The sequence below is a fragment of the Linepithema humile genome, chromosome 6, assembly GCF_040581485.1.
Source record: "Linepithema humile isolate Giens D197 chromosome 6, Lhum_UNIL_v1.0, whole genome shotgun sequence".
Lineage (NCBI taxonomy): Eukaryota > Metazoa > Arthropoda > Insecta > Hymenoptera > Formicidae > Linepithema > Linepithema humile.
This window is the reverse complement of record NC_090133.1, coordinates 14336231-14600048: the sequence shown is the minus strand read 5'-3', so window position 1 is coordinate 14600048 and position 263818 is coordinate 14336231. Positions and strand designations below refer to the sequence as shown.

At 38.4% G+C, this 263818-nt stretch overlaps 17 protein-coding genes, 5 long non-coding RNA genes and 6 pseudogenes across 30 annotated transcripts; 14 read left to right on the top strand and 14 right to left on the bottom strand.

Moving 5' to 3' along the window:
• Positions 1-30312: 30312 nt before the first annotated feature.
• LOC105679554 (putative nuclease HARBI1) lies at positions 30313-31836 on the top strand. Its single transcript, XM_012379631.2, has 4 exons — positions 30313-30521; positions 30631-30768; positions 30873-31143; positions 31300-31836. Exons 1-4 carry the CDS (start codon positions 30313-30315, stop codon positions 31834-31836), a joined length of 1155 nt encoding a protein of 384 aa, XP_012235054.2.
• Positions 31837-35314: 3478 nt separating this feature from the next.
• LOC105679555 (uncharacterized) lies at positions 35315-37610 on the top strand. 2 transcript variants are annotated; one of them, XM_012379632.2, is made up of 4 exons: positions 35315-35681; positions 35938-36123; positions 36221-36495; positions 36597-37610. In XM_012379632.2, exons 1-4 carry the CDS (start codon positions 35582-35584, stop codon positions 36924-36926), a joined length of 891 nt encoding a protein of 296 aa, XP_012235055.2. In that variant the 5' UTR covers positions 35315-35581; the 3' UTR covers positions 36927-37610. The 2 variants fall into 2 exon arrangements, 1 of the variants encoding a protein (XP_012235055.2); XR_010890887.1 differs by having other exon boundaries at positions 35318-35681; positions 35978-36123.
• A 297-nt stretch (positions 37611-37907) lies between these two features.
• On the bottom strand, positions 37908-39565 carry LOC105679556 (putative nuclease HARBI1). Its single transcript, XM_012379633.2, has 4 exons — positions 39111-39565; positions 38857-39003; positions 38522-38789; positions 37908-38448 (listed from the first exon to the last, which is right to left on the bottom strand). The coding sequence occupies exons 1-4, from the start codon at positions 39374-39376 to the stop codon at positions 37924-37926; spliced, it is 1206 nt and encodes a 401-aa protein (XP_012235056.2). The 5' UTR covers positions 39377-39565; the 3' UTR covers positions 37908-37923.
• A 5897-nt stretch (positions 39566-45462) lies between these two features.
• LOC137000617 (zinc finger protein 862-like) lies at positions 45463-48206 on the bottom strand (annotated as a pseudogene).
• Positions 48207-48709: 503 nt separating this feature from the next.
• On the top strand, positions 48710-50119 carry LOC105679000 (uncharacterized; annotated as a pseudogene).
• Positions 50120-50242: 123 nt separating this feature from the next.
• On the bottom strand, positions 50243-51348 carry LOC105678993 (uncharacterized). The gene has a single exon (XM_012378763.2). It carries the CDS (start codon positions 51328-51330, stop codon positions 50575-50577), a length of 756 nt encoding a protein of 251 aa, XP_012234186.2. The 5' UTR covers positions 51331-51348; the 3' UTR covers positions 50243-50574.
• Positions 51349-58616: 7268 nt separating this feature from the next.
• LOC105678976 (uncharacterized) lies at positions 58617-60015 on the bottom strand (annotated as a pseudogene).
• Positions 60016-60971: 956 nt separating this feature from the next.
• LOC137000723 (serine, glycine and glutamine-rich protein-like) lies at positions 60972-61653 on the bottom strand. Its single transcript, XM_067358069.1, has 2 exons — positions 61325-61653; positions 60972-61272 (listed from the first exon to the last, which is right to left on the bottom strand). The coding sequence occupies exons 1-2, from the start codon at positions 61651-61653 to the stop codon at positions 60972-60974; spliced, it is 630 nt and encodes a 209-aa protein (XP_067214170.1).
• Positions 61654-97859: 36206 nt separating this feature from the next.
• On the bottom strand, positions 97860-101823 carry LOC137000722 (uncharacterized). The gene is made up of 3 exons (XM_067358067.1): positions 101261-101823; positions 100696-101018; positions 97860-97945 (listed from the first exon to the last, which is right to left on the bottom strand). The coding sequence occupies exons 1-3, from the start codon at positions 101821-101823 to the stop codon at positions 97860-97862; spliced, it is 972 nt and encodes a 323-aa protein (XP_067214168.1).
• Positions 101824-109640: 7817 nt separating this feature from the next.
• LOC137000721 (uncharacterized) lies at positions 109641-110177 on the top strand (annotated as a pseudogene).
• Positions 110178-111467: 1290 nt separating this feature from the next.
• LOC137000720 (uncharacterized) lies at positions 111468-112643 on the top strand. The gene has a single exon (XM_067358065.1). It carries the CDS (start codon positions 111468-111470, stop codon positions 112641-112643), a length of 1176 nt encoding a protein of 391 aa, XP_067214166.1.
• Positions 112644-120880: 8237 nt separating this feature from the next.
• On the top strand, positions 120881-122736 carry LOC137000616 (uncharacterized). The gene has a single exon (XM_067357789.1). It carries the CDS (start codon positions 121061-121063, stop codon positions 122132-122134), a length of 1074 nt encoding a protein of 357 aa, XP_067213890.1. The 5' UTR covers positions 120881-121060; the 3' UTR covers positions 122135-122736.
• A 1184-nt stretch (positions 122737-123920) lies between these two features.
• LOC137000620 (uncharacterized) lies at positions 123921-124769 on the top strand (annotated as a pseudogene).
• Positions 124770-126426: 1657 nt separating this feature from the next.
• LOC137000615 (uncharacterized) lies at positions 126427-127995 on the bottom strand. The gene has a single exon (XM_067357788.1). The coding sequence runs from the start codon at positions 127585-127587 to the stop codon at positions 126496-126498; it is 1092 nt and encodes a 363-aa protein (XP_067213889.1). The 5' UTR covers positions 127588-127995; the 3' UTR covers positions 126427-126495.
• Positions 127996-140535: 12540 nt separating this feature from the next.
• LOC137000719 (uncharacterized) lies at positions 140536-141468 on the top strand. The gene is made up of 2 exons (XM_067358064.1): positions 140536-141114; positions 141319-141468. Exons 1-2 carry the CDS (start codon positions 140536-140538, stop codon positions 141466-141468), a joined length of 729 nt encoding a protein of 242 aa, XP_067214165.1.
• A 911-nt stretch (positions 141469-142379) lies between these two features.
• On the top strand, positions 142380-147006 carry LOC137000618 (uncharacterized; annotated as a pseudogene).
• Positions 147007-157675: 10669 nt separating this feature from the next.
• On the bottom strand, positions 157676-161070 carry LOC137000612 (uncharacterized). The gene has a single exon (XM_067357781.1). It carries the CDS (start codon positions 161036-161038, stop codon positions 157760-157762), a length of 3279 nt encoding a protein of 1092 aa, XP_067213882.1. The 5' UTR covers positions 161039-161070; the 3' UTR covers positions 157676-157759.
• A 5225-nt stretch (positions 161071-166295) lies between these two features.
• Positions 166296-168205, bottom strand: LOC137000630 (uncharacterized). The gene is made up of 2 exons (XR_010890898.1): positions 168082-168205; positions 166296-166843 (listed from the first exon to the last, which is right to left on the bottom strand). It is a non-coding gene; the product is annotated as an uncharacterized lncRNA (long non-coding RNA).
• Positions 168206-168523: 318 nt separating this feature from the next.
• Positions 168524-169018, top strand: LOC137000629 (uncharacterized). The gene is made up of 3 exons (XR_010890897.1): positions 168524-168581; positions 168682-168833; positions 168918-169018. It is a non-coding gene; the product is annotated as an uncharacterized lncRNA (long non-coding RNA).
• A 942-nt stretch (positions 169019-169960) lies between these two features.
• On the top strand, positions 169961-171490 carry LOC137000623 (homeobox protein ESX1-like). The gene is made up of 3 exons (XM_067357794.1): positions 169961-170028; positions 170103-171136; positions 171242-171490. Exons 1-2 carry the CDS (start codon positions 169962-169964, stop codon positions 170639-170641), a joined length of 606 nt encoding a protein of 201 aa, XP_067213895.1. The 5' UTR covers position 169961; the 3' UTR covers positions 170642-171136; positions 171242-171490.
• Positions 171491-172010: 520 nt separating this feature from the next.
• On the bottom strand, positions 172011-174528 carry LOC137000626 (uncharacterized). Its single transcript, XR_010890894.1, has 4 exons — positions 174205-174528; positions 174003-174128; positions 173657-173916; positions 172011-173560 (listed from the first exon to the last, which is right to left on the bottom strand). It is a non-coding gene; the product is annotated as an uncharacterized lncRNA (long non-coding RNA).
• Positions 174529-177817: 3289 nt separating this feature from the next.
• On the bottom strand, positions 177818-180007 carry LOC137000718 (uncharacterized). The gene has a single exon (XM_067358063.1). It carries the CDS (start codon positions 179987-179989, stop codon positions 177818-177820), a length of 2172 nt encoding a protein of 723 aa, XP_067214164.1. The 5' UTR covers positions 179990-180007.
• An 18040-nt stretch (positions 180008-198047) lies between these two features.
• Positions 198048-210223, bottom strand: LOC137000614 (uncharacterized). Of its 4 annotated transcripts, XM_067357786.1 has the most exons (11): positions 209145-209258; positions 208705-208834; positions 208439-208613; positions 207693-207850; positions 203465-203723; positions 202326-202529; positions 201910-202231; positions 201689-201833; positions 200797-200873; positions 200359-200565; positions 198048-199797 (listed from the first exon to the last, which is right to left on the bottom strand). In XM_067357786.1, exons 4-11 carry the CDS (start codon positions 207728-207730, stop codon positions 199763-199765), a joined length of 1287 nt encoding a protein of 428 aa, XP_067213887.1. In that variant the 5' UTR covers positions 207731-207850; positions 208439-208613; positions 208705-208834; positions 209145-209258; the 3' UTR covers positions 198048-199762. The 4 variants fall into 4 exon arrangements, with proteins under 4 accessions (XP_067213887.1, XP_067213886.1, XP_067213888.1 ...); XM_067357785.1 differs by having other exon boundaries at positions 198048-200565; XM_067357787.1 differs by lacking the exons at positions 207693-207850; positions 208439-208613; positions 208705-208834; positions 209145-209258 and having other exon boundaries at positions 198048-200565; positions 202326-203021; positions 203465-205979.
• A 1661-nt stretch (positions 210224-211884) lies between these two features.
• LOC137000619 (DNA endonuclease RBBP8-like) lies at positions 211885-233841 on the bottom strand. 4 transcript variants are annotated; one of them, XM_067357790.1, is made up of 7 exons: positions 228527-228666; positions 227815-227935; positions 217001-221631; positions 212760-213310; positions 212594-212690; positions 212391-212493; positions 211885-212307 (listed from the first exon to the last, which is right to left on the bottom strand). In XM_067357790.1, exons 4-7 carry the CDS (start codon positions 213284-213286, stop codon positions 212252-212254), a joined length of 783 nt encoding a protein of 260 aa, XP_067213891.1. In that variant the 5' UTR covers positions 213287-213310; positions 217001-221631; positions 227815-227935; positions 228527-228666; the 3' UTR covers positions 211885-212251. The 4 variants fall into 4 exon arrangements, 3 of the variants coding, with proteins under 3 accessions (XP_067213891.1, XP_067213893.1, XP_067213892.1); XM_067357792.1 differs by lacking the exons at positions 217001-221631; positions 227815-227935; positions 228527-228666 and adding exons at positions 213417-213670; positions 213791-214219; XR_010890888.1 differs by lacking the exons at positions 211885-212307; positions 212391-212493; positions 212594-212690; positions 212760-213310 and adding exons at positions 214502-216166; positions 228787-233099; positions 233202-233841 and having other exon boundaries at positions 228527-228706.
• A 5065-nt stretch (positions 233842-238906) lies between these two features.
• On the top strand, positions 238907-241171 carry LOC137000628 (uncharacterized). Its single transcript, XR_010890896.1, has 3 exons — positions 238907-240265; positions 240746-240890; positions 240964-241171. It is a non-coding gene; the product is annotated as an uncharacterized lncRNA (long non-coding RNA).
• A 3999-nt stretch (positions 241172-245170) lies between these two features.
• On the top strand, positions 245171-248815 carry LOC137000622 (E3 ubiquitin-protein ligase cblA-like). Its single transcript, XM_067357793.1, has 4 exons — positions 245171-245651; positions 245782-245946; positions 246028-246174; positions 246263-248815. Exons 1-4 carry the CDS (start codon positions 245606-245608, stop codon positions 246556-246558), a joined length of 654 nt encoding a protein of 217 aa, XP_067213894.1. The 5' UTR covers positions 245171-245605; the 3' UTR covers positions 246559-248815.
• An 11094-nt stretch (positions 248816-259909) lies between these two features.
• On the top strand, positions 259910-261226 carry LOC105677133 (uncharacterized). Of its 2 annotated transcripts, none has more exons than XR_010890893.1 (4): positions 259910-259998; positions 260101-260226; positions 260313-260572; positions 260669-261226. It is a non-coding gene; the product is annotated as an uncharacterized lncRNA (long non-coding RNA). The 2 variants fall into 2 exon arrangements; XR_001101508.2 differs by having other exon boundaries at positions 259910-260024.
• Positions 261227-262082: 856 nt separating this feature from the next.
• LOC137000624 (homeobox protein ESX1-like) lies at positions 262083-263402 on the bottom strand. Its single transcript, XM_067357795.1, has 3 exons — positions 263360-263402; positions 262437-263285; positions 262083-262331 (listed from the first exon to the last, which is right to left on the bottom strand). Exons 1-2 carry the CDS (start codon positions 263397-263399, stop codon positions 262747-262749), a joined length of 579 nt encoding a protein of 192 aa, XP_067213896.1. The 5' UTR covers positions 263400-263402; the 3' UTR covers positions 262083-262331; positions 262437-262746.
• Positions 263403-263818: the final 416 nt, after the last annotated feature.

Here is a 263818-nt window from a genome sequence, read left to right as displayed (position 1 = left end):
ATAAATTATAATTAAACAATTACGTAAAAGCGCTGCCATTTACGCGCAATTCTAAGGTATAGTTACACAATTATTTAAGGCATAACTAGTCAAATTATCCTAATTACTAAATCATTATATTTTATAAATAATAAAGATTAATATTAATTAATAATTAAGTTGATAAAGTGTAGTAGATAGAGCTTTTCCTTCCCCACCTTGAGCGCTTCCCACAGAGCGTTCTAAAACTCACATCCTTGAGCGCTTCCCATAGAGCGTTCTAAAACTCATCTCCTTGAGCGCTTCTCATAGAGCGTTCTAAAAACCTCAATCCTTAGCGCCTCCCATAGGGCGTTCTCATATTAATCTTGCTCGACATCTCTCTCTTACCAGTTATACATACACATTATCTATTTATTATTAATTAAAACCAGTTTTACTATATAACATTAATTTATCCACTTTATTGTATCTTTGACTATACACGCCAGAATTCAATTAACTAATAAACCTTACCGACAATCGTCTGTAGAATCAATGCCTCCTTTAGGCAAATAAGAATCTCTCTTTATCGACAGTCGCCTTTGCGCTGAAATAAAATAATAAATATATATATATATATAAATGATTATTAATAAACGTTAACAAATTGCCATGCTACCTCCCTTATAATTATTAATTCAGAATAAATATACTTACCTTACTATATATTAGCGGCAGATCAAACAGGGTCCTCCTTTACCTACTACCGCCCTGTGCGATCAACGTCCGCACCGGATCAACCAGGGCCCTTTATTCTCTACAAGCGCCCTGCGCGATTAGCGTCCTATTTAGAAAGGGACCTCTCATAGCGCCCTTCGCGTTAACCAAGCGTACAGGTTTCCGCTCGGCCCCGCTTGTTGACTCTTAGGGACTATATATTTATATATATATACTCTAATAATAATACTATAGTTAATTTCAGGGCAGTCTGACCCCTCTCAAAGTATCTTTATCTCTTAATTTTCTTACACTCTCAGTGATACAATTGCGGAATTAAATAGGACGTAACAACGGGTTTAAAAATCTGGTGACACCAGGTGGGATAAATTTTCGTTCCGCCATAATAAGTAAATTAGCAATCAAAATCCACAGATCAAAAATCTAGTGACATTAGACAAAATTAAAAAAGGAAACTTTCTCCCTCACCACAACCATAAAAATAACAAATTTCGCTGAGATTAATCTTCTTAAAACACACTATAAAACGCTAACGAACAGAGAAAAATTAAAAATCAAATACAACTAACAATCTATTAAAATCAATTTATTTATTTTTATATTAATTCGTAATTACAAGTAATAATGAATCCGAACGGGCCTCCTGATGAACGTGCCTCTAGCCCACTACAAGGAGACGAGTATAATTATGATAGAGCCTTTAGAGAATTACACGAAAAAGAAAAAGAATTACATAAGAAAGCAGAAATGTTCGAGAATATGATGCGTACTTTCGCGCAATACCTACCTGCTATGCAGAGCACCGACGTCCCTACGTCTACCCCTAACCCCAGCACCCTTATTCAACCTCAATTTACATTCCCCCCTTCCCCACAGACGCCAGGAAATATAGGAAATAATTCATCCTACGCCTCTAGTTACTCAAAATCGTATCTTCGCGATGCACTTGAATTAGTACCTAAATACGACGGGCATAGCATTCCCGTCTGGCAATTCGCTAGAGCCTGTAAAAGAGCAAAAGAATCGGTGCCTTTTGCAGATGAAGCCTTATTAGTGCGGATGTTACGTAATAAACTAACGCATCACGCCTACCTCGCTGTAGAGGATGAGATTCACCCTACAGTTGAGAAATTTATAGATTGTTTAAAGCGAACCTTTGGCCCAGGTAGAAGCTCTAATTACTACCGCGGACAATTAAGTATAGTTTATAAAAAACCAAACGAGCATATACTAGATTATATAGGGCGTGTTAAAGATTTAAAAACAGCTATAATAGAAGGAGATCAAACAAACATTAATCGCACTTTGTCAGAGCCAGAGCTCTCATCAATAGAATCGTTTGCCCTTGAAGCTTTTTTCGAAGGACTTCCGCGTGAATACCGCATAGAATTACGCGCTGAAGGATATCACAATCTTAGTGATGCCTGCTCTAAGGTACTCACCATTAATAGAAGGTTAGAACGCGAAGAATCTCGGTATAGAAACGCTCGTACCACACGCGATAACCAACCACACGTTCCCCAAAACGACCCGGTCGCTAACGCTTCCGCGCCGATCGGATTAAAAACGTGCGGGTACTGTAAAGGTGTAGGACACCTATATAACGAATGTCGCCGGAGACAATATCACGAGAGAAATAATCCCAACACTAATACTAATTATAATAATAACTATAATCGCGGGAACTACCATAATAATAATAATCATAACTATGTTAAAACAAATGATAATAATAATAATGGTAACCGACCTTCGGGAAACCAGTTGGAGGTCTCGGCCAGCCGGGCGCCCCGAGACCACGGGAAAGCCCATCCTATTCAATGCATAGAGAACAACCCCGTTCCCTCCACGTCCTCAGAGGAGACGATGGAACAGTACCCTCAGTAGAACTAGAATCTCCATCATTTGTGGGACCAACAGCTTTCATGCTGGACACGGGAGCGCAACCTAATATAATTAAGAAAGGGTGCGTTAACCCAGACGTTCTTATTAATAATAATAAAATTATTCAACTCACCGGGATTACAGACACTATAGTCAACACTCTCGGGACTATAAACATTAAAATCATTAATATTCCAGTCACATTCCACGTGGTTACAGACGAATTCCCTATTACTACCCAAGGAATTCTGGGATCTTCATTTTTTATAGAACACAACGCTTGTATTAACTACGGAAACCGCGAAGTAACATGGCAAAATTACAGTTTCCCATTCAAAGAACGCGAATCTATTATTTTACCTGCACGTACTAACACTGGACTTGTAGTACGCGTAGCAAACCCAGGAATTAAAACAGGATACTTACCTCGCATATCCACATGTAAAGAAGTATTCGGCGGAGACGCCATTGTTACCTGCATAAATGATAAAGCTTATATTAGAATGATAAACACACTGGATTATGCAATCGAATTAATTATTCCTACTATTACACTTACCGAAATCGATGAGGTATCACTCGAACCTCCACGCCACATCGTAAAGGGCGCAACTACTCCGACAGAATCTGGAAAAGAAAGTCAGAACAAACATGCAATTAATCACGAAAGTAACTCACAAAAAATTGAAAATAAAAATACAAATAAAAATAAAAATAGCGGAAGCACGATCCCGCAATTATTCAACAATAAAACTTCAAATAAAGGTACAAAATTACCAAAATCTGAAAAAGAAACTAAAAACGAAAACAGTTCAAACGCTAAATCAGCCTCACAGAAACTTGCAATTAAAAATACGATTAAAACTGGTGAACCCAGGGGTAAAAACAACCCTGTCTCAATTAAAAACAATTACGTCTCCAACGAAAATGAAAATAATTATGATACAAACACAGAATCTAAAGCAAATAAATCTCTTAATAAAATCAAAGGTGCTACTATTAATAAAAAACACATTAATTCTTCTCTAATACACGAATCGCCATATACGGTACAAGATCACGCTGAATCCCAATTATCCTATACGCATGAAAACCCTACTAATTCTCAAAACAATTCTCAATTTACTCTATTGGAAAGGGGATCTTCTACGCTTCCCGTGCACGATGATACCGCTCTCGCACCGGTTCGCCCCCCTTTTCAAAGTAATCCAGGCGATTACTTCTTTTCTAATAATTCTAATTCTCATTCCTCAATCGCAGAAGCGAACTCCTCATGCGTAGCAGCGAAAAACGGACAGGTGACAGATACTACAAACGCGAAAAAGTACGACGAGACAGATACAAATACACATATTCGAATCAATACGAAAACTAAAATACACTTCGACTCACAGAGAGTTGCTAGCATATTGCAATTACTACGCCTAGAGCATCTTAATAAATTAGAAAAAGAAAGCATCATTGACATAGTTCACAAACATAGCGACAGATTCTACATACCAGGAGACTATCTAGATAAAACAAACGTTATAACACATAAAATCAGCACTACCGACGAGACACCAGTACATACAAAACAATACAGATATCCTCCTATGCACAGGAAGGAAATTAACGCGCAAGTAGATAAGTTATGCGAGAGCAATATAGTCGAACCTTCGACATCACCATACAACTCACCAGTCTGGGTCGTACCGAAGAAACCCGACTCTATGGGCAACAAAAAATGGCGCATGGTGATAGATTACCGCAAAATAAATGAAAAAACATTAGGCGACGCCTACCCTCTGCCGAACATATCGGACATACTCGACCAACTCGGTGGGGCAAAGTATTTTTCAATATTAGATCTCGCCAGCGGATTCCATCAGATTCCTATGGATCCCGGAGACGCACACAAAACGGCTTTTTCTACGCCTTATGGTCACTACCAATTTTCTAGAATGCCATTCGGGCTTAGAAATGCACCAGCTACTTTCCAGCGTCTAATGGACCAAATCTTGACCGGTCTACAAGGCACGGAACTTCTAGTATACATGGACGATATAGTTGTTTATGCAAGCTCAATAAGGGAGCACGAGATAAAAATAAACAAATTAATGAACAGACTCAGAGACGCAAACCTCACACTGCAGCCAGATAAGTGCGAATTCTTACGACACGAAGTCGTATATTTAGGGCACGTTATCACCGATAACGGCGTTCGTCCGGACCCCCTCAAGGTCACGGCAGTCAAGAACTTCCCTACTCCACGCAGTTTGAAAAATGTACGCCAATTTCTTGGACTAGCCGGATATTACCGCCGATTTATTTCTAACTTTTCACAACTCGCTAAACCTTTATCGGATCTATTAAAAAAGGATCGAAAATTCGCTTGGAACGAAGGAGCACAAATAGCCTTTAACACTCTACGTGAACTATTATGCAAGGAACCAATACTGCAATTTCCAGACTTCACAAAAAGATTCCTACTCACCACAGATGCATCCGACCGCGCAATCGGAGGTGTCCTCAGTCAAGGGACCATAGGCCAAGATCTACCAATTGCCTATGCGTCCAGAGTACTAAACGCAGCTGAACAAAACTATTCTACAATCGAAAAAGAACTATTGGCTATAATATATTGTGTTAACCATTTCCGACCATACCTATATGGACAAGAATTTACCTTAATAACCGATCATCAACCTCTTACTTGGTTGTGTAGAGTGAAAGACCCCACGTCTCGACTCATGAGATGGCGTGAAAAAAAAAAAATTAGAAGAATACAACTACAACATTACGTATAAAATCGGAAGTCTCAATAAGAATGCAGACGCTTTATCAAGAAATCCTGTGACAGAAATAACTTACCTCTCAGTCTTACCTGTACACAAACGTCCTCGAATTCATTACGAAACTCCAACATACTATAAAAATACAGATAGCGATAGCAAACCAGAAGCTGAGCTGAAAAGAAAAAGTTCCATTAAAACCTTACCTCAAAGACTCCCACCATTGCTGGATTCCTCCACTTCCTCTACGAATCCGGAACCAGATGAAATAGACGACATCGAAAGAAGCAACTCCGACATCTTCGATAACCTAAAAAATAAAGATAAAAATATTAAAGATAATGAAGAATACTTACCTGCAATAGATACAGTATTACCGCAACCTATTCCGCCAGAACCACCACCCAGCACGTCAAGATTATATGAAGACCTGCCTGAGTTATTTAGCGACCTTGATTGCCTTGCTACCGATGATGAATCCTTCCAATTATCCGACGACGAAGAGGAGCCTGAAAACCTGAAAATAAAACACAAATTAATTACTACACACAACATAAAATATCGTATTAAAGAAATTAACCTACCTTTATCAGAAAGAGATGATAATATTGTTATATTTGTTTCAACCGATAACTTACCTTTCGACGAAGGAGCCAATGAATTGAAGAAAGCCGGAAAATTACCGCCTCTTAACGAACTTACGCTCGGTAGAGCTCGTGTGTACCCATCTTCATTCCACGGACGCCATATTATTGTTCTACCTGTAAAAGAAAGAAGAAATGTAAAATTAGACAAAGAAATACTCACCGAATGTTTTGCATCAATCTTAGATGTAATCACTGAATTGAACTTACTAAATCTAAGCTTCCGAAGGAATACTGAACTCGATTCAATTCCCTGGAAACATATCGTTGAATTATTATTGTTAAGATTAAATGAGGTACCAATTACCGTTACCATTTGTAATGGATATCTTATTACTCCACCTAAAGAGCAGCGACCGTTAATCGTTCAAGAATATCACTGTTCAGCCGTTGGAGGACACAAAGGTATTACAAAAACCTACCTGCGAATAAAACAGAAATATTACTGGAAAGGTTTAAAAGGAGAAATCCAAGACTACATAAAAAACTGTCACACCTGTCAAACTCTAAAACTAGTGAGAAGGAAAACACGGCAACCCATGATACTTACCGATACTCCTGGTCGAGCTTTCGACAAGGTTGCTCTCGATATTGTGGGACCACTCAAGAGTACACCCCAAGGGAACTCTTACATTCTCACCATGCAAGATTTGTTAACCAAATATTCCGTCTACGCTCCATTGCCAGACACCAGAGCTGATACGACTGCAGAAGCGTTTATCAAATATTTTATCTGCCGATTTGGATGCCCAAAAAGCATACTTACCGATCAGGGCACCAATTTCCTAAGCTCTGTAATGAAAGCAGTAACAAAGAAATTTCACATCCAACACTTCCGCACCACAGCCTACCATCCACAATCCAATGGATCACTAGAAAAATCTCACCTTGTCCTAATCGAATACATAAAATGTTTTATTAATAGAGAAGAGCATTGGGACGATTTAATCGACAGAGCCAGTTTTTCTTACAATACCTCAATCCACGAAGGAACAGGATTCTCGCCTCACGAGTTAATTTTCGGACACCCAGCTCGTGCCCCGTCCAGCCATCAATACGATGAAGACTCTGAAACTTACCAGTCGTACTTACTAAATTTATTCAATAAGGTTCACGAATTACAAACCACCGCCAGAGATAACCTCATTAATGCTAAGGAAAAGTCTAAAACTTACTACGATAAAAGAACTCACGCGGTAGAATTTCTCAAAGACGATAATGTATTTTTACTAAACTCGCAAAAATTAGACAAATTAAGTAGGGAATACTCAGGACCCTATAGGATTACCGAAGTTCTCGACAAGGGGAACGTTAGAATTAAGATAAGAAACAAAACACGCGTAGTACATAGTAATAGGCTAAGAAAAGCAAACTATAGCGAACCAGGATGAAACCTTGACGTTCCTTTTATTCTTTTTATTTTTACGTTACAGATGAAATTAGTAATATTCCTTGGTATCCTCCTGATCCGCTTCAGCGTTGCACTAGTGGGATACGATTGCGACAACCCCCACGATAACGGAACACTCATCTCCCTAGATGATTCCGCTCAGTGTCTATTCGATGAAGGAGATCTTCGTCCCCATGAGACCATTATAGAGATATCGTTAAAACCTCGTTTTAGTCTCATAGACATCTTAAGTTGTAGAGTAGAAATAGATAACAGCGTTAGTCTTAAAACCCTAGATACTAAGAAAATGCAAAAAAATAATAAAATAAACGAAAGATACTATCTACCTATAAGCATGCAAGCCTGTGCGCACTTACATGCCACCAAATGCTTACGATTGGGGAACCTATCCTTAACCGACCTCGAAATAGATTTTGTTAATAGCCGTTCTATTCTTTTATATAAAACTACTAATCCCGTTAAAGAAATCTATACTTTCATTCATATAATTTATAAGCGTTATAACATTAAAACAGACCTCTTAGGTAATCGATTAATTTTGCCCGTTGGCACTGTATGCGTTTACACCGACCTTGAGTGTACGGACGAAGAAGGTTACAGTAATTTTTGGTCGCCTTATTTCCTAACAGGTTGCTCACCAATGCAACAAACGATAATCTATAGGGGCCTCGCGCAACGAATCTCTCAAAAAGGGTATCCCTCCGCGTACGGATTACCCATTAACAAAATAACCCTCTTCATCCGCGCCCTCCACGATGCCTGCGATGTGTTTGTACATCAGACAGAGCATCCTTTATTAGTTATAAGAGAACACGATAAGATGTATTTGCGAAACCACACTGGAATAGATAAATTAAGAATAATTAGAGATATTCATTTATTTAACGATAATAAAGATATAAAAACTGTGTATACGGAATATTGCACCGACAAATGCAATGAGAAAAGGAAGGAACTGAAATATTCAATCACACTGGCACACAAGGACCCGTCTTTATTCGCCTTTTCGATCATGGGAACTCCAGGCTACTCCGCCAGAATTAGAGGAGAAGCAGCGCAACTTATCAAATGCACCCTGGTACCCACCTTGTTACGAGAAACCGGAAGTTGTTATATGGAACTGCCAGTTATGGTACACGGCCGACCCATGTATTTGGAGCCAAGGACTCGGCTCATAACAACCAAGGGCACCGAAATCTCTTGTGACCCTCTTGTTACCGCTATCTACAAAATTAAAAGTCAATGGTACACCTTTTCACCACGCATGAAAAAACTAGATGTATCACCCGAATCAACGTCATCAGGAAGCAGTTCCTGGGGGACTCCTAGAAGGAACACCGGAAATACCCAAGCATCTTCCTACTTCAGGACTATTTGGATCATCGTATTACTCACCATCGCTGCAACCATTCTGTACTTGGTATATAGAGGAACAACGTTACTTACCTGCTCTGCTGTTGGACAGATCGTCGACAGTCAGACCGAAAGGATCGTGGTGAAAAACTCCGCGCCGAATGCTGATCACCAAGAGACCGGGAAGCAAAGGAGCAAGGAAATAAAAGAAAAGATTTTTGAGCTTCAGACCGCTTACAAACATTTGGAAAGGAGGATGGATGAATACATCCCTACCGCACGTCCAGGGCTCAACCAGCTCGCCGTCGCATCCAATCAGAGATGCTCTCATCTTAAGGAGGGGGGTGTTACGTATGGCGACTCCACCTAAGGTCACCATACTCTACTCTCTACATTTCTTCCATCCCGTATACACGGTAAAATTTAAAACTTTAATATTTATAACAATCTTAAACAATAATCCACTTAAAACTAGTATATAACGATATAATTAATAAATAAGTATCTCTATTATAAAATGATCATAAAGTTATATTAAATACGTTACAATTAACAAATAAGTATCTCTATTACAAAGTAATCATAAAATTATACTAAATACGTTACAATGTTCAATAATTTATACAAAAAGATTAACAAATGTTATTAACTAATAAGCCATAATCATAAAACAACTAATTGTTATACCTAAATTATAAAATCAAGCGATAGAAAGTGAAACTCGAAATAATCATAAAGTTATACTAAATACGTTACAATGTTTAATAATTTATACAAAAAGATTAACAAATGTTATTAACTAATAAGCCATAATTATAAAACAACGAAATGTTATACCTAAATTATAAAATAAAGCGATAGAAAGCGAAACTCGAAATAATCATAAAGTTATACTAAATACGTTACAATGTTTAATAATTTATACAAAAAGATTAACAAATGTTATTAACTAATAAGCCATAATTATAAAACAACGAAATGTTATACCTAAATTATAAAATAAAGCGATAGAAAGCGAAACTCGAAATAACATGTAGTACGTAATCACTGTAACACTAGTCTATGGTCGATCACTAGTGACAACGGAAAGTAACTAGGACAGAATACTTTTAGCCGCACCTGTAACCTAACCTAAATTTTCACATCAGACTGTACGAATGTAAATACAGGTGCGACTCAATGATCTCATCCGAAAGGAATGTACAGATCACGCGATCGATCATACGATGTCTTATGCGCAGGTCAAGAGAGTAGGGATAGTCCCTATATAAGCGGCCGTCCTCGTCAAGAGCAGCCACTTAACTCTTCAGAAAGTACGCTCAACTGTTGTCACTTCGCTAGTCCGGGACCTAACCTAGAAATTATTCACCACGTGCGAGTCGGCCTTCCGCCTTTCAATTGTTAATCTAGCGTTAAATTATTGTATAAGTAGTTAAATAAAAGTGTGAGTCTTAGTTATTATAGATAAAATAGTGTCTCAGTGTTAAATAACTTTAATTAACAACCACGAGCCAACACCATTCCAATAGGACAATAATCAACCTACTACATTCAACAAGAGATTGTTAATAACAAAATAAGGTCCTTGTATCAGTAAACCCATTTACTGCACCAAAGGTAAGTGAATAAATTATTAACATGCTAATAAACTACCATTTCACTAACGCTTCTTAATTGCTTTTAATAATAAACTTTATACGTGCTTAACTAACTGCTTTTCAACATTTATAATTATAAACAAATAGTGCAAAGTGATTTGAACATTAAACAGTGAGCTTATTGTTACTAACATCAATCTATAAACTATTATGAACACATCTAAATGTGAATACATTTATATTAATGGAGTACTTCTATAAATTATAATTAAACAATTACGTAAAAGCGCTGCCATTTACGCGCAATTCTAAGGTATAGTTACACAATTATTTAAGGCATAACTAGTCAAATTATCCTAATTACTAAATCATTATATTTTATAAATAATAAAGATTAATATTAATTAATAATTAAGTTGATAAAGTGTAGTAGATAGAGCTTTTCCTTCCCCACCTTGAGCGCTTCCCACAGAGCGTTCTAAAACTCACATCCTTGAGCGCTTCCCATAGAGCGTTCTAAAACTCATCTCCTTGAGCGCTTCTCATAGAGCGTTCTAAAAACCTCAATCCTTAGCGCCTCCCATAGGGCGTTCTCATATTAATCTTGCTCGACATCTCTCTCTTACCAGTTATACATACACATTATCTATTTATTATTAATTAAAACCAGTTTTACTATATAACATTAATTTATCCACTTTATTGTATCTTTGACTATACACGCCAGAATTCAATTAACTAATAAACCTTACCGACAATCGTCTGTAGAATCAATGCCTCCTTTAGGCAAATAAGAATCTCTCTTTATCGACAGTCGCCTTTGCGCTGAAATAAAATAATAAATATATATATATATATAAATGATTATTAATAAACGTTAACAAATTGCCATGCTACCTCCCTTATAATTATTAATTCAGAATAAATATACTTACCTTACTATATATTAGCGGCAGATCAAACAGGGTCCTCCTTTACCTACTACCGCCCTGTGCGATCAACGTCCGCACCGGATCAACCAGGGCCCTTTATTCTCTACAAGCGCCCTGCGCGATTAGCGTCCTATTTAGAAAGGGACCTCTCATAGCGCCCTTCGCGTTAACCAAGCGTACAGGTTTCCGCTCGGCCCCGCTTGTTGACTCTTAGGGACTATATATTTATATATATATACTCTAATAATAATACTATAGTTAATTTCAGGGCAGTCTGACCCCTCTCAAAGTATCTTTATCTCTTAATTTTCTTACACTCTCAGTGATACAATTGCGGAATTAAATAGGACGTAACAGGGTGATACGATATTAGTTGATAGAGGTTTTCGTAATGTGCTGAATTTCCTAACTGAAGAGAAGAATTTAAAAGCTTATTGTCCAGGACTTGGCCAACACCACCTATAGACAAGGCCTCTCCACTGAAGTCATGACGTCATCACTAGTAGGCCATTTATCTTTCAGTCTTCTAATGTAAAACGTGAATTTTTTAACAGTGTAGTGTGTTTTAATAATAATTTTTTGTTGTGGATAGTTGATGAATGCCTGTATTATTGAGGTAAGTTATAATTTTATTAATTTACCGAATTATGAACGTATTTAGAAAACTATATGTTAACGATCAATTTGTTAATCTATAAATAATCTCAAGACAAAAATTTATGCATTACACTTGTTTCTGCTCATCATCATGTTTTAGGTATGCGAATTACATTTTCACTCTCACGACATTGAACGAGAAACGAGCCATTATAATTTTACAAATATATTGAATTAACTTATCTAGAACTATTTGTAGGACAAAAATTCTGTCTACAAATAGCACGTAACCATTTTCTTTTTATTTCTTCATTTTTTGGAAAAGAAAACGTTGCAACCTTTGGCCCATTTTTGTAATTGCCATTACAATTTGGCACACAACATTTGAAAGGCATTGCTATAAAAGAAATATATAATTTCAATAATAACCCAGCAAACACCAAGTTACAGTTATATAATTGTTAGTTGTAATTTCCCACTCAACAATAAAACTGTTATATATAATAACTGTTATATATAACAGTTATATTGTTGAGTGGGAAATTACAACTAACAATTATATAACTGTAACTTGGTGTTTGCTGGGTTATTATTGAAATTATGTATTTCTTTTATAGCAATGCCTTTCAAATGTTGTGTGCCAAATTGTAATGGCAATTACAAAAATGGGCCAAAGGTTGCAACGTTTTCTTTTCCAAAAAATGAAGAAATAAAAAGAAAATGGTTACGTGCTATTTGTAGACAGAATTTTTGTCCTACAAATAGTTCTAGATAAGTTAATTCAATATATTTGTAAAATTATAATGGCTCGTTTCTCGTTCAATGTCGTGAGAGTGAAAATGTAATTCGCATACCTAAAACATGATGATGAGCAGAAACAAGTGTAATGCATAAATTTTTGTCTTGAGATTATTTATAGATTAACAAATTGATCGTTAACATATAGTTTTCTAAATACGTTCATAATTCGGTAAATTAATAAAATTATAACTTACCTCAATAATACAGGCATTCATCAACTATCCACAACAAAAAATTATTATTAAAACACACTACACTGTTAAAAAATTCACGTTTTACATTAGAAGACTGAAAGATAAATGGCCTACTAGTGATGACGTCATGACTTCAGTGGAGAGGCCTTGTCTATAGGCCCTCTCGTTGTGCGCCACCTTGTCGTGGTGAGAGGGCTCACCGGGGGAATACCTGAAAAGGTGTTCCCGCGGTGCTAAGAGCGCACAGTTCCTCCGCTGGGGGGAACAGGGAGTCCGGCGGCTCCCCAAGGGACTTTTCCCATTCGCCGGTAAGAGATGGGGACTCCGACTTCAAACCCCCGGTGGCACGGCACCGTTAGGGGGAAATTTTTATCTCCCCTCCGTGCACGGGCGGCCAGGCTCGTAGTCCAGTGGGGCGGCTGGTCAGGGGGGTGCTCCCCCCACGGTTGAGGCCTATCTTGGTCGGGGCTGCTGCTCCGGCGAGACGGGTCTCTGGTGGGGTCACTTCGGTGGCCCTGTCTAAAGGGATGGGATGTGGGTGCCGGTCCTCTTGTGTCTGGGGCCGATCCTTCCTCCTCCGATCAAGGGGGTGGACAGGATGCGGCCTGGCATGGGAGGAAGCGGTGTCCCACAACAGGGGTGGCTCTCCCTCTCCGCTCAAACGGCACAGGGACGTGGTCCCTGTGTACGCGAGCGTGAAGGGGAGCGACGGGCCGTCGATGTCCCGGAATTCACCGGGCTCGTCGGGCCGGGCCGTTCCGAGCCGCTCGGAGGTAATCCGAGGCAGGGTCGGACGGTGGGGGGGGCTGGGGCGGATTCTGGGAGCATAGCTCGCGGTTTCCGGCTTGGCCTGGTGGCTGCTCGAGCCGCTCGGAAATATTCTGAGGTCTGGGTCGGGCAGCGAGGACTTTGAACTCCCGGAGGGCGCCCCAGCCCTTTTAAGGGCTGGTCCCGGTGTACATAGTCGAGGAGCGGTTTGCTGGTCGCCACGGCGGGCAAGGCGGTTGATCGGGTCGCCACGATCCTCCGCCCCAACCGTCCGTGGGGCCCCCCGCGTAGCGGCGCCCGTCACGGTGCCCACGTTGTCGGAAGCGTGGGACCCCTGAAAGTCCCTGGTGGAGTCAAACCCACCAGGGGGGAGTAAGGGGCCGGAGGCCAGTGCACCGGATGATTAATTCCCGGTGCCCGCGCCATATGCTGACTCCCTGGGGGAACTCGGGGCTCTTCGGAGGGGCATGCCCGGTCAGCGGAGCCGTGACGGGTGGTGGGATTAATTTCAAAATGTCTTTTTATATCAAACCCACCAACCACATCAACGACGATCCGCCTGAACACTTCGGTGACGAGGCGAGGGAGGCTTCCGCTCAACACGAGCGACGGATGGAGGTCACACCTCCCCTTAGAATAAGGGGGGGCGCGGATCCCGCACAAGAGGAGCTGGGAGATGAACTATCTCTCCCCGGCTGCTCCTCAAAGAGGGGCCAAATAGAGAGCTACCTAAAGGGGCTCCCCTCCAGGGAACCTCTGAGAGGAGCCAAGAAGATCCGCGACTCGGAGTCGGACGGCAGCAACACCGTTGTCGACCCCGACGAGCGCAACGGGAACGCAGAAATGGACTTTGACCGGCAATCGGTCATCTCTGTTTCCTCCTCCTGCTACGGAGTGGACAGCGATTGCTCCGGCGTCGTCAAGAGAGGGAAGAGGAAGGCTGTGACAAAAGCCCTCTCCTCCTCGGAGGAGGATCGGATATCCCCGATCCCCTTCGTCGAGGAGAATAAAAGGCTGCCCGGTAGACCGGCCAAAAATCCAGCCCACGAGGGCCTCTTCACCAAAAGGAACATGGCCGCAAAGAAGAGACGCAGGGACGAACTGGTCAACAACAGGCTGGCGACGGACATAGCGAAGGGCAAGAGCGCAGGCATCGACAAGATGTCCAGAAGGTACCACACCCACGAGGGCATGGTACAGCGACAACTGGATGAGTTCCAGGACACCACGATTGAGGAGGTCATGAACACCCTCAACACACAGGTGGAGAAGATAATGGAGGTGGCAGGCAAGAGCAGAGGCCTCTCGGGTCCTCTCCAGAAGACCCTCTACACAGCCGCCTCCGTTCTACAAGCTGGGGCGAGCGACTTGGCCGCCCGAACCCAAAAAGGGGCATATGATCCCCAATCGGGAAGAATCCCCTCCACCGTCGATCCAAGGGTGGAGGAACTTGAAGCGGCAAATCGCCGCATGGAAGCGGATCTCATCGCTCTCAGAAGAGAGTTAAATGAGATGCACAGAGACTCTCCCCCTCTCTCCCCCATCGTCACCCGCTCACAGATGAGGGGGGAAGAGGAAGAGGAGGAGTCTAAAGACGAAGAGAGAGATACCATCATGGGGGAACTTAGGGATCCCCCCCTGGAACCCCCAGCCAAGATGGTCATCTCCCAAGAAGATCTGGAGCGCTTCCCAGCTAAGAGGCCTCCAGTACTCAGGAAGAGTAAAGTCCTGGTGGACCGCCCGCTCCCGGTGATCACCAGTGACCACCGCATCCCTGGAGATGGGGACTTCGTCGGGAAAGTGGCCGACGAAGTCCAAAAAAGAATGCAGGCGCCCCTCCTCAACATGCTTGAGGAGCTTTTAAAGGAGAGGCTTCCCTCTCTCTATGTCCCACCTCCCCCCCATAAGCCGGCAGGCGGACCACCCCCGACTAAGGGGACCCCCCTGCCCGTTGGCAAACAGGAGGGAACGGTGGGGAAGAAGAAGGGAAAGAAGAAGGAGAATACGAAATCCGTGATGGGAGAAAAACCCATAGCGGGCCCCCCTTCCTCCTCGAAAGGGAAGAAAAAGGGCTCGGCATCCAAACCGGGCCCTCAGACTTCCCCCGGAGGAAGTCAGACCACCCCACCTCCCCCAGCTGCAACACCGCAACAAGGGGGACTTTCCTTCAGTGAGGTGGTCAAAAGGGGTGGCAAAAAAGCCCCCCCCCCAAGAAGACAGGGAGCCCTCCAGCTCCCAAAGTCCCTTCCCCTCCCCCCGCTCAAGGGGCAGGGAAGAAGAAGGGCAAGAAGAGAAAAGTGCCCAACACCTCGGCGGTAACAATCACCTGTTCTCCGGGTGAATACGCCGAGGTGATGAGCCGCGCGAAGAAGGAGATCTCATTGGAGGAGCTGGGGATCTCCAGCCCCAGGAACCGCACTGGCCAAACAGGGGCCTTGATAGTGAAGATCCCGGGACCAGAGGGAAGGGAGAAGGCAAAGAGGTTGGCGGACAAACTGTCCCAACTCTTTGCCGACAAGCCTGGGGTCAGGATCGCCCAACCCCAAATAATGGGGAAACTAAGGGTCAGCGGCATGGACCCATCCGTGACAACGGACGAAATAGGGAGAACAGTCATCGAACAAGGTGACTGCTCCCCCACAGAGGTTAAGGTGGGAGAAATCCGCCGAGTGGGAAACTCGGGCACAGCCTGGGTTCGATGCCCACTTAGAGCGGCCAAGAAACTGGCCCAAGTGGGCCACATCAAGACGGCGTGGTTCCCCATTAAGGTGGAACTTCTAGAGGCACGCCCCCTCCAGTGCTTCAAGTGTCTGGAGAGGGGCCACGTCCGGGCCAAGTGCCCCAACAACGTGGACCGCAGCGACACCTGTTACCGCTGCGGCACCGCGGGCCACTTGGCCAAGGACTGCACGGCGCAGGCTAACTGCGCTGTGTGCAAGGCGGCTGGCCGCCAGGCCTCCCACAGACTCGGAGGCCCAGCGTGTAAGGCCCCCAAGTCAGGGGGCAGGAAGAAGGGGGGAAAGGCTGCTTTGGCACCCTCCCCCCAATCAGAGATGCTGCCGGCGGGAACGGCGACCCCGCCTGGCGCAAGTGGGCCTAGCCCACAAGTTAGTATGGAGGTGGAACCCTCGCCGGCAGCCGCTGGCGAGGAGAGTATGGAGGTTGGCCCACAGGAGTGATGGGCGGTAGACATCAACAATGTCTATAAGGCTCTTGCAGGCCAACCTCAACCACACCCGCAAAGCACAGGCCCTGTTCCTTCAGGACCTATGCGGGTGCGACGCGGGACTTGGGGTGATCTCGGAGCCACTTCAGGTTCCAGAAAATAACCCCAACTGGGTTTCGGACCTGAGTGGCTCCGTAGCGATCACCAGGAGACACTCCCCGCGCTCCCCCCCCATCTCCCTTGTGGAGAGAGGAAAGGGGTACGTCATAGCGCGGTGGGGTGTTCTTAGGATAGTGGGGGTCTATGCCCCACCCAAAGTACCCTACCCCGACTTCAACAGTCAATTACGGGACATGGGGGCAGGCATACGCCGATGCCTCCCCCATCCCGTGTTGGTGGCCGGGGACTTTAACGCCTGGAACGAGGCGTGGGGTTCCCGGTTCACCAACACAAGGGGTAGGCTACTGGCGGACTGGGCGGCGGGTCTGGACCTCCTGATACAAAACAGGGGGTCCACCAGCACGTGCGTCAACTCCCGGGGGGAGTCCATCGTCGATCTGACTTGGGCCTCCCCCCGGGCCGCGCGAATGGTGGAGTCCTGGAGGGTGATGGACAGTGAGTCCCTTTCGGACCACCAATACATAGAGGTGGTCCTCGCTTGCACCCCCCAGGACGGGCCGTCCAGCCACCAACAAAGGGACTACGGTCCCCCGAGAAGGTGGGTCCTGTCAAGGATGGACCTTGACAGACTGGCGGCGGCAACCTCGGTGGAAACGTGGTCGAAACCAACCGACCACGTGGAACCCGAAGAGGAAGCGGAGGAGATAGTGAGCATGGTCACGCGCATATGCGACGCGGCCATGCCTCGCTCCAGACCTGCCCCTCGTCGGGCAGCCTATTGGTGGAGCGAGGAGATCGCGGAGTTGAGGACCCGAGCCACTCAGGCTCGCCGCGATTTCCTCAGGGCCCGACGAGGGGCGGGCGGAGACAGGAGGAGGACTGCCGGGCTGGGTGGCGTGTACTTGGCCGCAAAGTGCGCGCTTCAGTCAGCCATCGGCAGGGCCAAGGCCAAGGCTTGGGAGGAACTTCTAGCGGAACTCGACCGGGATCCATGGGGGCGTCCTTACCGGCTGGTCCTTAACAGACTCAGACCGGCGGCGCCTCCAATCTCGGAGACGCTGGATCCCGACTTCCTCGCCCAGGTGGTGGGGACTCTGTTCCCTGTAAGGGAGATTAATATCCCCCCGAAGGGGGACCCTCCCCCCTGGAGCGAGGAGTTGGAGATCACAGGACGGGAGCTCTCCGAGGCAGCCAAACGGCTGAAGGCAAAGTCCAAAGCCCCCGGCCCGGATGGAATACCATGTCGAGCCTGGGCCTTGGTCCTTGGCGAGGTGGGTGCCCGTCTTAGGAGACTATACAACACATGCCTCCGGACGGGCACATTCCCCTCGGCGTGGAAGAGTGCCAAACTGGCACTCCTACACAAAGAGGGGAAGCCGGCGGAGCAGCCCTCTGCATACCGGCCAATATGTCTGCTGGACGAGGTCGGCAAACTCTTTGAGAGACTAATTGCCGGCCGAATCGTCCAGCACCTGTCGCGGGAGGGTCCCAACTTGTGCGAGGACCAGTTTGGCTTCCGGGAGAGCCGATCAACCACAGACGCAATCATGCGTCTGAAGGCCTTCTCGGACCAAACCATAGGGGAAGGAAGGGTGGTGTTGGCGGTGTCATTAGACATCGTCAACGCCTTTAACTCCCTCCCCTGGGACTACGTGGGGGCAGCCATGGATTATCATGGCTTCCCCCAATACATCAGGGACGTAGTCTGGGATTATTTCCGCGGCAGGACGCTCCAGTACACCGACGGACTGGGGCGGGCCAGCAGAAGGGACATGTACTGCGGGGTTCCACAGGGGTCAGTTTTGGGCCCCCTACTGTGGAACCTCGCGTACGACAGGGTGCTCCGTACGGCACTCCCCCGGGGCTGTCGTCTGCTATGCTACGCAGACGACACCTTAATCATGGCCCCGGGGGGAAACTGGATGGAGGCTCGGGACGCCGCAAACGAGGCGTGCCGAGCGGTCGTGTGCTCCATAAGAGCCATGGGGCTCGAGGTCGCCCCGCAGAAGACGGAGGCCTTGTTTTTCTACAGCAAGGCCCTGGGGCGGCCTCCCCCCCTCCAAATGTGGGTGGGGGAAGTTCGCGTCCCGGTGGGATCCCAGATGAAGTATCTGGGTCTCACCTTGGATGGGCTCTGGGGATTCGAGCAACATTTTGCCAACATAATCCCCAGAGCGGACAGGATGGCGGCCGCACTTGGTCGCCTCCTGCCCAACGTGGGTGGACCGGACCATAAAGTCCGGAAACTGTACGCCAATGTCGTGCAGTCGGTGTCCCTGTACGGGGCACCAGTATGGGCCGATAAGGTAGCGGCCAGTCGGAGGATCAAAGCGTCGATCCAACAACTTCAACGCCGACTGGCCGTGAGAATAATACGGTCCTACTGCACGACATCGTTCGTGGCGGCCACAGCCCTGGCGGGCGTTATCCCGGTGGAGCATCTGGCGAAATTGTACGCCGAAGTCTATCGGCGTACAAGGGACCCGGTCCGCCCGGGAAGCGCCCGTCTAAGACCAGGGGCTGTGGAGAAAATAAAGAAGGAGGCCCGTCGCATACTCGCGTGGCAAGCTGCCATCGAGAGCTCTGCGGCGGGGAGATGGACCACCCACGCCATCCAACTCTGTCTACCGGAATGGGTGGACAGGCGGGGACGGGGACTGGGGTATCATCTTACACAGGTTCTCACCGGACACGGTTGTTTCGGTGATTACCTGTGTAGGATTGGCCGGGAGCACACGACAAAGTGCCACCACTGTGCGGCCGGTCGGGACTCGGCGCTGCACACTCTCACCGAGTGTGAGGCATGGACGATCGAGCGTCGAGCCCTGACCGCGGTGGTCGGCGAAGATCTATCCCTCCCAGCATTGATTCAAGCAATGCTGGGAGGAGAGGAAAAATGGCAGGCCGCCTTCTCCTTCTGTTCGCAAGTTATGCGAAAGAAGGAGGAGGCGGAGAGGATTAGGAGAGGAGAGGCGGAGGACCCTAACCTCCCCTCTCCACCCCCCTCCCAAAGAGGGGGCAACATCAGGGGCGGCTGCGGCCCTCCTCAGCCAGTTAGGCGAAGGAGAACACCCCGTCGTCGCCCGGCCCACTTAAGGGCCTGAGAGCCAGGAGGAGGTAGGAGTGGAGCACGCCAAACGCTCCACTCCTCATAGGAGTTGGTCGGGATCGGGGGATCTCAGCCAGCTCCAGCCCCCCACAACATCACGGGAGGGCCGGGGGAGGTCGTGGTGACCCGACCTCCCCCAAGTAGTAGGTGCAGACACAGAGGGGTGGGACATCACAAGTCCCACCCCTGAGAAGAGGCCAGGAATGGCCAAGCCGGAGGGGAGGTAGGACGAATACTGCTAGTGATACCCTACCTCCCCACAATATGGCAAGGAAGGTCACCGGCGGGGGTTTTAGTGGGTATGCCCAGGGACACCTTTCCTGGGAGAGTCCCACATAACCCCCGGTCCCTCCCCCGAGGGACTGTGGGTATCCGTAATGGATTTCCCCCGCCTTACCAAAAAAAAAAAAAAAAAAAAAAAGGCCTTGTCTATAGGTGGTGTTGACTTGGCCAACTCAATACCGCAGAAGCAAATGCTTCAAAATGTGTAACCAAATGTCGCTGAGTGATAGAGCAAGTCTTCAGTCGCCTCAAGAAGAAATTCAAGATTTTCTCTTTGCCAGCACATAATAGAACTCTCAAACACGATCTCGACTCTCTCTATATCGCTTTTGTTCTCTTGAATTTATTCCACAAACCAATTCTAAGTGATATTATGCATGAAGTCATAGCACAGACTCTGAAATCTCGACTTAACGTCCCTAATCGTTTGCAAATCATCGTCCAAGAATTCAATCTTCTTCAACTGAGAGCACTATTCTTTGGAGTCGAGTATACCGGGTGTTTCAGACCACCCGTCCCACCCTTTTAAAACGTAGGGATGTGCTTGTACAAAAAAATGACCTTAACAAACGTTGTAGGATTAAAAGGGGGCCAACTGAGGGTGATCTTGACTTTGACCTCGCAGTTGATTTTCAAGATTATTTGAAGGTCAGAGTTATTTTTTTAAATAGAAACCCCTATTTTTTGATTCCAAAATCTAATAGCTGGTGTCAAGAGCTTTTCAAAACACTATAATGAAGTTATTTTTTATTAAGTACTTTTCGAGTTATGAGGCTTGTAAATTACAGTATTTTGACATAAAATACAAAATATCTTGTAAAACATTCAATTTTTGGGAATCTTACCTTAATACTTTTATGCATAAAATAATGAGACGAATCAATTGGTATAAAGAAAACACATAGTTGCTTTCAAGAAAAAGTATGCAGTTGCATGTTGCAAACTACATATTTTTTCTTGAAAGCAACTATGTTTTCTTTATACCAATTGATTCGTGTCATTATTTTATGCATAAAAGTATTAAGGTAAGATTCCCAAAAATTGAATATTTTACAAGATATTTTGTATTTTATGTAAAAATACTGTAATTTACAAGCCTCATAACTCGAAAAGTACTTAATGAAAAATAACTTCATTATAATGTTTTGAAAAGCTCTTGACACCAGCTATTAGATTTTGGAATCAAAAATAGGGGTTTCCATTTAAAAAAATAACTCTGACCTTCAAATGACCTTGAAAATCAACTGCGAGGTCAAAGTCAAGGTTACCATCAAATAGATCCCTCAAAATCATGCAAATTTCGTCTGAGCCATTTTTTTGTACAAGCACATCCCTACGTTTTAAAAGGGTGGGACGGGTGGTCTGAAACACCCGGTACATCACTCGATAATGAAGAAAATAATCGACTCATTGGATTTCCTGAACTTTCGATGGATGATCTGTACTACTTGAGTCTCGGACCTTATCAAATACGCAATGCAATTTCATACTATGCAGAGCATCAGAAAGAAGGAATATTCTTGGTGCAGAAGTTTAATCCAAGACCGAAGCACCCGTCAGCAGCTTTGAACTATGAGAAGTATGGTATCTTAGTTGAAGAACCTACATTGATTAAGGCGACCTACATATGAAATCTCGTTACCGTGGTGGTCAGTATCACTACATTTTTGTTTTGATAGATAAAGCAAAAACTGGACGGGATTCTATTCGTGAGTACTATTGTACTTGTCAAAGTGGTGCTCGGACTGCAGGTTGTGCCAGTCATGTAATGACAATTGTATGGTTCCTTGGATTTGCTCAAAACCATGGGATACAAATACCCAATCCTGAAATATGCAATGTATCTATCACGATTCACAAAACAACCCTGCATAGGCAAGGGGACTCATCTTAAAAAAGCACCCCAATCTATGAGAGGCAAGGGGACTCACCTTAAGAAAGCACCCCAATCTGTGAGAGGCAAGGGGACTCACTTTAAAAAAGCACTCCAATCTGTGAGAGGCAAGGGGACTCACCTTAAAAAAGCACCCCAATCTGTAAGAGGCAAGGGGACTCTCAGCAGAAAAGCATCTCGATCCGTGAAAGGCGGTGTCACGTGTCACTTCAACTCCATCTATTTCGGGGAATTTTCATGCTAGACGAAAACTAAGGTCATATTTCAATCCGGCATAAAAATCCATAAGAAATGGTATGTTTCACTTCGTTATATATATTTTATTCCTTGGTATGGATACTTAAAGAGTTTCGTGTACTTCCATGGATTATGAGAAATCATCACTTTCAACCCTTTATATCTCCGGAACCGCGCTTATACTCATCTTAAAATTTCTCTGGGATTAATGTTCCATCATACAGTACTATTTGGCATAAAAAAAAGTTTGAAATTCGAGGTCCAAAAAATTGGCTAAAAAACAAGTCTTTTTGCCATCACTCTTTGCTAGAAAACGCAAAACATTTTTAAAAATACACAAAAAATTAACATGCAAACTCATACAGCACATATTTCTAAAAGATGACTTTAAAAGCAGTATTTATAGTTGCTTCTTATATTTAAGATTGTCTTAAGTATTGTTGAAATATACAGAAATAAAATGCACATTATTATATTTATGCAATGCAAAAATAAGTCATAATGCATTCAGTTCGCATGTAAAATTTTAGATTAAGTTAATCGGAGTTTGGTATTAAAGGTTTTTAGAAAAGTAATTTACCACAACTGTCAGGAATACTAGCATAACCAGTACGTGAGTGAGTAGATGGATCAAACTGTTCATCAAAAACCAAACTCATTTCATCAAGAGCTATTGCGGCATCTTTCTCGTGATCATCTTTGAATCGAGATACCTGCTTTTGCAAAATATCGAATACTTCATCTAATATTCCTTCCTGAAAATCGACACCCTCTTTTTTTCTTCGCAAAGTACGTTCTGATGGCAAAGGAATTTGTTGTTAAATAATTTGTTAAATAATTTGTTATAACCGCTACTTCCACATGAAAACTTTAATCGAAGAGCTTTCATAATTGTGCTATTTGACCATTTGCTATTGCGTGATTTTCGACCAGCGAGAACTTGGATTTGATCGTCGTTAAATATGTTTTTTGATTTGACTAATAATTTTAGTTTTAAGTTATCTTCTGCAACCTTCTTCTTTTCATCAATCAATCTTCTTATGTGTTTTTTCAGCATTTGTCTGGATTTGTTCATTCTACAGAGAACTACATTTGCTTGTTGAAGTTTTTGGTTAGTTTCTTCTGCCTCTAATTTAGCTTGTCGAGCGTTTGATTCAGCTTCTTTTAGTTTTTTAATAAGACTATTTTTCATCTCCTGCTCACATGGAATCACCTCACATCACCTCACAACACAAAGCACATCAGATAATTCTGATGTGCTTTGTGTTGTTGATTCTACTTCCACTTCTGTAAACTGTTCGAAGGTATTTTTTAGCAGTGCTGGTTGTTCTAAAGTACTATTAATAGTAGACTCTATTTTAGAATCTGTTTTGATGAATGTATTTAAATTATTTGAGTCAAACTGATTCTTTTCTAGTTGACAATATGTTCTATCCGGAGAAATATTTAACATTGATTGAGTTGCTTTAATCTGCAAATATATGAAAAGTTTATTTTCTGATCTATATGTGCATTAAAAAATATGCTTTTGGCAAAAAAAAAACAAAAAAGCGAAAAAGATTCATATCAAAAAGACAGAAATTGATATGTTGATTATTTACTTCTGCTGAGGTGCTATTTTTTTGTGGCAAAAACATTGTTGGTACTGCATTGTGCTTCAATTTCCGCTTTCCATCTGCACGAGGCTTTTCCCACATGTCTTCTGAAAAATGCATCTGCAAAATATTAATGCAATGAGTACTGAATTTTCATATACTGTGTGTGTGACAATATTTTATGTTATACAGGGTGTCCCAGACTTACCGTATCACCCGTTAATAGCAGATTCCTGGGGTCATTTGGAGACGAAAATCTTAATGCCACAATGTCGAGGCTACTATAGTATTTGAATGGGAAAGGTTTAAAGCTTACCAATCAGCTTGTCAGAATTTCGCGCGCTCAGGGACATCGTATCTCGAAAGGACCCTTGCACAACACTTTATTCAATACGTTTTATTCACTTCACTCAGTTCTTATTCACTTTATTCACTTTATTCACATTGTTCGCAATACTGACGAATTTACTAACGATAATAATTTCTAAATTGTATTAAAACGCGATGCGCGTCGAACTGTCAAAGCAGTCGTGCCATTGACAAATGACGTTTCTCATGTCATGAGAGAAAAACAATACTATCGGAACGAAGTATGATCTGCTACATGAAATGTCGGTAAGAAATGTCGGTAAGAAAAGAAACTAATTTTTTTTTAAATAAAAGTGTTTTTTGTTCATTTATTAACACATATCAACAATAAAAATACTGAAATAACAACAATGAAAAATAATAACAATGAAATAAGAACAAGATATAACATTATCGTTATCCGGAACGTAAAATGATTAATTTGTAACGGTGCGTTTTTATCTCGCGGTCTTATTGCTAAGCGCGGAATAGCTCGCCGGTGCCAGGATTCGGGACAAGCGGTCAGACGGGGAGACTCCAATTAACTTAGACCAAATTAGGAGGTAAAAATAAATATATTCTTATGTAAATGGTTAGTGATACATTTCACAAAATAATTATTAAGAGCAAGCGGTAGTCTATTAATGCAAGCGAAAGCGGCGTGCAAGCGAGAGCGCGAGGAAAGTTTATAGCGGTAACGCACGTTGGTAACGCAAGAGTGAGACCGGTATCTACCGCGAAAGAATATAAACTATTTAATACAAGCTAGAAAGAATACATGCTAGCGGAAAAATAAACTAGAAAAGTATAAACTAAAGAATACAAACCAGAAAATCTAAGCTAGGAAGCGCAAACTAAATACTACTTAATCCTACGGAGGAACGGACGGTATATACGGGACGTCGAGTGCTCCCGACGAAGACAGAGTGCTCCCTGCCTTGAGACGGACGGTGAACGGTGAACGGATGCCGAGTGCGCCCGGCGGAGACAGAGTGCTCCCTGCTCCTTTAGGAAAGGAAGAGCCAAGTCAGAGTGCGCCCTGATGGCTCGGAAGGTCTCTACTGGCCGGATCGACGGCCTTATATACCCGCTCGCCCCACTCGTCGGCCGCATTCCGATGACGTGTTGCGGCCGGCGGCTCGATGCGCGGACGATCGTTGCGGCCAATCGCGCTAGTAGTAACATGGGTTAAACCCATGTTACAAGTTACAACATAATTTTGCGACTGCTGCATCGGATGCGAGGAACAGGATTGTAGTGCCCAACAGACGAATCAATGTTGCCGTTGAACGTCACGCTCGTACAGTATCGAATAAAGAAGTGGTCTTGCAAACCGTAAACAATACACCCGGCTATAAGTGTCCGCGAATTGAGTTCACACATCAACTGCAAAAAATGTGCTAACTCGTATTAAAAGTTTAATGAAAAAATTAATGTTACGTACCTATTACAAAAGATGTTCAAAATGTCCACCATCGCATTGGATGCACAATTGTGCACGTCTAATTAAGCTTTGCTGCGCGTTATGCAGCATTTCCGGTGTGACATAGCGAATGCCTCAGTTACTTTTTCTTTTAATTCTTCATAATTGTTAATCCGTTCTCGATAAACATATTCTTTTATTGTGCTCCAAAGAAAAAAGTCTAACGGAGTTAGATCTGGAGATCTCGCTGGCCAATTAACAGCACCTCCGCGGCCTATCCATCTATCCGGATAGCTCGCATCCAATACACGACGCGCGCGTATAGATGCGTGAGGCGGCGCTCCGTCATGTTAGAAAAACATTTCTAATCTTTGATTTAGCGGCACATTCTCCAATAATTCTAATAAATCTGTTTGCAAGAAATTGCTATAAAATTGTCCTGTGAGTCTCGCAGGCATTTCAAACGGACCAATCTGAAATGGTTACGTGAGAAATAAAGTTCGTGGAACTTTAAACATTTTTGTACAAAATTGTAAAACTCACTATCGAAGTGTTTAATATACCAGTCCATAAATTAATGGTGAATCGATGCTGGTAACTTTTAATATGATATCCATGTGGATTTTCGTTTGCCCAGATGTGTGTATTGTGTGTATTAAATATTCCATCGCGCGTGAAACATGATTCATCAGTAAATAGGATGTTACTCACAAAACCAGGTTGATTTTCTTCGTTATTTAACAACCATGTACAAAATCTTACTCTTGATATATAATCTTGAGGCAACAAATTTTGCACTTTCGTAAAATGATACGCGTGAAATTGATTATCATGTAATATGCGCTGTACTGAATAATGAAAATAAATGAAAATAAATGATTAAAAGTGAAATAAAATATAATATGGCATATGGAGCATATATCATAGATTGTTGGTGTAAAAATTTTAATTATTTTTTATATAGAAATAATTCGTCTACATTTGAGACGTTAAAATGTACACCGATCTCAGATTGAAATACTAGAGTGTACGAAAATTAAGTACATTATTGATCTCACTATTCGGATTCTCCGAATGTACGAATAGAAAATTATTGAATAAGAGAAAAAATATCAGGACGCGAGTGACTAATTGTAAGTTGGGAAATAATTAAAAGTTTTACAGGTATGTAAAATCTTTCGAGTCGATAGACATAAATGTCAAAGCAAGCATGGCTAAACGAATAAGGCGAGTGGCAAGAACATAGCATATGTTAAATTTACACTTTGTTGCAATATTATAAAATAACTTCATTTTTCTATTGACAATAGCAAATCTGAATTATTTCAAAAATTGTTAGTTTTAACATATGCGAATATTATTAATAAATATAAACTATTATTTTTTGAGCAAAAAAAAGATTATTTGATAATTTACACTGTTAGAAACAAATGCGGAAAAAAGAAAAGAAAGTTACGAAAAGCAAATCTCGAACACGGGATTTTTTATATTCCAGCCACTTGCCTTAGAAACACTTACTTCTTAGCATTTATCGTTTGTTGCGTCGGCTCGGTGGAAGGGAGACGTGCGTTCTCTTCCATTGGTCGACCGGGTCGAGCTCATACGGATAGGGTGACGTCATCGGTTCTCGGTTGTATTTGTGTGGTGCTGCCGCTTGTTTCTGGCAGCACTGGTCACGGTAGCTGACGGCGGATCTGCCCCTATTACGGAAAACTACAAGCTGGAGATCGGCCTGGGAGGGAGGAAATTCTTCCACGATTTCCAGGTTTTTTTCAGCGCTCGGGAGCGAAATGTTGATAGAGGTAGACTTGTGGGTCTACCTAGTCGTTCTTCCGCCCTCACCATTACCGACACTTGCGCCAACGTCCGGCCGCACCGGCACCATATCTGACGGCCTAACGCCGCGCACCGACGCCGAAACGCGGCAATTACACACTTTCCTGAAGCGGAAACTCGCGCTCTTTCAAAACGTCACCGGACCCACCAATCGCGTGGAACATCACCTCCGACTAACTGACCCGCGGCCAATCAAGCAGCGATACCGCCCCCGCAACCCGGCCAATGCAAGGCGTTGACTGCGTTCCCATTTTGTCTCACTCAGTGCAGTATCCAGTGGCCGCCATTTTGCTGGATACTGCACTGGAGAAGCGTTCCCAAATTACTGGACTGACTAGTGACAATCGTACCTCGTTCAGAATGTCGTCGGCCGGGAAATGTAAATAATAAATAATAATAATAATGATAATAATAATAATAAAAAAAATCAATGTGTACTGAAAAAATAAAATTATGTACAATAATTATATACAATAAACATTATATACAATAATTTATTGTTTTTAAATGTGAAGTTATACAAGCAAATAATCGGTATAATCGTCGTTATAATATTTAAAAATAACGCTAACACTTATTAATACATTGCTAATTAAAATATTTACTTACCGATATAATAATCTTTACTAACAATAATTGCTTCAACACTATTTACATATTAACTAACAATTTTATTTAGGTTATGAGCTAATATGTGTGCGAGGCTGTCACTAGCCACTAGCCAGTCCAGTAATTTGGGAACGCTTCTCCAGTGCAGTATCCAGCAAAATGGCGGCCACTGGATACTGCACTGAGTGAGACGAAATGGGAACGCAGCCATAATAAACGAGGTCGTCGAAGAAATGGAACGGAAGGGGGTGATCGAACCGTCACAAAGCGCATGGAGCTCGCCGGTCGTAATTGTGAAGAAGAAAGACGGCAAGCCCTGTTTCTGTATAGACTTTCGAAAAGTCAACGCCGTAACCGAGCGCGACGCGTACCTTCTCCCGCACATTACGGCCACATTGGCCACACTCGACCTCAAGAGCGGGTACTGGCAAGTGCCATTAACACCCGCAAGCTGGTCAATCACCGCGTTCACCGTTCCCGGGAAGGGGTTAATGTAATTCCAAGTGATGCCATTCGGGTTGCACTCCGCCCCAGCGACCTTTCAGCGGTTGCTCGATACCGTGTTGGGCTCCTCGCTGGAGCCCAACGTATTTATCTACCTCGACGACGCGATTGTTGCAAGTGCTACGTTTAGTGAACACTTGCAGCATCTAGCCGAGGTCTTCCGACGTCTTCGGGAAGCAAGACTACGCCTAAACCCCGAAAAATGCCATTTCTGCCGGACCGAGCTCACGTACCTCGGCCACGTCATTACGCGAGAAGGCATCCACACGGATCCCGCAAAATTAAGCGCCGTATCTCAATGGCCGGCTCCGACCACCATTCGCAAAGTACGCCAGTTTCTCGGCATGGCCTCGTGGTACCGCCGTTTCGTGAAAATTTCTCTGCTATATCCGCACCGCTCACAAAGCTAACACGGAAGAACGCGCGCTGGCAATGGGGACCGGAGGAAGAGGGCGTCTTCAGCGCGCTCAAGAACGCGCTCGTTACCGCGCCCGTGCTCGCCTGCTCCGACTTCCGGCTGCCGTTTGTGTTACAAACAGATGCAAGCGCGTACGGTCTCGGGGCCGTCCTGACGCAAGATTTCGCCGAAGGCGAATGGGTAATAGCATACGCAAGCCGCACGTTAAATCCGGCCGAAAAGAATTACAGCGCGACCGAGCTAGAATGCCTCGTAGTCGTCTGAGGGATCCGCCGGATGCGGGATTACCTAGAGGGATACTCATTCACGGTAATCATCGATCACCAGTCGCTTCGGTGGCTGAAGAGCCTAGAGACTCCCACCGGCCGACTCGGGCGTTGGCTCTTCGAGCTACAACAATACAGCTTCGACATTCGATACCGCCGCGGAGCGTTAAACAAAGTTACCGACGCATTTTCCCGGGAACCGGAAGCATGCGCCGTCCAATCAGCGAGTTGCGGCTGGTATCGCGGCCTCTTGAAGAAGATTAAGAAGGAACCGAAAAGCTATCCCGACTACGCCGTACGAGGGGGAAAGCTTTACCGCCATCTCCGACATGATCTAGAATTCCGCGATCACACCGAACACGAGCAGTGGAAACGCTGTCTTCCTCGCTCAGAACGAGAGGGGGTCATGCGCCGATTCCACAACGAACCGACCGCCGGACATCTAGGCATGGCGAAAACGATTCACCGTATTACAAGGCGATATTACTGGCCCGGGATGTTTCGCGACATCGCCCGCTACGTACGGAATTGCGAAAATTGTCTCGCTCATAAACCATACCAAGGCAAGCTTGCCGGACGCGCCCACGCGCAAACGTCACCGCGCCGTGGCAGCAAGTCACGATTGACCTAGGGTGCAATCCGTTAGACGCTTCAAATGTTTCAAATAAACTTGCTACAAATACTTCCGATAGAGTGATCCGTTAGCGCTACTGACATTGCCAACGCTACACAAGTGGATCAATGCAAAGCGTAAGAATATAATAGTCTTAAGAAGACATTAAAAACATAACCTTAATATTAATATTAATAACAGTATTGATGAACATTAATAATAGTATTGATTATTAATATGGAGACGAACGTGGCCATAATTTGTATAGCCAAAATTTTTCAAGAATCTCTACATTATATTTATAATGATGAAAATATAGATCTACAAATAATAATAGATCAAATAGAAGCTTTGAGAAGCAATCCTCAACAAATTCGCAAAATAGAAGGATATGTGGAATTTGTAATTCCCTTACTCAATAGCATGCAGTTCCAATCTCACTTTCGGTATGTATATTGTCATTATATATATTTTCTTACAATATACTGTTATAAATGTATACCTAAAAATGCATAATTTTGTATAATTAACTTGCATTACACTTTTATAACTTAGAATGCTACCGTCAACATTTGAATTTATTTTGAGAAAAATTGGAAAGAAACTTATTCGCAGTATTGAAAGGAATGAAATGATACCTGCAGAAAAGCAGCTTCTATTGAGCTTATGGCGTTTTGCGACTCCAGATTCATATAGATATAGATATAAATTCATAAATATGACAGTTAATTTCATTATACAATTAACTATGAATAATATTAATTCGTATTGTAGCTATAATAAAAAAAATTTTGTTTTAGATCTATAATCCAACGATTTAATGTTGGTCATGCCACCGCTATAAGAGCTGTGCGTCGTGTTAGTGCAGCATTATGCAAGCTTTCGTCACAATACATAGTATGGCCCACAGGGAATAACATTGAAGAAATTGTGTTTGGTTTCTCCAGTATAAGTAATTTTCCTAATACAATTGGAGCCATAGACGGCACTCACATTAACATTCCTGCACCGAAGGAAAATGCAGAGGCCTATGTAAATAGAAAAGGTCATCATTCAATTCAACTTCAGGTAATGTTTAAATAATATTTTTAAGTATTAGTATGATTAGTTTGTCTATTATTATGTGTATTATACTTTACTACTGATACAATTTTGATATAATTTACTACTGATAAAATTTGATAATGAATATGAATATGTGATTGAACTGTTTAATCTTTGCAGACTGTTTGTAATCACAGAAGGCTGTTCACACATATTTATGTTGGAAATGTAGGTTCGGTCCATGATGCTCGTCTATTCCGCTTATCACCTATTGAAGAATATATCAATAATGCAGGAAAGTTTCCTGACAATACACATTTGATTGGAGATGCTGCTTACAGACTGCATCAGCATCTTTTAACTCCATATACTGATAATGGACATTTGACACAACGTCCAAAAAATTATAATTATTGTCATTCTTCAAGTAGAATGGTGATTGAACGAGCATTTGCTCTTTTAAAATGCCGCTGGAGAAGTCTTTTACAATTATTGGCAATGAATGACATCGAAATTATACCTTACCATATATTAGCATGTTGTGTACTGCACAATATTTGTCTACTAAAAAAGGATGGACTGGAATTTCAAGATGGCATCATTGTTGAAGAAGTTCAAGAAACAGAATTATTACAAAGATTCGAATGTAATAATAGAAATATTGCAGAAATAAAACGGAATAACATATGTGCTAATTTACAAATAAGACGCACTTGAAAAATATATTATTAATATGTTTATTTAAATATAACTTTATAATATTTTTTATATATTTTAATATGAATATGAGTATTTTATTTCATATCACATTATATCACATTTATTAAAAAGACTGACCTATGAAATAAAAATTATTATATGAAATTATAAATATAAAACTTTTTATTTATGCACACGTATAAACCTATATAAATTATAATAAAATAAAATTTCAGTCTGATAATAAAAACACAAAATAACATAATACTCTGAACACATGAAATAATATCATTTTAGAGCTTCTTATAAAAATATAGGCTTTAAAATAATAATTTTATATGATTAAGTTATGCCAATCTATATACGTGTGGTTTAACAAAAATTACTTTGTAACAATCTTAAATCTGAAGAAAACAAGAAATATTTTTAATATTAGGTGCTTTGGTATTTAATACGATTTCTCTTCTCATATTATTTAGTAATCATCTTTTCAAGAATGTTAAGCAATTTATCTTGCCGAGCCATTGCTTCTTCGTGCATTTTTTGACGCTGAGTAATATTTTCTTCTATCACAGTGATTACTTTTTTCAACAAGGCAAACTGCTTAATACCTGTAATTATGTACGTGCAATATTTATTGTAACAGAATACTAATTCCCTTACGGAAATAACATTATATACTCGTAAGACAAAAATATATAAATTATATACTATAATTATTAGAATTGTAACGGTGCAGCCCGCAAGCTGCATCGTTACGGCTACGGACCGTCCATCGTCCGTAGCCCACCAAGGGTGCATTGTGGTGCATTGAGCGCCGATAAAGCTTTTGTTCGATAACAACGGCGGTCAATCGCCGAAAACCCCCCACTCCCGACCGTTCCGAATTTCCGTTTTGTGGGGGGCTCGCCGCCGAAACCGCCGATGTTTGCCGATTCGAAGCCAGTCGGCTGCCAGCCGGGTATAAAAAAGGCCCGGCTGTACGTCTTCTCCCCAGATCCTGTTTGCTGCTAGCCAGCGAACAATCCTGCTGCGAGCGTTCTCGTAGTCTGACCGAGCGTACTCGGATTCTATGCCTTATTCCAGGTACACGAGCGTCCTCGGTACCGTTTCTATCTCCGATACGAGCGTTCTCGTATACCCGTCGAGCGTACTCGGTTCCTCCGGGCATCGATCTTCGTATACAGGGCATTTCCTTATACTTAGTCGAATCGCCGCTCTAAATGCGCCTTCGTACGAGCGTTCTCGTACGTCCGCCGACCAGTTTCGGCCTCAAAGCCTCTAGTGCGAGCGTTCTCGTACTCCCGTCGAGCGTACTCGACGTCCTGTTCCTAATCTCGCGTTACCGCGCACCGGGATCCATCCGGCGGGCAAACTACGTCGACCAATCCGCGCCGTCGAGCGACCCGTCACGATCTACGATCGAACGGACTCGCGGTACCGTCACGAACGCACTCACCGACGAGCGTTGCGTTGTACCAACCGCTACGACACGATCATCCGCGCTTGCGCTCTCGCTGCTCGCACCAAGACGCCTCACGTCGAACTTTAATAATTCAGTCACCGTTGCTTTAAATAATTATTTCACCGTCGCCTTCATATTTATTTCACCGTCGTTTTTTTTGTATTTATTCCACGCCTCTTTAAATAATTATTTTACCGTTCGCCTAAATAATTATTTCACTATTGCCGATACTTCAGATTTATTTCACGCTGCTTTGTATTTATTTCACGCCGCTTTAATAACTATTTCGCTGTTGCTTATTAATTATTTCACCGTTGCTTATACCAATCTCACCGATACTTTTACGATTATTTCACGCCGCTTTAAAGAATTATTTCACCGTTGTTGAATAATTATTTCACCGTTGTTATTTTACCGATCACACCGATACTTTGCCATTTATCTCACGCTACTTGTATATTCTTTCGAATTCGCTTCGCACACGCTTCGCATGTACACACGAGCATTGAAGCAGATCATTTGAAGCAAGTCATTTCACCATCTTAATTAATAAACGTTGTTTCTTTACTTTGTTATAAACGAGCATTTATTTTATTGACATATCCCCAACCGACCGAACCTGGATTCCGGCGAGCTACTCCGCGTCCGCCGAAGCTCACACGGTTTCAGAATCATGTTTATTTAAATTTATTATACTACATTTTATTGAATATAGTAATTGTGATACTTACGTTTAGAAGGTATCTGAAACTTATCTGAGGAACTTCTTTTTTCAGATGTTAATGTTAATGTTAATAAATGAATGTTAATAATTTCTGATTTCAGTGGAGATGGATTATTGCTGTCCAGTGTAAGTACTGGAGCTACCCAAGGTTTATCATTAAATTGTTCATCCATAATCTACAATATGCCAGAAAAATTATATATATCACATAAAAAGACATATATTACATAACTATATATATTACATAAATAGTTATACAATATGTTTCACTAAAATATAATACATTTACTAAAAACACAAGTATACATCATATTAAATAAATTTATTATATACTTACACTAAAATATTGCCATTTTCTATTATTATTGCCACTTTTTGCATTGTGATCTTTTATACTCTTGTAAGTATTTTTCATGCCTGCCATTTTACTTTTACATTGCAGATCTGTGACATCATAACCTTTTTTATTTAATTCAGAAGCAATAATATTCCAAATCTTTTTCATTGATATTTTTCCACTTTTAATTTGGTGCTCATGCTTTGCATATAATGTAAGAAGTAAAAGAATTGCCTCATGTGGCCAATGAAAAACACCTACAAAACAACACATTATGTTAACTATATTTTTATCTTCTTGTAGTTTTAAAGTAAACTTTTCTCTTTTTGTAAAAACACAGTAATAATATGTTATACCTTTTTCTTCAGAAGAGGTTGAAGATTCTTCCACTGATGACTCCAGTATATCCATCTGTGTAATATAACTTGAGTCATGATTTGAAGATCCTATCAATAAAATAAATTATTTATTAAACATTTTTCTATTTAAAATTATAAAAAAAGTGCTAAGCTTATATTATTAATGTTAATTTGTAACATAAATATCTATTTCAAAATTTACAATACATAAAATATTACCTAGTTTGGCAACTGGCTGAGTCAATAATGTTTTATGGCTATTTAAAAGTTGAGTTGCAAACAACAAATCGATTTAAAAAGATATATATCAAGTTATAAATCTTCTCTTTACTCTTTCAATTATACTCATATAGGTTATGTTATATATTTTACCTTCATTAGCCTTTTGTGCATCTTCTTCGGAAACTTGTAATGTGTGAACAATTCCAATATTAATATCTAATAATTGTATGCTCGTCATTTTGCTTTAATATTAATTTCAATTGATTTATTAATAACAAAATAATAGCAAATCTAAGAACACTGTCACCATTGGCACTTTTCTCGATTGGTCTTCCCGCGTTGTTAAGTATTCAAAATTTCACTTCAGGCATACTACTTCTCCGGCTGAAGCATTTCAAGCACGCTAGGGCCGCGGTCCGATTCACGTTCACAGCGCTATCAGTACACTAACGATCGGTCCAATTCACGCTCGCAGTGCCTTCGTGGACATAATGACATCATAGCACGTCATAGTTTTATGACGCGCACAGTGCTCACGGTGCCCCTAGTTGAAAGGTGAGGCACTGTGAGCATCATGGCTGATTATGGTTGTGTGACGTCAGACATGCTACACGTGCTACACATTAATTTATTTATTAGTCGTCGCGTTAGAAACAATGTCAAATCAGTTAATCTCCGTCCCTGTCTTTATAGAAGATACAGGTGAAACTGTGACCTTAAAACTTTCGCCACAAGATGCTGCAAAGGCTACTAAAGGTAAGGAAACAAATAAATTTTTGTATTTTAATAATAAAATTATACTTAACCCTTTAGAAGATATCATATCTCAAAGATATCTTCGGGATGTCTACTTTTCGATATTCGTGCTGTATGGATAATTAGCTCTACTAATAGCTATTACTAATACTAATTAGCTCTGATCATTGACATCAAATAATTGATGCTTGATGTCAATGACTATGATTTATGTTGATTAATGCTGATGAGAAGGAACTTTTTTTTGTATTACCAGATCTGAATTATATGACAAGTCTTATTAAGAATATTTATAGAAAAAGAAACGAAAATGTTATCAGTCAAGAAAGTCAAATTTCGATTGATGAAAACGATGAGACTGATTCTGTAAGAACTGCAAGCAGTGCATCTTACGTTTCATCTCCAGAGCCACAAGAATTTGATAATAATCCTAAAGATCAAAGTGAGTATGACTAAAGAATATAATGGCTCCCCTACAATATGATTCTTATATTCATTCCAAGTCTTCTTTATACATAAAAATTTTTATATAATTCCAGAAAATGATAAATCATTGTTTATATGGTCATCCAAGTGCGTATATCTACTGCTCGATAAATATGAGGAATGGAAAGAAGAATTTTCAGCAGGCACAAAACGTCATAATAAAATTTGGGAAGCCATTGCTGATAATATGAGGAAAACAAATATTGAATATACAATGACTGGACCACAATGCCAATCAAAATTAAATGGTTTGAAAAAGACATACAAAAAAATATTGGATTATAATTCAGTATCAGGAAATGACAGAAAAACATGGCCATATTTTCAAGTAAGTATTTATATGAAAAGTAAATAAATATATTATAAATTTCATACTTCTCAATCATATTAGACTAAAACTTATTGAAAAATATTTCTGTTTTCTTCCAGAGAATGCACGAAATTTTTGGGAAATCAGGATGGGCAAATCCCAAAGCTATTGCCACTGAAGCTGGACCATCTACATCGAATGAAGAAGCAATCCTACTGGAATCTTCTTCAAAAAATTGTAAAAATAATGAAGGGAAATCCAATAAACGGAAGATTGAGACTATTATAAACAACTTTATCTTAGATATGAAAGAAGAAAGAGCAGAAAGGGAGAAAAAAAGGCAAGCCAAAGAAGCATTGTTTCAGGACTTAAAAGATCAACGAGAAAGACAGCATCAGGAAAAAATTAAAATAATGCAGAAGTTGTTTGAAGCTATCACCAAGAAATAATTGGACAACTGTTTTCTTTAGTATTTTAATGCAATTTGTGTAGTTTTTATTTCCAAGAGTTCTATTATTTTTATTTTTCATGGATACTCTCTGTACCTGCAATGTAGTAATTTTGGTAGTCTTATAGAGCTTAAGAAAAATTGTTTACTTGAATATCTATTATCTTTTTCATTTTATTATTTGCATACATAATAGTTTGTCTAATTATAACTGAAGATTTTCTAGTCTATGAATTGACTATTAATTAATAAATTAAATATTATTTTTTTAAATATAAAAGTTAAAGTTAGCTTTGGAATTAATAGCTTAAAGATTTGCCTATCCTGATGAGCATTCTTTGGAATAATATATTACAGTTATTCTTATTAATCTCATCACTTGTTTTATTTTAGTGATACTGTATTAATAATATAATTTTATGTTTTTTAATTTTTATATTAAAGCTCATTTTAAACTTAGAAAATGTCAATATGGGCGTAATATGTGAAATCAATTTTTTTTTGTGAAAATAAGATAAATATTTTTTTATTTAATGTATAACTATTTAAGTTTATATAGATACATCACTATTATTTTCAGCTTCTAGTTAAATAATAATAAGCTATGATATTTATTCTTCTACCAATGTGATATTATATTTTATAAATTAGTGTAGAAAATAAATATTGTTTACAATATTAAAATTTGATTTATTTTTATCATTCTAATAAGCGATAATTAATAAAAATTTAGATTTGTATTACTAAAATACACAAAAATTGGTATAAGACATTTATTTATATAATATTTAATACAATCTATAGCAAAAATAATAAGGTTATTTCTATTCAATCTTAAACATACGCGCTCACAAAAATAAATTTGATAAAAATAATTTGCAATAAAAATATTAATCATATCATATAATCATCATATAATTTGCTGCAAAAATAATGAAATAACTATCACTAAAACATTAATTAATCAATCAATGAAACATTAAATAAGATTGAAAATATCAATGGTATCTCATTATCAAACTATTCATAATTCTTTGTCGTTTAGTATTGCCGTCCTCCATTCTATCAGATATTAATGCTTCACTGGATACATCTTCTTCATGTGTTTGCTCAAAATCTATCAAATCTCCTTTTAATATACAAATATTATGTAGTACACAAGTAGCTAATAAGTATTCAGGAATTTTTTCTAAGGTGATCATAGGCAAACAATCAAGAATGCTTCTCCATCGTCCTTTCCACAACCCAAATGTTCTCTCAATTGCCATTCTCGCTGAAGACAAACAAAAATTAAAATTTTTCTGTCTAACTGTTAAATGCCCATTATCTTTAAAAGGCACCATGATATGAGGATGAACACCATAGGCAACATCTCCAATAATGTGTGAATCATTAGGAAAATAAATTTGTGGATTTGTAATATATTGTCTGACAGGAGAGAGCCGAAAAACACGTGCATCATGCACTGATCCAACATTCCCAGCTAAAACACTTGTAAAAAGCAATTTTGAGGTGCAAACTGCCTAAAAAAGTGAAATACAAATTATTAAACGATAAGAACTTCCAATCACTTAAAGACATTTTTTAAATTCTTACTTGCACATGGATTGAATGATATCCTTTGCGGTTCACATATGATTGTTTATCTTCCAGTGGAGCTTTTATGCGAATGTGAGTGCCATCGATGGCTCCTATAATCTTAGGAAATGCACTAACTTTTTCAAATTCTTCCATCACTTTATTTGCTCTTTCACCTTGAGGCCACTGAATAAATCGCGGAGCGAGAATGTGCAAAGCATAAGTAACTTTTCTCATAGTACGAATTGCTGTAGCCTTTCCTATATTAAATTTTACACACACAGACCTATAAGCCAGAGACAAGCAAATAAAAAAGCTTATAGTTTTGACAAATAATTAAGATGTTACTATACCTGTAGGAGTCTGGTGTTGCCATCATCCACAAAGCTATTAGAAGTTGTTTTTGCGCTGCCAAAGGTTTTCTGCCACTAATTGATTTAGTGGCGCTTAACGTAGGTCCTATTAATTCCAATAGAAATTCAAAAGTTGTAGGCCACAATCTGTAAATAAAGGAAATTTGAAATTTCAGAATGTAAATATTAACAATTACTTTAAACTGAAAATTTTATGATACTACAATGTTTCTTTAAACAATGGTCAGCCATACCTAAAATGCGATTTAAATTCCTCAGCGGTGTAATTGAGAATAATTTTTTCCACATAGTCTTTGATGCGAGGTCTAATTTGCATTTCACTTTTTTTTGTATTTAGAATCAAGTCTACAATAGTGATACGGTTTCTTACTTCTTCTTCGTTCTCGTCACTACTTGAAGACATATTCATTACAAATTCCAAGTCGTCATCATCTTCATCCTCGCTTTCAAAAGAAAATTCAATAAACTGCAGCAATGTTATTTTTTCATTTAGTTCCATTTTTCTTTTTTTTTTATTTTTCTATTTGATACATGCACACAGAACACTATCCATTTGTCTTTCAGGTTATGTTTTTTACTGTAACAAATTTACGAGCTTATGACTGGTCCGAAACGAACTATCAATAGCGTGCTTTCTCATTCGGACCGACCATTAATGCCGTGAGCGTTAGTAGTGCTGAAAACACGATTCGGACCGCGGCCTCGAAGCGAACATCCGTGACGTATTTATGACGTCATAACTGCTATGAAAACGCTTCGAAGCGTCTAGTGGATCGTACCGTAAACGTTTCGCAGCACAGATGTCTATACTAGTACTAGATCGCTAACTTCGTCAAAAAAGCTGAGGCCAGCAGGATTTCCAGTTTCTACCATGACACCCTACAACAAAATGGCGACAATGCGTGTGTTATGTGTATATCTGTACGTGCGTATGCACATGTCATACCCGGCGTGGTGATGCAAATTGATAATATTGTAAAAATTCTTGAAAGATGCCGAGCAGTTGTTGAGCAGTTGTTGAGCAGTTGTTGAGCGGCCATTTTGTTGTTGAGTGTCATGGCCGAAACCGGAAATCCTGCCAGCCTCAGTTTTTCCATACGTCAAAGCCTAAAGTTAGCGATCTAGTACTAGTATAGACATCTGTGTTTCGAAGCATATGCAACATCTAGTGGATCACACCCCTAGGGGGCCGCTACCCAGTGTTGCTAGACGGGACGCTTTTTTTCACGAACGCACTTGAGAATCGGCCTCAACGGTGTACTAATTGAAGAAAAAAAAGGGCACTTGTAGACCCTTCTATTAAAAAATTATTAGAAAATTTTGTTTATCGTTAAAAAGTGATAAAAAGTAATAAAATAATAATAAATTAAACGCATGTAAATATTATGTTTATTTTTATAATAATAAAATAATTAATAATATTAATAAAAAATAAGCTAAAAAAGGAAAGGATGTTTAAATAATTGTTAATAACATTTTAATAACAATAAAATATTTTATTTGGCAGAATTACAAAGAATACCAACATTTGTTGCAAGGATAAGGAAAAACTGCTAAAAACCTTACCAGTATTCATAAAATAAAAGTATTAACATATATAACATCAGAAAATAAAAGTATTAACATATGTAACATTAGAAAATAAAAGTATTTACATTGATAATATCACAATAATTATCACAAATAAAATCACATATTTTTTTAAATTAAAAATAACATATTTTGTACAACTAATTTTAAGATCTAATTCTACAATAAAACAAAAATAATTTTTTTATCAATTATTATAAAATAAATAATAAATAATGAATGATAAAAATAAAAATAATATTAATAAAAATATTAATTAAAATAAAAATTGCACATTATGCGGGTACTAATAATGCTGAAAAAAATGTGTATTAATATGCTGAAAGAAATGTGTTAAAATGAAACTATACTAACAATATTGTAAATATAAAAAAAATTCTATGACAAATATAAAGAAAAAAATCGCGTTTTTATGCATTAAAAATTAAATAAAATTTGAAAAAATAAAGAAAAATGACAAAGCTATTATAACGACTAGAATAAAAAACTAAGCTATTTACCATCAGATAAACTGCAATCAGATTTTGTATATAAATTTTGAGAGTTATGTAACTCCAAATGTCGCGAATCAATTTCAAAATTAATGCAATTAATGCCTTCAGCCTGAAAACTTGATCGAACAATGCTAATCGCGGAAAGAGTATCAACTGATAAGCGATTTCGCTTTTTATTTTTTACATCAGTAACAATAAAAAAAATCCGTTCGGCTTCGGCATTTGAATGGGGAAAAGAAAGGACCGTTTGAACTAATAATTCTAAATTTGGAAAAACTTTTTCCCCATTTAAATCTGTATGTTCAAAAATTGTTGACCACATTTGATCAATTTCTAAAGAAACTAACTTCTGTTTTTCTGTATCGTTAAAAACTGATGGCAGAATTTTCCACTCGAAAGCTAAGTTAGTAATATCAATATTTACAACACGATTAGCAATACAAGTTAAATCTCTAATTTTCATTCTGCCTTGATCAAATAGCGCAATAGACGGATGTAAAAAAGTTAATTGTTAAAAAAAGGTATCTTTATACGGTAAACGTTTCAACATTTCGCGGACTGCTGTTTTATAAAAATCTAAACATTTTAATCTAATTTCTTCCGCGCATTCTAAAGATTGTGTTGCTAAAAAGCTTTTACATTCGGGCCCTACATATATGTCATTTAGATCTTGTATGTAATTCTCATTGTCAATATCTAAAAAGATGATATTTTCCAAAGCCTCAGGCTTAATGAAATTTTGAGCAATTTGCCGAATAATTTTTTGAGACTCTTCAAATAAAATATGAATTAAAATTTGTCGTCCTTGAAAAAGAGCATTGAAAGTATTAAAAAAATTTAATGAGTATTTCAAAAATAATAAATATGATTTAATATTATTATTATTTAAATCTGTTAAAATTAGTTCCGCAGATCTTAATTTGTCTTCATGAATAGCTAATGTGGGACTTCTGTTTCTGGTGCGATAGAGTGCGACACGTGGCGTGGAGAGAAATTTTTGGAGTGACGTGGGAAGCGAGAGGAGAGCGAAAGGAGGAGTGAGAACGAGTGGAGGAGAGAGTGGAGGTGAGAGAGAGTGGGTGTGAGTGGGGGGAGCGCAGGGTGTGAAAGAGAGAAAGGGAAAGGGCAAGGGAAAAGAAGTTATATAGATAGGCATAGAACATAGGATATAGAGACGGACACGATCGGGATTAAGAGAAAGAGCGAGGAGCACATAGAAGATAGAAGGTAATAGGTGAGGGTGATAGGTGGCGACATAGCGGGATGGAAAGGAAATTGGAATTGGAAATGGAAGAGAGATTAAGAGAAGCGAGAGGGGGGAGAGTTAGACGCGGAAGTTATGGGTGTATAGAGGAGATGTGGAAGAGGAAGAGGGAAGAGGCATGGGAAAAGGGGAAGGGGAGGAGAAAGGCATATTTAGTAAAAGTAAGAAGATAACGAGGTCACCGGGGAAAGAAGAGGGAAAGAAAGAAGGAGAGCAGAAGGGGATAGAGAAGGGAGAGGAGGAGATGAGGAAATGGAAAAGGGAGATGGAGGGGGTAATGAAGGAGGTGATGAGGATGGGGTTGGAGGAGTGGAAGGAAGAAATGAGACAGATGAAGGAAGAAGTGAAGGAGGGAATAATAGACATAAGGAAGGAAATGAAAGAGATTAGAGATAAGGAGGAGGGGTGGAGGGAGGAGAGAGAGAAAATGAAAAGGCATATAAAGGGATTGGAAAGGAGAATAGAAGAGATAGAGAGAGACGGAGAGAATGAGAGGGAAGGAGGAAGGAAAGAAGGGAAGGGAGAAGGAGGAAAAATAGAAATAAGAATAAAAGAGATAGAAAGGAGGATGGAAAGGAAAGAGAGGGAAGAGAGGAGAAGGAATTTGGTAATAAAAGGAATAGAGGTAAGGGAAGGGAAAAGGAAAGAAGCGGTAGAAGAATTAATGAAGGTTATAGAAGCGAAGGTAAAGATAGAAGAGATATGGAGGATAGCGGAGGATAGAGAAAAAGGAAGAGAGATAGTGGGGATAAGGCTGGAGAATGATGAGAAAAGGAAGGAGATATGGGAGAGAAAGAAAATGCTTAAGGGTAGAAAGGAAAAAATAGTAGAGGACTGGACATGGAAAGAAAGGAGGATGAGATAGAAATTGGAGGAGATAGCCAGGGAAGAGGAAAGGAAAGGGAAAAGTGTATGGATAGGATATGGGAGAGTAAGAATAAATGGGCAATGGTGGAAGTGGGATGAGGAGGAGGAGGTGCTAAGAGACGGGAAAGGGTGCACAAAAGTAGGGGGGCAGGGGGAAGGGAGATTGGGGAGGGAGGGAAGCATGGGATAGAAGAGAGAAGGGAAAGGGACGGAAAGGTGAGGCGAGAGGACGGGAGGGAAAGGGAGTGGAGAATAGCCTTCTGGAATGTGGCAGGGGTGGGAAATAAGGATAAAGAATTCTGGGAGGGACTAAAGAAATGGGATGTAATAGTACTGATAGAAACATGGATGGATAAAAAAGGGTGGGAAAGGGTGAAAGAAAAGTTACCAAGAGGATACGAGTGGGGAGTACAAATGGCGGAAAGAAAAAATAAAAAAGGAAGGGCGATGGGAGGGATGGTAATGGGGATAAGAAAAGAGATGTTGGACAAAGGGAGGAAAATAGTGACGGAGAGAGAAGGGATAATAGTGGGAAGGATAAAAAAAGGAAAACATAAATGGAGGGTGGTGGGGGTATACGTTAATGGGAATATGGAGGAGATGTTACAGAGCATGGAACAGTGGGTAGGGGAGAAGGAGGTAGAAGTGAGTACAATAATTGGGGGGGACTTTAATGCGAGAACAGGGGAGGAGGGAGGAGGTATAGAGATAGGGAAAGAGGGAGAGGAAGGAGGAGGGGAGGGGGAGGGAAGGAGAAGGAAATCGAAGGATAGGAAGATGAATAGGGAGGGGAAGGTGATGGTGGAGTTCTTGGAGGAAAGAGGATGGGGAATACTGAATGGATGCATAGAGGGTGAGGAGGAGGGGGAGTACACGTTCACAGGAGGAAAAGGGAATACGGTAATAGACTACGTAATAGCAGATGAGGATACGAGGGGGAAGATAAAAAGGCTAAGGATAGGAGACAACATAGAGTCAGACCACCAGCCAGTGGAGGTATGGGTTAAGGGAGAGGGACAAAGACAAAAAAGGAAGAGGAACGAGAGTAGGGAAAAAGGAAAAATATGGAGAAGAGTATGGAATGAGGAGGGGTGTAAAAAGTTCAAACAAAGGATGGAAGGGTTAAAATCGGGGGAAGAAGAAATGAGGGTAGAATGGGAAGGGATGGAGAGGAAGATGAAAGAGGCGATAAAGGAAGTGGAGCGGGACGTGGGGAAAGAGGAGGGGAAGAGGAGGGGATGGTGGGACAGAGAATGTGAGGAAAAGAAGAAGGAGGCAAGAAGGGAGTTAAGAGGATGGAGAAGAAAAGGAGGAGAAGGGAAAGAGTATAAAGAGAAGAAGAAGGAATATAAGGAAACGTGTGAAAGGAAAAAGAAAGAGGAAAATGAAAGATGGGAAAAAAGAGCAAGGGAAGTAAAAAGGGAGAATGAGATATGGGAAATAGTAAATAGAGAAAGGAAAAGAAGAACTAGGATAAATGATGGGATAGGAATGGAGGAGTGGAAAGAGTACTTCATGAGGCTACTGGGGGGGACAGAAGGAAAAGTAGTAAAGAGGGGAGAAAGGAAGAAAGGAGGGGAGGGAGAGGAGGAAGAAGAGATCAGCAGAAAGGAAATAAAGGAGGCGATAAAAAAACTAAGAAATGGGAAGGCAATGGGAGTGGACGGGATACCAGGAGAAGCATGGAAATATGGAGGGGAAGAAGTGGAAGAGTGGGTCTGGAGCTGGTGTAACAGGGTATGGAGGGGGGAGGGATGGCCGGAGAAATGGAAGGAGGGAGTAGTGGTGCCGATCAGAAAGAAAGGAGAGGGAGAGAAAGTGGAAGATTACAGAGGGGTGACATTAATGAGTTCATGTTACAAGATATATACAATAACGTTGGCAGAGAGGCTAAGGAGGGAAGTGGAAGAAAAGGGAATAGTACCACAGAGTCAGACAGGTTTCAGAGAAGGGATGGGGACATTAGACAATATATATGTTTTAAATTATTTAGTGAACAGACAGCTGGGAAAAAAGAAAGGAAAAATGACGGCGCTGTTTATAGATTTAAAGGCAGCATTCGACTCGGTGGATAGGGGAATATTAGTGGGGGCAATGAGAGAGAGAGGGGTAAGGGAAGGGTTGGTGGAAAGAGTGGAGGAGGTGTTGAAGGAGACGAAAAGTAAAGTAAGGGTAGGAGGGGAGGAGGGGGGGAACTTTTGGACGGCGAGAGGAGTGAGGCAGGGGTGCCCATTGAGCTCACTAATCTTTAATGTAATGTTAGCAGATATAGAGGAGGAAATGGGGAAAGTGAAATGGGGAGGAGTAAAGTTAAGAGGGCGCAAGATATACTCCTTAGCATATGCAGACGACATGGTTTTGATAGCAGAGGAGGAGGAGGAGATGAAGGGCATGATGGAAAGGTTAGAAAGATATTTGGACAGGAAGAATTTAGAGCTGAACACCGAAAAGACGAAGATCATGAGGTTTAGAAAGGGGGGAGGGAGATGGAGGAAAAAGGTATGGAGATGGAAAGGGAAGATAATTGAGGAGGTGAAGGAGTTTAGATATCTGGGATACATAATACAGAGAAACGGAGGGCAGGGGGCACAGATCAGGGAGAGGGTGAGAAAAGCGACAACGGTGAGGGGGCAGGTAGGGGGGATAGGGAAAAGAAGATTCGGGAAGGATTGGGGGAGAAGGTTATGGTTATTTGATAAATTGGTATGGACGGTGATGGGGTATGGGGTAGAGATATGGGGGTGGAAGGAGAGAGAGGAAATGGAAAGGGCAGAGGAGAGATATTTAAGATGGGTACTGGGAGTAGAGGCAAGGACGCCAGGATACTTGGTGAGAGAGGAACTACAAAGGGAGAAACTAAGGGGAAGAGCGGGAAGGAGGGCGTGGGGGTTTGAAAAAAGATTAGATGAGGGGAGGGGAAGTGAGATAGCGAGGGAATGTAGGGAGGAGATGAAAGAGAGATTCAAAGAGGGAAGAGTGAGATCGGAATGGGAGGAAGAAAGGAGGAAGTTCTTAGAGGAAAGGGAGATATCAATTGAGGAGGTGGAGAAGAAGAAAGAGAAGGGAGAGGCGAGGTATGAGGAATTAGAGAGGAGGGACAAGGAGAAACAGAGAAAGGAAAGAAGGGAAAAGATAAGTGAATCGAGGTTTAGTAGATGGTACAAGGAAGTAAAAGGGGAAGGGATACCGGATTATCTAAAAAAAGGATGGGGTGAAAGCAGATGGAAGAGAGTGGCAAGATTCAGGTTGGGGAATGAAGTAAGGGAGGGAAGGTACTGGGAGGAGGAGGAAAAAAGGAGATGCAGATTATGTGGAGGAGAGAGGGAAACATGGGAACACGTATGGGAGGAGTGTAGAGAGTGGAAGGAAGGAGGAGGAAGCTGGCAGGAGGCGGTAGGCTGGGTATTAGGAGAGGAGGGAGAAGGGGAACGGTGGATGAAAGAGATAGAGAGAGAAAGAAAGGGGAAGGAGGAAAGGGAAGGAAATATGGAGAAGAAAGAGAGAATGTGTGAAGGAGAGAAAGATGCATGAAAGAAAAAAGGAAAGAGAGAGAGAGGAAAAAGGAAAGAGAGAGAGAAAAAGGGAGAGAGAGAGAGAGAGAGAGAGAGAAAGAGAGAGAGAGAGAGAGTGAGAGAGTGAGAGAGAGAAAGAGAGAGAGAGAGAGGGAGGGAAAAGGGGCGAAGTAGTTGGACATAAAAGATGTACAAAGCAATGGAAACGGAAGTCCCAGAGGCGAGATGTGTGTGTGTATAGGTAGGGGAGGAGGAGGGTGGGCACATATGGCTCACGCTCCTGCTCCAAAAGGCGGTTAGGTTAAGATAGGATTAAGGATAGACTAAGTATAGACTAAGTATAGATGTAAGGAAATGTATGGCGAGAAGAAAAGCTTGTAACCCTAAGGGGAACAATAAATTATTCATTCATAGCTAATGTGAAATAATGTTTTAAAGCTTCCCAATTTTTGAGAAGCCTAACCACACATTTATGCAAAACGAGCCATTTTGTATTAGCTAATTTTAATATCTTATTTTTCTCAATATCAAAAAAATCTTGAAATTCTTTTAAAATCGTACATCTCTTTGCACTGCCTGATATATAAGTTGCAACCGCTCTAATTAAATTTTCACAAGATTGTGGCAATTTTTCGCAGGCTTTACTAGCTACAATCGCGGAAGAATGGCAAATACAATTTAACATAACTATTCCCGGAATTTTGGAATGCAAACGAGAAAAAAATGAATTATTACATCCAATCATAACGGATGCATTATCACTTGCCATTCCAACTATATTTGTAATAGGTATTTCATATTTTTGTAAAAGTTTTTTAAATAATTCAAAAATACTATTTGCAGAGCAATCTGCAGCATTTAATTCTAATAATTCTAATAGTTGTGTTTTAACTTTTTTTTTAACGGAGAAAAAAATTGAACAAGAACGCATAAAATTTTAGTATCTCCAATATCCGTGCTTTCATCTATTAAAATTGAAAATTTTTGATCCTGTAAAATGTTAACAATTTTCTCAATTTCCCGCTTTGCAAGAACTTCTTTAATAATATTGGTGCACTTTGATCGAGCCAGTGAAAGATCTTGCACGATTGAAGAATCTATACAAATGTCTTTTAACAAAGGAACTAAGTGATCTGTGGTATAAAGAGCAACATTATGTTCAGAATAAAAAGCTGCTAATTTAATTTCGGCTCGCTTAACGTTTTCAATATGAGAATTTTTGGAATGTTGGCTTTGGCTTTAACTTATTTGAGAATTACTGTCACAATTTTTAATATGTTTAGGCCTTTGTGAATGCCGTATTAAATCTGATTTACAGCATCTAATGGTAATATTGCACAAGTTACAAATTGCCTTATTTTCCATAGAATGAGGAGCCAGCCATCCTTTAAATAAATCGTCAGCTAACCAAGAATTTTTAAAATTTTTAATATGCGTCTTTTTAATGGCTCCTTTTGAATTATCCATATTTCGCGTAACAAAAAATACATATAAATATATATATGATATAAATATTATTATTTTTTACATGTACTCACCTAACCTTCTCCTGTAGTCTGTCAAACGTCTAACTTTTCGCGCCAGCACCCAACACTATAAGCCGTATACACCGCTGGATTCATAGCTGCAGCGCTGCGCATGCGCGAGAAAAAGCGTCCCGTCTAGCAACACTGCCGCTACCCCACTCCACGAGCGGCCACTCATGGCTTTTTGTGTTACAAGATCGGTTTACTAAATGGGTTGAGTTACAACCCCTGTGCAAGGCCACAAACAAGGCCATATGCAAAGCGATAACCGAGCGAATCATATACCGGCACGGCTGCCCCGAGCTTGTCATATCGGACAACGGGAAGCAGTTCGTGTCCCGCCAGTTTAACGGCCTGTTAAAATCTTTCGGGATAAAGCACCGCACGACGCCGATATATACGCCACAATGTAATCCGGTTGAGAGGACGAATAAGACGGTTAAGACGATGATTGGTCAATTCGTCGGGCGCGACCACCGCCAATGGGACCGCCATATTCTCACACTTCAGTACGCATATTGGGATCTGACATTCTTGGTGGCGCCGTCTACTGCCGAAAAGTAGAAATACTCAATGCTTGCATGTAATTACTGTAAAGTACATTTGGATTACTGTAAGCAACTGTAAGAAACATTATGGAGGGTGCAATTTTTCCCATACGTGAAAAAAAGAAAAATTTTGATTATTGTGCAGTGAGAGATTGTAACAGTAAAGCAAGTAAAAATTTAGAGCTTTGTTTCCACATATTTCCAAAGCCGAATGAACGCGTCGTTAACATAACAAATTCGTTTGACAAATTGGAACAAATGAATAAATTAAAAGCGTGAAAAATTGCTTTAAAAATAAATAATGTTTCGTGACGTTTAAAAAACACAGCAGTTCCTTCCTGCAATTTGCCAGGAACAAATAAAAAAAAGATAGAAACAAACCAAGCAAGATTGGAAAGAAGGTTAAAGAGAAGCACAGCAACAGCATCATCGTCATCATCATTATTAACATCAACAACAAATGAATCAGTGATAGATCAACCATCTTCTGAAATAAATTCAGTGAAAGTAAATATAGACATACATGAAGATAATGAAAATGAAATTAATAATGAATATCAAAACAGAGAAAATAACGAAGAAGTGAAAATACAATCATGTATAACAAAAAATTTTCCTGCTCCTTCATTTAAAGATGTTGAAGTGCAAGTGAATGTGATAGATATTCAAAAACCAAAGTTTTGTGATAGTATAACAACTGACAGTGAATTAAGCACTGCAACAGGTATAGAATCTTTTCAAGTGCTTAATACAATTGTAAAAATAGTAGCTCATGTCAAAGATGATAAAGAAAGAAACATGAAATTGACTTTAAAAGAAAGAGTAATCATGACATTTATTAAATTAAAACAAAATTTATCATACAGTTTCCTAGCATTAATATTTAAATGTTACTCAGCAAAACATTGCCAATGTATATTTTATAACACTGTGAAGATGTTAAGCACTTGTTTAAAAGCAGCAATACCATGGCCATCAAGAGAGGAGATACGCAGAAACATTCCTGAGTGTTTTGAATCTTTTGAGAATGTTCGAGTTGTTTTGGACTGTACTGAAGTGTTTATTCAAAGACCTGCACAACTTTGTTGCCAGATTTTAACCTACTCTTACTATAAAAGTGCACAAACGTGTAAAATAATGACCGGTGTTTCACCAGCAGGCAATATAACATTTGTCAGCAAACCTTATGGAGGACGAGCAACGGATTCACCAATATTTCAGCAAAGTGATCTGATTCACTTGCTAGAACGTGGTGATGCAATAATGGTTGATCGAGGATTCTTAATTGATGAAGTGTGTGAAGTAAATGGCTGGAAATGTGTAAGACCTCCGTTTTTAAAAGATAAAAAACAGTTTAGTAAAGAAGAGTCTAATTTAACAGCTAAAATAGCTAAAGCTCGAGTTCACATTGAAAGATCCAACTAGCGTATCAAGACTTTTAAAATTCTTGGATCAGTAATGCCTGTAGCATTGGTGCCTATTATAGAAGATATTTTCATAATTATTTGTGCAACAATTAATATGTCTTCACCAATTCTAAGTGATTCAAAATTTATGAAAATGTAAAATTGTATTCATTTAGCATTTGTCAAAAAATAAACGTTGTGTTTAATTTACAAAATTAAACTTTATTTTGATATAAACTTTCTTTACATATTATAAAAATAAAAATATTTCTTAAAAGTAATATACTTATTTATACTTATTTTCCAATGCTCCTAAGCGATTGACTACTTTTTTTATTGCATTCTTTTTTCATGTAAGAAACAATCTCACTTAACATTAAAAAAATAAAATTATTTTTTCTTTAAACTTCTTAAATGAAACATTTTTTATCAAAACTAGATAAAACTAACTAGAATAAATATTTTAGAACTTTTAATTGTTTTTTTATACTTATTGACTATCCTTATCATATTCTTTTTTTAATAAACAAACCTTATGTAACATTACACTATAATAAACTTCTTTTAATTTATGTAACATTAAAAAAATAAAATTATCGTTTCTTTCAACACTTAAAGTAAAATATTGCTTGTCAAAACTAGAATAAATGACAAAATATGTTAAATTTAAATTTAACACTGCCATGCCTAATTGTACTTGTCCGTAATACCAATGCTTTTCTTTTAAGACAATATTTTCTTTTTTTTTCTGTAAGCACTTATTTATTAGACTATTCACGGTGTTTTCAATATTTGCAGTTTTGCCAATAAATGGGCACTTTATTTCTAATAAAGCAACTGGTTTGTCACTTTTAACAATAATTCCATCCGGTGAATAGGCCAACCATGGATTGAGTCTTGAGATAACCAATCCAATTTCGACTACTTCAGAATTTGTACCTTTTGCAAAGGCTCTGCGTGCTTCTGCCTCAAACTTTTTTCCGTATTCAGTAAACTCTGTTTTAAAATTTTTTGGCTTTAAAATATTATCACACTTCTTATTCCAGTCTGCATTTTTATTGTTCGTATATGTAAAGAATTCATAACAAGTAGAACCTGTTATCCTATATCTTCTTTCTTGTATCCAGTTAGCATACCAGTCTTTAGTTTTCACACAAATTTCTTCAACATTTTTGCTGAGTTTATTAATCGTATTAAAACAACAATCTTGTACTGCACACACTGGTAAATTTTTTACTGCAGTCATCAATACATTATCTTGAAATTCAAAAATAATTTGAATAATTTGTTTTTCAATACTATTAGTTGTACTTTCATTCTTTGTGCTCTTTTTTTTCTTTTGGTGAGGCAGGAAAAATTCTTTATGGATACCCACGGGTTTCGGGGGGAATCCCGTGGGTTATGTGGGAGTCTCCTGGGAATAAGTTCCAGGCATACCCACTAAAACCCTTGCCGGTAGCCTTCCTAGACCATGTAGAGGGAGGGTGAGGCCATCACCAGCGGTATTCATCTCACCCCCCCTCAGGTCTGACCGTTTTCCGGTCTCTTCGCGGAGGAGGAGGAAAATTTTTATTTCCCCCCTCCTTCTCGTTATTGCCCTCTTTTCCGGAAAAGGCCGGGCTACCGCAACCTTTCCCCGCCCTCCCGTGTTTGGTGGGGGGCTGAGGCTAGTCGGGAGCCTCCGCTCCCAACTGACCCCCCGTCGGAGGGGGGGAGAGATATAACTTCTAGAATTCCCTAGGAGTTTTTCCTTCTCCCTCCGGCCTTCCAAGTTGGGAGGGTCCCAGAAGAAGAAGGGACCCTTCCCAGGGAGATCCCCCCCGGGGTTTTGGTGAACGTCACCACCCGGAAAGACCCTGTTGTTACCTGCCCCCTTAAGGGCGGGGGGGGGTTGTGTCGGCGGCGGCTGAGGAGGAGCGTTATCCCCTCCCCCCCCCCACCGCCACCCCTCTTCTCTCTCTCTCTCCGCCTCCTCCTTCTGCAACATGACTCTGTCACAGAAGGAGGAGACGGTCCTCCATTTGTCCTCTCCCTCCAGCATTGCTCTCACCAATGCCGGCAGGGAGAGGTCTCCGCCGACCACTGCGGTCAGAACTCGACGCTCTTCCTCCCACGCTTCACACTCCTCGAGAGTGTGCCGCGCCGAGTCCCGACCGACCGCACAGTGGTGACACTCGGTCGTATACTCTTTGCCGATCCTACACAGGTAGTCACCGAAGCATCCGTGCCCGGTGAGTACCTGCGTGAGGTGGAACCCGATACCGTGTCCCCTCCTGTCCGCCCATTCCGGGAGACAGGGTTGGATGGCCTGGGTGGTCCATCTGCCCGCCGTGGAGCCAATTAAAGAGGCCTGCCACGCCTCCATGGCTCTTTGGCGGGCATCCTTCCTTATCCTGGCCACGGCTTGTGGTAGGAGGCGGGCGCTCCCGTGTCGGTCCGGATCCCTCGTACGCCGGTATACTTCGGCGTACGAGTTTGCCAGGAACTCGACCGGGAGGAGGCCCGCCAGAGCCGTGGCCGCCGCGAACGACGTCGTGCAGTAGGCCCTTATTAGCCTAATGGCCAGCCGGCATTGCGGGCGATGTAGCATCGCCTTTATTCGTCGGCTGGCCACGACCCTGTCGGCCCACGCCGGTGCCCCATAAAGGAACACCGACTGCACGACGTTCGCGTAGAGTCTTCTGACTCTATTCCTCGGACCACCCAAGTTCGGAAGGAGGCGACCCAACGCATTCGCCATCCTATCCGCTTTGGGGGTTATTCCAGCAAAATGCTGCTCAAACCCCCAAAGGCCATCCAGGATGAGGCCCAGATATTTCATCTGGGTCCCTACCCGGACACGGACCTCCCTTACCCAGATTTGGGTAGGGGGAGGCCGCCCCAAGGCCCTGTCATAGAAGAACAGGGCCTCTGTCTTCTGTGGGGCGACCTCGAGTCCCATGGCTCTTATCGAGTATACGACCGCCCGGGTAGCGGCGTTTGCCGCATCCCGAGCCTCTCTCCAGTTCCTCCCCCGGGCCTCCACCAGCGTGTCGTCTGCGTAACACAGCAGACGACAGCCCGGGGGAAGCGCCGTGCGGAGCACTCTGTCGTACGCGAGGTTCCACAATAGGGGTCCTAGTACCGACTCCTGGGGAACCCCGCAGTAGACTTTCCTTCGGCTTACTCGCTCCAGCTGATCCTTCAGCTGGAGCGTCCTGTCGCGGAAATAGTCCTAAAGGACCTCTCTTATGTATGGGGGGAAGCCATAGAACTCCATGGCCTCCCCCACGTATTCCCAGGGGAGGGAGTTAAAGGCGTTGACGATGTCCAGCGACACCGCCAACGCCACGTCTCCCTCCCCTATAATCTGGTCCGAGAGGGCCCGCAGATGCGTGATTGCATCTGTCGTCGATCGGCCCTCCCGGAATCCAAATTGGTCCTCCGAAAGGTTGGGACTATCCCGCGACAGGTGCTGGACGATTCGGCCGGCAATAATTCTCTCGAATAACTTACCGACCTCGTCCAGCAGGCATATCGGCCTGTAAGCCGAAGGTTGCTCCGCCGGTTTCCTCTCCTTGCAAAGGAGCACCAAGTTCGCTCTCTTCCACAAGGAGGGGAAGGCGCCCGTCCTGAGACATGCATTGTACAATCTTCTCAGGTGGGCACCCACCACGCCAAAGGCCAAGGCCCACACTCGACCGGGAACCCCGTCCGGGCCGGGGGCTTTGCCAGCAGCCCCCAGCCTTTTGGCCGCCTCGGAGAGCTCCCTCTCGGATATCTTTAGGTCCCCGGACCAGGCGGGGGGATCCCCCCTAGGGGGGATGTGAATATCCCTGATTGGGAAGAGACTTCCCACCACCCGATCGAGAAACCCAGGGTCTAGCGTCTCCGAGATTGGGGGCGCCGCTGGTCTTAATCTATTGAGCACCAGACGATACGGACGCCCCCAAGGGTCCCGGTCTAGCTCCGCCAGCATTTCCTCCCAGACTTTAGCCTTGGCCCTGTCGATGGCTGTCCGCAGAGAGCACCTTGCAGCCCGGTACTCCCCGCGCGCCTCGACAGTGCTGTCATCCTCGCCTCCCGCCCGTCGTCGGGCTTTGAGGAGACCGCAGATCCGCGATCTCCTCCGTCCACCAGTATATGGCCCGACGAGGGGCGGGTTTTGACCGGGGCATGGCCGCATCGCACATACGCTCGGCCATGTCCCCGATCCCCTCGACCTCGACCTCGGTGTCGACGAGGACGGGAGGATCCGCCCACGTCTCCACCAAGGCCGCCGCCACCAATCTGTCCTGGTCCAATTGGGCCAGGGCCTATCTTCTGGGGGGTTTATCGCCCCTTTGTCGGTGGTGGCGGATCAGCACTTTCTGGGGGGTGGCAGTCAGGACCAACTCTATGTAGAGATGGTCCGAAAAAGACTCTCGGTCCGCCATCCTCCAGGCTCTTACCAAGTCCCCCGCCCGGGGGAATGCCCACATCAAGTCAACGATGGACTCCCCCCGGGGGTGAACACAGGTGCTTACCGACCCCCTGTTTAATAACAGGAGGCCCAGCCCCGCCGCCCAGTCCAGCACGGCCTCACCCCTGATATTGGTGTACCGGGAACCCCACGCCTGAGCCCAGGCGTTGAAATCCCCGGCCACCAGTACGGGGTGGGGGAGGCATCGGCGAATGCCCGCAGTTGTTCCCGGAATTCCGGGTGAGGCCGCTTTGGTTGGCGTAAACCCCCACCACGTAGAAGGCACCCCACCGCGCTATGACGAACCCCACTCCCCTTTCCACTAGGGTAAGGGGGGGAACGCGGGGAGTGCCTCCTCACAATGACGACGGAACCGTACGAGGCCGAGACCTAATTAGGATTGGAGTCCAGCACCCGATACGGCTCCGCCGCCACTCCCAATTCTGCATCACGCTCGCACAGGTCCCCTAGGAACAAATCCTGGGCCCGGCGAGCGTGATTCAGGTTGGCCTGGAGGAGTTTCGTGGACATTATTGGTTCCTTGGAACCTGTCCCTCCTCCAGGCCACTCTTCCCTACTTTATCGGCGACAGCCGGCGGTGGATCTACATCCATCCTCTCGATAGGGGAACTAAGTTCCCTCATGATGGGCGACTTCGCCGCTGCCGCCGATATTTCCGCCTTCTTGAGAGGGGGGATGGGTGCCGGTGTGGCTACTCCCCCCTTCTTTTTTTTGCCCCCTTTAGGGGGTTTGCTCGCCGACCCCCCTATACGGTGGGAGGCCGGATGACCCGCGTTTAGACACATGGCGCATTTTGCTTGCGCCGTGCACACGCGGGCCTCGTGCCCCGTTTCTCCGCAGCGGTAACATAGACCGCTGCGGTCCACATTTGTGTTGGGGCATTTCGCCCTGACGTGGCCCTTCTCCAAGCATTTGAAGCATTGGAGAGGGCGCACCTCTAAGAGCTCGACTCGGGCTCTAAAGAGCCCGTCGATCGCGATGTGCCCCTCCTGGGCGACCTTATTGGCCGCTTTAAGGGGGCACTTCGCCCAGACCGTAGGAAGGCCTCTGGGCGTGGGGGAGGGTTTGATGTCCCCCACCTTGACCTCGGCGGGGGAGCAGCCTCCCATCTCCGCCACAGCCCGGGCAACGTTTTCGGCCGTGGCCGACAGTGCCAGATCCCGGATGCGGATCTCCCCCGTTTTCTGGGGTCGGTTGATCCGCACCTCGGGTCTGTCCGCGAATAGGTTGCGCATCTTTTGCGCCAACCTATCCGCGCGCTCATGGCCGTTGGGGCCCGATATCTCATAGATAAAGGCCCCAGTTTGGCCCGTTTTCGACCTGATCAAGGGGATCCCCATTTCCTTAATGGGGATCACTTTCGTGATCTTTGCCACCACCGCGGCATATTCGCCGTCCGGGCATGTGAGGGCAATCGCCGCGGTATTGGGCGCCTTTCTCTTCTTTTTCTTCCCTTTTTTCTCTCCCCCAGTGCCCGGTTTGGGCGGAGAGGAAGAGGATTTGGGGGCGGCTTTGGGAGCCGCCTTTGCGGTCCCTTGGGCGCCCTTTGCCGCCATGGTGGGAGGAGTCTCCTTCTTCTTTCTCCTCTTCACCACCTCTGTAAACAACAGAGGTGGTAAATCTTGCTGCTGCTTTTGCTGTTGCTGCACGGAGGCAATGGCGACTGCAGCAGTTGTTCCTCCAGTGGGGATCGATTGACCCGACTTTGCGGTCGGAACTTTCTTTCCCCCTTTAGGGGGAGAGGAAGGGTCGGCAGTGGGCTGTCGCACAGCGACGGACTGCTTCGAAACCTTCCTCTTCCCCTTTTTTCCACCCTCTCTCTTTGAATCCCAGACAGGGGGAACCATCCTCTTAACGGAGGGTGGACCCTTACCGCCACAAGGTTTGGAGGGAGGGGGGTCAAGCAAGGAGGAGGGGGGACTATTTCCCGTGAGCTCCCTTATCAAATGGGGGAGCATTTCTCCAACCTGCTTCATTACCGCGTGTGTCACGGCTTCGACCAGGCCGCCGGGTAGGAGGACGTTGCTCGTAATCACCGGCAAAGAGTGGTCCTCTAAGACCTTTACGACCCCCTTAATCGGGGGTCTCTTTGCCGGGAAGTTGTCTAGGTCCTCCCTAGTGATCATCATCATAGGGGAGGGCTCGGGGAGTGGAACCTCCACCAATCCCCCATGATGACTTCCTCCACCGCCTCGTTCTCCTCAACGATCCTGGTTCTGGACCGGGTAGTGAGGGGTGAAGAAGGAGGGGAAGTTCTCTCTCTCTCCTCCTTCTCCCTACGGAGGTCTGCTATTTCCTTTTCCAAGCGACGGTTTGCCGCTAGGATTTCCTCCGTGTGTGCGTTTGCGGGAGAGGGGGCCCTTCCCGCTACGGGGTCATAGTACCCCCTCTCCGCTCTTTCCGCCAGGGTCGCTGCACCTGCCTCGAGGGAGGTAGCCGCGACATTGAGGAGCTTCTTTAAGCTCCCGTTGAGGCCTTTCGAGACCCTGGCGACCTCAAGGATGGAGTCCGAACTCGCCGACCCTGAGGTCGTTCAGGATCTCTTGGACCGGTGCCGATTTGTACTCTACGACCTTGCTTCTAATCCTTTCCACATGCTTGTGGTATTGCTCAGTCGTACGGTCCGTCTCAAAGAGAGGATTCATGATCCTCTCGGCAACTGTGCGGTGGAGCTCCTCGATCCGTTCCACGGCTGCCTCCCTCTTTTTTCGGACGGTGTGCTGCCCAATTTGCGAGGGATCCTTTGCGGGGCGTCCCCTAAGATCCTCTTTCTGAGCCTGAGGATCTCCAAATCCTCATTATCGGAGGACAAGAGGCCGCCCCTTCTCCTTCTCTTCTCCCTCCTTTTCCTCCTCTCGTCAGAGGAGGGAGAATCAGGTAGGGTGGTGGTCTCCTCCCTGATTTTTCGTGGCTTCTTGGTCCCAGTCGACGAGGCGCTGGTTCTGGTTACGGACGAGAACCTCGTCTCGTAACCGTCCCCTTCCTCGTCTGAGCAGAGGTCTACGGATTGAGCCTCGCAGAAGCTCTCCTCCGACCCCGCTCTCGATAAACCCTGCGGTCGCTTTGGGGACCCGGCTTTAGACGGATTCCGTGAAGAAGCCGGGGTACCAGCAGGGGTGCCCTTTCTCGACCTTGGACAAGGTCGGTGAGGATGGGGAAGGGAGGAGGGAGGTAAACTCCCACCCATCCCTTTTCCCATCATCTCGTCATCAGAGTCGGCGCCACCCCTCAATCTCAGTACTGAGACTCAAGGTGAGACGCCCAACTCTAGAGATGCCTCCCTCAGATGCCTCCCCTCCCGTTCCAACTACAAGAGTTAGTCTCTCAACAGAGAAACTTAGTTTCTCGGGTGCGAGAGATACCTCCTGATGACAACCACCATCTATATATTCATTGAGCAACATTTTTGTTTCGATCCCACTACCCACTGCGGCTCCGCTGACCGGGCGTGCCCTCTAGGTCCCGAGTTCCCCCGGGAGGTCAGCATATGGCGCGGGCACCGGGAATAACCATCCGGTGCACTGGCCTCCGGCCCCTTACTCACCCCTGGTTTTACCCAGGGGTTTTCGGGGGTCCCACACCTCCGACAATGTGGGCACCGCAGTGGGCGCAGCTACGCGGTGGGCCCCACGGACGGTTGGGGCGGGGAGTGTCGCGACCCACTCCGCGCCTTACCCGCCGTGGCGACCAGCGAACACACTCCTCGACCGAACACTCCGGAACCGGTAAAACCGGGACGCACTCCGGAAGTGATTGGTCCTCACTGCTCGACCCTGCCTCGGAATACGTCTGAACGGCCCGAGCAGCTACCGCTCCGCCTTCCGACCCCGCCTCGGAATACGTCCAAGCGGCTCGGAATGGCCCAGCCCGACGAGCCCGGGAATTCCGGGACATCGACAGCCCGTCGCTCTCCTTCACGACCGCGTACTCAAGGATCACGTCCACGAGCCGTTTGGTCGGAGAGGGAGAGCCACCATTGTGGGACACCGCTTCCCCCCCATGCCAGACCGCACTCTTTCCTCCTCCAAAACCGGAAAAGGAAGAGTCGGCCCCAGACACAAGGAGGACCGGCACCCACATTCACCCCTCTAGACAGGTCACCGAGGTGACCCACCAGAGATCCGTCCCTCCGGAGCAGCAGCCCCGGCTAGGACGAATCTCAACCCTGGGGGGAGCACCCCCCTGATCAGTCGCCCCACAGGGCTAACGAGCCTGGCCGCCCGTGCACGGAGGAGAGATAAAAATCTTCCCTTAACGGTGCCGTGCCACCGGGCGATTGAAGTCAGGGCCGCCAACCCCTACCGGCGAATCGGGACAAGTCCCAGAAGGGTCGCCGGACCACCGTTCCCTCCTAAGAAGGAACCGTGCGCTCTTAGCACCGTGAAAAGACCCCAACGGGCCATTCCACGGTGAGCCCTCTCACCACGACAAGGTGGCGCACAACGAGAGGGTTCTTTGTGCTCACTAGTGTGTGTCGTCCTGACCTTTAAACATACAAATTATGACGTTTATAAATTAAAATTATGTTATGTTAAAAAGACATTTGAAGTTTAATTTTTAAAATTTATTTTCTACTCACATGTGTTTAGTTAAAGCAGAATCAAGTAGATCTTTTAGTATGTATAATATTTCTAATTTCAGTTTCTTGTACCAGAGAAAGTGCAAGGACTTCTTTTTTCTTCTCAGCTTTTGTATGACAGGCAGCATCAGGTTTTTTTAATGATTCTTTTATTTCTTCTTCAGTCTTTTCTCTCTCTTTACCTTTTTTTCCTATTAATTTTAAAGCCCCCTTAACAATTTGAATTTTTTTTGGAGGTTGTGAAGGAGAAAAACATTCATGTTGGGAAAGAGGAACAGGATTATAATTTTGCAAAACCTTCTTGTGCTTTTTCTTCCATTCACATTCCTTATCGGTACATGATAAGACTTCTATTTTATCACTATTCCTGAAAAAAAATACAGAAAAATCTTTTCTTGAGCAAGCAAGAATAATAATAATTATTTCTTTTTAAATTAGGTTAGGTGTACTTACTGATAGCAGTACAGCAAAACGGCAATAATGTGCTTACATTTTTCTCTTAATCCTGCTTTGCAGGAACAGGTACATGATAATATACCTTTAGGACTTACATCTCCTTTAATTTCATGTGGAGTAAATCTAATATTCGAAGTTTGCAAACACAGTGCTGTAAATGAGACCTTCCCGTCTGATTTCATATTTTTACCACATTTAATAATGTGTACAGCCTTAAAAACTCTCTCTCCTATAAACTTTCTTTCTGCAGGATTTGTACCTGCTCACTCACAAATTTGATAAATAGTTAACATTTTATAATTAAAATCGAGCTCTTTCTATAAGTACAATGTAAATGTACAAGCACTTCGTCGCCATATTTGTAACTATATATATTTGCTCCGCCCCCATATCAGATCCCAATAACAGCGCATGTCACGACGCGACCGGATTCACGCCCGCATTCGCCAATTACGGGCGCAAATTAGCGCCACCGCATCTCGAAGACCGAACGCACCCGCCCGTACCGATCCCGACGACAGCCTGGCGGCGCCACCCGGATGAGGCCCGGAAGCTCGTCACCGGGTGTTTACGATAATTCAAGTTCGAGTTAGTTTCACTAGGACCGAAAAATGAGATAGACATAACCATCTAGAACCTTTATGATTTATGACAGCTCGACGCTGTCTTGTATTGCTTGAGTTAAATACATTGAATTTGTTGAGTTTATTGAGCAAATTTTATTGTAATAGAAAAATGTCATTTATTATTATTATTAATTATATTATTATTATAAAATTATATTATATTGATATTATTATTATATTATATTATTATATTATATTATATTATATTAATTATATTATTAATTTATTAAAGAGGTATACCAACATACATACCAACATTATTTGTTTCTTTCATAAACTGATTTGCAGTTGACATTTTTCTATTACAATAAAATTTGCTCAATAAACTCAATAAATTCAATGAATTTAACTCAAGCAATACAAGACAGCGTCGAGTTGTCATGAATCATAAAGGTTCTAGATGGTTATGTCTATCTCATTTTTCGGTCCTAGTGAAACTAACTCGAACTTGAATTATCGTAAACACCCATCGTCAACCTCGTCAGAGCTTTCCAACATTTCCAACGACAGGAGCCATATTATAATATGCGGCATCGGGATTGGCGGCCGAAGATCGGCGCAACGGTATGGCGCAGAGAACACCCTCTCTCCAACAAAGCCGCAGGCGTAAACGCGAAGCTCGCGCCAAAATATGCCGGCCCGTACACGGTAGGCCGGATCGTCACCCTCGTTATCTTCGATTTAAAAGATGAGAGGAGATGATGGCTTAGGCACATACATGTGCAGGATCTAAAGCCAAGAAATGGGTAGAATGCCCCTATCAATTAGGCTAACGAGGCCGCCTTGCCGGGGATTTTGAGGATATAAGGGCTGATTCCGAGAGCCTCAGTCCAGAATTTGTTTAAGATGTCCAGCTCGTGGAATCTGATAAATGAGATAGAGATTTTCCTGGCCGACGAGCCAGCACCAAGACCGAAACCTACGCCAAGGCCGACGCCGCCGACACTGATGACGCCGTCACCACCGGTGCGCACGGTCCCCAGGGTGGGGACCGCAATCCAGTGCTCAGACCGGCAGCAGCAGCGCAAAGCTGCCTTCCTGGCCTCGCCGCCGCCGCCGCCGCCGCTAACCAAGAGGCGGAAACGCCGCGTGCACCATCACGCACACGGCGCCCCACGAAAGGAAACCGACCAGGCCCGCCGCCGTGCCGACCACCGCACCGCCGGGACCAGCCGCTACCGCCAGACGGCCATCTTGGGCCGTTGAAACTCGGCCAGCAACGACCGTTGCCGCACCGTCGATCCCGGTTACCGCCGCACCACGGCCGCTACCAGCCGTCGCACGGCCGCCACCAGCCGTCGCACGGCCGCCACCAGCCGTCGCACGGCCGCCACCAGCCGCTGCCCGGCCGCCACCAGCCGCCGCACCGCCAGCACCACCGACCCGGAGACCGACCGATTCGCCGCCGTTTATGGTGGAGTTCGCGCAGGGGGAATTTGCGGCCATTCCGTATTGGTCCGTCGTAGACTCGCGCGGCTACAAGCTGCGGACAGCCGATGGATGGCGGTATAAGCTCCGCTTCTTGCGGGACGGGCGGCTGATAAAGAGCCGTCTACAGCCACCGCAGGCACCCACCCCCGAAAACCGGGGGGTGATGTAACGATGCATGCTGCATCGTGACGGCTACGGACCGAATATCGTCCGTAGCCAACAAAGGGCGCATCGAGCGCCGATAAATGCTTTCAATAAACACCGGCGGTCAATCACCGGACGGTTCCCCCACAACCAACCGTTCCGAAAAATTACCAGGTGGGGGTCCGCCGGCTAGGCCGCCGATGCTTGCCGATCCTAAGCCAGTCGGGCAACAGCCGGGTATAAAGAGGCCCGGCTAAAGAGTACACCATTTCACCAGATCCTGTTTGCTGCTCGCCAGCAAACATCCGATCCTTTTGCGAGCGAACTCGCAATCCACCGAGAGCACTCGGAGCCTATGCCCAGCAGCCCCACGAGCACAAGCATACTCGTGCACCGACCGAGCATACTCGGCTCTAGAAACCGTTTCCCCGATACGAGAATACTCGTATCCCGCCGAGCATACTCGGCTCTCGAAACCGTTCCCGCACGATACGAGAATACTCATACTCCGACCAAGTGTACTCGCCCCCCCCCCCTCCACCCAGGAGTCGTCCTCCGTTCCACACATACGAGCATACTCGTATACCGCCGAGAATACTCGGCTCCGCTTCTTACATACGAGCGTACTCGTATACTCCCGTGAACATTCGGCTCCACGTCCGACTTCAGATCATCGCAGGACACGGGCAATATGCGTGTCCTCGCTCCCGTCTTCATTCATTCAAATCGGTTCTTTTCATCCAGCAGGCAATCGCGACTAATTGATTCAAGCGTCGAATCACCGCGCACGCGCCCGAACCGTCGACCGGTTCGATCGATAGTCGATACAACTCGCACGTATCGACCCACGCGCTCGCTACTCAGCGATTTAGGAACAATCGCGGCGTCCGTGCTTGCGCCGACGCTTCCACGTTGCTGTACGACAACCGTTACACGCCGCCTTACACCGTCGTAATTGTTACAAAATTATAACACGCGTTCAGACACCGCATTCGACACACATTTATACTAATCGTATCCACACGGCTGTACATATCTAACATCAACTCACATAATAAATCACGTTATATTTTATTACACACAAACAGCGCATTTTCTTAACATGCCCCCAACCGACCGAGCTCCTGATTCCGGCGAACTATTCCGCGCAAACAAACGGACCGTTTCAAATATAGTTGTTATATATCTGTGTTTGCTGGGATAGACGTGTATGGTACGCGCGCGCGCACGCACACATCTATTACTAATACTTGTGGTCTGACATACATAATGCCAGACATGATGTTCAAATGTATAAGATATTATGTCTGTTACAGGCGTTATCATAAACATTTAAAAGTGTGGTCTAACATATAGAAATGCCTGACATGATGTTCAAATGTTTAAAATATCATGTCTGTTACAGACATGATAGTGGAAGCTTTCCATCAAGGCATTTAGGCGACACACATTGACACGGTGTCAGATAGGGTGCTTTCCATCAATGACACGCCACGGCACGGTTCGACACAGCAGAAGAGCATAGTCGAACACAGAATCTAGTTCATGGCTGCCATTTTTGAGATGGTATTTTAGAGAATTTTTATTTTATCCATCTGCAAAATATATTTATACTCATCGCGATCGTAAACAATAATAAATGATGATTATGTTTAATTTGTACGTACTTTAAATATGCCAATATGCTCTTGGTACGCCAATTTTTCAATTAAATGAACTTACTAGATATCATGGGAAGACATAAGCAGACTCTAGCAGTCTAGTTCAGAACTAAACGCATTCCATCAAGTATCCAAGCACGGTGTTTGACCGTGTCACACAGTATCGATCTGTGTCTCCTAGATGGAAAGCTCCCAGTATAAACATTTAAAAATGTGGTCTGATATACATGATACCAGACATGATATTCAAATGTATAAGATATCATGCCTGTAACAAGCATGATATTCTATACATCTCAAAGTGGACAAAGCAAGTATTAGCAATGAGCAATGCAATAATAAATGTTATTTTAAACATTATTATTGCATATCATTAGACGAGGAGGGACGAGCAATTTTATTTATATCTGCAGCATATAGTGTTAGACGAGTTTTTTCTTTTTTAGGTCATGCAGAATACAATTTGTCCGTAGACATTACAGACAAATGCTTTTCTTTAATTTCTATGTCTACGGCTGTTTCTCCTCTCGCTTTCAATGCTGACTTAAGCACGCAAGTAGCATTGACACTGACAGATAAAAGTGGATTTCATTTTTTCGTTTTTATATCTGGCAACAAGAAAAAGATTCTTTCTGAATCGGCATTAGAATTTGGTAACAATCTTATAGCATTCAAAAGAGACATCAAATTGGGATATTGATAAGTGCGTTGGAAAATTTGTTTCCACATATCATTAAAATTTGACATTGATAGATTATCTTTTTCTGCTTCTGTAAAGTTTTAATGTAAATCAAACCATTCTTTAAACCGGTTTCGTTAAACCCGCCAATAGTCTGAGCGACAAAAGAAACATCATTAAATGAAGTTTCTCTATTAATATCACGTAAAGCTGTGTCCGGTTCGAAAATTTTTAATTTTGATAAAAATTTGTAATTCATTAATAATCTTTTACAAATTTTTTGGATAGCAGTTATATGAAATTGCAAACAGTTCTCTTGAACTATTGCAACTACGTTTGCGTGTCCCTCTGTTATCAACTTAAGATATTTTTCACATTCATCTCCTAAGTATACTTCGTTGAAAGATTTTTGATTTTTTTTTTGGAAAATTCAAAATTATTACTTATATTTTGTAAAAGCTCTGATTTTAAGAAATATTTACAAATAATGATTAGGAACTAAAATGATTTCGGCTGCAATAACTGAATTCTTGTTTCTAGAGCTTGAAAAAATACATTAAAGGAATTTAAAAAATGTAAAATATGTTTTAAAAATAATAAATATGAATTAAAATCAATAGGAGCGTAAAGAGCCATAATGCTGGTTAGTCGTGCGAATGTTAAGATATATTCATTAAATTGTTTACATCAAACGTTTCGACCTGCCATCAGGCCTTCTTCAGTGTACAATAGTAAAAATACAAATAAAACAGAAAATTCGCTCGCAAAATTCAAGACAGTGTGAAAGATGTGGAAGACATAAAAAAACATCCTTTCCACCCGATTGTGGTTTAGTAGAAAAAATCAGAATTGAATTGAATTTATGTTAAAACGCTGGTCCAAGTAGAGAGGACGAGGTAGAAAACAGAGAACAGATAGTCTTATCATTAGTCTTATCTTAGTCAAACTAAGAGCTTGACTTTCAAAATGATAAGACTATCTGTTCTCTGTTTTCCACCTCGTCCTCTCTACTTGGACCAGCGTTTTAACATGAATTCAATTCAATTCTGATTTTTTCTACTAAACCACAATCAGGTGGAAAGGATGTTTTTTTATGCCTTCCACATCTTTCACACTGTCTTGAATTTTGCGAGCAAATTTTCTGTTTTATTTGTATTTTTACTATTGTACACTGAAGAAGGCCTGATGGCAGGTCGAAACGTTTGATGTAAACAATTTAATAAATATATCTTAACCTTCGCACGACTAACCAGTATTATGGCTCTTTACGCTCCTATTGATTTTAATTGATTTTAATAATCTGCTGAGCCTTATATATTATTTAATTATAATAAATATGCTTTTACATTAGGTTTTTGCATCATAGATAATAAATTTTCTCCAGACTTTGTCCTTTCACTCATTATCTCTTAAAAAATGCTCGACAGTTTCCTAATACTCTAGAAGTCTTTCAATACATGAGAAAGTCGTTTGCCGAGAAAGCCATCGTGTGTCGGACAACTTTAGAATTTTTCGGTTTGCTTCCAGAAAACATTCACAAAATTCTTCAAAAATAGCAGATTGTTTTGGACTACTATTAATATAATTTGCTATCTTTTTTACGAATTCCTCGCAATAGTCTGGGATCTTACCATATGCAGTATGTGCAACAAGTGCAACAAAATGGCATGGGTATGAAAATGTTAACAAATTTTTACATTTTTCTTCAAGTTTTGTTTTAAATGATGAATATTTGTTCGTTATGACAGGCGCATTGTCGCATGACAAGGCAACGATATTTAAAAATGGAATTTGCAGTCTATATATTTCTCGTTTAAGAGCATCAAATAATTTATCCGCACTGCTATTTCTTGCATCAATATCTATTAATTTGACTAATTGCGAGCGAATATCTAATGTTGCAGGATCAACATACCGAACCTGAAACGTCATCCATTTTTTATTAGAAATGTCGGACGTTTCATCAGTAAAAATAGTAACTTTAATATTTTGAATAATATTGATTACACGATTCGTTTCAACCGACACAACACGTTCAAAATAAACTTTTGACATTTAGTCCGACTCATCTTCATATTTTGCAATACGTCAGAATCTTTTCCTATTTGTTGGAAAAAAGTGAGAATATCTGTCGCAGTTTGATGCAAAATGTTTTTCTCAGCGATGAAAGTAGCGTATCGAATTTCTGCAGCTTTCTTTCGCTTATCGAACGACAAAATTGATTCGTCCGTCATATTGACATCTTTGTCTGTTTTCTTGGTTTCAATATTAACATTCTTAGCAATTGTTATATGTGTTATGGATTGTGCATGACGAGAAATACATGGCACTTTAGCAGTTAGATATATTTCACAAAAGGAACAAAAACATAATTTTTTATCGTGTGATATTTGGCGTAACCATGGTAAATGTACTCTATTTCTAACCATTATTGTTGAAATCTTGTAACAGTACGCGCTGTTACTAAGCGCCAATCAGGCTCCGCGTAAATACCCCCCATTGCGGGCCACATTCCGATTCCGCAACTCGAGGGTAGTAGCTCGAGAAGGGGAGCTGCCGGGCAGAGTAGCATCTCAAGTGGGGGTAGCGCGACCGGTATAAAAACCGGCTCACGGAGCAGACCAGCACCATTTCCCCGAGTACGACTCGGACAAGCCTCAGGGCGTACTCTGAAGCTCCAGTCGTACTTGCTTCCGTTCTGACAGTCGGGAAAGTAGCAGGACGTTCTCTGCTCCGGCCGGGTGTTTCCAGTAACCGACTTTCTGTCACTTCCTATTGGTTTTGAAGTGAGGCGTTCCTCATTTCGGTTGGGTGTTCCCGGTAACCGGCTTCCTGTATCCCGTCGATCTGTAAGTCAGGCGTTCCTCACTCCGGTCGGGTGTTTCCAGCGATTGACTTCCAGACTTTCGTCGGTTTTGAAGTGAGGCGTACCTCATTCCGGTCGGGTGTTCTCGGCGATCGACTTTCAGACTTCCGTCGGTTTTGAAGTGAAGCGTACCTTGCAACCGGTAGGCGGATGCAGCCAGAATGAGCCATCCGGAAAACAGAATTAAGTCGTAGAAAGAAGTTCGACATCCTGCCGTACATAAACAGGGGCAGCTGAGCAGAGACCAAGGCCCAGACCAGCTGCGTCACAATATATAGTCATAAATTAGAAGTACTATACTTTAGATTTACATGTAAATAAACAAATACATTGTAGATATAACCTCCCATTAGAATAAGTTAGGTCTTAGGAATAGCCTTGGCGACGGTGTGCCACCTTGGCGACGGTGCCAAGGCTCCCCTGAGTCAATGATCTCCCTTTCCGGATCGGGACTATGTCCCGGGATGGATTGGGATGAGACCACGTCGATGATCTCCTTTTCCGGATCGGGACTTCGGTCTCAGGATGGATTGGGGTAAGGCAACAGGGGTCCAAGAGCACACCTTAGGAGAAGGAATAACTCCGAAGATAAAACCGGGGCAGGACGAACTCGTCAGTTCTGGTCGACAACCGTCCTAGTGGAAGGAAAACCACAATAAAAAACCCGGAGAAGACAACTCTGTTAACAAATTACAGTGATGAAAAATAATGACGACAGAAAGGACAACGTTACCGCCTCAGGGGCCTCGGAACCCGAGAGGCCGGCGAGGGGGGTATCCGGTCCCGGTACCCCCCCTGTCGTCATCGTGCGACGGGCCATCCAGGACGTGCCACGCGGGCGCCCTGGACGAAAGTGCTACCGCGGATGGTGATCTGTGGGCTGAGGCCCACAGAATTTTGTGGATTCTCCTCGTCCTCCTGGAGGAAGTTCGCGGAGGACGCGCGCAAGCGCCAACGGGAGGATGTGCGCAACCGCACAGCAGAAGGGGCAAAGGCCCCTTACCCTCTAAAACGGAGAAGGGGCCTGCGCCGGGTACACGTGATGCCTGCACGCAGACCCGGAAAAATGAGGGGCAGCTGCCCACTCAAAAAAGGGAAAAGGAGGGGAAGGGTGATTCCACCCTCCCCCCTCGATGTTTTAAGTGCCTTCAAAGGGGGCACGAGAGATGGCGGTACCTAGTGATGGGCGATACAGGTCAGCAGTATCGATATTTCGTATCGATACGTATCGGGGAGTCTAATTTTGATACTCGTAAATATCGTCGGCAGAAATATCGATACTATCAATATCGATACATAAATATTGTATTTTTATTTTGAATTTTACAATAATTAGTAAATTACTGACACATAACTTTTTATAGTTTATAGTTTATTACAAAATTGTACATTGCAAAATAATAACACTTTACGTTTATTGTCAAAAAATTATATATGGTCAAGGAATCGAATTAAAGGTGAACATTTTACAGTTTTATTTTATCGACTTGCTTACAAAATATATTAAATTATTACATAAACCAATCATTGAAATCTAACGAACTTAAAAATAATAAAACTTGTAAATGTTCACCTTTAATTCGATTTCTTGACTCGCTCATAATTCGACCTGCTTTAGAAAATAAACGCTCAGAAGGTACTGAAGTTGCTATTACTGTCAAGTAACGCCTTGCTAGCTGTGACAATAGAGAATCTGCATAATTGTTCCAATAATTTATTGGACATTCAGTTTTCTTAATTACATTCTGATGCAGATAATATTTCAAATCTTCAGCCATTTGGTTGCTGTCTAGATCTACGCTTTTTGCATTATTTAAATCGCTTACTATTTGCTCGTGATAAGCCCAAAAATCAGTTTTTTCATTGACTGAACACGAGGGAGTTTCGAGTTCGACACGTTCAAGTTCCCGGTTTTTAAATGTTGCTTTATTTATCGCAAATGATATTTTATTTATTGCATGAGAGCAAGCAATTTTATTTTCAAAATGTATCTTTTTAAATCGCGGATCTAAAATAGTAGAAATTGCTGCAAGTGTTACCTCTTCGACATCTTTAAATCGTTTTAGAAACTCTTCCAACAATTTCTTTTTCATATGATAACCTACATCGGTGGAAGGTAAAGATAATTGTAATTTAGATTTAATCATTTTAACTAATGGGATAACCTTACTGGCCGTAACATAGTTTTCGCCACAAATCATTGTTGTAGCGCTTTTGAATGGCTCTAATATTTGAATGAATTCTTTATTGTTTGCAATTCAAACGCGTTTAACATCGTAGGCGCTTTTGGATTTTTTAATAGTATTAGGCTAATTACATTCGACAATTCAACAAATCGTACAAGCATGTCGTATGTGGAATTCCAACGCGTATCAACACTTTGAATAAGTTTCAAATCAGATTGAACACGCAATTGATCCATAGCAGTGACAGACTTTTTAAAATATGCTACTATAGCTTTAACTTTTTTGCAAAGATCGCTAACAATTTCGTCCTTTTCTATTACTCGCGAAGGTACTAAATTTAGGGTATGGGCAAAGCAGGGAAAATGCTTGTCTGTACCAAACCCATCAGTAATGGCCTTTTTGATATTAGCCCCATTGTCGGAAGTTATTGCCACAACACTTTCCAATCGAATATTCCATTCAGAAATAATATCGAGAAGCCATTGTTGTAAATTTTCGGCAGTATGTCGTTCTGCCAATTCTGTCACGCCAATTGTTACAGACTCATATTTATTATTTAACAAAAAGTGACTTGTTACGCCCAAAAAACTTTTGGCATTTAAAGAATCGGTCCAAACGTCCGTAGTGAGACATACGTTTTTAGTCAATTGCAATTTTTTTTTAACTATGCTTGACAAGCATTTGTATTTTTCTATTAATAAGTAAGTAACAGTTTTGCGCGACGGAATTTTGTACAATGGCATAAAAGTGCTTACAAACGTTCGGAATCCTTCTTTTTCCACTGTGCACATCGGTAAGTTGTCTTTCGCAATCATATACAGCAGCTTGTTAGTCACTTCAGTTGATTTTGATCCGCCATCTGAAATTATATACACACATTCTTTTTATTTACACTTATTATTTATTTATTACTTATTTATATCTTTAAAAGCAAATAAGAATTAATGTTTAAACTGTAAATTTGTTATATTTGTAATTACTAAGATAAAATAGAAAGAAATCGATTTACCTTGAAAGGATTTCTGCTTAGCAAAAGCATCATCAAGCCGCGGTTGCTTCTGCTTCAAAGTAATGCATTCAAAATGCGATGCTAAAGCTGAAGTAATTGAACTTGTGGACGCAATTGATGGTGATGGAGATAGTGTGGAAGAGATTTCTTCAAGGAATATCCACATCCTCTTCATCATTCTCATTATGCTGTGGTTATAAATAAAGCAATTATGTTTAATAATTAAAAAAATAATAATGTAATAATTATATTATTCAAAATTATAAATTATAATATAAAGGCTCTCTACTAAATATAAGAATAATATAAATCAGAAGCATAAGAACCGAAGCTAGGTGTTAGTGCCGATTTTATTACTTATAAAGTTATAAATTTAATTTACAAAACGTTTCGGCCATTTATTTGGCAATCTTCCTTCAGTTGACTTTGTGATAGATATTACTTTACAATGTGTTTTATGTATGTGTACATTATAGTTTTCAACATTGAAATGTCTACAGTAATAACACGTTAGTTCTATTGTATATCTCTGTTGGATATGCTCTCATTGTGTGTTGGTTTTTCAATTATGATCAATGTATCTTGACAATCGTTGTTAATGATTGTTTTATTTATATAGGATTAATATTTGAAGTTGTTAATATCAGAAAAAATTAACAACTTACAATACAAATGCTTGTCAAGCATAGTTAAAAAAAAATTGCAATTGACTAAAAACGTATGTCTCACTACGGACGTTTGGACCGATTCTTTAAATGCCAAAAGTTTTTTATTAATATATATATTATTAATATAAATATAACATATATATTATTATTTTTACATTTACGGAAATTACATTACCATTTTTCTTTGTTGGCTCGCTGAATCTACGCCTGGAATTATATTTGCTTTGTTTGAATGGTTGCGAGTAAGATGAAAACGTAGATTTGTCGTATTTCCAGATGTTTTAATATCTTGAAGGCACAATTTACATCTTCCTCCGTTCGGTAATTTTATAAAAGATTTCCAAATATCACTTTTTGGCCCCACTAAAATATATATTACATTTAAAATAATTGCAACTGTTTCTTAAATATACATATTCTCCAGGAAAAACAAATATAAATTAAATACAAGTTAAACAAATTTCAAAACAAAAAATTAAGGGAAATATTTATGCATACTGTTTAGGATAAGGATCAAATGACGAAAGAACAGATGCGACAGATAATCAGGTAAGACAGCTAGCTTCTTAGGTTGATAGGATAAATGCTTCTTAGTTTTAGATATTTTATAATTATGAAACTGTATCGATGACCACTGAAAAATTTATAATTAATTTACATATTAAAAATCAGTAATAAAATGTATGACAATATTCGCAAACAAGCTAATGTAATCTAAAGAATATAAGTAAATACTTATATATTCGTGTAAATTAGCAAATATTTTTACCTGCACAATCGCAGATCACAACTCACCTTTCGCGGTGCGTGCGGTAATCGACGTACGTCGCACACGTGACGATAACTTAGCGCGACAAAGAACGGGAAATAATAAAATAAATACGACTTCAAAACTGGAACTGGATGCGTACGTCTCGTCATTCTCGCAAAACACGCACGATACGAGATACAACGATGCGCATGATCTAGCATGATCGGCATATGTCATATTAAGCTGCATTCAGAAATTTACCTCGGGTGTACTAAAGTGTCATTCTATCTTTGTTTAACTTTCCGTGAGTAACAAATAACAAAGATAGAATAACACTCTATCACTCTAGTACACCCGAGATGGATTTCTGAACGCAGCCTTAGGCTCCTGCAGACAGGACGCGTCAACGCGTTACGCGTAGCGGAAGACGATGCGTTAGCCTATCAGATTTCTACTTTTTTGTATCATTTTCGAAAAAGTAGAAATTTGATTGGTTAACGCATCGTCTTCCGCTACGCGTAACGCGTTGACGCGTCCTGTTTGCAGAAGCCCTTATGCGCAATGCGCATGAAACGGAACGCTGTCTAGGACCGCTGACTGAATATGGAATGCAATTGCTATTATAGTCCCCAAGAAAACAGTATCGAAAATCGATATAGGCAGGTTAAGTATCGATATAAAGAAATATCGTTGCATGAAGTATCGATACAAAATATCGATATTTATTATAAAAAATATCGATACTGCTAGTATCGATACTGTATCGCCCATCACTAGCGGTACCCCACAACGGTGGACCGCAGCAATTGCTGCTTCCACTGTGGGGGTACTGACCACCAAGCTCGGGCATGCTCGCAGAGGAGGGCGAGCTGCCCGGCTTGTAAAGAGGTGGGCAAAAACGCGGCACACCGAATTGGTGGCCGCGTCTGCCCAGTCATCCCTCCAAAAGGGAGACAGAGGAGGAGAAAGAGGAAGGGGAAAGGGAGAGGGCCAGCTCCCCCCTCAGAACTCCTCCCAGCGGGAAGGGAGAAGGGAAAGAGTATTCCCTCTATCCTGTCCACTCCAGCAATGGAGATGGATAAGGTGGGCGCACCGGGGAAAGGGGGAAGAAATAAGGGGGAAGTTCTCACTCCATCCCTCTAATAACCCTCTCTCTCGACCCCTGTGCTATGGAGGTGGAGGACGAAGAGGGAATATCTCCAAGTCCAACATCGGCCAAGGAGAGAAGGGGTTTACTATCTCCCTTTGTAATGGAGGGAAAGGTTGGAAAGGAGAGGGCCACCAAAAGCCTTTCTCTCATCCCCACTCAGGAGAGAAAGAGGGAGAAGAGGGAGGGATCGAAAGATCCTCCTTTATCTTCCCTCAAGAAACCCGGGGAGGGGAGCTCTAAGCCCTCGCAAACCCGAGCAACGGAATTGAGGAAAGGGGGGGTGGAAATGATCTCCATCAAAAAGACGGGGATATCTCCTCCCCCCTCCCCCAAAAAGGGAAAGGAGGATAGGGGCACCAGCCCTCTCCGGGCCCCCCAGAGGGAGGAGGAGGGGCGAAAAGGCATGGTGCAGAAGAATGGAAGAGGGAAAGAGGGAAAGACGAGAGGGAAGACAAGTGTTCCCTTCTCGTCATCAAGGGAGGAACAACCGGAAAGGGGGTACCAAACAACACTGTTATCTCCTCTCCTGTCGAGGAAGTCTCTTCGCCAGGGGATATACAGGAGGGGAATAATCCCCCCTCTAAAGTTATCCTTCAGTGGAGGAACATAGGTCCGGCCTGGAAAAGCGAAGAGACCTGGCTCCCACCGGACTGGCAGGAGTTGACCAGGAGGATAAAACGGGGATGGAAAAACTCCGGATTTGACACCCGGCTCATAAATTTCAAGAGGGTACGTTACTCGGGTCCGAAGGAAACGAGAACGAAAATGGACGTTGAATACTCTGGTCACGAATCTTTGTTTGCAACCGAGGTATTAAAGCAGATAGCTGGGGAGGAGGCTCGGGTGTTCCCACATTGAAAACTCACTTCGGAAATACGGCTGGCCAGGCAGCCTCCGATCCCGAGACCGCCTCCAAAACCGGCAAAACCTCCCCCACCACTGGAGGAGGCATGCAGAATCATCCTGGATGGTCTGGGGGAGGATATGGACGAGATTCACTTGTCCTGCCCTCCCTCATCAAGGGCCAAACAAGAGGAAAGTAAGAGGAGGAGGGCTGAGGGGAAACAGGAGGAGTTTCCTCCTCTCCTTACGCCCCCCAAGCCCACCAAAATGGGAGGCTAAGAAGCTCTCCCCCCCCCAGTGGTGGGAGTGATCAGAATATGTCCACTTCCAATACAGCCACTGGGGAGGGGATACAGGGAGGGTCTGGGCCGGGGTGTCAGACGGAGTTTTGTCGGCCCCACCCTCGGTCTAGATGGGGGGTTGATGCATGGACGGGGGTCTATGCATCAATCCCGCCCCCCAATACCATCGAGAGGGCGTGGGGGAGCAGAGGTGACCCTGCTTCCACATCAATGATTAAGGCCCAGTTATGGGCAGTCCGGGTATCAAAACCCGGACGAGTGGGGTCGTCGACAAGGCGACGGACCGGGAGGCTTCAGGAAGTAATGCCACAGGCGGTTCCCTGGACCCTTTCAAATAAGGTCAGCGTGGGTCACTGGTGGAGTTTTAGTGGGTATGCCTAAAAATTTCCTTTTTCGGGTGAGTCCCACATAACCCGTGGTCCTCCCCCAAGAATCACGGGTATCTATAAAGGATTTCTCCACCTAAAAAAAAAAAGAAAAAAAAAGGTCTTAGGAATAGCATACAGCGCTTAGCCTTAGAATAACCTAAAATTTAATAAATACTTTATTTACATTTTAACCTTACAATTACCTTTTTTAGTAGATACATAGTGTAGTTGTAAGAACCGCAGCAGCTAAAGCCTGCAAAATAAATATTACATGTTGATAAAGTAGCATTAGAAATTTATGTTAATCATCATTAATCTTTTAGCCTAGGTTAACATGAGAAATGGTCAGAACGATGTATATATACTGACCAATAACTATTTAGTCACTTAATTTAAGATTAGCCATAAGATTTTAAATTAAGTGCTCATCCACTCAACTGCTACGCAGCAGTTGAGACACGGACCAAACCAACATGGCGGCAACTGACGACCGCCAGTACGAGTTCCACGATTGGCGGAGAGCTCTCAAGACGGTAATTGGCCACTGGACAGCCGGAAGGGAGACCAAGCCGACCGATGGGTATATAAACCCGTGCAAAAAGAAATCGTGAGTGCCAGTGCCATAGCCAGCCGAGCGAAGGGCTGCACTTAGTGAAGTGCCGGCAGTCCGGCCGAGCGAAACCTTTGTAATCGCGACTCGTAGTATAAGTACGCGAGCTTTGTGATAACCATAATGGCTAATTTATTATTTACTGTTTTGTGTTAATTTAAATGAACAATTATATTTTTATTTTTAACCAAAACGTGAACTTACAATTATTCAAATCCTTACCTGTACAGAATAAAACGTTGTCGATACTCACCGTGTCCGTTCGTTGTCCGGGTTGTTCCTCATCCGAGAGCGTGGTGAACCTGTGAATATAAAACCAAAAGGATTAGAACGAGATACATCGCAGCATCTCATCAGGCGTCTTCGTCCAACCCGAGGGAAGCGGCAGACAGTCGTAAGGGTCAAGGAAGGACAAGACGAGGATTCCAACCTTCTCACTTGGAGGTTAAAGCGAGTGGCGACCGCTGAAATGGCGAAAGTTGCCTGCGACTGGTGAGTCCCAGATAATTCACTTCCACGAGGCACGTCCGGTTACAACCTCACTCCGGTGTTCCCGGCGATCGACTCCCAGAATCTCTGTAAGAGAGACGATTCTCTCTCCGGACGCAGCATACCGGCAACCGTCTACGACGCATTCAGTTCAAATACACGCGGTATCATTCTTTACTATATATATTTCTCACCGACCGATTTAGGTTATTAGACTAGATTTAATTAGATTTATTTGTTTATTTCCAGAAAAGGCGCACTCTGGCTGAATACGATATTTACGCGCTTCCGTTGTTTGTTCATTTCCGATTATTGAATTATTTTCGTTTACGACAACACCGTTGCAATAATAAGTCACGGTAACAATTATTTATGTACTCATAGTTATTTTCTTTTATAATTATATTTTATCATCTTTAAATATTCTTTTGAATAAATTTATTGTATTTAATTATCATCTATTAATTTGGAGTCTCCTGACAACCAGCCGAACAAATCCTGACGAACCGTCGAGCTATTCTTCGCTTAGCAAAAATCCGCTTCGTTACGATCTTAATGTCTTAGAAATATTTTTTTCTAAAATAACATTATTATTATTTAATAACACAGATGCGTTTTCTTTAATATTATTTTTGTGATACGTAGAATTTGCATGTCTAGAAATGCTCGTGAGTAGTATAAGTGGGTTCTAACCCAGGAGCAATAAAGGGGGTGCGTGGGAAGAGGGGAATAGGGGGTATCAAATTACGCTGCGTCAGCACTTATGGAGGGAAGGGGGGTATTGGATTACACTGCGTAAACACTTTTGGAGGGGAGGGGAATATCGAATTTCGCTGCGTTAGCACTTTGAAGGGAGGGGGTATATCAGATTACAGCACTTTTGAAAGGAAGAGAGAGGTATCAGGTTATACACGTTCTCAATTGTAAAAGCGCAGCATCAGCACTTTTGCAATGTGGGTATCAGGTTACATAAAGTTATTGGGAGGGATGTCAGATTACAAGAGATTGGAGGGGACCACATATTTTACGGATAACGTCATCGTTTTTCTTAGAATCTGCAGGCCCAATTTTGCACCGTCAGCATTTTGAGCATCATTTTGCGTTGTTACAAGAATGATATCATCATTATTTTTAGCCCTTAGCAACAGCCGCGTCAGCAATTTGGACGCCATTGTTGCCAGATTTCTATATATTTAATCAGCACTTTTAATAGTGCCGTGTGCAAAAGCACATAGCAACAGGCAGCCACGTCAACATTTTGGGCGCCATTGTTACTAGATTTCAATGTTTTAATCAGCATTGTCAGCATTTTTTAAATTAGTGTCGTTGCAACAAGCGGATATAAAAAGCTCGTAAAAAGTGCGAATCCTCACAGTTATCCAAAATTATTTCGACAATCACTACTTCGCTGCAACTCTTCACCTGAATTATAGCAACGATGTTTTCTACCGTACAGCAAACAACCGTGAGTAATCTGACCAACAAACAACAAGGTGTGGAGACCTTCACGAAAAAGCGGAAATATTCGCCCAAGGAGTAAGTTGGCTCTCTTACTATTATTTACACTTTTAAACTTACCGCTAAGTTACATTTTGAACTCACACAACCTTTTTTTCACAGAAATAAAAGTAATTCGTCAAGCATCGATAGAAGCATGATCACGCCTCCCAAAATTTTGGCTAGAAGATATCCGTTGACAAAAACCGGCTACAAATATCTAGATATTGGAATCAACGTTTCAACGCCGAGTCACGTGGAAATCGCTCTCGGTGACAACCATGGCAAAGAGATGTATTTTACACACAACATGTGGAAGATTCTCCTGGATCAACGAGACGCCATCCATCATTTCTTTAACAATGGTGAAGACAAAGCACACACATCGTCTCAAACCATCGGACATGTCACACTATTGTTTGGAAAAATAAACAATCTAAAAGTACGTCGTCTGGAAACATTAACGGTGTGTTTAGCCATGTCGAGCAACAGTGTATGTAATATGATTGCTCTCGAGTATTGCGTGGATCGTATCACTCAGTCGTTGAACGTCACCGGTATGGTCGACGCCAAGTTCGCACGCTTTCGAAAAATCGCGAACGGTGTGAAGAATTCCATCGCGGTGATACGTGAAAGCGAATCGTTTGATAAGAACGTGTTAGATGGAAAGAGAGAATCAAAGCAAAATAGTTTATTTATTAAAAATTATAGGCGAATAGCAGTGAGGAAGGACAAGAAATAGACGAAAATTATCTCTAAATATTTATTAATGTAGTTATAAAACAGTGAATATCGTATAAAGTTATAAATGAAAGATATATAAACCAAACAAAAGAAAATAAATGTACTCTTAGCTAAAACAAAAATTAATTTAGGGTTAAATATATTTTAATTGACTTTTCACCTTCTGTCGCTACGTGTAATATTTTAGTTTGGAAGGCGCTGAGAGTCAGAGATAGATGGCGCGAAAAAACGTGCGAAGACTTTTTTACTTCTTGTTAGTGTGTATGTAAAAAAAAATAAGTGTGCAATTGAAAACCATGAGTTCTTTCTACATCATCAATTAGAGTAATCAAACGAAATCACAAACAAAAAATTGGTCCTTCGAGTCGGATTCAGCTGGTAAAAGGCTGAAATACGCAAAAAAAAAAAAACTAGTGTGTGTGAGACGACTACCGCGTATAACAAACACGTGGAGGTTATAGCGCGAGTAGCAAACAAGAAATTCTGAGAGACATTCAAAAAGGGCATCGAAATCGAACAGAGTATAACAGCGAGCGGTGAAAACAGCTGTAGCAGTCTAACTAGAGGAATTCATACAGGAAAGCGTGAGGAAGGTCAAGAAAACGACAATCTAACCTCGCTAGAGAGCGTGTATCGAGACATTGAATCCCATCGACAGCGAGCCTACAAGCAAAAATGACGGACAAGGAGAAGGAGTATGCAGAGCTCAAGAGAAAGCGTGCAATAATTAAGAGTCAGATAACTAAGTTTGATACATATATTCAAGGGTTTGTAGTTAGCAAAGAGAATCTAGCGCAACTTCGTATTAGGTTAGAAAAAATTGAGCAATTGTGGGACAACTATAATAATATTCAAGAACAAATCGAAGGTTTAGATAACTCGGAAGGTTATGCGCTTAGACAACAACAAGAACGAACAGATTTCGAAGAAAGTTATTTTGCAATAGTAGGCCATGCGCGTCTTATTTTAGAAGAAAATGCGAATCAGAGGATCAATGTAGAAGTAGAAAATGCGAATGTAGGCATAGCAAACGAAAACATAGCAGCAGCGGGCACGGCAGTTAGGTTGCCAGTGATGAGTCTTCCAACGTTTAATGGAACATACGAGCAATGGCCCGTATTTTACGGTACCTTTTCCGCGTTAGTAGATAAAAATCAGAATTTATAACGAATGTGCATAAATTTTATTATCTACAATCTGCCTTAGACATAAATGCGAAAAGAATTATTGAATCTCTTGAAATAAATGAGGTAAACTATCCTAGAGCTTTAAATCTATTGAGAGAACGTTTTGATAATTCAAGGTTAGCGACTCGACATCATGCTCGAGCAATATTCAATTTAAAAACTATCGAAAAGGAATCTAGTAGTAAATTGCGTAACCTGACTGACTGCCTAAAGCAACATCTAGAAGCATTAAAAGCAATGAAGTACGAAACTGAATCCTGGTGTCCGCTAATCATTGAATGGATTCTAACTAGAGTAGATCCCGCGACAGCGCGTGAATGAGAAAAAAACTGTTCAAAGACAAGAGTACAAAACTAGGGAATTTATTGAGTTTTTAGAAGCAAAATGTAACATGTTGAAAAGCGTTAGCGCGTTCGACCATGCCCAGAGAGAAAGCGAGAAATGTAACAGAAAGGCTAAAGGCGTAGCTCACATTACAAACGAATCTAAATTAAATTGTCCTGTCTGCAAAAGGGAACACAAGGTTTACATGTGCGATACATTTAGGAATCTTTCCGTTCAAGCACGAATAGGAGAAGCTCGTAAATTAAAACTTTGCTTAAATTGCCTCAATACGAATCACTTCGCACGAGATTGCAGATCCAGCACATGTAAGCATTGTAGCAAAAAGCACCATTCATTGTTACATTATAATGATAGCAGCCATGAAAGTAAGAAGGAACTCGAAGGAAAGATTGAGCAAGACGCTAAGATAGATAAGCCCAAGGTAAATGCAAATTCAGTAGTGACGTGTGCTTCAAAATGTGCTAGTCGAGAAATTCTTTTGTTAACTGCGCAAGTAAACATTGTAGATAGAAATGGAAAAACGCATACGGCCCGAGCGTTATTAGATAATGCTGCGACGCTTAATTTTATAACGGCGAACTTGCTTAATAGACTAGGGTTGGAAACAGAAAGGGTAGGAGGTAGGGTAATAGGATTTCGAGGAAATACTACATCCACAAGCGAGATTGTGACCGCAACTATCGAATCAAAGCGAAACAAATATGCGGAATCTTTGAGATTTACGGTAATTGACCAAATAACGAGTAAACTTCCAGAGAATCGAATCGAGACATCACAACTGCAGCTGCCCGAACATGTTTCCTTCTCACAATTAGCCGATCCAACGTTCAACGTACCGCAAGATATAGAGTTATTGCTAGGAGCATCAGTATTCTGGAGCATTCTACTAAACGGAAGAATTCAACTCAGCGACAATCAGCCAGTATTTCAAAGAACAAAATTCGGATGGATTTTAGGAGAAAGATTTACGCCCGTGGGAATACCTACGAGAATTTGCTGTGTTATATCGAATGAAAATCTTAATGAAAAATTAGAGAGATTTTGGGAAATAGAAAATTGTGAATTGGAGAGGAAGCTGACCCCCGAAGAAGAGGATTGTGAAAGGCATTTCGAGACGAATACTTATCGAGATGAGGACGGGAGATTTGTAGTATCCTTGCCGCTTAAAGGCCAAATACTAAATCTAGATAAATCCGAGGACAATGCAATAAAGAGGCTAAAATCCATAGAGCGTCGATTCGCCAACAATTCGGTATTCTATCAAAGATATTTGGACTTCCTCAAGGAGTATGAAAGTATGAATCATATGGAGTTAGTCACCGAAGACATAGAAGAAACAGGAGTGATAAACTACTTACCGCATCATCACTGTTAAATGTAAAAGAATTAAATTTAAACCAATTTCTTGAGTAACATTTTTTTAACTAAATGTTTAGTTAAATGTGTGTCAAAATTATTATTTTAACATAAAATATATAGTTAAAAAATAACTACATTTACTCTGTGGTTAAATTGCTTACTTTCAAAGAAAGCAATTGAGTCGTTGAGTCCGAATAGTAAACGCCATCACACACAAAATTCCGTAGCGACGTAAGATGCATTCATACTCAATTATAATTAATCGATTTCCTTACGGTTACGTCGCTACGGAATTCTCTGTGTGATGGCGTTTGTACATGTTCGTAACAATTTAAACATGAATTGTGAGTTTCATCTTGGCATTGATTTAAATGTATATCAGATACAAGAGTACATCGTGCTTCTGGATGCACCCAATAACATAAATAATGGTTTCTGCACACAGGATAATGCTTGCCGCGCGGCAAGACGCAACGCGGTAGCCAATCAACTTATAACTTTTCTATAAGAGCAGAAAATTGATTGGTTACCGCGTCGCATCTTGCCGCGCGGCAAGCATTACCGCGTTCTGTGTGCAGAAGCTATAATGGCTGCAATGAGTAATAACAAGCGCGCTATCAGCGCGATCTGCGTATGGCAAGATTTTAGATGCTGGAACGCACGAATATGGCTTCTGCACCCAGGACGCGGCAAGCATTATCCTGTGTGCAGAAGTCAATAGAGGGGTAACTTACAAGATCTATAGAGAGAAGGTTACCTCAGTAAAACCGGTTGAGGGCGAGGGACGATGAAGTAAGGGGGGAGCTAGAAACAGCTTGATGGCGAGGAGCGATGAAGGAAGGGGGGAGCTAGAAACAGCTTGATGGCGAGGGGCGATGAAGGAAGGGGAGAGCATGATGATCTCATCGACAAACATTCATTGTGAGGGTGTTGAACCCTTTGACTATAGAAACATGGACTGCTAGTGTTCCCCCCCCCCCCCCCCAAGGGTGCACCTTGTCGTGGTGGGGGGGCTCAGTACCCGTCGGGCATGCTTTTTTCGTTCCGGCGGGGAAACGAACGCACCCGCGAGATGTGCACTATGTCCGACAAGGGTAAAAGGCCCCCAAAACCATGATCTCCAGTGGCTGTCGGAAACAGGTGCATGTCTCTACCTCCTCTCCACTTTTCCCTTTTCCTCCCTACCCACATAATAACCCACTTCCCCTGTGGCCTATCTCCCCCTCCGCTGCGCCTTCTCTTGTTCTGAAGTGGGGGTGGGTCTGCGCCTAGGCAGGGGCCGGGGCGTGGACCTGCTCGTGCGGATGCGCGAGGGAAGGGGCAGGGGCCGCAGAGTAGAGCCTACCGGGCCCTGCGTTGTCGGGCTAGGCCTTGGCCTGGTGCGACGGCGACGGAACCGGTGGTTTTTTTTTTTTTTTTTTTTTTTTTTTCAGGTCGGGGGGTTGTAAGGAGTTCGATCGGTGGACTCCCTTGTTTTGTATTAGTAGGGGTTATTACTCTAAGACCAAGGTGTTGGCGCCGTGCTCAGGGTCTGAATGGCTGCGGGAGTGTTTTGGTTAGGCGTTAACGCAGTCGCTAACGGTCCGCTCCGGGGTACCTGCCGACCCCTCGGTGTAGTTAGGCTTAGTGTCGTATAGGTGGCTCTACGGCGCTGGACATCCCTTCCACCACACTCGTGGGAACAAAAATGAGTTTTAAAATTTTAAATCTGGTGAGGAAGAGTGCCCGTTTGGCCAGCCGCTTCCGGCCAGACAGGGCTGCTGTTAGGGAAGTGGTGGGAGTTCCCGCCGCTGAGTTCCGTGCGCGATCGCTCGTGGGCTCGGTGGTGGCCTCCGCTTCTTCGAGAGCGCCTCACCGTGCTGTGCCCGAGCGAGTCCGCGTTGGACGCGGCGGGGTACAATCCCAGGTTTGCAGTCTTCGTACTGTCCGCATTGAAGTTGAAAAATGTGATAGGATAGCGTGCGTGTTAAAGAATTTCCGTACAGCCCGCGTATTATTGGAAAGGTGCGATAGTCTTGTAGGAACAAAGAATAGGTCAGGTAACGTTAAGCCACGCAAGGCAAGAATTAAAAAGAAACGCGTTAGATTCGCGGACCCCATCCAGACCCACCTGGAAGATACATTAAACGATGTTAGCTCGTCAAACTCGGCGGAAAATTTAGTAACGGCTACGGAGCCAGTGGTAGTTTGTGCGCGGTCCACGGGAATTAGGATACTACAATTGAACATGCGTCGTTCACAAGTAGTATCAGGTGAGGTTCGTCAACTGGCCTCTGAAAAGCGACTTGACGTCCTGTTATTGCAGGAACCATACGTCAAGAAGCAAAATTCAAGCCATGTATTCTATGGGCTAGGTAGGCAAATTAGGGTGGCGGCTGTTCGCTCGCAACGTCCGTGGGCGGCAGTAGCCATAAATAATCCAAATTTAGAAATGTTATTTGTCTCGCAGCTTAGTACTACGCATTGTGTTTGTGCGGAAGTGCAAGCCCCCAATTTTTCGTTCTACGTCGTGTCGTGCTACTTCCAGTACAGCGACGAGATCGAGAAACACCTCAGCCACTTCGAAATGGTGTGTCATTCACTGAGGGGGAAGAGAATGATAGTTGCGTTAGATGCCAATGCGCGGTCGTCTCTCTGGGGCCCTCAGAGGACAGACGAAAGAGGTGCCAAACTCGAGGACCTCATCCAAGCATTTGGCCTCCAGGTTTTGAACGACGCTGCTCAACCACCTACCTACTGGACGGCGGGAGGGTCGTCTTACATAGATGTTACTCTCTCGTCCCCTATCATGAGCCAATTCATCGGCGAGTGGAAAGTGAGGCAGGACTGGACGAGCAGCGACCACAACTCCGTGGACATCAGGGTGAGGGTGCCAAAAGTAACGGGCAATGATCGGGGGGCCGAGACCAATCGTTTCGACACACGTCGGGCCGATTGGGATCGATTCGCCGAGAGCCTGCGCGATCTATCCAGGTCGCGGCTCGAGGTCCTCGGTCTGCAGTCTGCGGAGGAAGTAGAATTGATGGCGCAAGAACTTACGGTGGTGCTCCAAGAGGCCTGTATGTCTTCTATGCCAAGAAAGAGAAAGTTTAGAAAATCCAACCCGTGGTGGACTAGAGAACTGACTGTCATCAAAAAGTCAGTATATAGGTTAAGACGTGCCAGGTAGGGCGAGGGGAGCCCAATTACCTCACCCTTCGCCAAGAGTACAGCGTATCTTTGCGGTACTACAGAAGGGAGGTGAGGAAGGTAAAACTCGCAAGCTGGCGAAAATTTGTCACGTCGCACGGCAACTCGGAGGCTTGGGGCTACGTTTATAAGCAACAAGCTGAAAAGCTCCAAGTTGAGAGGGTGGTCAACACCCTCCGGCGGGGCGAATACTCTACCAACACCGTAGAAGAGACAGCCAGCTACCTTCTGGATGTCCACGTCCCAGATGACCGGGAGAATGAGGATACAGATAGTCAAAGTATAGTTAGGGAAAACGCGCAAGTTGTGCCAAATACGGCTGACGCTCCCATCTTCACGGAGCGAGAAGTGGCCGAGGTAGTTAAAAGTTTTAAAAATAATAAAGCACCCGGACCTGATCTAATCGAGGTCAGTGTCTTGAAGGTAGCATGTAGAACAATCCCCGGTCAGATAGTTAGGTTATTCAATGGGTGCCTTCAGTGGGGCGTCTTTCTCTCGATTTGGAAGGAGGGCTCATTACGAGTTCTTCTGAAGAGCGAGGACAGAGACGAGAAGGACCCGAAATCCTATAGGCCCATATGTCTCCTCTCTGTAGTAGGGAAACTTCTCGAAAAGCTTATTAAGCTTTGCCTGGAGGACACGTCGATGGCGCCTGATAAGGTCTCCGACCGGCAGTTTGGGTTCACGCCCGGAAAGTCGACGGAAGATGCTATCGTGGAGCTGCGGAGGATGGTCTCTGCCTCTGAAGAGAGGTATGCCGTCGCCCTGCTCTTTGATATTTCGGGTGCTTTCGACAATGTCTGGTGGCCCCTGGTCTTAGATAGCTTCAAAAATAGGAACTGCCCCAAGAACGTTTTCGGAGTGCTCCGGAGCTACTTCAGCGATCGAAGGGTGCAGATTGAGTTAGGGCACGGGAAAGTTTCCAAGCAGGCAACGAGGGGGTGCCCGCAGGGCTCCGTTCTCGGTCCCACCTGCTGGAATGTTATGTTCGACGGCCTTCTTAAAGAATTAGAGGAAATAGCTCCGGGACAATATGCAGCTTACGCGGACGATTTAATAACAGTAATTAGAGGAAATTCGCGAAGGGAATTAGAACTGAAGGGTCAAAGAATCGTTGATAGGATCGTAAATTGGTACAAGTCCGCGAAATTGGAAATTTCGGAAAAAAAAGACAGAAGCGATAATATTGAAAAATGAAGATATATGTAGAGCACCGATTGGTAGAAGAGGAGGAGACCGCCCGGATAGGAAGCGAAAAACGAATACAAAAAAGATAGACTTAGCAAGAAGACCCCCAACGATAAAAATAGGAGATAAAAGTATTAAATTCAAGAATTCCGTTAGATATCTCGGTGTCCATTTTGATAAAGGTGTGAAAGTAGGGTCTCATTGTGAATATCTGAAAAACAAAGTAGCGTCACTATTCGCGAGATTGAGTAAGTTAGCTAGATCTACATGGGGTCTGAAATATAGGGCGCTCTCGACTATTTACAGGGGAGTGTTCACCCCAACTGTGGCGTATGCCGCAGCGGGATGGGCAGACCTCTGTACGGAGCGCGATATTAGGAAACTACAAAGTATACAGCGCAAAGTGCTTATTCCGGTGGTAGGCGCGTATAAAACATCGTCGCGGGAATCATTGTGCGTTGTCGCCGGTGCGACCCTTGTCGAAATCCTCCTCCAGGAAGGCAGGGCTAGGTATGAAATTAGAAGAGCTAGGGACACCGAGATAGGAGAAGCTAGAGTCGCAGCGACAGATGAGGATGCGGTGAAACGCATCAAGGCAGAGGGTAGGAGGATGTGGCAGGCCAAGTGGAGCTCTTCGACGAAAGGCCGTACCACTTTTTCGTTTTTCAGAAACATCTCTGGGAGGATGGGCGCGCGGTGGATTTAACCTGACCGTTGGAGCGCGCAGGTGCTTATGGGTCATGGCGATTTCCGAGCACGCCTAGCGTCGCTCGGACTCGTCGACAGCGGCGCCTGTGACTGTGGCGGCGGTGAAGACACTGTACCGCACTTTCTTCTGGAGTGCGAAAGATTCGAAGCGCAGAGAGTCGCTCTGCGCGATATAGTAGGGGCTGACAGTTGGAGATGGCCGGAAGTAGCACCTTTCTTGGTGCAGACTCCAGAGGCCTTTTCGCTGTTCAGCGATTTCTGTAGAGAGTCGTTATGGATTAAGCAATCCGAGCAATAAGTAGGCGGGGGAAAAGTAATAAGTGTAGCGCGTGATATAAAAATAAAAATAAAAATAGATTCTGGGCCATTCACTCGAGGTGCGTCGGAGCCTTCGGGCGTGGGAGCGCAGCCTCGTAAACTTCTCGGGTCAACTGCGTTACCGGATGGTTAGGTATAGGAATTAGCCTTCTGTTAGGTAGGATTTCCAACCTTAATATCCAATGACGTGTTTGTCATATCCTTTCCAACAGATTTATCCAAACCTTATATTCCTTTCCAACAGGGTCAGAGCGCGTGTCCAGGTACGGGACACGAATGAGCAGGCCTCCCCGTGGTCCCCGTGGGCGTGGCTAGGGTGCAGGGGGCGGCGGCTGGGCGCGTCCATCAAAACCAGGTGGGTAGCGTGTCCTGTTCGCTTCTCCGGGTGTGCAAAGGGGTGGTTGCACCGGTCACGGCTGAACTGCTCATCCTGCGTGCGAACCCGCAGGCGCTGCTGGATTTTTCTATCGCCCGGCTTTTGGGGTTTCGTTGGACAGTAGAGAGTATTGTGGCGTATAGCGTTTCTACGCTCAGGCAGCATGGGTTTTGTTCCTCTCGCGGCTCAACACCCTCACAGTGAATGCTAGTGTTCCCCCCCTTTTCCCATTGAAGCAATGTTAAACAGATGTAATGGACATCTCTAACGATATTAGCTCCGCCTTTTGCCCAAAAAGCGGGAAATTCAAATGTAAAATATCTGAGAATAAGTAAAGGTTAAATATAAAAACAATATCATTATTATTACAGACTTAATAATTTTATTATAAAGAAAGAAATAATGTTATAACGTTATTATAAAAATAAAATAAACGTAAATGCATCGTAACGTTATAATATAAAATAATAAAATAATAAAATAATAAAGATGTGTTTACTTTGTTGGTGTTAAGTTATTTTTAGATTTGTTCATTCTTTTTGGATCAAGATCTTGACTACTTGGAGACATTTCTGTCGTTATTTCTCTAGCTTCGATATATTCCGATTCAATTAGGCATTGATCATCATTGATCACATCTGTACTTAGCAATGGAATTTCTGGCGTTGCTGGTAATATTTCTATTCTGTAATTTACAATAATTATACTAATAGATTTACTAAATAATAGATGTTATAAATGTTCACTGTAATTGTAATTATATTAATTGTATTACGTTTGTTCTTGAGCACGTGGAAAAATAGATGGAATAGAATTTGATTTTAATCGAAATTGTTCATAACCGAAACGTTCTATACACTCTGATGTAAAATGTAAAATGTAGATACGACTACTTTTCGGTACATTTCGTGCACTTTCTTGTTTATTTAAAGTTACTACTGCTTCGATCCACTTCTCCTTAAAACTTGGATTGCTCGGAAATCTATTATTTATATGTATGTAATTATTTTCTCGAATTATATAAACATCACGTTATTTTATTAAGATATTTAATATGTTTATAATATGCGACAAGACAAAATAAAAACACTAAAATAGTATGTAAATGAATAATAATAACTTAAATTATTAATACTTTGACATTAAAAGTTAAAATTTCAGTGAGATAGATACTGATTTCTTCATTGATTTAAGCAGATAAATATTTTTACTTCGTAAACTACACATTTTAGAAAGTATTCTAGTATTATACAGATTAGAATCACACAAACTATAATATACCCAAAAAATCGCAAACTGGTATCATTATCGTCATGTTGACGTTTATATTTTGAACTATTGCACCTTTCCACAAAACAATAACGACCCATTTTTTAATTGTATAAAATAAATAAACTGATGAGGACTCCGGCTATTGATCGTTTTCGATCATGCTTTGTATTGTGTGACGCATGTGACGTCATGATATTTTAGTTCTTGGGTAAGGGCCATGGTGGCGTTGTTCATTACACTCTTATTTCACTACTAGCAGTCCATAGGTTTGTTTTTTATTCCTACACTGAACTGAACTAGAACTAAACTAAAACTAGGGAGTTTAAGCAAGGATTGAGAGTGCAGACTGAAAAAGTGCAAGAATAAAAAACACTGCAGTGCAAAAATAATGTGTGACAATATAATAAATAAAATAGTAGTATTGGAATTAATAGAATCTTCTGACGAAGATGATCATTAACGATACAGATTATTATTTAACGATACAGATTTATATATTTAAATTTTAAACATTATATTTTAAACATTATACATTAAAATAAAAGTTAAGTCTTGTTGTTAAGTTTTTTATTTACAAAAATTCTTACTTACAATTTCATACTTACAATTTAATTATCTATTTATGGCGCCTATTTCTTAGGCTGCTGTTCTTGCACTGCTTGCACTGGCTCTAGACCTAGTGCAATCAGTTCAGTGAACTATTACACTAAGTTCCGCTACACTGTCATAACGAACAGCGTCAGTAATACCAGTTCTGCAATAAAGAACGCTTCAATGTACACTTTTTGAACTAGTGCAGCCAGTTCAGGAATAAAAAACAAACCTCATGTTTCTATAGTCAAAGGACCCACCCAGCATAGCATAATACAAAGCGCGGCAGAGCGGTGGGAGGGATGCTCTCTTGGCTAGCTATGCACACTACACCAGTGCAGTGCTGCCAGAAACAAGCGGCAGCATCACACAAATACAACCGAGAACCGATGACGTCACCCTATCCGTGTGAGCTCGACCCGGTCGACCAATGGAAGAGTACGCACGTCTCCCTTCCACCGAGCCGACGCACAGTGGCCTATTTCTAAAAAAAGGTGAACTTTATTCAAAATTTTGACTTTTACATAATAAGCTGAAACTTGATAATAATAATGTCCTATATATCCACCATCTTTAAACATATTAATGAATATCATAATATTAAGCGTAAGACTATAGTGAGTAGTCAAAGTTGCAGATGAAGAAAAAAAATGTACTATTTTTTTGAACGTAATTTTACAGTAATGAATATTAAGTTTGGAAATCACTTTGGGTGAAAACTGATACAATGTATTATAATAAAGTTGTAAAATGGTATTTTGTAAATCAAAAACTGCATTATTCATTTTTCTCTCACTTAGTCTTATTTCATACGTGACGGATGAAAAAAGTCGTTTTATATGGTATCTTAACTTCTATAATCTGTACTGCGATTTGAAAGATAGCAGAAGATTTTATGAAACCGATGTGGTGGTATTCAGTAAGGTCAAAAGTTATCGTCGATTGTTTATTCATCCGCCACTATCCGCCACTCCGTTGTTGAGACACTCCGGAAGCGCGTACAGCGGACATTTTTGTTGATTTTTGTCGTTACCGCTATTTACGTCAACTAAAATAGAAATATGGAAAACTATAAAGTGACGCGACAAATGTTGCACAATTTGATGATGACAGTTGAGTGCAAAAACAATGCCGAAGCTACTGCGACGTGAACTAGCCTCGGAATCACGCCAGATCCGAGGGAGCACGCCCAATGGAAATCGGTACTCGAGGCATCGGCAATAACTGCTCGACTCGGTAACTTACGGTATCAGAAACAGATGCTTAATTCGGTAACTCGCGGTACTCCACGCTCGTCGAGAGCAAGGTAACTCGCGAAATCGGCAATAACTGCACGATTCGGTAACTCGCGGTACTCCACACAATTCGGGAGCAAGGTAACTCACGCGATAACGGTAACCGGAAATGGGCGCCAGGTGCGAATAATCGCACCGCGGTATCGGTAACTTTAATAGTTCTCAAAATTTGCTCGGCCGCTCCCCGCTCAGTATGGCAGAGGGGCGCAGTTCTTTTACTTAACGTAGATATCTGGAGTGAGAGGCGAACACAAGGACAACTCAATACTTAATAGTTAACAATAATGTATTTCCATAATTTGGCTTACAAGGGTAAAGATGTGCAGCGTTCGGCCTGAGCCGATGCGGCGGAGACGGTTCAATGCGGTAGCAGGGCCGTTCGCCCAATTACTCGATAACAAGAATAAAGTTAGACAAATACGCGAAATCACGGAGATGCGATCACGATAGTTCGCCGCTGATCCGACTCTATCCGGTAAACACGGGACTTATACTCTGATCATTCGATACGGCCGGTGAAGGCCAAATAAACAGACTTTAAGCGACGGGGGCCTAACGGCCAGGACTGAGATGTCGCGGAACGGCTATTTTTCGCGGGCTTTCCCGTTTCTCGCCGAGACGCGAACTTGGCGGTAACCGCAATCTCGCGGAGAACGTTCCCGGATCAAAATCCGCCCGCAGACATTCACGGTACTTCCGGTACGGTGATAACGCGGCAAACGGTAACGGAGCGGTATCGCAAGAAAACGGTAGCAATCGGTTTTCTCTTTTTTCCTTTTAAAAGACGGTAACGGCAGGACGGTACGATAACTAAACGAACGGTAACGAAACGGCAACGAGAAAAGACTGTCGGCGCTGAATTCCCACAAGACAGAGAGACTGTTACGCGATATCCGGGGCCGGCTGGACATGCGGTAATTGAGCGTAATTGAGCGCTCACGATATCAAACACTACGGTTAATGTGAGAGACACTACATATTAAACGAACTCACGCTACCAGCCATCACCGGACGGAACTCTACGGCTACCCGAGAGGCGGCTTACAACGATTGGACGTCCTCGGCGTCTTCGGTGTCGTCGGGCTGAGTCCCTGATGTCGTCCTCGCGCACTTGTGTCACACCGAACAGTGACTCTTCTCGGCTCTGCCTCTAGGTCCTTCCAGATTCGCGTCGCCTTCCTGCGCATCCTGCCGATTTTCCGAAAAGGGGGGCTCCTGAGAACCGCCCACAGTTCATCCAGGGCGCCCCCTTCCGCTCACTGTGGTTTCCTCAAGTCTTTCGGCTGATAACGTGTCGGTAAGTCGATGTTCCCGGAAGAGACTGGTTAGGCTGGCCGGGCCATACTCCGGTCCTTCCGGGTGCAGCATCTTCGGGGTCCTCGGAGCCGTCTGCAGCCGGGCGAGGTCCGCTGCTGCGTGTCTTTGTGTTGCTTTTGACTTTGTGGCTGAAACCAAAGCGGAGTTAGATAGGGCTTGGATGGCGGAGGCGACGGAATCGCGGTACCTGACCTTTTTCGTGGGGTCACTAACGCGTGGCCCCTGCGGATGATCCCCCGGTGTCCGGCTTCCCTGGCGATGCTGTCTTCGCCCTGAGGCATAAAACACGCAACGCCGCCCGCACGGGGTCTCGCCTTACAACTCAAAAACGGTATTACGGTACAAAAACAGGAATTACAATACAAACGACGCGCAAAAATTGTGGAGTCTCGCGGGTTGCTCTCTCTCCACGCGAGGAGCAACACCAGGGCTCCTTGCTCCCTCGGCCGGGCTATCGCCCTTGTGACGGCGCTCGAAAAGCGTCACGTCACACTACTGATCTTAAAAAGAACCGCGTTCTTGATCATTTGCAAACCTTATTTAATATCAATGATGATAAAAAAGCAGTTGATGCGCTTAAAACATACGTAAGAAACAATTTTTTTTCGCCTTACTTCCAAAAATGGAGAAAGAAAGACGTTAATAAAACTGCAAACAAGTTCGAAGAAAAATACGCGGCTTGGTTGAGCACGGAATTAACGTTCCCCGATATTGTTTTTCGTTGCTTAACCAATACCTCCATTTCGGCAATAGCCAATAAAAGTAAGTAGTCTATTTAATTTTAATTAGATCTATATTGTTTTCTATTTGTTAAAAATTACATTAAAATTTTGTGCGATGTGTATTTATCTGTACTAATGTGTTTAGGTTAAAATGACCCCCTTAAATCCCCCTTAAATTTTCGTCTCTTAGGAACACGCGGTCACCCAGAAAAATCATTCGACAAATGCACAGATACAGTGAAGCGGAGAAAAACTAAAAAAATCCATGAGTCAACTTCAGCAAGCGTTTTGGCATTTTCAGCAGCTATGAATTTCAGATCAGAGGGTAACGAGGCGGCTGCAAAGTTGATAACGGAGGCAACAACAATAACACCGGCCAGAACGAAAGAAATTGTTAAACAACGGAAAACATCGCCAAAAACAAATATCCGCATGTCGCCGCAGAAAGCACTTTCACTAATTATAAGTGAGAATCTTACAAAGAAACAGTACCTGGTACTTCGACGTAATGCACGAGAGCATGGCCATGATTTGTATCCGGCATATGATCCCATTGTGGATGCAAAAAAATCTTTGTATCCGGCAAATATCACTGTTACGGAGAAAAAATGCGAGGTACCATTGAAGGATTTATTGGCGAAAACCTGTGACAGCATCATCAGCAACCTGCGATCACCATTACAGGTGAAAGAAGGTCTCATACTGACCTGCAAGTGGGGCTTTGACGGGAGTAGTGGATATTCTCAGTACAAGCAACAAACATCTGAAAATATTTCTTATGAGAGCGTTTTCATTACATCGATGGTACCCCTGCAGCTCGTGGATGCCTAGAATACAGTGATATGGAAAAACCCGAGACCTTCGTCGACCCGCTTTTGTAGGCCGATACGGGTGCAGTGGTTGCACGAGACAAATGAAATTTCCAAAGAGGAAGAAGCTTACATCCTAGAGCAAATTAACAAGTTAGAGCCGTACCCATCAAAAATTGGCCCAATCAATTATTCGATGCTATTAACTATGGTAGATGGAAAAATATGCAACGCTTTAAGCGAAGCATCCGGAATGCGTTGTTATATCTGCAATGCTGTTTCGACGGAAATGAACAAAATTCAGTCTATACGTAATCGACCTGAGCAGACCTCACAATTTAGATTTGGGCTGTCAGTGTTGCATGCAAACATTCGTTTTTTTGAGTGCTTGCTACATATTGCATATCGTTTTGATGTGAAAAAATGGAAGGTCCCGAAAGAAATGAAGCCCATCGTTAATGAGAGAAAAAAGAAATTACAACAGGAATTTCGTGAAAAAATGGGTATCATTATTGATATGCCGAAGCCTGGCTTCGGTACAAGTAATGATGGCAATACAGCCAGACGTTTTTTTAAGAATTCTACATTGTCAGCTACGATTTCGGGTATTGACGAGAACTTAATCAGGCGCTTTAACGTTATTTTGAAAGCAATGCGCAGTGGAAAGCCAATTAATATACAGAAGTTCCATATGTACTGCCTCGAGACGGCTAAAATATACGTTAAGCTATACGAGTGGTACTATATGCCTACCACAGTGCACAAAATACTTATTCACGGAGCTTCTGTTATCGAGAACTTTATAGTACCAATTGGGCAACTTAGTGAAGAGGCTGCTGAGTCAAAAAATAAAGAATTCCGGCTCTTTCGGGAGTATTTCACACGGAAAAATTCGAGAGAAAATACGAACGATGACCTTTTTCGAAGACTTCTCCTCAGCTCAGATCCATTACTGAGTACAATGGCCTGTTCAAGCTTGCCGAAATCACGAGAAAGCAAAAAATCAGAGGATCAGGAGATGTGGAATCTACTCATAGAGGAAGACGATGCAGAAGACCGAGATCGAGAGGAGGATACAGATATCATCAAAATAGAAAAACAAGAAGAAAAAGACGAAAGAGAAGAAGACTTGAGCGAAGCAGATGATGAAGTTTATGGATAGATTATGCCAACTAGTTTTATTCAGGGTGAAAAAGTTCCGGACCGGTGAAATATTTATATATATACATTTTTTTAATTTGTCTTATAATCTTAAAAATAAATTCAGTATCTCTAAAAACTTTTTTTAATATAATTGGAATTAGCATCTGTTAATTTACGATTTTACTAACAAGTAAATCTACCTTTATGTGACTCGCCAATTTTATTGAAACTTAATGTTGACCGATAAAAAAAATACGTATCCATTATTTTTGCCTACTCTACAAGTGTGCAAAGTTTCAATGAAATTGGTGAGTCGTACAAAGATAGGTTTATTTGTAAGTCACAACCCCCAGTGCATGCTTGTAGAGTTATGCAACAGCGTCTTTAGGGCTATGGCACCTTTAAGATATGAGGTACGATTAAAACAATCTCAAAAATGAATATAGCGTGCTGAAAAATTAGAGAAACATCATCTTTCATTTACCTTAAATACTGTGACGAATTAGTTATGAATAAAGTTCACCTTTTTTTAGAAATCGACCACTGTGCGACGCAACAGACGATAAATGCTAAGAAGTAAGTGTTTCTAAGGCAAGTGGCTGGAATATGAAAAATCCCGTGTTCGAGATTTGCTTCTCGCAACTTTCTTTTCTTTTTTCCGCATTTGTTTCTAACGGTGTAAATTATCAAATAATCTTTTTTTTGCTCAAAAAATAATAGTTTATATTTATTAATAATATTCGCATATGTTAAAACTAACAATTTTTGAAATAATTTAGATTTGCTATTGTCAATAGAAAAATGAAGTTATTTTACAATATTGCAACAAAGTGTAAATTTAATATATGCTATGTTCTTGCCACTCGCCTTATTCGTTTAGCCATGCTTGCTTTGACATTTATGTCTATCAACTCGAAAGATTTTACATACCTGTAAAACTTTTAATTATTTCCCAACTTACAATTAGTCACTCGCGTCCTGATATTTTTTTCTCCCGTTCAATAATTTTCTATTCGTACATTCGGAGAATCCGAATAGTGAGATCAATAATGTACTTAATTTTCGTACACTCTAGTATCTCAATCTGAGATCGATGTACATTTTAACGTCTCAAATGTAGACGAATTATTTCTATATAAAAAATAATTAAAATTTTCACACCAACAATCTATGATATATGCTCCATATGCCATATTATATTTTATTCCATTTTTAATCATTTATTTTAAACTACTGCATATTAGCAAAAGTTACTGTACTATGGAGATTAGTGGAGGAGACGGTAACATATATTATAAATGCAGTCAGATTTATTGTACTCTTGTTAGTATTGTTAAAATATTGTAAAAATAATGTATTATTAGTTTATTAGTAATTATAATAGTATTATTAATAGTGGTCTTCTGCACCACCTTCGAGGTTCAACTAACGGCGCGTTAAGTTTTTTTAGTGGACCTTCGCCAGGAGCCCTATTATACCACATTTCATTATTCTTTCTATATTTCTTTTATACATATGTGATGTCATTTGCAGACATGTTAGTAATATTTTATTTATTTATAAATATGTGACGGGATAGAGAGTTAGCACAAGATAATTGATTTTATTTGAAATTTTATTTAATATATATGTAGAATAAATCTTAATATAAAATTATCACAATATGACTAGTCAATATATTATTACAATGTTATCACATAAATTAGATTAAAAAAATTATTATTAATGTAGGAATAAATAAATAGGAAAACATAATTCATCTTCTAAGTGATTTGAAAAATAATGTAACGGGCGTGCGAGGATGCGTGGGGAGATGTTTTGTTTTGAGGCCTGAGCGAGTAGGCAAGCGAGCGGGCAGAGTGAAGGAGATCACCGAGCCGAAAAGACGCGTGTATTAAGTGTGTAACAGCACGCGCTGTTACTAAGCGTCACGCGGGCTCCACGTGAGCACCCCCATTTAGGGCCGCATTCCGATCCTCCAACTTGAGGGTAAAAGCTCAAGAAGGGGTAGCTGCCGGGTAGGGTAGCACCCCAAGTGGGGGTAGCGCGGCCGGTATAAAAGCCGGCTCGCGGAACCGTTCGAGACCCATTCCCCGAGTACGACTCGGACAAGCCTCAGGGCGCACTCTGAAGCTCCGGTCGTACTCGCTCCCATCCCGATAGTCGTTCTAGGGGCAGGGCGTTCTCTGTCTCGGCCGGGTGTCTCGGCGTTCGACTTCCTGTACTCCGTCGTTCTAGGGGCACGACGTTCTCTGCCTCGGCCGGGTGTCTCGGCGTTCGACTTCCGACTCTCCGTCGTTCTAGGGGCAGGGCGTTCTCTGTCTCGGCCGGGTGTCTCGGCGTTCGACTTCCTGTACTCCGTCGTTCTAGGGGCAGGGCGTTCTCTGCCTCGGCCGGGTGTCTCGGCGTTCGACTTCCGACTCTCCGTCGTTCTAGGGGCAGGGCGTTCTCTGTCTCGGCCGGGTGTCTCGGCGTTCGACTTCCGACTCTCCGTCGTTCTAGGGGCAGGGCGTTCTCTGTCTCGGCCGGGTGTCTCGGCGTTCGACTTCCTGTACTCCGTCGTTCTAGGGGCAGGGCGTTCTCTGCCTCGGCCGGGTGTCTCGGCGTTCGACTTCCGACTCTCCGTCGTTCTAGGGGCAGGGCGTTCTCTGTCTCGGCCGGGTGTCTCGGCGTTCGACTTCCGACTCTCCGTCGTTCTAGGGGCAGGGCGTTCTCTGTCTCGGCCGGGTGTCTCGGCGTTCGACTTCCGACTCTCCGTCGTTCTAGGGGCAGGGCGTTCTCTGCCTCGGCCGGGTGTCTCGGCGTTCGACTTCCGACTCTCCGTCGTTCTAGGGGCAGGGCGTTCTCTGTCTCGGCCGGGTGTCTCGGCGTTCGACTTCCGACTCTCCGTCGTTCTAGGGGCAGGGCGTTCTCTGTCTCGGCCGGGTGTCTCGGCGTTCGACTTCCGACTCTCCGTCGTTCTAGGGGCAGGGCGTTCTCTGTCTCGGCCGGGTGTCTCGGCGTTCGACTTCCGATACCCCTTGCACGAGAGAAGTCTCTCACTGTCTTAGGACACAGCGTACCGGCAACCGTCGATGACTCAGCAAGGCTCGGATATACGCGGTATCGCTTATTTTTTATTACTTTGCTCCGTACCGTACGAACCGACCGATTAAATAATTTAATTTGTTTATAATTCAGCCAAAAGCGCACCAACGATTTACGCCGTTTATTTTCCGTTCATTATTCATTCGTTCGCAATTAGAATTATACACATGTACCGTCGCAACATTTACTCGTCCAACCGATAAGAAATTACTTATTTATTTCCGATAGTTGTATCCGTCTATACCATTAAGATATTAGATAGTATTAACCGATTACTTATGTACTCATTTATAAATGTTTTCTTTTTACACGCTCTATTGAATAAATATATATTTTTTATTTAAAATATATTTAATTTGGAGTCTCCCGATAAACCACACGAACGAATTCTGGCAAACCGACGAGTTATTCCGCGTCGTAAGAATCCGCTTTGCTAACTACGCACCGTCGTAATTCCGCATCGAAAAATCCGCATACCGTCGAAATTTCGCATCATTACGCACCGCCCGTGAGGCGTAAAAATACGCACCGTTACAAGTGTATCTGCATTATTTAATATATATCTCAAATTTTTAAAAAACTCTGTTCCTTAGTGAAAACACCTTACATTAATAATAATAATAAATCAATAATAAAAAATATATAATAAAAATATAAATAAAAAATTAAAAAATAATAAAAATTCAAATAAAACATAAAAATATAAGTATGTAGTATAAGTAATATAAGTTAAAAAATAATAAAAATATAAATAAAAAATAGAAAAAAGATATTAAAAAATAAAAGTTTGATTGTTAAAAAAAATAAAATTAATATTAATATTAAATTAATATATAAAATTATTTTTATATTTATTTAATATCTTCTTAATTTATATAATATTTTTTTATTATAATATGGCCTCTTCCGCCCTGGCCACCTCTCTGTCCCCACCCACCTCTGCCACCCCATCCACCTCTGCCATCCCATCCACCTCTGCCGCTCCATCCACCTCTGCCTCCCCATCCACCTCTGCCTCCCCATTCATTTCTTCCATCTCGCTGGTGATACCAGCGAGCGCGAGACTTTCCGCCTCCTCTTCTTTTTTCTAAAAAATAAGCACATTTACAGATAAGTACTATATTGAATAAAACAATCATGCATATAAATTAATCATTTAGTTACAAAAAATAAAAGAAAAAAATAATGTACCACTTGTTTGTTCCTTCGGCTGCTGCTGCTCTTGTTGGATATTTTCTATGTTTTTATTTGTTTCTATGTTTGTATTTTGCTGCTGCTGCTGCTGCGTTGTTGCACCACAACTTATTAAAAAATGCAACTGTTGCTGCATTTGTACTAATTTTTGTTGTTAATGCAACAAATGTTGCATCAACTGCTGTAGAGCAGTATCTTTCTCTTCCAGCGTCATACTTTCCACTCTTTGTGTCATGTCCTCTGCAAAAATATATATTTATTAAATTAGTAATACATTTATGAGTTTAAAAAAAATAAAAACTGTTATATATGTATAAGAAAGGAGAAAGAAACTAAAGAATAAACATTTTGCTAACAAAATAAATAACATGAAAAAGAAGAAGAATTATGAGCTACAACTAAATAATATGTGTTAACCTTTCTTATATTTACAAAATTGTCTTTAAGAATATAAACAGTTGACTATTCGACCATTCTCAATATACATAAAATTAAAAGAATCAGCAATTTTAATATTCAAAATACATAAAATTAAAAGTTTTTATCTTTAAGCAAGATTTAATGTAAATTTTTTTAAAAAGCTATGCTACTTGAGAAACTTGCACCATAGAAACAATAGATTGAGATTAGCGATTATTGGAGTAACGTCATATTATAATAAAGATTCTCTACGTAGAATAGAGAAAATATTAGGAATAGGAATAAATATTAAATATTAGAAAAATTAAATTGGAATTATTTTACTTGAAATAAGATAACGAAATGTATTAATTATTCCTAATTCTTAACACATAATTCTAGTCATAATCAATCTAGTCATCACTCTTATGCCGTTTTTTATATTATTTAATTAAAAATTTTATTTTTAATTAATAAATAATAATAATTTATATTTCTTATAATAATTTTAATAATAATTTAATTTTCTACTTACGATTCATATTTCGCAATATTTTCCAAATCGACTTTTCCGTCAAGTGTATTACTGATAAGGAACCAAAGGAACTAGTCTGATCTCTGTTCGTACGCGACTTATAAACACAATTGAAGGCGCGGATCAAAGAACTTGCTCTGCGCTCGAAATCGTGTAAAAGTATCGTCTAAACGTCTCGAAGCATGAAAATTTTGAAAGTCGCAAAATTAATTTTTTTAAACATAAGCTTGTAGAGAATGACGAGACGGAACTTTTTTCTATTTGCAGTTTTTTTGTTCGACGCTTATTTTTAATAATAAAAGTAAAAAACTAAAAAATTTTTATTCTCAAATTCAATAAGATTTCAAGATATAAATCGTCGTAATTTGGTCAAATTTTGTTGAAATTGTTTAAAATTTGATATACGCATGCAGTATAGTCTAGTGATGCCTACAAAACAATAAAAAAGCTGAAAATCGCCTATTGTTTAATAATAATTAATTGCAAATTGAGGCCTATTGGTAACCACGTTTCTTTAGTTTCGCCGACAAAAAGTATCGAGGGAACTTGAAATTTGAAACAACTTCCAGTGAGACATTTGCTCCTCACTATTGAAAGAAGATTTCTGGAAATTTTCAGATCGATTCATTGCAAATTTGCGGAAATATGCATTTTATAAGAAAACATGCGATGCCTTCGATGATAGCTCCGTGAGCGCTGAGCACCATCAGGCAGCATACTCGCCGTTCGGCTTTCAGCGGCGTCGCATGTTTTCTTATAAAATGCATATTTTCGCAAATTTGCAATGAATCGATCTGAAAATTTCAATGCCGATCCAGAAAGAATATTTTCAATTTTATCAGACATTAAAACGAAAAAACAAAATAACCTTTCATCCGTCTCTGTAAATGCCATTTGCATTTTAAAATCAGCTTTGAACGCAAGAAAAGAATCTATTTTAGAGATGGAGATTAATGAAAAACATTTGTCTCTCATGTCATCGAACAAATTATATTCTACATGTCTTAAAAAACATAAAAGTTGTCTTAATCTACATGCTGCAGACGTTGATGATATAGCTGGTCCCTCAACATCTAATGATACGCAATAATAATGTTACAAATAAATAGTATTTTTTATATAACACAAAAAAGTAACTGCTAATTTTATTACAGAGGTGTAATAAGTTATTTGTCTGCAAATGACATCACTCGTAAATGACAAGCGTAAAAAGAGTATCTTGTCTGCAAATGACACCACACTTGTAAATGACAAGAGTAAAAAGAGTATCTTGTCTGCAAATGACACCACACTTGTAAATGACAAGAGTAAAAAGAGTATCTTGTCTGTAAATGACACCACACTTGTAAATGACAAGAGTGAAAAAAGTATCTTGTCTGCAAATGACACCACACTTGTAAATGACAAGAGTAAAAAGAGTATCTTGTCTGCAAATGACATCACATATGTATAAAAGAAATATAGAAAAAATAATGAAATGTGGTATAATAGGGCTCTTGGCAAAGGTCCACTAAAAAAACCTAACGCGCCGTTAGTGGAACCTCGAAGGTGGTGCGGAAGACCACTATTAATAATACTATTATAATTACTAATAAACTAATAATACATTATTTTTACAATATTTTAACAATACTAACAAGAGTACAATAAATCTGACTGCATTTATAATATATGTTACCGTCTCCTCCACTAATCTCCATAGTACAGTAACTCTTGCTAATATGCAGTAGTTTAAAATAAATGATTAAAAATGGAATAAAATATAATATGGCATATGGAGCATATATCATAGATTGTTGGTGTGAAAATTTTAATTATTTTTCATATAGAAATAATTCGTCTACATTTGAGACGTTAAAATGTACATCGATCTCAGATTGAGATACTAGAGTGTACGAAAATTAAGTACATTATTGATCTCACTATTCGGATTCTCCGAATGTAATAATAATAATAATAATATTGTAACGGGGGGGCGTTCCTCTTTCAAAGCACCGCCCGCGGCACCCAGACATTGTCCATTGTGCCTCTCCTCATAAACTTACTTATGAGAGACCTGTTTTTCTCCAAAAGAGAATCAGATCCCTCACCGGCAGTTTCCTGATCTGCTCGGGCCCAAGTAGTGCTGAGCCCAGCATCTTGTGTCTCAACCCTGCCTGTGCAGGACAGTCGCTGAGCACATGAAGGCTTGTTTCCTCGTCGTCTCCACATGCCCTGCACTTGGATGTATCGCTACGCCCAAGCTTGTACATGTGGTAGTTTAAGGTGCCATGACCCGTCAGTATGTGTACCGCTGTCCTGGCATCTTTCCTACTCAGAGCCCTTATGCTCCAAGTCAGTTCCCTATTAGGAGTATCTCCCATCAAAGCTCCAGCCTGTCTGCATTTGGACTCAGATTCTACTCTCCAGTGTCTTAGATGTTCTGTGCGGAGCCATTCTTTGATCCTCCCCTTTCCTAAACAAAAGGGGATTCCCAGGGCCGGCCCCGGTCCTACCATCGTTAATTCTGAACCCGCTTTTGCCAGCTGGTCCGCACATTCATTACCCTGGATGCCCGAGTGACCCGGCACCCAGGTAACGGCAACTTCTCTCTCTCTCTCGCCAGTTCGTTCAGAACGCACCTGCACTCCCGAACCAACCGCGACGTTATTGTCGGAGCCCCCAGCGCCTTGATGGCTGCCTGGCTGTCCGTACAAATTCTGATGTGCTCTCCCGCTTCTACCCTACTCCGTACGGTCTGAGCACAGCTTAGGATAGCCACAATCTCCGCTTGGAATACCGTGGCATAACTGTCGAGAGAAATGCTCTCCTTCCATCCCTCTCGATTGCCAAAGAAGCCGGCCATGGAGCCCGTGTCCGTCTTGGAGCCGTCCGTATACCAGACATTTCCTCCACGCACTCGAGCCCCTAAGTTTCCACCTTCCTTTTCCCACTCCTCCGGCCTCGGTATATGCACCTTGAAGCGCCTATCAGAAGCCCGAATAATAGGTATTCTGTCCTGTCGCATCTCGAATATCGGATCCAGCAGAACGTCTTCCGGCAGCCTCGTATGCCGGGCTCCTTTCTTCCATTTTAGTTCGCATCTTAGACGGTATGCCGCCATTGCTGCAGCAGCCACCACCACCTGATGAAATGGTTCGATGCCGAACATTACGCCCATCGCCGCCACTGGTGTCGTAACCATAGCACCCAGGGCCCCTCTCAAAATCAGAGCTCTGACATGCTCCAGCGCAACTTTGGCTGTTTTCTTTTACACCCTAGTCCACCATACTACGGCTGCGTATGTGAGTCTGGGGCGAAGTATGGCTGTGTAGATCCAGTGTATCATACTCGGTTTCAAGCCCCAAGTCTGGCCAAAGGTCCTTCTACACGTCCAAAAATACTGGCACAAGCTTTTGCACCGATTACGAAGGTGCTCCTCCCAAAGCAGTTTCTTATCCAGGATAACTCCCAAATATTTCACCGATTCGGTCGGAACTAACCTTACTCCTCCAAGAGTGAGTCCCACAATGGTGCCCACCTTGTATTTGCGAATGAAGACAGTAAGACCGGTTTTCAGTGGATTCACCGCTAAACCTGTCCTCTGACACCACTCTTCTACAACTTCCAGTGCCCCCTGCATGAGCTCTAGAAGCGTCTCTAGGAACGGGCCTCGCACAAGTATTGCCACGTCATCCGCGTAGCCTTGTGCAGTAAAGCCTCTATCGTCCAGTGCCCTTAATAAACCGTCTGCTACCAGGCACCATAAAAGTGGGGAAAGTACTCCGCCCTGCGGGCAGCCTCTTCCCACCCACCCACAGACTTTCGCAGTTCCCAGCGAAGTCATCACACGCCTCCCTAGCATGCCCCGGATCCACTCAACGAGCTTTATTGGGACACCCCTTCTGGCGGCTTCCTCACACACTACCTCGTGCGGTGTGTTGTTAAAGGCGCCCTCTATGTCCAAGAAAGCACCCACCGCGTATCCCCTCCTTTCCAGCTGCTCCTCAATAAACGCTACCGTCTGATGTAGAGCAGTCTCGGTGGAATAGCCCGAACGATACGCGTGCTGATTCTTGTGGAGAGGGTGACTCCACAGAGTTGTCTCCCTCAGATACGCGTCCACCAGCTTCTCCAATGTCTTAAGGAGAAACGATGTTAGGCTAATTGGCCTGAAATCCTTGGTGTAGCTCGTTCTTCCCGCCTTCGGAATGAAAACTACCCTGGCCAGTTTCCATGCGCTGGGTGTGTAGCCCATCGCGATACAAGCCCTTAAGGTTCGGGTCAGTGGGCCCACGATCTGTTCCAGTCCCTCTTGTAGAAGAGCCGGAAAGATACCATCCGGTCCCGCTGACTTGTAGGGCTTAAAGGTGTTAATTGCCCACTTGACCTTCTCGGGCATGACAATCTTGGCCGCCATTCGTTAGTCCGCTTGTCGGGCTCTTCTGAGTGAGCCCGGCTCCTTATATGCAAATAGCTCTCCCTGCTCCCTATGGAAGCCCGGAAAGTTCACTTCCAGTAGATGCTCCAGACATTGCTCTCCAGTCACCACCGTCCCATCAGGGAGTGCGATGGCTTCCAGAGTCGCATCCGGGTTCCTAGCGAGGATCCTGCAGATTCTTGCCGTTTCAGGCATTCCCTCTACTTCCTCGCAAAACTTTCTCCAGCTTTCCAGTTTCGCCCTAACCACAGAGTCTCTATATTCCTTCTGTGCCCTCCTAGAGAGCTCCTAGTCGGATTGGCGGCCCGTGTTCCTGGCTCTGTTCCAGGCCCTACGAGCCGCCACTCTGAGACCCTGCAGTCCAGGGGTCCACCAGGAAGTTCCTCTACTATTTGTAACCGCCCTTTCGGGGCAGTTACTTTCGTAGCAGTTTACCAGAGACCTCTGCAAGTAGTCCACACAGGTCTCCAGTTCGTCCTCTGTCCCGTGCTTCTTAGGGAAGCCTTTGAGACTGTTGGCCAGGTCTTCCCTATAGGAGTCCCACTTGGTTTTCCTCGGATTCCTGAATTTGACCTCCTTCCCCCTAGCCTTAGCTATCCTGAAGGAGATCTGCCTATGGTCAGAGAACGAGGGCTCCGTCGAGACCCTCCACTCCACTACCTCCTGTATCAACTGCCTGGAACAGACAGTGATGTCGAGCACTTCTCTTCTTGCTATAGTGCAGAAGGTGGGCTCGTCTCCTGTGTTGAAGATCTCCAGAGTTGTAGATGCTAGAAACTCCAACACTTTCCTCCCTCTTTCATTGGTGTCCGAGCTTCCCCACACGGTGTGATGCGCGTTAGCGTCACATCCCATGATCAGGGGAAGCCGTTTCTCCTGGCAGTATTCTGCCAGTTTTATCACCGGTACAGGCGGCACCGCCTCCCCCTCGTCATGAGAGAAGTAGGCCGAGCAAATAACCATTTTCTTCCTGTCACCGGAGTCATCAGTGAAATTCACTTCTACAGCCGCAACGTCCCTGGAACACAGGTGAGGTATCAGCTGGGCTTCCATGCCTTTGACGGCCACGCAGGCCCTGGGCCGGTCCACTGATGGAGCCCTAAAGAGCTTACCGCAGGCCGCCAAACCTCTGATGCAACCTCGGATTACCCAGGGTTCTTGCATCAGTGATATGCATGTTTGTCTCCCAGTTTGTTGCCTGGCCAAAACAGCCGAGGCCCCTTTGCTGTGATGCAGATTAACCTGGGTGAAGGCTATCCCTCTCGATCCCGCCATTTGGCTGCGAGACCGTTTTAGGGAGGTCCTCCTTATCCCCCTTTACCCCCCCCCTGGGCTCCACTTACCCGAAAGACAACCCTGTCGAGCCCAAAGAATGGTCTGAAGTCCAGTGTCTTCAATTTGAGGACACTGAACCCCGGGACCCCGAGGACCAGGTTCCCACATTCCCAGGTGGCCCCTACCCCCTCCGCAAACACTTTCCAGCTCCCGGTGATGAGACCCGGGTTCTGCTTCTCCAGCCGCTTCAGGACCGTGGCCGCGCCCCTGGGAAGTCCCGGGACCCAAACCACCGCCCTGTGCTGGTTTTGAAGCGCGTCCAAGCCCATCACCTTGAGCCTGGCGCCCTCCCACGGAGTGATGCCGCCGATCCGCCCCACGAGCCAATCCAGCGACGTTCCATCCGCGCATCTTACCACCGCCGCACCACTCCTTAGAGAAGTGCCGTGGAATCTGGGCACCGGACCCTCCTGGATCCCGTCGATCTCCTCCAAGACCGCATCCCTCAACAGAGTCAACTGCTCAGCAGTGATCCCTGTCTCGGGGTAGCCCTCCGCCACAATCACTCTCGCCAGAGGGTCAGCAGCGTCCGAGTAAGCATGTTGCCCGTCGCGAGTCCTTTGCTTTTTCAGCGGACGGTCGCCCGATGGAGGGGTATCCTTGGAACCCTTCCGACGTTTACCGTCGGCGTGCCCCTTCACCACTTCCACCGGCGTACAGAGGGAAGCCACGGGAAGAGAGCGAGCCCCTTCCAGAGCCGCTGCTCTTATCCGCTTCGCCCTCCTTCTTTCGGCCCCGCACCGATTCTTCTTCGCTGGAGGTGAAACCTCCTGCCGCGCAGCCGGGCCGGCCTCACTTCCGGAGCCCTTAAGGGTCCCGTCCGTCACCGTTCTAGCTCCTTCCTTCGGAGACCCGTCACGCGAGCCCTTCCAACTTCCCACTTCGTTCTCTACGTTTAATTTTGAATTCGAATCCATAGTGGTCCCACGAGTAGCTAGGGAACTACACGGTCCGCCCACGCAAAGCCCCGCATGCGTGGGTAAGGCTGGATACTCTGGGGTTTCGCCCGGTTCCCCAGAGGCATCGTTCGCGACACTGCTCCCCCAGTGACATGCAGCCATCGCCACGATGGCTTACAACTTGGCTTGGGGAGCTGGTCCGCGGCAACGGTCTTCCCTTACCCTCCACAGGGTTTTACTTCCGTGGGGCCAGGTTATAACCGCCACTACCCAGCAGCACTAAGTCCCCTCAGAAAACTCACACCTACTGGGCATCCTCCTATCCGCCACCTAGAGACGCGCCCGGTGGGTAGCTCAACCCCCGGGTTCTCCGAATGTACGAATAGAAAATTATTGAACGGGAGAAACATATCAGGACGCGAGTGATTAATTGTAAGTTGGGAAATAATTAAAAGTTTTACAGGTATGTAAAATCTTTCGAGTCGATAGACATAAATGTCAAAGCAAGCATGGCTAAACGAATAAGGCGAGTGGCAAGAACATAGCATATGTTAAATTTACACTTTGTTGCAATATTGTAAAATAACTTCATTTTTCTATTGATAATAGCAAATCTGAATTATTTCAAAAATTGTTAGTTTTAACATATGCGAATATTATTAATAAATATAAACTATTATTTTTTGAGCAAAAAAAAGATTATTTGATAATTTACACTGTTAGAAACAAATGCAAAAAAAAGAAAAGAAAGTTGCGAGAAGCAAATCTCGAACACGGGATTTTTCATATTCCAGCCACTTGCCTTAGAAACACTTACTTCTTAGCATTTATCGTCTGTTGCGTCGACTCGGTGGAAGGGAGACGTGCGTTCTCTTCCATTGGTCAACCGGATCGAGCTCACACGGATAGGGTGACGTCATCGGTTCTCGGTTGTATTTGTGTGATGCTGCCGCTCGTTTCTGGCAGCACTGCCTCCACTCGCCTGCCTCTCGCGACCATAGACATATATAACTAGACATATATAACTAGATCCAGCATGCCGTATATTTCCTTATGATATTCGTTGAATTTGGCAGAACGAAGAGAGAGGCAAAACATAGGGGATATTTCTGTCCTTTTTTTGCGCGCGCATCATGACAGTAATGGCCAACAATTGTCAACTGGTCATAACGTGAAAGTCGGATATCATAAGTTACGTGTTATGTGTACGAACATTATACCCTATTATTATACCATATATATAAATATGTTAAAAAATGAAGACGTGCAGTGCGTGTGGATATTGGAAGAAGCCTAACGAGAAAGAAAATATATCTTTCCACATGTAAGTAAAACATTCTGATCTATTTCACAATCTATGTAAGCAATATTCTTAATATATTTGTATATAATGTATATATAATTTGTATATATAATATACATAAAGTATAATACGTATTTCTATATGTACTATATTAAATGTTTTATATATATTAATGTTCTTGATAGAAAATAATTGTGCTATTTATATATGCTATTTATTTATGCTTTATTTAGAGTTTTTATTATCTCATTCAATTATGCTCCAATTATATTGTTTCAAATATTTTAAAATAAAATATATTCTTTAATAAAGTATAAAAATACAATTTTAAAAGTATAAATATTTTTTCATAAATGTCAATTTATGTTATTAACTAAAAAATTAATATCATGTTTATATAATAAATGTAACATGCTCTTAATTGCCCAAAAACAACTACGCTTATACATATTTTTTCTTAGATTAGAACCTATGCCCTGTATTCTATCACGGCCGTCACATGGCTGTCACGCTCGCTGTCAATAGCGACTGCGTATCCTATCTGCGCAGACAAAGAAAGAAATCTTCCCCTATGTTTTGCCTCTTTGTCCGTTCTGCCAAAGACATGCATGCTGGGTCTAGTTATATATATCTATGCTCGCGACACACACGGCGCTCTCCTTACCAAACGGTAACCAATCCCGTTCTCTTATTTTACCGCGTGAAATCAAGGTTAGCGAGTAACGCCATCTAAAATAACTAGGGACCAAGAGTTTCAGAGCTATGACTTCGTCATGGCTTACAGCTCGGCCAGCCTGCAATGTCGTTCGACCCGAACGCCGCATTTACAAACTAAATAACCTTTGAGCTGAGATTTAAAACTAAATAATTTTTTGGAGCTACGGTGAACTAGACCTAATGATTAATATAGTATCACATTAATGCAGATTCTTTAACAGATATAATGTATGTAGGAACTAACGTTTAAATTATAATATTTATGACGCTGAGAGAAACCAGCTAATCTTTGGTTCTATAACTAGATCAACATAAACTAGACGTTAAATGTCTTAAAATAAGAAAAGGCTGAATAACTCAGTAATAATATAAACGCAGAAATAACTTAAATGCTAAGGTAATTTAGAAACGCTGAAATAACATAAACGTAAAAATATAAATGCTGTATTCTTAATCTAATTAGTAATAGGTTTAACCCATGGCTTTATTCGATCAGGCGAGAGAATCGTATTAAGGTTTTTGTGAAAGATTAAACCCAGGAATGTCTTGTATAACGTATCTATTTTTACTCAGGACCTTAGTAATCTGATATGGACTTTTATATGAAGGTTTCAATTTTTTGCTTTCACCTGGTTTAGATGAGGTGTCTCTGATGAGAACCAGTGATGCCAATTCGAGCTCGCTGGTACTATGGGTACCGTAGTGGAGGGGATACCCACACAAGCGAGACCGCTGACGTCACGCGTCCGTGTGCGCTCGATCAAGCCGGCTACAAAGCGACGTTGCGCGCTTGTTGCGTATGGCAGCGTGAAATGTTTTTTCCAGCTTGCATTTGCAGCTTTGTAAAAATAATATTATATTGATATAAATAAAATCTCGTCACAATCAACATTTGAATTATTTGAATTATTAATAGGAGTATAAATTATTAATAAGAGTTTATGGCGATAAAAATAAGCTTTTATAATATTAAAGAACATTTTATATACAGGGTGATTCAAAATAACCGTATGTCCTTAAAGGTGCATATTCCTGAGCGCATTCTGAAACAACTTTTCCTTTGACAAAAGTTTGTGCAGAGCTTAATTTTTAAGTTATAAAAAAAAATAGTTAGCGTATCGTGAGTCGAGTACAAGAAACAAGCAGGGGCGTCGCAACTCACCGTTACACGCGAGTGTTTACGTGGGCGCCTGCTACAATCAGCTGACCAGAAGTGGTCAGTCTTCCACATTACCTATGAGGTGCCACTAATAGCGCGTTAAGTTTTTTAACGTGAACCTTAGTAGATATACTAGAGGGGTTCTAACCCAGGAGCAATGCGGGTGAAGAGGGGAAGAGTTTGAGGGGGAGGGGGTAATTTTGGAGGAGAGAAGGTAATGACGTCATCGTTTTGGAGGAGAGGGGGTAATTTTTGAGTGGTGGGGGTCGTTTTGGAAAAGAGGAGGTAATGTTTTCCTAGAATTGGAGGAGGTAATGTTTGGTATCAGATTACAGGGGGAGTATCAAGTTACACAAAAGCGGTAATTATTTTTCTTAGAATTGGAGGGGGTAATGTTTGGTATCAGATTACTTATCGCTATTTTTAGAACAAAAGTCCTTAGCAACAGGCAGCCGTCATTGTTATTTTTAGAACAAAAGCTCTTAGCAACAGGCAGCCGTCATCGCTATTTTTAGAGTTTGCAGGTTCGTGCAGATTTACGGATCGCTATTTTTAGAATACAATCATCGTTATTTTAGAATAACAAGCGGGGTATATAAAGCAAGTGACAAAAATATGAATCTTTAAAGTCATTTGCAATGGAGAAGGAGCGCGATCTTACCGTACGAGCAGCAAATATCAAAACGTTGGAAGAATTTCTCCCATGGGACTACGAGTGCGACGAGTACCTCGATTCTCTGAAGGAAAAATGTCGCAAGAAGCAACGAACCGGAGTAATTCACTCTCTGGTGGCGCAAATAGTGCATTTGGAGGGTGTGAGGAAGACCATTCAAGAGCGTTTTCTACCCATCGACGGCGGATACGGAACCTAGAGAAGATTCACCTGGAAAAAAATCGAGACGGCCTTCAGGAATCGAATACTAACCGGTGCGGTTATCAATTCCGACTACATCGATCCACGTGAATTTTTGGAAAAGATAAGAAATACGATCATTGAGCGGATCCAAAGCGTCATAGTGGAACACAACAGCGTCAAGATCAACACCACGTTCAACGGGGAATTCATCGCAGGCGACAAGACTGCCGTAAAAACCATCGCAACCAAGAACCGCGAGCTATTTCCAACAACCTATATACAAGAGTGGTACACGAACCATGTGGTTGACGTCATCCTGGCGTCTTTGGAGAATTTCAAGAACGCGACAGCAGATGGGCATTGTCACGTATTTTGGACCTCACCATCAACGTCAACAAATTCAATCCTCTACGCGCGGGATGCCACATTCAGTTACCGCGGAAAATTATGCTAAAAAGAGCGGTGATCAACGTGCAAATAGCGGACAATGCGTGTTTTGCGTGGGCAGTCGTCGCCGCTTTACATCCAGCGGAAAAACACCCGGAAAGAACAATCGAATATCCACATTATTCAACGATACTGAATCTGTGTGGTACATAGTTCCCCATGACGCTTCCGCAAATATCAAAATTCGAAAAACTGAACACCATCTCCGTCAACGTCTTTACCACCGAAGACTCCAAAATCATCCCTTTGCGTCTCGCCGACGACAAGATGGAGAAGCATGTCAACCTCCTCTATGTGCCTGGAAACAACGAGGCACACTTTGTGTGCATCAAGGATCTGTCTCGGCTAGTGAGCTCACAATTAAACAAGAAAAGATGTAAAAAGTACATTTGCGATCGGTAAGTAAAAAAAAAAAAATACACGTATACAATTTTTATTCATAATGTTAATCATACAATTTATTACAGGTGTCTACACTATTTCCAGACGAGTGAGAAATTGTCAGTCCACAGCGTCGACTGCGGGAAGATGAACGACTGCGCAGTCATTCTTCCCAACGAAGACAACAAGTGGCTGACGTTCCGCAACTATAACCGGAAGAAGCGGCTCCCGTTTGTGGTGTACGCCGATTTGGAATGCACGCTGGAGAAGGAGAAGGAGAGACAAAACCGTACCACATACGCCTACCAACATTACAAGGCGTTTAGCGTAGGATATTATGTAAGTTGCGTTTACGATAACTCATTGTCTAGTTTTAAGTCTTATTGCGGTGAGGATTGCGTAGCGTGATTCGTCAATGAACTCCACGATTTGGCACACCACGTGAAAGCGATCCTTACCACTGTCGTCCCCACGGCGGATCTTACGCGGGAGAAATCGGAGAAATTCCGTAGCGCCGTAAATTACCATGTGTGCGAGAAACCATTCGCACCAGAGGATACGCGAGTGCCCGATCATTGTCATCTCACCGGGCGCTACCGAGGTCCCGCGCACTCGTGTAATTTAAATTACAAAAATTTCCACGTTATCTCGGTAATTTTTCACAATTTATCTGGTTACGACGCGCATTTTATTATTAAAGACGTTGCCAATGCCTTTGAAGACAGCATCAAATTGTTACCGTTGACAAAAGAGCGATACATTTTATTCACTAAAAACGTTAAAGATACGGAGGATCAAAATTCCAAAATTTGCATCAAATTACGGTTTATTGATTCGTTTAAATTTCTCGGCACCAGTCTGCAAAAATTAGCATCGTATCTGACAACGAACGAATTAAAAATTTCACGTTCCGAATTTAGTCATTTATCCGCGGAAAATTTCAATCTGCTTAGGCGGAAAGACGTGTTTCCCTACGAGTACATCGACAGCGTCGACAAGCTCCGGGAGACACACTTGCTACCGCGCGAATCGTTTTACAGCTCGCTGATCGGTGACGCAGTATTCAAGAGCGATTAACGCGCACGCGACAAACGTTTGGCAAATCTTTTTGATTGAAACTCTTGGACAGTACAGCGATTTGTATCTAAAAACGGATGTTCTTTTGTTGGCGGATATTTTTCAAAATTTCCGAACACGTGTATAAAGAGTTACGGTTTAGATCCCGCACAGTATTACACTTTACCGGGATATACGTGGGACGCTATGTTGAAGCACACGCGCGTAAAGTTCAAGTTGCTCACAGACATCGACATGGTCCTGTTCGTTGAGCGCGGTATACGCGGTGGTCTTAGCCAATGCTCCAACAGATACGCTCGCGCCAACAATAAATATATGCCCTCTTACGATCCATCAAAACCATCATCGTACCTTATGTACTTTGATGTTAATAACTTGTACAGTTGGGCAATGTGTCAACCGTTGCCCTACGCTAAATTTCGATGGATCGATGATGTCGCGAATTTTGATGTAATGTCCATAGCATCTGATTCGGCTACCGGTTATATGCTGGAAGTCGACCTTGCGTATCCGGTGAATCTTCACGACGCGCACACCGATTTACCGTTCTGCCCGACGCGCGATAAGTCGCCCGGCAAGCGGGAGATTAAGTTACTCGCCACGCTGTATGATAAACAGCGATACGTCATCCACTACCGTAACCTACAGCAATGTATTCGACACGGCTTGCAGGTTACAAAGATTCATCGCGTACTGCAATTCGCGCAATCTCCATGGCTTCGAGGATACATCAAATTAAATACAAAATTTCGGACATGCGCGATCAATGATTTCGAGAAGAATTTGTACAAATTAATGAACAACGCGGTTTTCGGCAAAACTATGGAGAATGTGCAAAATTATACGGATGTACGGCTGATTACGCGATGGGAGGGTCGGTACGGAGCGGAGGCTATGATCGCCAGACCAAACTTTCACAATCGAAGCGTGTTCTCGGAGAATCTAATCGCCGTAGAATTGCGGAAACTCGAAGTGAAATTCGACAAGCCGATCTACGTGGGTATGTGTATCCTCGACATATCCAAGACCTGCTTGTATGAATTTCACTACGAGTACATGACACCTCTGTATCGCAACAATTGCAAAATTATGTACACAGACACGGACAGTCTAATATATTCTATACAATGCGGAAACGTATATCACGACGTGAAACGCAACATTTCAAAATTTGACACGAGCGATTATCCCGTGAACAACGTTTACGGTATACTGCGTGCGAACAAGAAGGTACCGAGTCTGATGAAGGATGAGAACAACGGCGCAATCATGACGGAATTTGTCGGACTGAGGGCGAAAATGTACGCGTTAAGAGTTACCGGTCAAACAGACACCAAAAAGATAAAAGGCATAAAGAAAAGTGTAGTCTGCGACGACTTTTCCGTCGGGCAGAAGCTCACCCGCCGGTAGATGTGCAAAACCTCGTTGCTCTCTTGTCTTTTATTTTAATCACACGGCAATACTTATAATTGGGCGCCAGGCGCGGATTGACACGCCGCACAAACGAAGACGTTAGAACCAATATCTCTTTACTGACGAGCAACGGCGATAAGCGCGGCTAGCCCGCTCTTCGAATGGCAGAGGGGCGAGGTTCTTGAGAGATGCAAACGAAAAACTTGGAGAGAGGAGTCTGAAATAAGGCTATTATAGAGAACACCTTAAATTTTGGTAACAATCACATGTATTTATAACAAGTAGATGAGCGATGTAGACACCGGGTGATAGGCGTCTAAACAATCCCGCGGTGCGGAGACATAAATTATATCTGTGAGAGGCGTTATAATTTTGGATGTTCGGCTCGCGGAAACCCGCGTAATTCAGTCTCACTCGGTATAAGATGTTTGGCGTACAAGTCTTACAATTCTCATTAGGTACGGTCGTTACGATTTACTCTACTTTAATCTCTCTCAATATCTGGTTAGCATACAACGCGAACTCTTTCTCTATACGATTCTTAACAGTTCTTACTTGAAACGCTCGACAGAAGGCCGAGGCGAGAGATACGCGACAGGCTAACTTCAGAAATATTCTTACGCTCGGTACGTAGATACATGAATAGACGCGAAATTCTTACTCATAATTACTCTATAGAACGCAAAAGGACGACTCGGCAGCCCCGAGGGGGAAAGCGTGGCGGAATCTTACTCTAATTAGCGGTAGTCAACGGGGCCCGGCCTGAATCTAACCTCACGCGATACCGCGAAAAATCTCAGTACGCCGGTACTCTCAAAGTGCATCATGCGGGATATTAATTCCGCGAGGCTCGGGCCGCCTACTGATACCGCTTTTACCGCGAAGTCGAAGTGGTGGCCTTACAGAATCGTCGGTACGCCCGTTGTGGTCCTCGAGGTTCCGCTCAAGTTGCCGACTCGCCGAACAGTGACGACAGCGAGGCTCGCCGGACAGCGGCGACATTCCGCGCATCGTCCTGCGCATGTAGATCCTCGCTATCGATTAGCGATTCTTGATCCTTCAATGTTTACTAGTTATCTCGATCCTCGCGTCTCTCGCGTCCTCGCGTTATCTCGAGTGTCGCTCCTCGATACATCGGCCCTCGGTGACGCTTTTTCGAGGTGACCCCGGTCTCTCTTCTAGCAGCTGCCGTTAACGCCCTTCGCGGCTTTTTCCATTTCCGAGTCCGAACCTTCTCTGAATCGGCCGGGAACTGGCCAGGTTCCGACCGGATTCTCCTTTCCTGGCTCGTTACGGCAGCTCCTTTTTCGGTACTCCACCCCGGGTCTCCGGTGTGTGAGAGCGCGCTTCCCTCTCGGGCGTCATTTCTCTCGGTGCGTCCACCGGCCTCGATATGCTCCGAATCTGAAACTTGATCTTCGGTAGTGACTGTGTCTGGAGTCTAATGGTATAAGAAAGGGTATTCTTACGTGACCTTGTTCCAGATCTGTCTACGCGCTGTCCGGGCCTCCGTCGTCCCGCCTGCAGAGTCCCTCGCAGGTCCCACGAAGGCTGCTCCACCTCAATTACAAAATGAGAGTTTGGCTATTCACTACGACTTCGCGCAATCCTCTACAACGCTCAAAAAAAAGAATTAAGAGGGAGAGGTCATCGCCCCTCGCGGTGGGGTTTCCGACCTCAAATTTCTCTCCTCGATCGGGCTTTCTCGCCCTTGTGACGGACCTCGAAAATGTCACGTCACAAGTCGCTAGAACGATAACGTTCGACGATTACACTTGGTGTCTCAACAACGAAATCGAGCTAACGCGGCGTCAATCGTGTATCCGCTCAAAGATGCACGCAGTGTACACCATATCGGAGTCGAAGCTCGCGCTCAATCTGTACGATGATAAGCGGTACGTTGTATCCGATTCCACTGATACTCTGCCGTGGGGGCATTACAAGATACAAATGTAGTGTTAGTATTATATCTATAGTTTATATATTGTACATATATTGTTTATACACTAGTGTTAGTATTTATGTTATATATTTAATAAAGAATACCATTGTATATATATAATTGTTTATTGTTCAATAAAATTTTTTACAATACATTGTCTTTATTTCCACGAATTATGCGAATTATCGAATCCCAACCATTTTACAAACACATTATTAACCTTTTGACGCAACACATTCTCCACGAGATAAACGTCGGGTTGAGCGGTCTTGAGCAATTCGTATTCGTAAAAGCCTCCGGAGACTAAATTTCCGCGATAATCCTTAATCAGATATGTCACAGGATTAGTTCGTTGCACCGCGACAATCTTAAATACTTCCGTAGACCAATTTGGCGTGTAGCCTTTCTCGAATAGTCTTGAATTTGCTCACGCGCACCGGATCGCCCACCTTGAATTTCGCTAGCGCGGCAATTCCCAATAAACATTAGGCCATTCTATGTACGTCCTATGTATATACATATATGTATATTGTATATTCTATATATATACAGAAAATGTAAAAAGTATATAAAGCGCATATCCTATGTATGTGAAATAATTACCACATGTATGTACATAGGATGTCCATAGTACATACATAGGTATATTTCAAAAATATGCAGTGTACATTCGTGGTATATACATGGGGTGTATTCCGAGGATATGCAGTGCACGTTCGCAGTATGTACATAGGATATATTCCGAGGATGTGCAATACACATTCGTGGCATGTGCATGAGGTACATTTTATGTATGTACATAGTATATACAATACGTTTTTTGATAATAAACAATTTTCATTTATTCGGATATTTATCTACCCAATTTTTGAACAATTAGTTTATCTAAATTCCCTGTGTTGGGATTCAGATATTAACTGATAGAAAAAGTTATTACATCTTCAAATTGAAGACTTCAATATTATTACTCGTCTTTTGCAAGTTTTATATATTTTTCATGATTAAAACTTAAATACGAGATAGATAGCGCATAATGCGTCACATAGCGGCAAGCGAACGAACTAATAACTAATTCTATGTATATCCATACAATATCCTATGTATATCCATAAATGTACCTACATCAGCGTATATCGTATGTATGTACGTTACATGTATTATATACACATAAAATATACAGAGGTATATTCTATGTATGTATGTACAGGCAGCGATCTCGTTCAAATATACATTCTATATATATTCATAAATGTACCTACATCAGCGTATATCGTATACAGGGTGTCCCAGACTTACCGAATAACCGATTCAGGGTAGACTCCTGACGTTGTTCTGAGACGAAAGTTCCTTTGGCAAAATGTCGAGGGTGTCGTAATTTCGGCGTTATAAAGAGCAAAAGTTCTCCAATCGATGCGCTGAATTTTCCCGCGCTCAGGGACATCGCACATCAAAGGAGCCCCGTGCATCGCGCAACGATTGTTTCGATCGAGCGCGTTTCTCGCGATTGTTCACGCATTCACTGTTCACTGTTTCACAGTACTCCACAAGAAAAATGGAGTCAGATCCGCCGGAGACCTCGCCGGCCAGTGCACATTGATTGCTCCGTATTGACGTAAGGCGCGGTAGGTCATACCTCGCAGTGCTCATATCGATTTTCTATCGCGGGAGCGCACGATGCTTCACGCTAGTGCTTGACAGTTCCGCGCGCGTGTCGTGATTTTGTACAATTCGATGAGCGATCAGTCTGTCCTTTTTTGTCGGTCATACGAATGTCAATGTCGCGAAGAAAGTGTCGAAAAGTGACGCGACGATAGCCTCGCCACACACGTGCGCGAAAACGCGTCGCGTGTTAAACGCGAGATACGCGGATAGATAAATCTTACGCGGAGTGCGCCCGTGCACTGGCCGGCGAGGTCTCCGGCGGATCTGACTCCACTTTTCCTGTGGAGTACTGTGAAACAGTGAACAGTGAATGCGTGAACAATCGCGAGGAACGCACTCGATCGAGTCAATCGTTGCGCGATGCACGGGGCTCTTTTGATGTGCGATGTCCCTGAGCGCGGGAAAATTCAGCGCATCGATTGGGAAACTTTTACCCTTCATAACGCCGAAATTACGACACCCTCGACATTTTGCCAAAGGAACTTTCGTCTCAGAACAACCTCAGGAGTTTATCCTGAACCGGTTATTCGGTAAGTCTGGGACACCCTGTATATGTATGTTACATGCAGGATTGGGAAGCAACGCGTTACTTGTAACGCCGTTACCGTTACAATTACTTTTTTTCGGTAACTGTAACGGTAACGGCGTTACAAATTTTTTTTGTAACGAAAAAAGTAACTTTGTTATATTTTTCGGTAACGAGTAACGAATTTAACAGTTATTTTTATCGTTACATTTTTCAAATTTACTCTATATATCTATGAATTTATAGAAAAACTAACAATAAGAAAACTTTTTAATTTATATTTACAGCATCTAAAAATTTTTAAGAAAGCTGGTTTACAACTTATAAAAAATTTTTCTTATTTAAAATATCTTATTATCAAAATTATTACTTTTATTATATATTATTAAAATTATTACATTTTATATTAATAGCAATATCATTATTAAAATTATATTATTTTTGTTACTTTAATGAAAAATAATGTTTAAAAATTTTTAATGTTTACTGTAAATTTGTAGTGTTTAATTTAATCTTGTATTAGAAAAATTGTGCATAAAATTTGTATTATATATAAAAAAAGTAACGGAAATTGTAACGATTCGTTACTTTTTGAGTAACGGCAACGGTAACGAGTTCTTTTTTAAAATTGGTAACGAGTAACGATAACGAGTTACTTTTTAGAAAAAAAAAAACGGTAACGGTAACGAGTTACTTTTATAAAGTAACTTTTCCAACCTTGGTTACATGTATATACATGGAATGTACACGAGGTATATTCTATGTATATACAGGCAGCGATCTCGTTCGAATATACATTGTATGTATATCCATATGATATCCTATGTATATCCAGAAATGTATCTACCTCAACGTATATCGTATGTATGTACGTTTGATGTATATACATGGAATGTACACGAGGTATATTATATGTATATACAGGCAGCGATCTTGTTCGAATATACATTCTATGTATATCTATAAGATATCTTATAGATATCTTATATCCTTAAATGTATCTACATCAGCGTATATCATATGTATGTACATAGTATATACAGTACATTTTTTTCACATTATGGATATTTCATGTATATACATAGGATATCGAATGTTTACTGGGTTTTTACTCTGTTGTACACCGTGGCCAAGAGTCTCTTCGCGATCTCGGGAGTGACATCGATCGGTCGCATACCGATTGTTCGGTGTTTACAATTGTTGTGTTCCGAGACTAATCGCTGTAAATCGTCGATCCATCTGTACGATCCATTGAGCGTAAAAAATTTCCACATCTCGTTCTTTAGCGTGCGGTTGAATCGCTCCACCACCGAGGCCTTCATAATCGAATACGTCGAGTAATGATTGATGTCATGTTTCTCGACAAGTTTCCGAAAATCTCCGTTGTAAAATTCTTTTCCTTTGCCAATTTTTCGAAGTTCTTCCGTTATCTCAAAATATCGTGAAAAACGCTTTGCTCGCTTCAATTCCTCCTTTGGTTTTTAACGGAATGGCCCACGCGTACTTGCTCAGCACATCGATAACGGTTAGAATGTAGTTGTAACCGTTGTGTTAAGTTCATTCACGAGCAATCTTTTCTCCAAACTCGCATTGTTTTTCATTTTGATTCTTTCAGTTCGTTCTTTATTTTTCCATGAAGCTGCATAATATTATTTTTTTAAACACTATGAAAATCTTCAATCTCTTGATTAATTATCTGACTCATCAATTGCTTATTTTAACAATTTTTCTGTTTATTTGCGATATATCCTCATTGGGGAGAGCCCTCACATCATTAATTGCCGAATTTATGTGATTTTCCATATCTTCGATAATAGTCTTAAAGCGACGATCCAAGTGTAACTTGTTGACGGCATCGGTGTCGACTTCGGGGCTGGCGAGATGTTTGATTATACGCGACTTGGCGTCGAAAATTTGGCCATTCACGCAGAGACTATTTTCTCGTCGTAATTTCTAGAAACTCCACCGCTCCACCGCGCTTTTTCTCTCTTCGCATCACCTTTTACAAACTGTATTCCAAACTTATTGATAGACATTCCTGCAGCATTGTACAAGCGCTACTGGCGATAGTCGAAAAGCTGTAATCAATTTATAATCAGACCCGCTTCCCGCAGTTCCTCGATTATCGACAGAAACTCGTTGTCATGAGCGTTGTTTCCCGCCTGATGGGAGGCATCCAATAATCGAAGACGATCGACTAATTCGTTCGGATCATCCCAGTGCACGTAGTCGACCGCGTTGTTGGTCACGGTCATGGTCTGCGGTGTCATGTTTCGTCTCGTGCTACACTCGGGTAATGCGTGACGAGTCATCACACCTCCACCTCTCTTGTTGAGATGCATCAGAGGCGCAATGATATTTTTATATTTGTGCCCTTTATTTCCCAAAACAGGTAAATGCGCGTTATGGCCGCGTCTGTGAGCGTTTGTCGCCAAGAGTATGCTCTTGTATTTCTGTTTATCATCCTCCGTGTACACCACATCGTCGTCGGGATGTCTTTTGAATATTAATTCATACAGACCGGGCGTACCAGTGTATTTAACGTCAGTAGTTATACTATGGGGGTTCTAACCCATGGAGCAATGAGGGGGTGCGCGAGTGAAGAGGGGAAGAGGGGTATCGGATAACAGTGGAGGGGGTAATGACGTCTTCGTTTTTGGAGGAGAGAGGGTAAATGTGTAGTGGTAGGGGTATCAGATTACAATAATTCCCGGAAAATAAGGATTGTTAATACAAATCGCGAGATAAGGATTCCCGGAAAAGATAAGAATTGTTTATTGGAAAGAGAACTGTTTATTGGTGCAGGTTTTTTTTTTCTACGCATCAAAGTAGAACGCCATGTTGTCGGAATCATTATGTTTATAATATGCAGGTTCGTGCAGAGTTACGGATTGCGTCATCGCTGTATTTTAGAACAAAGAGGCAGCATTTGAGCGCCGTTTCTTAGAGGGTGTGATAATGATTGTTAATACAAATTGTAGGCATCGCCATGTTGCTAGATGCGTCATCGTGTTTGGAGGAGAGGAGGTAATTTTGGAATGGTGGGGGGTATCAGATCACAATAATTCCCGGAAGAGATAAGATAAGGATTGTTAATGCAAATATGAACCATCGATAGTTTTAATCAATGTCGTGTGCAACAAGCGGGTATATAAAGCAAGTGAAAAAGAATAGGAACCATCAGTCGTTCGAAATCATTGAGAAAATCACTAGTTCGCTGTGACGTTTACTAGCAACGATGTTTTGCACCATGTCAACCGTGAATAATTAGATCAACGAACAGCAGAGTGCGAAGAAGCTGCAATTACCCAACGAGTATGTTGTTTCTTTAGCCACATCTTTAAACTTAATTGTTATACTTTTAAACTAACAATTTATTTTTTCACAGAAAACAAAAAAGTAATATGTCAAAGATGGAAAAAGAATCATCTAGGATCTTGGTTAGAAGATACCCGTTGACAAAAACCAGTTACAAATATCTCGACATCGGAATCAACGTCTCAACGCCGAGCCGTGTGGAAATCGCTCTCGGTGACAACCATGGCAAGGAGCTACGTCTATCATACGACGTATGGAAAGAACTCATGAATCAACGGAGCATCATCGCCAGCTTCTTTAAGAATGATGCGGACGAAGCACCGTCTCAGACCGTTGGACACTGCATGTTAAGTTTTGGAAAAATGAACAACCTAAAAGTAATGCGCCTGGCAACATCAGCATTATGTTTAATCATGTCAAACCGAACCGTGTGTAACATGTTTGCACTTGAATATTGCGTAGACTGTATCAATCATTCGTTGAACAACATCACTGGTACGGTTGATGTCAAGTTCGCACACTTTTCAGAAATCGCGAGGAATGCGAAGGACCCCGATCACGTGGCGATTCGCAAAAGCGATTTATTCGATAAGAATAATATAATTGATTGTGAACTGGTGACTCAGGTCTTTGCGGAGTTGTAACAATACATATTAATAAATATTATTTCAACTGTAATTAAAATTTTTTATTATTTTTCCGTGCCATCTTATCCGCTATACCGACTTATCCTACAACGCGCGCATCAAAGTAGAGCGCATGTTGCTAGATACGTCATCGTGTTTGGAGGAGAGGAGGTAATTTTGGAATGGTGGGGAGTATCAGATCACAATAATTCCCGGAAGAGATAAGATAAGAATTGTTAATACAAACATGAGCCATTGTTATGCTTATAGTTAGTGTCGTGTGCAACAAACGGGTATATAAAGCGAGTGAGAAAAATATGAATCTTCAAAATCATTCGCAATGGAGAAGGAGCGCGATCTTACCGTACGAGCAGCGAATATCAAAACGACGGGAGAGTTCCTTTCATGGGACTACGAGTGCAACGAGTACCTCGATTCTCTCAAGGAACAATGTCGCAAGAGACAACGCACCGGAGTAGTCAACTCTCTGGTGGCGCAAATTGCGCGTCTGGAGGGTGTGAGGGACACCCTGCACGAGCGTTTTGTGCCCGTCGGTACCAGATACGGTGGATACGAGAAGAAGGGCTACACGTGGAAGGAGATCGAGACGGCGTTTAGGAACCGTGTGCTGACGGGTGTGGTTGTCAATCGCGAATACATCGATCCTCGTGAATTTTTTGAAAATGTAAAAAATACGGTTATCGAGCGGATCCAGGGCGTCATGGCGGAACACAACAGCGTCAAGATTAACACCGCGTTCAACGGGGAATTCGTCGCGGGCGACAAGACTGCCGTGAAGACCATCGCCACCAAAAATTGCGAGTTGTTTCCCACATCCGATCTCAACGAGTGGTACACGCGGCACGTGGAGGATGATATTCTGGCGGCTTTGGAGGAGTTTCAGGAACGCGATAGCGGATGGGCGTTGTCGCGTATCCTGAATCTCACCGTCAATGTGAACAAGTTCAATCCTCTGCACGCGGGATGCCACATCGAGTTACCGTGGCAAATTATGCTAAAAAGGGCTGTGGTCAACGTGCAATCGACGGACAATGCATGTTTCGCGTGGGCGGTGGTAGCAGCTTTACATCCGGCGGAAAAGTACCCGGAAAGAGTATCGCAGTACCCGCACTATTCAACGGTGTTGAATCTGTGCGGCATCGAGTTCCCCGTGACGCTGTCACAAATATTAAAGTTCGAGAAACTAAACGCCATCTCCGTCAACGTCTTCACCACCGAAGACTCAAAAATCGTCCCTCTGCGGCTCGCCGACGACAAAAAGGAGAAGCACGTCAACCTGCTCTACGTGCGTAAAAACAACGATGCACACTTTGCGTGCATAAAGAACCTGCCGCGGTTGGTGAGCTCACAACTGAGCATGCACAAATGTAAAAAGTACATTTGCGATCGGTAAGTAAAAACACATTTATAGAATAATTCGAAACTTTATTCACAGTATTAATCATACAAATTATTACAGGTGTCTACACTACTTTTATACACAGGAGAAATTATCGGCGCACAGCATCGACTGCGGCAAGATAAACGATTGCGCCGTCGTTCTCCCCAGCGAGGACAAAAAGTGGTTGACGTTTCACCACTATAGTTGGAAGGAGCGGCTCCCGTTCGTAGTGTACGCCGATCTCGAATGTACGCTCGAGAAAAAGGAGGATCAGGACGGTACTACTTACGCCTACCAACATCACAGAGCCTTTAGCGTAGGATTTTATGTAAGTTGCACGTACGATAATTCTTTATCTAGTTTTAAGTCGTATCGCGGTGAGGATTGCGTGACGTGGTTCGTCAACGAACTTCACGATTTGGCGCGCCGTGTGAAAGCGATCCTCACCACCGTCGTCCCCATGGCGGATCTTACGCGGGAGGAATCGGAAAAATTCCGTAGCACCGCGACGTGCCACGTGTGCGAGAAACCGTTTACACCGGACGATACGCGGGTGCGCGATCATTGTCATCTCACCGGGCGTTACCGCGGTGCCGCGCACTCGTCGTGCAATCTAAATTACAAAAGACTCCCACGTTATCCCGGTGATATTTCACAATTTATCCGGTTACGACGCGCATTTCATTATTAAAGACGTTGCCAATGCCTTTGAAGGCAACGTCGAATTGTTACCGCTGACGAAAGAGCGATACATTTCTTTTACAAAAAATGTTAAAGATACCATGGATCAAAAATCAAAATTGTGTATAAAATTACGGTTTATTGATTCGTTTAAATTTCTCAGTACAAGTCTCGACAAATTGGCATCATATTTAACTGTAGATGAATTAAAAATTTCACGATCGGAATTCAATCATTTATCCGCGGAACATTTCAATTTGCTTACTCGGAAAGGTGTGTTTCCCTACGAGTACGTCGACAGCGTCGACAAGCTCCGGGACACAAGCCTGCCATCGCGCGAATCGTTTTACAGCTCGCTCACCGGAGAAACGGTATCCGAGAGCGATTACGCGCACGCGACAAACGTCTGGCAAACATTTTCAATCGAAGATCTAGGTCAATACAGCGATTTGTATCTAAAAACTGATGTTCTTTTGTTGGCGGATATTTTTCAAAATTTTCAAAACATGTCTATAAAGAGTTACGGTTTAGATCCCGCTCATTACTACACTCTACCGGGATACACGTGGGACGCTATGATGAAGTACACGCGTGTAAAATTCGAGTTGCTCACGGACATCGATATGGTACTGTTTGTCGAGCGCGGTATACGCGGCGGTCTCAGCCAATGCTCCAACCGATACGCCGCCGCCAACAACAAATACATGCCATCCTACAACCCATCGGAACCGTCGTCGTACCTAATGTACTATGATGTAAACAACTTGTACGGGTGGGCAATGTGTCAACCGTTGCCTTACGCCAAATTTCGATGGGTCGATGATGTCAAAAACTTTAACGTAATGTCCGTTGCATCCGATTCGGCTACCGGTTATGTGCTGGAAGTCGATCTCGAGTATCCGGTGAATCTTCACGACGCGCACACTGACCTACCGTTCTGCCCGACGCGCGATAAGCCGCCCGGCAAGCGGGAGACCAAGTTACTCGCCACGCTGTGCGATAAGCAGCGTTATGTCATCCACTACCGTAATCTGCAGCAATGCGTTCGACACGGCCTGCGAATTGCAAAGATTCACCGCGTACTGCAATTCGCGCAATCTCCGTGACTCCGCGGATACATAGAACTGAATACACAGTTTCGGACACGGGCGAAAAATGATTTCGAAAAAAATTTGTACAAATTGATGAACAACGCGGTTTTCGGCAAAACCATGGAGAATGTGCGAAATCACACGGATGTCCGGCTCGTTACACAGTAAGATGGTCGGTACGGAGCGGAGGCTATGATCGCGAAACCGAATTTCCACAGCCGAAGCGTGTTCTCGGAGGATCTAGTCGCCGTAGAGTTGCGAAAACTCGAAGTGAAATTCGACAAGCCGATCTACGTGGGTATGTGCATCTTCGACATATCCAAGACCTGCTTGTACGAGTTTCACTACGAGTACATGGCGCCTCTCTACCGCGACAATTGCAAAATTATGTATACCGATACCGACAGTCTGATATACTTTCTGCACTGCGAGGACGCGTATCGGGATATGAAACGCGATATATCCAAATTCGACACGAGCGACTACTCCGAGAACAACGCTTACGGTATGCCGCGCGCCAACAAGAAAGTACCCGGTCTGATAAAAGACGAGAACAACGGCGCGATCATGACGGAATTGTCGGACTGAGAGCGAAGATGTACGCGTTGAGAGTCACCGGACAAAAAGATGTCAAAAAAGTTAAAGGCGTTAAGAAAAACGTAGTCGTGAGAACGATAACGTTCGACGATTACACTCGGTGTCTCAACGACGAAATCGAGCTGACGCGGCGTCAATCGTGCATCCGCTCAAAGTTGCACGAGGTGTACACCGTGTCGGAGTCGAAGCTCGCGCTCAGTCCGTACGACGATAAGCGGCATGTCGTATCCGGTTCCACCGACACTCTACCGTGGGGACATTACAAGATACAATTGTAGTATTTTTATGTTGTATATAGTTTATACATTATATTATTTATATTGTTTATACACTAGTGTTAATATTTATGTATAGTTTAATATTTTATGTATTATTATCGTTGTTAGTTTTAAATGTATATATTGTAGTAATAAAGAACACCATTGTATATATGTATAATTGTTTATTGTACAATAAATATAGTTTATTACAATACATCGTCTTTATTTATCCAAGAGTTGTGCGAATTGTCGAATCCCAACCACTTTACAAACACCTTGTCGTCCTTTCGGCGCAACACCTTCTCCACGAGATAAACGTCGGGTTGTGCGGTCTTGAGCAATTCGTGCTCGTAAAAGCCTCCCGCGACCGGATCTCCGCGATAATCTTTAATCAGATACGTCACAGGATTGGTACGTTGCACCGTGGCGATCTTAAACACCTCCGTCGACCAATTCGGCGTGTATCCTTTCTCGAATACAGTTTTGAATTTGCTCACGCGCACCGAATTACCCACCCTGAATTTCGCCGGCGCGGCAATTTTTATATTACCGTACACGGTGCTCAAGAGTCCCTTTGCGATCTCGGGAGTGACATCGATCGGGCGCATACCGATCGTACGATGTTTACGACCGTTGTATTCCGAGACCAATCGCGGTAAATCGTCGATCCACCTGTACGATCCCGTGAGCGTGAAAAACTTCCACATTTCGTTCTTCAACGTGCGATTGAATCGTTCCACCACCGAAGCCTTCATAACCGAGTATGTCGAATAATGATTGATGCCGTGTTTCTTGACAAGATTTTGGAAATCTCTGTTGTAAAATTCTTTTCCATGGTCAGTCTGCAAATTTTTCGGAATTCTCTCCCTAAATATCGCGGAAAATGCTTTGGACGTTTCGATTCCACCTTTGGTCTTAAAGGGCATAGCCCACGCGTACTTGCTCAACACATCAATAACGGTTAAAATGTAGTTGCAGCCGCCGTTGGATCGCGAGTACGGTCTCATCTCGACAATGTCAGCCTGCCACAAATCGTCGTATCCTTTCACGACGACTGGCCTACGCGTAAAGTTTCTTCTCGCCGGTGCGTGGAGCTCGTCCACGAGCGATCTCCTCTCCAGGCTCACCGCTTCCTTGTCGCTCATTGCGATTCGTTTCGCTTCTTCTTCATCGCCTCATCGTAGTATTCGATGAAATTTTTTCTCACAGCTCTACGAAGATTGTGAATCTCTCGCTCGACAAGACTCTTCGTCTCTCGCTCGCGATCGACGAGTTTTCCATCGAGTCGCGCTACACTCTCGTCGAGGAGGCCTCTCAGATCGTGAATCTGTCGTTCCAACGCCACGTATCTGGTCTCGATGTAATCGTCGTGGTCTCTCTTCCAGGTCCGCTCGGTATTCTCCGAATCTTCGAGTCTCGAAAGTACTTCTCGCTTAAAATTTTCACAGAGCATACGATTTCGATTCTCACGATCGCTCATAAGCTTGAGGTGATGATCCAGATGCAGCTTATTGACGGCGTCGGTGTCCGCTTCAGGGTCGGCGAGATGTCTGATCACGCGCGACTTGGCGTTGAAAACCTCACCATCCTTGCAGAGACAATTCTCGCGCACGTAATTCTTCGAGACTCCGCCGCTCTGTCTCGTCACCCTGGCACTTCCTCCTCCTAGCTGTAGTCCGAATTTGTTGATAGACATTCCTGTAGCATCACACGAGCAATACTGGCGATAGTTGAAAAGCTGTGATCAATTTATAATCAGACCAGCTTCGCGCAGTTCCTCGATAATCGAGAGAAACTCGTTGTCGTGCGCGTTGTTTCCCGCCTGACGGGAGGCGTCCAGCAATCGAAGGCGATCCACCAATTCGTTCGGATCATCCCAGTGCACGTAATCGACCGCGTTGTCGGTCACAGTCATGGTCTGTGGTACGTTACACTTGGGTAACGTGCGACCCACACCTCTCCTGTCGAGATGTGCAACACCTCCACCTTTCTTAGATATCAGAGGTGTGATGATATGTTTGTATTTATATCCTTTGTTTCCCAAAACAGGTAAATGCGCGTTATGACCGCGTCTGTGAGCGTTAGTAGCGAGTAGTATGCTCTTGTACTTTTGTTTGTCATCCTCCGTACACAGCGTATCGTCGGGAAGTCTTTTGAATATTAATTCAAACAGGCCGGGTGTGCCAGTGTACTTCACACCGTCCACGATCACATTGTCGTCTCTATCAATGTCGAAGACCTTGTCTCCGAGAAACGTTCCCGCATCGTTGAAGTATACACCGTACACGTTGTCGATCCCTCTCTTCTTGTCACCGCTCAAGAGCTCCCCAATGTACTCTTGACCCAGCGGACCCATTTGGCCGTACAGAGCTTCCCGACCATCGGACGTTTGCATCGTCTGTCTCACGGATGTTACGAAAGACGGGTCCGTGGTTTCGAACACGTTTTCGGTCGGTAAATATGTCGGCGCTTCAAACACCAATTTTTGCGGCTGGAACGGAGTCGAGGCTTGTATCGGTGGCGTCAATGGGGTCTGTATCGGTGTCGTCAACGAGGTACGTTTGATTTTCTTCTTCTCAGAGCTTGTCCGCTTTCGTTTGATGTCCGGTTCGTTTTTAATCTCGAGATCGTCAACCGAATCATTGTCACCCTTGATGTTCTCGACGATTCGTTTCAACGGCTCTACGATCGGTTTCAACCGTTTCTCCAATTGCACCTCTTGCTCCACTCTACCCGTCTTCAACGTCCGATGCTTCTTGCGAATCGACTCGCTCGTACGAGCGATTTCCTTCGCGATCTTCTCCCTCTCGTCGATATCTTTCGTGTCGAGCGTCATCGTCAACGTCTCGAGAACAACTAACCATTCCGCGGTACCGCAAACTCGTTAAAACCACGTCTGTAACATCCATCGTTAATCGCACTATCCTTGTCTATCACTAAAAATCCGTACTTGTGCTGCCAACATGCGTGACACAATGTACCGAAATCTTCGTACGTCATGTCCGTATTCACATGATCGTTGTAGACGTGCTTAAGGTTTGTTCCATCCTGCTTGAATATTACGAGTAAATTCGCGTTGTCGCGCACGAGATGTTTCGGTATTTTTGCATACGTTTGGCACAGATAAAAACAATCGACCTTCGAATGTCGACCCATAGCAAAGTACTCGCGTATCGCATTCTGCTTGTCGCACGCTATATCGTCGAAGACGAATACGGAATTCGGTAACGCCTCGCTGTGCGGTACAATTGTGTTGTCCGAGAATGTAAAGTAGCCGATTTCATCGATCGATCCGAGCAATCTTTCGAGATATCGATACTTTGGTTGATTCAACGATTTCGAGTACACGTACACGTTTTCGAAACGTACACCGTTCGGACTTTCCAGCAGACTAATCATTACATTGGTTTTACCGCAATTCAAGGGACCGCAAATGATACCGCGTATCGTGTTTGGCAGCATTTTACCGTGTCTGCACGCCTTCTCACAAACCCCTTGCGTCTTATCATCCATGTTTTTCACACGGATCGTGTACGGTTGTTGTACAAATTTCATTTTTTTTTTACCAGACTCTTTCTCATCCTTGTTATTACGCGACGAGTGCGCAGCATCGGTTGTTGGAAAGAGCGGTGCTCGGATATTTGTCGCTAGATCTAAAATATCTCTATTTCCATACATGATTCGGACATTATCCTGAAAAAAAAAATATTGTTTCAAACACACGATTAGCGATACACGTTTGCGACATTCACCTCCTTCCGTTCCTTCTTATTATCCCGGTTATTCATTGTACTTTGTCGTCCGACAAACTTTGATATTCTACTGGTTAATGATCGATACGCGCCTCCTATTTATAGGTGAGCGTTGTCGAAACACACCTCAGTTGGAAATATGATTTACACGCGATACGTTATAATTCGCGCTCTATGAAACGATACAAGGGTGCCGGTTTACTGAACAGTGTGATAAATCGACTACCGTTGGAGCTGCATATACCCGGCTACCAATTTTGCGGGCCGGGGACTCGTCTGCGGAAACGACTCGCGCGAGGGGATCGAGGTATCAATCCGTTGGACGCGGCGTGTCACGATCACGACATCGCGTACTCGCAAAACCGCGAATCAGCGGACCGCCACGCAGCCGATCACGTTCTCGCCGATAAAGCGCGGGTGCGGATCACCGCTGCGGACGCGACTCTCGGTGAGAGGGCTGCTGCTACCGCCGTATGGGCTGCTATGAAAGCAAAGACGAAATTGGGGATGGGTATGACAAAGAGAAAGAAGAAGAAGACCAAGAGGAGAACGCTTCCGACGGCGAAACGCGGTGGTATGTTACCGTTGTTACCGCTCTTGGGAGTCATCGGTTCGCTTGCCGGTGGAGCGGCGGGTGTTGCAAAGGCGGTGAACGACTCTAAGGCCGCGCGACGACAACTCGAAGAGACGAAACGTCACAATAAAGCAATGGAAGGACGGGGGATTTATCTCGCTCCGTACAAGCGGGGCAAAGGATTGAAGAGAAAAAAAAAACGTCGAAAAAACGATAGAGATGCCCGCGGGTGCCACCACCAATCTACAGTTGTTACAAATAGCGAAGCGTATGCGAATACCGTATTTCCGAGGTGTCTACATGCGTAACGCTTTACCCGACAAGATACATAAAAATGAGAGCGGTATGGTGAATTTGGACGATGTCGACGGGCCGGGCACGCATTGGGTGGCGTACGCCAAGAGAGGCGATCGCGCCGTATATTTTGACAGCTTTGGCAATTTGCAACCGCCGAAGGAGCTTACACGCTACCTCGGAGACACCAATACAACGATAACGTACAATCGTACGGTCTACCAGACGTACGATCAAACGATCTGCGGACAATTGTGCCTCCTGTTCCTCCAGAAAATAGATATAAAAATCGATCCGCCATCGATCGACATCAGTCGTCGATGGAATCTCGGCAATGTCGCTGACGCTCACTCTAAGCGGTAAAAGCAGCGTTCTCACGGTGGATTATTTTCCACCGATAGACTTGAGCGATGGGGACTACGAGCTCGGCCTAACCACGATGGAGACCTACAACACGATTCCGAACGTGACGGTAGCGAACAATAAATTTTATTTCGACGACAATGACGAAGAAATTACAATTCCCGAAGGATCGTACGAATTGGACGCCATTGCTTCTTATCTGAAACGCGCGATACTGCAAAAACGAGGAAAAAGTGAAGAGCAAGATTATCCATTGTCACTTCGTCCCAACGTTAATACCATGAAGAGTGAAATCATGTGCGCTTTTCGAATAAATTTCGCCAAACCGAATACCATCGGACCGCTGTTTGGATTTTCGACGGGTCGTATACTGGAACCGAGAAAGTTGCACGAATCAGATTCCTCGGTAAACATTGTCAACGTAAACATTATTCGAGTGGAATGCAGCATAACCACGGGTGCGTACGCCAACGACAGGTCGGTGCACACGATACACGAATTTTCACCGAACGTGCCTCCGGGATATAAAGTCTCGGAAACACCGGCGCAAATCATTTACCTTCCGGTCATCGCGAGGAGCGTTACCGATATCACCTTGCGTGTGGTGGATCAAGACGGACGATTGATCGATTTTCGCGGAGAGGAGATTACCATCAGACTGCACTTGCGGCGACGTGGTGCGAGGAAATGCTCGTGTTGAACGAACAGCGAGTGATTGAGAGAACAACGAAAATTGGGAAAACATCGCCATTCAAGAGGCTCAGTACGACGAACGTAAACTTTTTAAAATCGTTGGGATTCGTTGTGAGAAACGTTTAAAGAGATGGATATACTCGACATCGCTGACGAGCCCGTCTTCGACGAGCGTATCGTGAAATATGAGATGCACACGTACAATCCGTACGCTAACACGACGTTGGGACACAGCGACGAGATACGAATACCGATACAGCAACAGGATTTGTACACGTTACCGTGTGAGAGTTTTCTCTACGTTGAAGGAAAACTCGTTACTTCTGCCGATGAGAATAGAGATAACGTGTGTATAATGGGAAATAATTGTGTCGCGTTCATGTTTGATGAAATGCGATACGAGCTCGACGGAGTTGAAATCGATCGTAACAGAAACGTTGGAATAACGAGCACGATCAAAAACTATGTATCGCTGACGACGGAGAAGAGCAAGACGCTGAAATACGCATCGTGGAATCCGGATGGAAATCCGTTGCTCGATGGAAACTTTAATTTTTGCGTTCCGCTCAATACTCTTTTAGGATTCTGCGAGGACTACAAACGGATTGTAATCAACGCTCGTCACAAACTTGTATTGATACGATCGCGCAACGATAATTCTCTCGTTGGACGAGTCGGTACGAATCCAACGATCGAACTACTCAAGATACAGTGGCGAATGCCGCATGTATCTCTGAGCGAAGTCAACAAGCTGTCTCTTCTTCGAACTTTGGAAAGCGGAAGATATCTGAGCGTGTGCTTCCGTTCGTGGGATCTGTACGAGTTTCCTCTGCTGCAGAATACAACGAAGCATTCCTGGGCGGTCAAAGCTGCGACGCAATTGGAAAAACCGCGATACGTAATCTTTGCTCTCCAAACCGGTCGAAAAAACGTACTGTCTGAAAACGCTACGCAATTTGACGCTTGTAAACTCACCAATGTGAGACTGCATCTGAATTCAGATTTTTATCCGTACGACGACATGAATTTGGATTTCGACAAGAGTCGATACGCTATACTGTACAATATGTATGCGCGTTTCCGCAAAGCCTATTATGGACAGGACGATACGTATTTGGACATCGATGAATTCTCGAAAGCCGGTCCGTTCGTAGTCATAGATTGTTCGCGACAAAACGACTCTGTCAAGAGCGCCACCGTTGACGTGCGAATAGAATTTGATTGTAAGGAAAATATACCGGTCAACACCACCGCCTATTGTCTCATTATACACGATCGAATGGTCGAATATAATCCACTGAACAACATTGTGCGCAGACTCGTGTGAAAAGTTATAAATTAGACGTGTGCGAATGGGAACGTCAGTTTTCCGACGGTCGACGACGATGTCGAACGTACCAATTTTCGTCTACTTGCAAGGTTACGCGTTCAACAACATTTTTATCGTGAAAGAGGTAGCGGTACTTCGAGATGGCGAAACGCTATCTCATTACGTATTTCGTGAACACGTACCGTGGTATCTGTTGACGAAATCGGAAAAATCGCTGGCGTGTTGGTTACGGATACACCACCACGGCTTCCGATGGGAAGATGGACACGTCTCGTACAGTCAGATGAAAAGTCTTATCAACAATGCCATTGGTACGGAACCGTCTCTGATATACGTGAAGGACTCGAGAAGAAAAAGTGGTTGTGCGAGATTTTGGAAGATGATGTAGAGATTGAAACAATAGATGCGGATTACGAAGATATCGCACGCCTGACGAACTTGGATGTAATCGGAACCTTGCGCTGCGCGTATCACACGAGACATTGCGCTATGCGGAATGTTTGCAAATTGTACAAGTGGTGGTTTGAGCGTAACAAACGTGTAAAACAACTATGATTTATGCTAATAAAATGATGTGTATCACACTCGTATGACTTTTATTCCACCTTTTACCCATCACATAATCCACCATATAATATGGTCTTTCGCTTATCTCGCAGTAAAATAGGACGTTGAATAGGATGTGGAAAGAGTCTGGTAAAAAAAAATGAAAAATTAATTTATTTAATATAAATAATATTTATTAAAAAACTAAAAAAAATATATGTACATTTGAGCGAACAGAATTTTTTCAATTGCATAAAAATGTTCTTCCGACGCCTTTCCACCACCGCCGCATCGATATCCCTCCGCTTGCCTCATTTCCTCCGTTCTTTCCTCGCGAGGAATCGACTGGCGAAACCGACGACTTCGAAAGCGCGCCGCAGGAACCTCGCCCGACCAAGTTTTCCTCCGACTCTTCTTCTCCACCACCACCTGTTTAAACTGCAAAAAGTCAAAATTAAAAATTAATGAATTAATTAAAAAAAAAAAAAAAAAATTTGAGTATGAAAATATAAAATCGAAAAATTTGTAGTGTTAAATCCACTCACCTCTCGATTTTCTTCTTTTTACTTTACTCCCCCGTTTGATAATTGTAATCAGGAGAGTAAGAAATCACAGGGGGGCTGTATCCTGTGAAAATTTTATTGTTTAAAAAAATAAAATTCGAGCATAAAAGTAACTGTAAAAATTTTCAATCTTTCTTACCTCTGTCACCCATTCCCCATCCGTCTTGCGCGTAGCCTTCCTCATCCCCTCCTTCATAATACCTCTCCTCTTCCTCAGTCTGTAATTCTTCTTCCTGCTCTTCCTCCTCCTCGCGAAGTGAGCTCGTCGATTCGTCGCTCGCGAGATCGACGAGCTCAAGCGTTAGAACAATTCGAGCGCGAGCTGAAACATTAAATTTTTTTTGTAAAATTTCCTAATATAAAATCGATGCTGTTATTTTATTTCATATAAATAATGTATGCAGCGACTTACACGAGGGTCCGGCTTCGTCGCTCATGAGATCGACGAGCTCAGGCGTTAGAACAATTCGAGCGCGAGCTGAAACATTAAATTTTTTTTTTGTAAAATTTCCTAATATAAAATCGATGCTGTTATTTCATATAAATAATGTATACAGCGACTTACACGAGGGTCCGGCCTCAGGCGAGGTATCTGCTCGACGTCTTACCCCGAGACGTCGAGTAGCTCGCTCGTCACGGTTTTGACGCGTACCACGCACCACACCCTCCACCACCATGGTTTTTTTAGATGTTGAATGTTGTAGCGTTCCTAAAAAAAAAAAAATGATTTTAATTTTTTAAAACTTTGTTTTAATATTCATAATACAAAAAATAGAAACTTACCATTTTTTACCGCACCATGATAGCAATTCGACAGCCTGATGATATAGCCTCCCGCATCCTCTTCCTCGTTGTCGTTGAACGCTCGCCTTGTCTCGATTATTTCGCCAGCAATAATCAAGAGCTGCAGATAAATCGAAAAATGTCCCAAACGGAATAAAACCGCGAGCACCGCACTAGGGCACGCACCCGCAAACTTTGCGAATACCGCATAATTATTATCGTCGTTGTCGGATAACGATGATAAATAATTATCGATGCATAGCCCGTTTAAGTTACACGCCAATCGCAAACACGAATCAATAATTTTCCGCAAACTAGACATTTTTAAAACAAATAACCAGCTCCCGGATGATTTCCTACGTTCCACTCGAGCCTTGAGAAGTTAATACGTCGATGCAATAGTTAATCCCGGCTTATATACCCTTACATCAAAGATGCCGCTAAATCTTATTATAATCTAATTATGTTCACAGATAGCTAACATTCGTATCGATATCCACTATAGTTTACAATAATATGTCGACGACGAGATAACTCGCTCGACAGTAGCATTTCCTTTTCGAGGAACAGTAATCGTGGATCTAAGGTTTCGCTAGGACGATAGGTGCTAAGCTATTCGTCGCTAACTAACATTCGTATCGATATCCACTATAGTTTACAATAATATGTCGAAGACGAGATAACTCGCTCGACAGTAGCATTTCCTTTTCGAGGAACAGTAATCGTGGATCTAAGGTTTCGCTAGGACGATAGGCGATAGGCCAGCGTATCATATTTCCATTTATTCAACGTCTATCGTACGTCTTTGAACCTCTATCGAACGTCTATCATACATCTTTTAACGTATTGTTGAACGTCTTACGTACAACTTTTAACATCTTTTGTACATCTTTTCAACATTACTTAAACCACTTTTAACATCTATCAAACGTCTTTTAACGTTTATTACTACAGCAAAATTGACGTTTTTGCGTCGAGCTGTATATAAGGTGTGCGGAAGAGAGAAATTTATCAGTTTAAAGTGTGCACGCGGTGGAGAAAAAAGTATAGAAAATGGAGCGTGATCAGAATAGAAAAAATTCCGAATACGAGAAGTGTAAAGATTGCGGAGTGTACCACAAGCCGATAGCTGTGGTTGAGCCTCGTCCGAGGACGACTCAAGCGCCTCCCCCCGTTCCCCCTCGTAATCGTGAAAGGCGTTAAAGGCTCGGTTGAAACAATTTTTTTTTTGTAAAAAATGTTGTATAGATGAAAAAAAAATATGAATAAAATTTGTTAATACTAATCTTATTGCGATTTTTTTTCTCCTTTCACCTACCATCCTTAAATTACATATTAAGTTTAGATTAGAGTTCCTATTAAATTTATATTTTACCGCGGATAATTTGTATTAAGAAGAAAACATAAGTATATTATTGGTGTTTAGAATAAATGCATAACTTAAATAATTCACTTTATATTATTCGTCACAATTAAAAGAAAAAAAATGATAGTCACTGGTTCGTTCGTTTCCTTCTATCGTGTAGTGTAACATGACGCGCGCGCTTATCTCGCAGTAGGATAGGTCAGTGAATAAGATGAGGCACAGGAATAATAATTCAAATTATTTTATTGATAAATAATATTTATTAAAAATAATTAGTTCCGCATACATGGTTCAGTGTTGTATACTCCGTTATCCCGGTTCTGCAAAAACATTGTTCATTCTTTTCTTGCACTGAGGTGTTGCATACTCCGTTCTCCCGGTTCTGCAAAATGTGTACGATCGATGTTTGATGTTGAGGAGTTGTGTGTACTTTGTGCAAATGTATCGATGTCGGCACCTTCTTTGGATGCATTTTTCTAATTTTTTCCAGTATCGCTGATCTATACTGCTTCGGTATCATATAATATATGTAGTCATAATAGTGTGAAGAGATTCTTGATATTAGACTATCCTGAGCGCATAACGAGCACAACTTTTCCATCAATATCGGCAGGATAGATTCTATTAAAAACGTCGAAAATTCCTCCTCGGAATATTCTAGTACACTGTCGTCAATTTCACTCGTCCATTCGATAAATTGTTGTCGAAATATAGTATCCGGAATATATGGTTTAATGAATGCAGGAAATGTTGTATACTTTTCAATTATTTCCTCACTGTTTTTATATTTCCTTCTACATTCCCGACATGTTGTTAACCAATCTGTGAGAGTACTCAGATTTTCCTCTCGTAAGATAAGACTGTCTTCCATCTCTGTAATAAATAAAAATTATTAAAATAAAAAAATATCCAATTAGTTATTACGCATTCGAAAAATGTGTATTAAAGATATTTTAAAAATGTGTACTTTACCTATTTCAGTTTGCACAGAGTGCAATCTTTCCTGTACGGTGGGGGCCCGTCGATGTGGTCACGCTGCCACGACTGGTTGTAGTGCAACGAGCACCGACGATAACCTTGCACTTCCGGATCCGCTCTTAAATGATCCGGTAGCCTATCCCACACGTGATCCACAAACCGAGCAAACTTGCTTAATAAAATCACCTTCGGCACAAATTCTAACTCCACTGCTGTTAAATTGAGAATATCGCGTTCATCCGAGAGTGCGATGAACATTTCGACTGTTATATCACTCGTTCTTCGCGGGCCTTATATACCCGCTTGTTGCACACGACATTGATTAAAACTATCGATGGTTCATATTTGCATTAACAATCCTTATCTTATCTCTTCCGGGAATTATTGTGATCTGATACCCCCCACCATTCCAAAATTACCTCCTCTCCTCCAAACACGATGACGCATCTAGCAACATGGCGATGCCTACAATTTGTATTAACAATCATTATCACACCCTCTAAGAAACGGCGCTCAAATGCTGCCTCTTGGTTCTAAAATACAGCGTTGACGCAATCCGTAAATCTGCACGAACCTGCATACTATAAACATAATGATTCCGACAACATGGCGCTCTACTTTGATGCGTAGAAAAAAAAACCTGCACCAATAAACAGTTCTCTTTCCAATAAACAATCCTTATCTTTTCCGGGAATCCTTATCTCGCGATTTGTATTAACAATCCTTATCTTCCGGGAATTATTGTAATCTGATACCCCTACCACTCCACATTTACCCCTTCTTCTCCACAAACGAAGACGTCATTACCCCCTCCACTGTTATCCGATACCCCTCTTCCCCTCTTCACCCGCGCACCCCCTCATTGCCCCATGGGTTAGAACCCCCATAGTATAACTACTAACGTCGTTCACAATTATGTTATTTTTATCAATGTCAAAGCGCTTGTCTCCTAGCTGCGTTCCCCCGTTGTTGTAATACACTCCGTAAACATTATCAATATTGTTATCACCGCTCAAGAGAGCTCCGATGTACTCTCGCCTGGCCCAAATGGCTGTACAGCGCTTTCCGACCATCGGACGTTTGCATCGTCTGTCTCACGAATGTTACGAAAGACGGGTCCGTGGTTTCGAACACGTTTTCGGTCGGTAAATTTGTCGGCGCTTCAAACACCAATTTTTGCGGCTGGAACGGAGTCGAGGTTTGTATCGGTGACGTCAACGGGGTCTATATCGGTGTCGTCAACAAGGTACGCTTGATTTTCTTTTTCTCAGAGCTCGATCGCTTTCGTTTGATGTCCGGTTCGTTTTTAATCTCGAGATCGTCAACTGAATCATCATCACTCTTGAAGTTCTCGACAATTCGTTTCAACAGTTTGACGACTGGCTTGAAATGCTTCTCCAAATCTATCTCCTTCTCTATCCTTCCAGCCTTCAACGTCCGATGTTTCTTGCGAATCGATTCGCTCGTACGAGCAATCTCCTTCGCCAACTTCTCACGCTCCTCGATATCTTTCGTGTCGAGCGTCATCGTCGACGGTTCGAGAACAACTAACCATTTCGTGGTACCACAAACTCGTTAAAACCACGTCTGTAACGTCCATCGCCAATCGCACTATCCTTGTTTATTACAATGAAACCGTACTTGTGCTGCCAACATGCGCGACACAATGTACAGAAATCTTCGTACGTCATGTCTGTATATACATGATCGTTGTAGACATGTTTAAGGTTGGTACCATCCTGCTTGAATAAAATCAACAGGTTTGCGTTGTCGCGTATAAGATGTTTAGGTATTTTCGCGTACGTCTGGCACAGATAGAAACAATCGACTTTGGAATGTCGACCCATCGCAAAGTATTCTCGAATCGCATCCTGTTTGTCGCAGGCTATATCATCAAAGATAAATATAGAATTTGGTAGCGCCTCGCTCGGAGGTATCATGGAGCAATTATCCGAAAATGTAAAGTTACCGATGTCTTCGATCGGTCCAAGCAATCTTTCGAGATATCGATATTTCGGCTGATGTAACAATTTCGAGTGCATGTACACGTTTTCGAAACACACACCGTGCGGACTTTGCAACAGACTCAACATTACGTTTGTTTTATCGTAATTCGAAGGACCACAAATGATACCGCATATCATGCTTGGCAGCGTTCGACCGTGTCCGGATGCGCAAGCTCTTCCCACCCGCGTCTTATCGTCCATATTTTTCACACGAATCGTGTACGGTTGTCGGACAAACTTCATTTTTACTGATTAACGTTCGATGCTTGCATGCTATTTATAGGTGTGCGCAGCTCGAACATTCTTCAGTTGGAAAAATGTTTTTTGTACTGACGGACGATATTTTACATTTGTCAGCCGAGGAGTTGCGATTTATACCGAAAGTGATTCTTCTACAAAACTTTTGTCGGTACGTTGAGCGTCTGTGGGAGAAACTTCCGGAACATTTAAAAGCGGATCTGGAGGTGCAAGATTATCGTTCGTGTCTCAAGCATTACAATCAACCGTGGCAGCGCGACCACATCGACGGGCCCGCGCCATATGTTAAAGATTGCACTTTATGCAATTTGCGGGTGGAGGACTCTTCAATCGCGCGATAAGCGCGCTACCGTTCGAAGTGCACATACCCGGCTATCAATTTTGCGGTCCGAGAACTCGTCTGCGGAAACAACTCGCGCGCGGAGATCGAAGAATCAATCCGTTGGATTGTCACGGCCTGTCGCGATCACGACATTGCGTACTCGCATAGCAGCAAACTAGAAGACCGACACGTCGCCGATAAAGCGTGAAAACGTATCATCGCTGAGGACTCGACTCTCGGAGAGAGGGCCGCTGCTACCGCTGTTTGGGCGGCGATGAAAACAAAGACGAAATTGGGTATGGGAATGGCGAAGAGAAAAATGAAGAAAAAGGTGAAAAAGAAACTGCTCCCGGTAGCGAAACGCGGCGGTATCCTACCGACGTTATTACCGCTTCTCGGCGTTATCGGTTTGTTGGCCGGTGGAGCGGCGGGTGTCGCCAAGGCGGTGAACGACGCCAAGGCTGCGCAGCGACAACTCGAAGAAATAAAACGTCACAATCGTGCTATGGAAGGACGCGGACTTTATCTCGGTCCGTACAAACAAGGCGCAGGAGTATCGCGGAGGAAAAAAAACGTCGAAAAAACGATAAAGATGCCCGCGGGCATCACCACCAATTTACAGTTGTTACAAATAGCGAAGCGTATGCGAATACCGTATTTCCGAGGCGTTTACATGCGTAACGCTTTACCGCACAAGATATACCGAAACGAAAGTGGTATCGTAAATTTGGATAATGCCGATGGACTGGGCACGCATTGGGTGGCGTACGCCAAGAGAAGCGATCGCGCCGTGTACTTTGACAGTTTTGGTAATTTGCAACCGCCGAAGGAAATTGTGCGTTATCTCGGAACCGACACAACGATAATGTACAATCGCACGGCTCATCAGACGTACAATCAAACGATCTGCGGACAACTGTGCCTCTTGTTCCTCCAGAAAATAGATATAAGAATCGATCCGTCATTGATCGATATCAGTCTAGAATCATGTCGCTGACGCTCACGCTAAGCGGTAGGAGCAGCGTTCTCACGGTGAATTATTTTCCACCGATAGATTTGGGCGATGGAAAATACGAACTTGGTCTAATCACAATGGAGACCTACAACATGATACCAAACGTGACGCTGGCGAACAACAAATTTTACTTTGACGATAATGACGAGAAAATTACAATTCCCGAAGGATCGTATAAAATGGAAGACATCGATGCGTATCTAAAACATGCAATTTTGCAAAAACGAGGAAAAAGTGAAGATGACGATTATCCATTGTCAATTTGTCCCAACGTTAATACCATGAAGAGTGAAATCAAATGCGCTTTTCGGATAAATTTCGCTAGACCAAATACCATAGGACCGTTGTTTGGATTTTCAACGGTTCGTATACTGGAACCGAGAAGGTGGTACGAATCAGACTCCTCGGTAAACATCATCAACGTAAACATTATTCGAGTGGAATGCAGCATTACCGCGGGTACGTACGCCAACGACAAGTCGGTGCACATGATACATGAATTTTCACCGAACGTGCCTCCGGGATATAAAATCTCGGAAACGTCAGCGCAAATCATTTACCTTCCGGTCATCGCAAGGAGCATTATTAATATTACGCTGCGTGTGGTGGGTCAAGACGGGCAATTGATTTTCGTGGAGAGGAGATTACCATCAGACTGCACTTGCGGCGACGTGGTGCAAAGAAATGCTCGTGTTGAACGAGAGAAAAGCGTGTGATTGAAAAAAAAATTTACCAATCAAGAGGCTAAGTACGACGAACGTATCGTGAAATATGAGATGCACACGTACAATCCGTACGCTAACACAACGTTGGGACACAGCGACGAGATATGAATACCTATACAACAACAGGATTTATACACGTTGTCGTGTGAGAGTTTTCTTTACATTGAAGGAAAACTCATTACTCCTGCCGATGAGAATAGAGATAACGTGTGTATAATGGGAAATAATTGTGTCGCGTTCATGTTTGATGAAATGCGATACCAGCTCAACGGAGTTGAAATCGATCGTAACAGAAACGTTGGAATAACGAGCACGATCAAAAATTATATATCGCTGACGACAGAGAAGAGCAAGATGCTGAAATACGCATCGTGGAATCCGAATGAATATCCATTGATCAATGGAAACTTTAATTTTTGCGTTCTGCTCAATGCTCTGTTTGGATTCTGCAAGGACTACAAACGGATTGTAATCAACGCTCGTCACGAACTTGTATTGATACGATCGTGCAACGATAACAATTGTCTCATTGGACGAGCCGGTACGAATCCAACGATTGACCTACTCAAGATACAGTGGCAAATGCCGCACGTATCTTTGAGCGAAGTCAACAAGCTGTCTCTTCTTCGAACTTTGGAAAGCGGAAGATATTTAAGCATGTGCTTCCGTTCGTGGGATCTGTACGAATTTCCTTTGCTGCAAAACACGACCAAGCATTCTTGGGCGGTCAAAACCGCGACGCAATTGGAAAAACCGAGATACATAATCTTTGCTCTCCAAACCGGTCGAAAAAATGTACTGTCTGAAAACGCTGCGTAATTTGACGCTTGTGAACTCACCAATGTGAGGTTGCATCTGAATTCAGATTTTTATCCATACGACGACATGAATTTGAATTTCGACAGAAATCGATACGCTATACTGTACAACATGTATGCGCGTTTCCGCAAAGCTTATTACGGATACGATAATACGTATTTGGATATCGATGATTTCTAGAAAGCCGGTCCATTCGTAGTCATAGATTGTTCGCGACAAAATGACTCTGTCAAGAACGCCACCGTCGACGTGCGAATAGAATTTGATTGTAAAGAAAGCATACCGGCCAACACCACCGCCTATTGTCTCATTATACAGGGTGTCAATTAAGTCCCGGGACGGCTGAATATTTTCTCATGTAAGGTATTTTTGAAAAAGGTCAAGGTCATTTCTGAAGAAATTTTCAACGAGGAATTCAACGGTGACCTTCAATTTGACCTTGAGCTTGACCTTCAAGGTCATTTCAAGGTTAGGTTAGGTTTTTTAAATAGAAACCCCTATTTTTGATTCCAAAATCTAATAGCTGGTGTCAAGAGCTTTTCAAAACACTATAATAAAGTTATTTTTCATTAAGGGGGGATTCTAGTCTAGAGGTTTGGAAAAATCGAAAAATTTTTTTTTTTTTTTTTGCAAGTATTTGCCCTATAGAATAAGTGGCTAAAAAGATTTTTTTCGATCCGAAAAACTAACATGAGTTTCGAGCCTAGAAAGCAGGACTCTCCATCGCGCGCTCCGAGCGCTCGGAGCGCGCGATGGAGAGTCCTGCTTTCTAGGCTCGAAACTCATGTTAGTTTTTCGGATCGAAAAAAATCTTTTTAGAGAATACTACAGTAATTGCCCTAAATAGTGCATAGTTGCTTGTTTACAAACAAATGTACTACCGTATTTAGTACTTCATTTGTTTGTAAACAAGCAGCTGCTCGAGAACCAGTATTGTTTTTAACGTTGAACGCGAGCAGTCACAAGCAACTTGCAGGATTGCGTTTCCCGTTATTTTTTTATATTTAATTATATTTTGTTAAAAAATGGATAAAAAAGGCTCTAGAGAAAAAAGGATTCATACGGAACGCCAAAAGAAACGACGCTTTCGTAGAAATCAGTTTCAACTTGAGAAGAATACTAAATTCACCAGTACTTCGGCAAAAAAATTATCGACTTCCGAAAATATTGCGTTCGTTTCAAGAGAATTTACGTATTGCATTCTTGATTTTTATACAGTTTTTACAACATTGGCATCTCTTGTGATTTGTAAAGTGTGCAACAAAGATGTGCAAATTTCACAGACATCATTTCGAGGTTTGGGATTCAAGATTTGCGTCAAATGCGAGTGTGGTGAAAAGTTCATCAATTCTTCGCCTTTTATTAACAAGGCTTATGAAATAAATCGACGAATGGTTTTCGTATTTCGTCTTTTGGGTGTTGCGAGAGAAGGCATAAATTTATTTTGTAATTTAATGGACATGTCTAGTGACCTCGCTGTGAATACTTATTATGCTTGCCTTGACAATATGTACCTCGCAGTTTCTTCAGTGTACAATGAAATTTTAAAGAAAGCTATTGAAGAGGAAAAATTAAAAAATAAAGACGCTGGAAATATCGAAAATCATCTCACGGTTTCTGATGACGGTACTTAAAAGAAAAGAGGGTACTCATCTCTCTTTGGCGTATCAACACATATCGGTAAATATTCTAAAAAAGTGATTGACGCTACAGTGAAAAGTAGTTTTTGTCAAGCGTGTAACTTTTGGAATATAAAAAAGAATGAAAATATTGATGAATATAACGAATGGTATGAGACACACAAAGAAAACTGCTCTATTAATCATCAAGGAAGTGCAGGAAAGATGGAAACCGATGCAATCACAGAAATGTTTTCAAGATCAAAAGAGAAGCACGATATCCTTTATGTGAAATACATTGGAGATGGCGACAGCAAAACTTTCAAAAACATTTCGACTATCAATCCATATAAAGAAGATAATATTACTGTGGTTAAAAAAGAATGTGTCGGACATGTCGAAAAAAGGATGGGAACGAGACTTCGAAACACAAAAAAAGGTAACAAAGGTATCAGTGGCAAAGGTGCTGGTAAGCTGACAGACAAAATGATCGGAGAACTTACGAAATACTACGGCTTGGCTATTCGAAGACATCCAAATTCTGTTGCTGACATGCGGAAAGAAATATGAGCAGCGTATTATCATAAAAGTTCTACCGACGAAAAACCGCAACACCAAAACTGTTCGAAGGGCGAGAAGAGCTGGTGTAAGTGGCGCAAAGCCGAAGCCGATGGCACACTTCCTAATTTCCGACATCAAAATCCGTCGCTCAGTGATAAGGTATTAGAAGCAATAAAACCTATTTACGAAGATTTGTGTGTCAAGTGATAAACTATTGGAACGTTGTTTGGGCGCGGAAACGCAGAACAGCAACGAATCTTTAAATGCGATGATTTGGACCTTCGCTCCGAAACACTTGCACTGTGGCTTAAAAACGATTGAGATTGCAACGTTTTTGGCTGTCATTATATTCAATGAAGTATTGTTACCTGTCCTGAAAGCCATAAATGTTATGGGAGTAACGATTGGTCGACAAGCGGAGATGTACGCTCATTTTCGCAACGACGCGCGCATTTTACGATCGGAGCGGCGATCATCTAATTTTGCAAAAAACCAAAAAGCGCTGCTCCAGGAGGAAAGATCGGCATTGCAGGAGATGTATAAGCAAGAGGAAGGTTCTTTCTATGGCCCAGGAATCGCTGATTAAATGTAAGTTGCAAAATGTGCATGTTATCTTGAAGTAAAGTTAAAGTAAAGTAAAGAAGTTAAAAAAAACTTTAAACGCGTTTTTCTCGAAACCACTTTTTTTCAACTGGTACCCACGATATCTCAAAATCCATTGTTCCGATCATTCTCAAATTTTACACACATCTTCAGCACATATGTGGCTATGACTGGTACCAAAATCTTTTTGAAATATGGTTTTTTGCAAATTTTACAACACTTTAAAGTTGAAAAAAAGTCGCGAAATTCGATACCTTACTTTCAAAAGTGCACAACTTCCGTAAATTTTAACATTTTATAAAAATTTTGGTAGGGGCGAGAGCCAAACTCTTATATTTTGAGAATCTCTTTGAATTTTTTGTTTCAGATCACTACAACGGCCGGAATCATGGGTACCGTTTATCACTTTTTTTTTTAATGGGTTAGAAAAATCACATGTGCCGCGCTTCTTTATTTATATTTTGAAATAAAAAAATTTTGAAAGATACTTGAAAGGTGCACTAATATGTAGGAAAAATCCCAATCTCAAAAAATTCCGTAGCTTTCCCACAAAAAAAATCGCAAAGATAACCTAAAAATCGGGCCTCTAGACTAGAATCCCCTCTTAAGTACTTTTCGAGTTATGAGGTTTGTAAATTACAGTATTTTGACATAAAATACAAAATATCTTGTAAAACATTCAATTTTTGGGAATCTTACCTTAATATTTTTATGCATAAAATAATAAGACGAATCAATTGGTATAAAGAAAACACATAGTTGCTTTCAAGAAAAAGTATGCAGTTGTATGTTGCAAACTACATATTTTTTCTTGAAAGCAACTATGTGTTTTCTTTATACCAATTGATTCGTCTTATTATTTTATGCATAAAAATATTAAGAGGATGCTGAAGTGACGGGCGAACTCCGACGCGAAAGCGCCATCATTTCGATGGTACTAAAAATGAAATGACATTATCGGCGCAGCCTACGGACCTATGCCGCGTAGGTCCGTGTGTACGCATTTGTTTGTAGTGGTGACTCACTACACTGACGTGTGGTCTGTGTACGTGTGTCATCGGAAGTTTGTAAACAAACGATGCTTGCGCTTGTTTCCTCGACTGAAATTTCGTTGCAAGGCTGCAATATAATGTCCGAGAAAACATAAGCGTATACAAGGTGTCAAATAAATACAAACTAAATATGACAAAATAATAAATGAAAAATATACATATAATACTATATATATCACTGAAGAAAAATGTCATATACTTTTCTTATTTTTATCCTTATGTAGTAAATACTAAATAACTAATTAATCAATTAATTAATATATACATATACACATATAATCAATAAATAGTTATCTTTATTTTGTATTTTATATGATAATGACTGAAATAATGGAAGTATATATCATTTCAGTTATATAAAATACAAAATAAAGATAATTATATTCAATATGTATATGTATGTATTCAATAATTAATTAACTTATTTATTTATTTTGTATTAATTACATAAGAATAAATTTAGGAAAAGCATATAACATATTTTTCCAATTAGATATATAGTATTATACATACATTTTTCAAATAAAATATTTTATCATATCTAACTTATATCTACACTCACCCGAAAAAAAAGCGGTACACTGAAAATGTGGGAAAAATTCATCAAATTTCAACTGACGATAACTTCGTAAATAATAAAGATAGAAAGTTCTATAAAATATGGAAATGAAGCTAAAAATCTCTACTTTAAGAATCAATTTATTTCAATGTTGCAAAATAAATTTATTGAAAATGGCGGATGACAAAGCGCGAGCATGCAAAATTGAAAAATAATGGTTCGAGTTTGCGACGGTGCACGGTATAAACAAAAAATTGTAGCTTATTGGGATCAAAAGCGTACGAAAGTACAGAGTCTCCTCTTTAAAATGCTTTTTTATGCATCTTGATACGATGATTTTTCGCCGAGAGATTCGCATTTGTAGAAAAAGGCAGATTCTTACTTCAAATGCGAATCTCTCGGCGAAAAATCATCGTATCAAGATGCATAAAAAAGCATTTTAAAGAGGAGACTCTGTACTTTCGTACGCTTTTGATCCCAATAAGCTACAATTTTTTGTTTATACCGTGCACCGTCGCAAACTCGAACCATTATTTTTCAATTTCGCATGCTTTTGCTTTGTCATCCGCCATTTTGGAGAAAGTTATCACACATTATTGCGTTATGAATTTTCGAACACTAGACATCCAAACTTTTAAAATGGTTTTTAAAAAATCCTGCTAGCTGTATTACGTGCCGAGATATTCAATTTTGAACCAGACCGAATTGCAAGAATAAGAATTCTGTGGTTATCAGCTCCGCGGTATTTTAAAACTCCAAACTCTCCTTACGGTTATAAGGGTCAATTCTGCTCTTGGCGTTACCCAGGATCAACGGCGTGAACGTGGCAGAAATCTGATCCCGTGTGCACATGTTGGCACGTGTGTATGTGTGTGTGTGTGTGTGTGTGCGTGCGTGTGTCCGTGCGTCCGTGTGTGTGTATGTGTGTGTGCGTGCGCGTGCGTGCGTGCGTGCGTGCGCGTGCATGCGTGTGTGTGCGCGTGCACCACTGGGATAAGGACCTCATGGCTCGTTAGATCCACGATATTTTACGACTCCAAACCCTCCCGGTGGTGCGTGTACAATTGTGTGTGCGCGCGCGTATATTAATAATGGGTATGACCTCCTCGTGCGCGTATTACCTCATTCATGCGACGAGGCATACTTCTTATTAGTGTTCTAATTTCAGTCTGCGTAATGTCATTCCACTCTATTTCAAGAACTCTTCGAAGTTCTGGCAATGACTGAGGAGCAGGTATATGATTTCGTACTTTTCTGTTAATATTGTCCCATAGGTGTTCAATGGGATTTAAATCTGGACTCATTGCTGGCCATTCGAGTCGATTTATGCCAACTTCATCGCAGAAATCAAGCACTTTTCTCGCAACGTGCGGTCGAGCATTGTCTTGCATAAACAAAAAGTCCTCTCCGATGAAGTGCGCATACGGAACAACGTACGGTATGAGTACGTCTTCCACGTATACATCTGCGTTCATGTTTGCGTCAAAAAAGTGGAGATCTGTGTGAGCATTCGCAGAAATTCCTGCCCAAACCATTACAGAGCCACCATTGTAGCTAGGCCTCTCACTTACAGTACAGTCTGCAAATCGTTCTCCAACGCGACGGTATACTCGTTCTCGTCCGTCTGAAGAATACAGACAAAAACGAGATTCGTCGCTAAAAAGAACGGTACTCCATTCTGCATATGTCCAGCCTGCATGCTCGACAGCAAAATTGAGTCGAGTTACGCGATGGCGACGCATAAGCGAAGGTACATTTGCTGGCCTGCGCGGAAAAAGACCGTGTTCCGCTAATCTGTTTCGAATAGTGTCAACGGATACATTACATTCGCGGACATCTCTTAAATTGTTTCGAATTTGAACAGCCGTTCGATGTCTGTCTCTTAATGAATTTAAAACAATAAATCGGTCATCGTTTTCATTCGTACAACGAGGACGTCCCGAACCAGGTCTTCTTTGGACAGAATTAGTCTCCAAGTACCTAGCATAAGCACGTTGCACGGTTGACACTGATAAATCAAGTGCCTCAGCAACGTACCTTCGACTTCTCCCATCTTCAATTAACGCTACAACTTGAGCAGCTTTTTCAGGACTTATCGTCGCCATAATTGACCAATAATTTCAATGCGAAAAGATTAATTATTGTTTACTTTGACGAAGTCGTACGAATAAGTAACGCGTCTCGAAAGAAAAAGATCAAGAGAAATCAAGCACTCTTCTCGCAATGTGCGGTCGAGCATAAACAAAAAGTCAGGGCGGAGAAATCACAAAAGATCTGCAGACATCTCCTTCGGATGCAAAACAATTGATTGAAAAATAATGGTTCGAGTTTGCGACGGTGCACGGTATAAACAAAAAATTGTAGCTTATTGGGATCAAAAGCGTACGAAAGTACAGAGTCTCCTCTTTAAAATGCTTTTTTATGCATCTCGATACGATGATTTTTCGCTGAGAGATTCGCATTTGAAGTAAGAATCTGCCTTTTTCTTCAAATGCGAATCTCTCGGCGAAAAATCATCGTATCGAGATGCATAAAAAAGCATTTTAAAGAGGATACTCTGTACTTTCGTACGCTTTTGATCCCAATAAGCTACAATTTTTTGTTTATACCGTGCACCGTCGCAAACTCGAACCATTATTTTTCAATTTTGCATGCTCGCGCTTTGTCATCCGCCATTTTCAATAAATTTATTTTGCAACATTGAAATAAATTGATTCTTAAAGTAGAGATTTTTAGCTTCATTTCCATATTTTATAGAACTTTCTATCTTTATTATTTACGAAGTTATCGTCAGTTGAAATTTGATGAATTTTTCCCACATTTTCAGTGTACCGCTTTTTTTTCGGGTGAGTGTATTAGACACCTTGTATAAGTCTATTTTGTCTCGTATGTACATCATTCAGCCATACGCTAGAATTTTAATTGCGAGAAAAAAGGTTAAATGACCTTATAAATTATCTGATAAAATATAAACAGACCACACGTGCAGTAAATTGCTAACTAAAATAAATACGTATTTCTTCAAATCTGTCAGCTGACGTTAGATCGCCTATGACAATATTTCTTAAAATCTGCCAGTTCACAAATAAATCGTCTTTGGCTCTCTTTTTTCTAAACGGTCAGCTGACGTTAGATCGCCTCTGACAATATTTATTAAAAATTGTTAGCTGACGTTAGATCATTTCTGACAATATTTCTTACAATTTGCCAGTCCACGAATAAATCGCCTTTAGCTCTCTTTTTTCTAAACTGTCAGCTGACGTTAGATCGCCTCTGGCTATATTTATTAAAAATTGTCAGCTCACGATAGATCGCCTATGACAATATTTCTTAAAATCTGCCAGTTCACGAATAAATCGTCTTTGGCTCTCTTTTTTCTAAACGGTCAGCTGACGTTAGATCGCCTCTGACAATATTTATTAAAAATTGTTAGCTGACGTTAGATCATTTCTGACAATATTTCTTACAATTTGCCAGTCCACGAGGAAATCGCCTCTGGCTTGAAGACAAGAATAAGAATTTTCTAATGCCAGTCCACGAGAAAACCGCCTCTGGCTTGAAGACAAGAATAAGAATTTTCTAATGCCAGTCCACGAGAAAACCGCCTCTGACTTGTCTTATTCTATATTGCCAGTCCACGAGAAAACCGCTTCTGGCTTGTCTTATTTTATATTGCCAGTCCACGAGGAAATCGCCTCTGGCTTGAAGACAAGAATAAGAATTTTCTAATGCCAGTCCACGAGAAAACCGCCTCTGGCTTGAAGACAAGAATAAGAATTTTCTAATGCCAGTCTACGAGAAAACCGCTTCTGGCTTGTCTTATTCTTTATTGTAAGATACTTTTATTACGTCATATGCTCTATGTATATATATAATGTATATTATATGCTCCATATTATCTATATTCATATCAAAATATCTTTCTAAGAAATTGACATCATTTTGTATACTTTTTTTACAATAAATGTATGATATATGCCATATTTTTTATTTCTAAAGCATGAAATATAAAGATATTTTTATTTTTTTGTGTCTATTATTTGTAAAATAATCTTGATAAAAGAAACAACATTAATTTTGCGACTTGCAATAATCTGTTTTATTATATGCTTCTTTTAAATACTTACAATTAGCCTTATTTTATGTGATTAACTTGGTATTTAAAATACGTATCAAAATCGAAAATGTATTTGTATTACAGTAGAAACGAAACATTCTTGTCTTACAACAGAGAGAAATGGCAAAATATAATATTGTCTAAAGTACAGTCTAATAAAAACTGTTAAAATTGAACATTTTATAAAACCACTGTGATTCATGAAAAATCAGAACTATTATTTAAAAAATATAAACATATTTCGACTGTGTGTTTTAAACTGCACCACACATTCAAAATTCACAGAATAAAATTATTTCTGCAAAGTTGTGTATAATGTCAGTGGAAAAGTGATTTATTTGTTATTACATATACATGATATTTTATCATTCCTCTCTGGTGTAAGACTACAATGTTTTTTTTCTACTGAACTAGAAATTAATTTTACATTTTGATGTGTATTTTAGATACCAAGGTAAACGCATAAAATAAGGCTAATTGTAAGTATTTAAAAGAAGTATATATTGAAACAGATTATTGCAAGTCACAAAATTAATGTTTTTTTTATCCAAATTTTTTTACAAGTGATACATACAAGAAACTAAAAATACCTTTATATTTCATGTTTTATAAATAAGTTATATGACATATACATTTATTATAAAAATATATACAATATACAAAATAATATTAACTTTTTACATAGATACTTTGATGTGAATATACATAATATGGAGCACATAATATATATAATATAAACACATGAAGCACATGAATAAAAGTATTTTACAGAAATTAGAATATGAATGTATGTAACTAAATAATATAAATATTTGCAAAAATGTTGCAAAATTTATGTGTAATACATACACTTTTTTATCCTTCAGAGTGCCTTCAACCCATTTTTTTCAGCCGGGTTTTGTAACACATAACACAAACACACACACACACGCACAACTAACACACATAACTAACCTAAAAGATTCTGTATATGACAGATAGCACTGAGAACTGTATAGCGCCTCTATCCCAAAATCGCGGAACTAATCTATAGCTCTTTTTTACCATTTTCTTCTATATTGCACGCATGCTTTGCATAAATCTGGAAAAGTATGGCATTTTGAAAATAAGTTTCTAAGCTCTATTTTTTTGGTTTTCCATTATTGTTTCATACGCTCTTCTTCGGCACACACTCTTGTTTTGCAGATTGAAGCAGTATAATTTTGATATAAAAAATATAATTCTTTGAGGTGACATTGTCAATAAATTTTCAAAAATTTTTTTTATTTTTTGGTTTAAATTTCACTATCCACCGAAAGATTAGCATGTGCACTTTACTTACACCAAAGGATTTGTAATTCTATCAAAGCAATAAAAAATGCCATACTTTCCAGAAAATTAGAAGTTCGGTCGGTAACAATATGACTTCAGCATCCTCTTAAGGTAAGATTCCCAACAATTGAATGTTTTACAAGATATTTTGTATTTTATGTCAAAATACTGTAATTTACAAGCCTCATAACTCGAAAAGTACTTAATAAAAAATAACTTTATTATAGCGTTTTGAAAAGCTCTTGACACCAGCTATTAGATTTTGGAATCAAAAATAGGGGTTTCTATTTAAAAAAACCTAACCTAACCTTGAAATGACCTTGAAGGTCAAGCTCAAGGTTAAATTGAAGGTCACCGTTGAATTCCACGTTGAAAATTACTTCAGAAATAACCTTGACCTTTTTCAAAAATACCTTACATGAAAAAATATTCAGCCGTCCCGGGACTTAATTGACACCCTATATATGATCGAATATAATCCACTGAACAACATTGTGCGCAGACTCGTATGAAAAGTTATAAATTAGACATGTGCGAATAGAAATGTTAGTTTTCTGATGATCGACAACGATGTCAAATGTACCAATTTTCGTCGATCTGCAAGGTTTCGCATTCTCCATCAACTTTACGGTGAAAGAGGTAGCTGTCCTCAGAGATAGCAAAACGCTATCTCATTACGTCTTTCGTGAACCCGTACCGTGGTATTTGTTGACAAAATCGGAAAAATCGCTGGTGTGCTGGTTACAAGTACATCATCACGGTCTCCGATGGGAAGACGGGCACGTCTCGTACAGTCAGGTGAAAAGTCTTATCAACAAGGCTATTGGTACGGAACCGCCTCTGATATACGTGAAAGGACATGAAAAGAAGAAATGGCTGCGTGAACTATTGGATGATGATTTCGAAATTGAAACCATCGATGAGGATTACGAAGATATTACACGTCTGAAAGATTTAGATGTAATCGGAACCTTGCGCTGCGGATATCACACGAGACATTGCGCTATGCAGAATGTTTGCAAATTGTACAAGTGGTGGTTTGAGCGTAACAAACGTGTAAAACAACTATGATTTATAAAAATAATTATAATATAATAATTATAATAATTATAATAATAATAATTATTAAAAATTATGTATATCACACTCGTATGTCTTTTATTTCACCTCAGTTATATGATCCTCCTCCTCGTGACATATGATCTATCGCTTATCACGCGAAGAGATTATTCGTAAGAACATCTGTTACATGTATCGAACCATTATCGAACGGCTTTAAACAATTATTGAACATCTATCGAACCGTTATCGAACGACTTTAAACATCTTTCGAACATCCATCGTACGCCTATCGAACCATTTACCACATTCAACGACTCTTTTATGAAATTACATACGATGAAGAAGAATTATATTTCAAGATTAAAAATTAAGAGTTTTGAAAAGATAACCCCCTCCGATCCTCCTCGTGTCACACGGACAAAAATTTTTATTACTCGAACGTTTATGAAACAGGCCCACTGAACGTACATCTTTGGCATCTCTATCGAACGACTTTAAACAAGTCCTTCCAATAAACACAGACTTGTGTACATCCTCCTCGTGTCACACGGACAGAAATTTTTATTACTCGAACGGTTACGAAACAGGCCCATTGAACGCACATCTTTGGCATCTCTATCGAACGACTTTAAACAAGCCCCTCCGATAAACATAGACTTGCGGTGCATCCTCCTCGTGTCACACGGACAGAATTTTTTATTACTTGAACATTTACGATACAAACGCACATCTTTGGCACCTCTATCAAACGACTTTAAATAACTCTTTGACACATCTTTGGCACCTCTATCGAACGACTTTAAACAACTCTTTGGCACCTCTATCGAACGACTTTAAACAACTCTTTTATCACATTAGATATGGTGAAGTATTTCCTCTAGAGAAGAATCATATTTCAAGATTAGAAATTATGAGTTTTGAATAGATAACCCCCGTAAGGTAGCCACATAGATTTGCAACACATCTAAGGAATGTACTATAAAAATGTGTCGGAGGCTGGGACGGTCACAAGTTCACGCAAGATATTTAACGGAAGTGTTACGTTAGCAATGGCTGCACTATACACGTTAGAAATTCACGGGATTAGTGAATTGTTGTTAACTTTAATAGACCGGGTGATTGTGCTGCGTACCGCAATATATCAATTTGAAGACATGGCTCGACAGGTGCAACAGCAGGCCCCCGGATCATTCCGGATTGATTATGACATTCACGGAAACGGGAATGGAGTGATGCTGGTGTCGATGTAAGTATTGCTAGCTGATATTATGTATGAAATAATTACTTTCTTTCAAATCTTATATTATATTATTTTGCTTGCAGGCAGCATATACGGAAGGATTTGGCAATGGCCGTACGACAAGTGGAAATTTTAACAACTATGTTCCAACAAATGGAACATGATGCGGCGCACTCCGCCGAAGTATTACGAGCGGTGACGGAAGCGCTTTCAATGGGTGACTTTTTCCAGTAAGTATCACATTTAATAAGTATCATATTTAATATTTACAAATTATTAATAGAATCTTTTTTTTTCGTTACAGATGATATCAAGTGGATTTTTTTTTATTGTATAATATTATATCTTTTCTCTATATTATTATTATTTCTTGTAGATTTTTATTATACACACACACACTTTGTATTAAAAAAAAAACAAATAAATTTTATATCTTAAATTATATATATTATTATTATTTTTCCTCCTTATTTTTCCTCTCATCCTAAAAATATCATTTTATTGCTAAGAAAAGTAATTACTCGGCTTACTTTTCTTTTTTAAGTAACAATTATCTTTAATAAAGAATATTTTCTTGATAATAGTCTTAAAAATATACTCATCACAAATTTTTGATAAACTCATTATCAAAAAAACGTACACTCAAAAAAAGTAATTATTTTTTGGTGAAAAATATTATAAAATTGTATCGAAGAAAAGTCAGATTTGGTTAATTTAATTCCAAAAAAAGTTGTTGTATATATAAAATAATCTCTCAAAAAATCTTTCCAAAAAAAGTTGTATATATTATAAAAATCTTTCCAAAAAAATTGTATTTTTAAAAATATATTATAAAAAAATCTTTTAAAAAATTGTATATATTTATTATAAAAAACCTTTCCAAAAAATTGTACTTTTAAAAAAAGTTGTATATACCAAATAAAAATTTGCTATATATTCTGCCTATAAAAGAGGTGATATCAGAAAATGACGCCAAGTTTAAATAAAAAACCTTTCAAAAAAAGTTGTATATATATTTTAAAAAAAGTTGTATATACCAAATAAAAATTCGCTATATATTCTGCCTATAAAAGAGGTGATATCAGAAAATGACGCCAAGTTTAAATAAAAAACCTTTCAAAAAAACTTGTACGTATATATATATTACGAAAAAGGATTATTTATTGCGCTTACAGCTTTTTAACCAATAAGCATCGATAAGATTGTATTTAATTATTTTTGCATCTTTATCTAGTTATTTATTTCAAAATTATATTCATATCTACAATTAATTAATTTTTTTTCAAGTATACATTTTAAAATAATTGCATCTGTATCTAGTTACTTTTGCTTCTATATCTAGTTATTTAAATTTAAAAATGATATTTGTGTTTATATCTATCTAGTTAATTTTTCTTAAGTATACTTTTTAAAATAATTGCATCTGTATCTACTTATTTTTTTATATCTGTATCTACTTAAATAAAAGAATTTTTTAAATAAAAGTATTTAATTCAAAAATAAAAAAATTTTTCAAATTTAATCAAAATAAAAAAATATTACAAAATTTCGCAAAAAACTTGGCGCTGCTATAAAATAGCCTTAAATACATCTTAAAATATTATAGAGAATAAAAATGAGCAATAATTTTATTATAGAGAATAAAAATGAGCAATAATTTTACAATTTACATGATTAAGTGTTATAATGACTCAAACTGACCAGAGCGGCAAACGGCGACGCGATAGCCAATTAAACTCTTGTTCTTACGGTAAAATTGTAAGTTGATTGGCTATTGCATCGCTTGCTCTAACATGTTCCTACTCGCTCTAATACTTCAAACTAAACTATAGTATTACGTCACATATACTATAGATACTAAAGTATGTTGGAATGATTAGGAGCATGTTGAAGTATTGCGATGCGAATCTTATGTAAGTTAACATGTAGTTCAGTACAGCAGCGCCAAGTTTTTTGCGAAATTTTGTAATATTTTTTTATTTTGATTAAATTTGAAAAATTTTTTTATTTTTGAATTAAATACTTTTATTTAAAAAATTCTTTTATTTAAGTAGATACAGATATAAAAAAAATAAGTAGATACAGATGCAATTATTTTAAAAAGTATACTTAAGAAAAATTAACTAGATAGATATAAACACAAATATCATTTTTAAATTTAAATAACTAGATATAGAAGCAAAAGTAACTAGATACAGATGCAATTATTTTAAAATGTATACTTGAAAAAAAATTAATTAATTGTAGATATGAATATAATTTTGAAATAAATAACTAGATAAAGATGCAAAAATAATTAAATACAATCTTATCGATGCTTATTGGTTAAAAAGCTGTAAGCGCAATAAATAATCCTTTTTCGTAATATATATATACATACAAGTTTTTTTGAAAGGTTTTTTATTTAAACTTGGCGTCATTTTCTGATATCACCTCTTTTATAGGCAGAATATATAGCGAATTTTTATTTGGTATATACAACTTTTTTAAAATATATATACAACTTTTTTTGAAAGGTTTTTTATTTAAACTTGGCGTCATTTTCTGATATCACCTCTTTTATAGGCAGAATATATAGCAAATTTTTATTTGGTATATACAACTTTTTTTAAAAGTACAATTTTTTGGAAAGGTTTTTTATAATAAATATATACAATTTTTTAAAAGATTTTTTTATAATATATTTTTAAAAATACAATTTTTTTGGAAAGATTTTTATAATATATACAACTTTTTTTGGAAAGGTTTTTTGAGAGATTATTTTATATATACAACAACTTTTTTTGGAAGGTTTGTTAATATATACATTTTTTTGTGGAAGATAAATTTACCTGAAGATAATTTTTTTGGAAGGTTAATATATACGACAGCTTTTTTTGAAAGGTTTATATATACAACAACTTTTTTTGAAAGATTTGCGTATTTATATAAACAACTTTTTTTTGGTAAAATATACAACAACTTTTTTGTAAGGTTTGCGTGTTTATATATACAACAACTTTTTTTGGAAAGTTTGCGTGTATACAACAACTTTTTTTTGGAAGGTTTGCGTGTACTTGGCGCCTTTTCTTTACCTTTTTTTAAAAAGGTAATTTGTTGATTGATATCATTTCTTTTTTTTCAGTAATGTTTTATATATATACAACAACTTTTTTTGGAAGATTTGCGTGTTTATATAAACAACTTTTTTTTGGTAAAATATACAACAACTTTTTTGTAAGGTTTGCGTGTTTATATATACAACAACTTTTTTTGGAAGGTTTGCGTGTATACAACAACTTTTTTTTGGAAGGTTTGCGTGTACTTGGCGCCTTTTCTTTACCTTTTTTTAAAAAGGTAATTTGTTGATTGATATCATTTCTTTTTTTTCAGTAATGTATAAAAATCTCACCACCACCCCCGTTACATAAGACGGTCCTCTTAGATTAATGTTGTAATAAAAAATACAACAACTTTTTTGTAAGGTTTGCGTGTATACAACAACTTTTTTTTGGAAGGTTTTCGTGTACTTGGCGCCTTTTCTTTACCTTTTTTTAAAAAGGTAATTTGTTGATTGATATCATTTCTTTTTTTTTAGTAATATATAAATCCCACCACCACCCCCGTTATATAAGACGGTCCTCTTAGATTAATGTAATAAAAAATACAACAACTTTTTTGTAAGGTTTGCGTGTTTATATTATGTTTATATTATATATATATATATATATATATATACAACTTTTTTTTGGAAGGTTTGCGTGTACTTGGCGCCTTTTTTTTACCTTTTTTTAAAAAGGTAATTTGTTGATTGATAGATATCATTTCTTTTTTTCAGTAATATATAAATAAAATATATTACTAAATATATAAACTTTATATTGATATTTCAGAGTGAAATAACAATTGTGAAATAATTAATTAGATTTTGCTAAAGAGTCCCACCACCACCCCCGTCATATAAAACGGTCCTCTTTGATTAATGTTGTAATAATGTAATAATACAAAGTTATATATAATTATGTAAATATCAAACAAATCGTTTCTAGGCCATTGTATTTGTCTAATTTAAGCGTCATTGGCTTAATTTTCTTTATTTTCTTTTTTTTGACATATATTTGATTATCCAAAAAGATTTTCGTCATCAGTGAACATATTTTAATAAAATATTTGATTATATAACAATTCTTTTTACCATTTATTATCAAAAGATATGGTCAAATAACCAGCAATTACTTATCAATTTTCTGTAAGAAAATGATAGAGATATCTTTAGCGCCTCTAGGCCATTGTCTTTTTCTAATTTGCGCATCGTCAGCTTCAATCCAAGTATTAGACATTTCTTCTCTACATATACTTGTGTAATGACCATTTTCGATACATGATCCATGATGGAATATAGCACTCATAACTTTGTAGAATTGTCCAGCAATATTTATTTTAGTTGTTGGGATAGCACGTAAAGTAAACTTATCTGTTTTTGTTGATATACCGTCTTGAATTTCTATTAAATTTCTATTAAATGACAATTATATCTCCGGTTAATATTAATTCACTTTTACATAATATGTCATTTCCTGTACAATTTTCACATGATTCGTTGTGTAATTGACACCAATGAGAAAATGTTACATTAAATAATTCATTAAGATCGAAACTTTTTTTCTTCCGTTTATTAACAGGAATTGAAAGAAGGATATTTTTATTATTAACAACAGTCGTCGTATTATCACAATTTTTACATCGTTTAATGGAAGTGACTTGATGCTCAACTAAATTTTTTATATAATCGTATTTCGTGCAAAGAGCTATAAGAAATTCACATGCATCTCGTTTAACATTTTTGGAGAAAAATTCTCCTAAACTTTGTCGTATTACATATGTATTCAAGTTAGGCAGTTTGTTTTCATATTGATTTATTAAAATACCTAAAATACTTAATTTATCATACTCAAATATTAGTTTTCTAATAACATTTAAATGTAAAAAGCATTGCAATACTGCATTTGCATAACACGAACCCTTATCTATATTTTGAAAACCATGCGTGACCCAAGTAATATTTTTTCGAACTTTTTCATGTGATTCTTGAACAGAACTAATTATTTTGGGTTGTACCCATAAAATATCTTTTATTTTACAATATTTTTCTTTTGAAACAGAAATTATATCTGTTTTGGGTTTGTGTATTCGTTTTAATCGATTATATTCAACAATAGCTTCTTCACTAGCTTCTATAGATGAAGGGTCAAAATTGATCAAATGCAATCCATCTGAAGATGTTACTCGTGACAATGCAACATAAACTTGGCCGTGACTAAATACAGAATTACCTGTGTCCATAATAGCATTCTGCAAACTCAGGCCTTGGCTTTTATGAACAGTAATTCCGTAACTTAGACACAATGGAAATTGTTTTCGAATAACATATGCTTTCTCCATCACCGCAAATTTGACATTTACTCTTTCAATTAAATATTCTAAACCTGATGGCAAAAAAAGCTTAATTTTTTCTATATAACCGTTAGAAATATCTTGTACAACTGAAATGACTTTAGCAATTGTACCATTAACAAGACCCAAACTAGCATCAATATTACGCCTTATCATAACTTTTGCCCCAATTTTTATAACAATTTGTTTCGAAAGCCCAGCTGTTTTAGAATTATCATCATCATTATTTTCCAACACTTTTAATATTTTCTTTTTTATATATGGAATACATTCGATTGTATCTTCAGCAATTAATAATATTTCTTTCGAAGCAATACGACTTAACATTGCAGCATTCAAAACGTCACACATGTGACAAGTGGGCAATAAACAAACGGTATCTGATGGCAAATTGTTAATAAAATTACATAATTCATTTAATCTAGATTCGAAGGAATCTTCTGTAAAAGATATTTTCCTATTTTCCAAAATTTCATAATCAGACTTTGTTAATAAACCAATACGAATTCTTGACAATAATTCACGATAAGACTCATCTCCTTGCTGGCGCATATTAATTGTCAACTCATCGTAATCAAATAATGTAGTCCACAAATTTACAGTCTGTAGGCAACCGATATATTTGTCAACTTTTTCATTTGACAAATCTTTAAAGACAGAATCTTCATGTACAGGAGGCAATTGAAGCAAATCTCCAAACAAAAGAATATGCCTTTTACCAAACCAGCCATCATCACAATCACTTGAATCAAATATTTCAGACAATCGAAGATGTATGTACATTAAAGTCAAATTAGATATCATTGATACTTCATCGATTATAAAAAGAATAACATCTTTAAGTTCCGCTCGTAAAAGTTTTAACACATGATCAGACAATCGTTTATATTTAGGAGTATTACCATGTTCAACAGGTAATTGAAGCAATCTATGAACTGTCAAACCGTCTATATTAAACGCTGCTATGCCAGTAGGTGCTGCTACAGCAGTATCTTTTTTGAGATTTTGTTTTATCCAGCACTTAACAGTTTTAATTAAATAACTTTTTCCAGTACCACCTTCTCCACTAACATATAATCGCAATATTGATTTATCTGACCCTATAATAGTAATAACTCTATCGAATACTCTTTTTTGATCTATATTTAATTTCGCAATCATTTCTGATACATCAATATCTTTAATATTTTTATCACCGAGATCCTTAAAATCTTGCATCGCTTCACCAGCTTCTATATTTTGAACACCTATTGGATTGTCAGGATCATCTTGCGACTCATGTTTTTGTACTTCATCTAAATGTTGCTGCACTAACTCTTTAGCATTTTCAAATGCTTTTTGCAATTCTTTTAGTTTTTCGTGATATTGTAATGCTTCTGTTAAATGTAGTTTTACCTTGTGAAATGATTCTGCATAAGTATCACATCCATTTCTAAGCTCTTCTAATTCTCTCCACGGTTCGAACAGAAGTAATAACGCAAAGAAATACTTTTTCGGTTGTGTATTAACATTATATCTATAATGATTAATAAGATATCCACGCTGTCGTCGTCTAAGATATCCATTTTTAAATTTATAGAATTCAACAAACTCATTTTGTGGTTTGATTTTTGTAATATCATACCATTTTGCAAACTCATAAAGAGACATACATTCTAATTCTTTTGGTCTCTGTGGATAGTGGTTATCTATCAAAGATTCACAAAATATATCTGTCGATTGATGATCAAGCACTTCAATCTCTTTACGAGTTTTCAATTTTCTACATCTTATTCGATTAACATCTAACCATCTAATAGTTGTATTTCGATCAGTTCCACATAAAGCAATCCCCAGTAATGTATCAGCAGCTTCAAGAGCTCCACATTCTCTATTACTCGTGAATCGCAAGGCAATGCTCCAAAGATAACTCGCCAATGATTTATTCGTATTATTTTTAGTATTAATAATAGTATCAGACAACTCACACTTTCCCGCTTTATTCATATATTTAGTAATGTACCAGGTAAGTAATGATGACTTTTCGCCAATAAATTGTATATCCATATTTCCTTCCCATGCAGTAAGAAGAATAGGATTGTAATCATTGATATTACTTTCTTCTTTAGTTCGTGGAAGATCATAAAGCCTGCTTCTATGTTTTAATTGTTTTCTACCTGCTATGGCACTTGTTACATCTCTTATATTTAACGTCTCAGTGACAGGACGAGGAAATCCAAAACGACATCTCCGAACAACTTTGCGTCCAACTTTTTTAGAACGGAGACAGTAATCATTATGTTTATGTCGTTGATGCGTATTAACACGTCTGTGCAACAGTGGTGAAATATTTTGATCTGGCATTTTACAGCTTATATATTGTAAAATAAATTTGGAAACTTCTTCAATAGAAGCATCACCAAGAATTGGAGCATTTTTTATCCAGATTAATAAATGAAAATGTTGTATGCCTCTACCTTGGTATTCTCGTCGCCAAAAATAATGGGTGACTTCTCCGATTGGATGATCTTTTGAACAAATAAAGTCAAGCATCGCATGAAAAGTATTATCGATAAATCTCGATGTTGACACAGGATCTCTAGCAACAAGTACACTGGTGCATACCGAAGAATCGCACCATCCATTTACCTCGCGAATATATTCACCTAACTCTTCCCATAACCATTCAGCGGGACTTAATGTAAGAAACCATGTTGCAGGTCCATAATGTTGTGTCATACAATTTAAATTGTTTCTAGGTTTACTCCAGAATTGTTCCGTATTTCTTAGTGTCGAAAATATTGTACTTAAATCGGATTCTAACAATTCTTTGGACATTGCTTCTAAATATTCCGCAGCCGTATAACGAACTTGTGGATTAGCTACATTCATTTTATGATAAATTCCACGATTTAATTGACGTATATTTGTATTGTTTAACAAAAAAAATAGGTATTGTTGATTTAATCTATACTGTGGATGTTTAGACATCAAACGACACTTAATAAATTCATGATCATGAAGCTTAACCTGTCTAGTTTCGTGCTGTCCATTAATACCAAAAGGATATAAATCTGGAAAACATAATAAATCCAAAGATTTCTCACGATTATCCAAAGGTAAGTCTTGGACTTTTAACATTTGATATAAAGCCGTTGCAGTTTTATTTGTTCTTTTTTCATACAATGGATATATAGTATATTGCTCATAATAACCATCATTTTTTTCATCATTAACTTGAGTTAACATTGCCGCATGCTGATTGAATACAGCATCTCCAAGATTTTTCGTTTCCTGTATTTTAGTTTTTGAATTATTTAATGACACATATTTCTCATCTGTTATATCTTTCGGAATATTTTCGTTTTCTTGCACAATTTTGTTTTCTTGCACAATTTCGTTTTCTTCCACAATTTCGTTTTCTTGCATAATTTCGTTTTCTTCCACAATTTCGATTTCTTTCACAATTTCGTCCTCTTGCATTTGAAATTCCAGATTATTATTTAATTTTTCCAAACATAATTCATCATGAGTATTTGGTAATATTATTTCAGAATAGAAAGAGTTATTATTCTTTAACCATATTAATGCATCAAATACTTTTCTAACATTTACTATTTCTTCCCAGATAATTTTTGATTTTGTGGGAATACCTCTGACTAAAATAAATAATTCATGATTAATATTTATGGCATCAGTATTAGAACATAATTTGTTTAATGTCTCTTGTATAGGAAGTGGTAAATGAAATGTTCTACCTTTAACTTTTTGTATCATTTGTCTCTCAGGTAATTTTTTGTTTTTCATAACATTTCCCATTTTAACAACAGTTTGAAATGCTTTAGCTCTCTGTATAAGAATCTTTTCAAATGTGTTAAGAGATGATATTACTTCAGGTACATTATTTGTAAAAAGATTATTTAAGATGCAATACGCAGGCATTAAACCCTGAGAAAATTTTTGTTTGCAATAATTACATATATATTGTGAATTAATTTGTTGTTTCTCCACATATGCCATTAAATCTTTCCAAATTGGAGTATTTACTTTTGCCCAAATGATTTCAGAAACATTTTTTTTATAACAAAGTTTTTCGCATGATACACAAACATAACGCGGTGTGGCCATTAAACGTTTTTTCAAAGCCTTAAACGCATTCTTATACTTAGAAAAGATATCATCATCGCTCATAATTGCATCGCTTTGTTGACGCTTGCATATATCTGCTTTCTCTTGTGCAGCAATTACAAGTTTATTTAACGTTTCCAAATCAGCACAATTTAATGCTTCATCTAAATTCAAAATTTTGTCATAAAAATGTGTAAGTTGATAAATCAGGCGCCTCACATTTCTCACTTCCGGAAAATGAGATGATAACAATAGAACTGGTAAAAATATCCCTTTACAAATAGTGAAATTATCATGACAACTCTGTGCATGACCTCGTTTTGTGTTTGATGTTCTTACTGTACATGTACGAATACTTTCTATCAATGTAGGAACATTCTTTACAGTACATGTACTAACAATTTCAAGAAATTTTTTGTATCGTTCAATCAAAATTGGATTGTCAATTTTACATTTTAATGAAGTATTGCATAACCACGATTTTTTTGCTTGTGCTGGTATCAAAGGTAACACATTTACAACTTGTCCTTCCATATTCATTACTAAAGATTCTTTAAAACTTGTATTATAATACATAGATTCTCTAAAATAATTTTCAGATGACGCTATATGTCTAGATATCCCACATAATGCATCTAATTTTTCATCAATTCCACAGCACTTATCAACACGAGTCAAGTATACTTCTGATTTTTTTTTAAGCACTGCTAACATATAATTCATCTTGCGAATATAACCGTTTCTAATATACATACACCAACGTATTATTTTCTCGGCTTCTAATTGTTTTTGAATGTTACCTCTAATATTTAATTTTTCTGAAATGTTTTTAATAATTATTGCTAAAGAAGTATGAAATTTTATAGAATGCTGATACTGAAATTTTTTATATTTTTTAATAATTTTATCTGCAACATTACATTTATTTTTATTTATTACAAATTTGTTTTTATTCTCTTGATTTTTTTCTTCTTTTTTCTTTTTATAATATTGTCTGTTATTACGATACTTACATTCTAATACTTTTTGTCTACTTTGTTTGTTTTGCGAGCCTATAGCATAAAATATGCATTGTGTGCTTTTTTCAACAAAATCTTCTTCATATCGCAATCTTTTTTTAGCGCAATCATTTTTTAAATCACTTTCATCTTGAGACCGTTTTTCAGAGCAACATCTTTCTAAATTATTTTTCTTTTTATATAGACGTCGTTTTTTAGCGCAATTTTCTTCCAAATTATTTTCAAATTGACGCCGTTTTAAGACATTTTCTACATTTTGTTTATACCGATCTTGATTCTTATATTCATTTTCATTTTTCTTTCGTAATTCTTTAAATTCACGATTTTTTTGCAATCGATTTGCTTTTTGTTGCTCCGTCTCTTTTTGACGTTTCATACGTGCACGAGTTGCTGAAGCTTCTCTCTTTTTAATTATTGCTAATGGAAGCACTTTTTAAAGAGTATCATTATTTAAATCTTGAGGAAAGTGTTCAATCATATTAGATTCAAAAATTTTTATTAAATGAGAACGCATTAAACTATGATCATATCTCACTTTTTCAGGTTTAATATTAAATAATAATGAAATAGCAAAAGCTATAGCAAAAACACCGCAATCATTACCATTTGGTTGTTTTTGTACAGTAGGAAATTTGACAGGCCGCTCATTAAAAGGATAAGTTGGAAATAATTGTCTTAAGAACTTTTCATGATCACTGTGCAATTCTTTCTTATTTAATGAATCATAAATAAATAAATTTTTTCTATCATAATAGCTGCATATCCAATGTTGTGTGCTATGTAAAATCTGTATATGTTTTTTGTCTTCTGGTATAGGTTTTATATATTCAAGACGTTGCAATTTCCATGTCTCTTCAGGTTTATAATCTGAACAATTTTTTAAAAATTGGTTAAAATAATCCATATGTTCATCGTTTAACCAACCGCCGTGAACAATAATTTCTTTCTGATCTAATGACAGCATAATCTGTTCTATTTCCGTAGATTTTTTTGTCTTACTAACTTCTTGATTCTCATGTTCGTTTTTATTTTTCATTTGTAATTCTTTAAATTCACGATTTTTTTGCAATTGATTTGCTTTTTGTTGCTCCTCTTTTTGATGTTTCATACGTGCACGAGTTGCTAAAGCTTCTCTCTTTTTAATTATTGCTAATGGAAGCACTTTTTGAAGAGTATTATTATTTAAATCTTGAGGGAAGTGTTCAATCATATTAGATTCAAAAATGTTTATTAAATGAGAACGCATTAAACTATGATCATATCTCACTTTTTCAGGTTTAATATTAAATAATAATGAAATAGCAAAAGCTATAGCAAAAACACCGCAATCATTACCATTTGGTTGTTTTTGTACAGTAGGAAATTTGACAGGCCGCTCATTAAAAGGATAAGTTGGAAATAATTGTCTTAAGAACTTTTCATGATCACTGTGCAATTCTTTCTTATTTAATGAATCATAAATAAATAAATTTTTTCTATCATAATAGCTGCATATCCAATGTTGTGTGCTATGTAAAATCTGTATATGTTTTTTGTCTTCTGGTATAGGTTTTATATATTCAAGACGTTGCAATTTCCATGTCTCTTCAGGTTTATAATCTGAACAATTTTTTAAAAATTGGTTAAAATAATCCATATGTTCATCGTTTAACCAACCGCCTTGAACAATAATTTCTTTTTGATCTAATGACAGCATAATCTGTTCTATTTCCGTAGATTTTTTTATCTTACTAACTTCTTGATTCTCATGTTCGTTTTTATTTTTCATTTGTAATTCTTTAAATTCACGATTTTTTTGCAATCGATTTGCTTTTTGTTGCTCCTTCTCTTTTTGACGTTTCATACGTGCACGAGTTGCTGAAGCTTCTCTCTTTTTAATTATTGCTAATGGAAGCACTTTTTGAAGAGTATTATTATTTAAATCTTGAGGGAAGTGTTCAATCACATTAGATTCAAAAATTTTTATTAAATGAGAACGCATTAAACTATGATTATATCTCACGTTTTCAGGTTTAATATTAAATAATAATGAAATAGCAAAAGCTATAGCAAAAACACCGCAATCATTACCATTTGGTTGTTTTTGTACAGTAAGAAACTTGACAGGGCGCTCATTAAAAGGATAAGTTGGAAATAATTGTCTTAAGAACTTTTTATGATCACTGTGCAACTCTTTCTTATTTAATGAATCATAGATAAATAAATTTTTTCTATCATAATAGCTGCATATCCAATGTTCTGTGCTATGTAATATCTGTATATGTTTTTTGTCTTCTGGTATATGTTTTATATACTCAAGACATTGCAATTTCCATGTCTCTTCAGGTTTATAATCTGAACAATTTTTTAAAAGTTGGTTAAAATGATGTTTATCGTTTAACCAATCACCTTGAGCAATATTTTTTTTATCTGATTTTAACATCATCTGTTTTTCTATTTTTATAGACATTTTTGTTTTATTAATATTATTAAAATTCAATATTTTCTATATCCTTACAGGCACACAACAGTTACAGACGCACAGCAGTCGATTTTTGTAGGCGCACAGCAACCCTTCTTTTTATGTCAAGTGTTTAAAGACGCACAGCAGTCACTCTTTAAGGTGCACAGCAACCTTTCTTTTTATAAGCGCACAGCGCAGTGATTCTTTTTATAAGGTGCACAGCAACCGTTCTTTTTTGTAAGCGCACAGCGCAGTGATTCTTTTTATACGGTGCACAGCAACCGTTCTTTTTTATAAGCGCACAGCAGCTCTTGTATAAAAAGTAAAAAAAAAAATACTTACACCGAAACTCCTCTGGAAATCCAAGAATCTACAATAAACATTTAATACAGTAATAATGGCTAAACAATCTTTTATTTCAATTTTTAATACACTAATACAATTTTTTTTAATGTTACACTAATTATACAATTTTGTATTATTTACTTAATAAATTATTAAAATTTTAAATTTTCCAATTTTAAAATACCACTTACACTTTCTCACTGTCTTTCTCTGTTCTTCAAATAATAATAGTATCTGCAATAAAAATTAATAAAGTAAACATATATTGTTGTATTTAACACGATAAATATTGAATCAAAATATTGAATACTTTAAAATGTTAATATATTTACTATAAATACCATGTAGTATTATCCTGAAATAGATAAAGTCGTGTAAAGACGTTTGATTTTTAATATAAAATATTAACATATATTTACTATAAATATATTCAATATTTGTTTCTTGATCTAAGAGTCGTTTATCTTTACTCTTTAATTTATGGTATTCATAGTAAATATAAAAATATGTAAATATTTTATTTACATTAAAAATCAAACGTCTTTACACGACTATCTATTTCAGGATAATACTACATGGTATTTATAGTAATATATATATTAACATTTTAATATATATTAACATTTTAAAATAAATATAAAAGCTCTATCATTTTTATTAAATAAATATATGTTAAAAGTCAATATAAAATAATAATTTTAATATAATAATATTAATTAATAAGTTAACATATACAGGGTGTCTGGCAATAATCGCCCCACCGGTCATATACAGGTAGAGGAGGTCAAATCGAGTAGAAAAGTCCTTTACCATTTTTTGATTTTTGTAATAAGTACTAAGTAATTAACGAAAAAAGATTGGTGAATCCGTGCAAGTAAAGCGCGCGCAGCGAGAAGGACATCCCACTGCTATGCGATCACTAGGCGCGCGATGAAGCGTTGGGAGGAGCGCTCTACAAATGACAATGGCAACATACGAGCGGCGCGTAACGCTAGATCCTTGTGTCCTAGTGATCGCGTAGCAGTGGGACGTCCTTCTCACCGCGCACGCTTTACTCGCGCGGATTCGCCGATCTTTTTTCGTTAATTACTCAGTACTTATTATGAAAATTAAAAAATGGTAAAGGACTTTTCTACTCGATTTGACCTCCTCTACCTGTATATGACCGGTGGGGCGATTATTGCCAGACACCCTGTATAATAAAGCACAAAAACCCAAAGCCAGATGTAATAACATTTATTACTCTTGGGTAACACGTTTTGAAGAACCGAAACATATGTTAAACAAGAGTAATAAATGTTAAAAAGTTTAGTTAGCAAATTACATCTGGCTTTGGATTTTTGTACTTTACTTTTATTATATGTAAATTTATTATTAAATATTATATTGACAATCAGACGTTTCTAACACGGCTGCTATATTTAGAGATATAATACTATACTATATATATAAAATAAACAACGGAAACATACCTCAAGTAATATACTGAGCAGTTGTTATCACAAGAACACCGTAAATATTTCCACCGTAAATATTTCCACCACTATAAACACAAATATGCACAATAAACACGGCAGACATTTTGTCTCATCTGTCAGTCGACAGCCATAGAGTCACATTTATATAAATGACTTACAAATTGTGCTACGCCTCAAAAGTATTCAATTGGTGTTTTCCGTAAACCAATCTCGTTTCTAATGACAGCTGACAAATCACAATGCAGCATTTCCATTTCTCTTTATGACAATGGCCGGTATTCGTAGTCGGTCACAACACTTAATATTCTGTGGTTAGTGGACAGACAGAACAGAAAGTGTGCACACTTTGGGTGCGTTCCACTTAACGCCCGCAACGCTCCTAGGATCATTTTATCCTTGTTTTTCATCGAAAGTTAAACGAGGATAAAATGATTCTAGGAGCGTTGCGGGCGTTAAGTGGAACGCACCCTTTGTGTACATGGTGGAATCTGCAGGTAAGTAAGCAGGTATATGTAAGCAGGTATGTAATGTTATTATTATATGAATATTTCACGACTGTAAAACTAATAATATATTTATTTATGTCTGTCTAAGCGCTGTCACAAGTATCACTGCCCTTGCTGGTTTTGCCAGAGCAGTGTCATTAGTGTCATCAGTGGCTATTATTTTTTTTCGAATCGAGGTGTGATTTTATTTCCTTGGTTGGCTAAAGTAAACATGACAGCTCTATTCAATAAGAAAGATGGGTATGCGTAGTTGTATGAATAACTATATCTATTTTTTTTGCTTTTATATGGATGTTATATAGATAATCTTTATCTTTTATATAGAGAGGATAACATTTCAACAATGTTGGTGAGAAAGAAGTAAAAGGCAGGCCGGATATATGTTTTATCAAGTTTTGATTGATCAACGAGATTGTCCTTTTATAGTAAGAAACAAAAAATTATAATTTTTATCTTGCTTTATATGTATATGCAGCGACTATTGCTGAACTCGCTTCATTGAAGGAAGAATTTTCTTTCTCTGCTTCATTCATTTCTGTAAAAAAAAAATATTTTATACTTTCTATTATTTTGTTACATTACATAATATAATTTTGTCTTGTACTTACTTTTTTTTCGCTCCCTGCGACTGTGTCTTTGCGACGCCATTTTAGATACGCCTCTTATGGTTTCCATTATTATCCATTTCCATTATAGGCTTAGTTTACAAGATGCAAATTTTAGGCCGCTAGTGCTATTGGTGGTGAGGTTAATGTCCACCATGTTTTTTGTCGCTGCTCGGAAGTTCCAAGGAGACAATTGGTGTATTTAAGGAGTCGATTGTGTAGCATAAAATGAAGTAAAAATTACAAAAGTAAATAAATTTACTAAAATATCCATGATCTTATTGGTCAATAACTAGTAAATTTGTTAACTTTTGTAATTTTTACTTTTTTATGATACATAATCGACTCCTTGAATACACCAATTGTCTCCTTGAAACTTCCGAGCAGCGACAAAAAACATGGTGGACATTAACTCCACCACCAATAGCACGAGCGGCCTAAAATTTGCATCTTGTCACTACTATGGCTTAGTTTACATCGATTGTTTAGTACGCGTACCAAGTATTAAATCTGCTTCTCCGATAGATATAAATCGTTTAGTGTAAAATCTAAATAAATAAACTATTACTGAGATCTGATAATTTCGGCTCGTCTCAACTTTCGGGCTCGGGTAAAGATACACGGTCGGTCTTGCGCTGCGCGTGAACTTGCGCACGAGACACTACCGTGTCTCTTGATACACCAATCAAAGAAGCAGATTTAGCACTTGATACGCGTACTAAACAATCGGTGTAAACTAAGCCTATAATGGAAATGGATAATAATGGAAACTATAAGAGACGTATCTAAAATGGCGTCGCAAAGACACAGTCGCAGGGAGCGAAAAAAAAGTAAGTACAAGACAAAATTATATTATGTAATGTAACAAAATAATGGAAAGTATAAAATATTTTTTTTTTTACAGAAATGAATGAAGCAGAGAAAGAAAATTCTTCCTTCAATGCAGCGACTATTGCTGAACTCGCTGCATTGAAGGAAGAATTTCGAGCATTAAAAGTAATACTGAACCCATCTTGTGACACGTTGCCGGGGCCACCGCCACTGCCACCGTTACCACCGGGGCCACCGCTACCATTGCCACCGGGACCACCGCCGTCATCGTTGCAACCGGGGCCACCGCCACTGCCACCGTTACCACCGGGGCCACCGCCACCATTGTCACCGGGACCATCGCCGTCATCGTTGCAACCGGGGCCACCGCCACTGCCACCGTTACCACCGGGGCCACCGCCACCATTGTCACCGGGACCACCGCCGTCATCGTTGCAACCGGGGCCACCGCCGTCATCATTGCCACCGGGGCCACCGCCGTCATCGTTGCCACCGGGACCACCGCCGTCATCATTGCCACCGGGGCCACCGCCGTCATCGTTGCCACCGGGGCCACCGCTGTCAGCGTTGCAGCCACAGTCGCAGCCGCCGCCGCTACCAGCAAAAAATTGAAATATTAAATTTATACTTATTATACTTATTTTGAAAGCGAATATAATTTTTATAATTTTTACCTTTTATAATATGTGGCGGAAGATATGAACAATCAAGAGTCGTGTCTCTTGATTGTTCCGGGGCCACCGCTGTCAGCGTTGCAGCCACAGTCGCAGCCGCCGCCGCTACCAGCAAAAAATTGAAATATTAAATTTATACTTATTATACTTATTTTGAAAGCAAATATAATTTTTATAATTTTTACCTTTTATAATATGTGGCGGAAGATATGAACAATCAAGAGTCGTGTCTCTTGATTGTTCATATCTTCCGCCACATATTATAAAAGGTAAAAATTATAAAAATTATATTCGCTTTCAAAATAAGTATAATAAGTATAAATTTAATATTTCAATTTTTTTTTAGAGATAAAAAATTGGCAGCAACAGCAGCAACAGCAACAACAACAATGGCAGTGGCAGCAGAGGGGATAGGAGTACATACCAGTGCTACGTAAGTTATTTTATTTATTTTATATTTTATTTTATATATATTTTATTAATTTTAATTATTTTATCCCCGAAAATAAATTATTAAATTTGTTTTGTTCTATTACAGCACCACGATGGAACAGAGGAAGAGGAGGAGGTCGCGGTCGTCGAGGAGGTCGCGGTGGAAGTCGCAGGCAAAGTCGCGGGCAAAGTCGCGGACATATTCATTTCCATTTTTAATAATTTTTACTCACCACTTTTCTATTAAACTATTTTTATATATAAATAAATATATATTAATATAAATAAATACATAAGTATATATATATATGTATAAATATAAATATATATAAATAAATATTACTTATATATATTACCACTTTTTGTCTTCTTATTTATATGACAATTGCACAGGATACAGATATTCATGTAATACATTATTATTGTTGTCAACCATAGCATTAACTACAGAAGGCGACTTATGCTATATTTTTTTTTATTAAAATTGACTGTAAATTATAAAAAATAAAATATTGTTGAAACTAATTTAGGATACTCAGAACAAAATTATTAAACTTTGAGCTATCTAATTTTATTTATTTTAGACAAATCATACACTAAAGTTTCTAAACAATTGTCACATAAGGCATAATAATAATTGATATGATTGTATAAATTTCAATTTTACCATACATTTTTGTGAAAAAAGTACATGTTTCGAGACTTTAGTGTATGATTTGTCTAAAATAAATAAAATTAAATAGCTCAAAGTTTAATATTTCTGTTCTGAGTATCCTAAATTAGTTTCAACGATATTTATAATTTTCAGTCAATTTTACGTTAACTACAGAAGGCGACATGCTATATTTTTTTTTTTTTATATACAAAATTGACTGTAAATTATAAAATATTGTTGAAACTAATTTAGGATACTCAGAACAAAATTATTAAACTTTGAGCTATCTAATTTTATTTATTTTAGACAAATCATACACTAAAGTCTCTAAACAACAATTGTCACATAAGGCATAGTGTTTCTACTTTAGGCTCTTCTTCCTTCGATTCCAAAGGAAAAGGTGGTATTCTACAAAATCAAATGTATATCTGTCTTCTCTTTCCATCCTAAATGTTCCCCTAGAGTTAAAAAATAAATAAATTAAAAATACAAAATTGACTGTAAATTATAAAATATTGTTGAAACTAATTTAGGATACTCAGAACAGAAATATTAAACTTTGAGCTATTTAATTTTATTTATTTTAGACAAATCATACACTAAAGTTTCTAAACAATTGTCACATAAGGCATAATAATAATTGATATGATTGTATAAATTTCAATTTTACCATACATTTTTGTGAAAAAAGTACATGTTTCGAGACTTTAGTGTATGATTTGTCTAAAATAAATAAAATTAAATAGCTCAAAGTTTAATATTTCTGTTCTGAGTATCCTAAATTAGTTTCAACGATATTTATAATTTTCAGTCAATTTTACGTTAACTACAGAAGGCGACATGCTATATTTTTTTTTTTTTATATACAAAATTGACTGTAAATTATAAAATATTGTTGAAACTAATTTAGGATACTCAGAACAAAATTATTAAACTTTGAGCTATCTAATTTTATTTATTTTAGACAAATCATACACTAAAGTCTCTAAACAACAATTGTCACATAAGGCATAGTGTTTCTACTTTAGGCTCTTCTTCCTTCGATTCCAAAGGAAAAGGTGGTATTCTACAAAATCAAATGTATATCTGTCTTCTCTTTCCATCCTAAATGTTCCCCTAGAGTTAAAAAATAAATAAATTAAAAATACAAAATTGACTGTAAATTATAAAATATTGTTGAAACTAATTTAGGATACTCAGAACAGAAATATTAAACTTTGAGCTATTTAATTTTATTTATTTTAGACATCATACACTAAAGTTTCTAAACAATTGTCACATAAGGCATAATAATAATTGATATGATTGTATAAATTTCAATTTTACCATACATTTTTGTGAAAAAAGTACATGTTTCGAGACTTTAGTGTATGATTTGTCTAAAATAAATAAAATTAAATAGCTCAAAGTTTAATATTTCTGTTCTGAGTATCCTATATTAGTTTCAACGATATTTATAATTTTCAGTCAATTTTACGTTAACTACAGAAGGCGACATGCTATATTTTTTTTTTTATATACAAAATTGACTGTAAATTATAAAATATTGTTGAAACCAATTTAGGCTACTCAGAACAAAATTATTAAACTTTGAGCTATCTAATTTTATTTATTTTAGACAAATCATACACTAAAGTCTCTAAACAACAATTGTCACATAAGGCATAGTGTTTCTACTTTAGGCTCTTCTTCCTTCGATTCCAAAGAAAAAGGTGGTATTCTACAAAATCAAATGAATATCCGTCTTCTCTTTTCATCCTAAATGTTCCCCTAGATATAAAAAATAAATAAATTAAAAAAATAACGCTTATATATTGATAAGATAGATAATCACCACATATAACCACTAGGAGCTTGCAAACTCACATGACTACTATATTGAAAATCCATGTAAATGGTACCATGTAAATGGTAATATATATATTATATATATATTTCTGCCATGCTCGGAAGATCTCTTATGTTACAAAACATGGTTCCTTGTCTGGATGATAGGTCAAAAATTTATCGAACAATTCGTGTTGCAATGCTGCTTTCTCATTTGTAGTATATGGCAACAATACATCTTCATGAGCAATAATCTAATCCTGGAATAGCGTACAAACTGCGACTGCTCTCATGATTGCCTAAAAAACCGCTTCTGTTTGAGCACGCTAAATATATATCATATACATATAAAGCAAGATAAAAATTATAATTTTTTGTTTCTTACTATAAAAGGACAATCTCGTTGATAAAATCACACCTCGATTCGAAAAAAAATAACAGCCACTGATGATGACACTGATGACACTGTTCTGGCAAAACCAGCAAGGGCAGAGATATACTTGTGACAGCGCTTAGACAGACATAAATAAATATTATATTAATTTTACAGTCGTGAAATATTCACATAATAATATAACATTACATACCTGCTTACATATACCTGCTTACTTACTTGCAGATTCTACCATGTACACAAAGTGTACACACTTTCTGTTCTGTCTGTCCACTAACCACAGAATACTGAGAGTGTTGTCAACATGTCTTGCTACACTTCTGCACTTTAAGATCGAAAAAAAATTTTTTTATGAAGAATACTATTATTTTTTATATACACTACCTTTATTCGTCTCCACAACACGTTATATATACATTCTACGACCGATATTAATTATATCAACGTTAATTAATATCATCAAAGCTGCGAGCTGACAGGTCTGAGCGCCGCCATATTAGAAATCTGAGTTGAGTGCGTTCTGATTGGTTGCGTACTGACGACGCTGACCAATAAGACATGCGTGACATTTTACGCGATATTTTAGCGTGACATCCGAGAAAAATGATGATTTTTTAGATTTCTCGACTTTGGATTATTATAACTTTTTTTCTACAACACCTACAGTAAAAACAAGCATACTTTTCTCATGTAATTTGGGTATGCGCTATCGATTGAGCCTATTATCAACTCAATTGGCCCAGCCGTTATTGAGATCCGATAATCTCGGCTCATCTGAACCTTCCGTCTCGCGTAAAGATACACGGTCGGTCTTGCGCTACGCGTGAACTTGGCGCGAGACACTACCGTGTCTCTTGATATCCGTCGTTGTAACTTTTGAGATTTCGGAGTTCGATCAAATCAGCCTCCCACAGATCGTCGATATTCGTTACGTTGTAATGCATTCGTGGAAATTTCCGTCGCAATGGACGATGCAGTGTGTACGCATCTTGCGCTTCGAGCCATCGCACGACATTGTTACGGGATAAATTCACCGCGCGAAACAGATTATCAACAGCCGAATAACCGGCATAATGCGCGGGATCATAGTACAATTTTTTAAGACCCGTCATTCCAATTTATTCCAATCGAGCAGGCGTCTCGCTACCGGAGAATCCGTGTTTCTCTTAGGAGTGGAACTCGCCGTAGGACCGCTAAGTTTCGCGATATTTTGCGAAGAACCAACTGTTAATAATTTTTTATTTCTCACTAGTGTGGAGGGAATGTTCAAGTCGTGAAGTAACCGCGCGAACTGAACTCTTCCCACGGCTTTCACGGTTTTTCTATCGCGCATCGCCTCGTTTATCAGATCTGAGATATTTGAATCTTTTACGACGTTACCGTCTATAGTCACGACTCCTTGCTCATCCCAGCTAATTCTACTCGACGATGTTTTATCGAGTAGGTGTTTCGTTAGTAAGCGAGCTTCGGCACGGTAAGATTTCGGTACGCTTTCCACTATTCTTCCGACGCTTTTCATCACCTCAAGACTTGTGTCGTGTTCTTTCGAAAAGCTTCTCGTACGACTAGAGTCCGGAACGAATGAGCCCGTGAGATCGTGCACCGGTACTCCTTCACGTGTGTCCAACGCATTTTCGTCTTTTTCTTCTTCTTCTTCTTCCTCGGCGTTACGCGTGTCGTCCTCTTGATTTCGTCGTCCTCGTGCTACTCGTACAAAGTGAAGATATCGCCAAAGAACCTCTTTGTACATCTTCCATCTCTCGGCTTCATCCTTCGGATAGGGTGAATTAAGAATTTGACTCAACTCCGCATCGAGTCTGGATAAAGGGGTCCCGGGAGTTCGCACGGAATTATTATTATTAGCGCTTTCGTTGTTCCCCGATGTGTTTTCCACCAGAGGTACACCGTCGGTAGTCGGCTGCGGATGATGTAATTGACGCTGCATTCTCTCGAGATTTTCCGTAGAAATTAAAACCATTTTTTTCGCTCTTTCCATAACGCTCAATATTATTTTCTCTCTTGTGTTTTAATCCGTCGCCCTGTCTATAATTCGCGAAAATAAGGCCTCTAATAAAGGAACGATGATATAGGATAAGAATCCACCTCGTTGTACCAATAGCTTTCTTTTATTCTTCCAATTTCCACGCTTTGACGCGATACGACGCAGCACCGTTTTGTATTTGCTCAGACGATTTTTTTCGCGTCGTTCGAGCGCAACGTTACCATTGAGTGTGTTGAAAACGCATTCGCAAATACAGCGAATAAATTTTTCATCCGCGGTTCGCAGGAAGGAGGTGCGTTGATTTTTGTTCAGATGACACAATGCCTCTAGAAGACAAACGTTTCTCTTTCCGATCGAACGTTTAGCGGTTTTCGTTGCACTGTCTGACGCTGCTACCGCTTCTTTCATCGTGTGAAAGTCTCTCGCAACTGACGTCACGCGAACGCAAGTACATACTTTTTATACGCTTGAGAATGATCTGCGCGGTACGTAGACGTAATGCAACGCATCGTCGGGAAAGATGTTTGTCCGAAATCGATATTTGTCCGGAGTCGATTGTTTCAGATCGAGTAATAAATATCCGTGAGGGCGTGAGGTTGCGTCAAAGTATGCTTCTTCTAGAAACTTTGGGTCATGGGGGTACACTTGTCGCGCGAGATGGCGAATTTGAGCGCGATCGCGCGGGTTCTTGAAGACGACTATGTAGTTAGAATTAAGAGATATGTCGCGCTGTCCGCGTCCCTGGTGAAATAGATTTTGCGTGATGAGTATAACACTGAGATTCTTATGATGACTACCCTTTGTAAAAAGATCCACGATTACGTCGCACGAGGATGATTCTCTCATAAGATCGTCGATTATCACCAATTTTGGTGCGAGAGGATCGCAAGAATAATCGTCCGTTTGCGGTAGCCCTTCGCGAAACTCGATTATATTTCTCTTTATTTTACCCTCCCCTCTTCCATGTCCTCCCACTTTCTCTTTTGTTTTCGCAAACATGTATTGTAGTTGACGATATGCGTCTTGCCATTCGGCGTAATAAAATAAGACTCTTTCAAAAGAAACATCGGCCATTTCGGGTAAATATTTGAGAAAGGATTTTACAAAGACCGTTTTACCACAGCCGGTGGGACCGCTGACAATAGCCGTCCAGGGATGTTTCCAGCGTACGTCCATCTTGTGAAATGAACACCGCTCGTGTCTTCACTAGCATAAAAAAAGCCGTGTAACGGTACGATGAAGTAAGCTTACCATCGCGGCAGGGGGCACTCCGCGGCGGAGGTGCGCGCGCGCCAGCGTACTTCGCGGCGGTCTTTTACGAGCTGATTCAGACCGGAGAAGCTGGACAAGCGTAAATGCTGAACAAGCGGAATTGCTCGCGTCAGCGCCTGCGCGCGCGGGGGAGTGAGTTCATGAGCTTATGATACTCCCCCACGATGAAAAGCTGCTTTCCACGGAAAGAATTGGGCAAAAATAGTCGTTTTACGTGAATGTATGTGGGGAGAGAGAGAGAGAAAGGGGAAAATAAACTTGGAGAAAAATCATTGGAGAATTATTTTTTCAGAATATAAATACAAAGCAAAAACGATATAAAATATAAACAATTTTATTATTTCTTAAATCTTTACATGACCTTTTTCTATAATTTTATCATTTTCTTAGTCTATTCTTATTCTATTTTTACAACACAATTTTTATTTACTTTTTACAAAAAAATTTATAAATTTTACATATATGGGGAAAACATGCGTGTAATTATTTAAATAATAAAATAGAGCGAAGGAACAGCATCGTGAAATAACAATTAGCGTTCGGATAAATATCCATAAGGGACGGAACAACGACTGTCGAGAAATCTACGTTTTAGCAACACGGGTGTGCAAGCTTTCACTTCGTCGCGTGTTATTATTTCGTGAAAGGCTGTACGTCGAATTGCTCTGAAACGTAGATTTATCGAACGCGATTCTACCGTTGCCGACTCCGTCCCTTTCTCCTCCTCCTCTTGACCTTCTCGCTCTTTACGTAATAATAATTCCCTAATACTATTAAAATTAACTAAGCGTGAGTTTTCGAAATTTAGAGTTATGCCCTTTACTTTGCAAACTTCTCGCGTTTGCCCTTCCGCTGTGCGAACCAGGTATGCGTAAAATTTCGAACCACCCGATACAAACGCCTCGATATAGCTACCGCGACCATAGCTCTCGAGTTCGTCCGTCATATCGCCTAGGAAATTACCTTTACGCACTTCGTATTCATCGGAGACACCGCTGCTCACGTAAATACACGAGTCGGTATCGTAATATAAAACGCGACGATCCAATTTATCTAAATATTCGTATAATACAAGACGCGCCTGTGCCGTCATGAAAGCCGCTATAACCACGTTAGTAAGAGGCGAGGGTACGTCCAGCTCTTCTCGCAGTCGCCACGAAACATACATCACTTCTTCGTTTACGGGTAATATTTCGATTATCTCATGCTGAGGACTCGTGAGTAAACTCGCTAAACGCTGTTGAGTTTTTACGATCTCGGTATTCGGCAGGTTGGATCGTTGACCAAATTTCCCCCAAAAAGAATTTAAACATAGCTTCGCGACCGAGCGCAAACCAGGATTTTTTGCGATGTTTTGCTTATCGAGAACGACACCCTCGGTTTTCTCGTAGTCGCGAAGATATTGTTCTTTAGACACGTCATCCTCACACTCGCTCGGCCATCCGCTGGCTTCTTGTTTCAATTTTAAAAATGTGTTTATATATTCCGTAAATAATCCACCCTGCTGTGTATCGGGATCGTAGCGAGCTGTGGTGTATTGCCAAATCTCACAAACCCTTGTTACGAGATAACCTTTGTCGATGGCTTTGCGCAATTCAAGCGATACCCACGTACCCTCGAATTCTCGCTCGAACGGCTCGTGGGTACATTCATCGTGTGAAAATGTTTCGCAACAACTGCGACACAACGCGAATAGTAGCTTTCCACGCACGCGATAGGGTAATACGGGGTGAAAGAGATCGCTCGGAGGGAGTACCCTGCAACGCACGAGACCTTCGACGGAATCAAAATTGTAACACGGTCCTATGCCAATTAGAGTCGAGCATTCCTCCGCGACGTACACCGTGGGATGTCCGATCGGGAAAACCCCGATCTTCAGTACGTACGGGTACAGAGAACACACATCCACGTAGCGTATCTTCTCCGTATCCGTAATCTCGTACCGCGTCACGATGTTCCCCGTACGTCCGCCGTAGAACGCATCGCGCGGGTTGAGCGGCTCAATTTCTATCATCGGGTTATTTTGTAAAAATTCACGCATTTCCCTATTTTCCATCATTTCGCGATCAAAGACGCATTCCCACTTCTCTATCACCGAGTACCCCCGTCTTCGAAGACGATACGTTGTTGCGATGGTGCGCTCATAACGCAAATCAATCGTATCGCCGCGTTCGTTGTTTACCGTTAGTTCCCTATCGCGATTAATCTTAAAACACGACGGACATCCGTGCCAAAAACAACCGTGGAATTGCAACACGTGATAGTGTGTTATACCGTTTTCCACCGACTCGTAATAACCATCGACTAGCGTGCCGTCTTGTAGACGATATTCCCGAGTGCGTCCTGCGTGGGTGATGTTATGTCCGAGCTCGCGCTCCTTCCACACCAGCCACTGAAGCGCCTTCCGCGATTGGGTATTCGCGCGTCTGTACCCGCCCGGTGGAATTATTCCAATTTCTCTTTCACGTAAAAAGTTTTTTCTAAAAACCCTCATACACGTGGAAGCGATGGTTGTGCATTCCTCGAACGGACACACGCGACCGCACTTCAAGAAAATCTTTCTGAAAGACATACACGCGCGTCTCAGAATATTCACGTCGTTGCGACAGTAACGCAATATCTCGCATTCGAAATCAAACACATAATTCGTACGAATCATTTCCGCGTGCCACGCTAAAAACTTTTCTCGCTCGTTCGTATTCATACTATCGGGTGAATAATATCGAATATCCGGCAACGGCCCGACATATGACTGATTATCGTTGGTATTAAATAAATGCGAAAAAATGCCTTTGTCCGAAGTATTCGTCAGGCCAAAAGCCTTCGGTAACTTCGATAAACGCATTGGCATATAATTAATACTATCGATAAATTTCGTATGTCCCACTGTTAGTACTACAATTTTCGTCCCGTTTAAGATTACCCGCGGTTCTAAGGCGGTTCCGCTCTCAACAATATAACGTAGGATAAATTGCGCATCGAATGCTTTCGCGTTATGAGCTATACAAATTATGTGTTTAAAATATTTAGTCGGACGTGTCGCGAAATCTACAAACTCCTTTACAGGATCACGACGAAATATGTATTCACGAATACCGCACCACCGACAGCGCACCGAAGTATCCTCAATCTCGGCACACGTTTCGCAAATCTGTTGCGCGACGCAAAGTGTAGGTACGTGAATATTTACACTCACGGTACCTTGAAGCGTGTCATCCTGTCGCGTCTTGAAATCGTAAAACACGAATGCGACGCGACTTTCTGTTTTAAGTACGCACTCACCCGCGTTTTGTTGTTGCTCTCCTCCCTCTCCCAAAATGTGCTCCGTGTCGTTAGTACGGAAATTAGCTTTGTGAGGGAGAGGAAGCATGTGACAAAGATGATTCAACGGCTAGGCAGAACGACACGTTGAACAGTAAGTCACGCCGCATTCGTGTTGTCTATTACGCTCGATTAAACGACCGCATTCTTCGCAAAAACATACGGTGTTGCAAACGCTACGAGACGATTGCCCATCGTATGATTTTTGCGCACGATGATGCTCAAGACACGCGTGATTGAAAAATTCGCGATTACAATTTTCGCAATGAATACGCTCCGCGTCGAATCGCTCGCACGAAGGTACCGCGTAACACCGAGGGCATTTATTTGAGCATCGGTGTCCCCCTACATCGCTGCGGTAACCGACGTTACACGGTACACAATAACCTCGGCTATTCGCGGCGGCTCTTAAATTTAAAATAACGCTGTAATGTCGTAATTCAGCGTGATGTAATAGGTTTAAACACGCGACCGGTTCGCGATGTAGTGAGGCTAGTATCGCATTTCCATCAAATAAGACTTTACCCCCGTGACCAAAAGTTTCCGCGCTATAAACCATTATCGCGATGTTTTCCGCGGCTAAATATTGCTGAAAATGCTCGATTTCGCGAATACCGCAACCCTCTTCTGGAATTGTAATACCGACTTTCCTCGTTAAATCACGTGCCAACTCACGTTGTAACGAGGAATGACGGTATCTCACGGCGTTCCATCTTTCTTGTAGACTACCCGTACGTAAATTACCACGTTCATTGTAAATTTGCGCCGTTACGAGTGCGCGAGGAAAACATAAGTTATCCGAGTTGGATATCGTTAAAATCGAGCGTTTAACAGCGATATCAAGCGCATTACCCGCACGACCCGTAGGAGGAGTGACACGGTAAACGTGGATATTGAATTCTTGCGCTACGTTCAAGCCCCCGGAGTTTTGAGCTAACGAACTCACGAGGTTCCAGATATTCTCGTGAGTCAAATCACGAGATGGTCGGAACGAAATACCCGCGGGCCCGTGTGAAAGATTCGGGGAATCGAAACTAAGTCCGATGTAATCACCGGGAACACAGGAAAGTACCGCGTACGCGTGAAGCTCGCGAAACGCGTTTTCTAACCACGCGTAAACCTCCTCCCCCTCTGGTAATGATCGAAGGCGAAAACCAGCCTCTCTCCCTACTACACCGAAATTTCTAAACTCACGCACGTTTTCCCTTATTAAATCTAAATAATTAAAATTATCCCCGTTATGATTCGCGATCTGTTCCGGCGCACCAACCTGATTCTCCGGAAACAACGCTTCCTCATCCTCTTCTCTCTCCAGTCTCCCCTTCCCACGAATCTCGTCTTCTATCTCGTCTTCTATCTCGTTGTCGTCGGTTTTTTCAGCTTAATTTTCCGCCGACTGCTGCTGCTGCTGCGTGTTTTCTTCCATTCCTCCCCCTCCTCCACCAAACTGAACTGGAAAAATCGAAAACAAACGAATTAGTTTATCTTTAAAATTATTGTTTTTACACTTCCATACTCGAATTTTACGCGTTGTTAAAATTAAAAATAGTAATACATTTCATATTAAATTCTCTCACCTTTATACAGGATTATTCCCTTTCTTGTTCACCGTTGATCGTGTTGATCATTGATCACTAATATTCCGGCGAGTAAGAAATTTCCGGGAAAACAATTCCTAAAAATTTCGTCCGGTTAGAATAAAGGTATTCGAGTATGAAAGCGTTATCTATGCAAAAATGTATAATTGTATTTACCTCTTTCCCTCAAAAGTTCCTCTAGAGTCTGTTCTTCCGTTCCACTCAGCTCCTCCCCCATATCTTCCTCTTGTACCTCATCATCATCATTATCCTCATCCTCCTCCTCCTCCGAATCTTCTATTATTATTGTATTTTCACCTTCTTGGTTAAACTCTAAAAAATTCACCATTGTTTTTTAGTGGATTTTTATCCAAAAAATTTTTATCCATTTTCTTACTGCGATAAATTTCTCATTACTCACCTGGTGAAAAAATCTCTTCCTCGTCAAATGAACTCACTTCGTGAGTTCCAACTTCTTCCTCGCTCTCGCTATCCAAGTTAACGAGAGGTGGCTCAGGTGTGAGCTCGATACGTGCACGTCCTAAAAACATTTAATATTTCATTATTGTAAAAAAATTTACCAATATGAAATGCTTATTTTTCATAAAAGAATGTGTGATAAGACTCACGTGAGGGTCCGGCTTCGGGTGAAGTATCAGCCCGTCGCCTTATTCCGTGAGGAGGAGTATACTCTTCAGGGCGTGCAATACGTTGCACTCCTCTCACCCCCGCGATCCTGCGAGGCGATGCGTTCCGATGTTCTACTCCTAAAAGATTTTACTTTTAATTTTTGAAAATTATATATACACTCACCCGAAAAAAAAGCGGTACACTGAAAATGTGGGAAAAATTCATCAAATTTCAACTGACGATAACTTCGTAAATAATAAAGATAGAAAGTTCTATAAAATATGGAAATAAAGCTAAAAATCTCTACTTTAAGAATCAATTTATTTCAATGTTGCAAAATAAATTTATTGAAAATGGCGGATGACAAAGCGCGAGCATGCAAAATTGAAAAATAATGGTTCGAGTTTGCGACGGTGCACGGTATAGACAAAAAATTGTAGCTTATTGGGATCAAAAGCGTACGAAAGTACAGAGTCTCCTCTTTAAAATGCTTTTTTATGCATCTCGATACGATGATTTTTCGCCGAGAGATTCGCATTTGAAGAAAAAGGCAGATTCTTACTTCTAGGCCTCTCACTTACAGTACAGTCTGCAAATCGTTCTCCAACGCGACGGTATACTCGTTCTCGTCCGTCTGAAGAATACAGACAAAAACGAGATTCGTCGCTAAAAAGAACGGTACTCCATTCTGCATATGTCCAGCCTGCATGCTCGACAGCAAAATTGAGTCGAGTTACGCGATGGCGACGCATAAGCAAAGGTACATTTGCTGGCCTGCGCGGAAAAAGACCGTGTTCCGCTAATCTGTTTCGAATAGTGTCAACGGATACATTACATTCGCGGACATCTCTTAAATTGTTTCGAATTTGAACAGCCGTTCGATGTCTGTCTCTTAATGAATTTAAAACAATAAATCGGTCATCGTTTTCATTCGTACAACGAGGACGTCCCGAACCAGGTCTTCTTTGGACAGAATTAGTCTCCAAGTACCTAGCATAAGCACGTTGCACGGTTGACACTGATAAATCAAGTGCCTCAGCAACGTACCTTCGACTTCTCCCATCTTCAATTAACGCTACAACTTGAGCAGCTTTTTCAGGACTTATCGTCGCCATAATTGACCAATAATTTCAATGCGAAAAGATTAATTATTGTTTACTTTGACGAAGTCGTACGAATAAGTAACGCGTCTCGAAAGAAAAAGATCAAGAGAAATCAAGCACTCTTCTCGCAATGTGCGGTCGAGCATAAACAAAAAGTCAGGGCGGAGAAATCACAAAAGATCTGCAGACATCTCCTTCGGATGCAAAACAATTGATTGAAAAATAATGGTTCGAGTTTGCGACGGTGCACGGTATAAACAAAAAATTGTAGCTTATTGGGATCAAAAGCGTACGAAAGTACAGAGTCTCCTCTTTAAAATGCTTTTTTATGCATCTCGATACGATGATTTTTCGCTGAGAGATTCGCATTTGAAGTAAAAATCTGCCTTTTTCTTCAAATGCGAATCTCTCGGCGAAAAATCATCGTATCGAGATGCATAAAAAAGCATTTTAAAGAGGAGACTCTGTACTTTCGTACGCTTTTGATCCCAATAAGCTACAATTTTTTGTTTATACCGTGCACCGTCGCAAACTCGAACCATTATTTTTCAATTTTGCATGCTCGCGCTTTGTCATCCGCTATTTTCAATAAATTTATTTTGCAACATTGAAATAAATTGATTCTTAAAGTAGAGATTTTTAGCTTTATTTCCATATTTTATAGAACTTTCTATCTTTATTATTTACGAAGTTATCGTCAGTTGAAATTTGATGAATTTTTCCCACATTTTCAGTGTACCGCTTTTTTTTCGGGTGAGTGTACATATATATATAATAAAAATTGGAATATAAACTCACCGTTTTCACTCGCTTCCGAAATCGATCGATGAAAATAAAATAATAGAAAAGCTATATGCCCACCCGCATCCTCCACTTCTCCATCACCGAAAATACTTCTCATTTCGATAATTTCACCCGCGTAGATTACAAGTCTCTGATAGGAGGCAAAATGCCCCAAGCAAAATAGCACCGCTAGCACTGCACTAGGACACACCCCCGCAAATTTCGCAAACACTTCAAAATTTTTTTCATCGTTGTCTGATAACAGCGATAAATATCTGCTCACATCGAGTCCGCACAAAGCGCGTGACAGTAGTAAGCATGTCTCGACGGTTTTTCTTAAATTCTCAACCATTTTCGCGTACTCAAGATAATCTCGCCCGAATTCACGATACGAAGAAACACGACGTGTGTTGTCCACTACACTGAGAATTTTAAAATGCAATTTTTCCCCGTCTCAAACCTCCTATTTATACCTTCAGTCGGATCAAAAAAATCAATCAGTTTCAAGTTGTACATCTTTCACAAAGATTTCCGCACATTGGCGGCAACTTTACAAAATGTATATTACTTTAGTGTTCGAAGAATTTATCAGACAAAAAATACCCCGGACGATATTCTTTTTTTATAATTTTTTACAATTTAATTGAGAGTTAGTACGTGAGCAAAACTTAATTTCGAAAACTCACAGTAATAAACTTTCACGTGTAATATAAAAAGGTTTACATATGCTTACCCTATTGTAAATTGCTTCTTTTTTTAACGGTACGGATATTTCCGATCTTTTTTTTGTCTAACCCTTTAGATTCCATATGTTTAAAATGTAATTTTTCCAGGGTCCAAGTGTAAATAAATAGTTTTATCGGATTGGAGATTTATAGTTTTAGAGCTTTTTAGGATGAAAGCTTGTAAAAATTCCGTTGACTGCAATATTTTAATTTTTTCTCATTCCTCAGTCCTCAGTTTCTCTTCCTTTTGTACCCTTTGATTTTTTTCCGAATAATTGTAATGCGAGACTGTGCAGGATGTAACAGCGCACGAACCGATGTCCTTACTCCTTCTTTTATCAACGGTCGTTTTTAAGAGAGTTCGAGAAAATGTAGAAGCAATAAACATTGTATCCAATCAGATGACTCAAAATTTTTATGCGCACGCATTTTCCCACTACTTTTCCGATTTTCTACTCCATGCGATTGGGAAAATTTTAATCATTCGTTTTCTGACATTCGAACGTGCGGGTTCAGCAGCAGCAGCAGCAGTAACAACAGCAGCAACAATAAAGAAGATACAGCATTTTTGTATTTCATTTTGTGTCTACGTGAAAACTAGTATCATGAGTAAACGCAAAGAAATTTTAAATTCTGAACATCACGAAGTGCGCGGTAACGTTTCCGGAGCAAGAACTTCAATGGAGAAAAATTTGAGCAAAATTATATGATGTTAGCCAACACCACTTACGGACTCAATTCCTCATATACGAAAAAAATTCATGTTGGGTTGCAAACTTCAATCAACGATGACGAGTTTGATTTCCAACTTGCTGTTAAATTTACTTCCAAGGGAGCCGAGGGTATTTGCTTCAACATGGTGGAGTGGCAGCAATTTCAAGAAAACATGGAACTTATGACTGATTATTTAAATGGAAATAGTGTTAAGTCTAACTCTATTATTATCAAGAAGATAATTATAAATTTCACCACCACCTATGGAGCAAGAGCCCTGCTATTGAAATATCAGGAGCAAGAAGAGCCTTCTTCGGGAAGTAACTTGGCTGCAGAAGAAATCATCCATACTCCGAAGAAACCACGAACATATTCCTACGCAATAGCAATGCAAAAGACTACTTTTCTCGGACTGGAAAACTTACTCGATTGCGTAAACGCTAATTTAAATCAGTTAAATATAATCGCAAACAGTGTTAATGATTGCTCTAAATATCTTATTAATGAAATACAGGTAAATTTACCCAACAAGAACTTCATCGAAAGTAACATTGTAAAACACACTATAAACACTAATTGTCACAATATTCAACGTAATGTACGTTTGCAACTAAAAGATTTAACATTTCTCGATACGTACTTTGAAATAATATTTTTAGAATTAATTGCACTTTACTTCAATCAAATTGTACGGATAATCAAGTTGCAGCGAAAATTGTAATCTATACGAACGTACATTTTTCTTGCATATATGGATTTGTTTATGACTCTCTGAATACTCTCCAAATAAATAAAATATTTTTGTCTATAACGTTCGACCATGTACTTTTAAGAAAAATTGTTGCAAATAAACATATTTTTGTATTCCATTTCTTGCATTTGTTTCCTTCCCTTTTCGCATGTTCCTGCACGCTCCACTCGCCATCGTCAATTCTTACAGCACGTTTAATCTGCGAAAACGGGTGGCTGACTCTCACCCCGTTCACGCAATATCGCGCGCTCGACCCCTTAACCATCACACCAAATATCAAACTAAAAGTCGCATGATCATTCGTCGCTGCGACGTTATTCTTTTGTTCGCTATACGTGCCAGAGAGTCCGGGGTACCTCATATAGACGCGGTCCCAGTATAAATGCGCCCCTTCCCTTCGCAGACTAGAGGCGACTGTGTGACGTCGTTTGTTTACATGTCCCATACCTGCCAGAGAATCCGGGGTACCTCATATAGACGCGGCCCCAGCACATATACATCCCTTCCCTTCGCAGACTAGAGGCGACTGTGTGACGTCGTTTGTTTACATGCTCCATACCTGCCAGAGAGTCCGGGGTACCTCATATAGACGCGGCCCCAACATATATACATCCCTTCCCTTCGCAGACTAGAGGCGACTGTGCGACGCCGTTTGTTTACATCAGTGATGCGATATTTCCCACAGCGGTCCCGGCTCCGCTGCCTCACACAACCTTACAGAAGCGCTACGTCACGTATCCGTGTGAGCTCGGCCGTTCAACCAATGGAAGAGAGCGAACGCTCCCTTCCACCGAGCCGACACAACAGATGATAAATGCATGCTACTTGCATGTTAAAAGCAAGCGTTTCTGATTCAGAAAAGAAATTCTGAGGCGAGTGGCTGGAATATTAGAGATCACCTGTTCGAAACCTGCTTCGTGCAACTTTTTTTTCTTTTTTCCACATTTGTTTCTAACATAGTAAATTATTAGATAATATTTTTTTGCTCAAAAAAATAATATTTTCTATTTATTATTAATATTCGCATATATTAAACTAACAATTTTAGAAATAATACAGATCTGCTATTGTTAATAGAAAAATGAAGTTATTTTACAATGTTGCAACAAAGTGCTAATTTAACATATGCGAATATTTTTAATAAAGATAAAATAATTTTTTTTAACCAAAAACATTATCTAATAATTTACTTAAAATAAATATCAAAAAAGGAAAAAAGTTACAAAATCACAGTTTTCAAACACGAGATTTTTAATATTCTTGCCATTCGCCTTACTCGTTTAGCCATGCTTGTTATTTTACATTTATCAACATAAAAGATTACACGCCTGCAAAGCTTTTAATTATTTATTTTAAACTACTGCATATTAGCAAGAGTTACTGCAGTAACTACATATACATGTACTGTGAAGATTAGTGGAGGAACACAGTAGCATATTAAAACTGCAGTCAAATAGATGTAGATTGGTAATTTTATTAATACTATTAATAAGTAGTGGTCTTCCGCACCACCTTTGAGGTTCCACTTATGGCGCGTTCGATTTTTTTTTAAGTGGATCGTCGCCTGGAGCCCTATTGTACCACTTTTTTTTACACCTGTTATTTACAGGTTAAAATAATTTACAGTAGTTGACACTGTATTTTTGTATCTATATACTTACTGTACTTTGTATACTCACTGTACTTGTACTTTTGCGCGTTGCGCGTATATTGGCGAGTTGGGAAAATTACTTTATAATTTTTTATAAATACAAAATATATTTTGTATTTATTATGCCTGCAATGCTATCAAGAGTAATGAGAAATACAAGGTGTCCCATTTTAAACAATCCACTCAAATATCTCAGAAACACCGAGTTAAATAATAAAATTTTTTCTCGTGTTTGAAAACTGTGATTTTGTAACTTTTTTTCCTTTTTCGATATTTATTTTAAGTAAATTATTAGATACTGTTTTTGGTTAAAAAAAATTATTTTATCTTTATTAAAAATATTCGCATATGTTAAATTAGCACTTTGTTGCAACATTGTAAAATAACTTCATTTTTCTATTAACAATAGCAGATCTGTATTATTTCTAAAATTGTTAGTTTAATATATGCGAATATTAATAATAAATAGAAAATATTATTTTTTTGGGCAAAAAAATATTATCTAATAATTTACTATGTTAGAAACAAATGTGGAAAAAAGAAAAAAAAGTTGCACGAAGCAGGTTTCGAACAGGTGATCTCTAATATTCCAGCCACTCGCCTCAGAATTTCTTTTCTGAATCAGAAACGCTTGCTTTTAACATGCAAGTAGCATGCATTTATCGTCTGTTGTGTCGGCTCGGTGGAAGGGAGCGTTCGCTCTCTTCCATTGGTTGAACGGCCGAGCTCACACGGATACGTGACGTAGCGCTTCTGTAAGGTTGTGTGAGGCAGCGGAGCCGGGACCGCTGTGGGAAATATCGCATCACTGGTTTACATGTTCCATACCTGCCAGAGAGTCCGGGGTACATCATATAGACGCGGTCCCACCATATATACATCCCTTCCCTGCCAGGTCCCATAGCCATAAATACGACACACCATTTTACTATCATTAGATGTATAGGTAGCCCAGCAGACTAGGACCAGGACTAGAAATCCAGCGATCCAGGTTCGAACCCAGCTTGGATTTTCTCAATTCCGAAAAATAAAAATCACTTGTCAACAGCCGCCATCTTGTCAACAGCCGCCATCTTGTCAACAGCCGCCATCTTGTAGACGTCCGCCATGTTGGACCCACTGCCGCCATCTTTTCCCTCTCCCCTCCCTGTGACGTCATTTGTTTTGACGCCAGACCAAATGTAGGTCAGTGGGTCAAATATGGGGTAGGTGGTGGGGGTTTGTTGTGACGCCCCATACCTGCCATATACTACTGATGCGTAATGCCTATCATTTAAGACTACGAATAAACTTTTATATTCAATCGGCTCGCTAGCGATGCATTCGTTGCAAAGACGCTCTTTTGCCGTAGGATTCACGAAGCTGGTTTCGCGAACGCAGCTAGCTAAAGAGTACCTATAAAGATATTCCAATCGAGGCGACCAACAAGTGTAACGTTTCCCCGCACACATATCAATTATTTAGGGTTCGATTAATTAGACGATTGATTTAATAAGCTGGTTATAACTAGCGTACGTATTCCCGGTCCTCTGCCAAATAGCACGCTGGTAGGATCGGGAAAATTAACAATACTTCGTCCTTCTCGAGTTAATTGATTTGTTAGGCTTATAAAATGATTGAGACACGCGAGACAATGACGCACTGGAAAAGGTTGAGATACGTTCTGGCCACAAACACGACACTTTGCTAATGGAACTATAGAACTATTCAGATGATGTCCGAGGACGTGTTTGAAATTATTGCGCGTTGGTTCTGATAAATCGTGATAACAGTTGAGGCACAATATCGTGCCAGTATTTCTATTCAAGCACGCATTATCCAAGATACAGTACACGAAACGACAATTACAATTCGAGTCTGGGCGCGAAGATGTTACTTCAGTATCTGGCATTGTCTCTTGCTCAGATTTTGACTTTAAACCTTCCCATGCAAATGAATTTGGAACGGACTCACCGGTGTTGACTTGTATGGTACCTAAAGCCAGTGATGGCTCAATCTAATCGTAAGGGGCCCGATCGGCTCCAGGATCGATCTTCCAATAGCAGGCTGATAGTCGTGTAGAGATGAATCTTCAGATGCGTCATTGTTGCTGGTTATCTTGCGGTCGAGGAATCACTGCACTAGAGTTATTTCGGCGCGACACGTTTTTATCTTTTATTGTTCGTTGGAATTTAAGGATCGCACGCTAAGTTGGAATAATGCTTAAGGTTTCGAAATTAAAGATAGAATTCTCAATTTTACCAAATAAATGTAATTATAATAATTATAAATGAAAGTAAGAGTACACTATTTAATAAACGAAATTACACTCAAATAAACTTATAAAATAGGAATTCTTACAAAAATATAAGCACTTATGTTCTAGAAATGGAACGCGCAGTTTGCGGATTAAGTACTTGAACGTATAAAATTGATAAACCGAACTTAAATTAACCGTACTGAACTAGGACGAAACTAGAACTAGAATTAAACCGAGACTGAGTCAGAATTGAAACTGCGACTGCGAAAACTAACAACTTGACCGAAACTGATTGGAAAACTGAATATTGACGGCTTACTGAAAAACTGAATACTGACTGCCTCTGACTCTGACTGACTCGGCGGCCTCGTAGGGCCCGTATTTATACGAGTGGCCTTCACTTGGACACAGTTCAATTGGACACGTTACATTTGGACACGGTTCATTTGGACACAGAAAGTTGCGCACGGTTCAATTGGACACAGTACAATTGCGCACCGTTTACTTGCGCACTGTTCATTTGGACACAGAAAGTTGCGCACCGTTCATTTGGACACCGTTCGTTTGGACACCGTTCGTTTGGACACCGTTCGTTTGGACACCGTTCGTTTGGACACCGTTCGTTTGGACACCATTTATTTGCGCACTGTTCGTTTGGACACAGAAAGTTGCGCACCGTTCGTTTGGACACCGTTCGTTTGGACACCGTTCGTTTGGACACCGTTCGTTTGGACACCGTTCGTTTGGACACCGTTCGTTTGGACACCGTTCGTTTGGACACCGTTCGTTTGGACACCGTTTATTTGCGCACTGTTCAGTTGTGCATCGCTCAATTGTGCGTTCGCTTGAACACGAAAAGATACATATACCATTCGTTTTGATATGTAATATATGGAAATAAATTAAGAATAATTTGTGAAAAATATAATTATACAATGTTTTTATTGAATTTTATACCGGTAAATAAACGTGAAGTGTGAAATTGTAAATATACATGTGACATTAAAGATTATTAAAGGTTACTTCCCAGAAAGTGAAATAAGACGCATGCGATATATGTACCATTCGTTTTGATATGTAATATATGGTGAGAAATAAAGAACAATTTGTAAAAAATATAACTAAGTGTGTTCATTTAGTGTTATACCGGTTAATAAACGTAAAAATAAACGTAAAGTGCGTGAAATCAAAGAAAAATGACATTGAAAGGTTAGGTTAGGTTAGGTTAGGTTAGATCTGTCAATGTCGGAAGGTACTGGAGGATAGGCCAAAATCCCAGGAACCAAGCACCCAGGACACTATCCTTCACGTGGTGGAGACAGCTCTCCGCACTCTTCTTCCAGAGGTGCTAAGGGGAATGGGCCAGGTTCAACAGGCCCATTCGACAACAGGTACAATGGCACCACCGCCACTGCCATCAACCTCTGGGAAGAAGAAAAAGGAGAAGGGAGGACAAAAACCAGGAGGAGGAAAGAGGGGGGGAGGAGCCAAGACTCCTCAACCCCCCCCCACACCCCCCCCAGGGGAAAAGGCCCAACTAACGAGAGCTCAACCTAGCAGGGCCGCCAAATTGGCACCCCCTCCCACTGTTGCCCCCGGGGCCACTGCTGAGCAGGAGCCCTGGGCGGTCGTGGTGAGCAGGGGGGCCAAAAAGAAGGTCCAAGCCAAGGGAGCACCATCGGAATCGACCAAATTGGCTGGCCAGTCTGCCAAGACAAAGCCAACCAATGATAAGGAAAAGGGGAAAGAGGGGAAACCCCCCCCCCCCCAAGGGAGGGAAAAAGAAGAGGAAAGCTCCTTCCACAGCCGCCGTGACAATTACATGCCCCCCGGGCAAGTACACGGAGTATGTGTCTAAGGCCAGGAGAGAGATAGACGTAGATGCCCTAGGAATAGGGGAAATTAAAACCAGGAAAGCCAGAACTGGGGCTTCCATCTACGAAATCTCAGGCCCGGAGGGAAGTAAAAAAGCGGACGCACTATACGACGCCATGAGTCGTCTTTTCGAGGATGTCGACGAGGTCAGAATCGCTCGCCCATGTAAGATGGCGGAGATGAGGATCCTAAACCTAGACGAAACCGCCACAGAAGCGGAGATTACGGAGGCAGTATGCAAGGCTGGGGGGTGCGCTCCCTCGACGGTAACCGTTGGCGCCCCTAGGGCGGCCCCCAATGGCCTTAGATCAGCCTGGGTCAGGTGTCCACTCACTGCGGCCCGTAAAATAACGGACGTTGGGAAGATTCGAGTGGGATGGCCAACATCGAGGGTCATATTGCTGGAGCAGCGCCCTCTACAATGCTTCAGATGCCTGGAGACAGGCCACGTGAGGGCGCAATGCTCCAATGCAATAGATCGCACGGGGGCATGTTACAAGTGTGGCAAAACAGGACACGAGGCCAAAGTCTGCAACGCCCCAACAGAATGCCCGGCGTGCAAGATGGCGGGTAGGCCCTCGAACCATCGAGTGGGAAGCGCAGCCTGCAAAATCCCCAGGAGGAACGGGAGGGGGGTGACAACGTTTGTTCCCACAGGAACCTACCCCATAAGGGAGGAAAATATGGTTCGAGCACAAGAATATCAAGTGCTTGAAACCATAGAGGAGCCTACGGCTCCCATCAAGAGAAGGGAGGAGATCATGATCCCCTTACATGGCTCCGAGAGGGCGGAGTCCGTCCGGACGGAGCCTATGGAATGCGAGGGGGACCTGGAGGAGGTTGACAGGACGACCGACCATGTCAACTAGAATCCTCCAGGGTAATCTCAACCATTCTCGCGAGGCCCAGGACCTATTTGTCCAACATATGGCCGAGTGGGATATCGGATTGGGGGTGGTAGCCGAGCACTACTCGATACCACAAAACCACCCAAATTGGACGGAAGATAGAGGCAAAATGGTAGCCATAACCTGGAGGAAAACGGACCTCTCCCCGCCGTGTTCAAAATTGGAGTCCGGAAACGGCTTTGTTGCAGTTAGGTGGGGGCTCATTGTAGTGGTGGGGTGCTACATCTCTCCTAGGACCCACATGCCTGAATTCGAGGACTTCCTTGAAGATGTGGGGGACTGTATCCGAAGATACCTCCCCTGTCCCTTGGTCCTGGCGGGGGACTTCAATGCCAAATCGGCCAATTGGGGTTCCCCCTCCCATCGAGGAAATGCCAGGGGTCCGGTCCTGGAGAGATGGGCGACGACTCTTAACCTGACTGTCATCAACAAAGGTGCAGTCAGCACCTGCGTGAGGTGGCAAGGGGAATCGGTCGTGGACCTGACTTTGGCCAATCCTCCTGCAGCACGTCTGATCGACGACTGGCATGTGAGGAAGAATGCCCCAACATTATCGGACCACAAATATATCGTGGTCCAAATCAGGGCAATTCCCCGAACGGTGCTGGAGAGTCGCCGCCGTGAGAAGATGGAGGGTACCCTCCACCCCAGGTGGGCCCTCACCAAATTGGACGAGGATGCCTTGATGGCATCTATCCTAGCCGAGACATGGCCCTCTAGAGCACAGGAGGGTCCCACAGAGAAGGCACAATGGATCGGGGAGGTTCTCACGCGTGCGTGTGATGTGGCCATGCCCAGATCCAGGCCTTCCCCCCGCCGGGCCGCGTACTGGTGGACGGAGGAACTCGCTGCTCTCAGACGAGTCGTCCATGAAGCCAGACGCGGCCATACAAGAGCCAGGCGGGGGAATGATCGGGCTGGGATCGAGGAAGCGCATGTGGAGCTCCAAGCCGCAAGGAGCGCGCTGCGCTATGCCATCAGGGCGGCCAAGGCCAAGGCGTGGGAGGAACTATTGTCCTCCCTCGACCAGGACCCATGGGGGCGTCCGTATCGAATTGTTTTGAACAAACTCAGATGCGCGACGACCCCCACCGCGGAGAGCATGGACCCAATGCTCCTCAATGAGGTAGTGGGGACTCTCTTCCCAGTCAGGGGAAGAAGCGTCCCACAACGCCAAGACCTCCCAGAGGAGGAATGGCTGGAGGAGGAGCATGGGGTTACGGAGGGTGAGCTCGCCGCGGCCCGGAAGAAACTCGGTGCTGGGAGGAAAGCACCGGGTCCGGATGGGATCCCTGGCCGTGTATGGGCCTTGGCGTTGGGGGTGATAGGTGACCGAACGAGACAGCTGTTCTCGGACTGCCTTCGAACCGGCACCTTTCCCCCCCAGTGGAAGAGGGCTAAATTAGTCCTACTTCCCAAAGAGGGCAAACCGCCGGAGCAGCCTTCTGCGTATCGGCCGATATGTCTGCTCGACGAGGCTGGGAAACTCTTTGAGAGGATCATAGCCAGTCGCCTCGTCGGGCATCTCTCCCTGGAGGGCCCAGACCTGAGTGTCCATCAGTTCGGATTCCGGGAGGGACGGTCAACCGTAGACGCCATTCTGCGGGTCCGTTCCCTCTCGGAGGGGATAGTTGAGGAGGGGAAAGTGGCGTTGGCGGTGTCGCTTGACATCGTCAACGCCTTCAACTCCCTCCCCTGGGACAAGGTGGGGGAGGCCATGGAGTATCATGGCTTCCCCCAATACCTCAAGAACGTGGTCTGGGACTACTTCAGGGAGAGACGGCTAGAGTACAGAGATAGGTCTGAGCTTTTACGCAGAAGGGACGCGTATTGCGGGGTTCCGCAGGGGTCGGTACTTGGCCCCCTTCTATGGAACCTCGCATACGACGTAGTGCTCCGGGCGGAACTCCCCCCTGGCTGTGATGTTGTCTGCTATGCAGACGACACACTTGTGCTCGCCAGGGGGGAGAACTGGAGGGAAGCCGTGGCCATGGCAAACCTGGCCACGGCTGGTGTTGTACGCGCCGTGACGGCAACGGGCCTGGAGGTGGCCCCGCAGAAAACGGAAGCCGTTTTCTTTCATGATGGCTCTCACGGGGAACCTCCAGTAGCCCACATCACGGTCGGGGCGGCCCGCGTGAGGGTGGGGAACCAGATGAGATACCTGGGCCTCACCCTGGATGGTCAATGGGGGTTTAAGCAACATTTTCAGTTGCTAGCCCCCAGGGTAGGGAAGGTGGCCAATGCCCTGAGCCGCCTCCTACCCAACATCGGTGGTCCGAGCGCCAAGGTAAGGCGCCTTTACGCAAACACCGTCCATTCCGTTGCCCTCTACGGGGCACCGGTGTGGGCCGGGGAAATGATGGCCAGTCGTGGCATAAAGACACTAATGCACAGGGCACAACGACAAATGGCCATACGTATTACCCGGTCCTACAGGACGGTGTCGTACGCGGCGGCAACGGCCCTCGCGGGAATGCTCCCGTTGGAGCTCCTTGCTGAAATGTACACTGAGGTGTACCAGCAAACAAAGGAGCTCCGACAGCAAGGGAGACATTCCCAACTTCACCCGGGGGCCGAAGTCAATATGAGGAAGCGGGCCCGGATGAGGGCTATCGCGAACTGGGGAATCCAGTTGAGCGACCCTGATATTCCGGGCCGCAGGACCATCGAGGCCATCCGGCCCTGCCTACCAGAATGGGTGGGTAGGGCCCGCGGCGGGCTTTCCTTTCGTGCGACGCAGGTGCTCTCGGGGCACGGATGCTTCGGAGAGTACCTGTGTCGAATCGGGAGGGAACGTACAACACGGTGTCACCACTGTGCGGCCGACCGGGACTCGGCGCAACACACCTTGGAGGACTGTCCAGCATGGGCAGAGGAGCGCCGAGTCCTGGTCGCAGTGGTGGGGGGGGACCTCTCCCTTCCGGCAATAGTCAAGGCTATGCTGGAGGGGGAGGAGAAATGGAGGGCGGTCTCCTCCTTCTGCGAGCAAGTAATGTCGCAGAAGGAGGAGGCTGAGAGAGAAAGAAGGGGAGAGCTACCAGCTCAACCCTCTAATGGAGGAGATGGGGGCAGAGCGCTACGAAGAAGACGCCCTGCAGCCCATATGAGAAGGTTCTAGGGGGAGGGGGATTGGATCCTCCTCGCTGCACCACACGCCCCACTAGACAAGAAAGACACCTGGGGGGGGGGGTGAGAAGGGTGCATCGAGCTCGACAAAATCCCCCCCACCACCCCTCCCCACTACGAAGGAGTGGTCCGGGGGGGAGGGGGGAGAGGGGTCAGATGGAATTATCCGTGATCTCCTCTCCTCTCCTCCTCTCATCGAAACAGGAAAATAGGGGGGGTTGGCGCCTTGACGGGGGTCAAGGTGCCAATCCCCACCCCCCCAACAACATCGGGAGGGGTGTAGGGAGGCAGAGGTGACCCTGCTTCCTTACAAAAGCAAGGAAATAAAGCCCGTTAATCGGGCAGCCCGGATGGTATCTTCCGGGCGGGAAAGTGCTGCAATAAAGCGGCAGGCCGGGGGAGTCTTCAGGACGTAATGCTCATGGCGGTTCCCTGGACTCCCCCACCTAGGCCAGTGAGGGTCACCGGTGGAGTTTTAGTGGGTATGCCTGGGAAAAACCTTTTTTCCCAGGAGACTCCCACATAACCCGTGGTCTTCCCCCGAGGACCACGGGTATCCATAAAGGATTTCTCCACCTAAAAAAAAAAAAAAAAAAAAAGATCTGTCAATGTAAAATGTAAGAAAAATTTATCGAGACATGAAAAAAAAATGTTTTATTATTTAGGTAGAAAAATGTTTTATTTTTAACAATTTCTGAACTTTTTAGCTTATAACTGCGTCAGGCATAAGCAGCATTCATATAAAATATTTATTTACATGTTACAAGAAATAAATGTTTTACAATATTTATACTTTTGAAAAAAAATACAGCACGAAATTACAGAGCAATTTACATTATTAAAAAAAGTAATAAAAGTATCTCGACATTTTGTACATTTGTACAATGTAAAATCTCTATATGTTAACTTGTATGTCAATCGTAATTACTTAGAGTAATTATATGAGCGAATTTTTATAACAGTACGTTTCTGAGAAAATATGAACGGTTTTCTCTAATAAGACGTAATGAAGAAATGAATGCGAAATTGTGTGTTGCCAATCAACTTGTAGCTAAATATTCGCAACGATTGGATATAATAAATAGTAATCATCCCAGCTATGACAGTCAGATATAACGGTACATTTCATCGATTACATATGAATTAATTTGTGCAAATGTGTGAGATACCAAACGTTCTCTACTTATATTCAAATGAAAACGAAGCACTGATACTAAATATATAAAATGCGGCACACTATATTTTAAATATTTATTTAAACAATAGTTTAAAGTGAAAAATAAGAATTGAAATATCTTTGGCTCAAGAAACATACATTTGCAGAAATTAAATCTGTATCTTCATATAAATGACCTATATTACTTAGAAGTATAAAACTATCACAACACTTAGTACATATTCGTAACAGTATTACAGAAAAAAGTAAAAGTATCTTTGGCATCTTATAGCTTTGCACAAATTGGAATCTCTAATTACGTTATATGCGAAAGATACATTTTTCTTAGAATATAAAATGCTGCCATTTCTATAATGATACGTCTTTTGAAAGATATAACTCATAGTCATTCTTACTCATAGTTATAAACAGGAAAAAAATTAAAAAATTTGACGTCATCCATCAATTTGTAGCTAAATGTTCAATGCGATTGGATAAAATAAATTGTACGTACCATTATAGCAAAGACATTCCGGTACATTTAATTGATATCAACTTCTCAACTCTACTTATATTTAGGTAATAATCTCTGGTATTATATATAAAATACATACAATAAGTCAGGTACTTTGCCTTATTTGGTTAAGGCTGTATAATAGTATAAAATAAAATCACAGTTTCATACTATATGTAACAAAAAAAGAATAAAAACATTCATATATCTTTGACGCAAGAAACATACATTTACAGAAATTGAATGTCTGTATCTGATTATAAATTATACCTATATTTTGACTTAAAATAAATCTGAAAAAAGCTGAAATTTCTATAATCTATACATCTTTCAAAATATACAAACTATTATTCTGAGGGTGATCCTACAACGCAAATTGTCGCCTGATTGTCAGTCAATACAAAGTATTTTTCAGTTAAAGCCATTATTAAGTTGTCATTCTTCGCGATAAAAACCGAAATTTTCAATGCACTGTAGAACCACTCTGTAGACAAATAGAAAAAAGTGTAACGTGTTTAGCACTTATTATCGGAGAAAAGAATCGAACTTTTATCTATCTTATTAAAGTAAGTTATTAACTCCGCTTGCAACAATGTATAATCAATCTATAGATGTGTATATATGTATATATATATATATATATATATATATATATATATATATATATATATATATATCTTTCCAAAGTAAAATTACACAAACATCTATCTCTATCACAGAATCTTTTTGTCATCAATATTGATATCATTCGAGTAATATTGATATCAGTGTTTTTGAAACTTAAATTCTCGAAACTCATCATGTAATATTAATATCAGCAATTTTGAAATTTAAATTTTTTACGTGGATAGATATAAATGTTTTATGTAGATAGATATGAATGTTTTATGGTTTTCTAATTCTTACGTAATTATCATATGTTATGTTACATATCGGACATTGATCGGCTTCTAAACGTTCGATGCATAAAAAGCAACAAGCCAAATGACCGCAAGGTATAAAAGCATGTGTACGCTCGTTTACAAGACACACAGTACATATGTTTTTCGTACATTCTTCTTCTGATGCAGTTTAATATCATCCTTCAGTTTCTAATCCAAAGAATAAATATGATTTACTTAATTTAAATATAAATATTCATCTTCCAGTACTTTCTATATATTTTATTTTTATTAGAAAAAGAAAATGTTAATATTAAGTATATAAATATTTGTCGAAGTTAACAAATCTTATTTTATTTTAATTCTGCATCAGTAGAATGCTGTGAAATAATTACCTTGCTGCAATTAAATTAAATTCTTATTCTGCGACGTTTTTTTGATGATTCTTTTGATGATATTTTTATTTCTTCCTTTGATACTTTATCTATCCTTTGTAAAATCACCTTTAACTCTGGTAATTTTAAGATATCTTGTTTTTGTGTGTTTTCGTGTTCTCTATTAAAGTTTTTTGTTAACAAATATGATACTATAGTAATATATTTATTATAATAATATGATAGCGATATATATTTTTTAAAAACATAAAATCCCGCATAGAAAAATTTGGTTATATATGTCCAAATTTTTCTATGTAGGATCTGAAATTTGTGTTACTGTAATTGCAAAATTTATTTTTAATATAAACAAATATATACATCTTAGATGTACAAAAAAGATTGTATTATAATTTGTGTTTGTAAGGGAATATAAATAATGATATGTTTAATATGAATATATATACAATAACTTATTATATATCCGTTATCAATTTTGATGTATAAAAACATTAATTTTATAAGATCAATAACAGTCAAATACTAAATAAAAAAAAAAAACAAAATTGTTATCTAGTAGAATTGTTATAAATTTATATAATATATGTTATGTTATTCAGTTGTAAAAGTAATAAAAATAAATTTAATGGAGTATATTATTTCATTTTATTCAAACCACTGTATTTCACTTTTTTTAAAAGTATGATGCTTGCAAATGTAATATTAAAATTTACATGTTTACCTTTATCAGTGTTTAACACATTATTTTGTCTTCTTTTGTGATATTTTGTACGTGAATGATTCATTTCCTCATAATTTAATGTTTGTAATGGTGTTTTCCTTTTTGTATTAATTTTTGTGTCATCTTCTATATTATGCAGTGTATTTGATTTTGTTTCTAAATACACATGATCATATTCTTCATCAAATGTTGAATTAGGTATGTTATCTTTTGTAAAAATATAATTTTTATATTAAATTTAAATATATATCCATACAATCAAGATATTTAACATTTTTATTTCATATATATTAAATATTTTAAGAATATAATATCTTTACAAGATAAAGTTTTTTTTGTATATATTTATTTAGATGAATTTAAATCAGAGGGTAGTATTTTTCCACTTTGCGAAAGCTTCAAATATCAAATTTTATTAATTACTAATAATAGACATACCATTAGAAAGTAATTTATCCTTTATCATATTTTCATATTTGTCGTTGAAAAAACGTAAGAAATTATTGAGATCCAACCTAAAAAGAATAAAAAAATACTTTTACTATGTATTGCATATATACTACTATGTATTACATATGTAGAAATAAAAAAGAAACATATAAAAATATTAAATTTACAATATAAATGCAGGATGCCGAAAATGGAAATTAATATCTTCATTTCATGTTCAGTCGCAAATTTAGTCGTTTTTAATGAAAATTATTTAACACAAAATTGAAAATATTGATATTTATTTTTAATTAATCTTTACGAAAAATCAATCTAAAAGTAATCTTATAAATAGAATCACACATTTATCTGTTCTTTTAGATACATCAATTTTTCTTGTAATTATCTGATGTAAAAAAATGTAAGATTACGTAAATTGTTATTTTTTAAATAGCTGTTTTTTTCAAAGCTTTTATTTAAAAAATGATAGGAATCAATAGATATAAATAGTACACAATAGGTTTTCAAAAATATACTGCTTATATACAAAAAAGTAATTGAAAAAACGACAATAAATTAAATTTTTTTATAAATAAAGCTATTCTGTGTGCTTTTATAAGTCGACTTTCTTCTCATTTAAAAAATTTATATTATATCGATTCTCAAAAGTCTCGAATCTCGATGTGGATTATTTCTCGCTGTCAAGTCAATTTCATATCTAACAGCTCTTGATTATCGCGTCAATTTATGAATTGTTAAAATTAAAGTCTGTTTTAGTCTTTGCATAATACATTATATAATGTATAATCAATTCGCTATTAATGTGTTATGCAAAGATTAAAAATTGCGAAAGAAAACGTCGATGAAAGATTATGTGTTATAGAATTTTATATAAACTAACCTGCCTGTTGCAAAATAGTTTTGCATTTTTAATATTTTATTATCTCGGTTTCTGTTTTTAATAGTTGTATAATGCTCAGTAGTTTCGGTTGTTTTTAAACGTTTCAGTTTTATTTCTTCGTCAGTTATTAATATTCGCAGATTATCTGTAAGCATATTATTTTGTCAAAGTTTGTTTACTTTATATATAAAATGGAAAAAAAATATTAATGAGAACATTACCTAAGAAACTCCAGACGTTTTCATGAGATTTACTGAATTTTCTTCCTGCTATGTTATGGAAAGTTTCTGTTATATTATTTGTCCTTACAGGACAATCATAAACGCTGACTTTTGATGCTAGTGGTAACCAAGTTTTGCGTACATATGTTAAAAAATCATTAACAGCAGGATATTCATGAGAAATTTGATCGACTTCAAATTGTATAAAGGAAAGTGCTTCCTCAAAACAATCAGAAGGAACCAATGCCATACTCATAGTCATTGATAAAATGTTTCTTGGTGCATCCATTAAGCCTAATCGCCGCCAATGACGCAAAAGTGCCTGTAAGTGAATATTTATGTATTATAATAACTGGTTTATGTAAATAATATAGAATAAACATAAAAAATAAATTATGTAAAATTATAATGCACACTTGATTATAGTGAAACCAACACCCATGTGCTGCTGCTGCTGGAAATTGTTCATTTATCACTTTCATGGCTGCTGTCTCATAGTCGCTCATTATAAATTTTACATTATGTTGAAGCATTGGCACTAACTCTAGAATTTTGTTCCAAATAGCTCTGTACATATTACTAGAACGACTTTCACACAGGATAAAGATCATAGCAATACCCTGCAAAATAAACAAATTACAGTATTCCTATTATAATTAAACAATGAATAAGAGTATGGGATAAAGCATCAATTGATATTGTTCAAATCATGATTTTATTGTTTTTTAAAGAAAAAACATATTTAAAAGGCTCATAGATTTATTATAAAGAATAAGAGAAATCATATACTTTTATATAATTTATAACTTCATAATATACATATAAAATAAATATTAAATTATATTTTTTTAAAACTACTTTTTTTAAATTTGACATTTTCTATGTCTATATTATAAAAGAATAAAATTAGTATTTATTAATAAAATAAATTAACTTATATTACAACTTTTTTATACTATCTTTTTTTATGATTTATTGAGTAATATTATATATATGCAATATTTTATCTAGTGATAATTCATGTTATAATATATTTTTTTATTACTTATTACATTCATATATCGAGTATGTAGTGTATACATTTGATTCATTAATGGTACACGTGGAACAATCTGCAAAGTTAACATTATTTAAATGTATTACTTTTAACCTCTTAAATAGTAGACTCGTGTGTATTAATAATGATACTCGGTATAAACTGTGAGGATGACGAGTCAGTAGTTGGATATTCTTTTATAATAATTAATTTGTTAAAACTTTATGATTACTCATCCATACATGACTTTTATATACAACTAATTTTATTGCATTGATAATGGTTGCGTACTTGACCGAAACATCTACAGTTTTTAACATCAAAAATTTAATAAATGAACATTAAGAGTTTTAACAAATTAATTATTACAAAAGAACATCCAATTCTGGCTCGTCATCCTCACAGTTTACACCGAGTATCGTTATATATTATTTTTATTGTATACATATACATATACATATACATATACATATATAGAAACAATATACTGTGTGTGTATTATAAGATATACAAACTTACATTAAATGTGCCATCGACATAAAGTTCTGTTGATTTTTGTAATTCTTGCAATAGCTCATTACTTGTAAATATTAATGCTTTTTTTCCATCGCTGCAAGTTACATTTCCTTTGTAAAATTTTTCAAGAGGTTGGTAAGTTGATAAATTCGTAGCAAGAGTCTCCATATCTTTTGGTAAAGTTTGGCGAAGTTTGATTCTTTCACGGTACAATGTAGTTTTCAATGTTGCATATGATAATGTTGTGGCTGCTTCAGGATATCTATATTACAAACAAATATCTGTATTACAACAAATATAAGTTACAAGCAACAATAATAAATTCTTATATTAATTACAGAATTAAAATTGATATCTCAAGAAAGAGTGTATGTAATATCTATGATTCATGTTTTAACAAATCTATGATTCATATTTAAAGTCAAATGAAAGCGTACAAAATTCAGAAATAAATTGAACAAGTAGGTAGTATAGACATTATATGGTATGTACAATATTTCTTCAAATGTTCTCTAATTTGTTCTCATTAACTAGTATTTGTGAGAAATGATCTTATTTAGAGCAAAATTATTTGTAAACAAATTATTCGTTTTTCTGCAAAAAATTCGTATATTTGATCCTTAATTTTATTTAATTTTGTTTAACTTCTTTGTAGAATATACACATATATTTATATAAGACATAAAATGTCATTATTTAATCGTACTAAATTTACCAAAAAAAGAAACAATAGCAGAAAACATTGCACAAATAACAATCAATAAAATCATTATATTAATCAATTCTTAAAAACTTCTGTTTCCTACTTTAATATATAAATAAAAATTGTCAATCTTCATGACTATTCAAATAAAATAATAAAAAATGAATATTATAATCATCTTTGTAGTATTTATAATATTAATGTTAATAAAATTTAAAAACTTACATTACAAATCAACAAATAAATTATTTATACTATATATTTTATAAAAATATTTTAAATTGTAAGAAGCCAATATAAAATAGATATACTGTATTTAAAACTTTAAGCTCATAAAAATATGTTGAGCATTTGAAAAAAAAAACTTAGGTTTGTTAAAACATGAATTGAATGAAAGTAACCATACATAGGGTGTTCGTCTAATTATTCGGACAAATATCTCATAACTGATTGAAGTAACGAAAATAAAGGAAATATGGTTTTTAGTCCCCAATAAAATGTACATAAAATTTTTTTTAACTTGTGACCTTTTTGAGTTTTAAAGGTCACCATTGTTTTTTTAAGTTGAATCATCATAATTTTCTTATATAAATCGATTTCTTATCACATTCTGTATAAAAAGTTATAAGGGTATAATAGAAAAAAAAAAAAATAGTTTACAAGATATTTTATATCTTAGTTTGATCTATTTTGTCATAAAATACAAAATACCTAAAAAAAACATTTAATTTTTGAGAAGCTTAATACTTTTATGCACTAAATAATGAGACAAATCAATTGGTGCAAAAAATACAGTTGCTTTAAAAAAAATATGTAATTTGCAACATGCAGTTGCATACTTTTTTTAAAAACAACTGTTTTTTTTTACAAAATTAATTGATTCCTCATTATTCTGTGCATTAAGGTATTAAGATAAGATTACCGAAAATTAAATATTTTTTGAGATATTTTATATTTTATAAAAAATATGTCAAACTAAGATATAAAATATCTCGTAAATTATTCATTTTTTGTTCATTACATCCGCATCCTTATAATTTTTTACACAGAATGTGATGAATGGATTTATATAAAAAAAATTAATTTATAAAAAAAATTGGTGGTTTAATTTAAAAAAACAATAAGACCTTTACACACACACACACACACACACACACACACACACACACACACACACACAATATAATAAGAGAAGTAAGAGTTATTTCTTTATAGGATATTAATAAGGCATACATTGTGGAACAAAGAAAAGCATTAAATAATAGCAGAAATGTAAAATTTAGATACATTTAAAAAAGCTTAAAAACTTGTTAAAAAAAAGTACAATAAATAAATCTCTTTTAAGAAGTTCAAGATGAAGGTAATGAATAGGAAGATGCAGAAAAAACAACAGAAATTAAAAAAGAAAAACCAGTCAAAGAAAATTGGGGAACAAATTTAAAAAGATCTAAAAGAATATGTAATACACCAGATTGACATATAGATTGTATACTTATACAATATTACTATAATCTTTAATTTAGAAAAAAAAATGTAATCAAACAAGAAAAAATCTCCAAAAAAAAATATTTAGAGTACATATAAAATTGAAGATATTAATGAATTAAAAGAAAAAAATATCATTACACAAGTGGATTTTCAGGATTAAAAATGAATGATAGGAAATGCAAGGGAGATACTTGTAGTAAAAAGTTAAACAACATAAATAGATCAATAAAAAATTTTTAGTCCTGTGATTGAAACGAGGAGTCAACCACTGTAGCAATCATTGTACATTTTTTAAATGTACAGTAATATATATATATATATATATATATATATATATATATATATATATATAAACATATAGACAATCACAATGCAATAGCATTAAAAATAGAGTGCTAGTCAAACATCTAAAATAGATGTTAAATTCAGATTCATATATAAATTTATTAAAAATAAAGTAATAAAACTAAAATATTGTTCAAGAAATGTTAGCAGATATTTTAATTAATCCATTAAATTCTGCAAAATTTGTTAAATTAAAAAAAAAATTATTATGCAAATAACACAAAATTAAGAAAGAGTGTTAAAATAAGAATCAAGTTAAAGTAATTTTGTGCAAATTTTATAAACAAAGTAGTGCGCGCGCGTGCATACACACACACACACGCACACACACTATTTATATATATATATATATATATACCCAGAAAACATTTTGCGCGTAAATATCTAGCAAGTCGCGCACAAATATGGCTCATATTGCGCAAGCAAAACCCTATTCCAGTGCGTCGTCATAGCGGTAGCAAAACGCTAGCACACTGCGTTCAATCTCAATAAGCGGTATGCACGCAAAACGCTAGCACACTTTGCGCACGATCTCAATAAGCGATATGTACGCAAAACGCTAGCACACTTTTGCGCGCAATCTCAATAAGCGATACGTACGCCTGTTGCTTGCATATGATGCTGCAAAGTTTGCGCGATTTGAGAGTCATATGCACATGCGAGTTGAAAGCGATATGTACAGACGGCGTCATTATATAATGTGTCTTCCTATTTTATACAGTATACATTATGTTTATACGTAATCCGTAATATATATTAGTGTAATATATATTACGAATTATGTATAAACGTAACGTATACTGTATAAAATAGGAAGACACATTACATAATGACGCCGTCTATGCAGATGAAATTAAAGCAATATACTCTGAAATTACTATATAAATTTTAATATTATATATAGAAACGTTATACATCATGTATTTGTTTATATTGTATGTAAATATAATGTCTCTGTAAAAAAAGTAATATATAAACAATTGAAGACGATTATATATACCATATTATAATTATTAAATATATGTATACAAATTAGAACACATATAATTTTAGTCATGCAATATTGTATATAATTATATCATTATCTACATTATAATCATTTGTAACAGTTTACCACTTTTCACAGTAGCATACATACAATAAGCAAACACATGTATACGTTCTTACATAATATTAAATTTTATATAGCAATTTAAGAATATATTTTATTACAAACGGATCTATTATATGGATCTATCATATGGATAGAAAGAGAATTCCGCAAAAAAAGAATTTTTTTTATAAAATAAAATAAAAAAATTATATATATATATATCTAATTAAAAATAAGTAGAGACATATATGTATATATAAATTCTAGCGTTTTATTAATTAATTCTTTTTACAATATGAATTAATTCACTCTTCTTTATATGAAACTTTGCGTAAGTAATGTGATAAAATAAAAAACTGTTCAATATGCATGAGTTCACTCTTCTTTATATAAAACTTTGCGTAAGTGATATGATAAAATAAAAAATTGTTCAATATGCATGAGTTCACTCTTCTTTATATAAAACTTAAAATAAAAAACTGTCACATCTATTCATTGCTTTTTTTCATAATAATATGAATAGTTTATAGTAGATAAAATAAAAAGATTTTTTCAAACATATTTAAACTTTATAAACAAAAACTTTTAACTTATTAATTTACTTGATGAAGATCTTCTTCGCGCGATTCGTCTTGATCATTTTGATCTCTTGAGTGCATACGCTGTTGATGTCGGTGTCTTTGTTTAGCTGAGCGTAAGGCTTCCGATACGTAATATTTAAACTCAGCCGTTGTTAATTTTGAATGTACAGAAGTAGCATCTAAAATAAAAATACTTATTTTAAATAACTAGCAGATATTTAAAATAATTATCTGTGATTTAATTACAAATTTATTATAGATTTATATAAAATTTATTTTGAAATATACATTCATATATAGGGTATCTCGAAATTCAACTACAATAAGTTTGTAATATAAACATTCTTAAAAAATTAAGCAATAAAAATATATATTTGCGGTTATTTAGTGTAAGAAATAATTTTTATAATGTAAGAATTTGAAGTCAGAATTTTTTTTTAAAGTAAGAATTTAAAGTCAATTATAGGCTATACATTTAGAAAGTTGCTTATCCGTGAATCACATATATGCGATACCAATATTATTGCACATGCAGCTTACGAATAAGCGACCGTCTGAATATGACCTACAATGGGCCAACTTTAAGGCCTTATATCTAAATAAGCATTATATTAAAAATTCTAAATATTTTTATTACTTCATTTTTCGAGATCTTTACTGCAGTAATTTTATTTTTTATGCTTGAATTAAGATAATTTTATATGAGTATTATTGCAAATTTATTGTCGTTGAATATATATAAAATATAATTCTTGTTGTAGACATACCATATAAAGCATTAATTATTCGTTGATCCGATAACTTTTCCTTTATAGAGCGGTTATTATTGTCTTTGCCTGTCCATGTGAATGATAGGGCTACATTTGTAGTAAAAATCTCTTTAAACGCCAAATGTATTATTTCTTTTGCATTTCGTCCTCCAATGGATGCAAGGTATTCTACCTATTATAGATAATATGCATTAACATAACATATAACATATTACATAATAAAATATTGATTCATTAAAAAGATAAGATCAAAAAATTATTACTATTTCGGTATATATTGTGTCGTCTGACCGATTAAACTTTAATACTGCTTCAACAGTGTGAAACGGGATTATGTTTGGTTTCACAGGTCTTCTATTTATTTTTTCTATATGTAAGCATTGATTCCTCGTTCTATTAACAAAAAAATTATAAACAAAGTGTTAAATATTCGATAATTTTCTAATAAAAAATGTTTCTAAAATTCCTTACATTTTAAATAACAAGAAAAAAGTTGTATTAAGTAAATCTTGAAATTTATTAATGCAACAGATGGTTTTTATGTCTTATATAAAAATTTCAAAAAATGAGATAAAAATTACATTATAGAGATTAGGAATTACTGGAAAAAATAGAGAAAAAGTTTCATAAACACAAGTCTATTATTAACATGCAAAAAAGACAGATAAGCTATTTTAAAATTGTAAAAGAATTGTTTCATTACCTGAATTCTGTCATTACGTTTCTCACACATTCCATCACTTGCATTTTAATTTCATTGATAATATTAGTATTTTCCTGCAGAGTATTTTGATGATACGTTATGGTGGGATTAGGATATTCGTGATTAGAAGTGAGTGTATAATTAGGTTGTGTGTTATAAGTAACATTATTATGAGGTACTGGAGCTGACAGCAAAGTCAATGATGGAGTCTCGGAATCACGTGACAGTGAGGATGAATAAGATTGAGGTGAAGATGATGTATAAGATTCAGGACTTATTACTGAAGACGATTCAATTGTATTTTCAAGATGTGCCATCTTCTGATTACGTGTTGATTCTCTATTATGATGTGGTGTATAATGAACCATATTATTTGTCATCGGAATTAATGGTGGAATATGAGATGCCGATGATACTGGCAAACATTCATATGATGAAAGATGTTTAGTCGCATTTTGACAAGGTATTTCTATATTTCCGATAGGACACTCTGTATTATTATTCATTTTATAATCATATTTTTTATTACGTATTTGTTCAGTATCAATCATTGAAGTTAATGGAAAAGATAAAATCTGAGATTCTGAGAATGTTTGAGAATTTGTAAATGATGGATGTTTAATTGTTGAAGAACATGAAGGCTTAGATATCGTACAAAATGAAGATTGAGATACGATAGATGAATTTGTTACAGATGTCACTGGAAATTGATCGTGAGATATCGGAGTTGTATTGGCAAAAGGTCGAGAATTTAATGCCAATTGAGATGCAATAATTGGTTGAGAACCATGTATAGATGAATCATCTATATGTGACGGCAAGTGAATTGATTTGTCAGTTGAGAGTAACGTTATGGATGCAGAATGACATTTGGATGCACTGTTAATTGCTTTCTGTTTAGCCAATTCTTCATTCTCATATTGTGATAAATTCTTTCGAATATTTCTGATCTCATCTGTAACAGAAGTCTTGTTTTGCTCTTTATATCGTTTAGCTGATTCCCCTTCATTGTCAGAAGATTCGGTAGTTTCATAACGCAAAGGTTTTTTTATATTTTTTCTCTTAGGTCGTCTATTCATATTGACTTTATATCTGCAAAATTAAAATATTTAATTGTTACATAAACTTTGGCAAGAATAATTTTATCATAAAGTAGCAATAAAAAACATGATTATATATAGTAAGTTATAAAGAAGATAATGCACAATATTAACAGTCGGGAAATATAAGCTGATATCGCAATGATAATGAAATATTTTTATGTAAAGAGATAAGTCTATATATAAATTTATATATATTAATATATACAAAAGAAAATGATAGTTATATATATTAGGTGTAGTAAAAAGTAATCCATTATTTTTCTAATAGATGGCTATAGTAATCCGTATCTCGCGTTGTATAAGTGCGATCGGGTCACGCTTTATGGCGTTAGAAAGATAAGATTTCGAACTAAAAAACTTCTGAAACAGTTTTGTGATTGCTTGACTCAGCATTGTTTGAGCGCACGTCAAGGATGGACACCAGCAAAGAGAAAATACGTCATATTCTACAGTTTTTCTTTGATAAAGGTGAAAACGCAAGCCAGGCGGCTAAAAATGTGAATAATGTTTATGGTCCTGATACTGTAACAGCCAATTACGCGCAATTTTGGTTTCGTCGATTCCGTTTCGGTAATTTTGATGTCAAAGATGCACCACGCCCTGGAAGGCCAATTGTCGAAAATGTTGATAAAATAATGAAAATCGTCGAGTCCGACCGTCATGTAAGCACTGTTTCGATTGCCCAGAAGCTAAACATTGCACAAAAAACCGTTTGGAACCACTTAAATAAGGCTGGATTCCAAAAGAAGCTCGATGTATGGGTGCCTCACGAATTAACGCAAAAAAACCTCATGGACCGAATTTCCATCTGCGAATTGCTGCTGAATCGCAACAAAATCGACCCATTTCTGAAGCGGATGGTTACTGGTGATGAAAAGTGGATCACTTACGACAATGTCAAGCGAAAACGGTCGTGGTCGAATCGCAGTGAGCCGGCGCAAAAGGTGGCCAAGCCAGGATTGACGGCCAGGAAGGCTTTGCTGTGTGTTTGGTGGGATTGGCAAGGAATCATCTACTATGAGCTGCTCCCCTACGGCCAAACTCTTAATTCGGATCTGTACTGTCAACAATTGGACCGTCTAAAGGAAGCAATCGCCCTGAAGCGGCCAGCTTTGGCCAATAGAAGAGGAATTGTGTTCCATCAGGACAACGCCAGGCCACACACATCGATAGTGACTCGCCAAAAGCTCCGGGAGCTTGGTTGGGAGGTTCTTATGCATCCACCTTATAGTCCGGACCTGGCGCCAAGTGATTACTACCTGTTCCTGTCTATGGCGAATAATTTTGCTGGTGAAAAATTTGCCTCAAGAGAAGCTTGTGAAAATCGACTGTCCCAGTTTTTTACCAGTAGGGACGAGGGTTTCTATGAGAGAGGCATTATGAAATTACCTTCAAAATGGCAACAAGTTATCGAACAAAACGGTGCATATTTGACCTAAATCGGATCATTCTAACTATGCTAAATAAAGCCTTCAATTTAATGCAAAAATAATGGATTACTTTTTACTACACCTAATATATAAATCTATATATTATGTTATCCAAAATATAATATATACATGTAAAATAATAAATCAATCTATGTTCAAGCCATGAAAGCACTTAATACTTCCTTCCGGTCATATTTGACGCATGTATAATATTTTGAATACAGATGTTTTATGTTTGTTTAGTTTCATCAAACTTTAAGAAATACAAAATACATGGAATAATTGAAACAAATATATTTACAAACAAATTTAGAATGACAGGTTCGTAAGATCAAAGTCACAAATGTAAATAATCGAGGCAAATACGAGCCGAACACGGATGGTAATGCGTTGAGCTTTGTAGAAAATTAATTTTTCTACGAAGCTAAATGCTGTGCACAAGGTACAAATTTTCTTGGTACATCACCAAGCATTATAATGTAAATGTTCTCCATTCGAGATACAATTTAAATATATTTACTATTTTTAATATTAAACATATTATGTTCTTACTTATATTGTAATTGACTATGTCTCAATTTAAATTTTGCCGATAAGTGGATGTCTCAGGAAATTCTGGATTCCAAAAACCTGTACAAAAATTTAATGTTTTATCATATATATGTATTATGTATAATATATAAAGTATATATGGAAATACACAAAACTTATACCTTCTGGTGTATTTGCTGGTCTCTCGTATCTGTGTCGGTGACGCGAGACTTGATTTCTCCGTTTCTGCAACTTTTCTCCCATCAATGACAAATTCTTGTAATACTGAAAATAAAACAAGATTAGAAATTAATTTTTTTTTTTTGTAAAAAAATGTGCTTTATGCAATTATATGTATGTATATTATTTGTTAACTGTCTATTACCTGTTTGCATTCCCAGCAATCCCAGCCATCTATTTTTGCTCTGTCAGCTTTGCATCGCATATTAAGCTGCTCTGGAATGTTTTTCTTTCTTTTTTTCCTGCAAATAATTTTTTATGTATCAGATGGACAAAGAAAATTACATTAACTTGTATTAAAAAATATTTACCTATTTTTCTTCAGTAATATTTCCACAGGTGGTTTATTTTCCGTATCACATAAATTGATGTTATTTATGTCATTGATGTCATTCCTCTTTAATTTCTCTTTTAAACGTCTAGCTCTATTAGATCTACTCTCTGTAGGACTGAGCTCTACTACATCATCTTCGACAGTTTCATTGGTGCTTGAAGCATTACTTTTCGAAGTAACAAATACTTTTTCTAGAGAAATATCACTAATGGAATTCTCTTCTGTTTTTGGCAATATGCTAGTTGGTTTATTTGGCAATGATATCTTCTTTTCGTTGCACTTTGCTGATTGAAACACAAGTCGAGATTGCTTCATCAGATTTTTGCCATATATTCTAGGGCATCCATGGAATAATATTGATGGACTTTTTGGTGGACTGGTAATTTTCTTGTCAGAATCGATGAAACTCGTATTCAATGTATCTAATCCCAAAAAGGGTCTATCAGCTTTTATAGAAATATCATGTTTTTTATCATTGCTCTTCTTTTTCATGTGCTTCTTCATAGTAAAGTTATTGGTTCGTCATCGCTGATTTAATAAAAAATACATTAAAGAATAAAGAATTATAATTTATAGTAACGTATGAGTGCAGTGTAAGAGTAGCAACAAAGTATAAAGATACAATTTTGCTTACCTTTTTACATTCGTTACCTACGGGCACATCCACTTCACTGTCAGTTAATTTTAATGTCAAGTCTGAGTCTGACTCAAACTTATCAATGTTATATATATCGAGCGCGGATATATCGTGAATCCAGCACTGTACGTATATATTAGTGGGGTTATCTGTTAAGAAGCATTTTCGGACATATGTTTATTAAACAATTTTAACTCTAAATAACTTCAATAACACGCCCTTAAGCTATGAACCTCGAGTCATGGGACACTCTGTACATAAAATTAACAATTTTTACAGTAACAAATATTATGAAGTCGTTATATATTCCTATTTTACAATAAAATGTAAAAAGAAAAATAATTTTTATGTAATTTTTATTGTAAACGTACCATGTATAATAAATGAATCCCCACACATTGAGAAGCATATTCATAATTAAAAAATTATTAAATTCTAAAGAAGACCGCCTTTCATGTGAATAATAAAGATGTATGAAATATATACAAAAAAGGACAAAAATAATCTTTTTCATAAGTCAAAATTAAAAATAGTGTAAAAACAAAACATTAAATAATTGAAAAATCTATTATCAAAAATTTATAGCAGCTACTACATACTTATATGTGTCAGTGCCTTCATTACTGCTATTATTATCACTTTTATCAGTTTCAAAAAATGGCATTCTGTAACATTTTGTTACAACATTTGTTAAAGGAACAATTTCATTATTAAGTAATTTTGAACATACGAAAAATTCAACTTTGTCAGATAAAATGCCAACATCATAAAAATGTTTAACGTATTTAAATTTTTTTACAATAAAATAATATTGTTCATCCGCTACAAGAATATTTTGAATCAAACAAATTGATGAACATTTCAAAAGACAACAGTTATTGTTAAGACGAAGACTAAAAATCATGTTATTGTATTCTAATTTTTTATATTGCTTACAAAGAAGGAATATTTCATCTTGAATTAATGGACCAGATTCATGTGATTGTGATACTCGAATGTGATTATTCATTGTCAACTTTTCATAGTGTATTGATTGTCCATGATATTCGCTCATTCTTCGAATAAACTGCTGCAAAGGAAGATGTGGCTTCCTGATATACTTTCTGATAAATGGAATTTTATTTTCAAATGGAAAAGTAGAAATGGTGTCTAAGGGTCCAAATCTTTTGACATCTTCTGTTAAATGTAACAAGCCATGAATGTTGTAAGATATAAAATCCTTGCCGTAAATATTCTCAGATAATAAAACAAATTTTTTTAATGCAATATCAGAGAAATGCAATAATTTTTGTGAATATGTTGAAGATATTAATATACGTATTGATGTATGAAGCAACAAAAAATGCAAATAAACATCTTCTTGCAATATTCCACTTAGTACAACAGGACTTGTATATAGTAAGAATTGTCGGAATTCTGTGGCTTTATAATCTCTCCAATCTTTCAAAGATCTTGGTGATCGAGAAAATTCTACTGGACAATATTTCCGTATACTTTCCAATCTTGAAGATATCAAGTCAATATGTCTAGCAGATAATTTTGCGGATTTTGTAAAATTTCCAATCAACCATGCTTTACAAAGTCTTCTTACCACGCCTAGACACACTAAATGCATGTAATCAAATGGCACTTGAGATACCATATTTAATGGAATTTGTAACAGAGGACTAACTGTCTCATTACTATGATGATTATTATATTTCCATTGTGCGTATTCATTATCTGTACGAGGCTCATGAGTTGTACCAAGGAAAGACATTGTTCCATTTAAATAAAGACCTGAAACTTTACATTTAGAACAAGGATATTTGGCATTGTGAGCTTTATGATTTAAAATAAATGCTCTAGCAGGAGCATCGGCTATAAAACTCCTATAAATAATAGGTATTAATTTATTTCGATAAACAATACCTCTAGCATTAGAAATTTTTTTTATTTCTTCAATAAAATATTTAAAAAATATATTTGGATTATTAGGTTTTTTATAACCTTTGTATATTCCAACTATTCCAGGACTATTATCAGTTATATTGTAAATTCGAAATTGAATAGGCCAAATTTGAATTTTTCCATTACGATGTAATTGTGCTCCATCAGTACTAATATCTATCTCTAAGGAAAGTGGAATTGCATGAGAATGCATGTTAGATAATTTTGCAATAATAGATACTTCGAAGCCAATATGAACATATTCTCCATCTTCAAGTTTTACAATTTCTCCAGTGTTAGAAGGAGTCTTTAAAAGAGTGCGTATGTCCTTAGGTAAATATGAAAAACAAGAATGAGAAATTAATACTTTCAATATTGCATTTCCCTGAACATGAGTGAAATTATTTTGAACAAAACAAGAAACTAATTGTTTGTGGAAATTATCAATTATTTCAATATTGTTGTCGTCAGAATAATCACATTCTTCATCAGTATAATTATGGTTAATCCATACATCCTCATCAGAATCTATTTCAGAAAATTCCGCATTAATTTCTTCATTTTGAAACTGAAATAATTCATTATTCGAAGAATTTACATCTAAACATAGAGATTCATTGCACATTCCATCTTTTGTATTCACTTGAAACAGATAATTATCTACTGATCTTGTATTGTATGTTTTCTCATGTATTGTTGTGTTATGCACATTTTCCTTAATTGCTTTCTTTATTCGCTGTTGTTGACGAACAGAAAGGCTATTAAATGGCTTCTGAGATGGACGATCATAAACCGGCTTCATTGTGGAATAATCTAGGCTGTAATTTATAAAAATAATGTAGTTTATAAAATTTTTAAAAATTTATAACTGTAAAATTCTGTAAAGTTTTCAAATATATTGCATTGCAGATTACATTAAGGCAGGAATCAGTTTAAAGAAGAACTACAGCTTCTATTGAGAATTAAAAGAAAATATTAAAATAATAAAAGTCAGAACTAAAAAACGTCGATAAATTCGGATTATCATTATGTATAACTTAATTGCATCATCTGTTCTTTTTATGAAAATAATAGAAAACAAAACAATACAATATAAAGAATACAGAAAATACAAGAAAATAATTGCAAATTTTACTGAACATATATAGTTATATTTTTCCATCTTAAATTTTATATGTTACAATATAAAAGAAAATAATATGACATATTTTATAATTTTAATGTATATACTTCTTTCAAAAACATATATATATATATATATATACATACATATAACTTTATTAAAATTACAATCCCAGACAGTACAAATGTCTAAAATACGTTTAAAAACTTGTAGACATACATCTTGTAAATGTTTTTAAGACATTTGTACTGTCTGGGATAGGAATCTGTTTCTTTATACAGAGTTACATGTATATATTTTTCTACAAATCATATTTTTTTATATTATGACAAAAAAATGTAATAAAAATGATAGTTTTTAAAATGTAGATAATATGCATATAAAAATATATTTATTTTTAAACTGACTTTTCTGACTTTTCACATAAAGTTGAAAATATATAGGTTAGAACACTTCAAAATATACTACGCTACAGATATAGAATATATTTCGAAAATATATGATGTTTTTATCGATACGAGTTACTTACGAGAAGAGTGAATGAGGGCTGCAGTAGAATGTGTTGAGCAGAGCAATGTTTTTCACTTAAATTAATACAGTCAGTCACGTATATCACATAACCGCAGTTACTATCGCTACTCGCTATTCCTTTGTTAGAATGCTTCCTGTGCGCTGCGCGGGACAAGTCGTTTGAGCACAACGACTGCAAGCAACTTACGAGCAAATATGGTATCCATTTGCATGTGATTTGCTGGTGTATAACGGACAATACATGAGCTTAATAAATTTGCGGGCAAAACTCACGTAAACCGCGTACAAAGTTTATATGCATAAGACGCGCAAACTTTGCGCGCAAGAAATGTTATCTGGGTATATACAGGGTGTCCCGCGTAAGGTGTACCACCGGGAACTGGGAGGTAGATGGGATTGAAATAAATATAAAAGTCCTTTACCGTTTTACGATATTCGCAATAATAAACGAGATATTAATTTTTACAATTGGACTAATGAGAGCGCGTCGAAAGAAGCGCTCGAGCCGCTCGAGGTCTAGCCCGGCCTAGTCTATCATACATTGGCTGCGGGCGGCGCGTTGGAAAGGCAAGAGGGGAAACGCGCCGTGGCTCGGCGCTCAGCTCACGTCTCGCCGCACCGCGCCTAACGTCACGCGTCTATGCCGCTACGCACAATCGCGATTACAATATGTATGTTGTATAATAATGACAAATAACTTATTTAGGGAAGAAAATAATAAAAGATCGCGAATTTGCGATAAAGTACGATACGATAAAGAAAAAAATTACAATTGTGGATACTGTAATTAAGTTATTTTGTATTTATGCGTTAATTTTTTACATTAACACGATTCTGTTACTTTTACTTTATTATGATATTTATTTGTTGTGTACATTTGGTATGAATTTTTTCACAGTGCAAGGAAACGCTATCGTTTCCACACCACCTTGAGGTAGATAGCTTGGCGCGTTTTTTTTTAAAGTGGTTTCCCCAGTAGGCCTAATCCACTCTTCTCACACTTCTAATTAAGTGTATGTTCAAAGTGCCTTCCTTGCATTTGCAAACATACTTCTACTCTCCGAGAAATTTGCCGTGTTGCACGGTGCGCCATATCTGGAGTGATGGTTTGAAAGGCCGCTATGATTTCATCACGTACCTCATTTTCAGTACCATCACGTTTATGCTCGACTAAAGCTTTGATATAGCCCCAAACGAAATAATCGAGCACGTTTAAATCTGGCGATCGTGCCGGCCAAACGATCGGACCACCCCGACCGATCCATCTATCCGAAAAACGATCATTTAAAATTTCTCGTACTCTACGAGAATAATGTGCGGGAGCTCCATCGTGCTGAAAAATCAGCGTTTCCCGCTCTCGAAGAGGAATGTCCTCCAAAAGAATGGGCAATTCATTTTCCAGAAATTCTGCATATCTTTGTCCATTGAGATGTGCCGGTAAAAAATACGGCCCGATCTGAAAATTTGCCACAGAAACGTTATGGAAACAATGCAATAGAAAAAAATGTCTTTATTTGCAAGAATATTTACCACTCTGTTTGCAAATATTCCTGCCCACACATTTATGGACCACCGATATTGGAAGGTGCACTGACGAACAGCTTGCGGATTCTCCTCTTCCCAAAACAAGAAATTGTGAGAATTGAATACACCATTCGGCGAAAAAGTTGCTTCGTCCGTCCATAAAATGTGATCGGGAAATGAAACATTTCGCCGACATTGTGCAAGGAATCCTGCGCAAGTTTTATTCATGATTATTATACAGTTAAAAGCGCTATAAATATCAAATAAAAATTAGAATAAAATCATAAAAATACCTTCACAGAAATAGATGCGCTGTATTTCATCTCGTGGAAAAAGTTGCTGCACACGTTGAAAATGGAAAGGATGCAATCCATTTTCTTGCAAAACACGATGCACTGTGGTTCGTGGTATACCAAGTGCGCGACTTACACGGCGTATAGTATTTTGGGGATTTTCCTCGAACGCACGCAGAATTTGTTCGTCGTTGTTGACGTGACGACGCAATACCCTGTCACGGTTTTCATGCATCATAACAACTCCTGTTTCTATTGCGCGTAGGAAACACCTCGTTATTGTGTGTCTGCTTGCATGCCGACGATTCGGAAATCGCTCCGCGTACAGACGCTCCGCGACACGAGCATTTCCTCTGGCCATACCGTAAAAATAAATCATGTAAGTATACTCTTCCGTTGTAAAATTCATTATAAGCGCACTCTAATAATACATTACTAAGAACAGATACGTGCAACAAATGTGAATACGAGAAAAAAACAATATATGACCACAAGAAAAAAATAATTGAAAATATATTTTCAATTGTTTTTTTCTCGTATTTACATTTGTTGCACGTATCTGTTCTTAGTAATGTATTATTAGAGTGCGCTTATAATGAATTTTACAACGGAAGAGTATACTTACATGATTTATTTTTACGGTATGGCCAGAGGAAATGCTCGTGTCGCGGAGCGTCTGTACGCGGAGCGATTTCCGAATCGTCGGCATGCAAGCAGACACACAATAACGAGGTGTTTCCTACGCGCAATAGAAACAGGAGTTGTTATGATGCATGAAAACCGTGACAGGGTATTGCGTCGTCACGTCAACAACGACGAACAAATTCTGCGTGCGTTCGAGGAAAATCCCCAAAATACTATACGCCGTGTAAGTCGCGCACTTGGTATACCACGAACCACAGTGCATCGTGTTTTGCAAGAAAATGGATTGCATCCTTTCCATTTTCAACGTGTGCAGCAACTTTTTCCACGAGATGAAATACAGCGCATCTATTTCTGTGAAGGTATTTTTATGATTTTATTCTAATTTTTATTTGATATTTATAGCGCTTTTAACTGTATAATAATCATGAATAAAACTTGCGCAGGATTCCTTGCACAATGTCGGCGAAATGTTTCATTTCCCGATCACATTTTATGGACGGACGAAGCAACTTTTTCGCCGAATGGTGTATTCAATTCTCACAATTTCTTGTTTTGGGAAGAGGAGAATCCGCAAGCTGTTCGTCAGTGCACCTTCCAATATCGGTGGTCCATAAATGTGTGGGCAGGAATATTTGCAAACAGAGTGGTAAATATTCTTGCAAATAAAGACATTTTTTTCTATTGCATTGTTTCCATAACGTTTCTGTGGCAAATTTTCAGATCGGGCCGTATTTTTTACCGGCACATCTCAATGGACAAAGATATGCAGAATTTCTGGAAAATGAATTGCCCATTCTTTTGGAGGACATTCCTCTTCGAGAGCGGGAAACGCTGATTTTTCAGCACGATGGAGCTCCCGCACATTATTCTCGTAGAGTACGAGAAATTTTAAATGATCGTTTTTCGGATAGATGGATCGGTCGGGGTGGTCCGATCGTTTGGCCGGCACGATCGCCAGATTTAAACGTGCTCGATTATTTCGTTTGGGGCTATATCAAAGCTTTAGTCGAGCATAAACGTGATGGTACTGAAAATGAGGTACGTGATGAAATCATAGCGGCCTTTCAAACCATCACTCCAGATATGGCGCACCGTGCAACACGGCAAATTTCTCGGAGAGTAGAAGTATGTTTGCAAATGCAAGGAAGGCACTTTGAACATACACTTAATTAGAAGTGTGAGAAGAGTGGATTAGGCCTACTGGGGAAACCACTTTAAAAAAAAAACGCGCCAAGCTATCTACCTCAAGGTGGTGTGGGAACGATAGCGTTTCCTTGCACTGTGAAAAAATTCATATCAAATGTACACAACAAATAAATATCATAATAAAGTAAAAGTAACAGAATCGTGTTAATGTAAAAAATTAACGCATAAATACAAAATAACTTAATTACAGTATCCACAATTGTAATTTTTTTCTTTATCGTATCGTACTTTATCGCAAATTCGCGATCTTTTATTATTTTCTTCCCTAAATAAGTTATTTGTCATTATTATACAACATACATATTGTAATCGCGATTGTGCGTAGCGGCATAGACGCGTGACGTTAGGCGCGGTGCGGCGAGACGTGAGCTGAGCGCCGAGCCACGGCGCGTTTCCCCTCTTGCCTTTCCAACGCGCCGCCCGCAGCCAATGTATGATAGACTAGGCCGGGCTAGACCTCGAGCGGCTCGAGCGCTTCTCTCGACGCGCTCTCATTAGTCCAATTGTAAAAATTAATATCTCGTTTATTATTGCGAATATCGTAAAACGGTAAAGGACTTTTATATTTATTTCAATCCCATCTACCTCCCAGTTCCCGGTGGTACACCTTACGCGGGACACCCTGTATAATGTTCTGAAAAATATACTAAAACTTGAAAAATACTTACTTTCTGCAGACACTATCAAATATTTCTTTCAATGGTAAAGATGTATCTCGACAAAGTTGCAGCATTTCTTGTTTCATGATAAAATGCCTTACTTTCCATTTTATTGGAACATGAGTATGATCTTGAACTAAATGTATTTTGCCATCTTTATCAACTTTAAGGGTACCAAAACAATTCGTAGATCGACGAGTATTACATCTCAAAATATTTGGATTACGAGAATCCTTGTTATAAGTATAATCATCATAAACGTAAATTATTGTACCAGATTTCCTCCCATTTATTTCCTCCATCTAAAAAATAATTAAAAAACGTTAAAATTAATAAATTATTAACAACAAGCTACAGAGCCCAAGCTGGATTTTCGTGCTTAATTTATTAATATATTATAACAAATGTTTAGGTCAATCTAGACGTTTCGACCATCTGGTTGTGGTCATCTTCAGTAGTTAGTTATTATAAAATTCGGAACATATTAATGAACAATTGTTACTTATAAAACTAATTCGGATATTACAATCTTCTTATATTCGTTACATTTAAAAATTGTTTAGAAGGACAACACATCTTGAAAGTCATGCCTCTTCTAATAACACCAATCTTAAGATCATCAGGAAGGAAATCATGTTTTACATTAAACATACACGATGTCCTTTTTAAGACTTGAATTGTGGTTGATTGCAATTATTCTAAAACCAGCATGAACCAATGTCTACTTTTATCTTTATATTACTTGTTATTTATTAAAATTACTAAAAATATTCTTACCTCAATGCATAGCAGTACCGTCATGTTGTGTTTTCGTGTAAACTTTCTTATTTTAAAAAAACTAAGAACCAAAACTAAATTCGGTGTAACGAGTCAGTTTGCTAAAAATGATATTGGAGGTCCGTGTCGTTTGAGTGGACATGGCAAACTAGTTGAATATAATAGAGGATATATTAGAGAACTCGTATGTGAAGGAGATTCGTGGTGGGAGAGTGAGTGATCTTTAAGCAGTAAACAAATTGAGAACTGACAAATACAAGTTTGGCAGTAACTCAGTATCGTTCTGCTTATTGAGACTCGTTTTTTGCCGTTTTATGTGCAACATCTCGGAAATAAGCCTTTTGCTATAAGACATTTCCTTGTCTAATATTTCTACATTCTCCCAATCCATTTCATGGTTTTTTTCTAATCTATGACAAGAAATGACAGAAGGGGATCCCGTTCTTTTATTTATATCCGACTTGTGTTCTTTAATTCTAGTTTTCAATTTTCTCTTTGTTTGTCCCACATAACTAGCCTCGCAATCATGACACGTTACCTTATATACTACATCACATTGGCTCATGGATTCAATAATGTCTTTCCCTGTTTTTATAAACCTATTAAGTTTATTGTTACACGAAAAGGCTAAATGATGATTGTATTTTTTCATGTTCCGTGTGAATTTATCAAAAGTTTCTTTTATATATGGTATCGTAAAATAACCCGTTCTATCATTGCTATTTTTGTTTTTATTACAACAATTATTGCTAAATTTTTTAAGTCTTTCGTTAATACTATTAAAAATTAATTCCAATGGATAGCCGTTAATTAAAAGTAGGGAAATCATTTCCTCGATGTTCTTGTGCCAATATTGTGGGTGTGTTAACTTTACAACTCTGTCAAATAAGCCAATGATAACATCTTTTTTGTGTGCCATGGGATGATGCGAATAAAAACTTAAATATCTGCCCGAAAAAGTAGGTTTGTGGAACAAATCAAATTTAATAAAATTGTTTTCCGATATTAGTTTAACGTTTAGGAAATTGATATGATTATTTATTCCTCTTTCCAATGTGAATTGTAATCTGCTATGCATTGAGTTGAATGTCTCCAAAACTTCGTCTAAATGATTTTCTGGAGCCGTAAATAGTATGTCGTCAACATACCTAAAATAAAACGGTAATTTGTAAGGTAGACGTTCGATTGCTGAATTTTCCAAATCTTGTAACACAAATTCTGCTATTATTGGAGAGAGAGGAGAACCCATTGGAGTGCCAAAAATTTGCTTGTAAATTACTTTATTAAAACTAAAATACGTTGAATTTAAAACTAAATTGATACCAATTAAAAATTCTTCTATTGGTATGGAATTGTACCTTCTAATCCATTCTCATCTGTTTTTTATGCTTTCTATTGCCTTTTCAACAGGAATGTTCGTAAAAAGAAAAACAACATCTAAAGAAGCAAGGCAATGATCCGATTCTAAAAAAACACCATTCAACTTTTCAACTAGATCAAAACTATTTTTTATGTTTCTTTTCGAATTAGGTACATTGTTTGCAAGGATTCCATGTAAAAAGTTAGCTATCTTATATAACGGGCTATTAATCGAAGATACTATTACTCTGAGAGGATATCCTTCTTTATGGATTTTTGGCAAACCGTAGGCTCTAGGTGTGTTTCCGTCCGTTTCCAAAAGACACCTGTATTTTATGTCATCTATGTAACCTCTCTCTCTCCATCTGGCAAGTAGAGACCTCAGTTTATCAGTTAATATTTTAGTTGGGTCTTTTTTAACAATTTGGTAGGTGTTGGTGTCAGAAAGTATGTCGACCATTTTTTCCATATATTCTGATTTTTTCATGACTACTGTACTATTGCCTTTATCAGCCCTGGTGAATAATAGATCAGGGTTTTCATTTATAAATTTTTTTGTTTTGTACAACCAATTGAGTAACTTTCTGTCATCAACACTATTGCGGGAGTTTCCCTTACAGAACCCATTTATAATTGATATAGTATCATTTCTAACAGAACATTTGTAATCTTCACTCTTTCTTTCAATGTTTCTTTCAATGTTTTTTATGACTTCAATTGACATCGACATTTTTTCCGTGATAGGCATGTTAAAACGTTCTCCCAATTGTAACAAAAGCTCGACCTCTTTGGGAATTACAACATCTGATAAATTAACGAACCATTTTTTATGTTTGTCGTCTAAGGTCGACTGAGAGTTGAAATTGTCAGGCATTATTATTATATTCGAATTAATATCAGATCCAAAATTATTATGTGTTTTCACATTGTTAGTATTGAAAGCAATTGGTTTGATACTTGCTCTTCTATCAATGTTCTGTTTAGAAACTAACCATTCAATTTTTTTGTTTATCTTAACTAAGTTTCTAAACCACAATTTTTGGGAGCGTCTCTCTTGCCCATTAAAAAACGTATTGTATAAATTGAGTGGTAATCTTCTAGTTACAACCTCATATATTTTATGGCATTCTTTTCTGACGCATTGTAAAGTCGCGTAGGCATCATCTAATTCTAATCTTATTATTTTTCGAATAAGCTCTTTCCTGATATTATCAAAGATTGCTACTGATCTATGGTGGTATAGTTGTAGGCAATTTTTAAAAACAAATTTCAAATGTGAAGGAGTTAGATCTCTTTGTAGACAATTTTTAAGAAACCTGATTCGAATGCGTAATTTAATGCTTAAATTAACATTATTCATAAAATTCTTCAGTTGCAAATTCTTCAGTTAAAATTCTTCAGTTACAAATTTGCCAAAATGAAATTGGACAAAATTAAAAAAGGATTCACGCATTTTGAAGCTTGCGTTTATAAAATAAATTAAAACTATAATATTGGCTCAAATTATTCAAATAAATTATTAACAACAAGCTACAGAGCCCAAGCTGGATTTTCGTGCTTAATTTATTAATATATTATAACAAATGTTTAGGTCAATCTAGACGTTTCGACCATCTGGTTGTGGTCATCTTCAGTAGTTAGTTATTATAAAATTCGGAACATATTAATAAACAATCGTTACTTATAAAACTAATTCGGATATTACAATCTTCTTATATTCGTTACATTTAAAAATTGTTTAGAAGGACAACACATCTTGAAAGTCATGCCTCTTCTAATAACACCAATCTTAAGATCATCAGGAAGGAAATCATGTTTTACATTAAACATACACGATGTCCTTTTTAAGACTTGAATTGTGGTTGATTGCAATTATTCTAAAACCAGCATGAACCAATGTCTACTTTTATCTTTATATTACTTGTTATTTATTAAAATTACTAAAAATATTCTTACCTCAATGCATAGCAGTACCGTCATGTTGTGTTTTCGTGTAAACTTTCTTATTTTAAAAAAACTAAGAACCAAAACTAAATTCGGTGTAACGAGTCAGTTTGCTAAAAATGATATTGGAGGTCCGTGTCGTTTGAGTGGACATGGCAAACTAGTTGAATATAATAGAGGATATATTAGAGAACTCGTATGTGAAGGAGATTCGTGGTGGGAGAGTGAGTGATCTTTAAGCAGTAAACAAAATTAATAATATAATTTAAAAAAGTAGAATTAGAAATTGCTGGATAATAATGTTATATTGAAATTACTAACAGTTTTGCTATACATAAGCATTTCTCACAAATTCTTAGAATGTCACAGAATTCATTTATGGCATACATATCTGTACTACTATTAATAAGCATCTCCTTAAATGCACTCATAGATATAAACAATACTTCACTCACACTATATACAGATGCTCTGTACTCAATTAATATGTATTTTTTAAATGCAAAAACTATTAAGTGTTACTATTTATTTTCAAAATTAACACATAGTTTTTTCATTAAAATTACAAAATAAGCTATTTTCTTTTAAAAGTATAGTACAATACATAAAATATAATAAAATTTGGAATAGCATAACTTCTTTCCACATAAGCTGAATTTACATTACAGTATATAGAATAATATTCGACTATTATCGAATATTATCTATAATATTTTGCAATTTATTCAGAATCTGTTTTATGCTTAGCAAGCTATATTAAACTGAAATTAGCCATATGCTGATTAAATATTTCATATAAATAAATATATATAACGGCAAAACTAATTTCTTAAGAAAAAGTTATTGTTTATGAATATGTACGTGATACTTCAAACTAGAATTGAATACATTAATACATAGCAAGTAAAAAATTTTTCCTTTAAGTACTATTTTACTTACATTTGTAACGGAATGTTGACAACAGGCAAAAATACGCTTGGATAAGAACAATGTAAAAAAATATTTCGGTATATTTGATATTCTTCTGTAACTTAGAGTTACAACACGAGCACGGTAATTATAACAAAAGCGGTATTACGACAAGAGCATCTCAAGCACATATAACGACATACGCGAGCATAATATATATATAATATATAATATAGATTTAAGGTTATGTACCGCGGAAAAACATCGCAAGAAACATGCACGCATACGCTGCATTTATCAGATACAACGTTGGCACGTTATAACAAAAGCGATTTTACGACAAAAGCACATCAGACATGTAACAACACGAGCTCGTGGAAGATTGGCCGCGTTCAGCAGAACAACTGCTGAATTGTCGTCTAGTCATCACTTAACGTTGATTTGTTGGTTCTAAAAGTAAGAGCCAATCACGTTCGATTGCTACCAAGCGATTTGGGTTGCGTTCCGTTTTGCGCATAGCACGCATCGTTCGCATCGCTAATGCTTAGCGCATTGGCTGCGTTTCGTTTCATTATGCGCATGATACATGCTTTGAAACGGAACGATATTGAACGCATTAGAAGCGGAAAATCAAAATGGATTCCACAATAAATGTAATGATACTCTGCGTTTCTTCAATGAAGACTGGGAATTCGATCAATGACTCTTCCATTATGACTCTTCCTATTTTGACACTTTTTATAATATCGCTATCAATCGCCATGTGCAATTACGCAATCGCATGGAACGCATAAGCTGCTGCAACTCAAACTTGAGGTAGCTGATGCGTGTATTATGCGCTGCAGGTGGTGGGAATCTAGGGAATTCTAAGCGCTGTTCATGCGCGCATTGAGTGAAACGGAACGTTTTCTATGTAATTCGTGCGCATAATGTGCGAAACGGAACGCAACCATGTTCTGCTGAACGCGCCCATTGTACATGGCATGGCAAAAAGCACACAAATATGGCGTGGCTCCGAAGGTTCTCCCCTCTTGCGGCTTGCGCACAAAGAAAAGTGGGAAATTAGCGTGCATGCTCATATACGCATTTATTACATGCAGTGATGCCAATTCGAGCTCGCTGGTACCATTGGTACCGTAGTGGAGGGGATACCCATGGTACCAGCGAGCTCGAATTGGCATCACTGATTACATGCTTAGACCGATATTCATTTTTCAATATTATTAGTCACATTTAGCAGATATAACAGTTGTATATCAAATAGTATATTGCAATCACAAATAATATTTACTGATTACTGTGTTTCAACTGTTGACTCTGCTAAATGCGACCAATGTACTGCAAAGCTAGTCCTACATTGGTTGTTAAATTATTGTAACATCGAGATGCCGGCTCATTTTTTTTGTTATATATACGCCCAAAAAAGAATTTCAAAAAAGCTATGCAGATAATGCGTTTTTAAGTCAGTCTTATAGATACGGTATGTTTTTACTAACTTTTTCCCTTAATAAGAAATAATTTTTAATATTTGATTAAATGCGTTATATACCAAATATAAAAGTAAATATAAATATTTCCATCTTTTCTTCTATGTTTAAATTGTTCCTTCTGTTCCATCTGTAAACATATTTTATCTTTATTAGAATATATAAATTTATACTTTTTAAAATAGATTTTCTTAAATAAAATAATAAAAATAAAATTAAATGTGTTGCTTTTAACATAATCTATTTAAAAAATGTTAAAAATAAATATTTTTTTTTAAATTGAAATACTCTTTGGCAATGTACAGAACATAAGTACAAGTTTAACATTTTTTTAACATATGATGAATATATATAGCAAAAAAAATTTTTTTAAGATATACAAAAAGCATAAGCTTCCAATTCCATTTTTCATATATCGCTCATTTGCTGCAACAATGACATAATTCAAAATTTGCTAACTTTGAGTCACTCATATAGAAAAGAACAGATTTTGCTTGTTACTAGTAGAACAAAAGTGAAATATTAAATATCTCTATAAGAAAGTTGCTTCACTGTAATATAAAAATTATAATAAATTGTAACATTGAAACTTATTTTTTGGAAAATCATTACTTCTTAATTATATCACTGTTGTGACAAATTGTTGAGTCACTGTTGTTGCAAATTAGCGATACGTTGTTAAAAATAGAGATAAAGAGAAATTTATTTTCTTCATACTTACATAACGTGATAAACATTTCCCACATATGATATTTTACGCAATTATATGCTGGCAAGGCACCATCTATGCGAAATTGCAGTCGTTCCATGCAATACTTGCAATATACATGGCCACAATTCAATGCTTCTATATCCCCATTTAATATTATGTAACATTTGCTACATACTGGGGGAGTATTTACTGAAATTAAAAATACGTTTAATTTATCATAATAATTTAAATTAATAATTAAAATTTTTAAACAGTTAAAGAAGACTTACTGTTGTTGGAAATTGTTCCGCATGATAAGCACGGCCACATACACTCTTCCAGCATATATAATGAGCAGGTGTGTACTCTTAATTCTGTAGGATAAGATTCTCTTAAAATGAAAGCTAAACGTTTCATTTCATTGTACACCGTTTCACGAAACGGTCGTATATTATTATTAATTTCAATTATTTCATCTTCCATTAGATGTACAAATTTGCACACTCTATTGCCGTTGCATGATTCGTTATTACAGGCTATGATTTTATGATACATTTTACAAGGCTTTCTATAACACACGCGTATCATATAATCACGACAAATCATTTTTGCAATTAAAACTTATATTTTTGGAATAAAAGAACGACAATAGCAAAAATAATAATAGACAGAAAATAACGACAATAGCGAAATGTACGACACAAGCAAATATAACCTATACCAAAGTTGCATGCCGATAGTACTATGAACATTATAATATATAGACCACGCGTTGCATGGTCGATTTCATAAAGCCCGTATCAGACTAAAGATTAGAAGATTGAAATTGCGAATTAGAAATTGTAATTTAGCCAATTAGTATAAAGAAATAATAAGAGCTGAGTGAAGTAAATAAAACGTATTGAATAAAGTGTTGTGCAAGGGTTCTTTCGAGATGCGATGTCCCTGAGCGCGCGAAATTCTGACAAGCTGATTGGTAAACTTTAAGCCTTTCCCATTCAAATACTATAGTAGCCTCGACATTTTGGTATTAAGATTTTCGTCTCCAAATGACCTCAGGAATCTGCCATTAACGGGTGATACGGTAAGTCTGGGACACCCTGTATAACAGTATTAGGTTGCTTTATACTAATTAATCAAATTACAATCTCCAATTCATAATCACAATTTTTTAATCTTTAGTCTGACATGCACTTAAAGTCTGTTCCTTTGGCAGAACTGGTTGTATTAATACACAGTTTATACTTTTTTTCTCCCTTTGCTAAGAAATCATTATATTTGAGTTATGTCAATGTTATAGGAAACTGCTAAGTTTCACTATAGTAGCAAATAAATGATATTTTATTGAAAGCAGAAATATAGCTTCTGCACACAGGACGCAGTAAAGGCCTATCCAGACAAACTTGCATAGTCGCATAAACATATGCATAAGGAAATTGATTGGTCCATAAGCAAATGCATAAGGAAATGGACCAATCAATTTTCTTATGCATATGTTTATGCGACAATGTAAGTTTGTCTGGATAAGCTCTAACGCTTGCTGTGCAGCAAGAAGCGACGTGATAACCGAACCGTGATAATCGCTCTTATGGAAATATTGTAAATTGATTAGCTATCGCTTTGTCTTTTGTCGCGCGGCAAGCGTTGCCGTTTTGTGTGCAAAAGTCAATAAATATCGTTTGTTCGTATCGCGTGCCCCAACATGTTTTTACTCGCTCAAATGCGCTTTAATTTGTTTGTTCAATCAATTGGAACGCGTTAATCAATTGGAAGCGGGTAAGAGCGTGTTAGAGCATGTAAAAACATTGCGATGCGAACAAACCTAAAAGATGGCTCTTTGTAGTTTGCTGCAACAATAATATAACGCAAAAATGATGATTTCTCAAAGGTTATTGCACACAAAAAAGGTTTTAGTATTAATCGTAAAAAATAAGCAAATCAACCAATCACACTGAGCAATTAAGATTGCGCTCGCGTTATTGCTCACTATGATTGGTCGATTCGTTTATTTCTTACGGATAATGCTAAAATTTTTTTACGTGCAATGGCCTTTAGCAAGAAGAGAAAAAAATTATTAACTGTGTACTAATGCAGCCAATTCAGCCAAAAAGAACAAACTTATAAAATTGGCCATGCAACGCGTGGTCTATATTACGTCTATGGTGCTACCGGAATATGACATATTGTAGCGTATGTTGCATATTGTTGATATAACATTTTCGCTCTTGTCGTTTTCGCTTTTGTTGTTTTTGCTCTTATTGTTTTCGTTATTAATTATTGTCGTTTTTTTGCTTTTGTGCAAATATTGTGAGAATATTTCGGAAATATATTTTATTTTTATTTTGTTTTATATATTAGGTGTTAGATATGTCATTTTATGGCTTAAAACAAGGTAATTATAGCTTTTATATTATTCATAAAATTTTATATTTTATAACACATTATATAGTGATTTATGTTACTTCATAAAATAATACACCAAAAATTTTTCAGAAAATGTCTTGCAGAAAGCTTTCTGTCCAAAACCGAATTGCGCTGATTTGAATTGTGGCTTTGTTCACTCATATAAATACTGTTATGAATACCAAAATACAAAGTGTCCCAGACAGAATTGCCCGTACCTACATTGCACTAGCATTGAGCAATTTCGATACACAGTGACGGGTAAAGCGACAGACAATCTAAAAAGAGAAGTTGGTCGAACGTTACAAAGTGTGAACATATGCGGCGATTTCAAAAAAAATTTATGTAAACGAGCGATTTGTAATCGTCGACATATTCGTCATGATACACAGCCGCTTGAGTGTCCGATATGTCAAGAAACAATTGTAACAAAAACTTTTGGTGCGGCGACTTGCGGACATATATTTTGTTATAACTGTGCCTTACAATTTATAAGTCCTGATGAGGAAGGAATTAGCATAAAATGTCGAATATGTGAGCTACACGTAAAGTACAAAAAATTTATACGAACTTCAAGTATAATCTTTTATCAATACTATTTTTGTCCTTTTTTTGCGTTTATGTACTTTGTATATACTGTTTATGTAAGAAACAGTTATTTGCACAAATTAAATATTCAAAAGAAATATATAATATTGAGAATATATGTTCTACATATCATATCTAAACTATTTTTTTCTTATTGTATTATTTTCTTTGTATTATTTAATATAAAAATTAAGAATACAATACAGTAATATATATTATATCTATTCAAAAGATGTTTTGTATATTCAAAGCATAAGTTTTTTGATACTGCACAAATCTCATAAAAACTTTACGTCTAAATCTTTGTATTCAAATTTAATATTTACGAAACAAGATATTTGAAATATGCAAAAAGCATCTTATTGTTATGGTTCTAGATAAAGAAATACAGAATTAGATAATAATAAAGAATAATTTCTTTAATGTTTAGTTAAATGCATAACATAAGAGTTAAAGTTACATTATGTGAGTATGAAAAAAATAATAAAATTTCATCGTATAAAGAAATAAAAAACTTCCAGAGTTATCGCAAGGTTACTTTTGCTTTTTGTTCATTTCCTAATCTGTGTATTAATATAATCTGTTTCAGATTAATTTTTATTCTTCTTCAGTGTACATAGAACACATTCTTATGTCTTACCTTTGATTTTCGCCTAAATTTCATAGTCAGTCTCTTACTTGGTTTGGAGTGATGAGTTAGATAAGGTAAAGGGAAAGATTCTAAATAGGCTAAAATGGAAAGAAAAAGAAAAAAAGGAAAAATTAAAGACAAAACAATAGAATTAGGATAACAAGAGGATAAGAAGAGGAATTTTAAGAAAGAGAAAGAGTAAGGGTAACATACAGAATAGAAGTAGAAGGAAATAGGAGTGCAATAAGAAACAAAGAGCCAATTTAAGTATTTAGATAGTGAAAAATTTAATATGAAATAAATATTATATAAGAACTAGTCGATTAAATGCAATAGATGAATACATGTAAATAATAGGTATAATTGGTAAAATAAGATAAAGATTGTAAAGTAAAAGAAAGAAAATGTAATAAAAATACAAACAAATAAAGTAAGTAAATAGTAGAAGTAAACAAAAATGTTAATAGTAAATAGTAAGAAAATAATAGCAATAAAAGAATGTACTTAAAGTTTATATAAATTCTCTGTACGTTACATGTAACCTACACATTGGACATTGTATAATTATTTTTTCGTCATTACTTATAAATTGTAAGGCACAGTTGTAACAAAATATATGTCCGCACGTCGCAGCACCAAAAGTTTTCATTGTAATTGTTTCTCGACATATCGGACACTCAAGCGGCTGTGTATCAGGACGAATATGTCGACGATTACAAATCGCTCGTTTACATACATTTTTTTTGAAATCGCCGCATATGTTCACGCTTTGTAACGTTCGGCCAACTTCTCTTTTTAAATTGTCTGTTGCTTTACCCGTCACTGTGTATCGAAATTGCTCGACGCTGGTGCAATGTAGGTACGGGCAATTCTGTCTAGAACACTTTGTATTTTGGTATTCATAACAATATTTATATGAGTGAACAAAGCCACAATCCAAATCATCGCAATTGGGTTTTCGACAAGCTTTCTGCACATTTTCTGAAACATTTTTGGTGTATTATTTTATGAAATAATATTAATCAATATACTATATAATGTGTTATAAAATATAAAATTTTATGAATAACATAAAGTACCTACGTTGTTTTAAGCCATAAAATGACATATCTGACAACCAATATATAAAACAAAATGAAAATTAAACAACAAAAGCGAAAACGACGAGCGAAAATACTACAGAAGCGAAAATACTACAGAAGCAATATACAACACATGCTACAACAATGTCATATTCTGGATTCTGGACTCGGGAATACGTAACCCATAGACGTAATAATATATAGACCATGCGTTGCATGGCCAATTTCATAAGGTCTGTTCTTTTTGGCTGAATTGGCTGCATTAGTAAATAGTTTATACTTTATTCTCCCCTTGCTAAGAAATCATCATTTTTGCGTTATATTATTGTTGTAGCAAACCACAAAGCCACATCTTTTAGGTTTGTTTGCGTCGGAATGTTCTTACATGCTTTAACACGCTCTTACCCGCTTCTAATTGATTAACGCGTTTCAATTGATTGAACAAATAAATTGAAGCGCATTTAAGCAAGTAGGAACATGTTGGGGCACGCGATACGAACAAACCATATTTATTGACTCTTGCACACAAAACGACAACGCTTGCCGCGCGGCAAAAGACAACGCGGTAGCTAATCAATTTACAATACTTCCATAAAGCCCGTATCAGACGACGCATTGAAGATTGAGATTGAAGATTGAAGATTGGGAATTGACCAATTAGGAAGAAGCAATATTTGTTTGCGATATATGTGCCTGAAATGTTCTAGTCGTAATACCGCTTTTCTTATAACTACCGTGCTCGCCTTGTATGTGATAAATGCAGTACATACAATGTGCTCGATTTTCGCGATTTTTCCGCGGTACGTAACTTCTAATCTTGTCACAACTAAAACAAAACCGTATTGTTTTATCTTTCAAAAAATTGTCGTATATATTAAACCTTTCAAAAAAACCTGTCATATATATTATCAAGAGATATATTAAAACCTTTAAAAAAAAACTTGTATATATTAAAATTTTCAAAAAAGCTATTATATATACTTTCTACAAAAAAATATGATATCAGGAAATGGCACCAAGTGGGACTAAAATATTTAAAAAATAAAAATATTTAATTAAAAAATAAAAAAATATAAAAAATGTAATCAAAATAAAAGGATATTTATTAAAAAACGCAAAAAAACTTGGCGCTGCTACAGTAAACTACATGTTAATTTCATTGCTTTATAATACTTTGTGGTCACGCTTGAAACGTCATAGATGACGTCATTGCGACCGCGTCGAGCTCACGACGTCCGTGGTTCAAACGTGGGTCGTCGTAATCTTAGCTATTTTCGCGCGTGTTTTTAAACTAGAATGTTCGTGGTGTTTGACAGTGTTTGACAATGTCGTCGCAAATAATTCTTTTTTACAATACTGAAAGCGACACAGTTATAGAAGTAAATTTATCAGAAGATGCCGTGGTCGTCTAATGCGTTCCACTAAAATTTTCGCTTGCGACATTTGCGAGCTATTGGCTTAGTTTACACCGATTATTTAGTACGCGGACCAAGCACTAAATCAGCTTCTTTGATTGGTGTAAATTTTACACTAAACGATTTATACCTATCGGAGAAGCAGATTTAGTATTTGATACGCGTACTAAACAATCGGTGTAAACTAGGCCAGTGGAACGCGCAATTTTGCAGTTGTGGTCGCGGTCGTTGCGGGCGTTAAGTGGAACGCACCCGTAATAAACCGTGCATGCGCATACACGTTCCCGCGCTTCTTCTCACCCTGTCTACAGTTTTCTACCTGTGCGCGTGTCGTTAAGTGTTTGATGTGCTTTTGTCGTAAAATCGCTTTTGTTAAAACATGCTAATATTGTATCCGATAAATACGGCGTACGCGTGCAGAAACATTCTCGCGATGTTTTTCCGGTTCGATTTCGGTACATAACTTTATATCATGCTCGTGTGGTTATGTGTCTGAAACGCTCTTGTGGTAATACCGCTTTTGTTATAACAATTGTGCTGGTATAGTATTTGATAAAAGCAGTACATGTGTACTGTTTTTATTGCTCGATTCTCGCGATTTTTTCGCGGTATGTAACTTTTAATCTATCCTACGCTCGTGTCGTTATATGCCTGAAATACTGTCGTCGTAATACCGCTTTTGTCGTAACTATCGTGCTCGTGTTGTATCTCCAAGTAGCAATTAAAATATAAAATATACTAAAATATTTTTTGCAAGGAGAGTATCGTTTTTATCTAACATATTTTGCCTGTTTGCCTGTTTGCCTGTTTGCCTGTTTGATTATCATAGTAAGTAATAGAGTATCCGTAGCATGAAGAACTTTATATTTGATGCATATCAATATGTTTAAAGTAGACATGTACATATTCACAGACACAGTATGTTTCTTTTATGCAATTTTCTCTTGTTGATTAAATTCATCAACTATTCATCAACATGAAATATTTTATTAACCTGTTACTTATTGCTTTTGTTAACATGGTTAATTAAATATAAAAAAATTAAAAATAATGTGATTCTGTAATTACTCAATAGTACAATACAATATAAATTTCACTTATAAAGAATTTGTATGTGCAAAAATTATAATTAATATTTTGCTGCATCTTTAAAGAAATATTGTTTATTTTTTATTTTCATTATTCATTTTTAATGGAAGGTTTATATATTTAAAACTTTAATAAGTTACTTTTTATAATAATTTAATTTAAAAGTACATATTAATTGAGAACTGAGAATATTGACATTATTTCTGCGATATGAAAGATTTAACTGATATATTTTTTTCACTGTAGATGCAAACTGTTCCTGGAAAAAAGAAGGGGACACTTCTTTACGTATATGATGATTATTTGTACTATATAGACAGTCGCTACAACAATGTCTTTCGATGCAATACACGGAGGACAACCAAATGTCCTGGCTCAGTTGCTTTTCAAGATAATATTGTAACTGTTTTAAAAAAACATAATCATCCTAAGAAACCATTTATCAAAGCACAAATTGAAATGAAAGAAGAAATGTTAAAGCGCTCTCGTGAGACTCATACTGCACTAAAAGAAATCTTTGATTCAATATGCAGAAGGTTTAATTATTTTCTTTTTTTCAATATATTTCATCGAAATTTTTATGATTTATAACATAATAAAATTGAAACTTTGTAATTTCATTATTTTTAGATATCTTTTACATCAAAATGTTGTAATTTATAGGAATATCTCTGATATTTCTGATATTTTGAAATTTTTTTGATATTTTTATTTTGAAACTTGACATCTTTAGCATCTTGAGTTTTAATTTTTGATGTGCTTAGATTTTTTGATTTTATGTATTTTGTACAAAAGAATAATTACTGTATTGGAATTATTTGTATTAGATGAATCGAATAACATAGGCGTTCAGGTAGAAATGATTGAGTCCAAATTAATTGTTTTAAATGGTAAATGATAATAATTGACATTTAAAGTTTAAATAATTTACTACAATTTTTTTACATAATACATTTAAAATAGAGTCTGATATGCATCTATGTATATTATATAAATATTATTATATATAAAACAATTTATAAAAATTATAAAAATAATTTTTTGGACTTAGCAATTTTTTTTATATTAGAACCCACAATAATTTTGTAATATCTTGAACAATTATATCTTATACCTTTGATTTTCAATATTTTGATTTTGATTTAAATGTTTCAGACTTTTAGCAGTTTTCTTATTAATAGAAAGATAAAATATAAAAATCCATTTGTTGACTTGTAAATTTTGTTGTTGACTTATAAGTCCCTAGTGAACAATTGTTTGAAAAAATAAATAGCTACAGTTTTTAATTGACTCTTTTAGAAAACTTCTTTAATACAGTTTTGTATTAAATTATTGTTTACAACTTTTGCATCTTCTTTAATTATATTATTGAATACATTTACTGTTTTCTCAATCATAATTTTGCTGGAATAAGTACAATTTCATGTTCCATATTTTTCAACTCAAATGATGATTTTGAATGTTTACTAATATGTACAATCTAACAATATATTTTTTCATGTTATTATCTTTTTGCTTTAACATATTAGATATATTGTTTTTTTATGTGTTTTATTTGCATTTTTATTGTTAATACAATACAAGAAATTTTATAAAGAAAAATTAATATTGTATAACAAACAGTTGATACTGTATTAAGATATATATTATTATGAAAATACAATTATATAAATTGAATGATTTTTTTCATAATTGTTTAATAAATTTATTCTATTATGACTAATGCGCTGATAAAATAAAATAGAAAAATTTGTATTTATATAAATTTTAATAAAATTATAAATTTTAATTAAAATTTTAATAAATTAATATAAATTGAAAAGCAACATTTGAAATTAGTAAAAAAAACGTAATTAAAGTATATTAGCAAAATAATGTTTCTAATAATATTAACAGAAGTATTCAAACAATTAAAATAAACAATCTAAGTTAAAATAAGAAATTAAAAACTTCAACTAAATTTTTTAATTTCTTATGTTAACTTAAATTGTTTATTTTAATTGTTTGAATACTTCAGTTGCATGTTGCAAACTACATATTTTTTCTTGAAAGCAACTATGTGTTTTCTTTATACCAATTGATTTGTCTCATTATTTTATGCATAAAAGTATTAAGGTAAGATTCCCAAAAATTGAATGTTTTACAAGATATTTTGTATTTTATGTCAAAATACTGTAATTTACAAGCCTCATAACTCGAAAAGTACTTAATGAAAAATAACTTCATTATAGTGTTTTGAAAAGCTCTTGACACCAGCTATTAGATTTTGGAATCAAAAATAGGGGTTTCTATTTAAAAAACCTAACCTAACCTTGAAATGACCTTGAAGGTCAAGCTCAAGGTCAAATTGAAGGTCACCATTGAATTTCTTGTTGAAAATTACTTCAGAAATGACCTTGACCTTTTTCAAAAATACCTTACATGAAAAAATATTCAGCCGTCCCGGGACTTAATTGACACCCTGTATATATATTTGCTATTAATAAATAATTATATAAAGAAAATTTTAGAAATTAATCTTTAGAAAAGGGGCAGATTTTTTCATAACTTTCACAGAGTTTAGAACATATGAAATTTCCATAAAACAATCAATACTTTTGTAAATATTGATAAAATTATTGCATATTTTAAGTAATAAATACAAAGATATTTTAAAAATATTGTTATAAAATATTAAAAAAATATATTTTAAAGTTTAAAGATACGAAGCTCTAAAAAAATTTTTAAGAATTTTTTCATGTAAAAACATTTTTAAAATTTATTTTGTTTATGAATACATCTGATAATATTATTTTTTATGGTATGTTACAAAGCAAGGCTGTATACTGTGCATTTTTAATTTTTTTTTTACTATCTTGCAAGCAATTAATAGATAAAAACGTATTATACGTGCACTGCTGACTTAAAACATGTTTTCCGCATGGGTTTTTCGAAATTTCTATGGGTGTCTGAATAACAAGAAAATGAGTAGGCTATCACAATGCTACAATAATATTAAGAACAATGTAAGATCAGCTTTATATACAGTATATTTATCGCATTTAATAGAGTTAACAATTGAATGAGAGATCGATAATTAATAATTATTATTTTTGATTGGAGTATATTATTAAAACGCGAACTGTTTTATTAGATTTCTCACATATTCAAAATATGTGAGAAATCTAATAAAACAGCTCGCGTTTACGCAATTTTTACACGGTACATCATTTTCAGTCCATATTATGCTCTTGTCAATATATGTGCCTGAAATGTTCTAGTCGTAATACCGCTTTTCTTATAACTACCGTGCTCGCCTTGTATGTGATTAATGCAGTACATATATGTGCTCGATTTTCGCGATTTTTCCGTGGTACATAACTTTTAATCTATCCTACGCTCGTGTCATTATGTGCCTGAAATGCTGTCGTCGTAATACCGCTTTTGTCGTAACCATCGTGGTCATGTTGTCCAAGTAACAATTAGAAGAATATCAAATATATCAAAATATTTCTGCGAGAAGAACATAGTTCTTATCCAAACATATTTTTGTCTTGTTTGATTGTTCGATTATCAAAGTAAGTAATGTATGGGTAGTATAAGAAATTTTATATTTGATAAATTTTATTTGTGATTGAAGTATAATATATATATATATATATATACATATATATATATATGTTATGTGAAAAGTTTAATAATAGAACAGCCCAATAGCAATAATCGCTTATTCAACTGTTGAATCCGCTGAATGCGGCCAATAATATTATTGAAAAATGAATGTCGGCCTAGGCACGTGATAAATGCGTGCACACGCATACACGTTTCCCGCGCTTTTTCTCGCGATGTGCTTAGTTTTCTATCTATGCTCTTGTCGTTACGTGTCTGATGTGCTTCTAACATATTATCACTTTTATTGTCATCATTCTCGTGTTTTATCCGACAAATACAGCGTATGCGTGCATTTTCCTCGCGATTTTTACGTGATACATAACTTTTATTCTTAATCATGCTCGAATATACGCCTGAAATGCTTTTTTGTCGTAATATCGCTTTTGTTGTAGCTATTGTGCTCATATTACCCATATTATTCAAATTGAAAATTAAAAAGTATTGTTAGTATTGTTTATCTTTTTTCGGAGTTCTTCAATGCAGACAGAATGTATCACACGTGACAAATATTATGTTTCTGCATTGATCAAAATCGTAGTAAATGTGAAAAATTGCATTGCATTAATTAAATTACATTTTTTATTTCAGGCTGTACTGCGTAAATGGCGCAAACTACGTCTTTCAAATGTTCCAAAAAAGATACTCTCAATGACTATGGCATTGCCTTTATTACCACCAGATATGTTTCAAGAAGCTTTATTAATAATACAAACCAAAGCTGATGAACTTTCTAATGAACATCCAGATATTTTACAATTTATGTCATATCTAAGACTTACTTGGTCTAACATGGCATTAAAAATTAGTACCTATCGTTGTCCTGTGCGTACTAATAATATAGTAGAAAGTTTTCATAACATTGCGGCACAAAAATTGGGAACAAGGAATATTAATGTTTGGACATTTCTAGGTAATTTTTATGTCAAAGTATTTTATATCAAGTATGAAATTCTATAATGTGTACGCGACTATTATATATTTTTGAAATAACGCATATTTATGAAATGCGTATATTGTATGAAATGATAAAAATGTATAAAAAAAAGTTACATGTATCATTTTACATATATAATACTGGATTAAAATATTTTTATTATAAAGTAGTTGCATTATATACGTATAACACATATCACATTTTATCTATATTTTAAACGTGCGTTTAATATGAAAATTAAATGTAACATTTTTCCACATTGTGCAAAATTTCAAATATCCACTTTTTAAGTAAATTAAATAGATTTGTTTTCAGAAAGTAAGTCAAAATCAAGATTTTTTTGTTTGTCGCGAGCAATCACTCTTACCTTCCACTTCATTTCATATATTTCTCTTCCTGTGTTGCATTCTTTTAGCTCGCTTTGTATCTTATACATTGCTTTATCTCTTTTTCCAGATAAATTATCATATTTAATTACTGATCAAGAATTAGACTTACGTCGATTAAACAATGGTGTTAAATCTCGACGACTTCGCACAAGGGCAAGGAGAGAACTAGATTCTAAAATTATAAATGCGCAAGAGGATCTAGTAAATCAAAGGTAACATTTTGTAATAATTTATATATTAAATAAAATTTGATGAATTATGAATTAAAACTTCAATTTTTTTCAGATTGTCACTGAATGAATTTTTATTAATGTTCACCACCAACAATAATATCCTCCCAATGGAACAAATGGAACAAATAGTATCAATGGAAGGTAAATATGCTATATCTATATTATATTTATCATAAATACATGTTATAATGTTACAATTTTTATAACATTGAAAAATAAAATTATGTTAATTTATTACTACATCAAGAGACACGGTAGTGTCTCGCGCCAAGTTCACGCGCAGCGCAAGACCGACCGTGTATCTTTACGCGAGCACATGAGCTGATAGGAGTCGAGATTTTCATATCTCAATAATGCGTGGACCGATCGAATTTATAATAGGCTCAATCGATAGAGCACATGCGATTTACATAATAAAAGTATCTTTACTTTTTTTGTACATGCTTTCTAAAAAAATATATTAATTGCCAAAGTTTGCCAAAGTCGAAATATGCCGAAATCTATGTAAGTCTTGGTCGTCGTCGTCGTCGTCGTCTGTTCGTCATCCTTCTCTAATATATAAGTTTTTCCTTTGTCAACTAGAAGCATCAAAATGCGACATGGTTGTCCTTTTCTACATCCCGTGAAATGTCGATTCCCGCATAAGAGCGACTTTTTTCTTTCCTTTCTTTTTCTAAAAAATGTCTGTCCTTTTCCAACATGGCGGCGCTCAGACCTGTCAGCTCGCAGCTTTGATGATACTAATCACATTGATATAATTAATATCGGTCGTAAAATGTATATGTAACGTGTTGTGGAGACGAATAGAGATAGTGTATATCAAAATAATAGTATTCTTTATAAAAAAAATTTTTCTCGTCTTGAAGTGCAGAAGTGTAGCAACACACATGCTGACAACACTCTTAAAGGGAACGTTCACAAGTGTCCCCTCTCGATTTGATTCTCCTTGAAATATGTTGTAAAACATACAATTTGAGAAGACATGTATTTTTTTATAGCGGCCCTAACTCAAATTTAAAGGGTGAAACACCCTTTTGAAAAAAAAGAGTTTTTTCTTTGTGTGTAACTATCGCCAAAACCGTAGGAGATATAAAAAAATGTTTCAAGTAGAAGTTGTATGGCTTGTAATGGGCTTTATAACTGTGTAGTTGGATTTTCAAAAAATGTAATTTTTTTTAATTTACTCTTACCCCTTGGTATTATTTTTTCGAATTTCAAAATTTTTGTTGACAAAAGTTGTAGCATTTTTTACGCTGAATTCAACCATATATGATTTTATTATGTTCCGAAATCGCATCTTTCAAAAATAAGTCATCAGTATCATATTATATGCGTCGCGCTGCATGACGCATTGTTTATACCGCACTTGTGTTGCGCAATAGTCGTTAAATAAATATAAAAATGACATGTTATCACATATTTAAGGAAGAAAAGTTAACTAAAATTGTTGCTAAAGCATCCCTTCCACATTACACTTTTATAGATAATCGCTGCATTTCGTATGCAGCGCGTTGTCATATACAAGTTAGCTATCAGCGCATATTACACTTTGAAGTTTTGCTTGCAGTGACCACGGGAAAATAATTTATGAAACGAAAACAGTGAATGAATCAATCTATTCAACATATATCCACCCTGACTCTACTCTCTTGGCCCGACTTGACTGACAATGAATAAAATTCTGTACATACTCTTTTTCAATAATTTTAATATACTGCGATATATTCTACATACTATTACATTCTATTAAATTATTACGATTTTTTTAAACTATGGTATATAAAATCTTGAAATATAAAATGTATATTATAAGTATAATTATAATATATTGATACAATAAATAAGCTTTTATATATATATAAGCTTATTTATATATATTATAATTATACTTATAATATACATTTTATATACCATAGTTTAAAAAAATCGTAGTAATTTAGTGGAATGTAATAGCATGTAGAATCACAGTATATTAAAATTATTGAAAAAGAGTAAACTGTACAGAATTTTATATTTTATTTCATTCTCAGTCAAGTCGGGCCAAGAAGGTAGAGTCAGGGTAGATATATGTTGAATAGATTGATTCATTCACTGTTTTCGTTTCATAAATTATTTTCCCGTGGTCACTGCAAGCAAAACTTCAAAGTGTAATATGCGTTGATAGCTAACTTGCATATAACAACGCGCTGCGCACGAAATGCAGCGATTATCTATAAGAGTGTAATGTGAAAGAGATGCTTTAGCAACAATTTTAGTTAACTTTTCTTTCTCAAATATATAATAACATGTCATTTTTATATTTATTTTGCGACTATGCACAACACAAGTGCGGTATAAACGGTCATGCAGCGCGACGCATATAATGTGATACTGATGACTCATTTTTGAAAGATGTGATTTCGAAACATAATAAAATCATATATGGTTGAATTCAGCGTAAAAAATGCTACAACTTTTGTCATTACAAAAATTTTGAAATTCGAAAAAATAATAACAAGGGGTGGGGGTAAATTAAAAAAAATTTTATTTTTTGAAAATTTAACTACACAGTTATAAAGTCCATTACAAGCCATACAACTTCTATTTGAAATATTTTTTTATCTCCTACGGTTTTGGCGATAGTTACACACAAAGAAAAAAACCGTTTTTTTTTCAAAGGAGTGTTTGATCCCTTAAATTTGAGTTAGGGCCGCTATAAAAAAATACGTGTCTCCTCAAATTGTATGTTTTACAACATATTTCAAGAAGAATCAAATCGGGGGAGGGGACACTTGTGAACGTTCCCTTGTTAGTATTCTGTAGTTAGTGGACAGAAAGTGTACTTTGTTACCCTTCGTGGAATCGGCAGATATGTAATGTTTATAGAGAAGAAATGTCTAACACTTGGATTGAAGCTGACGATACGCTAATTAAAAAAAGACAATGGCCTAAAGGTGCTAAAGATGTTTTTGTCATTCTTACAGAAATTTGATCAAAAGTAATCTGTTTTTATATATGAAAAAACGCAATAACTTAGAAATACAGATGGTTTTTTATACCCTTTTTATGATCACTAATAATTTTCTTATAAAACATGTTGTAAAATATAAAAAAAAATTATTAGGTTTGTATAAATTAAGATTTCTATAATCAAAAAGAGGATCGTCGTATTGAAAATATGACGGGAGTGATGGTGGGATATTATTACCATTATTTTTACTAAAAAAAAAGAATCATATTTATTAAAATTATTTTTACTAAAAAAAAGAAATGATATCTCACAAAAAAACCTTTTTTTAAAAAAAGGTAAAAAATGGGCGCCAAGTACACGCCTTGTTATATTAAAAAAAAGTTTTCCTCATAAAAAAACCTTTCCAAAAAATTGTTTTTTTAAAAAAAGTTTTCCTCATAAAAAACCTTTTCAAAGAACTGTACTTTCAAAAATATATTATATTAAAAAAAGTTTTTCTCACAAAAAACCTTTCCAAAAAAAGTTGTATATATCATAAAAAACTTTCCAAAAAGATTGTATTTCCAAAAATATATTATAAAAAAATCTTTTTAAAAAAATTATATATATTTATTATAAAAAATCTTTCCAAAAAAATTGTACTTTTAAAAAAAGTTGTATATATTAAATAAAAATTTGCTACATATTCTGTCTATAAAAGAGGTGATATCAGAAAATGACGCCAAGTTTAAATAAAGAACCTTTCAAAAAAAGTTGCATGTATATCTAATTATTTATTTAAAAATGATATTTATGTTTATATCTAGTTAATTCTTCTTAAGTATACTTTTTAAAATAATTGCATCTGTATCTAGTTATTTTTTTTATATCTGTATTTAGTTAAATAAAAAAATTTTTCAAATTTAATCAAAATAAAAAAATATTACAAAATTTTGCAAAAAACTTGGCGCTGCTATAAAATAGCCTTCATTGCTCTATAATATTTTAAGATGTATAATAATATTTTAAGGCTATTTTATAGCAGCGCCAAGTTTTTTGCGAAATTTTGTAATATTTTTTTATTTTAATTAAATTTGAAAAATTTTTTTATTTAACTAAATACAGATATAAAAAAAATAACTAGATACAGATGCAATTATTTTAAAAAGTATACTTAAGAAGAATTAACTAGATATAAACATAAATATCATTTTTAAATAAATAATTAGATATACATGCAACTTTTTTTGAAAGGTTCTTTATTTAAACTTGGCGTCATTTTCTGATATCACCTCTTTTATAGACAGAATATGTAGCAAATTTTTATTTAATATATACAACTTTTTTTAAAAGTACAATTTTTTTGGAAAGATTTTTTATAATAAATATATATAATTTTTTTAAAAAGATTTTTTTATAATATATTTTTGGAAATACAATCTTTTTGGAAAGTTTTTTATGATATATACAACTTTTTTTGGAAAGGTTTTTTGTGAGAAAAACTTTTTTTTAATATAATATATTTTTGAAAGTACAGTTCTTTGAAAAGGTTTTTTATGAGGAAAACTTTTTTTAAAAAAACAATTTTTTGGAAAGGTTTTTTTATGAGGAAAACTTTTTTTTAATATAACAAGGCGTGTACTTGGCGCCCTTTTTTTACCTTTTTTTAAAAAAAAGGTTTTTTTGTGATAGATCTATTCTGAACTACTTTAATAATTGTTTATTATTTGCAGATGTTGAATTAACAACTGATGAACAAATAAACATGGAGTTGTTTTCAGATGATTTGGACGAAACTATTCAACAAACAAGTAAGTATTTAACTGCTTTAGTCTTTTTTCACACAGAACACAGTTAAATACAACAAATACAAAAATTTAATTACGTAATAATTATTATGGTACACTTGTTTTAAAAACAATTATTTTATTTTTGTTTTAGGAAGACAAAATAGACGCAGATCTCGACGCATACATAACAATGTACAGAGAGAGGATAATACATTAGAAGATAACGATGAAGAAAGTTCAGACATGCAGACAATAATAAATGAGAATGAAATAATTATTTCTGACACAGAGACAGAGAATACAATTGTAGTAGAAGGTAATTTATAAATCAAACTATTTTAAGGGAAATAATATAAATTATTAGATCTATAGTAAAAATTACACTTTTTTTTTGCAGATGAACCAGTAAACACAGAATCGCCTTCTAGTGAAATAGAACAAGTATGGGATACCAGGAATAACCAAGGAGAAATCCCTACAAATACACAAGCAGTAAGACAACATCACGACATTACTTCTGAGAACAATATTGAAATAAATGAAGGTAATTACAGCTCAAATATTTTAAGGAAGATTAAAACATTAATCTTCAAAGTACATAAATATATATATTATTAATGTTTTCATTTTAGATGAATCGATTTACGAAGTACCCTATGATGATTACTCGTATTTGAATGACGCTAATGATGCTACTTCAGGCATTCCGTACCATCCTGTGGACTGGAACTTGGAGGATACAACTGCATCAGAAGAAGAATGTACGAAAGACATATGTACTGTGTGTCTTATAAACGAACGTACACATGCTTTTATACCTTGCGGTCATTTGGCTTGTTGCTTTTTATGCATCGAACGTTTAGAAGCCGATCGATGTCCGATATGTAACGTAACATATGATAATTACGTAAGAATTAGAAAACCATAAAACATTCATATCTATCTACATAAAACATTTATATCTATCCACGTAAAAAATTGAAATTTTAAAATTGCTGATATTAATATTACTTGATGAGTTTCGAGAATTTAAGTTTCAAAAACACTGATATCAATATTACTCGAATGATATCAATATTGATGACAAAAAGATTCTGTGATAGAGATAGATGTTTGTGTAATTTTACTTTGGAAAGATATATATATATATATATATATATACATATATACACATCTATAGATTGATTATACATTGTTGCAAGCGGAGTTAATAACTTACTTTAATAAGATAGATAAAAGTTCGATTCTTTTCTCCGATAATAAGTGCTAAACACGTTACACTTTTTTCTATTTGTCTACAGAGTGGTTCTACAGTGCATTGAAAATTTCGGTTTTTATCGCGAAAAATGACAACTTAATAATGGCTTTAACTGAAAAATACTTTGTATTGACTGACAATCAGGCGACAATTTGCGTTGTAGGATCACCCTCAGAATAATAGTTTGTATATTTTGAAAGATGTATAGATTATAGAAATTTCAGCTTTTTTCAGATTTATTTTAAGTCAAAATATAGGTATAATTTATAATCAGATACAGACATTCAATTTCTGTAAATGTATGTTTCTTGCGTCAAAGATATATGAATGTTTTTATTCTTTTTTTGTTACATATAGTATGAAACTGTGATTTTATTTTATACTATTATACAGCCTTAACTAAATAAGGCAAAGTACCTGACTTATTGTATGTATTTTATATATAATACCAGAGATTATTATTTCCTAAATATAAGTAGAGTTGAGAAGTTGATATCAATTAAATGTACCGGAATGTCTTTGCTATAATGGTACGTACAATTTATTTTATCCAATCGCATTGAACATTTAGCTACAAATTGATGGATGACGTCAAATTTTTTAATTTTTTTCCTGTTTATAACTATGAGTAAGAATGACTATGAGTTATATCTTTCAAAAGACGTATCATTATAGAAATGGCAGCATTTTATATTCTAAGAAAAATGTATCTTTCGCATATAACGTAATTAGAGATTCCAATTTGTGCAAAGCTATAAGATGCCAAAGATACTTTTACTTTTTTCTGTAATACTGTTACGAATATGTACTAAGTGTTGTGATAGTTTTATACTTCTAAGTAATATAGGTCATTTATATGAAGATACAGATTTAATTTCTGCAAATGTATGTTTCTTGAGCCAAAGATATTTCAATTCTTATTTTTCACTTTAAACTATTGTTTAAATAAATATTTAAAATATAGTGTGCCGCATTTTATATATTTAGTATCAGTGCTTCGTTTTCATTTGAATATAAGTAGAGAACGTTTGGTATCTCACACATTTGCACAAATTAATTCATATGTAATCGATGAAATGTACCGTTATATCTGACTGTCATAGCTGGGATGATTACTATTTATTATATCCGATCGTTGCGAATATTTAGCTACAAGTTGATTGGCAACACACAATTTCGCATTCATTTCTTCATTACGTCTTATTAGAGAAAACCGTTCATATTTTCTCAGAAACGTACTGTTATAAAAATTCGCTCATATAATTACTCTAAGTAATTACGATTGACATACAAGTTAACATATAGAGATTTTACATTGTACAAATGTACAAAATGTCGAGATACTTTTATTACTTTTTTTAATAATGTAAATTGCTCTGTAATTTCGTGCTGTATTTTTTTTCAAAAGTATAAATATTGTAAAACATTTATTTCTTGTAACATGTAAATAAATATTTTATATGAATGCTGCTTATGCCTGACGCAGTTATAAGCTAAAAAGTTCAGAAATTGTTAAAAATAAAACATTTTTCTACCTAAATAATAAAACATTTTTTTTTCATGTCTCGATAAATTTTTCTTACATTTTACATTGACAGATCTAACCTAACCTTTCAATGTCATTTTTCTTTGATTTCACGCACTTTACGTTTATTAACCGGTATAACACTAAATGAACACACTTAGTTATATTTTTTACAAATTGTTCTTTATTTCTCACCATATATTACATATCAAAACGAATGGTATATGTATCTTTTCGTGTCCAAGCGAACGCACAATTGAGCGATGCACAACTGAACAGTGCGCAAATAAACGGTGTCCAAACGAACGGTGTCCAAACGAACGGTGTCCAAACGAACGGTGTCCAAACGAACGGTGTCCAAACGAACGGTGTCCAAACAAACGGTGCGCAACTTTCTGTGTCCAAACGAACGGTGCGCAACTTTCTGTGTCCAAACGAACAGTGCGCAACTTTCTGTGTCCAAACGAACAGTGCGCAAATAAACGGTGTCCAAACGAACGGTGTCCAAACAAACGGTGTCCAAACGAACGGTGTCCAAACGAACGGTGTCCAAACGAACGGTGTCCAAACGAACGGTGTCCAAACGAACGGTGTCCAAACGAACGGTGTCCAAACGAACGGTGTCCAAATGAACGGTGCGCAACTTTCTGTGTCCAAATGAACAGTGCGCAAGTAAACGATGCGCAATTGTACTGTGTACAATTGAACCGTGCGCAACTTTCTGTGTCCAAATGAACCGTGTCCAAATGCAACGTGTCTAATTGAACCGTGTCCAAGTGCACCGCCCCCATTTATACCCCTCTGGATCTTTAGAGACAAAAGTTTGTCCTATGCAATAGGACCGCACATGGATGTAATCACGCTTTTGAATATTGAATGTTCGAGGCATGGTTTGTATAAAACTGCAGGCGATACCCGGGCCTAAGTTTTGAGAGAGGTATGGTTAACATAAAACCGTAAGTGATATCCGGGCCTAAGTTTTGAAAGTGACGACAGATAATTTACAGTTGTACGCTTTGGAACGCAACAAGGGGTTTACGTTACGCGAAAGGTTTCGTGTTGCGCCTTTCTGGCGACATGTGTCGGGCGCTATTGATACAGCGATCGATAATTCCGAGAGGTGATAAACTAGAAAGTTTAAACAAAAATTTACGAGTGGAAATCTACTCGCTAAAATATGGGGACGTTACACCTACATCATTTACGTTACATATGGGATGTTACATTTGCGACGTTCCTGAAACGTTTAAGGAACCTAGATGGCGTCCGAGAAACGTTTCAAATGTAACATTGTTGCCGTAACGTTCATGTGGCAAATCTGGAACGTTACATTTTATATAATTAAAACATCGCAATAATGTTATTTTAAAAACATTACGAAAGTCAATATTTGTAACGTCCATTAAATACAATTATAATTGTATCTAATCAATATTTTTTAATAAATACACGTTTGAATAAATACACATTCTGTTCATCTTCCATGGACGTTGCAAATATTAAATTCTGTTCTGCTGATTTGGAATAAAAAAATTTTAGTTCAAGTTCATAATTTTTATTTATTTATTATTTATATATATGTGTAATATTGTACAAGGAACATTTTGTATCAAAACTCGGCCTAATTGCGAACATGATGTTTCTGATGTATCGGTTTGAGTTTTCTTTTGTACAACATGTACAGCTTCTTTGTATGAATCTGTAATTACAAATTATTTTATTAGTTGTCTATAGAAACATTTTTAATACATAGTTAATATAAGTTTTTTTCCATAGCCGTAATCATAAATATTGAGAAGTTATGATTTGATATATGAAATACGAAAGTCATTCCCATATAAAACATATATAGTTTAGATGTTATTCTTTTATTATATTATTAACATTTATGACAATATACTTACTGCTTTGCAATATTAGTTGTACTGTGTATTTTTGCCAATTGTTTTTCGGTGGTTCTTCCCGTAATATATACTTCTATAAAACTCTTGTACATAAAGCTGTCGTATATATAATTAACTATATTATATACTATATATATTATAAAAAAATAAATACATAAATAAGAAAACAAAAAATTAAAATTAAAAAATTTTTTTTAAATATTTAAAAAATAAAAATATTTAATTAAAAAATAAAAAAATATAAAAAATTTAATCAAAATAAAAAGATATTTATTAAAAAACGCAAAAAAACTTGGCGCTGCTACAGTAAACTACATGTTAATTTCATTGCTTTAATACTTTGTGGTGTAGCAGCGCCAAGTTTTTTTGCGTTTTTTAATAAATATCTTTTTATTTTGATTAAATTTTTTATATTTTTTTATTTTTTAATTAAATATTTTTATTTTTTAAATATTTAAAAAAAATTTTTTAATTTTAATTTTTTGTTTTCTTATTTATGTATTTATTTTTTTATAATATATATAGTATATAATATAGTTAATTATATATACGACAGCTTTATGTACAAGATTTTTATAGAAGAGTTTTATAGAAATAGTGTACAACTTTTTTCATAGTTCTTTAGTCCCACTTGGTGCCATTTCCTGATATCATATTTTTTTGTAGAAAGTATATATAATAGCTTTTTTAAAAATTTTACTATATACAAGTTTTTTTTGAAAGGTTTAATATCTATGACAGGTTTTTTTGAAAGGTTTAATATATACGACAATTTTTTTAAAAGATAAAACAATATGGTTTTGTTTTAGTTGTGACGAGAACGTGTACTTGGCGCCTTTTTTTACCTTTTTTTAAAAAAAGTAATTTTTTGATAGATATTTCTTTTTTTGTAATATATATACGACAGCTTTTTTTGATTTAATATATAGGTACGACAATTTTTTGAAAGATAAAACAATACTGTTTTGTTTTGATTCTGATAAAATTGACTGAAAATTATAAATGTTGAAACTAATTTAGGATCTGTCAAAAAAGCACACGTTTCAGAAATTTTGTATGATTTATCTAAAATAAATAAAATTAAATACCAAAGTTTAATATTTCTGTTCTATGTATCCTAAATTAGTTCCAACAATATTTATAATTTTCAGTCAATTTTATTTTGTGTATTACAAGATTTCTTGTCGAGTTTGTTTATAATTGAGTTTGTTTATAATTTTTGTTTTTTATTTTCTATGGACATAAAATTGACTGGAAATCATAAATATTAGAACTAATTTAGGATAACTACAAAAAGTATCTTATGCTATATTTTTTTATATATAAAATAAATTTTATATATAAAATATAAAATTGACTGGAAATTATAAATATTGTTGAAACTAATTTAAAATACATAGAACAGAAATATTAAACTTTGAGATATTTAATTTTATTTATTTTGGACAAATCATACACTAAAGTCTCGAATGATGTGCTTTTTTGACAGAATGTATTGTAAAATTAATTTATACAATCATACCAATCATCACTATGTTTTATAAGACCATTGTTTAGAAACTTTAGTGTATGATTTGTCTAAAATAAATAAAATTAAATATCAAAGCTTAATATTTCTGTTCTATGTATCCTAAATTATTTCCAACAATATTTATAATTTCTGGTCAATTTTAATTTTGTGTATTACAAGATTTCTTGTCGAGTTTATGTTTATAATTTTTGTTTCCAATTTTCTATGGATATAAAATTGACTGGAAATTATAAATATTGAAACTAATTTAGGATAATCACAAAAAGTGACTTATGCTATATTTTTTTTATATATAAAATTGACTAGAAATTATAAATATTGTTGGAACTAATTTAGGATACGTAGAATTGAAATATTAAACTTTGAGATATTTAATTTTATTTATTTTAGACAGATCATACACTAAAGCTTTTTGACAGAATGTATGGTAAAATTAAAACACAATACTTATAACCTATATACACTTATTTTACTTAATACATTTATATTGAATTTGATCACTCGCACTACACTGCACTACACTACTCTGATGAACACGAATAAAAAACTGGTGAACATTAAGCAGCCTTGAGTGTGCACCAGTGCAATGTAGTGCGAGTGGCCGAATTCAATATTATTCTTTTGACACATCTTCTGTAAGGTTATTTGGTATGCGCGGCTATTTCCTATAGCGCCACCAACACAAACCCAACTACTAACATCACTATAGCCATCTAGTGTGAAAAATGTTGATTGTACATCCTAGAAATTGAGATAATATTTTTGACATTTCGACTTTGGACTTTTATATATTTATTTATAAAGCACGTAGAGCAAAAACAAGCATACTTTTATTATATATTTTGGGTATGCGCTATTGATTGAGACCATTATCAACTCGATCGGCCCAGGCATTATTGAGTTCCGATAATCTCAGCTCTCTGGGCTCTTCGGGCTCGCGTAAAGATACACGTTCGGTCTTGCGCTGCGCGTGAACTTGGCGCGAGACACTACCGTGTCTCTTGATTTCCTAGCATTTTTTCCGGCCATTTACACATTGTTTTATTATTTGTAAATATGAGCCATGAGGTTGGTACAACTTCTACAGCATTTGAATCATTATCTGTATCAACAAATTCAATCACTGACCAGATCTGCAAAGCATATAAACAAATTAATTTTTAATAAAAATATTACTATAATGTTATAATATGATGTACTTGTATTAACAGAAAAATAAACCATTATTTACAGATATATTATGATATTTTAAACATCATTCTTGCATGTTGTGTTTGCTGAATATTAAATAATTCTGAGGAACAAGGTGAATTGAAGAATGGTTTCGATTCAATGAACTTTCTTCCCGTTAGAAAGATTTCTGAAGTCCTGATTTCTTTATAAATACTTTCGACACAAAATATACTATTGTCTCTTAACATAACGCAACTATTTTTAGCATTTGTGCTTAGTTCAAACTTTTCAATGGTTACCGTTTTGTAGAATAAGAAATCTCCTTGTTTATGAAATTGATCAGTACATAGATGACGTAAAATTGGATACGTTTTTTCATTATCATTATTTTGCACATATTCTTGTTCTTTTAACCTATTACAAATTTGTTGTAAAGGATTTCTAGCAGCCTGAATTGTTTTTCTGATCTCAAATAAATAATTCTCATATTTAAAGCAACTGTAAGTGTCGAGTGGACCATGTTGCAAGCAATCTGTGGGCAAATGTATAAGGCCATGAATATTATGAGAAATATATTCTTCTTCGTAAAGTATTGCAAATTTTTGAACAAAGTATTCGAATAGCTCAGTTTCAATGCGTAATTATTATAAATTCTGTGTAACGCAGGACTGCATAAAATTCGAATAGCGCAGGATAAGGTCATGAAAGGTGTGTATATATTTTTGTTTGTAATCTTTTTTAAAACAACTAGTCCGCTGTATAATAAAAACTGTCCTAATTCAGTGGCTTTATAGTATTCAATGCCTCTAAACTTCTTGGCAAACGTACAAAATCTTTCGGCATATAGTTTTTCAAAAACAATAATTGATTATTAATATTATTTTTATCAGTCTCAGGTAAACAATGATTTTTTTCCCTCTCATCCACAACATAATTAATCTTTTAACTACGCCTAGAAAAACGAGATGCATGCCATCGAGAGGGACTTGAGATACGAAACCAATATTCAACTTTTCGAAAGAACTTGTACCTTTATGGAACTCCTCATCTAATTTATTCTTTATACTGAAATCAGTTTGCAATTGTGCATTTGTTTGTAAAAAAGCTACTCTTCCATTAACATAAGTGCCTTCTTGTATGCACTTTGTGCAGGCACTATAGCTTGTATGACCTTTAATACATAAAATGTATGACTTTGCAAGAGCATCACAAAGAAGTTTACCAACCTTTACTTTTATTATTTTTTTATCTATATTAACCCTAATTAGTCACACGGGGTGGATTTCACCCCAGCCTTTTTTTGATCTGGAATACGGCCCATTAAATTTGAAAAAATTTGGGACTTGTTCCACCATATACCGGTAGTTTGAACCTTTAACTACAGATTCAGGTAGGTATTATTTGAGTTGGCTCTTTAGTGCTTTTCTGGCAGCCATCCGAAGCGGAGCGTCCAAAATTGTGGGGTGGATAACACCCAGTGTGACTATTACGTCAAAATTTTGATTTCCGCAGCAATTTTTTTTCTCCTCTTTTTTTGGTGCAACATCAAATTGTAAATATATAATTAATGATTCTGAAAGTTAGAATTATCAAAAAAATTTTTATATTGTTATTTTATCGATTTTATAAATAAGAATTTTTAAATAAGAATTGGCATTGTTAATATTTTAGCGTTGAGAGATTTGCCAACGACTACCGAAGACCGCCCGAAACTAGAGAAGCATAAACGCTGTCAAGTGTGCCCCAGAGGCACCGACAAAAAAACATACCTTGAGTATCTGAGCTGCAAGCGACCAATGTGCGATAAACATCGCACATATTTATGCGTCGAATGCACTATGGGCATTAAATAATAATTAGAAATGATATATTTATTCTTTTTCTACATCATTATAATTTTTTTATAATTTTTATATTAATTTTTTCAAAATAAACAAAGATTCTTCCATAAATTCATGGGTATCATTCTTTCGTCCAAAATTCTAACTTTATTCGGCAAAATAAATATACTTTTTGGAAAGACCATAAAAGTAATAATATCTGTCTGAAAGCATGTCATTTTAGGTTTATAAAACCATTTTTTTTTTTTTTTTTAGATTAAAAATAAAAAAAGTTATAACGATTTTTGTGAAAAAAGTCATTTTCAAAACGGTTTTTTTTCAACATTTTTTTTGCATATGTAAAATTAAATTTCTTATATATAATAGACATGCTCTTGTAAAAAAGGGTCAAAACTTATCTCAGTATTTTTTTTTTTTTTTTTTTTTGCATTTTACAATAATTTATTGCAGTGCAAAGGTGCGGGGGTGGATTTCACCCAGAATGACTATTACGTCATTTTTTGGAAGTGTGACTGAAGAGGGTTAAAACCATTTTGTTCTAAATGTTTTAACTCTGTTATAAAATCACTTAAAAATTGATCTATATGGGTTGGTTTCTTGTGTCCGTGATATATCCCAACCATAAAAGGTTTTTTTATATTTTTATCAACTCTATCTAGATCTATAGAGATAAGAATAGGCCAAAGTTGACTTTTTGAAGATTTAGATATCGATAAATCATCAATGTTTATGTTAAGAGGTAATACTATTTCTACATTTTGTATCAAATATGTTTGCATACTGGAACTCTTATTAATTATTGTACGTAGTCCATTCTCTATGCCAATGTGACAATAGAAACCTGGAGGAACACTTTTAAGTTTATATGGACATGAACTTGGTGTTTGTAACAGAGTTCGCGAATCTTTTGGAAATTGTGGAAATACCACTCGTAGAATATCCAACAATTCATTTATGGCAGATTGACTAAGCAAATTTCTATATTTTAAGAACCATTGTTTCACAGCGTTAACTGCGAAATCATTTACATCAATAGGATTATTACAGACACCTTCAAATGATAAAGAACTATCTGAGTTATTTTTTTCGATTACATCGATATACCTATTTCAATGGTTCTGTTTGGCGCTCGCTAATATTCGCTCATTTTGTAAATAGAATTTAGCATTTAAGAATGGTATAGTATATCGTCGAGTTATTTGTGTTGCATTTTGTTGCTTATATTCAATTGTTTAAAGTTGCTTATTAATTAAATTACTTTTGTTAATAATCTCGTTGGTTGACGGCGATCTGGTAACGCACCTTTACATTCGTGACGTGCTGCCCTCCGTCAATCAGCGAGGATATCTCCAAAATCATTTTGGGGTGAAACCGTGTGAGCTTCGGCGGACGCGGATTAGCTCGCCGGAATCCAGGTTCGGTCGGTTGGGGGTATGTCAAATAAACCAAATACTCGTTTATCAGAAAAATAATGAAACGGTGTTTATTGAGAAGGATGTTGATACGATTTGCCTCGAATGATCTGCTACAATGCTCGTGCATACATGCGAAGCGTGTGCAAGATGAATTTGAAATAGTATATAAATTAGCCCAATATCGGTGAAGTAATTAACAAGTGATAGCGAAATAGTTCTTTAAAGCGGCGTGAAATGAATACAGAGTAGCGTGCAGATAAATGCGGAGTATCGTTACTGGTAAAATAATTATTTGAGCAACGGTGGAATAATTATTTTAAAGCGGCGCAAAATATAAAAGCGAAAGCACGTGGAAATACATGCAAGATATCGGCAAAGGCGAAATAATTATTTAAGCAATGGTGAAATAATTATTTTAAAGCGGCGTAAAATAAATAAATAAATCTGGAGTATCGGTAACGGTGTAACAGTCGTTTAAGAAAACGGCGAAGTAATTCGTTGAAGCGGCGTGAAATAAATCTGGAGAATCGGTAACGGTGTAACAGTTATTTAAACGGACGGCGAGATACTTATTAAAGCGGCGTAAAATAAGTCTGGGGTACCGGCAACAATGAGACAATTGTTTAAGCAGCGGTGAATTGATCATTAGAGTTTGACGTGAGGCGTCTTGGTGCGATCAGAGAGAGCGCAAGCGCGGGCGATCGGGTCGCAACGGTTGGTACAACGCAACGCTCGTCGGTGAGTGCGTTCGTGACGGTATCGCGAGTCCGTTCGATCGTAGATCGTGACGGGTCGCTTGACGGCGCGGATTGGTCGACGCGGTTTGCTCGCTGGATTCTGCGGATGAATCCCTGGTGCGCTGCAACGCGGAATTAGGACCATGACGTCGAGTAAGCTCAACGGGAGTACGAGGATGCTCGTACGAAGGCGGAGTTTAGAACGGCGACCTGGCTAGGTACGCGGGAATGCCCGCAATACGAAGTTCGGTGGCCTAGAGGAGCCAAGTACGCTCAGCGGGTATACGAATAGATTCGTATGCGGGAATCAAGCATACCGAGGACGCTCGGCGGTACACGAGGATACTCGTGTGCTGGAACAGGTATAAAGAAAAACCGAGTATGCTCGGTTGAGGACTACGAGGACACTCGTAGAGGGATGTTCGCTGTTGATCAGCGAACGGAGTCTGGTGAGAAGACGTTCAGCCGGGCCTCTTTTATACCCGGCTGGCGGCCGAATGATTTCGAATCGGCAAGCATCGGCGGTTTCGGCGGCGAGTCCCCCACAATACGGAATTTCGGAACGGTCGGGTGTGGGGGATTTTCGGCGGTTGACCGCCGTTGTTTTTGATAGGAAATTTATCGGCGCGCGATGCGCCCTTGGTGGGCTACGGACGATGGACGGTCCGTAGCCGTAACGATGCAGCGGGCTGCATCGTTACAGGGGGAACATACTACTGCCGCGCACTTGTTTTCCAGTAAGATACAGGCGCTAGTACGAGACACACTGTCAGTCGCTCGAGACAGGCAAACATATTCATTTTGCGGAGCGATCTCGCCGTCTACAGTCGGACGTCCGTCGTTGCCTAATGACATAACGCAAAAGCATTGGGAAAAATAGAAGCACCTCGCATGTCTTTGCACCTTGCACGCTTAGCATAATTGCATGCTGCTACGATCTGTGGATTGACTAGATCATGGGCCTGGGCTCCACCGATGGACGGGCCGTTCACGAATCAGGAAGTCGCTCCGGCACACGATGAGTCGCTTGATCTTGCTCGCATGAATAAATTATCTCTTAATAATTTAATGATTAGACCGTTGCTTTCGTACGACGGCATTTGTTACGATATCGCCGTCGCCTTCGCAACAATTTTCGCGTAACAATCGCTACGGCGGGAACGTTATACCCCCGCCGAACAGGTTCAATCTCAATTTTTTTAAGAATTATCTCGGGAATCACATTATAATGATTTTCAAATTGTTTTCGTTTGTCATTGTCTATATTTGCAGTATCTACATTTGTATTAATAATTGTTTTTATGCTATCAGGCAAATTATTTGTCTGTATTAACTGTCGATTCAATTGCAAGATGTGTATTAATTTTTTTTTTATTATTCGTCTCGTATGGCGTTTTGTAACAAAACACTTTTTTACTTTACCCATTATTATTGTCTTAATTTTATATCAGTATTGCTATTATTGAGTTGATAAAAAAAGCACTGATTTGTCTACGCGAATATAACACAACTTCACCAAAACTACAATCATTTGCATAAAATGCAATACGTGGTTTTTGAGGTTATGGCATTTCATACTTAACATAACGTACATGGTTTTTGAGGTTATGACCTGTAAAGTTATGGTATTTTATGTTGTTAAAATAATCAATATATATATAATATGTACTTACATGACACGAATCTCGAACGTCATCAACAGTCATTGCTTCCATATTTATTATAAAACCAATGCAGCCTAACAAGCACCAAAATAATCTATAATAGCCTGCTCATATGCAGAGCGAGGAACAACCGGCAAACTATAGAGAGGCAAACGCAGAGAACATGTCTTTGAACATTACAAAAAACATTCCAAGTGAAACGTTTATGGAATGTTTTACAATACACGTTTTATTAACGTCATTATTGTAACATTGCTGTAATGTCTCTTATCATTACAACTTAAGCATCCCAAATGAAACATTTATTGGATGTTGCTAAATATTTCTTTTCTAACATCCCAAATTATTGAAATAACAGCCAAAATGTAACATTTCTGGAACGAATGCGTGAACGTTACAATTGCAATGTTATTTTTAAATGTTTACAAAAAGTTTCATAAACATTTTTATTTAATGTTTCAAATTTGCAGTATTATTGCCGAAATGTAACATCACCTGTATGTTTTATGTTTAGTGGGTAAGTAAATATTACTTGTTTCAAGTATTTTATAAGTTCATATATCCGCAAATCTATCGTAAGTTCATCATAAGCATCAAATTTATTTAAAATATATTTTGATCCCAGTAAGTTTAATACTTCAATCAAGAATATTAAATTAAAAAAAGAATTTTATTTGCTTATCAAGAGACACGGTAGTGTCTCGCGCCAAGTTCACGCGTAGCGCAAGACCGACCGTGTATCTTTACGCGAGACGGAAGGTTCAGATGAGCCGAGATTATCGGATCTCAATAACGGCTGGGCCAATTGAGTTGATAATAGGCTCAATCGATAGCGCATACCCAAATTACATGAGAAAAGTATGCTTGTTTTTACTGTAGGTGTTGTAGAAAAAAAGTTATAATAATCCAAAGTCGAGAAATCTAAAAAATCATCATTTTTCTCGGATGTCACGCTAAAATATCGCGTAAAATGTCACGCATGTCTTATTGGTCAGCGTCGTCAGCACGCAACCAATCAGAACGCACTCAACTCAGATTTCTAATATGGCGGCGCTCAGACCTGTCAGCTCGCAGCTTTGATGATATTAATTAACGTTGATATAATTAATATCGGTCGTAGAATGTATATATAACGTGTTGTGGAGACGAATAAAGGTAGTGTATATAAAAAATAATAGTATTCTTCATAAAAAAATTTTTTTTCGATCTTAAAGTGCAGAAGTGTAGCAAGACATGTTGACAACACTCTCAGTATTCTGTGGTTAGTGGACAGACAGAACAGAAAGTGTGTACACTTTGTGTACATGGTAGAATCTGCAAGTAAGTAAGCAGGTATATGTAAGCAGGTATGTAATGTTATATTATTATGTGAATATTTCACGACTGTAAAATTAATATAATATTTATTTATGTCTGTCTAAGCGCTGTCACAAGTATATCTCTGCCCTTGCTGGTTTTGCCAGAACAGTGTCATCAGTGTCATCATCAGTGGCTGTTATTTTTTTTCGAATCGAGGTGTGATTTTATCAACGAGATTGTCCTTTTATAGTAAGAAACAAAAAATTATAATTTTTATCTTGCTTTATATGTATATGATATATATTTAGCGTGCTCAAACAGAAGCGGTTTTTTAGGCAATCATGAGAGCAGTCGCAGTTTGTACGCTATTCCAGGATTAGATTATTGCTCATGAAGATGTATTGTTGCCATATACTACAAATGAGAAAGCAGCATTGCAACACGAATTGTTCGATAAATTTTTGACCTATCATCCAGACAAGGAACCATGTTTTGTAACATAAGAGATCTTCCGAGCATGGCAGAAATATATATATAATATATATATTACCATTTACATGGTACCATTTACATGGATTTTCAATATAGTAGTCATGTGAGTTTGCAAGCTCCTAGTGGTTATATGTGGTGATTATCTATCTTATCAATATATAAGCGTTATTTTTTTAATTTATTTATTTTTTATATCTAGGGGAACATTTAGGATGAAAAGAGAAGACGGATATACATTTGATTTTGTAGAATACCACCTTTTCCTTTGGAATCGAAGGAAGAAGAGCCTAAAGTAGAAACACTATGCCTTATGTGACAATTGTTGTTTAGAGACTTTAGTGTATGATTTGTCTAAAATAAATAAAATTAGATAGCTCAAAGTTTAATAATTTTGTTCTGAGTATCCTAAATTAGTTTCAACAATATTTTATAATTTACAGTCAATTTTGTATATAAAAAAAAAAAAATATAGCATGTCGCCTTCTGTAGTTAACGTAAAATTGACTGAAAATTATAAATATCGTTGAAACTAATTTAGGATACTCAGAACAGAAATATTAAACTTTGAGCTATTTAATTTTATTTATTTTAGACAAATCATACACTAAAGTCTCGAAACATGTACTTTTTTCACAAAAATGTATGGTAAAATTGAAATTTATACAATCATATCAATTATTATTATGCCTTATGTGACAATTGTTTAGAAACTTTAGTGTATGATTTGTCTAAAATAAATAAAATTAAATAGCTCAAAGTTTAATATTTCTGTTCTGAGTATCCTAAATTAGTTTCAACAATATTTTATAATTTGCAGTCAATTTTGTATTTTTAATTTATTTATTTTTTAACTCTAGGGGAACATTTAGGATGGAAAGAGAAGACAGATATACATTTGATTTTGTAGAATACCACCTTTTCCTTTGGAATCGAAGGAAGAAGAGCCTAAAGTAGAAACACTATGCCTTATGTGACAATTGTTGTTTAGAGACTTTAGTGTATGATTTGTCTAAAATAAATAAAATTAGATAGCTCAAAGTTTAATAATTTTGTTCTGAGTATCCTAAATTAGTTTCAACAATATTTTATAATTTACAGTCAATTTTGTATATAAAAAAAAAAATATAGCATGTCGCCTTCTGTAGTTAACGTAAAATTGACTGAAAATTATAAATATCGTTGAAACTAATTTAGGATACTCAGAACAGAAATATTAAACTTTGAGCTATTTAATTTTATTTATTTTAGACAAATCATACACTAAAGTCTCGAAACATGTACTTTTTTCACAAAAATGTATGGTAAAATTGAAATTTATACAATCATATCAATTATTATTATGCCTTATGTGACAATTGTTTAGAAACTTTAGTGTATGATTTGTCTAAAATAAATAAAATTAAATAGCTCAAAGTTTAATATTTCTGTTCTGAGTATCCTAAATTAGTTTCAACAATATTTTATTTTTTATAATTTACAGTCAATTTTAATAAAAAAAAATATAGCATAAGTCGCCTTCTGTAGTTAATGCTATGGTTGACAACAATAATAATGTATTACATGAATATCTGTATCCTGTGCAATTGTCATATAAATAAGAAGACAAAAAGTGGTAATATATATAAGTAATATTTATTTATATATATTTATATTTATACATATATATATATACTTATGTATTTATTTATATTAATATATATTTATTTATATATAAAAATAGTTTAATAGAAAAGTGGTGAGTAAAAATTATTAAAAATGGAAATGAATATGTCCGCGACTTTGCCCGCGACTTTGCCTGCGACTTCCACCGCGACCTCCTCGACGACCGCGACCTCCTCCTCTTCCTCTGTTCCATCGTGGTGCTGTAATAGAACAAAACAAATTTAATAATTTATTTTCGGGGATAAAATAATTAAAATTAATAAAATATATATAAAATAAAATATAAAATAAATAAAATAACTTACGTAGCACTGGTATGTACTCCTATCCCCTCTGCTGCCACTGCCATTGTTGTTGTTGCTGTTGCTGCTGTTGCTGCCAATTTTTTATCTCTAAAAAAAAATTGAAATATTAAATTTATACTTATTATACTTATTTTGAAAGCGAATATAATTTTTATAATTTTTACCTTTTATAATATGTGGCGGAAGATATGAACAATCAAGAGTCGTGTCTCTTGATTGTTCATATCTTCCGCCACATATTATAAAAGGTAAAAATTATAAAAATTATATTCGCTTTCAAAATAAGTATAATAAGTATAAATTTAATATTTCAATTTTTTGCTGGTAGCGGCGGCGGCTGCGACTGTGGCTGCAACGCTGACAGCGGTGGCCCCGGTGGCAACGATGACGGCGGTGGCCCCGGTGGCAATGATGACGGCGGTGGTCCCGGTGGCAACGATGACGGCGGTGGCCCCGGTGGCAATGATGACGGCGGTGGCCCCGGTTGCAACGATGACGGCGGTGGTCCCGGTGACAATGGTGGCGGTGGCCCCGGTGGTAACGGTGGCAGTGGCGGTGGCCCCGGTTGCAACGATGACGGCGATGGTCCCGGTGACAATGGTGGCGGTGGCCCCGGTGGTAACGGTGGCAGTGGCGGTGGCCCCGGTTGCAACGATGACGGCGGTGGTCCCGGTGGCAATGGTAGCGGTGGCCCCGGTGGTAACGGTGGCAGTGGCGGTGGCCCCGGCAACGTGTCACAAGATGGGTTCAGTATTACTTTTAATGCTCGAAATTCTTCCTTCAATGCAGCGAGTTCAGCAATAGTCGCTGCATTGAAGGAAGAATTTTCTTTCTCTGCTTCATTCATTTCTGTAAAAAAAAAAATATTTTATACTTTCCATTATTTTGTTACATTACATAATATAATTTTGTCTTGTACTTACTTTTTTTTCGCTCCCTGCGACTGTGTCTTTGCGACGCCATTTTAGATACGTCTCTTATAGTTTCCATTATTATCCATTTCCATTATAGGCTTAGTTTACACCGATTGTTTAGTACGCGTATCAAGTGCTAAATCTGCTTCTTTGATTGGTGTATCAAGAGACACGGTAGTGTCTCATGCGCAAGTTCACGCGCAGCGCAAGACCGACCGTGTATCTTTACCCGAGCCCGAAAGTTGAGACGAGCCGAAATTATCAGATCTCAGTAATAGTTTATTTATTTAGATTTTACACTAAACGATTTATATCTATCGGAGAAGCAGATTTAATACTTGGTACGCGTACTAAACAATCGATGTAAACTAAGCCATAGTAGTGACAAGATGCAAATTTTAGGCCGCTCGTGCTATTGGTGGTGGAGTTAATGTCCACCATGTTTTTTGTCGCTGCTCGGAAGTTTCA

Bases quoted from the DNA above. Each gene is read 5' to 3' on its own strand.
- LOC137000720 (XM_067358065.1), top strand. From the start codon at position 111,468: ATGGTCCTGTTCGTTGAGCGCGGTATACGCGGTGGTCTTAGCCAATGC.
- LOC137000619 (XM_067357790.1), bottom strand. From the start codon at position 213,286: ATGAAGAAGCACATGAAAAAGAAGAGCAATGATAAAAAACATGATATT. The intron at 212,691-212,759 runs GTAAATATTTTT...AATTATTTGCAG, and splicing joins ATATTACTGAAGAAAAATAG to GAAAAAAAGAAAGAAAAACA. The intron at 212,308-212,390 runs GTATAAGTTTTG...ATTTTTGTACAG, and splicing joins ACCAGCAAATACACCAGAAG to GTTTTTGGAATCCAGAATTT.
- LOC137000624 (XM_067357795.1), bottom strand. From the start codon at position 263,399: ATGGCGTCGCAAAGACACAGTCGCAGGGAGCGAAAAAAAA. The intron at 263,286-263,359 runs GTAAGTACAAGA...TTTTTTTTACAG, and splicing joins TCGCAGGGAGCGAAAAAAAA to AAATGAATGAAGCAGAGAAA.
- LOC137000723 (XM_067358069.1), bottom strand. From the start codon at position 61,653: ATGGCCGCAAATTCCCCCTGCGCGAACTCCACCATAAACGGCGGCGAA. The intron at 61,273-61,324 runs GTGGGGCGCCGT...CCTCTTGGTTAG, and splicing joins GGCCTGGTCGGTTTCCTTTC to CGGCGGCGGCGGCGGCGGCG.
- LOC137000722 (XM_067358067.1), bottom strand. From the start codon at position 101,823: ATGGTTACGACACCAGTGGCGGCGATGGGCGTAATGTTCGGCATCGAA. The intron at 101,019-101,260 runs GTGCGTTCTGAA...GTCCAAATGCAG, and splicing joins CGGTTGGTTCGGGAGTGCAG to ACAGGCTGGAGCTTTGATGG. The intron at 97,946-100,695 runs GTCTCTCATAAG...ATATTTTTGCAG, and splicing joins TCTCTTTTGGAGAAAAACAG to AGGACATGACACAAAGAGTG.
- LOC105679554 (XM_012379631.2), top strand. From the start codon at position 30,313: ATGGAGACGAACGTGGCCATAATTTGTATAGCCAAAATTTTTCAAGAA. The intron at 30,522-30,630 runs GTATGTATATTG...TTTATAACTTAG, and splicing joins CAGTTCCAATCTCACTTTCG to AATGCTACCGTCAACATTTG. The intron at 30,769-30,872 runs TAGATATAGATA...AAAATTTTGTTT, and splicing joins TTTGCGACTCCAGATTCATA to TAGATCTATAATCCAACGAT.
- LOC105679555 (XM_012379632.2), top strand. From the start codon at position 35,582: ATGTCAAATCAGTTAATCTCCGTCCCTGTCTTTATAGAAGATACAGGT. The intron at 35,682-35,937 runs GTAAGGAAACAA...TTGTATTACCAG, and splicing joins TGCTGCAAAGGCTACTAAAG to ATCTGAATTATATGACAAGT. The intron at 36,496-36,596 runs GTAAGTATTTAT...GTTTTCTTCCAG, and splicing joins AAACATGGCCATATTTTCAA to AGAATGCACGAAATTTTTGG.
- LOC137000614 (XM_067357784.1), bottom strand. From the start codon at position 210,223: ATGAATAGACGACCTAAGAGAAAAAATATAAAAAAACCTTTGCGTTAT. The intron at 208,835-209,144 runs GTAATGAAACAA...TTTTGTTAATAG, and splicing joins AACGTAATGACAGAATTCAG to AACGAGGAATCAATGCTTAC. The intron at 208,614-208,704 runs GTAATAATTTTT...TATCTATAATAG, and splicing joins ACACAATATATACCGAAATA to GTAGAATACCTTGCATCCAT.
- LOC137000615 (XM_067357788.1), bottom strand. From the start codon at position 127,587: ATGACGCTCGACACGAAAGATATCGACGAGAGGGAGAAGATCGCGAAG.
- LOC137000718 (XM_067358063.1), bottom strand. From the start codon at position 179,989: ATGAATACGAACGAGCGAGAAAAGTTTTTAGCGTGGCACGCGGAAATG.
- LOC105678993 (XM_012378763.2), bottom strand. From the start codon at position 51,330: ATGACTGCAGTAAAAAATTTACCAGTGTGTGCAGTACAAGATTGTTGT.
- LOC137000622 (XM_067357793.1), top strand. From the start codon at position 245,606: ATGGAGTTGTTTTCAGATGATTTGGACGAAACTATTCAACAAACAA. The intron at 245,947-246,027 runs GTAATTTATAAA...TTTTTTTTGCAG, and splicing joins GAATACAATTGTAGTAGAAG to ATGAACCAGTAAACACAGAA. The intron at 246,175-246,262 runs GTAATTACAGCT...TTTTCATTTTAG, and splicing joins CAATATTGAAATAAATGAAG to ATGAATCGATTTACGAAGTA.
- LOC137000612 (XM_067357781.1), bottom strand. From the start codon at position 161,038: ATGCCAGATCAAAATATTTCACCACTGTTGCACAGACGTGTTAATACG.
- LOC137000623 (XM_067357794.1), top strand. From the start codon at position 169,962: ATGGAAACTATAAGAGACGTATCTAAAATGGCGTCGCAAAGACACAGT. The intron at 170,029-170,102 runs GTAAGTACAAGA...TTTTTTTTACAG, and splicing joins TCGCAGGGAGCGAAAAAAAA to AAATGAATGAAGCAGAGAAA.
- LOC137000719 (XM_067358064.1), top strand. From the start codon at position 140,536: ATGGGAAATAATTGTGTCGCGTTCATGTTTGATGAAATGCGATACCAG. The intron at 141,115-141,318 runs GTACTGTCTGAA...GATGATTTCTAG, and splicing joins TCCAAACCGGTCGAAAAAAT to AAAGCCGGTCCATTCGTAGT.
- LOC137000616 (XM_067357789.1), top strand. From the start codon at position 121,061: ATGGAGAAGGAGCGCGATCTTACCGTACGAGCAGCGAATATCAAAACG.
- LOC105679556 (XM_012379633.2), bottom strand. From the start codon at position 39,376: ATGGAACTAAATGAAAAAATAACATTGCTGCAGTTTATTGAATTTTCT. The intron at 39,004-39,110 runs GTATGGCTGACC...CTTTATTTACAG, and splicing joins GAATTTAAATCGCATTTTAG to ATTGTGGCCTACAACTTTTG. The intron at 38,790-38,856 runs GTATAGTAACAT...TCTGGCTTATAG, and splicing joins GCAACACCAGACTCCTACAG to GTCTGTGTGTGTAAAATTTA.